This window comes from Eumetopias jubatus, unplaced genomic scaffold (assembly GCF_037043125.1).
Source record: "Eumetopias jubatus isolate StellerSeaLion01/CBP00866 unplaced genomic scaffold, mEumJub1_p1.0 scaffold_4, whole genome shotgun sequence".
Classification (NCBI taxonomy): domain Eukaryota; kingdom Metazoa; phylum Chordata; class Mammalia; order Carnivora; family Otariidae; genus Eumetopias; species Eumetopias jubatus.
This window is the reverse complement of record NW_028274810.1, coordinates 170,260,087-170,548,444: the sequence shown is the minus strand read 5'-3', so window position 1 is coordinate 170,548,444 and position 288,358 is coordinate 170,260,087. Positions and strand designations below refer to the sequence as shown.

Sequence of the window (288,358 nt, the reverse complement as noted above, 5' to 3'; positions counted from 1 at the left end):
TTTATATGTTGGACTCATGTTATTTCTATTTTTTATGAATTATTTTTCTTTGCTGTTGGCCATATTTCTCTGGGGTATTTGTTTTTCCCATTGACTTGTCAGTATTTATTAGGCATTAAAAATAATGACTTTATGTTCCTGGTAAATATCTTTAGTAAACTTTTTTGCCTTTTAATGTTGTTTATGATAGTTTTTTTTTTAGATTATACTGAAGCTATACTTTTTCTGATTTCTTTCATTCTTTTTAGACATAGCTTTCCCTTCCCAGTATTTGATAAATATTTGCCTTAAAGTTCTTTACATTTTCCCCTGAAATTCTTTTATCAATTTTGAGTTCATTTTGGTGGTTATTGTGAAGCACAGATCTAAATATATTCTCAGAGAAAATTTGCTACTGCCATTTGCTTTTGAGAAACTTTCCTTTCTTATTAGTGTATATTTTTTTCTTTTCGCTTAATTTACTAGATATAACAATATCACAATTAATATTTATTTAATTTTAATTTTTGCCAAGTACTTTATAAACATTATCCCTTATCTTTGTCAACAGGTCTTAATTATTACCCAGCTTATAGATGGGGAGACTAAACTTTAAGATGTGATAACTTGCCTTGGGTTTCTGTTTGTAACCCAGCGACCCTGGATTGTACTTACCCCAGGTTGTCGGAATCAGGGCCTGCTCACTTAACCATTTTACCATCTAGGAAGTGGAGACTCAGCCTCAGTTGACTTGTATACTATTTTTGTTTTAGTTCTTGTAGCTTTATATGTTTTAATATAGAAAAGATAAAGCCGCTTGCTTTCATTCTTTTTTTCCCCAAAATCAAAGAATTTAACCATTATACAATAACTAGCTGTTTTTTATTATAGCTCTGAAGCATGCCTTCTTAAATATATACATTTTTTAAATATAGGTTTAGGAGTTTGATCTTTTAAGAGAAGCTTGGTATATCATTTGCCAGAATATAGGAACCTACCCATCAGTTTCTGCAGAATATTTAGTTTGTTTATATAACAAGCATTTCACCTAGTGATTTTTACTGTTTCTGAAACAAAGCTTCAAAAATATTTACAAGAATCTTACAAATTGGAGACAGAACTGATATCTTAACTTCCAGTTATTTTGTCCCATGTGTTGGGACATTTTGATTCAGAAATAACACAAGCTTTTTGAGAAAAAGGGAAGATGAGTAATTTTTTAAGTAAATATCTCTGTGATGTCAAAACTATAAAAAAAAGTATTTGTATTTCTTAAGAATCATGAGTCAGATGCCTGTATTTGTTTTATTTAAATCTGAATTTCTGGAAATTTTTATTTCCTTTTTAAGTGTTTTGCTTTTTAGTATTTATTGGAAAAGTATTTGCATTTCAGTAGTAAAAAAGCAAGCATGTCATAAAAGAGATTTTCTAGAAAGATTGCTTAATCAAATTAGAAATATAAAGGTATTATGGTCTAAGAAGACAAACTCTAAATGAGGTCAAAAAAACATAAACAATAATTAACAGACATCTTTACTTGGAGACCACAAAAGTTGAGAAATAGCCATGTAGAGTCTACTCTTCAAGAAGGGACAAAAGTATCCCAGCCTGGAGGACCTGCAGCCCAAGGACAATAAAATGAGAGTGGACAGTATTCAGATCTTAGACACACAAGCCATTTATCTCTGCCAGGAATGCCATTCCCTCACATTTGTCTTCTTCCTGTGGTTCCACCATTTGAGATCAACTTGGTGGAAATCAATAATACTTTGGTGGATTTGCCTCACTAGATTGCATTTTTGGTGGAGCATAGGATGCATGAACACTTCCGGACTCCAATTTTGCTTGCAGTCTTTTCCATGCTCAACATACCTTCCACTTCCAAATCTTTTCTCCTTCCATTTTTGTCTTCTGGCCAACCACCCTCATCCTTAACAGAAACTGCTTCCTACAGAATGCCACCACTGTTTCTCCCAGTCAACTTATCTGGGAAGCTGGCAATCCTGGGTCTGCTTCGATCCTGGGTCAGGGAACTTACACTCACCATCTTAACATCTCTGCACTACTCTGTTCCAGTTTATTTGTCCACATGGAAGTCCAACCTAGGAATTCTCCTCTGGCAGGTAGTGGACTACAAACCTTCTAGGAGGTCAGATCTTTCTGCTTGAGATTCACTGCTAGAGATATTAATAGATATGTAGGAGGATTCTATTTGAGAGAGGTTTTCAACTCTCTTAGAATATATTTCCCTTGAGAGCAGGGACCCTGGCTGCAACCATATGAAGTACTTCAGCTTTGTTTACATTAGCTTATTTAAAATTGTATAACCACTCTGTGAGGTAAGTTTATCTTCATTTTTAAATGGAGACATTAAGTCTCAGGGAAGGTAAATAACTACCACTAATGGTGAAAGCATGATTAGAACCTGCTATAGACTAAATGTTAGTGTCTCCTCAAAATTTGTATGTTGAAACCTATTCCTTTAATCTGGAATGTGATGGTATTTGGAGGTGGGGCCTTTGGAAGGTGATCACGTCATAGGGTGGAGGCTTCATGAATAGGATTAGTGCCCTTATGAAGGAGACCCTAGAGAGTTCCCTTATCCCTTCTGCCCTATAAAGGCACAACAAGAAGACAGCCATCTGTGAGCCAGGAAATGGGCTCTCACCAGACAACACAACACACGGAATCTGCTCGTACCTTGATCTTGGACCTACCAGTCTCGAGAACTATGAGAAGTAAATTTCTGTTGTTTATAAGCCACCCAATCTATGATATTTTATTAAGATGGCCTGAACAGACTGAGACAGAACCCAAGTCTCTGTCATACTTGAGACAGAGTGGGTGACCGTGGCACTACTAGAATTCAAGTCATTTCTTTTCACCTGTGTTTGGAGACCAAGAAGCGTGGACTTCCGACCCCGTCTCCTCTTCAGTAGAGTAGTTCGAGTGTGGTCTGTTTTATGCATAAGGTTTGGGTGTAACATTTGTTTTGAAAATATGAACTGTTCTGCTATAAACTGACTTTGAAAATTACTGTTTAGATTTTTGAGAAACATGAGTATTTATTTTCTTTTAGAGCACTAACTTAACATAGAGCTATTCCTTTTACATCATGTGAATGTTTTGTCTTTTTGTTAAACACTTTTAAGGGCTCAAGAATTGAGAGAATTATATAAGCTATTTCTTTACAAGGAAATTTATATTAGAGATTTTGAATGCCTTTAGGGTCCTGGAAAATCGTATGAGGTTTGGTCAAGTAACAATTAAATACATTCAATTATATGAAGCAAAAGGAATTAAACTTTATCAGCAAAAGGATATTAAAAGGATAAAATTAGAAATGAGACAGTTATAATTTCTTTTTCTTTAAATTATTTTCAAGTATGTATGATGAATTCAGTCCTTATAGATTTAATTAAATATCTGACTGCATCTTTGAATTACTCTTCAACTTGAGAGAAAGAAAAGAAATAAAACCACATAAATGTAGTAAGTCATGTATAAATGAAAATTGTCAGAAATTCATGAGGAAGTGTTTTATACTTAGAGACTGACCATAGCCAATCTTATCACTTTCACTTTTAATGGATATTAAATTTTAACTGTCTTGCTCCTGATCCAAATTCTTAAAACACCAAATTTTCACTTTCCTCTCTTTTTATAATACTGCTTAGTTGTTCAAATTCTGTCCCGGGGGGCTTTTTCTACAGAACGGAGTTAGTTCATGATCTTTGATTTAACAACAGCTCTGTAGCACTTAGGAAAACCTCCTTATTCTACTGTTGGCTGGTTTCCAGCTAGACAACAGAATACTGATGTTCTCCATTTCTTAGACGAGTAACTTTTTTTCACACAGTTGTTGACATAAAAGGAAAGCAAAGAAACTTACTAAATCATCTTTTATATATTGGAGATTCAAGCGTAACATATTCATTTTATCTGTGGTTTTTCAGTCTTCACTCAGCCATGATGTGCAGATGTCAATAAATAGTGATTTTTGATGTGTTTTCACACAGTCGGTAAGAGAGACTGTAACAAGGCAAACTTTGTCTTTATGATTTGTGAAAAGAAGCTTAGAGAGAATAGTTGCCTCAAATAACATAGAACTAGAATTTCTTTAGGCTTATTCTGAATGTCTTTTAGAATTTTAGCAAATAGATGGCAGTGTAGCTTTGCAAAATCACCAATCAAATTATTTACCAGTGTTTGACATGAGTCCAGAGATTTCCATGATATGGATTCTGGGATTATCACCATTATGATATTTTTACCAATAATATAATAAAGTAGAAAGTAAAATTTCTATTATAATGAGTCATATTTATCTAAAGATATTCACTACCTAGCACAGTGCCAAGAGCAGGAGGTGCTCAATGAATGCTTGTTGCATTGCATTGAAGGAAGAAAAACCACTCTCCAAATATTTGGGTGTTCTTTTATTCATTAGCCATCTTTTCCAAAGGTCTGATGTCCTAAGTGGAACATAATGGTGTCCTTAAACATAGCATTACAACTCTTATAACTGCATGTAAAGCCACAGTTCTCCTGTCTTGGATACCTCCCAATTTGCCGGAGCATGTTGCTTAGGCTGAGGGTTATAGGATGATGTGGATCTGAATAATTTCCATTTTGTGGCCTTTAATCTCTTTTCAAATTTCTCCTTTTATCTAAGTAGGTAACAGTACCTAGTAATCAGATGTTTGAATATGATGAAATATTGTTATTGTCATTGTGGTTATGATGTCAGCATAATTCTAAGAAATGGAGTTCTGCTCAGGTTGGCATTAGAAACCAGGAGGTCCCAGTACCTCCAAGACATGTCCTTTCTTCAAAAACAGACTTGGAAAGCACTCCCTAAGCAGAATATCCTTAAAACTGTCTTATTTTTGAACTCTTATCTTATGGAAAATCAAATGTCCAGTATCTTCAACCTCTTTACCTACAAAGGTACCTATAAGTACTTATGGTGCTTCCATTTTCTGTCCTTAGTGGAAACCTAAACTGATGATCCCTAACTTACAGTGGTTTGACCTACGGGTTTTTGTTTTTGTTTTTACTTTATGATGGTGCAAAAGCAATATGCATTCAGTAGAAACTGTACTTCAAATTTTCGATTTTGATCTTTTCCTGGACTAACAGTATATGGTATGATATGGTATGTATGATACAGCAGCCGCAGCTCCCAGTGAGCCATGTTATCACGAAGGCAATCAACCAATACACTTAAAACCATTTTGTACCCATACAACCGATCTGTTTTTCACTTTTGGTGTAGTATTCAATAAATTACATGAGATATTAAGTACTTTACTATAAAATAGGCTGTTTTTCGCTTTCGGTATAGTATTCAATAAATTACATGAGATATTCAGTACTTTACTATAAATTAGTACTTTACTATAAAATAGATGAATTTGCCCAACTGTAGGCTATAAGTGTTCTGGGCATGTTTAAGGTAGACTAAGCTAAGCTATGATGTTTGGTAGGTTAGGTATATTAAATGCATTTTTGACTTAGGATATTTTCAACTTATGATGGGCTTACTCGTTCATAACAATATTGTAAGTTGAAGAAGATCTGTACTTTCCCAGACATTTCTTCATTACTTGTGCTTTTATGCAAATACTCATTATTTAGTTATACCAGTTATAAGAGGCAGTATTGTGTTTATCCTAGTTCTTTATTGCAACTTACTGACCATTTGTTTTCAACTCTAAATAACAATTCTTCTTCCTCTGAGGTTTGTATTATCTGATACAATGTCAATATACTGCTCACGTTCTTCACTGAGGACTTTGATATTTGTCATTACCGATCTATCCAATATGCTATCTTCAAGAATATTTTACATTCTCTTCTTCAATAACTTCCATCCAATATCTGGATGGATCAGTCTTCATTTTATTTAGTCTTTTCATGCAAATTGGTACAGTTGACTAACGCATTTTTCTTCTTGAAGCTCCTGCTTCTTTTGTTTCCTAAGATACCAGTCTCTTCTGATTATCTAGGCTCTAACCATCTATCTTAGTCCTCTTTGCTAGGTTTATTCCTCTGTCTGCCCCCAAAATTTTGGTGTTTACCAATACTACTTCTTGTCTCTGTTGTTTTTTCTTTTCGTCTTGCATACTCTCTCCAAGTAATGTCATTCACACCCATGACTTCTGTTGGCTTTAAGTCTAGTTCTCTCTTCTGGATCCCTCCCTAAGGTTCAGAATTATACATACGAAACCAAACCAAACCAAAACACCACCACTACCAAAAAAAGAAAACAACACAGAACCTATTCGCTAGAGGCCTTATTGGCATTTCAATCTTAAAACATCACAGCTGAAATCCTTAAACTTAACCTGTTTTTGCCTTAATCCAGAGAACTCACCATCTCTTACTCAAGTTATTTTGAAAAATTATCATAATGACTTCAGTCTTTTACTCCATCAGTCTATCTACTCAAAACTAAGGAGATTTTTCTAAAATAAAAATCTGATCACGTTATTGTTTCTGGTTGGGTAAAATTCAGACTAGTTGTTGGTTTGGCATACATGATTCTCGATAATAATAATAATAATACTCAGCATAAATACAGAAACTCTGTTTTTCCTTAAGTTTTTTTAAAAAATAGTCAATCAATAATTCAATCAACAAATAGTTGTCTAGTGCTATAGAGAACTAACAGACATATTGGATATAACTTATATTCTCAAATGTATCATCTTGTCATCTGAATTAAGGCATTCACTAGAAATTAGATTACAGTTTTATGTAGAAAATAATATAAATTGTAATAAGAACTGACATTTATTGATTTCTTTCAATGTTCCAATTGCTGTGCTAAGTGTTCTCACACATGACATACAATTTTTGTGACAAATTAGTGACAAATTATCTGTTTTATTAATGAGTAAATTAATTAAAGGTTAATTAGACTTGCTCAAGGACAGTGATGGTCAAGGGATAATTCAAACCAGGTGATCTGTTTCACGAACTTTGTATAGCTCAATAGCATCTCTGTTTAAGGGTACAAATCAAGAAGACAACTATTACTACAAAACACTAAAGTAGGCTTGAAAGCGAAAACTCTTGCATGATACAAAACTTGAGGGAAATCTTAAATCTTGGGAAGTTTTCCTATGCATTATGAGAAGGGGTAAAACACACTAGATGAGAAAGAGATGAAGAAGTCTTGGAGTTTAGAATAGGTGGTATTGTTGCGAGGGCCACGGAAGCCTGTGATGTTGTAGCGGATTATTTTTTATAGCTTTTTAAAAAAATATTTTATTTATTTATTTGACAGAGAGAGAGCAAGCACAAGCAAGGGGGAGCATCAGAGGGAGAGAGAGAAGCAGGCTTCCTTCCGAGCAGGGAGCCTGATGTGGGGCTTGATCCCAGGACCCTGGGATCATGACCTGAGCCGAAGGCAGATGCTTAATCGACTGAGCCACCCAGGCACACCAGATTATTTGTTTTTGAGTAGGAGAAATAATGGTGGATTATGGGTCCTGAATGCTAGGTTGAGGGCAGTAAGTAGAGATCTTTGGATATCTCTGAGCTTGTTCTTTTTGTTTTGGAATAGTAGAAGGAGTTACCTGAGGGTTCCTTGATATGGTTAAATTTGAATGGAGAACATTATAGAGATGACAAGGACACCAACTGGAGTCTTTGTAATCCTTGAGTATGATGACGAATTTCTGAACCAAGAATAGCAATGGATAATAAGGAGAAATAGTATGATTTTTACTGTGCGTTTTCCTCTATGGAAATGTTTTTACTTTAGGAGATACAATTTATGTACCATAAAAATTCAACCATTTCAAGGATACAATTCAGTGATTTTTGTTAAATATCATGAGTTTTACAACCGTCATCATCATTTGATTTTAGGGGGTGCCTGGGTGGCTCAGTCAGTTAAGCACCTGCCTTCGGCTCAGGGTCCTGGGATGGAGCTCCGCATTGGGCTCCCTGCTCAGCGGGGAGTCTGCTTCTCCCTCTCCCTCTGCCTGCCACTCTCCCTGCTTGTACTCTCTCTCTCTCTCTCTGTGTGTGTCAAATATGTAAATAAAATCTTTAAAAAAGTAATTTGGTTTTAGGGCATTATCATCACCCCAATATGATAACTCATCTTCCATTTACAGTTAATCTCCATTTCCACTCCTAGTCTTAGCCAACCACAAATCAGTTTACTTTCTGTCTCCATAGATTTGCCTGTTCTGAACATTTCATATAAATGGAAACATATAGCATGTGGTCTTATGTGTCTGGCGTCTTTCATTTAACATAATGTTTTCGAGGTTCATCCATATTGTAATATGATCAGTAGGTTCATTCTTTTTTATTAATGAATAGTAGTATTCCATTGCTGGATATACCATATTTGGATAAGTTCATGAGTTGATAGACATTTGAGGTGTTTCTGATACTGGACTATTATTAACATGCTATGAAGATTCACGTGCAGATACTTCTGTGAATATGTTTACATTTCCTGTGGGAGATTCACATGAGTGTAATTGCTGTGCTATATGGTAAGTTTATATATAACTTCTAAAATTTTGCCTTTGCAATTTTTAAAGGCACAAAATGAAAACTGTGAAACACGGAATTACCATATGGCCTAGCAGTTCCACTCCTAGGTATATACCCCCCAAATTGGAAACAGATGCTCCGAGAAAAACCTTTGTGACTGTTTATAGCAGCACTATTCACGATAACCAAAAAGTGGAAGCATCCCAATCTCTATCAACTAATGAACAGACAAATAAAATGTAGAATAGAATATTATCCAGCCATAAAAAAGTGAAATTCTGATACATGCTACAACATTGAAACTATTATGCTAAGTGAAAGAAAACGGACACAAAAGGTTACATATTGTATGACTCCATTTATCTGAAATATCCAGAATAGGCAAATTCATAGAAACAGAAAGCAGATTAGGGGTTGTCAGGGGCTGGAAGGAGAGGAGAAAGGGAAGTCATTGCTTAATGGGTTTGGGGTTTACTTTTGGGGAGCTGAAAAACATCTGTAATTACATAGTGGTGATGGTTGTGCAGGCCTGTGAATATACTTAGTGTCACTGATTCATATACTTTAAAATGGTTAAAATAGTAAATGTTATGCATATTTTACCACAATAAAAAAGATTAAAGCTCTGTATGATCCACAAACTAAAAATTTTTAAATCCACATGAATAGAGTAAATTGATTTGCTTTGGTACACTGCTCTTGGAGAGTCAGGATGCCAAGGGAAACTCTTCTCCCTTAGAATCAATCAATCATCATCATTATCATCATAGCTCACTTATTCAGTGTCTACTATGTCCATACGTTGGTCTCAGGGCTCTACAGACATTATCTCTTAATTTTCATAGCATTCCAAACAGGCAGGCATTATCCCTAATTTTCAAGATTAGGAAATAGAAGCTCTAAGAGATTAATATATCCACAGTCACAGAGTTAGCAAATGCTGGAAGTGTGAATCAAGAGACCTTCTCTTTTATTCTAAAGGCTTTGGATTTTATACTATATTTTGTTCTTTTAAAATTGTTTGAGCATGTACTAGCTGGAAGGCATCATGCACAAAAGAATAGTGAAACAAAGCATTATTATTGAAGAAGGCAGAAGAACCTGGAAAGGGACTCTATTATTGGAAACCTCAGTGTTTTAGGAAATTCACATTGTGTTTAATGCTAGTGGACCCCTGGGTAAACTGAAACAATGACCATAATTTATCCCACATTGTAACATGACAGTTCCTAGCTCAGTATATGTTTACTATAAGCTGATTTCAAATATTCTGGCTTACTTCCAAGAAGAACACAAGAGCTTATAATTTCAATTACATGGCATTTCAAGCAGAACCATGTCCTAATATTGGACTGAGGGATTAGAGTTGACTGCCAGGACAGCAACACAGTTCAGGAAAGAATTATTATTTTTAGATCACTTTGAGGGCCAAGTGGACCAGCTTACCCTTGTGCTGGAAAACATCACAAAGGTTAAAGGACTTAATACTTGGTGAGCCTTAATAGAAAAAGTAGGTATGTGAAGTTGTTGTATACAGGATCTCAATGGAAAGCTAAAAGTCTCGCACTCCACATTTTATTGAGGGTTTAGAGGCTTGAATTACAATCAGCCTCTAAACTGTGGGTTAGGATTTATTTGACATTAAGATTTAACCATTAGTTATTAGAAAAATATGAAATTACTTTGAGAAATATTTGGTTATACTAAAGCTTGAATAGGTAAAATATAGAGATTAGAAAAGATATATGAATTATTTTATTATGACATTGCTTCCTGAAATTAGTAGAACTTATATTGCATTGAAGTCTTAAAAATATAAAATATTAATATCTGAATTTTTTAAAAAAATAAATTATATTACAAATAATTTGTCAACATCTCTTGTGTAAATTTAGATATATACCCACAATCCATGAACTTCCTTCACATCACAAAGTGAAAAGGTTAAGGTTCCTTATGTTTTAGTTTAATTGCAGTCACAGCTTCATCGGCTCGACATGTATGGAGAATCCTAAGAGCAATTCCATTCTCAAACATTGATGTTGAGGCTTTCCAATCTTACCTCAACTTTTCCAAGTTAAAGGAAACTAAGACTTCAGGATGAAAAACATATCTCCGTTAAACTTGTTGGAGAGCTCTTTGTTATTTAGTGATCAAAATTTGATCCCTGTGACCTCCGACAGATGGTTTGTATTGATGTCCCATTAAATTCAATTTCCCTCCCTTTGAATTCTATGAAAGAACAACTCCTTGAAACCTTTCTAACTATTTCTTTGACAAGGCTTATAACTGTAAGCTTGTTCCTTATCACCTAGGACATAACTCTTCCTTTGACCAGACTGTTAGCGTTTTGAGCAGTGTGCTGGAGCTGGCTCACAGTGGTTTCCCAACTCTGTGTTCAATGACATCTCATTGGTAGCCTGACATCAGTGCTCTGGGAATATTTACATCACAGAAATAAGCAAGTGCTGCCTAATGAGCCCTAGTTTTTCATCTGTAGAACTGGTTGTTAAACTTTGATTACCACATCACTGATGTGAAGAATCCAGGTGAAAATACAGAATGAGTGAACTAAGTCAGTCAGAAAAAGACAAATACCATGTGATTTCACTCATATGTGGAATTTAAGAAACAAAACAAATGAACAAAGAAGAAAAGAGACAAATAAAAAACAGACTCTTAAATACAGAGAACAAACTGTAGGGGAGGCGGGTGGGGGATGAGTGAAATAAAGGGGATTAAGAGTATACTTATCTTGATGAGCACTGAGTAATGCATAGAATTGTTGAGTCGCTACATTGTACATCTGAAACTAATATAACACTGCATGTTAATAATACTTGAATAAATATAAACAAACAAACAGGTTAATAAATAAATAAAGCTTGAGAACACACACATGCAAAAGGAAACCAAGTGAGAAACATAGAGAAGGATTCCGTAAAAACTCACAGGTCATGGCTCTGGGGTATCACTGGCAAACTTGATTGTGGATACACAGCTGGGGCTCCAGAGCTTGCTTCCCAGGAACTTATATCCTTATAGGGACTGCCACAGTTTTGTGTTTATAATTATGATTAGGATTTCAAATTTAAAAGTGGGGAAATGTTCTCCCATTCTTAAATAAAACAGCAGTGCGATGCCATACTTTATGGATCAAAGACTGAGTGTTTGAGTTAGAAAATGTTTCTTAATTTTAACATTATGTGGTGTATTTAGACCAGCATTTCTTTTTAGTTAGGTCTTAAATTGCAGTGGGTTTTTTTTATGTTTTGTTTTTTTGAATATCAGGAAAGTCCTCATAAATTTGTAGGTAGTTCTCTTTGAGAATAGCATGGATCCAATTTCCGACCAATCCACCAGAGAATGTTGATGTTTTAAAATGATAGGATCTTGTGAAGTTCTGTAGTGCTGCACATTATTTTGTTCTTGAAGTAATACTTAAAAGAAAATGACAAATAGCATATTTTATCGTTATAGCACCGGAATATTGAAAACATATTCTCTTAGAGCAAATTATTACTATTTTGTAAAAAAAAAATGAGCACCCTTGGATCATATAGATGTGTTTGTGAACATTAAGTATAAAATTTAATACACTATTAAATTGTGTATCCTGTTTTGTTAACCAACTGAGATTTATTTATTAAGATATTAATATGACCCCTTCCACTACACATGTTGCATAAAGCCTTGTAGAAGAAAAACGGAAAGTGAAATAGTTTTAGCCCTAAAAATATTCTAGTTCTCTTAGGAAGATTATCTAAATGCACCAAGATGAAAACCATTAAGTAAATTGTATGATACAGACTGTATACATAATGTCAGTTTAGAGACAAGAGAACTTTCTTTAGGTTGGAAGAGTTAGATAAGATTTTAACAGAGATTTGAATTTGATCTTTATACCACATAAGTCATTTTTGACTACCTGTTTTACTATTTGACATAGTATCTCTTTCCATCTCTCCAAGTAAAGACATAAAGAAGATAGAAAACTAGAAGCCTCGGGACATTTTATATGACCCTCCTTTAGAAATTTGAGGATATAGTTTACATATGACTCACTAGGCCTTGTCCTATAAACTATACTTCCAAAAAATTTTTTCAGGAATATGGTTTGTAGTATGATAAAGAGGATTCTGATGTATGAATAACATGCTCCATATTATTGAAATTAACTAGTAACTGACCTGTCATACATGGCCTCTACATGACCTTTCTTTGTGTGTGTTCTGTTCCTGGCAAGGGACAGTCATGGTCAGTGGTACCAAGCCCTTTCTGTGGCTGCTGGAGGGGGTCAAGTCATGTTCTAGTCAGGAGCAGGAGGCTCTGAGAACACGCCTCCTACATTCTGTGCAAGTTCCCGTTTCTGTGGTTTTCTAGCATTTGGTTACCATGTACTTTCAAACAATTCTGTGCATGTATTAAGTTAAAAAAGAATCACTTTAAAAAATGCCAGGAATGATTTCATTAACCAAGCGGATTAAAAAATATGGTGCTACATACTAGGGGAAAAACCAAATTAATAAATCATACTATAAACTAATAATGCATACTGTTGACCTTAGAAATGGAAAAGTATATCCTGAAAGTATATCCTGGAAGTGTTACTTTTACATTTTTTTCTAAAGCTCTGTTAAATTGCTACCTTAGTTCAAAGTGGGGAAAAGAAGCCAAAACCTGCTACCAGGAGTTAAGTTGACAAGTATGTTCTTTCATGATTACTTTGTGTTAGGGCATAAAATTCCTTTTCGATGTAAACAGGGTTTTTAAGAATCTGGAAAGGAATGTTAAACAGCAGGTGAAGGGTGGAAGCTTGAGGCCAAAGAAGACATTAAGTAAACTTAACCTATCCAATTCACCCTGGAACATGAATAAATCTAGAGCCTGGAAAAGAATACCCAAGGCTCTTCTGGTCACAGTGAATTAATGTCTGAGTTAACTGAAACTATACTATTTGCACAGAGAACTTCTGGAAGTTTTAAGAAAACAGAAATGCAAAGACAACTCCAATAAACTCTATGTTTGAAACTCTTAAGGGGATATGAACGTCATAATCTACCAATCATAGTAAAAGAGCACATTTAGAAATGTTTACATAAAATGTCTACTTTTACATAAAAACCAAGGTAAAGCAGATTTCTCAGAGCAACTACACTGCATATATCGCTAGCCATAGACTAGACACATCAAAACTTTTGTTAATGGTTACTTAACCTTTAGCTAATTAATAGTACATTAATATATTTTTCTGTATTCAGAAACTTCCTGGAAATATTTAACCTCATAGGAAATTCCTGAACCTACAAAAACTAAATATTCTGTAGCACAAGTGGAATACATTTTGGCGTTGCTTATTCTGATGAAATAATGTGTGCTATGGCATTATAAATATTCTAGAAGATAACAGGATCACTCAAGGTCACTGGCTTCCAAATAGAGCCCAAGCTCAGCTCTGGAAGAACTGTCATGCTTTCACTGTCAAGGAAAGGTTTTATCCCAGATTAATGAGGTCTCCTGTTGAGAGTCTTCCTGACACTAAAACAATTGAATCTTCTCTAACTCCCTCTGGACTCTGACAGAAGGAACAGGTATAATGGCCGTGTCAGTAATAACAGTAATAGAATAATAATTCAGCATCAGGTTAAAAGCTGCCTTTATATTGAAAATATATTATTTGCTAGTGACTGTGCTGTCTTCCCAGATACTATCATATAAAATCTTCATATGTGACGGGCATTGTTATACCCGTTTCACAGCTCCTAGAAAATGCTGTCAAGAGGCTCAACAATCGCTCAAGATTACAAAGCTAGGGAATAGCAGAGTCAGCTTTGACAGAGATCCTCGTGGTTCTGCAGCCAATACTCTTACTTCTGGTAGGTAGACTGCTGCCTCTCTCTAGATGTCCAACACCTACAATTGTCCAAGCCAATGGGGTACCCGTGGGGAAATAGAGCCCCAGCTTTGTAAGAAGTAACTGCATGCACACATGCATCTGCGGCTTAAAACGAAGAGGGTCCCCACTGTAGATGGTGCATGTGAGAGTAACCGGCAGCCTTGTATTTTCCATTAGACCCTCTGATGTCCCCTGAATCAGGTACAGTACCTAACACAGAGTGTGTGCCTGCTTGAAGGCATGAGGTAGGTGGGGGGGGACTCTATTTTCCCTACATTCGTGGCCTGCAAGAGATAGAAGTACTCAGATGCTATAGACGACTTATATAGAATTAATTCAATGAGGAACTAATTTATTCTATTTTGAAAAGCATAATTCTAGCAAATTTCTGGCCTACTATTCATGCTAAGTGTAGAAAATGCAGTTTTTTTCTAAAAAATTATAATGAGGGGCGCCTGGGTGGCTCGGTTGGTTAAGTATCTGCCTTTGGCTCAGGTCATGACCCCAGGGTCCTGGGATCGAGCCCTACGTCGGACTCCCTGCTCAGCGGGGAGCCCGCTTCTCCCTCTCCTCCCCACTTGTGCTATCTCTGTCGCTCTCTTTATCTCTGTCTCTCAAATAAATTAAATCTTAAAAAAAATTATAATGAACACTAATTCCTTCATTATCATTCATATCAAAAATTGATATATTCATATCAATATTCAGATCAAAATCCCTAAATATTTGCTAAGCATCTATGCTGGCCATTATGCCAGGTAGAAGGGAGCAGTGCTGAGGTGTGGGGTGGAGGTGGGAGGGCAGTTTTGCTTCTAAAATGAGTCCTTAAAAATGAAGAAAAATCATCTCCGCTTAATGGAAAAGAACTTTTAAAAAGTAAGAAAATTTAAATAACGTTTTAGTCAACTATCCTATACTTTTTTGGTTTTTGTTCATTTTTGCTGTTCAGTGATGTGTTAATTGGAAGGATAGTAAGGAATGTTAACCTAAACAGGACAAGTGTGGAAGTGAATCTGCACACCACAGCACTCCAAAAATTCTATGTAAATAAATATCCTGATCAAAGTCTTGAATAACTTAAATGGTGTTGATTGATACGATTTTGAACAGGACTAGCTTATTTCTCTGAAAATCTAGAGTCTTCACATATGGATATTTCTTCCTATAGATGAAAGAGAATTCTTATTTAGTTAAACACAGTTGACAGAGGGCTTAATAAATGATTTACACACAGGGTGATCAGATGCATACCAAGTATACTATTCACAAACTGAAACAATTCCTCCTCCATAACATTAAAAAAAAAGGCATCTTATCCTCACATTTGCAGTTCATTATCAAAATGTGATTGTCAGAGTGGAAATAAACTTGATTCCATTTTAAAGTCTTGCTATGCAACTGATAAAAGACAAAACTTTATTATTATTATTTTTGCATTTTTCTTACAACCAAGATCCTTTAAGCCAGCGTTTAAAATGAAAGTTAAACCCTGTACTGTCTGTAGGAAAGTTTTGTAAGATCTGTGTCCCTGTACATTTTCTACTATCAGTCTATGCAGACGGTGGGGCAGGGATGCTGAATAACCAGCTGACTTTAAGAAGTTTGCAGAGTTAAAAATGTTTCCTGCCTTGAACATTATGCTGAATCTATGTAGAGTTTTTCCAAAATTTAAACCTAGGCCAAGCCAAATCTTATATGTGTTCTGAGAAGTAAAGACAACGCACAATGGATAGAACATGGATTCTGGAGTTCTAAAAAACCCGAGGTCAAATCTGGCATTAGTCGTTTTTCGCTCTAAGATACTGAGCAAGCGGTGTGGTTTCTCTGAACTTGGTATTTTCACTCATAAAACCAACTCTTTACGATTGCATGAAGGGTGAACTGAGATCATTTATAGGTAAAGTGCAAAAAAATGGTAGCTATTGAACTTGGTCACAGTTGTTCTGCATTGTCATGGGTTCTTGAATTGAAGTAGCCCAACAGAATAAGATTCAGTCAGTCAGCAGACATGGACAGCGTGCTTTCTGGGTGCCAAACATTCTGACAGCCCTGGGAACACAATGGTGACAAGGCCCTGCCTTTGTCCTCCAGGGGCTTCGTCTGTTCACAGAGATCAGGAAACACTGTGTACTTCAGCCAACCCAGGATGCGAGCTGCCATGACAAGAGGGAGAGTCACAGGGATAAGGTGGCTTGTTTTTTTGTTTTTGCTTTTAGATTCTCTCTTTTTTGTACAAACAGTAAAACAGACTTGCTTTTTACCCCCCGTGTGGACATATTTGTTTTTCTGTTGGCTCAGTGGTTTTGGGTCGGCCTACCCTTTGTATAATAACAACGGATTCTCAAGCTAAACTGGAGTCAGCTCGGGAACACAGGATGACTCCTTCATGAAGTTGAATTCAAGCCATACTTCTTGGCTGGAATTGTCAGGCTGGACTATCCTCTCCTAAAATGAGTGATGCATGAACATACTTACGTTAGTTCTGAGAAGTCAGGGAGCATAGTATCACTATTAAGAACTATCTATCTTTAACTGAGCTTTGCAGAGTCTGTTAACTTTATTCCAAATTGAGGAAGGAAGAGTTATAAGGGACTGTGGCGGCTCGCTGTCTGCGTGGGAACCTGGGGCCTTTCAGAACACTTCTTTTCACCCAAAGCAGAGATGACGTAGTGCACGCAAATGATTCTTAGACTTATTTTCTTGTACTGTTCTTAGGCTCACTTACTTAAATAGTACATCGTGTTTAATAGGTACGCTTCCTTTCCAAATGGTCATAACATTCCTCAAAGGTTGGAATTTGTTTTAAACTCAGCAATAAAGACTACTGAACTTAGAGTTACTTTTCCTGTAACTATTCTTAGCAACGTTGGCACAGCTATGACAATAATGATAAAAATAAAAACTAGTTATTTTAGCCTTAACTATTTTGCATTTCTAAGAAGAGTGCCGGAGCTTTTGAAGAAAGCAATATTTTAAAATTTCTATATAGATGCACGTACACACACACACACACACACACACACACACACAGTGTATATTTCTTTAAACCATTCTAATATTTGCATATGTATAATCAAATTGACTTTTTTTTTCTTTTACCCATCATATACACATTGATTTTACTTAGGGAGGAAAAAACATTAAATTATCAGTCTGAAGTTAACATCTACTAAATTTGCAAGAGAATACTTCACCTTCATTCAGATGAAAACAACAGTGGAGAATCTGGCCTTCCTTTGTGTGGGAGGAGTGAAAATTAGAAAAATTTAAGTTACAATTTTCTTGGACACAAGTCCCCTTGTTCCAGTCACCCCCAACTCCCACCCTATGTGGAACTTCAATAACCAGTCTGCTGGAAGTGAGAGTTCTCCCAAGATTAAATTCTTAAAAGACTCCTTGGCTGTGAAATTACAAAAGTGTGGATAAGCACCTTGTTCATATGTATTGGGTCTATTGAATTTACACATATATGTAGAAATAAATCAGTGGTGTCTTTATTTGACTATCAGTGGAAAATGTAGAGAAACTTAACCTTTGATTTTTCTGAATGCTTTTCAGGTTATCTTCTTGCTATGGTCTGAGGTTTTATGTCCCTCCAAAATTCATATGTTGAAAGCCTCATACTCAAAGTGATAATATTAGGAGGTGAGGCCTTTGGGAGGTGGTACCTTTGGGAGATGACTGGGTTTCAACCCATGAGTGGGTTTAATGCTCTTATAAAAGACACCCAAGAGAGCTCCCTTGGTCTTTCCACCATGCAAAGATACAATTAGAAGTCTGCAACCCAAAAGAAGGCCCTCACTTGGCCACACTGGCACCCTTGGACTTCCAGCCTCCAGAACTATGAGAAATAAATATTTGTTGTTTATAAGCCACTCAGTTTATGTTTTTTTGTTATAGCAGCCCAAATGAACTAAAATGCTTGTAAATGCACATTTGTTTTAAGTCGGCTGAATTCTTACATAAGATTTTGAGAAGACTGACAGATAAAACTATTCTTAGAGAATGATTTAGTATAGCACTGAAATAATATGCTATCCTGACCTTCTGGGCTTAGTGCATCTGTTCTTTCAACAAACATTCTTTGACCATCTTCTACTGTAAAATATTCTGTGAAGTACTAGGCATCTAGAAATGAAAGATATACTTCTTGGCATTAAAGAGCTGACAGTATGATGGGAAAGGCAGTTGAATGAACAGACTTTGTGAGAGCACAGAAATGCTCTGATATGTATACACAGCATGCACATGGGAGGGGGAGCCACTTAATGGAGCCCACAGGGTGAAGAGTGATCAAAGACAGCTTCCAGGAGAAGGTAGCCTCTGGGTTGATGGCTAAGTCAGTTCTTGGGGAGGTTCACTACCACAGAGGGAGAGAAAAGTCTGCCTGGGAGCCCACATGCAGTTAAGCATAGCTGGAGAATTAGATGGTGGAAGGGCAGTGGGTAGAGTGAAGGCCATGGTGTTGGAGTGCTGGCTCATAATCAAAGTGGGAATGATTTATTGAGGACCTACCACCATACATTATGGATATTACCCCTAATCTTTCAATTGAAAGCATTCTTACTCTTTTTATTCTCTCTTTAGAACTAAAAACAGAGAGACTTGGGGAGTCTAAGGGACTTGACCCAAAGGTTACATGCCTAATGAATGATATGCAAAACAAAATTTAGACCCAATCTTGTCTCCAAAGCCAATACTCTTTCTACTGATTTGGGGGCTTGGCTTCCCAGGAGTATTGAATGGCATGTTTATATCCTGAAAGCCTTGAGGAGACACTTAATGATTCTAACACTTGCCCTTACTTCCTACTCCTGGCAGAAATGAAATAATTTATTTGGGCAATTTACTTCATAAATTCTAATAAGAACCTAACACAAGCTTTGATGATTCACAGTAAGGTTTTTTTTTTTCTTTAAGTTACTTTACATGTACTTGAATGGGTTCATTGTCCAGAATAAGAATTTACATTCAGGTTTAGTGTAAATAATTTGTTGGGTTGACCCTAGACTAGCAAACCTAGGAAGTAGAAAATTACAGATAGTGGAATTGACAGAGAACTGGATTAGGAGTCCAGGTGTCCAGGTAGGGGCTTAATTCAACCTCGGTCACAGTCTAAACATTCAATTTGACTAATACAATTGATTTCATTCTCTGTCTTCTAGAAAGATCATAGGCTTCAAGACCATAAGATTCAAAACCTGGCTTTGCTTTGGAATTTTCTTAGACTGTTTCTTTGTCTGTAAAATAGAGATAATTATTTGACACGAATATTGTGAGGATTGAGCATAGAGCCACATGTGTGGTCTATAGTAGCTACTAGATAAAGGCCATTTTCCTTTCTTCAGATAACACAGTCAAAAGCAAGGCTAACCATTGAAGGTTTTTCCACCTATTGTCCTGAATTAAATGCCACAGGGTTATAATTGTGGGAAACAAAAGTCAATCTGATTCTGTCCCCTCGCTGTCAATATGCCTCAGTGTAGACACCTAACTTGGGAACTCTAGGAAGAGATCAAGTTTCCTAAGAGAAGGAAACACAATGAAAGCTCAATGTAAGACTCAGCTTCTCAAGAAGGTCAGCTTCTTCCTCAATGAAGAACTCCTGCTGTAGCTCACTGCTTCATCTTGCTCCTAAGATTTCAGGCAACAGTCATTCCTGAAACTTCTTGCTCCCGCCCATATTTTATTACTGCTCTACAACAATGCCTCCTCATTTTGAGAGAAAAATCTGCCTCCATGAAACACTCATCTATATGCCCTAATTCTGCTCTCTGAAACAAGAAAGAACTCTACTTTCCTCTCCATCTTTTAAATTTTCCGTTAGTTAAATATCTCACTCTTTCTTTATGTCTTCTGCCCTTATGATGAAAAGTGAACAACTTCTTCAAGCATTCCTTATGTGACATTCTTCCTAGACTTTTCTCCATTTTAATCATCTCTCCTTGCAACATACCAAGCCTAAGCACAATACTCTAACCAAGTCAGCTGTGTACGATTCAGCTGTTAACAACCTGAAGGAGTTGACTGTGCTTTTATGAACCACGCCTACTATTTAAATAGCTTTTCAGTAGTTTCCATTGCACTGCTATACACACTAGGGTTGTAGTTACCTAAAGGTTCCCTCTTTTTTTATATGAACTGCTACCTGGCTATGTTTTTATGATTCTATATGTGATCTTTTAAATAACATAGCTGACTATTTTACAATTAGTTTCACTGGGTTAGTTTCAGCTTCTTGAAAAACTTGAAAATGTATTGTTGTGTATTGCTTTCTCTCACCTGCCATTGAAGCTTTTCTCCTCCATAAAAGCGGCCACCATTTGTCTCCATCACCTCCTTGGTTGGAGTATGTGCTGCATGATTGTTTGTGGTGGTCAGCCCCGAGGTTGGTGCTCAGCCAAGCGAGATTAAAGCCTCCCAATATTCTAAGGCAAAACTCTTTGTGACAAGAGCTTGATTTGTGTTGTCTCTGGGCTTCAAAGGGCATTCTGGAGGAGTAAAGAGAATGGTTTCCCAGGAGATTTGTGATCTTTAAAAATACTGAGGCTGCTTTCTCATGACTTAGCTTTATTAAACTGATATGTTTAACTAACTGGCAGTGACCATAAGATGAGTTACATTTAACTTCTAACTTGCAGTATTGCCCTGGATATGAGACAGGGCTAAGTAGTTTGGCTCTGAAGTTCATTGTCAAAAAGTATCCAGGATTTCAGGTGTTTATCTCAATTAACATTGAGAGTATGTAAAATTAGGCTACACATGTTATAAGAATTATTTTTTCTCTTGAAATTTCTGGCTTTTCGATTCTCAGACCTGGCAGCAAATCTTTTTGGCTTCTCTGCTTCTGATCCTAGCTGTTTTCACAAAATGCAAACACATGCAAAAATATTGTAATAAACCTCAATGTTCAGTCATATTCAGTAAGACTTCAAAAGATGTTTGCTTTGAACTTGGTTCTAAAGATGGGCATACCTTCATGAGAATGGAAGATATCTTCTTACTCTCTATGATGTGGTTTGGCCCTTTTCAGGGCCCCAAAGTAAGCTTTGTTCTGTAAGGCACATTAAATTTACTTTTTGGACTAAGAATTAACATAGAAATTTCTTCTTATAGAACATCTTGGGGCTCTACTTCCCAAAGGGGCCAGGGTTTTAGACCACAAAGAAAAAACAGTACAGCATCAAAGAAACTTGGAGCATCATCATGAGCTCTACATTCTATGCCCTGCCTTAGATTTAATCAAGCATTCGAATTGTGGTTCTCAAGGTTGTTGGGTGTTGGGTGATCCACATAAACTCCTTTGGTATCACTTCATAGTTCACAGAAATGTGAGACAAGGCTGAAGAGGTGTGGTATAACCTGTAGTTAGCAGAATCTGATTGCAAGAGTACCTTCTGTAAACAGGTCCTTCCACATCCTTTTTCATTTTGTTTCCTTTCTGCTTTACGCACCTTCCCTGGTAATCATGCTGCAAAACACTCTGCTTGTCCTAGAGAGAATTGTGCCTTTGATCTTTCCTCAGACCATTTTAGCTGGTGAGACTGAAGGTCTCTTTTTTGATAGGGCAATTTCATTGGATCTCACTCATTTATTATTATTCTTATATTCTATCTTTAGTTTTGTTCATCTATGTTTTAGGGTCATTGTCCAATTAAAAAAAACAGAACCTATTTTTAAAATATCTTTCTCTAGTTCATATTTCAACCATACTTTCTGTGGATCCTAAATAGATTTAAATATGACCTTTCTCCCTATCTCTTGCTACTAGAATCTCCATGGATTCTGTCATTTCTAAAATATTCAAAACTTTTACACAGTCGTGTCTTCCTATGTTTGTAACCACATTTTCTAACTTTTTTTGATAATTTGGCACCTTAAATTAAGAATTTGTGCCTTTTGTAATAATCCTCATTCATTCAGTAAATACTTTGGAGTGACTCTCAGATGCGAAGCCCTGTGTTAAGTGCTGTAGACAGTAAAGAGATAGAAGTGTCTACCGTCAGAGAGCTTCCATGGTATCCTTAGTCCAGCCCCAGGCTGTGCCCTTCTGCATGGGATGAGGAGTCCCTTGGTCAAGGAAACATATCTACCTGGGGCCTGACCATGTGCCAAATATAGGATCTTGGAATCTTCTGCCCAAATGATTTGAAGCCTGCTTCCTGAACCTGCATGGTCTTTTTCTTTTGTCCATCCCTCCCTAAGAGCTCAGTTTCCAGGCCTGAGGTATGGACAAGCAGCAGCTATTTGGGAGGGTGTAAATGAGCTTGGAGATGCAGGCAGGGATATCCACACATATGCTCACAAAGCCCCTGGTGGTACAGCATGGGGTAGGGGAAAAGAGAGGCAAGAATATGGTGCTAGGGTCAGCACTGCCTTCCTGCTGTCCCTTTTCTGCCAAGTTATGGTGCAGAACTTGAAGGAACATAAGAATTCTGAATTTGAAGCTGGCCTGCCAAGTCTGTTTGAAAGTCAGAATATATTTTATGTCATAGCTTGTTGGCAATGTGGACCTCTGCTTGACCTCTTGCCTTGGGCCCACAAATGTTAAGGATGTGTCTATGGAGCTGACAATGTAGTGGACAGGCCAAGGCAGTCAGTGTGGCAAATTCTCTAATTTTAGGGAGTCACGGGAACACATGGGAAGGGCAACACAAGTGTGTGGGTCAGGGAAGTCCTCTTGGAATGAGGGGCACTGCACTTAGCCTTGCCGAGAATAGAATATTGCTAGGTGACATCAGGAAGAGGACATGGGGTGCACAAGGAATGGCTTGATGACGGAAGGACGGAAGGAAGGACAGAGAGACCAAGAGACAGAGGTGCTGACTGTAGGGGACCTGGAGTTGACTCAGTATGACTGGACTATTTGGGGATGGTCTTGAGTTGAAGGAGAGATGGTCAGGAACAAAGTCCTATTAAGGATGCTGTCTTCCTCCCTTTTCTCAACAATTTCTCTTCACTTGTGTCATTTGCTTCTTGCTAGTTCTGATGTCAATTCTTGTAAAAGTCCTCCTTCTCTCACCATCAGCCAACCTTAAGTTATTGCTGAAAATTTATTTGTAGGTGAAGTCATTCGATAATGACCTGTCGTTGAAAGTATAAGATCCTTGTGATGAAAGTGACACCAAAATAAGACTAGATACATGAAAAAGTAGCATCTGATTTTCTCACAGTTGGGTCCCCTTTCCAGCTATCTCCTTGAAGAATGAAGCGTATCTCTAATTTCCCTTCCTTGCGTAGTATCAGGTTGGTTTTCTCTGTCTTTCATTCACCGGAAACCTCCTAATACTAGTACTAATACTTATTATCCTGATTAATAATGATAACAGACAGGTTTTCAATCTTGTCTTCTATGCTTTATAGACATTATTTCATGTAATTCTCACAGTAACCTGTGAGGTGTACATAGTGTTATCACCATTTACTGAAGAAGAAATTGAGACCCAGGGAAGTTATATAATTTGCCCAATGCATATAAGTATATGTGGCAGAACTGGGGTATGAGCCCATGGTTGCTTGACTCCAAAGCCTGTTCTCTTGCCTCTTTAGGACATCATTTTTTGCCACCTTCTGATAGTACATCAAATCAAGGCCAAGTCTTAGTCTAGTGACCAACTCATATTAAACAAAAGAAATACTGTACATAAACACAGGTGGCGAGTTCAGACATAATAGTGGGAATGGTCTTTTCAAATTATCCTAGAGACTATAGGCAAAACTTCAGAGTCAGTAATTGGGATACCTTGAATAAATACTCCCTCTATCTTCCCCTCTAAGTCACTTTTCTTATTTATTTGGAGGTCACCTCTTTTTCTTGGAAAATTGATTATGCTCCAACATATTTCCTCCACGCAAGTCACAACTCTCCTTGTGACACTGTTTATGACATCAGCTGCCAAGTTTGTGACAGGCTAGATAATGTTACTTCATACATTTTATTTGTTTGGTTTGAAACTTAATTCTACAGATAGCATTCTCCTTGGATCACTTAAGGAATCAATTAAAACATAAAAAATCAACCCCCTTTAAATAAATGTTTTAAGGATTAAAAATACACTTTTAATGCAGTACTTCTGCACTGTACTGCCTACATTTATTTACATTTACAAGTCAGTGAAAAAGAATTTTTCTTACTAAGTTTAAGTTATTCCATAGCCCTTTGATGTCTATTAAATAATGCACGGGTGTCTGAAATATGAAACTGATCTTTTTGTTGTTGAATTAAAAAATCAGAGATAATGTTGAAGAAAACACAAAATTATTTGAATCCATGATCTGTTAGAGAAATATGTTTCTTTCAATGTAGAGAAATGCCTAGTATTGTTACTTATCTAAAAAGTCAATCATTTTTTTAATTAAGGAAACATGGGCTGAGAACAGTAGAGACATAAAAGTCTTGGTATTTCATGAGCATTGGGTATCAGTTTTCCTGCATGCTCCCATTTGAGTTACAGTTCAGGAAGTTGGTCACCTTAGCCATTTAGCCATTTTGCAAAGACACAAGTTAATTTAATTTCAAAAGAATACATTGTATGTTTGGTTTAAATTATGACTTTGACATTCATATTTCACTGACCTTGGAGAATTTATACAGGTACTTTACAGATTCCAAAGTGGCATCTATTGATTTTTTTAAAAGCTTAATGGAAGAGAATTTAAAGGCGTAATTATTTCAAATGGTAAAAATCAAAGTTGCCAACTGATTTTTATGAGGTCAGTGTTATAATTAGATTAGCTTAAGATTGAATCAGAACAATAAGAGTGTTCTTTAACTACTTGTCTAGATATATAACCAATAATTCCTTCGTTACATACACGAAAAGATTTGGAGCAATGAGAGATTAGATATGTGACCATGGATTTGTAGCCAACGGTAAATAGAGCATTGTAACATTTCACTCTAATTTTTTAAATTTCCCTTGTACCTAACAATTATGCCTGTAACTTTATAGTTTAATATTAGAAATGGCTACTCTTTAATTTTAAATAACTTTTTGTTACAAAATAAAATACAAATATACAGAATCACCCAAATCAAATGTATGGCTTCATGACTTATTATAATGACAACACTACCCACGTTAAGAAATAGAATTTTGCTAGACAACTGAGAAGTCCCTCTACTGTGCCCTATCCTGGTCACAACCTCTGTTTCTCCCCACAAATAACAGCTATTCTAACTTTTATAATCATCAGTTCCTTCCATTTTAAAAGTAGCTTTATCATTCAAAGATGCATCTATTGACATTATTATCAACTTTGCAAACTTTTTAAAAATCAGGTATGTCTTTAAGTCTCTTTTAACCTATAGGTTCCTCCACCATTTTTAGCATTTTCTTAGAGTTCATCTGTTAGAGAACCCTGGCCATTTGATCTGTGGTTTTCTGCAATCTGAATTTTACTAACTTCTTAATCCCGGTACAATTCAACATGTTCTTCAGTCCTCTGTATTTTCCTGCAGATTATCCAGAAACTGGATAAAGCTCCTCTTTGGCATAACTAGAGGAGACATGTAATATCTCTGGCTGTTTCTCATGTTACCTTCTTAACAGCCATTGATACTTCATGACAAAATCTGTCAATTCATTGATAGTTGCAAAGTGGTGATATTTTACTTTAATGATTTCTTTTGTGTTTATTTGTTAGAATACTTTTGTTAAGAGACCCTTTCCCTCATGTACCATTTGATTAGCCAGTAATACAGTTCCCATAAGAAACACGGGATACATGCTTGATTTCTCTCCTTTACTAGTTCTCTGAGATAATGAATATGTTCCCTATTATCTTCGGAAGATAACCAATTCTTTCTTTAAACTTATTTGACATGTTTTAACCCATGGAAATTACTGTCATTGCCAAAGCTCAAATTGTTCCATCATTGGCTCTTGAGAGCTTCTTCACGTTTATTTTCGGGTCATTTTGTTATGACCCTGGTATTCTCTGGCAGCTTCCTTGGTATTGGGTAGCACAAGATGTTCCAAGTTTATGTTTTACATATCTTGCCCCAAACATGGAATAAAACAATGTTTTTTGAAAAAGCCCTTCTTTTAGTGAGAAATGGTATTTCCGGATCATAGTCTGGACACTAAGGATGCTCATTGCTACAGGGTTGTAGCTTTGAGTACTGCTTTGAGTGTACAGTTAGTCCATATTGACACTTTGAATTCAGATTAGAGAATACCAAGACTTTAATTTAACCTTTTGTTATTATATCTTTATCTCTTTTTTTTTCCATACCCACAATTTTGGTCTTCATTGATAAAAGTGATATTAGAATTAAAATATTACATAGTAACTTATTTGTTTTAAAGCATTACACCCAGCAGTCTCAGGATAAAAATGCCAATCCATCTACCAATATGAATACTGAAAACAAACAAACAAAAAAATGCACATACTTTCTCTATTCTCTCCCAAATTTTTAATAGTTGTACAAAATCCACATTGTCAGAGTATATACTTAATACATAATATATTCTCCCCTTTCATGTGGCCTCAGGACAGGTAACTCTGTAGTTAATTCTCACCATCCATTCTTATGTGTAGGCATTTTGGTTTTTTGAAGCTCATTCTCTACCAGATTCCTGGGCTCACTTTTTCTTTCCTTCAGTATCTTAAATACAATACTTCATTTTTCTACTGGCATAAATCGCTGTTGTTAAAATCTAATGATAATCTAAATTCCCCTTATAAGTCATGTGATCTGTTTTTCTAAATGCCCAAAGGACTTTTTTCTTTTTCTTTAAAATACAATAAATTTGCTAGAATTTATCTTTAGGTAGTCAGACTGTCTGGCTAACTATTGTCAGATATGCAGTTTAGTATATAATTTTTTATTATTATTTCAAGGAATTTTTCTGGAATTACAATTTTTTGCATCTATTCTGTTCCCTTGCTTTTGTTTTCTTCTTTAGGGTCTTCTATTATCCATAGACAGTTGACCCTTGGACAACATGGGTTTGAACTGTGTAGAGCCACTTAGATAGGGATTTTTTCCCCCATAAATACAATACAGTGCTGTGTGTTTTCTCTTCCTTACCATTTTCTTCATAACATTTTCTTTTCTTGAGCTTACTGAATTGTAAGAATACAGCACATAATACATATCACATATAAAATATATGTTAATTGGCTGTTTATATTATGGCAAGGCTTCTAGTCAACAGTAGACTATTAGTAGTTAAGTTATGGGTGAAACAAAAGTTATACATGTATTTTTGACTGGCACGGAGGTGGGGGGGAGTAGAGCTTAGCACCCTTAACCCCTGCATCATTCAAGAGTCAACTTTATTTCACCTTTTATCTATCTTCAGTATTTATCACTTTCCCTAAAATCCTGTTTTAAAAATCCCTTTCTTAATTTCTTTTTGATTAAAAAAATTTCCCTTTCTTTTCTTTTTACCTTCTGGTTCTCTTAAGGCATTATCTGTTGTGTTTGTTTCATCTTGTGTCTCTTCCATTTTAGCCTTTATTTCTCAAAGTTTTTTTTTAAAAAAAACATGGACTCTGAGAAACAAACTGAGGGTTCTAGAGGGGAGGGGGTCGGGGCATGGGTTAGCCCGGTGATGGGTATTAAAGAGGGCATGTACTGCATGGAGCACTGGGTGTTATACAAAAACAATGAATCATGGAACACTGCATCAAAAACTAACGATGTAATGTATGGTGATTAACATGACATAATAAAATTAAATTTAAAAAAATAAATAAAAACATGTTTTTCCTTAATTCTGTATCTCATATTTTTTAAAAAGTCAATTTTGAACATTTCCATTTTTCAGGTTATGAAAATAATCATCCATAGCACTCAATTACCAAAAAAATAATAAAAATACACTTATTAATACATATTTTTCATATTTCAAGGTAAAAAATTCTATTCAGTAACTACTTACAAATCTTAATTGATCAGCAGCTTCTTCAGTGGGTTTGTTTTTTTTTAATTTTTTTTTAAAGATTTTATTTACTTATTTGTCAGAGAGAGAGAGGGCACAAGCAGGGGGAGCGGCAGGCAGAGGGAGAAGCAGGCTCCCCACTGAGCAAGGAGCCCAATATGGGGCTCAGTCCCAGGACCCTAGGATCATGACCGGAGCTGAAAGTCAGACGCTTAACTGACTGAGCCTCCCAGGCATCCCTTCAGTGGGTTTGCTGAACAAGCTTTCAGTAATAATTTCCTCATTGTTTTTAAAAGTGACTTACTTCTTTTATCCCAGTATTTATAAATTTTGAATTCTATAGGCTCTGTGTAGATCCAGAGCACATAAGATCTGCAGATTGTTTATTTATTCATTCATTGTTCAAACACTTTGCCTGGCCCTGTGCCAGGACATAGGAAGCAAAAATTAATAAAAACCACTTTTGCTCTCCAAGAACTTAAACAGGAAAGATTGAGCAAGTAACCAGTGATTATAATAGAACGTAATAGGTGTTTTGATAAAGCTGTCGTATCAAAGGAACACATAGAAATTTGAGTAATGGGGCCAGGGTAGGAAGTAGGAAAACCAATAGATGGAGGATCAATGGAGATACAGACAGTTGCAAAATAATAACACTGCACTTTACAGTGGAAATTTCCCATACTCTTACACATTCACTATGTCATATGAAACACAACCCTGTGGTTCTGTTGTCTACGCTGTATATATGTAGAAACTCTGCTTCAGAAGAAAAGTTGACTCTCCAAGATCTTATGCCTGATAGTTTGCTCTGTTGGCACATTAAACCATTTTATTTTTATTTTTTTAAAAGATTTTATTTGTTTATTTGAGAGCGAGAGAGTGTGCACAAGTTGGGGGAGGGGCAGAGGAAGAAAGGGAGGGACAAGCAGACTCCCCACTGAGTGCAGAGTCCTGTCAGGGACATGGGGCTCAATCAGCCGTTTAACTGACTGAGCCACCCAGGTGGCCCTAAACCGTTTTAGAAAGAATGGATGAACACTACTTTCTGCATATGATAATACTTAAAAAGTATTAATCATTGATATGATAAATTCATCAACGTATCAGAGAAGACATACATGACTAGTACAATAATGGTTCAAGGTCAAATGGATTTTTCTAAAATCAATTGACCAATAATATATATCTCTGTCTATTCTACAAGTCAATGCAATTAAATATCATTAACACTAGCTGCGCCCTCTCATCCTGTCCCTTCCCCTGTCCAACATCTGCTGATAAAAGTTACCACTCTCCCAAACAGGGAGCCTTTCATTACTGGCTTTGGATCCCCCCCCCCTTTTTTTTGTTTTACATGAGATTAAAGGAAAGAAAAGAATAAAATGTTTTTTTCCCCATTTTTGCAACTGCATGGTTACTTTTCAGAAAATAAGAAAGAACACTAAAATGCCTTAAATCATTTAAAATTTAACATTATTAGTAATAATCATTAATCCCATAATTGCTCCTGCCTTTTTCCATTTTTTTTTAAAGATAAGTCTCTAAGGCAAAGGCATTACCATAAGGGAATTATTTAGTTTAACATAAAAAAAAATTGGAAGAAAAACGTAAATTGTTTTCATTTTAGTTTAACAGTTAGGTGTGTGCTTAGGGATTGAGTATTATTTGTCCCTTCTGAGGGGACAAATTTGGCTTCTGATCATGCCTTAGATTGCTGATTTCAAGTACAGACATAACCTGCAGCATCAGTGGGACTTAAAGACAGAGTGAATCATAACATCTTATCTTAAAATGTCACTATCTTTTAGCTCTTAACAATGCTAAAGCAGTCAGGTATCTCCTCTATTGGATAAAGGTGTTATTTTCAGAGAAAGAGGTATCTGCAATAGTGCAACATTTATTCATAAGATTGTGGGCACATTTTCAGAAAAAAATTAACTTAATATGAAAGACATCAGGGCCAATTAGAAACAGCACTTGTTAATATATGAGTCTGAAGACAAGTGTAACTATTAACTTACTGACTCCATCAATGATTTGAAAGACTTTTGAGCTTTCCAAAAATTTCTGAATTACAAACTACTGCACCCAGCTTTTTACTAATTGGAAAAAATCACTGCCTATTTTCTTGGACATCAGTGGTAATTGCTGCCTGTAGAATTTGCTGGGGTTTGCAAAGCTGAACTTCAATTTCTATAACATCTGCCACAAATTCAGTAATCCTGTGTAATAATGCAATGAGAAAACACAACATATGACCATCATATTAGCAGCTGTATTACAGGAAATTATAGCATAAAATTAGGAAATGATGTATGATGTTAATACCTCTATATCTAAAAATGGAGTATATTTCTGTGCATAGTCTAACTAGTGCTCTTCATTATAATACTTGTGGTTTCATGTATTTCCTGTATTGTGTCTGGGCCCCTGCACAAAATCTTCCATCCTCATAAAAGTTCTCCTCTTTATTCAGCTCCTTCATCTGGCTAATTGACTAAACCTTTAAGACTAGGATTAAAAATAATTTCCTCTTGGAAATTCCTAAATTCCTCTACTTTGTCCTTTTGATCACATGTATGCAGTGGCTACAAAAACTTCTAGCACATGAGAGTTCTCAATACAACCTTATTAAATAAATGAAAAGCTAGGTGCCCTTTCCCCCATAGCACCTTGGGCTCACCTATGTCAAGTAATATTTGCTCTATATTCGAATAACTTGTATATCTGTCTTCTTAAGGTAAACTTTTTATGGTAGGGATGAGTTCTTGTTCACCTTTTTGTCCCCACACCTAGTACAGTATGTGGCATGCAATAGGTGCTTAATACATACTTGTGGAATAAATAATGGGTGAAGTTTATGAGTCCCTGGGGTTTAGATATGCCTTGGCCATTCCTATCAAGCTCCCTTTCTCCTACATATTCTTAAGAGGGTGCTGTCTGTGTTAGGATTATTGTTTAATTTCATTTGAAAAGGTGGGAAGAAAGAGCATTCTGGTGAAAGTAGGGTTCTCATGAAAATTTCTTTGGAAGAAATTCATACCGTAGCCCTCAGACATAAAATGTTTGCAAATAAATGTATTCTCTGTGAAAGTGCAAGTCTATATGCATTTTATCTAAGGATTTGTAAGAGGTGAAATAGAAAATACTGATTTAAGTAAGAGAAGCATGGGATTGTGAAAAACGGTATTGGATTTCAGGAGAATGTGGGCCTAGTCCTAGCTCTGTCTCTAGTATATTCTGTCTCACTAAGAATATTTTCTTAAATGGAAAATAACTAGGGGAGCAACAACAGCCTTCATCTCTATCAGCCGTAATCCCATGCCAAATGGTAAGCCGTAATCATATCAGTTTTCTTTATTTTCTCTCTCTGCGTTTTTGCATTTGGATAATTTTGATTTACTTCTGGGTGATTATCAAAATATTATGTTGTTGAATGACTTGATATTTAAAATGCCCGTTCTTTAAAATTTAGAATAGGATGACGTAAATTGACAACTGTGTGCTTTGAAAGGGATTTTATTTCATTAGCGCCCCCAGCGGGGGAAGGAGGGAACGTCAGCATCAGCGTTTCAACAGTCCCGCGTCGGAAATAGGGAACCTGAGACCAACATATTGAATGGAGCCTCTTGTTGGGAGCCATCTATTCCCACTCTAAGAATTAGAAATCCCGCATCTTGTTCTTTGTTTTGTGCACTTGGCCCTGTGCCAAATTTGTAATCCTCTCTGCAAAGTGTTTGTTTCCTCTGTATGTTCTTCCCAGATTGTTTTTACTTCATGCTCCTCATTCATCAGTGCCACCCAGGTCATTGATTTCTGAATGGCAGTTAGAGCCCAACTCCAGTCTGTGTGGCCTTTGAAACAAATGGTGTTGTGTGGGTTTCTCCTTTTCTGTGGTGCAGATATTGAAAAGTAGCTGGCACTGTGGGAAGAAGCAAGCCTGTCAAGAAGCCATATAGCGTACACAGTGCTTTGGTTATATCTGACCATCAAGAAAACCCTCAGTCATTACCAGGTCTTAGCATAAGACTGTAAGTGTCCAGACAAATTGGGAAAACCCTTGCACTCTAGCTCCAAGGAAACAAATAGCCCCCTTCAGTGAATACCCAGGGGCTGCTCTGCAGGACCTCACCGTGAGCCCTCAGATGTTCAGAAGTCAGCCAGGCAGCCCTCCGACACTGGCCCTTCCAGAAAGCAGATCTGTACCAGCCAGCCATTTGCCACCTTGTCTTCTTACCCCTAGCAACTCAGATGAAGTGGGGGACGAGGGAGGCCATTAGTACACAAAGGACTGGTTCTGTCACAGGGAAGAGCCAAACCAGAAGAGCCCACAGCATTCTTTCTAGACTAATTGTCCAAATAAAGGAAGATAGTAGAGCAAGTTCAACTAGAAAAAGCAGTTTATCTGAAGAAAATTTCCAGCCTTCTCCGTATGCTTTGAGTTAAATTCCTCCCGTTTTGGAAGTTTTATATGGATTTGATTTTTCCTAAGAGTTTATATTTTAGTTTAAGTAAATATAACTGTCCTATCTCTTTGACTGTCTTATCCATGGAAAAGCCCACAAGTTTGGAAGCATTTGGAACTATTTAAACTATAGCATACGAATTTTTCACCAGTGGAAACCATAATTTGGAAAAAAATACTTTATATCTGTGATTTCTAAGTGTTTAGGGAAACCAGCACTTTATTTCTAGCTTAATTTTTGGTTGGAAATGAGCATGCTTTTTTTCAACCCTCTCAAAGTGCTTTGGAGTATACATCACAATTTTTAAAAAATAAAGTACATTTAATTTTTTTTAATGTTTTAAACTTCTCATTTTAGTGAGATAGAGGAGTGTCAGAGTTGAATCCGATCCCAGCAGAGCTTTGCCTATACCTAGCCACTTGAAGTTAAGCACTTCCCTCAGCCGGTCTGGATTTAGGGTCTTTATATATCAGATTGGTTTGAGGATGTCTTGCCTTCAAGTTGTAGTGAAAAACCAATCAAATGAGATAATATATGGAGGGTTTTTGAAATGTAAAAAAGGAATGTCCTTGAAAAATTAGGAACAAATGTAAGCTTTATTCACACTTATTTAGTTATCTTTTAAACACACCTGTTCTCCTAGAATTTATCATTTCATGGTATCTCAGAATTTATTTCCAAATGTCTCTGACCACGTAGTATAAAAATATAACTTATTCAAACTGATGAGTTGTTTGACAATTTTGACCACCAATGTTTAGATGAATTTGGGATATATGTTTAATTTCATTTTAAATTTCTATGAATTAAATCTCAGTGATTATTAGCACACAGTGAAAGTCTAGTGAAAAACACAAATAATGGAGAATTTACTAATAACGTACAAGCAAGGTGAGAAAGCCTTCATATAAACATTGGGAAAAGGACAGGCTAATGATCTATACTCTCCCCATAAAATATTTTTAAGTCCATATGTTAGATCTTCATACAGATTTATAGAATACAGAATGAGTGACTTTTTTCTTAATCTAACTTTAAGAACATATTTATAAACCCAGTAACAAAATTTTATGCATCTCCTTTAGCATTCTGTCCTAAGATTTAGTTAACTATTCTTTTTTTTAATTTTTTTTGAAAGATTCTATTTATTTTTGAGAGAGAGAGAGTGTCCAAGCAGGGAAAGCAGCAAGCAGAGGGAGAGTGAGTAGGCTCCCTGCTCAGCAGGGAGCCTGATGTGGTGCTCGATCCTAGGATCCTGGGGTCATGACCTGAGCTGAAGGTGACGCTTAACTGTCTGAGCCACCCAGGAGCCCCTTAGTTAACTATTCTAAGTGGTTATTCGTTTATGTGACTTAAAATCCACTTAAGAGAAATATTGTTGCCTTGAAAAAATTATTTTCTTCAGAGGAGAAAGTTGCCAAACTGACCATCCCATAAATATCAACTGTGATGGTGGGAGAACAGTAAGGATTTGGTGTTGTTTCCAGGTTTCACTACTCTCCATGATTCATCTTTCATCGTTCTTTCTTTCTCCTTCCTCTGACTTTTTCAACTTCTCTTCCTCTTTGCCTCTAGGGAGAAGCCTCCAGTGGAGGACAGTCACTGAAAAACTACATGGAAGAAGTGAGTTTTAAGGTAGCCTTGTAACATAGTCTGAAATCAGTCTGTCGTATAGGATGAATATTCACTTGGGCTTTCACCATCCACTGTAGGGTTTCCAGTCTATACCCATTCACTGGTTATGCCTACAAAAACAAGATAATAAATAATATGTTATCAAAATGTTTTTTGTTCCTCGTTGATAGAGGAATACCTTATAACAACTCAGTCATCCTGAAAATGAAGGTGAAATTGCACAAACCTAGGGCTATTTATTTTCACTCACAAACATTTGTTGATATCCCAATAAACGAGAAACATGTGCACAAAATAATAAGACATGATCATTGCTCTTATGGAAAGAACAATCTGTACTAAATTGGCTTTCATTCATGTGATAAATGCTCATCAAAGACATTACTTGTAAAGGCCATTAAGCAAAGTGCTGTCTTGACAAATAAAATATATGGTAGATTTTTGTTGGAAAACCGTTTAGACGTCTGGATTTATTTTGGAGATATTCAAGGGTGCTCTGTGTCACAGGATGTGTCTTTGGACTGTCTGCAAATGGTATTTGGGAACTTGCAGATAAATCTGTGGATAGATTCCATAAGACTTGATCTGAAGCCAAACCACAGTGGTCACTAAATTAGCTATCTGAATCTGTTTAGGTGAAGGGAGCTGGGAAGTAGTTTGGTGATGATGTCATGGAAGTACCAGATATTTGGTTTGAATATTGCTCCTCAGAAAGATAGAATCTTGTTCTCTAAATATTTTATTCTTGCATGCATGCATCCATTCAAAACCCAGTTTGAGTGGCCTACTGAATGTGCCACTGAAAATTTATTCGGAACGGTGTACCCATACTTAAGCTCACACTTGTTGCCAAATACCACCTAGAAAGGAAAATCAGAGTGCCTAGTACCCAATTAAGTCTCTAACATCTTCAGTTTGCATGTTTGGAGGTGGCTGAAGTTTTGCCAAAGGCACATGGAGAAGAGAACGAAAGGAAATAACCAGGTTGATTGTCTGGGTTCCGGTTAGAAAAAACAAAATATATGGTGTAAAAAAATTGGAGGGTTAGAGCACCAACTTTAAAATTCAGTTTAATGAATTTTGATGCAGAGATTGAGTAGAATACATTAAAACAGTTAATGTTGCCAAAGGGAGGCAGACACTGTTTTCAATGTGTACGCCAGCAGAATTTCTCTTTAGGATTCTGTGGTTGCTGACGTGCTTGGCTCAGCATTCCTCTGCAGGAAGCCAGATGCAGGGCTCGAACTCAGGACCCTGGGATCATGACCTGAGCAGAAGGCAGACTCTTAACTGACTAAGCCACCCAGGCACCCCAGAACTTTTAAAATAAATCTTATTTTAAATTTGTAGTTCTTATCCAGGAAAAAGATCCTTATTTTCTCCATTATTATGAATGTGCAATCTAAACATACCTGTTTTACACAATTGTGAATGCTTAATGTGAGAACAGGGGTGAGAATTTGTGCCTTTGCATTCGAGGTTCTGAAAGGGCACTCTCCTTCAATGTGGTCCTCTGATAAGCAACAGGGACAACACCTAGGGGCTTGGAAGAAATGCAAAATCCCACCAGATCCAGAGAATCAAAATCTGTATTCTAACAAGATGCCTGTGTAATTCAAAGTACCCTGAAGTTCCAGAAACACTGCCCTAAAGTGTTCTTTCAATGTTATTTCTAGAGAGTAACTACATATATCATGAAAAACCCCCAATTTTTATAATACAGGTAAAGAGGAAAATTCTGTTAATAAATTTCTGAGTTTTATTTATTCATTTACTCTCAAGAACAAAATTTTTGGTTGATTAGGGGTATAAAATCTCTCTAGCTTGTGAGATTCATCACCGACTTTCAGTTTAAAATTATAAGTATGTGTGAACTGCCCATAAACATTTTGGGGGGATTTAGTATCACATAGGGTTTTTATCTAATATTGCTTGATATTTAGATTTTAGCTCTTTTTTTTTAAACCAACAAATGATCACTCTTTACAGTATGACCTTAATTAGTGAACTGTTAACTCATTACTAGTTGGATTCTTTTTGTAGACATTAATCCATTCGGTCTTTAGGAAATATATACTCAAATTCTTCTCCATTGAGAACATGTTGAGAGTGTGAGCCATAAAATGATAGTTGCTTTTTTCCCACTTGTGCTCTTATTTCACTTTTGCTCTCTTTCTGCATGTTAGTTAAATCAGCAAACAATAAGGAACAATATTTATAAATGTTAGAAGCATTGAAGTTAAAACTGTGCTAGCAAACATTTGCTTTTATTTAGTATACACTAAAACTCAAGTAAACCATAGTGTTTACATTTTTAATATATTTAACATTTCTTGTTAAAGTTTGGGCAACTCTTTGCAGATCAAAGTCTGGATTTTTTTTAATTCAGTCTTATAATTAGACAGAATTATAACCACATGACATTAGACAATATTGTTTAGACCTAAATCAAAACTAGAGACAATAGAGTCTCCTCTACAAAAGCTAAAATGGAATTTTCATTCTATATTTTCTGGTTTTTAATGTATTATTTTTCTAGAATAGGATTTGTATTTTTTTAAAAGATTTTATTTATTTATTTGAGAGAAAGAGTGAGAGAGAGTACGAGTGGGGTGAGGGGCAAAGGGAGAAGCATACTCCCCGCTAATCAGGGAGCCCAATGCAGGGCTTGATCCCAGGATCCTGGGATCATGACCTGAGCCGAAGGCAGATGCTTTAACCGATTGAGCCACCCAGGCACCCCAGAATAGAATTTGTATTTTTGACCAAATAAAAGATGAGATATTTTATAATAGTCTACTTTTACTAATCTTCAAAATCATTTTTACAGTTAAATTATTTTATTTTATTTTTTTAAGATTTTACTTATTTGACAGGAGAGAGCACAAGCAGGGGGAACAGCAGAGGTAGAGGGAGAAGCAGGCTCTCCGCTGAGCAGGGAGCCCAATGCAGGGCTCGATCCCAGGACCCTGGGATCATGACCTGAGCTGAAGGCAGACGCTTAACAACTGAGCCACCCAGGCGCCCCTACAGTTAAGCTTTTTAAAAGAAAGTATGTGTTCTTCACTTGAAAGACATTTGATAACTCAGGTAGGCATAATAATTTCATATTGCAGTGATTTCTGTTTTGAAATAATGCTAACATTTATTCAAAAAATACATATAATTTGAAGGAACTTCTCAAAATCAAGTACCTCCAGAGCTTGATTGTCACACCTTTTGTAGAGAAGCTAATCCATTTAACATATCACATTTTCCAGATGAATAATTGGAAACCAGCACACCACACTGGCTAAAAATCCCCTCATCATGAGAAATTTATTAATTTAAATATGTATTTATCAGAAAAGTATCGTCAACTCCAATGGTTGAGAAGCTATAAAGAACTAAAGACTCAACTTAATGATTTTTTGAAACTTTCTAAAGAGCAGTTTAAAGCAGTTCCCCGAAACTTGAGGAAGTTAGCTGCTGAAGGCCGGAGGCAACATACATGGGAGTGTGAACTAACTCAAGGTGTCAAGAGGCAGCTTCGCAGTCTCTAAGGGTGTCAGACAGGAAGAAAAGCATGCTAAGTGCGCAGGCCTTTTCCAAATCTGTTGAGGTGGGTTTTGCCAGCTGTACCATCTGAACTAGAAAAGGGATCGATTCTATGCAACAAAATATCTTCAAATCACTTCTCATGCCAGTCTTGGCCCGTCTTGTTTCTCCTGTGTTGTATTATTTGTGTGATCACGACTGTCGTGAAGTTTCTCCCAACTCTACTTCTGTGGAAAGTGCGGGACATCATCCTATAATAAATAAGACATGATTAACTTTTTTTTATCATGCACAGGGATTTGCTCTTCAAAAATTGATGTTACTATTTAATTATATGGTTTTATTCACTTGAGAAACAAGGAAACAAGGAACTTTGTCAAGAAAACCCTGTTTTGTCTTTGACATTCCTCAAGAACTAGTATATGATGTTAAAGGATAACAGTGTTTTAAAAAGTTATAATCATGGCTCTTATACAGATATAAAATGAACATATATCAAAGATTTATTGAACTCACTAATTAGTAAGAGAACCAGTAAAGTATTACAACCAGTTCAAGGGAGAATTTAAACCCTCCTTTAAATAAGAGATGCTGAAATGAAGTTATAAAGAGAGGCAAAAATTGGTAAAGCTGACCAATATCCATAGGGTAATAATCAGTTACATTCAAATGGGTACAATATATGGACTGGAATCATTGGTACTACTATCAATGTCTATGAATTACATAGTTACTAAACAGCTCAAAGTCAATGAAAGACCCAGAGCCTCCACAGAATCAGGTAAGGAGAAGGACATACTAGAAAAATGTATTGTTTTTTATTGTCTATACCCATAATCTTTCATCCATTTCAAAGTCTTACAATTTTATCCCACAATTTCCTTGGAGAGAAAAGTCACCAAATGGAATGAATTAGGACATAAAATGGAGTGTAATCCCCTTGTGCAGTATAGTATAGCAAATTTGTCAGATAAATTTATTTTAGCTCCTTGCATTTATTTTGTAATATTTTTCACAATCTACCATTTATTTCTAACTTTGTTATTGCTTTTTCTCTTTTCTTTTCCCAAATCCTGTTAGTTCAAACTTACAGCTTCCTAAACTTACTACTTCCCTCTTGTTATGATTTAATTGCCCTTTTACAATTCCCAAAAGAACTGGGCTGTAGAAGTATAATTTACTAAAAATTTATGGATTTTGGTCTGATAATACAAGGAATTTCATTAACAAATACAAAAAGGTATTTTCAAACTTTACAGCCATACCTCAGATATTGTGGCTTCGGTTCCAGACCACTACAATAAAGTGAATATTGCAATAAAGTGAGCCAATGAATTTTTTGGTTTCACAGTGCATATAAAAATTATGTTTATACTACATTGTAGTCTATTAAATGTGCCATAGCATTATGTCTAATAAATGTATATACTTTAATTTAAAAATACTTTATTGCTCTTAACACTGTGACCAAATATTGGAATTCTCCATAGGATGTAATAGTTACTCAATAGTGCTATGTTTTCCTGAGGAGATACAAAATAAAAAAAAAAAATACTTTATTGCTAAAAAATGCTAACCATCATCTGAGCTTTCAGCAAGTCGTAGTCACTGACCACGGAGCTCCATAACAAATATAATAATCATGAAAAAGTTTGAAATATTGAGAGAATTAGCAAAATGTGACACAGAGACATGAAGTGAGCAAGGGCTGTTGGGAAAATGGTGTCGATAGACTTGCTAAAGGCAGGGCTGCCACAAACCTTCAATTTGTAAAAAAAAAACAAAAAACAAAAAAAATACAGTATCTGAAGCATGATAAAATGAGGTATGCCCGTATTAATTTAAGTGTGTAAGTTATATATGGAGAAATTCATTTTAATGGAAATATAGGCTTAATTCTTTGTCAGTAGAAGCAGTCTATTAAATGTATGTGAAGAGGAGGGTAATTTTGTTTTGCTTTACATGCAACATGCTTCAGGGATTTTTATTTTGTAGGGATTCTATGGTTATAGAAGTAAAATGAAAGTGATTAATCTTTTTTGAAAGATAGAAGCTCATGTCTTGTGCATTATTTTCGTATTTAACCAAAGGGAGAGGATTATCTGTTGCCTCCAAATTGAAGTATCCAATGGTGAAAGTTTAAGCAGAGGAGGATTTTTTTTCTCTAAACATACTGAACTTCCATGACCACAGATGACATAAATCACTGATTGATTGCATTTAGAGAATCCAAAAATAGGCTATCCATGTGGAATAACAATACTGCTGAAGTTTATAAAGCACTTATTCTGTTGGCAGATAAAATGATATGTTGATTTAGGGCTAGCAACTGTTTTCCATGTGATGCATGTCACTATTTCTCACCACTCCTAGTCCCTGGATGTTTACATACTTATGGTGAAAGTGTTTTAGAAAAAGGATGAATAGCATTTCTTCTAAAAGCAACCCAAGAGCTTGCTCTTGGCATATGAAACAGTTTGTACTAGGCTCAGACTTAGTTTAATATTCCTGTAGAAAAATTTTTTGATAAGTTGGCAAAGATGAACATGTTAGCTCTTTTTTTTTTAAGATTTTATTCATTTATTTGAAAGAGAGAGACACAGTGAGAGAGGGAACACAAGCAGGGGGAGTGGGAGGGAAGAGTAGGCTTCCCGAGAGCCCGATGCGGGGCTCAATCCCAGGACCCTGGGACCATGACCGGAGCCGAGGGCAGAAGCCCAAAGACTGAGCCACCCAGGTGCCCCTGGCTCTTGTTTTTAAAAATGTTCAAGATTTCAGCCTCTTGACCCCATCAAAAAGTCTTATGGGCTCAAGTTTGAACATACGTTGTATTGCCTGTCAGCATCAATGAAGCAAACAGGTGCATTATATTACCAATTGCATTTAAGGGAAAACCAAATAAAGCATTTAAATGATCTATTAACAGTAATATTTGTACTATCTCTACAATTCCAACAACTCAGCATTTTAAAGTTCTTCCCAACCTACATGTTTTACTGAGCTAATGTTCCGTTTGTACTTTACATAATTTGCAATAAACAAAAGAATAACTGAATGCTTATTATCTGTTCAGGAGTAAAGCCATTAAAACCAGAAACCAGTCAGTAGGATTGCTTAGTATTCTGAACCACTGTGGGAAAAAGTAACACAAATGACTTATTAGCTATATCTTTTCTTATAAAAACAGGTTTTAGTGTTTGGGCCCAAAAGGTAAATAACCAAAATACTTTTTTAATTAAAAGCATTTTTTCAGGGTTACTTTAAAATTTTATGTTTTAAATGAGTAAGATTTAGCCATTTTGATTTTAACTTACAAAACCAAAAAAGCTATTTTTCATAGTTCTTTTTTAAACACTAGAGATCATGTGTTCTATTTTTAATAAATTGCAGGATGGCAATTTTCTTCTCTGTTATGCAAAAATTTTTGAAATTATATTTTTGCTGTCCTCTATACTGCTATGGAGTTTTACATCCAAGACTTTTTTTTTTTTGCATTTATGCTGTTTCTTTAGTCATGGCCGTGCAAGACCAAATCCAATAATTGATAAATCTGAGAAAAAAATAAGTTAAATTCTAAAAATAAACACTGATTTATACGTAAAGTGTGTATTCCAAGATTGACTATATTTTTTCTTGGCTAACTTTCTCTACAATAACCCATCTAGTGGTTCTCACATTCTACCGGCTGTCTAAAGAATCTAGACCTAGAAATTGCCACTTGTGAAATACCTGACCCCTCAGGCAAGGACTTTTCACTGCAAAGCCCATCTCTCATGACAGCCATATAAGTTTTTGGTTTTGTTTTTATCTTTTCTTGTTTTATTGACAAGTAATTGACATACATCTCTGTATAAGTTTAAGATGGTTTGATTTACATATGTTATGAAATGATTACCACAACAGGTTTAGTTAACATCCATCGCCTCAGACAGATACAATTAAAAAATGTTCTCCTTGTGATGAGAACTCTTAGGATCTACTCTCTGGAATTTAAGTTTTAATCTGATTAACAGATTATTTTTGAGTTGCCGGTGCTAAAAAAAAAAAAAGATGAAAAAAGATGTGCTTTTATTTTAAAATTGCAAGTCACTTAAAAATACTGTTTTGATTATTTTAACTTTTTAAATAAACCTTTTTATTTTAGGACAGTTTTAGGTTTATGGAATTGTTGACAAGTAGTGCAGAGAGTTCCTATAGACCTTTTAATTGTCATTAACATATTATATTAGTATATTTGTCCCAATTAATAAACCAATATTGATACATTATTAGTAACTAAATCCGTATTTTATTCAAGTTTCCTCAGGTTTTTTTCTAATGTCCCTTTTCTATCTCAAGACCCCATCCAAGTCATCATATTATATTTTGTAGTTATATCTTTAGGTTTTTCTTCGTTGTGACAATTTCTCAGACTTCCATTGTGTTTGATAATGGTAAGAGTTTTGAAGAGTATTGGGCATATATTTTGTTGATTGTTCCTCAGGTGAGATTTGTGTGATATTTTTCCTGTGGTTTAGACTGGGATGATGTATTTTTGAGGAGGAAAACCATAGAGGTCAGATTCCATTTTCATCATATCCTACCAAGGGCACATAGGACCAACATGAATCATTGCTATTGATGTTGACCTTAATCCCTTGGCTTTTGGTGGTGTTTGTCAGGTTTCTGCATGGGAAAGTTACTCTTTTTGTCCTCCCTTTCCATATTGCGTTCTGGTAGAAAGTCACTATACACAGTGTGCATTTAAGGAATGGGAAATTATTCTCCACCTGCTTATGAGCAGAGTATCTATATAAATTATTTGAAATCCTTTTGCATGGCATATTTATCTGTTCTTACCTATTAATTTATTTAGTCAGTCATTTATTTTTATCAGAATGGACTTACAGATATTTATTTTTTATTGCATAGTAAGCCAGTGCTACCTTATTTATTTTGTTGTATAAATTGTGCTAGCTTCGGCCATTGATAGATTTTCAGTTGGTTCCTTTAACCCTTTGATATATCCCTCATTATGTGTGTGTGTGTGTGTGAGAGAGAGAGAGAGTTTGTGTGTATGAGTGTGTGTATGTGTGTGTGTGTGTGTGTGCATATGTAAACACTTGCTTTCTGGCACTACAAGATGCTTCAGGCTTATCTTGTATCTTTCCTGCCTCAGTCCTAGAATCAGTCATTTCTTCAAGAGTTCTGATTCTTTCATTGGAGAATGGTATTAGGAATCAAGATCTGGGTGATAGTTGTGTTCATTGCTATTGCTATTGGGATGTCATTGCTTCTAAGCCCTCTCAGCTGCCAGAGCAGAGAGATATATGTGTATATAGTAATCCATGTATATACAAATATCCATAAATACTTCTTTATGTAGCCTTCTGCATATATAGTAAGCTAAACATGAGTTCATACTGATGGCTCCAATTCTAGTACATTATACGTGAATCAGTCTAGCTGTGCTTTCTATTAACTCCCACTTCAACAGTGAAATATTTGGCTCCTGGCATCTGTCATCCATTTACTTCATTGTTCAATTCCAGAATATATGTACAGTAGTTTCAGAATTATTAACATGTATGTACATAGGGAGCAACTTTATCAATTAGTACACAGTATTTGTGCACAGTTCCTTTTGGTTTTGGTTTTACAGACTCCACTCATTTTCAAAGTGACTTAGGTTAGAATCTTATTCCCCCACTGTCTTCAGTTACATTTCATACATTTGTAATGTATCTAGATGCTTTTTTAGTATTTTGCCTTCCATCTTGGGATCCCCCAATCTTCTAATCGATTTTTTTTCATTTGCATACACTAAGTTTTACCCTGTTGTGTGAAGTTCTATAGGTTTTGACAAATGCTAGTGTTTTGTATTTACCATTATAATACAAAATTGTTTCACTTCCCTAAAATATCCCCTCTGATTCACCTATTCAACCCCCTACTCCCCTCCCAAACTCCTGAAAAGTTGTAACTTTTTGAAACTCTAGATTGGGACTAAACATCTCCAGTGGTAACTGTCACAATCAAGAGGTCGCAAATAGGATATTTCTCTCATACAGGAATCATTTTAAGCAAAGTGGACATTTAATACTTGGTGATATCATCTTTCTTAGAAATCAGGAGTTGTGGGTCCTTATTTTTATCTTGTCAGCATTTGTCTGAACGAAATACCTCAGGTTGGAGAAAAAGATTATTGAAAGAGGGGGAAGATGATGGATGAATTTGAAAAGTCAAGAGTAAATTGACAGGTCATAGTGATTTTGTTTGAAAATTTTGAAATATATTTGAAAAGATTTTCTTACATTATGGCTCAGTAAATTTGAAATTTAGAGGTGACAAAAGTTATCCACACCCTTAGGGACTTTCCACATTATTTTTGAAGCAGGAGAATATGAAAGGGCAATTACTATGCAGTAATTATTATGTTGGCACAATAGGCACATAAAGGAATAGAGGAGTAGTTCTATCTTCCCTGATAAAGGCTTTCAGTGGAGATGACATCTAAGCCTTGGGAGAAATGTTAATGTTTGAGACAGATAAATAAATGAAGGCAGGAAGTATAATATGTGAAAACATCTTGGCATATCAGACAGAATAACCAACTTGAGGAGGTACCAGTTAACTGTAGCTAGAGTGGAAGTGTTAGTTGAGATGGGATGGAGATATAAGTGGTGGTGTATTGGGGTAGACAAGTACAGATCATGAGGGGCCTTGAGTTAAGATTTTAGCCTGAGAATTATGAAGCCACTGGAAGATTATGAAAAGGTAATGAGTACATTATATGGCATCTTCAAAAGCCCACTCTGTCAGGAAACTGGTGGGGAGAATTAGGAAGGAACTTGACCCTAGAAAACATCATAGATGGCTATTACTGCAGTCAGGGTGGGAGATGATGAGGGTCTGCTTTAGGGCAATGACAGAAAGCATAGAGCAAGAAGGAAGTATGAGAAATATCTTAACAAAAATAAGGAAGTGAGAAGAGGAAGAAGTCAGTGAAGTAATACTGAAAGGTAAAGTTGGGAATGTTCTCTAAACCCTACTAATCTTTATTCTCATTAAAAGGAGTTTGAAACTTTGATGGCAAACAGGCACATTTTGTGCAATTTTATATTGAATATTTCATTGTTATATTTCTAAGCATGCTTGCCAAGATTTCCATAAAAATATTAATTCAGGAAGGAACAGAGTCTAGATATTTCCTCTTATTAAAACATTAAATCTTATTAAAAAGGGAATATAAAAAATGAGTTCACAGTTTATGGCATGACTTTGACTTGACAATGAATTTAAACTTAGAACTCTTCTCTTTTGTGAGGAAATTCTTCTTCTTCTTCTTCTTCTTCTTCTTCTTCTTCTTCTTCTTCTTCTTCTTCTTCTTCTTCTTCTTCGACATATAATTCGTAGAGACGAAGTGTTCACCCATGTTGGTATTCATGATATCGATCTAGAGTTTAATCCAGAATGAACTTTTTCTTTGGCAGGATGAATCTTTAAAGCAATTGCAAGTAGTTCATCAGCCATGGATCTTGCCAAGTGACACAGAAAGTGAAGGAGTAGAAGCAGAACAAGATAAACGTGAGTAGACATTGCTATTTACTGATAAATTGCTTTTAGCCAAAGGAAATCTGCAACGAAGGTATTTCCCTTTCATAACATTAAATGCCTGCAAAAAATTTAGGCTTGTTTAGGGAGACTGTGTAAAGATACACTCTACTTCAGGTTAAATCTTGATTCAGTGATGTTTTTTCATTGTGGTGCAGAGGCTGCAAACTGACTTTGCAAAGAAGGGTAGATAACACCTCAAACAAAGGAATTATTTTTCCTAAAGACCAGCACAGAATGTCCATTTGGAATGTGAATCTTCTATAAATATTGTGGAATTAGATCAGTGATAATTTGTGATTATTAAAAAATTTTTAAGTATGTGAGAATCATCTCATAATTTATCATATGTGAGATTATCATTATTGGTTAAATGAATAAGTACATGTATATAGAAATTCTTGTAAGCTCACAAAACAAATTAATATTATAGTATTTAAGACAAATAGAATATATAGGTCTTGATTTAAATCTCTATATTATAATCATAACAAAGGATGGATTACTCTACTTTAGCATGGCACCGTATGCATGTTTTCCAGGGGTTTACTGACATTGTCAGATATATGGGCTCAGCAATCGATGACAGGTTAGAGTCTGGACTATTTAGAAATATCATCATTAAAAAAAATAACATATCAAAATTTACTTTTTTAAATCAATGGTAGCCTGCAGAGAGAAATAAAAATTGTAAATGGTAATGTAGCTCTCAAAATAATTGGTGTGAAGTGATTAATTAAAAATTCCCCTAAGCCATGGCTACCAGAAATGCCTACTATGTTACACAGCCAACATTATGATTCCTTACCCAGGGGGATCAAAGAAATTACTCTTCTGGGTTAAAAAGGCATTTCAAAATATTCTTATCCCATTTCCATAACTGTAGGCTTATGTAGTCAGAGGGAGCATAGCCAGGAGAGGGACGTTAAGGCAGAGTGCTCAGGCAAGAGGATGCAGAGAGCTGAAGTGTCACGTGGCTGGCACATTCAGAAACAGAATAAAATGGTGATATTTTACAGATTGTCTGGAGGGAAACATCACCTTCTTCAGACAACATCTGATAAAGACTCAGAAAGTGGGCTGTACTTTAAGCAAGCACAAAAATAAAGGGAATATTTTGAAGATCTTCAATGTAAGGGATCCTGAGTAAAATGGTCTAAGAAAAGAGCAGCATGGTATAGAAAGAAGAGAATCCCCCAAGTAAGAAAGAATTAATAGTGGCCCAAAACTTCTATGAAAACAAATGCAAACACACTTATACTCCATCCCTACTCTCCACACATTTTAATATACATAAACACTCATTCTACACTTTGGATTTAATCATTTTCACCAAATTCTTTGAGGCCTTCATAAATCTTGTGTTTAAAAAAAAAAAAAAAACTCTTCAAGGTAATGTGTATATGTATTGTATAAATACAATATATATAATTTTGCTCTATCAGAATCAACACATAGTTGCCCAGAGTGAGTAAGTCCAGGTAAACAACATCCTTATAGGATGCACAGTGTGTTAATTCTATGTGTTATTACTTATAATGAACTAAAACTTAAAAGCAAAAACATTATTAATCAAATAGTGTATTTAATCCTTGTGCAAATTTAGCCTTATTTTTCCCCTTAAATCCAATGCCTCCAATCAGTATGAAGTCTAAAAAATAGCTTAATAATGCAAAGGAGATATATAAGAATCCCCAAAACTTTCTTTAACCCTTGTCACCTAATCATATTACCTTTCTGCATACACTTTCACAAGATTTTGATAAGTTGCAATAATTTCCTCTTCCACTAGGATGCAAAGTTTTTGAGAGAAGGAATCTATTTATATATTGACATACACAATAAGACCTCAATAAATATCAGAATAATGAATGAATGAATATATTTCTTTGATTCTTTCTAAATCATTTATCAGACAGTTGGAAATTTAAACAAATAAAATAAATAATAATTGTGACTAATTGTCATAAAAATTATTTATAGTTTTTAACATTTTAATAATGGATTTATAGTTTAGCCACGGCTTCTGCCATATGGTCTATCAATCACTCTAAAAAAGGCCATTCTTGAACTCTCCTAACCATAGACCTAGAACCAAAAATATTTTATTGCAGCAATGTTGTACTTGGAAGTGACCCTTGACAATGGTAAATTGTTTGAAATAAAATCAGCGTTTAAAAATAATTAGGTAGTAACAAGAGCCATCTGGAAATGGAATGCTAGCTAATGTTGCAGCCAAGTTCATAGCACAGAGATGCAAATACTTTTCAAGAACGGCATCCGACATTCCGGTGCTGGGAGAAGTGTAAGATGGAGCTACTGTGGCATCAGCATCTCCACTGATATTGTGCTCAGTGCATGTGGTGTGTGGAACAGCCGGCAAGATATGTAGAGATCATCTACCTCTTGATTTTCTCAGTGAAAGAGAATTAATGACATAAATACATGTGAACCCAACATCTGATTTAGAGTCTAGAGGCTCATATATTAGAAATTTATGAGTGAGGAAAAGGACAAGATTCATCATTCCAACAGTAACACCTGTGTCTTGAGTCAGCTTTCTATAAATTATCCCTAGGTAATTTTGTAGAATGTTCTCATTTCTCCTGAGACAAAATTGTCATGGCAGAAAGTTTCCAAATAATGAGAGGATCTTTGTAGTAGTGCATATTTCTTATTGCATCATGTTAAAATAAGACAGCTCAAAGAAGTTTTTTAAAAGACACTTTTTAGGAAAAGATGTTTTGAATCATCAAATGGGAACTTTTAAAAACTTTTGTTCTAAATAAGATAAGCAGAACCCTTAATTCAATAGATTTTTTTTCTTTATTCTGCTTTTGTTTAAAAGTATAAATCACAATTTTAAAAAACTCATGTTAGGAGTGTGTTTGTTTTTAATCTCTCAGATTATAGTGTGAAGTCACTAAATAACACATATCACAGACCTTTGAATCTACTGGGATACTGTTTGATGCTCATATTCTTGGGCTTCATTCAGACCTATTGTATCAGAATCTCTGCATGGGACTCTGAATTCTGCACTTTTGATAAACCCCTCAGGTGAACCTTGATTATTCTAAAGCTTGAGAACTACTGGAATGAAAAGTCCAATGAATCAGAGGATTGTGTTTTCAGAATTGTCTCCATAGTGTTCAATTTGGGGCATTTCTCTAGGGTGCTTTTCCTATCTGTAAGTTAAGTTTGGATGTAAAATATGAGAATGGAGAAAGAAGGCTGAAATTTGAAGGAATAAATGTGGGATGAAATTGAGGTACAGGCTCTCCAATCAGTAGGTTCAACATATACATGGACACAAATAGCTATCATCAAACCAGCCAGCACCCTCTAATTATACTGTAGAGTTTTAAAACTTGAAAAACCAAGCTAAAACAACAACAACAAAAGAAAAATGTAAAGAAAAATATGACAAATTGCAGATGCAAAGTGTGATGACATAAATAAGTCCAAATACTTCATTAATCCCAAAGAGCTAGTGTATGGAGTCAAAAATAAGGCAAAGTGCTACCTAATTGTCACTGAATTCCTGGGATTTGAGTGAAGATCAAATAGAATGATAGGTGTGAGTGAATATACTTTGTTAATTGTTGTATGAGTATAATTTATTATTAATATAACAAAATTATATTCATGAGCTTTGAGAGTTTTAAGTGATCAAAGTCAGTTATTTTCAGTCTATTATTGTTTTTTCTTGTTGTTATTGCCCTCACTACTTTTTGTTTACTGACTTTCCTGAACTAATTTTTAAAGTCTATATTATTTTTTGTATACCTACTGAAGTCTCTGCTCAGTAGCTTAGTAGTCAGCTAATGCCTGGACAAAGTATTGAGGCATGCCATGGACACTCCAGAACTTTACAACTTTGCTTACACAGAGCTTCTAGGTCAACAAGAGGTGAGACATAGAGCCTTACTAGGTTTTTCCTGGGCAGATGCATAGTACCACACATATGGGTGGACTTCTAGATCCTCAGGAATATGTCAGATCTTTTGAAAGCTTCTTAAGGACATCTCATCCACGAGGTTTTCTTTTTCTTTTTCTTTCTTTCTTTCTTTCTTTCTTTCTTTCTTTCTTTCTTTCTTTCTTTCTTTCTTTCTTTCTTTCTTTCTTTCTTTCTTTCTTTTTTTCTTTCTTTCTTTCTTTCTTTCTTCTTTGGGGGGGTAAACCCCTTGTTTGCCTCAATTGGTATCACTGCCTCAGGCACCTGCTAGTAAAACTGTTGCCTCTAACTGTTTTTGACAAATGTCATAGGGATTGAGTTTTTCACTGAGTGAGCTTTAATCCAGGACTAAAGAAAAAACATTCAAGTGAGGATTTTGCAGGCAGCTTCTATATAGGTCAAATAGTGACAATTCTCTAGATATGGGACATCTGGGGAAACTCCAAACCCAATTCTGTCCCCTCTTATGGATCAAAGGCTGCTTTTTTTCATAGCTACCATCATTGTGAGGCTGCTGGTTTTCAAGGCTACTGCAGAGTTAGAGAGAAGGTTATTGATACTGGGTAAATGAAAATCCTACACAGCTCACTGTTCTCATTGAGATTCAGCCGCTTTTCTTTAATAAATGTTCTATGGATTATTGCAAGCCTTTGGTTAATTTCTAGAGTTGTGAAAAATTGATTTTGGTGATTTTTTGCTAATATTCTCACTGCTTTTTAGAGGAGCAGATTTTTGGAGATTCCTATACCCACATTCCAGAAATGCTTCTCCTCTCCTATTTTTCCTGATTTCATCAGCCTTAGTTTTCTCTTTGTTTGAATGGGAGTGGGATATCTTCATAATGGGCTGTAGAATCAGATAATATCTGTTTCTTTAAGTCCTCATTTCATGAGAAGCTATTAAAAACAATTTTGTAGTAAGATAAGTTTTGGGACTTTATACATATCATTATAGTTGAGAAACTCTCAGTTGTAAGATATACCAATGACATAACAACTTTTCAAGAGGAGCAAAAACAATTCTACACTTTTAAATGAACAGATCAAGGGTAATCAGCATCTTGGCTTAAAATGAGAGAAATTATTGTCCATTGTTGACTTGAAGACATGCTATACAGTCTTTTCTAAAACTCACCGGGTGGTTCTGCAGCAAGATCTGCTTGACTATGTATAGTGTGCAGTGTTTTTGCGTATTTACTTGAGTTCTTTGTGCAGAATGCTTATTATCTTCTGTTTTCAGAATCCTTATAATTTTCAGAATGCCTATTAACTGTGGGAAAAACAAATGTTCTAGGATTTTAGGAAGAGCTAATCTAATCTAATCCTCTCCATCTCAGTTCTCTTAATTTAATGAAGGAGAAGTTGATTCTCCAAGAGTTTGTAGACTTGTTCATGTTACCTGGTTAGTAGTAGTAGATGCCAGGAGTAGAATCAAGAGTTCTTGCTTGGGCCCAGTGATGTTTACTCTTATTGCTTCATCCTTTCCTCATGACTTCACTTTGTTCCCCTTACCAGGGGGTGACACAGTTTATTCTGTCACTCTTGAGAGCCAAAGTGTTTGGGGCAATAAATGGGGCTACAGGATTCTACTGTCCACTCAAGATGTGGTGTGACCTTTGTTCTCCTTAATCTAACCTCACTTACTTCTTTCCACATAGCCTCCCAAGATTTGTATTTGAGCAATGCTTGAGGCAGTTGTGTTATTGTACCACAGCTGATAATTTTACCAGGCCCAAGATAAGGTACTAACTTACTATCAAATGAAAGAGTAGAAAAGGATTTGTTAGGGGCAGGGGAATGTAGATAACGTAAAGACCAAAATGAGTTAATAGCCAATTATAGATAGGTGACAGGGCTTCAGGAGACTTGGAACTCAGAGTTTAAATATTAGGGTTGTGGCATCAGAAATAGGGACTAGAAATATATACCTCAGGAGATAAATGAGACAGGACTTCAGTATTTTGTTCTGATTTAAAGGTCAACTGGATTATCCTACACAATACATGTGTTTGTAGAGAAAAGACATACACACATTGGAAACAACCAAGAATAAAAAATAATAATAACAATAATACGAAAAGACAGCACAAGAATAACTAGAAAGATGAGCTCTAAAAGTAAAAAAAGACAAAAACTTCTGGCAAACTTTTTTAGGTTATTTTTGAAGACCAAAAGAAATCGTGATGATTTTTAATCTCACTTTTCACATTAAATCTTCTGTGAGTGTTCAGAATATTCTAAAGCTTCTCCTAAAAAATTCAGGGCATCTGAACTCATACCAGGCAATAAATCCTATAAATTAGGCATTTGCATGTTTGGTATTTGTTATCATCATAAATATTTAAAAATTTATCTTTAACCAATAAATATAAAAGTAAGTTAATAATTACTGTTAATTATCTGTTGCAAGCAAAACATTCTAATGTCAAAATGTAATTTTCCATTATAATAGTGATTGTAGAGGATTATTTTGGCTATAAAGAAGTTTTTGCCATTTCTAGAGGCCAAATGCCTCTGAATTATTCATGTGACATTCTTACTTTGAAATGTTTCCCATGTTTGTGGTAAAACCTTGATATTATGAATGGTTCAATTGACTAACCTCCTAGAAAAAATGTAAAGGGTAATATTTAATACAATATAAAAGTTAATCTCACCAAATAAACTATTATTAAGTGTAATGGAAAAATGTATCAAGTTGCTCTCCAATATATAAAGTTACATGCTTCAGAATAGATACAAAGCTTACCTGCTTTATTTATTGACATTTCCTTGTCATATGCAATAATAGTAGTCAGAACATTTCATAACAAGTATCAGAGAAGGCTGTATTTAAACAACAGAACAGTTCTTTTGCGATTCAGAATTCTTTGGATTAGAATATTGTATGGAGTTGAATTCTTTAAAACTGAAAATAGGAGATACATCGTCCAATTTTTGGTTATTTATAAAAATCAAAGTTATAAATGAGTAGCATATGTTTTTAATCCTTTTACCAAACACTTTTTGTTTGTCTTGGAATATTCTTACATTTGCTCTAGGTGTAGCCTGAAACTACAAAATATAATAATGAAAACAAAATGAAGTTCATAACTCTAACCTTGATGGATTTAGCTTATAGGCAGTCTTATATTAGACGGGATATAGCTTTCATAAATGAGAAGAATGTATTGATTGGCTGCAAGTAAAACCTATTTGTTCTCATGAATTTTATTCTGTATATTTTCAGTTGCTGTAAGAACTTCAGCGTGTTCACACCGGACAAACTGGTTGCATAATTTTCCCTGACTTGTTTTGTAACAGTGACCTGCTTCAACTTCACAAATTAAACAGACCTGGACATATTTGTCCCAAACTAGCATTTTTTTAGTTAAGATTCTCCAATATGTTCCATATGCTCCAGAGACCAGATTACCTCCTTAGAATCTCCTTAGAATCACATTTATGAATCTTAAAATTCAAAACACATTAATGAGAAGCTGCTATATATTGGGCGCTATGGCATAGGGTATACAAAAAACAAAACAAAACAAAAGGTTATGATCTCTTTTCTCTAGTAAGTTAAAGAGAAGTGCATAAGCATCTGTAGCATAAGATATACTATTTCCTAAGAGATAAACAGAAGGTTAAGGAAGTCAAAGGAAGGAAATATCACATGAAGTTGGCAGTAGGAACATGTAATTAGAGAGATCTTAATGAAGAAATGGTGCTTGAACTGAGATAGGTAAGATTTTGAAGTACAGGGATGGACAAGAATGTCACATGAGCAAGAATAAAACATGGGCAAGGACACAAACATAGGAAGAGCATTGGTTATGTTTGGTGGCCCAGGGAACTAGCAATTCATACTTTTAGGGAAAAACACTAGACACAGGGGATCAGAGAGAAATAAGTCTGGAAATATAAGTCATGGAAAGAACACAGAGGGTGCAAATTATAAGGATAAAAAATGTGAATTGATAAACAGTGGAGAAATCTTTACATAGGGAGGAACATTGATGAGAACATTCATAGTCAGAGCTTTGGATAACATTAACACAAATGATAGGGAGGTCCAGGTGTTTGGCCCTTTACATATTTCTTAACTTGATGAGAAGAAAACACGTTTTTAAACTACCTGTGCTCTAGTGCTATTTCAAACAGAGATCATCATCTCCTTAAGACATGCCATTTTTAAAAGACTTATAAAATAAAGTGGTGGTATGTGCATACAATGGAATATTACTCAGCCATAAAAAAATGAATTCTTACCATTTGCAATAACGTGGATGGAGCTGGAGTATATGCTAAGTGAAATAAGTTGATCAAAGAAAGGCAAATGCCATCTGATTTCACTCATATGTGGAACTTAAGAAACGAAACAGATGAACATAGGAGAAAAAAGAAAAGAGAAGGAGGCAAACTAGAAAGCCAACTCTTAACTATAGAGATCAAACTGAAGGTTGTTGGAGGGGAGGTGGGCAGGGGGATAGCTTAAATGGATGATACGTATTAAGAAGGGCACTTGTGATGAACACTGGGTTTTTTATGTAAGTGATGAATCAATAAATTCTACTCCTGAAACTAATATTACACTGTATATTAACTAACTGGAATTTAAGTAAAAACTTGAAATAAAAAAATTTAAAAATGAAAATAAAATGAGTCTCTGTAGGCAGCAATAAATAAATAAATAAATAAATAAATAATAAGTTTTTCAGAAGTTATGTTCTTTACTAGGCAAAGAAGGCAAACATGGACCATAATACAACCCAACTTACAGGAGGAGAAATAAATCATTGTTGAAGTGCTTTTTAAAACTTTGTTGTTATTGAGTGTAGTCATTAACCTATCAATTACATATCACTAAATATATGTAGCTTGAGCTTATAATTCTTTAAAACATAATTAATTTTAGAGTAAACTCTTACCCAAAGTCTCAAAGTATGCATGATTTATGTATTTTTATATTTACATATTTTTATATTAAAATACATAATTATCAGAATGATGGTTTGTAAATGTTGTCTCCCAATCTTTAGGTTACTTTTTTTATTTTGTTGTTTCCTTTGCTGTGCAGACTTTATTTTGATGCGGTCCCACTTACTTATTTTTGCTTCTGTTGCCTGAGCTTTTGTCATGTCTAAAACATTATTGCCAAGACCAATGTCAAAGTTTTCCCCCTGTTTTCTTCTAAGAGTTTTATAGTTTCCAGTCTCATGTTTAAGTCTTTAAAACATTTTAGTTGATTTTTGTGTATATTGTGAGATAAGGATCGAATTTCTTTTTTTTGCATGTGGATACACAGTTTTCCCAAAACCATTTAATGAAGGGACTGTCCTTTTCCCATTGTGTATTCTTAGCACTCTTGTTAAAAACCAGTTCACCATATATGCTTGGGTTTATCTTCGGACCCCCTATTCTATTCCACTGATCCATGTGTCCATTTTTATGCCAGTACCATATTGTTGATTCCTATCACTTTGTAATATAATTTGAAATCAGGAAATGTGATGACTACAGGTCTATTCTTTCTCAAGATTGCTTCGGCTATTAGGAGTCTTTTGTGGTTCCACAAGAATTTTAGAATTGTTTTCTATTTCTGTGAAAAATGCCATTAGAATTTTTATAGAGATTGCATTGAATCTGTATACCACTTTGTATGGACATTTTAGCAATATGAACTCTTCCAATCCATCAGCATAGGATATCTTTCCATTTATTTATGCCTTCTTCAATTTCTTTTATCACTGTTTTATACTTTTCAGTGTACAGATCTTTCATCTTCTTGGTTAAATTTATTCCTATGTATTTTATTCTTTTGAAGCTATTGTAAATGGAATTTTTTTTTCAATTTCCTTTTCAGATAGATCATTTTTAGTATAAAGAAGTGCAAATGATTTTTGTATGTTGTTTTTGTATTCTGTAACTTTATGGAATTTATTTATTAGTTCGAACAGGTTTGTGTGTGTGTCTGTGTATTTGCATGGAGTCTTTAGGGTTTTCTATATATAGGATTATGTCATCTACAAACAGTGATAATTTTACTCCTTTCTGATTTGGATGCCTTTTATTTCTTTTTCTTGTCTGATTGCTTTTGCTAGTACTTCCTGTACTCTTTTGAATAGAAGTGGCAAGAATGGACATCCTTGCCTTGTACTGTATCTTAGAGGAAGAACTTTCAATTTTTCTCCATTGATTATGATATTACCTGTGGGAGTTTCATAAATGACAATAATTGGGTGAGGAAATTTCCTTTTATATCTATTTTATTGAGAATTTTTATTAAACCATATATCCTATTAAGGGATTCATATCCAAAATGTATAAGGAACACATATAATTCAATAACAAAAACAACAAAAAACCTCAAATAATCCAATTAAAATATGGACAAAGAAACTTAATAGACATTTTCCACAGAAGAAATACAAATGGCCAATAGGTACATGAAAAGGTGCTCAACATCACTAATTATCAAGGAAGTGCAATCAAAAACACAATGAGATATAACCTCACACCTCTTAGAATGGCTTTAATCAAAAAGATAAGAGTTGGTGAAGATGTGGAAAAAAGAGAACCCTATACATTGTTGGTGGAAATGTAAATTGGTGTACCCATTATGGAAAACAGTATGGATGATTTTCCTCAAAAAAGTAAAACTAAAACTTCCTTATGCTCCAACAAGCCCTCTTCTGGATATATGTTCTAAGGAAATGAAATCATTGGGTCTCATTCCTGATCTAAGAAGGAAAGCTTTCAATTTTGCATCATGAAGTACAATATTTGCTATAGGTTTGTGTGTGTGTGTATACACTTTTATTAGATTATGAACATTTTTTACATTCTGAATCCATTGAGTTTTTTTTATATGTGAATAAATGTCAAAATTTATCAAACTCTTTAATCCATTTTTTAAATATTTTTCTCACTTATGTTATTGTGGTTAATTTCATGAGTTAGTTTTTGAGAATTAATCTGGTACTGCATTTTGCAATAAAACCTACCTTGATAAGGATGTTGGTAAAAGTTGTTTAGGATTTTTATATCTATAGTTATAATTCAATTGGCTTATTTGGGCAAAAAAGTTTCCCTTTAACACAATTCTTCTGTTATGCATTGCAACCAACATTAGCTAGCCTCATAAAATGTGTTGGGGAATATTTCCTGATGGATTCTCTGGAAGTGTTTGTGTAACCCTGAATTATTTTTTTAGTGATTAGAGGAATTCAGTGGTGGAGCTATATGGGCCTCAAAATTTCTTCATGTGAAGAATTTTTAACTATGAATTTAATTTCTTTAATAGCTATGTGACTACTCAGATTTTCTGTTTCCTCTTGTGACAGTTTTGGTAGGCTTTATTTTTCCAGAGATTTGCTCGTTTCATTTGAATTTTCAAATTCATTTTTACAAAGTATTTATAATATTCTCTTATAGCTTTTAGAAAAATGTGTTCCAGTTCTGTGATGATGTCTCTTTTTTAATTAATTGATTTATTTTGTTGATAATGCAGTCATAGATTATAGATTCAAGGTCAATGGATGGGAAAAATGTAAAAGACTTTGGGGATTATGTTTTAAAATTACCACAGCCAGCAATTAACATATATTAGGCATTCTAACTGTATGAAAAATGTGCCCCACCTTCATTTTCCATTCATTTGTTTCTGTGTATCATTGTGGATGTTTTATTCTGATCTATATTCAAGTTTATTATTTCTCTGTTTAATGCTATCAAATCTGCTGCTTAACACATATCTTGACTTTCAAATTTGTTACTGTATTTATTTTAACATTTTCATTGGTTTATTTTTAATTTCTAGTTCTTTCCAAAAACTCTAAATATTGTCTTTCATTTCTTATTACCCATACTTATTTTGAAATTTGTGTTTAAGTCCATTATTTGATTCCTTGTGGGTCTTTCTATTCTCTGTCATTTTCTCTTGGTTTTTGATCACATGATCTTGTCACCATGTTTATTTATTTTAGATTAAGTGCAAAATTGTATATGAAAAATTGCAAAGATAATTTGAGGCCTAAAATGATGTTATCTTCTTCCAGATAGGATTTTACTTTGTTTCTGTGGTACTAGTAATCCTAGATTATTTGAATTCAACACAAAGTTGAGAAGATTTTAAGTAGGCTTTATTCATTGAGAGGGCTGGTTTATTTCTATTTTGCCCTTATTCTTATAGTGTGGCCCTTCAGAGTAGCAACCCCAAACCTAGGAAATTACTCTGGGTTATCTTCCTCAGTAAACCTGGATCCCCAATTTTTGTCCTGCCTGCCTATGAACTTTTGCAAGTTGTCAGTCTCTCAGGACTTCTGCAACTGGTAGATACCTGTAGAGGAACCATGTCCCCAAATTCCATGCTCATTTCTGTTTATTTTCTTATTCTCCTAGATATTGACCATTTAATACCTTATTATTTTGATAGATCCCTGATGCTCTGTCTGAATAATTTACCCAACCAATCCTGGATATTAAATTTCTTACTTCAATATATTTCAGTAAATGTGGGCAAAATCAGGACATTTTTAGATAATTGCCTTTAGTTTCCAAAGATTAAGAAAACATTTCTTTTTCACTGCTTTAATTTGTGCCAAACAGTGCCAGACATATAGTATATGCTTGCTAAATATTAGTAAATCCTAAGTTTTTACTTTTAGGCTAGGCATATGTCATATAAAATGGTTTCTATTTGTGCAAAAAAAAGGACAATTTATCTTCTAAACCACCAGGACTTGTCTCTTGCTTCATTAGGTTTTTTGCTTACCTTTAATGATGTTATTTTTAATGACATTGTGTTTTTACTCCTGTGTGGAATTTGTTCCCAGACACTTGCTGGGTTCTTACTGTGACTGACTAATGGGCTCACCTTTTTACTGTGAGTATACACATGTGTCATTTAATTATCTCAGTGGGAGGCTTCTTTTCTCTTTTTAGACATACGATGGAGTGGGAAAAAACTAAGAGTCAGAAGACTATAAGGTCCTCCTCCATCCTTGTGGTCCCCAGGCTGGTATATTGCAAAGAATGGGCTCATACTCAGGTGCATCTACAGTTGCTCGGTTCTCAGATTTTAACATCAGAGGTACATTAACTACATGGGAGTAAAAGAGAATGCTTTCCTTTAAGATTCTGTGCCAAATAATTTTTGCCTTTTACTTACTAACCAAGAATAATCTGTCTTTACTTATGAAGCTACAGTTCATTTTTTCTGATTTTCTTAATTATTCTATGGCTTTTGCATTCAGCTTGCTGCTTCCAATATGCCTTGGCACTAGCAGAGGGAAGAATTTTATAGTCTTACTTTGGGACCAAAAGAGTGACCTCTCCCTTGGGTGGTTCATGGGTGGTATCTTTTGCAGTGTTCTTATGTATTTTCCCAGGCTGAAAGAGTTCATCTCATTTCTACTAATTGGGGTAACTGCAGCCGTACCATCATTGATCTCAACCCACCTTATTATTTCACTCTCCTTTTTCCTCTTATTTCAAACTTAAGTGCTTATTTACCTCAAACTAAAAGGAAAAAAAATCAAAGAACAAACTATTTTCTCCAGAAGATGCTATATTTCCACTGTCTGAGCTCTAAAAGTTGACTAGCATAGTCTCCTAAAAGGTGGAATAAAAGCTGAAATATATTTGTTATTAGGATATGATAAGAAATCCTAGCCTGAAGATAGGCATTGTGGCTGAAGAAACTACTTGTGTAGGCATAATGAAGAGGGTATATGAAGATAGAAGAGGAGTTCTAAGCACAGAACTTCAAAAATGTGGCATAATAAATCTTTTCACTGAGAAAGTGTCTATTCTATTAGATATATGATTTAATAATGAATTAGGAAAATTGTCACATAAGCTAACATAAAATAGAATTACAAAGTCTATTTGAGTAATTAGAGTTACATCATTCCATTTCTCCTTAAAGCCTATTATGAGTAATTGACATTTTAAGGCTTACATAGGAACACATGTATCTCCAAAAGAAGAGAAAATGGAAGAGAACTTACTAAATTTTTGCTGGTATGTGCTAGATAGTATTTCCTTTAATCCTTGGGACACCTTAATATGTAGGTGATATTATTCTGGTTTTATAAACTCAGATCTGTTAAATATCCTTTCCCAAGGATACACAATTAAAAGTGCAATCTACATTCTAGCTCAATCCAAGGCCATATGTTCTACTCCAAAAATGTCGTTCCATCTCTATAAGCTAAAAAAAGGAGGGGGGGGCAATGTGTGTATAGATAGTATCAAGAGAGGAATTATTTCACTGAGTGCAGAATTGGTATCATAAAGAAAACACTACAGAGCATGAAAATGAGAAAAAGTGACATATAAAGAAACCAGCAGTAATACATTTGGGTAGAAAATCTGCTTTTAATATAAACTTCAACTTGATTTAGTTAAATTTACACTGTGTTCCAAATTGTTATCTACATGCAAAGTCATCCAGAAAATTAAGGGAGGCATACATGATAAACATAAAAATTAAAATTTTGACAGAACAAAATAAATAACATTTAGTAATTACATTAAACATATTTTAAATCCCATAGTTAGATATTAAAAATAGAACAACTGTCCAAACAGGCTTCCAAATTTCTTAAAAATGAGTTGTTTTGAAATGTTGACTAAATATCCCAAAACTATATATCAACTTCAGTATCATTAAACATTCTTCAAACCAAAAACATGGCTTTTCTTTATATTATTAAACATATGTTATATGTTACTTTCTCCTTCATATTAGGACACAAAGGATTATCCATTTGTTAACATTTAAAATAATTTTCAGAAAGTTTCTACTAGCTAATCAAGGCTTCATAATTTATAAGTTTCTTCCACATATTTAATCCCCAAAATTAACCTATTAGGGAAAATTTATTCTTAATGTTCCTATTTTACATTGTCAGTATTCAACACATATTTATTTAATAAATATTTATATATTCACTATTGATTTACTTAAAAAATATTTACTGAATGAATTGAACAAATGAAGGAATGAATAAATTTAGTTCATATTATTTAAGTGACCTTTGAAGATCACTTGAGAAATGGCCAAGCCTGAGTCTCTATCTTCTGATTATTCAGGGAGGCCACAATGTCTAGAAACATAGACATATATATGTAATAAGTGGTTTATCAGTCTACACAACAGAACATGAAATGTTCAATGACATTTCATATGTTCAGTGTGTTGTTCCTCTGTTGTAATGATAATTTAGTCAGAGTTGCAATGAACATAGAGCATTAATGCAGCATTTACATCAATCCCTTCATATGTATTTGTGATCACTGCCTCAGGTGATTTGTGTTGCTGTTTTTTACTATAGACCTGGACCTATAACATTCAAGAAGAAAGTAAGCAGGTTCTAATTTGTAAACAATAATATTACCTTTATTTCTAGAATTCATGGCTACTCTCTTGCTTGCCCTTTCTTCCCCCGACCAAAAGTGTTTCATTTCTTAATCCCCCTCAGTATGGGTAATAATGGGCCATCCCCTGTATAAGTAGTCCTGCTTCACAGAGGGAAGCAGTGTAAGGCTGGATACGTAAGTCAGTTGCCACACAAGACCAAGTGTTATGCTAAAGTTCAATTGAGAAACTTGAGATCAGTTAATTCTGTCTTTTATTTCTCTTATCCTTGGCCACTTTGCCTTGCCCCACTGTCCCTATCAAAATAAAATCTCCTCATATGTTTGTTTTCTTAAACACTGTGAATCTATTTCCCAGATCTTTCCACTGGGCCCTATGGAACTGGAATTTTATTTGCAAACTGTCCGTCAGTGCTAGTCAAAGAACACTCTTCATGCCCCCCCCTTTCTTTTACCTTATTTGAAATGGTTTCTAGAAAAGCTGCTACCCTTACCTTTATCAGGAGAAGCTGCTCCTCTTTCAATTGCCAAGTGTCAAATACCATGAGGTAGCATTAACATTCTACCTGAAATTCTCCTTTTTGGGCTCACACCATTTGTCTGGCTGTCCTGTTTCTTTCCTTGTCACTATAATCTTACCAATCACTCCTATTTCATGTGGGGTGTTTATATTTGATTCATTGCTTTTCTCTCTGCCCCAATCTTATCATTAAGAAAATTTAACTCCAACTTGGGAGACTTATCCAATGTTTTACTATTATAATTCTTTGGCCCTCTCAAATGTAGTGATCTTCTGAAGTAATGCATTTTTTTTTTTTGGTCAAATGTGAAATAGCATCCAACTCTAACATCTTATATTTCTATAATCCATTCTCTGTCCCAAACCTTCTGCCCTTAAGGCTATCTATTTTCTACTAAACCTACACTTCAGTCTAATTTTATACCTAGAAACTTCACTACTTTTTCTTCAAGTATATCCAACCAGAGCTGGCTTCATCCTTCACCCAAAGTCCATGCTACATAGAATAGTGATACACAAAGTGTGGTCCACAAACCAGCCGCATCAGCATTAGCATCAGCATCACTTTGGAAATTGTAAGAAATGCAGTTCCTTGGACCCCACTCCACAACTGCTAAGTCAGAAACTCTAATAGTGAAGTCTGGCAACCTGTGTTTAAAAAAACCCTCCAGATGATTCTAATATGCTTAAAATTTGAGAACCACTAATACAAAGCATTAATTCAGTTGCTCTCTTGCAAGCACCTTTAATATCTTTGGGTGGTAAAGAACATTTAAATATGAATGCATCGTTATTTCATTCAAACCCTTCCCTGTTTAAGATTTCTAAAAGTTTATCAAGTTCTCCAGCTTTATTCAGCATCCACTTGCCACATACAATCATCGCTTTCAGTCCATATTTTTTTTTTTGTAGTTCCTATTTATCTAAATTTGAATACTGCAACACTGTCAAATATCCACTACTTAATGATACTTGCAAAGGTGTTTCCCTTATAGTCTTCCTCTGAGAGGGATGCTGAGCTAACTTGCTCAAAGTCACGTACATAGGAAGGGATGGAATCAGAATTTGAACTCAGGTTTGAGTACAAAACCCATGCTTTTTCAATTTTGTTGCTGAATTATTTGAAACAGCAGTTGCATTGATATAAGTCTTTGACTCTGGTTGAAACAGAACTTACCAATGGATGTCTACAGATTTTTAAAAAATGAGTTATATAAAAATCTAGTATCAAATAACTTTGATAAATATCATTACATAGTTTTATTTATTTAGTACCTAAATTTATTTACTTAATTTTGATAAATATCAAGTTACAGAAGACTTCTAAGAGCCTTTATTTAATATGCTGGTGTGTATTTTGATCCTCCAAAAAGCAGATATGGTATGTTGCTGTCCAAAATTCTTTTTTTTTTTTAAGATTTTTTTTATTTATTTCTCAGAGAGAGAGCACAAGCAGGGGGAGTGTTAGGCAGAGGGAGAAGCAGGCTCCCTGCTGAGCAAGGAACCCGATGCAGGACTTGATCCCAGGACCCTGGGATCATGACCTGAGCCGAAGGCAGTTGCTTAACCAGCTGAGCCCCCCAGGCGTCCCTGTCCAAAATTCTTTGACCAAAGAACCATATTTTGTGAATCATTCATATTAACACCATGCAGGACGAGCATTCCAAGATTTGCTTTGGAAAACTTGGGCTTACTCTATTTCCTTTCTCTTCAAGAATGTGGAATTGCTTATCTCCCTTTGGTCCTCTAGTTCATCTGCTTTTTATCCTCCATTCTATTTCCCCATTCTTTTAAAGTAGAATATTCCTGCCCCTTTGTCCCATTAAGTACTGCCCTCCTGCCAGGGATGCATTCAGAGGAATTACATTTAGCATGTAATGTTATGTGCCAGGCATTATGAATAGAGTGTATATGTATTTATATGCACTACTTTTATAAATCTGCTAATAACTTTGTGATGATGACATTAAATTGCAAATATGATAGCATCACCATTCTGTGATGCATATATATCTAATCCCGCCTAAGTTGTGTTAGGGTAGCCACCTGAACAGTGTTACTTTCTTGTCTAACCCATGCTGGACATAAGAATTACGAATATGATTTATGGGAGATCTTAAAGTTTATATATATATATTCAAAACACTAGCTGGAGGGCATTTTGCCCTAGATTTTATTTAAAAATCAACAGAAGCTTGAATTGAAAATGGAATAAGAATATACACACCATTAGGCAGTTAACTTGTATGTAATTGCAGCTCATTATATACTCTAAGTGTAGTTTTTCATATTAATTTCAATTAATCTTCACTAGAAATTGTTTAACCTGCTAGGGAATTATGTTTAATAGATTTTTTTTTCCTGGTCCAGCATATTATCTCTTTTTCTTTCACTGTGCAGGTTCTGCTGATCTTCTCCTTTGTGTTCCATGCTCTTCTTGTCCTACCCTGGTCTACTCTGGTATGTTTGCTCAGGGCACTTAATACCAATGTCAGGTAATTATGGGTACTATCTACAACTGCTCCAAGTTCAGATTTTTTTAATGCATAGTTCTCATGACCTCTAATGAAAAAGACATTTCCTTCCTACTGGGCATAATGTTTCCTTTCTCTTTTTGTGGTGTTCTATGGATCTCAGGCTTCTCATTGAGTCTGTATTCTCCCATGCTGAGGAAGTAGGATGGGAATTTAAATCCCTTCTCCTTGGCAGGAAAATCACTTTTGGATAGAATTGAGATTAAAACATTTCCCCACTCTGTGAAGACCATGGACTTTATGACACCATTAAATATATCTTAGAGATACAGAATATCAGAACAATTTTACATCCATAGACTTGAGGCTACTATATGAACTGGGTATATAACATGAATAATTCATAGTTTCTTCTCTCAAGTGTGTCACAGAGATAAGCAAAAGGTTGAGTTTGTCCTTAGCACTCACAGAATCACAGAATATCAAAATTAGAATTTTGGAACCATCTACTTCTCTTCCAATCTGATGCTGGTATCTTCTCTGCAATGCCCCTACGAAATAGACATTCAGTCTTCAATATCTTGAGTAATGGGAAGCATTCTACCTCCTGTGACTTCTCATTCCATTTTATTCTGGTCTAATTGCTCATTAACCTAATAATTCTATATTAATAAGTCACCTAAAGAAATAATTTCTGCAATGCCTTGCTGTGTAGTTATCAGAATATTATGTTCATTGCACATATTTTATAATAAAACAAAAAAATGTTTTATATTAAAACATGGAAAACATGAAAAGATGTGAACAAGCCAATTACCAATAAAAGAGAATTGATTAAAAAAGTATAGCAATCTATATAATAGAATACTGTTGTACATCTTATGAAGGATGAGATATATATTCACTGGATAAATACATGTATTTATACTGATATTAACTGGATCTATATATCTCTCTATATATTCTGATGTGGAAATATTCTTGTAATAATGTTACATTAAAAAGGGAGTTACCAAACAGTATATTAAATAAATTTTTTTTTGTCATATACAATGCAAAAGACACATACACAATCATATATGTACATCTTCGGAATACTGTCTGGATGGTTACAAACAAAAATGTCTTGAAAAGATATCTGCATCCCCATGTTCTGTGCACTATTTACAATAGCCAAGATATGGAAAAAAACCTGTGTCCATCGACAGATAAATGGATAAAGAAAATGCAATATACATATACAGCCATAAAGAATAAAATTTTGCCATTTGCAACAACATGGATGGAACTTGAGGAGATTTTGCTAATTGAAATAAGTCAGACACAGAAAAACAAATAACATCTGATCTCACTTATATGTGTAATCTAAACAACAAAAACCGAGCTCAAAAGTACAGAAAACAGATTGGTGGTTGCCAGAGGCAGGGATTGGGCAAAATAGATGAAGGTGGTCAAAAAAGCACAAACTTCCAATCATGAAATAAAGAAGCCATGGGGATGTAACATACAGTATGGTGACAAAAGCAGACAAGTAAGTAAACAGTTTGCTTAAGTTGTACAAAATGTTTAAAACCTACTTCAAATGAAATCATTCTCTTTTGCTCCAAAATCTGAATCCTTGTAGCTACCTTCTTTCTGGTTCTTTTTGTATCACAGACAAAAGTTTTCTCTCTCTTCCACATCATAATTCTACCATCGTAGGAACACACAGATCGTGTTGTTCTCTTCTTTGGTCCTTCGCATGTTTTTTGTATAACATGTAGGTATACAGCCCTTCTATCCAAGAGATCTAAATAAGTAAATCATTCATTTGATTCATATTCAATAAAGACCTAAAATAAAACAGGAACTATGCTAGAGAATAACATGTCACTATCACATGTGACATAAGCTTACTAAATGATGAAGTCACACATTGAACATGATTTACATAAAACACCGCAGATTATCCTCAGGTAAACATTAGGGTGAGATAAGTGCATGCCTCAGAGAATTCTACCTTGACTAGTAGTCAAAGGGCCTAGAGAAAGTGATATTGAAGACCAAGTCCTAAAGAAGTAGGAGTTAGTTAGATAAAGGAGTTAGCTGGGATTGTTTGGGGTAAGCAGAGTTTTCCAGATAAGGGAAAAGTTATGTGCAAAAAGAACTGGATTCCCTTCTTTCCTCTTTTTCTCCCTTTATCCTCTTCCTCTTTCCCATCAAACAAATACTTATTGAGCAAACAGCATGTGCAAAGTATTCTTTCAGGCCCTGTAAGTAAGTTGGAGATTTATATTTTTCTTTCAAAGTATTTATGGTCTAGTAGATGAATCGGAAATATTAAATATAATAAATTATATTAATATATTAATTAAATATTAAATATTTAATACAAATATTAAATATAACAAAGCAGGAAAAAAACAGATAAAATATTCTAGGAGCATGGATCTTTCCCCTTGCCATCATAATCAGATTCTCTAGGAAAAAAATAAAGGAATTCTTTTCAGTCAAGCAGTATGGGCACATAGTTCCAGTGCTGAAGTAAGGACTTGTATGGTCTGATCTAGCTTATGCCACTCTAGCTTCCTAAATTAAGCTTTCATAATTCCTTCCAAAACAGTAATTGTGTACATCCCTTGCAAGTATTCTCATTGGCTATATTTCTCCCTTGGCTCCCTCCTATAGGAAGGGAGGGAAGCCAGTCTTTTTCAACAGTCCAAGATATCTGTAGAATATCTAATTCTAATTAAATATACAAAAAGGGTTTATACAGATACCAGAAATTGACTTCCTGGCAACAAAATACAGTTGATAGAAGTGGTATCCTAAGGTCAGTGCCATTGTAAAAGTTTATACAGGGTATAGGAAAGCATTAAGGTCCCAAACTTTCTTTTAATATACTGACTATAGAGGTATTATTGAGCACATTTTCTTTTGTTTTTTTCTCCCCTACAGGTCTGTGAAGCAGGCAGAAGTTGCAGGTGGTCCTTAAAGAAATTGCAGTTATTCAAAACCTTATGTATAGTTCTAATTTTATTTACTATGTGTCATCATTTAGAGAATGGTTATTTTTATAATATCAATAATAAACAAGTACTCTTGTAACCAGGGGGTGCCTAAATGTGTAATCAGAGAACACTAACCCTGGCAAAGGATTCTGGGGTGGTCAGGATGTCTGCTGCCTTTTGACATGGTTAGTGTCCTGGGTTTAGATTACTTTATACCTAGTTATTAGGATTACTATTTGATACATTAAATATTGCCTGATTCAAATAAATTTGCTTAAAATTTTTCTGTATTTTAACTTGTGTAGGGTTTTCTACTTCTTATATTTTTATAATATTTTCTCATTTTTTAGATTAATAAACATTATACTTACCCACATGTGCCAAGATGTGCCATTTAGGTCTCTCTGGGAGTTAGCTGTTTGGTATCATCACCTGCCATGTGTGTTTTGTACAGCAGCGAGAGACATATTCTCTACCACTGCTCCTTCCTATGATCATCTTCCGTGTTCCTATCAAAACAAATAATTGATATGTTAATTCAATAAAGCAGATCAATAAGGAATGAAATGCATGCCCCAAAGCATATGCAATGAATATTGTTTGACTATTTATCCAATTACTGAACTCAACGTTATCCATTTTGCATTTAATATATGCTCGCTTTTGGAATATATTATGCACTGATGCTAAGTGAATGGATCTAAGTAAATCTATTGAGTATCTCTATTGTCTGTTTTATCTTATTTGTCTTAATCTAAGTTTGCTTTCTGGACCTTTAAGGCATATGGTTAAATTATAAAATTGCCTGTATTACTGTCAAAGAAACAATATTAAAGGCCAGAACATGGCTAAAGAATAAACAAAGAAATTCTGATTGTATGAATGACATTATATTCTTAAATTAAATAATATAATACATTTTCTTCCCATAAAACTTTCATATGTACAGAAACTTGAGACTGATTTTCATACAATTTATTGGTTTTTATAGGTAGAAACAAATTAAAGGCTTAGAAAATAGTATATTTTGAGCAGAAAAGAGAGAAGTCAAGAGAAAGCTTATGGGACCAGCACCCTCCTCTACTTAAAAGTCCTTATGATAAAGAATATCTTCAAAAATGTTTTCGCTATTAGGAATAGTCTTTCTTTAAAACATGTCATCTCTGATGCCTTCATCTGAGCTGTATTTTCGTCCAACCTTCACTTGGTCAGTGTTTGTCTGCCTCTTGCCCACTGACATTTTCATGGAGACAGTCACTCTCCTAAGTGCCACACCAACCTCAGGAATCAGATTGACCAGGATATCAGAGTGTATGTTGCTGACAAGGCCACCAAAGACATACAAAGCTGGACACTACTTATTAAAGTAGTAAGGATAGATTTTAATCAGTGATAAACTATTGCAATAGAGAAGAGGGTCCAGCATGAACTGACCTCAACTTTGATTTGTGCAGAGGTGACTGCACGTTTCAAAGGAAGAGAGAGGCAGTAAGGATGGGAATTGCCAGAGCTTGAGGAGAGGAAGGGAAATGGAAATTTATAAAAAACAGATAGGGGCATTGACTCATGTGAAACTCATTTGGGTTTGCTTATTGAAGTTTGACTTCTGTCCTTCCAAAGAGACTGGAAGACAGGGGCTCTATCTTCACATGTTGGCAGGAACAAACAGTAAATTCTTTGGCAGCCTTCCACTTTCTCAGGAAGGAACTTAAGGGAGCTGCAACCATCATCCTGGAAATTCTGCCTTGATTGTTAGAAAATATGTTTGTGTTTGTTCATATCTTCTAATGTGGGAGTGGGTTGGAGTGGATGAATCAATTTGGGCTCAGAGTCTGCAGTTTTTATAGGCTGAGGTTGAGGCCTGGTCAAGAAGAGAGCTTAGGGGAACCAGGCTAGAATTTGGTCAAGAAGAGAATCTTCATCAATGCTGGCCACACACACACACACACACACACACACACACACACACACACACACACACACACACCACGGTCTCTGCCCTGTCTTCTTTGTCAACCGCTATAATCACTTTTGGAGTCCAAGGACAGAGGGCAAGGCCAGTAAACAGCTAGAGCCCAAATCAGGAGATTTCTCCAGGTTGCTTTTCTATCTCCTCTCAAATGTCATACATGAACTCTGAATCTCCTGGCACTCACCTTGACTCCCATTACTCTTTTTGCTTTACCTTTCTTTCTTTCTTTCTTTCTTTCTTTCTTTCTTTCTTTCTTTCTTTCTTTCTTTTTCTTTCTTTCTTTCTTTCTCTTTCTTTCTTTCTTTCTTTCTTCTTTCTTTCTTTCTTTCTTCTTTCTTCCTTCCTTCCTTCCTTCCTTCCTTCCTTCCTTCCTCCCTTTCTTCCTTCCTTCTTCTTTTTCTTTCTTTCTCTTTCTTTCTTTCTTTTTCTTTCTTTCTTTCTTTCTTTCTTTCTTTCTTTCTTTCTTTCTCTCTCTCTCTCTTTCTTTCTTTCTTTCTTTCTTTCTTTTTTTCTTCTTTTCTTTCTTTCTTTTTCACTGTGGAAAATGGATCATAAAGGGATAAGACTGGAGGCCAGGAGAACAGTTAGGACACTGTTGCAGTAGTCAACAAGAAAGACAGTAAATGCATGGATAGAAGAAGAATCTAGATGGGTAATGATTAAAGAGGAGTGGGAAGTGTTACAGATAATGGTCAAGTTTCCAGCCCAAACACCTGGGAGTGAAATATGTTTGGATTGAGGGGAAGATGTTGAGTTCAGCTGGGGACATGTAGAGTTTAAAGAGACTGGGACACATCTGAGATTTTGAGCACCATCAACATAAAAATGGTTAAACAGCGCATCACAGAAATCAGGGCAGTAGATGGCATCATCCAATGAGAGTGGGTGCAGTGAAAACAGAAGAGAGCCTCAGGAACACACCAGCACTTAAAGGACTGGAAAAGTGACTTCAAGAGCAAAGATTTTATGTGCACCGGACAGAGTGGGTGGCCCACACAATGTTTCTAGGAAGTAGAAGGTCAAAATCAATGCACTTCAAGGTCCCTGGTTCCTGTAAGCACAGCTGGATTTCAGGGGAGGAGAAAAGCATGGGTTCATTTGTTGAACAACCTTTAGTAGTCTAGTTTAATGAGGCTATAGAAACTTACTGTGGGTGGATAGATGGAAAACCAGCTGTGTGTGTGTGTGTGTGTGTGTGTGTGTGTGTGTGTGTGTGTGTGTGTGTAAGGAACATAGAGTTTCCCTTATTTAGAAAGAAAAACTAAGGCATTACTAATTTGAGGTCTGTCTAGTCAGTGTGTGGAGGCATCTACTTTGTGTGAAAACTCCTTTTCCTTTGGTTAATAGTGGTGAAGAGACAACTAAAATCTTTAGAAAAAGCTTAAGAATTAGTCCAGCTGTAACATTTTTACCTTCCTTTTTTTCCCCCTCAAACTAATCACACATAAGTTTTTGGTTGATTTTAAGGAAAATAACCACTGCCGGCTGCTGAACTCAGAGTCTTAAAAGGCACTCCTTTGAGAGAGAGGAGGGAACATCTTTCCTCAGTCCTAGGGACAGAGCTGTACCCCTGCTGCAAATTGTGGCTTGCCCACACTGTAAATATTTTTGGTTTTACAACTTGCATTTGGCTCTCTTACCACTGTTCTATTTTTTTTTTTTTTTTGAATGTCTATGATGGCTTCTTGTCTCTTTCAAGTCCTCGATGTTTATAGAACCCATCTCTGGGAAGTCAACATAAGTGGCGTTGGATATGAGCAGAAGCCATGATTTGGCCACTCCCCTCAGTACTGGAATCATTTAAAATGTGCCTGAAAATCCCCGAGTGCTGCATGCACAACAGTGGTAAAATGACCCATTCTCTGAAAAATACTGTAGTCACACAGCAATTTTCTCTCAGAAGCTGCCTAGCTAAATGGCAAGGGGAGTGAATGGCTTTGTGGATGTGCAGTGTACATGGCTCAGGGAAAATGGCCCACCTATAGTTTAAAAAAGGAGTCATTGAAAGAACTTGCCACTCACTGGTTAGATTTGCATTTTCCAGTATAGTTCAGGTACAGCTGTGTCTGAAGGGCCCTTTATAAACCACAAGCATTTCACTGAGTGCGCAGCCCAAGATTTACCACCTGGATTCTGAGTCAGAGGGGGAACTGTTGTGCTGGTAGAAATTGTACTACTGTATTTTGCAAAACTTTTAGGTAAAGATAATGAGAAGAAACAGGAGATATTCCTTAGAGCATCATCAACATCATACTGTCAGTGGCTTAAATTGAGCTGTGGAAATGTGTGCTTCACTGTGGAAAACAAATATGTATACATCTTACCTAAGTTATGAACCAAGGTTTTAGCATCTTTATGCACCTGTTGCTTGAATTCCTTGTGAAATATCTTTCTTGGGGTCTGTGATAGAGGTTAATATTGTTCAACCTAATGTAATTCTCCTCCTCTTCCTGGGCATTTGGGATGATTTCCCAGCCCCCTGCAGCTAGGCAGGGTTATAGGATCAATTCTGACCAATGGGCCTTCAGTGCAAGTGATTGTAGCTTCTAGTCCAGAGCATTTAGCACAGGTGTGAGTTCTCCACAGTCTTTGCTGCAGTGATCCTGCGTGTTATTAACTGAGGTGGATTGAGGTGACAGTGTCTAACAATAATCTCCCAAGGTTAGGAGTCTGTTATTACAGCATAGTTTGGCTTATTTTGAATAATGTTAGATCAAATTCTCTACTTGCAGAAGATGATGGCTCCAAAATTTGCAGTAGACATTGTAGACATTCCTGAGCTTAGAGCAGGTACAACTGATCCTGATCCTTTTAAAGAAACTACAAGTTGTACTTTGAGAAAAGGAGATTGCAACTAGGTGCATTCATAAAATAAAATGTCCATCTAAAATAAGTCTTACCTTAACTTATTCTTTTTGTTTGTTTATGGTATCACAGATTTAACTCATATACATTAACATATATGCAAGACAGTCATGTCATTTCATTTAGGATTATATCTCATCAATCTTTCCGGGATTTTGGATTTAAGTGACTCTAGAACCTCAAGACACAACCAAGTTTCAGATGGCAAATAAGGGAGTTAGCTTCCCAAGGCTCTGAAGTTTATCAAGTACAGTTTATCAAGTACAGAGGGGATATTACATTTCCATAGGCAGATCCTAGCCTCAGACACCAGGGTTTATGGAACGGATTATATAATTTTGTGTGCATTACTGTTCCTTTTTTACACCTTACTTTTTATCTTCAGTTTATTTTGTTCTCAAACTGGAATTTATGCCTTGGAAAACTCTTGTTACTGACAGTAATAAAAGTCGTTGGAAAATTAAGTTTACAGAGGGACTCTTTGCCAATGATAGTCAGATTTAAACATAGCCTTCATATTAGAAGAAGTATTATTGTGCCAAGCAGACATCTGTTGAAGGAGGAAGGCAAGGATAGTGTATTGTAGTGATAAGATCATGTGGTTTGCTGTTAGGTATGTGTTTCAACACCTCCCGCATTCTTCAGAAGCTGTGTAAATTTAGGAATCTAACCTCTCCCAGGGTCAGTACAATAATAATGTTGCTGTTGCTGTGGTTACAATGCTTCGCAGGGTCTTCTTCCGTGCCTTGTATGCATTATCTCATTTAATCTTCCCCACAGTTCAATGAGGCTTAGAGGAGTTAAAGACCACACCTCTGCTCTTGCCATGAGTGTGGAGCAGCCCCTCCGTCCTAGTATCCCTTAGTCCAGTGCTCTTAATCACTTTGCCAAGGGGCTTATTTATCTACAGAATAGTAGTAGCCACATAGCCACACTTAGATGAGGCTGGGAATTCAAGGTTAATGTGCCAGCGTGGTCTGGTTCTGGTGAGAGCTCTTTTCCCGGTGGGCACATGACCACCTTTTCACCAAGTCCTGTGGAAGCAAGAAAGAGTTCTGGTGTCTTTTCTTCTTGTTGTAAGGCTACTAAGCCCATCATGGCGTTATTAAAACCTAATCACCTCCCAAATACCCCATCTCAAAATACTATCACTATCAAAAGATCAGGCTTCAACATATGAATTTGGGGGTTGGGGAACACAAACGTTCAGTCCATAACAGATAAAGTGCTAAATAATGGCAGTAATTACTATTTTTTGATAGTCACAGTATTACTGCTACTGATGTAGACTGTAGAAATGTAGATGTCTGCTATGGAAATCTGGGTCTTCACAGTCTCTGAGGGTCTAGCAATTAGACATGATCAATGTAACACATCTGATATCAGAAAGCTGGAATTCAGTTTTAGTGCCATGTTTTGCAAAGTAACCTACTTGATCGTGACTCGCTTAGTCATCCATAGCAGTTGAACTACAGAAACAACGTAAGATTGGAGCATGCAGGTCCAACTTAACTCAATAAGGACCAACTTGTACTTGGCATTCTTCTAACCCAAGTCATTCTCAAAACTAACTGTGCCTACTGATTGCTCAGAGAGAGATTTTTAAATACTCAGGGCTGGGATCCAATCCCAGAGCAATTAATTGGAATACCTAGGGGTGAAGTCAAGGCATGAGGGTTTATAAGTCTTCTCAGATGATTCTTATATGCAGCCAAGGCTGAGAAATACCACAACCTGGAGGACTATGAACAGCAATGTAGCTTATTAAAGAGATTTGAAGGCTCCATTTCTCTTTTAAGCAAAAGTTAAGCATACTTATAATTTCTTCATGAGAGAGATTTGTAGTTACACATTAAAAAACTTTTTTCTTTTTTAAAAGTTTTTATTTATAAAAAAGATTTTTATAAAAATACTATTTATTTGTCAGTAATATATGTTGAGGCCTTCTCACAAACCAGCTACTTCCCTAAGCATTCTGTGTATTATCTCATCTAATCTTTGCAGCAGCCCTAAGAGGTGAGCACTATGATTATCCTCATTTTATAGATGAGACAACTGAGATGAAGGGGAGATTTGAGTTAACTCATCTGAGATGATGCAGCAGGTTTCAGGGCGGGTCTGTGAACCTCAAGACTCCAAAGGCCAGGCCTTTGCACTCTGCGCCTCCAGGATGGGGGTGTACACTTTCCAGACCTTATTATGACTTTATGGTTTAGTCACGGAAAGATTGTTGACTTGATGATTCTGGAAAACAACTTCTGAGAGTGTGTCATGCTCCTATCTACACAGAGCACCCTTCTAGCACATTGTGCCTTGTCTGGAGTTATGTACAGAGATGAGCAGATGGTCTCAGCCACTTGGCTTTAAGAAACTTCTCTAATGATGGCATCTAACTCCTTTCCTAAGCTTGGCTCTTTCTTGAGGAAGCAATCAAGAGTTTCTTCTCCCTGGAAGAGCTGTTACCATATCTTATCACCTTAAATATCTAGCAGGCAATTGTGCTGATTTCTTCTGTTAGAAGGGCTGATGAGAAGAACAAATAAAAAGATATTAGTAGCAATATTAATAGTCTGGGTGTTAATTAAAAACAAATACAATTAAACCAAAGAGCCAAAGCTGCAAGGGATACTGCTGTTTGTCGACGGGGTGAGCCAGATTTTCTTGGGAGCACCAAGAAAAGAAACAGGTTGTAATGTTAAGAAAATTGCTCCAATGTCCATAAACAGTTGAGTCTAGCCTGGCATCCTGAAACACGGGCCTCCAGTGATTGTAAACATTGTAGCCTAGAGTCATTTTGTCTCCAAAATATGTTGGGAGAGGTCTCTTTGGATATGTTTAGCAAAAAAGAATAGTTACCCACCTTTAGTACTTACTGCGAGACAAACATTGTACTAAGTGTCTTACATGCACAACAAATCAGTTATTATCCTCCTCATCTGATGGATGAGGAGATTGAGATGTAATGCTCAGAGACTTGGTCCATGCCAAGAAGTGGTGGAGCCAAGATTTGAACCCCAGTTGGCTGGTGTCTGAAGCCAAGTATGTAACCATTATACTTTGTCTCCTCTTCATTAGTGTGTGTAAGTACATTGCCGTGGCTACACAGAATAAGTCATCAGATGAACAACAAACCAAGATGTGACCCCAGCTTTCCTGCCCCCTCCTGGAAGAGCCTACTTAGCACTTTTTCCTTTGACGAGGCTGAATAGCATGGAATTAAAAGTAAAGATTTATGATGGTTCTCTGGTCTTCAGAGAATCCCTGGTCCTCTCCATTTCTTTAATTCAGAGTTTTCAACAGACTTTGGATCATGTACAATTCAAGGCAGGCCAATGTTGTGCCAAGTTGTATTCAAAGGCAGGCTGTGGCTGAAAGGTATGGTAGGTACCTCCCTGGAGGCCAGGGGGCCAAATTCTTTGCCATGCAATGAAAGCAAAGGATTTCCCATGTGTAGCCACAGCCAGGTGGCTTTGAACTTTGATGGTTCTAAAGAAAGAGATTATGGTTAATCCTGGTACACCTCCCAACTCGGTACCTCATTCCCTGATGCTCCTGGCTGCCTCTATCCAGGCTTTTTTTTTTTTCCTTGAAAATTGTGGTAAAATACTTAGGAGTTTTTGTTTCCCGTTGGAAGTTAATGCTGCACTAGAAGGAACTTTTAACTGAGGAGAGAGAATGACTTTCTGAGTTACTCCTATTATTCTGTTCTGTTGTATGTAACCTGCTCTGAGATGAACCTCTTTGGCAAAAGCAGAATGAGCTTATAGAATTTCCCCTTGATTATTTTTTAAGTCATATTTCAACAGAAGAGATAATCTTTAGGGAGAAAAAAATGTCTAGTATGTTCTGATCACAGATGTATGGGAAACACACCAAACTTGCTTTCACTACAAGTTGAAGGACTTCATCTGCCAAGTTGATTGGTTCCAAAAGCAGGTTCACTATTGCCTGCCAGTGCTCCTCATCTGAGCTGACAGAAGCCAAAGCAACACATTCATGGCATCAACTCTGTATCTCTGTGTTGAAATCTTGCTGAGTGGAATGTGAGGGGATGAAAAGGAACAGAGGGAGCTTGAGTTGGTCTACGCTACATGGGAACACTTGCCATGAAAATCAAACCAGATCCTTGTTGAGGGTTAAAGTCATTCGTCAAATTCCCTTCCTGTTTTCTTTTTCACATTCTTTGTTTTGTTTGCCTGATCCTTTGACTTCACGGCTCTTATGGAATCGGAAGTAAAGCAATACCACAGAAGAAAGTGAACCGAGCTTGTGGTGTCCCTCACTGAGCCAAACCCAAGAAACACTGGAAATATCCATTGCCAGTTCGAGTTTGTGAGATTTCCAGCCTGATAGCCAGACCAAAGAGGTTTGGAGTGATGTGTGGGCCTCCTCAGTATAAACCATTGCAGGGTTTGTGTTTATTATTTCACTCATCTGTCAGCGACATTGACTTTTTGGGTTAACCTTTCTTTCTTTCAGGGCCATTAAGTAAATATCCTTCCAGTAACCCAACATATATAGCTTTATAAGTTGTGAAATAGTATACTAATTCTTTCCCTTCTAAGCAGATATCAAAGTTCAATCATAACCAGTGTGCATGTGTGATCCTGTATTTGTTAAAGACCCTAAGGCTGGTATATGTGCAGGAGATAAAGATGTGTTAAGGTTGTACTTGGGTGGTGTGTTAGTAAATATTTCACAACCTGATCTCCCCTAATAAAAGGCCCTAATTTATAGTGTATGCCTTCCATATAGTATACCCTAACTACACTTGATTCCAAGCTTCAATGTCATCACTGACCACGCAGTAGGAAAGAGATGTTTATAACGGGCCCTTGCCAAGAGCAGTGAACTAGCTCCCAGAATACGACTCACACATCACACCTGGCTTTGTCTCTACAGCAGATGCGTGGAGATATTAGGTTCCTTGGTTCTTGTGGGCAAACTGGGTAGAGAACTAGGGATAGGAGGAGGGGGCATGATGACTCCATGCAACCTACATATTCATTGCCTGTGATATTATATACACACCCTGTGTTTTCTGGGTTAACACGTGTAGTTTTATGGAAGCTTCAAGGAAAATTAAGATGTATGTTTCTATTTCTCTTTTTGCATGACTATTAAAAAGCTAAGGAATGGGTTTCTGGGGCACCTGGGTGGCTCAGTCATTAAGCGTCTGCCTTCGGCTCAGGTCATGATCCCAGGGTCCTGGGATCAAGTCCCACATCGGGTTCCTTGCTCAGCGGGAAGCCTGCTTCTCCCTCTCCCACTCCCCCTGCTTGTCTTCCCTCTCTTGCTGTCTCTCTCTCTGTCAAATAAATAAATAAAAATCTTAAAAAAAAAAAAAAGCTAAGGAATGGGTCTCTAATTTGGGGTAGTGAAAGTTGACCATTTGAAGTTAAACTGGGTCTGATTTCTGATGTGCTCCCTAGTCCTGAGGGCAGGGGGATCCTAGCTGACCTAGTATTTCAGTTCCATTCACCATGAGCCTGCAACCTTTCTCATTCCTATCTGAGGCTACTCAAAGCAGCAGAAAGAATCTCACAACCCATCTCTGAGTGACAGCACTAGGAGGCAATATTCCAGTCTCTTAACGTACATTATTTCTAATCCTCTTTCAACCATGTAAGGCAAAGATTATCTGCATTTAAAAAGTAAACTGAACCCAGAGAAATTAAGTTGCCAAAGTTTACAGTGAAGGCCAGGGCTGGGATTCAGAACCAGTTCTCTCTGAAGTCAGTCTTTCCATCTCTTTCTAAGAAGGGGTTGCCTCTTGTGTATATTTATTTGTATAAAGCACTCCCTTAAGCCAAATTCTGGGCCAGGAATAAAGATGCCAGTTTTTGCCATGGGTCTGGCAGCCTTTCTCAAAATGATCAAATCCAGAGGAGAGGAATTCAAAGGAGTTCAGAGTGAGTGGCTACTGTTCGTTGAGGGGTTCTGGCCCCATGATGTTCTGAGCACTCACGGCCTCTCCCCTGGGGGTTCTGGAAGGGGATTCTTGCTACTAACATCCTTCCTGGCCTGAGGCCCATTGTCACAGTCAATGATATGAGAAGGATATGGCACAATCAATCAGGGTCAGGTTCTGTGTCTGAAAAGTATAGTAATACAGGCCTCAGAGATGATGAATGATCATTTATACTGAGGAGAGTGGAGGCCTTGAGTCCTCAGCTTGGGGGTAGGCACACAGGCTCTTAGAGTGGCTCTGAATCTCTATGAGCCCTTCCAGTACCAACATCGCATTAAGGGATGGCTCAATGGTATTATATAAAGGCAAGTGAGTATGACTTCTGCCACATCATGTATTCAACTACCCTTTATTAAAGATCAGTCTGCCTCGGGTGGGAGGATTGCTTTGTTTCTTGTGGTTGCATTATTTGAAGAACAGCTAAAGAAGCTTGTCCTACCAAACATAACTTAGTAAATGTGGTTGGAAAAAGATCTGTACAGAGAGTCAAATTTAGAGCTTAGACTTACTACTTTTGCTAACTTGTGTTATTTTGGACAAGTTACCTGGGTCCTCTGAGTTTTCATTTCATTTTTAAAATAGGATTATTATCCATCAACTAATGAGGCTATCAAGCAAATGTATCAATCAAATTATCTATAATCTAATGAGACTCAAATTGGTTATTATACATTATTATTGTGCTTTAAAAATTATTAATAGCTTTAAAAGTGCTTTAAAAATTATTAATAGCTATGAAATAAATGAAAGTTGATATATATGTAGTAAATACATGCTAGGTGCTTGTAGAATATGAAGGTATATGTCACAGTCTCTGAAATCAAGAACCTTACAATTTAGTTACAAAGAAATCGTATAAACACTTAAAAGGTTAAAGAGATAAATAATATCAAAACACCAGAAATCGCATGCAGTAGTCATGATTAATTTCCAAATAAATGCCTCTGACAGCTGTCATAGGAGTTCAAAGGAAGACAAAAAAAATCAATGAGTGATATGTACACTGTTTTGGGGGAATACTTTGAGGAATAATTTTGCAGGCTCTAGAAAGAAAAAGACATTGATAAATCAAGGACAACCCAGAATGGATACAAAGGTGCTGTTGGACTGAACTATGTTCCCCCATAATTCATATATAGAAACCCTAGGGTAGGACCCTAATCCAATAGAACTGTCCCAGTTTTAAAAAAGATACCAAATCTCTCTCTCTCTCTCTCTCTCTCTCTCTCTCTCACACACACACACACACACACACACACACAATGTGAAGGCAGCTGTCTACAAGTCAGAGTTCTCACCAGAAACTGAACCCTGTCAGAACCTTAACTTTGGACTTTCTAGCCTCCAGAACTGTGAGAAAATAGACATCTCTTGTTTAAGGAACCCAGTCCATGGTGTTTTGTTATGGCAACTTGAGCTAAGACAACAGGAATCATGTAAATAAAAGAGAGGAAGAAATGTAGAATACTCTTAAAAAGTTATTTTTAATTGACATTTGACCAGTAAGTAGATAACGTTGGAGTTTAATATTTAGAAAACTATAGAGTGAAAAGGATGGACAATAAATCAGGGTCAGGTTAAAAATGACTTTAAATGCCACTAAGAAGTTAAAACTTGATCTTGCAGCAAATGTGAATATATCTTAAGTTTTCGAATAGGAGACTATACTTGGTAGTAAAGTAGCACTTTATTTTTTTTTTTAAAGATTTTATTTATTTGAGAGAGAGAGAGAGAGAGAAACAGCATGAGAGGGGAGAAGGTCAGAGGGAGAAGCAGGCTCCCCGCCGAGCCGGGAGCCCGATGTGGGACTCGATCCCAGGACTCCGGGATCATGACCTGAGCCGAAGGCAGTCGCTTAACCAACTGAGCCACCCAGGCGCCCTAAAGTAGCACTTTAACAAGAATGATCCTCTAGGAATGAGAAAGATTAATTTTACAGAGCAGAGAGTAAATAAATTTATTTACTTCAAGGTAATAAATAAATTTATTTATTTGCGAGAGAATGAGCGTGTGTGAGCAACTGGGTTGGGGGGAGATGGAAAGGGAGAGAGAAACCCAAGCAGACTCCACTCCGAGCCTGAAGCCCAACACAGGGCTCGACCTCATGACCCTGAGATCACAACCTCAGGGGAAACCTAGAGCCAGAGGCTTAACTGACTGCACCACCCAAGTGCCCCTCAATTATGTGTTTCTCTTGCTCCATTACATCACTTACCTGTTTTTTAATAGTTCTACTTATTAATTCAACAAGCATGTCTTAAAACCTACTAATTGTCAAGCTCTGTTCTAGGTGAACAAAACAGCAATACAAAACAAAGTTTCCCTGTTCCTATGAGCTTACATTCTAACAAAGAGAGACAGACAAGAATCATAATAAAAAAAGGAAGCTATGTCATATATCAGAGGTTACACAGTGTGGAGTATATATAGTATATAATTCTATTATATGCCTCTAGTCTATATTAAAGTGTTTTTCCATAAGTTCTCAGGGAAGAAAAAAAGAAAAATCAGAGAAAGATAAGGGAGATTAGGGAGCATCAGGAAAGTAGATGGCAGTTTGGTCATCAGGGCAGGCCTTATTGAAAAGGTGACATCTAGACTTGTACCTGTATCTCATATCGTAAATCAATATGAACATTCTTTTCAAAGAAGAAGAGTTCAAAATAATACATGAAAGAAAAACTTCAGTAGTCAAGCATGCAACAATAAAAGCCTACACAAGTGTTGGTGGTAAAAAGAGATCAATGTAAGGGAAATTGTTGAAAAAATATTGACAGCTAAATGACTAACTCACCCTTTGCTTTTGCTCTCCATATTTAGAAAGGTGGCTGAGGGGGGAGGAGCAAGATAGCGGAGGAATAGGAGACCTAAATTTCGTCTGGTCCCAGGAATTCAGCTAGATAGGGATCAAACCATTCTGAACACCTACGAACTCAACAGGAGATCAAAGAAAAGAATAGTAGCAACTCTCTGAAAAGAAAAGCAACCACTTTCTGGAAGGGACCCAACAAGCGGCAGATCCGGGGACACTCCCTTTCCTCCCCTGGGAGGAGCGGCGCGGGAGCGCACCACAGGGATCTGCTGCGTTTGGAGACTCCACATGGGGTCAGGCACCAGAGACAGAAATGCTCGGTCACAGGCTGGGTGACCACAGAGGGTGGCCAGAGACCAGGGAGACGGAGCGATTGACTGCTTTTCTCTGGGGGCTCACTGAGGAGCGGGGCCGCGAGTTCTCGGCTCCTCTGGGGCAGAGATTAGGAGGCTGCCATTTTCACTCTCATCCTCCAAAGCTGTACGGAAAGCTTGCAGGGAACAAAAGCTCCTGAGAGCAAACCCGAGCAGATTACTTAGCCCAGACCCAGCAAGGGCGGGGCAATTCTGCCTTCGGCAAAGACATTTGGGAACCACAGCAACAGGCCCCTCCCCCAGAAGATCAGCAAGAACAGCCAGCCAAGACCAAGTTTACAGCAGAACTCCAGCGCTAGGGGAATACAGCACATAGAATTCATGGCTTTTTTCCCATCATTCTTTAGTCTTTCAAAGTTAATTCTTTTTTTTTTAACTTTCTTTTTCTTTTTCTTTTTTTTTGAATTTTTCTTTTTCCTTTTTTCAACCAACATCTTATCAATCCCTTTTTTAAAAAATGTTTTTTATTTTTCATTTTTAGAGTTATATTCTATCCCTTCATAGTAGTTAACCTTATTTTTGGTATATATATATAAGTTGTTCTCTCTTTAAAATTTGGGATACAGTTTCTTCTAACAGACCAAAATATACCCTAAATCTCTAGTGTATGGCTTTGTTCTATCTCCTGCCTGATCACATTCTCTCCTTTTTTTTTTTAAATTCCTCTTTTTTCTTTTTTCAACCAACTTATCTGATCAATTCTTTTTATAAAATCTTTTATAATTTTCATCTTTACAATCATATTCCATCCCTTCATCGTATTTACCCTTACTTTTGTACATATATGTTTTTCTTTCTTTAAAATTTTGGGAGGCACTTTCATCTAACAGACCAAAATACACCCAAAATCTAGTGTGTGGCACTGATCTATGCACCACTCTAATCATATTTGATCATATTCCGGTTTTTTTGTTTGTTTTTATCTTTTTCTCTTTTTTTTTCTTTTTTCTTTCTTTCCCTTTCTTTTCCCCCAGTTTCAGGTCTCTTCTGATTTGTTTAGTGTATATTTTTCTGGGGTCATTTTTACCCTGTTAGCATTGTGTTCTCTCATTCATCTGTTCTCCTCTGGACAAAATGACAAGACAGAAAAACTCACCTCAAAAAAAAAGAAGAGGCAGTACTGACTGCCAGGGACCTAATCAATATGGACATTAGTAAGATGTCAGATGTAGAGTTCAGAATGATGATTATAAAGATACTAGCTGGGCTTGAAAAAAGCATGGAAGATACTAGAGAAACCCTTTCTGGAGAAATAAAAGAACTAAAATCTAACCAAGTTGAAATAAAAAAGGCTATTAATGAGGTGCAATAAAAAATGGACGCCCTAACTGCTCAGATAAATGAGGCAGAAGAGAGAATTAGTGATATAGAAGACCAAATTTTGGAGAATACGGAAGCTGAGAAAAAGAGAGATAAACAACTACTGGATCATGAGGACAGAATTCGAGAGATAAGTGATAGCATAAGATGAAACAATATTAGAATAATTGGGATCCCAGAAGAAGAAGAAAGAGAGAGAGGGGCAGAAGGTATGTTGGTGCAAATTATAGCAGAGAACTTCCCTAATCCGGGGAAGGAAACAGGCATCAAAATCCAGGAGGCACAGAGAACCTCCTCAAAATCAATAAAAATAGGTCAACACCCTGACATCTAATAGTAAAATTACGAGTCTCAGAGACAAATCGAAAATCTTGAAACAGGTCGGGACAAGAGGTCTGAAACCTACAATGGTAGAAACATTAGATTGGCAACAGACCTATCCACAGAGACCTGGAAGGCCACAAAGGACTGGCATGATATCTTCAGAGCACTAAACGAGAAAAATATGCAGCCAAGAATACTATATCCAGCTAAGCTGTCATTGAAAATAGAAGGACAGATAAAAAACTTCCAGGACAAACAAAAACTAAAAGAATTTGCAAACACAAAACCAGCCCTACAAGAAATATTGAAAGGGGTCCTCTAAGCAAAGAGAGAGCCTAGAAGTAACATAGACCAGAAAGGAACACAGATAATATACAGTAACAGTCACCTTACAGGCAATACAATGGCACTAAATTCATATCTTTCAATAGTTACCCTGAATGTAAATGGGTTAAATGCCCCAATCAAAGACACAGGCTATCTGATTGGATTAAAAAACAAGACCCATCGATAGGCTGTCTGCAAGAGACTCATTTTAGACCCAAAGACACCCCTAGATTGAAAGTGAGGGGGTGGAAAACTACTTACCATGCTAATGGACACCAAAAGAAAGCTGGGGTAGCAATCCTTATACAAGACAAATTAGATTTTAAACCAAAGACTATAATAAGAGATGAAGGAGGACACTATATCATACTTAAAGGGTCTGTCCAACAAGAAGATCTAACAATTATAAATATCTAGGCCCCTAACATGGGAGCAGCCAATTATATAAGCCAGTTAATAACAAAATCAAAGAAACGCATCCACAACAATACAATAATAGTAGGGGACTTTAACACCCCCCTCACTGAAATGGATAGATCATCTCAGCAAAAGATCAACAAGGAAATAAAGACTTTAAATGACACACTGGACCAAATGGACTTCACAGACATATTCAGAACATTCCATCCCAAAGCAACAGAATACACATTCTTCTCTAGTGCCCATGGAACATTCTCCAGAATAGTTCACATCCTAGGTCACAAATCAGGTCTCAACCAGTACCAAAAGTTTGGGATCATTCCCTGCATATTTTTAGACCATAGTGCTTTGAAACTAGAACTCATTCACAAGAGGAAAGTTGGAAAGAACAAAGAACTCAAATACATGGAGGCTTAAGAGCATCCTACTAAAGAATGAATGGGTCAACCAGGAAATTACAGAAGAATTAAAAAAATTCATGGAAACAAATGAAAATGAAAACACAACTGTTCAAAATCTTTGGGATGCAGCAAAGACGGTCCTAAGAGGAAAGTAAATAGCAATACAAGCCTTTCTTAAGAAACAAGAAAGGTCTCAAATACACAAACTAACCCTACATCTAAAGGAGCTGGAGAAAGAACAGCAAATAAAGCCTAAACCCAGCAGGAGAGAACTAATAAAGATGAGAGCAGAAATCAATGAAATAGAAACCAAAAGAACAGTAGAACAGATCAACGAAACTAGGAGCTGGTTCTTTGAAAGAATTAATAAGATTGATAAGCCCCTGGCCAGACTTATAAAAAAGAAAAGAGAAATGACCCAAATAAATAAAATCATGAATGAAAGCGGAGAGATCACAAACAACACCAAAGAAATACAATTATAAGAACATATTATGAGCAACTATATGCCAGTAAATTAGATAACCTGGAAGAAATGGATGCATTCCTAGAGATGTATCAACTACCAAAACTGAACCAGGAAGAAATAGAAAACCTGAACGGACCTATAACCACTAAGGAAATTGAAGCAGTAGTCAAAAATCTCCCAACAAACAAGAGCCCAGGGCCAGATGGCTTCCCAGGGGAATTCTACCAAACATTTCAAGAAGAATTAGTACCTATTCTTCTGAAATTGTTTCAAAAAATAGAAATGGAAGGAAAACTTGCAAACTTATTTTATGAGGCCAGCATTACCTTGATCCCCAAATCAGACAAAGACCCCATCAAAAAGGAGAATTACAGACCAATATCCCTGATGAACATGGATGCAAAAATTCTCACCAAAATACTAGTCAATAGGATCCAACAGTACATTAAAAGGATTATTCACCACAACCACGTGGTCTGGGCTCTGAGGTTGGTTCAACATCCACAGATCAATCAATGTGATACAATACATTAATAAAAGAAAGAACAAGAACCATATAATCCTCTCAATAGATGCAAAAAAAGCATTTGACAAAGTACAGCATTCTTTCTTGATCAAAACTCTTCAGGGTGTAGGGATAGAGGGTACCTACCTCAATATCATAAAACCCATCTATGAAAAACCCACAGCAAATATCATTCTCCATTGGGAAAAACTGAGAGCTTTCCCCCTAAGGTCAGGAACACGGCAGGGATGTCCACTATCACCACTGCTATTCAACATAGTACTAGAAGTCCTCACTACAGCAATCAGACAACAAAAAGAAATAAAGGGCATCCGAATTGGCAAAGAAGTCAAACTCTCACTCTTTGCAGATGATATGATACTTTATGTGGAAAACCCAAAAGACTGCACCCCAAAACTCCTAGAACTCATACAGGAATTCAGTAAAGTGGCAGGCTATAAAATCAATGCACAGAAATCAGTGTCATTTTCTATACACCAACAACAAGACAGAAGAAAGAGAAATTAAGGAGTCGATCCCATTTACAATTGCACCCAAAACCATAAGATACCTAGGAATAAATCTAACCAAAGAGGCAAAGAATCTGTACTCAGAAAATTATAAAATACTCATGAAAGAAATTGAGGAAGAGACAAAGAAATGGAAAAACGTTCCATGCTCGTGGATTAGAAGAACAAATATTGTGAAGATGTCAATGCTACCTAGAGCAATCTACACATTTAATGCAATTCTTATCAAAATACCATCAACTTTTTTTCAAAGAAATGGAACAAATAATCCTAAAATTTGTATGGAACCAGAAAAGACCCCAACTAGCCAGAGGAATGTTGAAAAAGCAAAGCAAAGCTGGTGGCATCCCAATTCCGGACTTCAAGCTCTATTACAAAGCTGTCATCATCAAGACAGTATGGTACTGGCACAAAAACAGACACATAGATCAATGGAACAGAATAGAGTGCCCAGAAATGGACCCTCAACTCTATGGTCAACTAATCTTTGACAAAGCAGGAAAGAATGTCCAATGGAAAAAAGACAGTCTCTTCAACAAATGGTGTTGGGAAAATTGGACAGCCACATGCAGAAGAATGAAACCTGACCATTTCCTTACACCACACACAAAAATAGACTCCAAATGGATGAAAGACCTAAATGTGAGACAGGAATCCATCAAAATCCTAAAGGAGAACACAGGTAGCAACCTCTTTGACCTCAGCCGCAGCAACTTCTTCCTAGAAATATCACCAAAGGCAAGGAGAGCAAGTGCAAAAATGAACTATTGGGACTTCATCAAGATAAAAAGCTTTTGCCCAGCAAAGAAAACAGTCAACAAAACCAAAAGACAATCGACAGAATGGGAGAAGATAATTGCAAATGACATATCAGATAAAGGACTAGTATCCAAAATCTATAAAGAACTTATCAAACTCAACACCCAAATAACAAATAATCCAATAAAGAAATGGGCAAAAGACATGAACAGACATTTTCCAAAGAAGACATCCAAATGGCCAACAGACACATGAAAAAGTGGTCAACATCACTTGGTATCAGGGAAATCCAAATCAAAACCTCAATGAGATATCACCTCACACCAGTCAGAATGGCTAAAATGAACAAGCCAGGAAACAATAGATGTTGGAGAGGATTCAGAGAAAGGGGAAGCCTCCTACACTGTTGGTGAAAACGCAAGCTGGTGCAGCTACTCTGCAAAACAGTATTGAGGTTCCTCAAAAAGTTGAAATTAGAGCTACCCTATGACCCAGCAATTGCACTACTGGGTATTTAACCCAAAGATACAAATGTAGTGATCCGAAGGGGTACGTGCACCCCAATGTTTATAGCAGCAATGTCCACAATAGCCAAACTATGGAAAGAGCCAAGATGTCCATTGACAGATGAATGGATAAAGAAGATGTGCTATATATATATAAACAATGGAATATTAGGCAGCCATCAAAAAAATATTGCCATTTGCAACAATGTGGATGGTACTAGAGGGTATTATGCTGAGCAAAATAAGTCAATCAGAGAAAGACATGTATCATATGATCTCACTGATATGAGGAATTCTTAATCTCAGGAAACAAACTGAGGGTTGCTGGAGTGGGGGTGGGGTGGGAGGGATGGGGTGGCTGGGTGATAGACATTGGGGAGGGTATGTGCTATGGTGAGTGCTGTGAACTGTGTAAGACTGTTGAATCACAGATCTGTACTTCTGAAACAAATAATACATTATATGTTAAAAAAAAAAAAAGAAGATAGTAGGAAGGGAAGAATGAAGGCCGGGAGGTCAAGGGGGGAGATGAACCAGGAGAAACTATGGACTCTGAGAAACATACTGAGGGTTCTAGAGGGGATGGGATGGGGGGATGGGTTAGCCTGGTGATGGGTATTAAAGAGGGCATGTATTGAATGGAGCACTGGGTGTCATATGCAAACAGTGAATCGTGGAACACTACAGCAAAAACTAATGATGTAAGGTATGGTGATTAACATAACAAAATAAAATGAAAAAAATAAAAAAATAGGTGGCTGAGGTTCTAGACTTGGAGGAATGAGAGATTTACAGCTTCATTAACAAAGGTAGGGCTTTCTGTGAATGTACTTGTGAAATCTATGACCCTCGTGGAAACCAACCCAAAAGAACAGAAATAGAGAGAGTGAAGGAGAAAAAGAAAAAAATTAAAAGAAAATTCTATTTGCAGTGAGGATGGAAAAATTCTACTTCCTTAAACTAAATTCTATGAAGAATATCTGCCAAACATTCTGAAATTTAGATGAATTGAGGAAGGCTGCTGAAAGCCAAAATAAATGAATATCTTCACATCTTGAATGAAGTATAAAATTCTCTAAAAATAAGTGAGAATCCTAAGGGAGTGTGGGTGGACTGAAGTAATAAACATCCCTCTGGGATGTAGGTTTCTTTGAAATCTGTGCTCCTATATGGGAGGAGTCTGGATATGAAGTAAAGTTAGGAAGAAATAGAAAATACTAGCTCCTGATCAAAGTCAATAGAGCATAAGTAAAATAAATTCAGTAATCTAGCAAACGATAAACGGGACGCTTAATTTTGAGCTGTATTAACCTGCTTGGATAATCTGTTCACTTTAGGGCTACTCTATAAATTATTCCTGAACAAATAGTAGAAATAGAACTATACTCATTCAAAAATGAGTAATGGGACTTCCACTTCTAGCCAATGTAGGATAACAGGGACCAGATTTACCCTCCCAGCTGAAAAAAAATAAAAATAAAACAGTGGACCAAGTATATGACATCAGGCAATAAAAGATAATGCTCACTTAGAGTCAGAAAACAAATAAAGAAAAATCTAAATTGTCCCAGTTTACTACCTGGAGAATGTTTCCAGTTCCTAGACAATGGCACAATAAGGAAGAACCCAGGCAGGATTTGCTCATTTCCCTGAACTGAGGAGACAGATCTGGGAGTATAAGGAGGCTGAGGAAGCTGAGTTCACAAGGAAGAAGACAGAGACAGAAAATTGGAAAGAGAAAATTCCAGAGACTTCCAGAGCATTTCCTCCAAATCATCAGCTGAGTACTGATCAGCACATGCATGTGAAGAAACTATACAAAATTAAGAGACGAACTGCTCAAGAGGATTAGAGGGAACAATATTTGGAGCTCCCACATGGTTTAGAACATTTTCTTTTACTACCAGAGTACCAAACCTTATAATTCACTGTATTAGGTAGACAAAAGGATTTTGCCCATATCGTGGGGCAGAATTAACACAAAACTGACTGCACTATTGTCCTATTTACTAAAGCTTAAAAGCAAGACATGAAAGGATCAACCTATTTCCCAGTAACTTAACTATGTCCGAGGACAAAGTTTTGGAATATTTATAGGGGTACAAATCATATCCAAGTCACATTAAATGCAAATGTCAAAAGAACTGATTTAAAAGCACTAGATTGCAGATTGGACAAAAAGCATGCTCCAACTGTATGCTCCTTATAAGGGAGCATTTAAAATGTAAATAGGTTAAAGGTAAAAGTTGGAAAAAGATATGTCATGCTGATGTTAATTTGAAAAATGCTGGTGTGGTTATATTAGTATCAAAGTCGCTTCTAGAGGGAATAAAATTACCAGTAATAAAAAGGGACACTTCCTAATGACAAAGTGGTCAATTCATCCAGGGGACATAATGCTAAGTGTCAATGGACTTAATAGCTCCAAAATGCATCAAGTAAAAAAAAAAAAAAAGTGGGGGGTTTTCAGCCAATATTTTTGGACCACTTTTTCAGCCCTGCCCACTTTCTCTTCCTCTGGGACTCAGATGATCTGTTAGATTTTTTTTTTTAATCTTTTGGTACAATACTGTCGGTCCTAGAGGCACTGTTCAATAATTTTTCTTTCTATTTTTCTCTCTTTGTTCAGATTGGCTAATTTCTAGTCCATTTTTCAGTTCACAGATTCTTTCCTTTGTTGTCTCCATCCGACTTTTGAGCCCATTCACTGAATTTTTTATTTTGGCTATGGTATTTTCCAATTCAAAGCTGTCCATTGGATTGATCCTACAATTACAGAGAGAGGTTACACGTACTTTTGCTGTGCGGTCACACCATTATTGTAAATAGTTCTGACGTAGTGACTCTCAAAGCGTGATCCCGGACTGACAGAGACAGTCTCGGGGGCCTTGTTGGGCAGTCACACTGAGGCCCCACCCCAGACCTATGCGGTCAGGAGTTCTGAGGTTGGAGCCCAGCGATCTTGTTTTAACAAGCCCTCTAGGGATTCTGATCTAAGCTAAAGCTTGAGTCCATTCTTCCCAGAACTTGATTTCTAATATTTTATTCCTACTCCTTTCGACCCATGGGCACGCGCGCATACGCGCGCACGCATGCGCACACACATACACTATGGCGTCTGCTGGACTTTCAGTGACATCCACCTTATTGCCCGCCAGACTGCCAGGCCTAGCTCGAGGTAGGACACAGGATAGCCAGAGGAAGTTTTTAATGGGACCATTAAATATTTTATGGCAATAGACAAATAAGAGAGCTTTTATTCCTCACCGACACTATTAGTAGTGTTCATCGTTCACGCTATGAACGATCTGATCTGTTCGGGCTATGAACAATACAGAGATTTTTGAAGGGGCTGAATGAAAATCACCCTTCCTTCTCTGGCTGCTTCCTGCTCCCAAGTTCTGTGTGATTTGAGAAATCTGACAAAAAAGTATGAGCAGATGGAGCATCAAAGTCAACTGGACAAGAGACCTAGCGTATTGAGAACAGAAATGCATGTGTTCACACCTACCCTCCTGTACAGACCTTGGAAATCCCCACCCAAGTAAAAGTTCCAATGCACACAGTGTGTCCGCTACTCAGCTCTTTGCCTCCCACCAGACCTGATGAGGAAGGAGAAAAGAGTCCCAATGTCCGTGCTGAGGATTGTTGCTAGGTCAGCCCCTCCCATGTGAGAAGCATAAGCTATTGCTCGATTCAGCTCTTCACACCACAGACAGGAGTAAAGAGCGGGGTTGGGGGGCGAGGGGGATCCCAAAGTCTTTAGGAAACCAAAATATCCTGCTGAGCAATAATAGTTGCTGACATTTACTAATAGCTTACTATGAATAAACTATTCTTCTTTGTGGTTTATATATATTTACCTTTGGGATACTTATTTTATTTTAAATATCCATTAGGTAAATATATTGTTAAACCCATTTTGCAGATGCGGAGACTGATACTAGGAAGTTAGAAATGGTTCCTGCATAGGGTTGGACGTAGAGCTATTAAGGAGAATCCAGTAGCCACTTCTTTTATAGCCAGCTGAATGTTATAAATCAGCCCACATCAACCATGGAAACCGAATGATCAAAATAAAAGTTTCTTATTAAGGGGAGGTGGCAGTTTGAAAAATCTGGGTGGCTCAGATGGTTAAGCGTCTGCCTTCCACTCAGGTCATGATCTCCAGGTCCTGGGATGGAGGCCCGCACTGGGCTCCGGGCTGGCTCAGCAGGGAGCCTGCTTCTCCCTCTCCCTGTTTGTGTGCTCTCTCTCACTCTCTCTCTCCCTCTGTCTCTCTCTCTCAAATGAATAAATAAAATCTTAAAAAAAAATTTGGTAGAGAAAACATTAGCAGCTAGAAATAAGAGTTGCATAAGCTTTTATTTTATTTAGAATATCTTATTTCTCTTGGATATTCTTTCATCCTTCTTCTCCCTGAAAAGTTACCTTAGTGGTTATGGGTATACATATTCTCTAGTTTTATTTCTGTTGTCAATCCATAAGAAATCCGTGGAAAGACTGGGAGCTCTATGAGAGAAAGGTCTGTGTCCTCGCTTTTGTATTTCCAGTGTCCAGAATATACTCATTAATGTTGTTTTGAGGTGTTAATATTTTATATGAAAATAAGAGCTTCTTCGTCTGTCTTTGGCTCAGGTCATGATCCCAGGGTCCTGGGATTGAGTCCCGCCTCGGGCTCCCTGCTCAGCAGGAAGCCTGCTTCTCCCTCTGCCACTCCCCCTGCTTGTGTTCCCTCTCTCCAGCCACTATATACTTAAGATTTCAGCTAGAATCAGTGCTAAGGCCCTTCTGTTATAATTAATTGAACACAATGTCTGAGGCCTCAAACTTGCCTAACCTTCAATTCCCTTTATTGCCCTCGCTTTATTGCTTCTAGAACAACTATCTCTACATGCTCCCCCACTGGGAGTGCTCTCACATAATTTAGCTCTCCCTTCCCAGAACTCCAAGTGCTGAAAACTGGAAATGATCTTGTCTGGGGCATGTGAATATATGTGCTCATGAGAAATCAACCGAGCTGGGAATATCCACTCAGGCCATAACTTTAAATCCACTGTGTGCTAAGAAAAACAGGCTCCATGGTAGGGTGAAGCCTGTGTATGCTAACAGAGCCATTGTTTTTCCAAATTTCTGATTGTTATCCAAGCAAACCCACTCTGTTCTAATATATTATGTTGTCATAAGAAATGTGCAGCATTACAGTCTGGTTCGTGTCTTTAGGGTATTCTTTGTTTCTCTGTCAATTCCTTGGCTTTTTCCTAGAAGTCAGATGGTTATAAATACCCAAAGCAGAGCTCCTTGGGAAATGCCTCCATGACCAGACTTGTGGGAAAGTTCAGGACCAGATGGTATTAAAGAAATTATGATAATTTCCCTCAGATGCCCTTTAAACCAGACCAGCCTCCTGGAATACAAGAGGGGTGGGATTTGTGTCCTAGCGCTCTTAAAGCCAGGTCTGTACCTCTCGGTCTAGAAACACTAGTGTGTGTGTGTGTGTGTGTGTGTGTGTGTGTGTGTGTGTGTTTCTGGTACTCAGAAAGCACAATTACTTCAGCACAGAATCTCTCCTCTTGGGTTCTACCTGCTGTCACCCAATGAAACATATATATATATATATATATGTTTCTTATACTTATATATATATACATATATATCTAGTTTTCTTTGTAATTATATAACTTATCTCTGAAAGGTCCTATGTTGCATTTCTAAAAGCTCAGTTATGTAGGGACTTAAAAGAAGTTTTTTACAAGATCTCTTTGCTACAATGCCAGATTGGAGACTTATTTTATAGGCAGGTAAGTTTAAGTATTGCTTGGCTTTGTACACTCCCATTAACCCCTTCAACGACAATGGTAATATTACCATGAACTTTATTTTATCCCAGTAGGAACATGGAAATGTTTCCTTATTAGAACTTAATCATAGAAGACTTATTCACAGATGCACATGGAACAGATGATGGAGCAGATGATGCCTTTTGATCATGCAAAGAAGTTCATCTCATGTCCCTTAGGGTCTCAAAAAGGCAACTAAGCTGTTACCCTGTTCAAGTGCAAAGCTTATATGAATCTCAGGTAAAAAGAAATTCTAAAGCAGCCTGGTCTTTTACAGATCTACCTAAACAGATCAAAGAAAAGATCTATGAATAGCCCAAGAAACCTAGGATTTGGTTCTCAGATGACTTGTGTCTGTAAATCCTTCACCAACTCTTGTTCAATAGCCAGCTCCGGTTCCACTAACAACATATCTATATATTTGCCCCTTCTGTCTTCTCCCCTGCAGCCAGTTGGTTAGAAAATTCTAATTAGCTCTTTAATATAGCTTTTTCCTTTGCACTTGAGCTGCCACCACCTTAGTCCCTGCCTTCCCAACCTATCTTCTGAGCTGCCTCTACAGTCTGCTTCCTATCAGTGCTGATCCAAGTTCTCTTTTCATGGAATTGCTAGGAACTTCCGTCAAGCAAAAAAATAAAACAAAACCAAAAACCCAACAAGCTAACCATGTTACTTCCATAAGAAACACTCTTAGCAGCCTGTTGTAAATATCTGTTATGCATCTCAAATGGAAAAGCCTGTGTATCCCCAGAAACAAAAGCATGTGCCCAGAAAGTCTGTGACTCAAAGCCTGAGATGCCTTCCTGGAATGTCCGTTCAGCCAAATTCAGCACCCATACGTTGTCTGCCTCTTGTGCCTCAGACACAATAAACGTTACTCAATAAATTATAATCTCAAGTTTTCAAATTAAAAACCATAACATAAAATTTTAAGATAAAACAAATGATTCTAGATAAGTTTGACTTTTTCATTGAGAAACCCCAGGGTACACACTCAGACTCCCTCAAGCATTGAAGTGCACTTCTTCTACTATCAGAAATACTTTAGAAAATCATAAAAACTCCAATTCCTTCCCTGGGACCTCAGAATTGTTCGTTCCAAACAAGACTCTAAATTACATTTTCATTGCCATCTAGCAGCTTCACACAGCTGTGCAGACGTCAGACAAACCCAATGACAATGTTCGTGCCATAGATGTTGTTAAATCTGCTTTATGGGCCCTTCACCTTCCCTTTTCCTATCTGACTCATTTTCATTCCTCAATTTTCATGTATTATTTGTGTGGAAACGTATTTTAATTCCTTCAGTCAAATCTTGCTTACTTTTTTTCTCACAGAAAAAAAAATTTTATCATGATTTTTCTGCAAATTCATGGCAGGAAAAAACAAGACAGATCTAGAATGGGGGAAGGGGATGAACGCTGGTATCCTTTACAGTGTACCATTCTAGGTTATCTGTGCTTTTCACTGTCTCTGAACTATTTAAGACTAATCATAATGAGGGGTTCCTGGGTGGTGTAGTCAGTTAAGAGTCTGACTCTTGGTTGGGGCTCAGGTCATGATCTCAGGAACGTGATGATCTCAGGGTCGTGAGATTGAGCCCTACGCCAGGCTCCATATTCAACATGGAATCTGCTGGAGATTCTCTCTTCCTCTCCCGCTGCCCCTCCTGCTCTGCTCTCTCTCTTAACTAATTTTTTTTTTTTAAAAGACAAAATATAACATAAACGATTCTTTTTGGGAAATGCAAAAATATTGGGTCCTAGTAGAATGCAGTTGACTATTGCCCCGTGGAAAAACCAGTTTGCATTGATTTATAGATTTGTTTTAGCATTCCTGATTGCCTACAGTTGTGTAGTATTTTTTGAAAATTCTGCTCTGAACTGGTTGTAACATCTTACTCATTCCCTCATTAATGAATTTAATAAAATCTTTTACATGTGTTCATGGTACATTTTTGAAAGCCATGCTTTTTTATCTTTTAAAAAGCATTATCCTTTAGCATTCATATAACCCTAATATTATAATTACCATCTGTTCCACTAAATTGCAGTTTCCTGAGGAGTGGGGTGGCATGATAAGAACTCAATAAATGTTAAATAAATACAAAGAATAAATGCACCATTTTTGTGCTTTTAGATGTGACCTGAAATAAGAAAAGTCAGTAACTCAGCTGTCACATTTTTAAAAGTACAGATTTCTCTTGAGAAGCTGTTCAAAATGTAGGACTTCTTAACCAGAAAAGTACACATGTGTATAGACAAACATAATACAATGCCTGTCATTTTAGTGGTTTAATGGTATTTCCACCACCATTCTTCTTCCCAAAACCGCTTTAAATGCTGTGCTTTGCCAGCCTAGTAAAGTGAGCCATATTTTGAATCCCTCATCCTTAGTTTTATCTCTTCATCTAAGAAAAATAGTTCCACAAAAACAAAACAGCAGCTTCTGTCTCACTTTAAAATCATTGCATTACAATAGTCATGACGACAAACACTATTCATGAGTTTATAGCAGAGAAATTTTTTAAACATTCCTATCCTCACCCAGTTCCTCCACGATTGCTTAAGACCAAATGACTAAATATGATTCAAGAAGGTGGATAAACATGGTACGTGCAGAATATGGAGGTCATAAAAATACACGAAGAGCTACAGCTTTTGGAAAGGCATCAAATGACCCAGTGAGAAGAGACATTTGCCTTCTAAAGATGTCTCATTTTTTAAGAAGCGTGTACACTGTTGTGGGAAATTATATTATCTGTTAGAGAAGAAAACGAGAGCCCCATCTCCCAGCTAACTTAGAATACAGATTCTGTTCACTGTTACTGCCTCAACATGATATTCTTGTTTATAAAGATGAACATGTAACATTCTAGGGATAGTGTCAGCCAAAACAATGGAATAGTAACCAGGAGGTTTAGTTCCTCATTCTTCAGATTTTCAAAGAGAATGTTAGGTCTTTTGGTACAGTGGAACAGACAAGATTCATTTGTTTTGTTGGAAAGGAATTCTATACTGTTAACGATGGTATAGTGTTACCTTTTATTTCCTTTGATTAAAATAAAATGAACAAATATATATATTGAACTTCATCCTGAGCGTGGCACTGTGGCATCATTTTCTGTTTCTGAATTAACCTCGACTGTTTCTGTGGGCTGAATAGAAGCAGTTCAAGGGTAGGGTAAATGCAATAGTTTTGCTTGGGGAAAACACCCAGGAAACAAACACCATTGTAAAGCATTTTAGAAGAACATAATCTACTAAAAGTTGTTTCATGTACTCACTGCTATGATCCGACTACAGTTCTCTTTAGCAAAATCTATAGCTTTAGAGCTTATTAAATCATGCATTTTTCTTAACTGAGTTTGGATCTGTCCAATCACTTACTGAGTACTGATTTAAATTGCTGTGCTCCTGTCAATGACTATATTCAATGACAGAGTATGTAACTAGAGACTATTCACTTCTCAGTGTCTTTTAATACCTAGAGATCCAATGAAAGGATCTCTCCTTTCTAGATTATTTGCTACAGTTTTATAACTGAAATATAAAAGAGTTAGTAGTACTTCTATTTATACACATAAATGCTCAGCCTATTTGAAATTTTATTTCTATTTCCCCTTTTTCTTCTCAAGTGCTCTTGAGTTCAAGCAAAATCAATGAGAATTTTTTTTTTTTTTTACCTTAGGAGGAAGGTGAGGAGGCTGTTGTATGTATATATGTAGGTAGGTAGCTATTTTTAGATGCCTAGGACACCAGAGATATTCAGATAGGCAGTTAGCTGACCCTCCAAGTTTGGATCAGAGGCCAGTTTTTAATAAAAGACTTCATGAAACAGATATTCTTATAGTCATTCATTTTGTATTCTTTTGTACCCACTATTCTTTGTTTCCATCCCTATCCACTTTTGGGGAGGCTGCCTTCCAAGTTAGCCTCTTTCCTCAACACTTAGGTAATTGTTGCAGTGGCCACAGTAATATGTTCTCACTAGCTGAGTAACCAACCAACCAATTGCATCCATGACTGGTATTTAATAGTGAAGCATTTTGTCGTCATTCCTGCCCTTTTGATCTTAAAGTATTCTTAGATTTCCAATTTCTGGCTTCATGTAATTTGTTACATGGGATTCCCAAGTATTTTATTAGCCTTTACCTATGTTCCCTTTTATATTTGTTCTCTAAGCAACTTCTTCCAATCTTCTGTTTTCAACAGAATACCTTATATTTAGGTATTTCAACGATACCTTATATTATGGACGATTCTCAAGACTACAGTGCTATAGACTGAATTGTGTCTCACACCCCCAGCCCCAACTTGAAGTCCCAACTCTCAGAACCTGAGAATATAATCATATTTAGAGATAAGGTCTTTAGGGAGGTGATTAAATTAAAATGACCCTGTTAGGGTGGGTCTCTAATCCAATGGGACTCGTTCTTATAAATACAAGAAGAAACACCAGAATGCATGGGACAGAAAAGGCAAGCCATGTGAAGACACGGCAAGAAGGTGGTCATCTGCAAGCCAAGGCAAAGAGGAAGATCCCAATGCTATGCTGTGGTCCTAAAGTGCCCCCTATCCCAAATGCATATGTTGAGATCCTAACCCCCAAAGTGATGATATTAGGAGGTGGAGCTTCAGGGAGGAAATTTGGTCATGAAAGCCCTCATGAATTTCATTAGTGCCCTTAAAAAAGACACTCCAGAGAATTTGCTTCCTCCTTTCACCATGTGAGGACAGGGCAAGAAGTCAACAGTCTGCAGCCCAGAAGATGGTGTTTATCAGAACCCAAGTATGCTGACACCCTGATCTTCGACTTCCAGCATCCAGAGCTGTAACAAACAAATTTCTATTGTCTATAAGTCACTGAGTCTGTGACATTTAGTTATAGCAGCCTGAACAGACTAAGACACTGCTGACTAAGACATGGTTGACCTTAACACTTCTCTGACACCCTGACCTTAACACTTCTCGTCTCCAGGACTGTGAGAAAATAAATTCGTGTTGTTTAAGCCGCCCAGTCTGGTATTTTGTTGAAGCAACTCCTAGAAAACCAATGCTAATAATAAGCTGTAGCTTTCCATTTCTAGAAATCTTCTAATTATCTTCAATACCTTGGAGTACAATTCCAGATGATCTCTCTATTTGTGCTATTATCTTTATTATTGTCTTCTTCTCAGTTAAGCTTAAGATTTCTGAGCAACCACTGTGTCACGACCACCTGGTATACTGCAGTACAATTCTGACACTAACCACTTGGTTTAACCTGTGTCAGACTCCACGGGTGAAACCGCATGGTCTCCAACAAGAGTACCCTCACTTCAAACACCAGCTACGTTTTAGGGATCCCCAGGTTTCATACACTTCTTTCCAACTGCATACAAATTCAGGGGTTCTTAGGACCCCCCTCAGGTTCTATAATTTGCTAGAAAGATTCAGGGAACTCAGGAAAGTGCTATACTTATGATTATACTTTTATTGTAAATTATATAAATCAGGACCAGTAAGAAATGAAGAGACTCAAAGGACAAGGTCCAGGAGAGTTCTGAAAGCAGAACCTCTGTGCTGTCTTATGGAATAGGTTCATGTCACTTTCCTGCAATGTGTTCACCAGCTAGGAAGCCCCACTGAGCTTCAGCATCCAGACTTTTTATTGGAATTTCATTATGGAAGCATGATTGAATTACTGGCTGTGACAGAACTCAATCTCCAGTCCCAAGTCTCTGTTTACCTGGTTGATCTTTCTGGTGAGTAGTCCAAATGCTGAATCATCTCATCTCTTGCATAAATTCAAGTGTGATCCCAGAGGCTCACGAATCACAGAGATACTCCTATTACTTCGGAAATTCCAAGGATTTAGAGTTTCCCTTCCAGGAAATAGAGATAAATGCCAATCAAATTCTTTATTATACAACAGCAACCTTTGATTTATCCTTTTTTTCTTTTTAAACAATACTCAATTAGTTTCTATATCCAATAGTTTTTTAGATAATCCAGTAATTCTTAGATAATATTTCTTATTTCCAGGCTAGTTCCTCTAATTACAGCACTAGCTTCCGAAATAATTATTTATCTTTAATTTTTTCACTGTCCCTATTCTAAACAACACAGTCATATTAAAATTCAAGGCAAATTTTCACTTGTTTCATACTTCCAAGAGTTCTCCTCATTTTAAGAATAAATCTTATTTTTTCAACCAAAGCTTTCTTCTATCTGACCCTACCACATGGTTCCAGCCTTAACTTGGAAATGAACTACCACCTAATTTCTTCAGTATGTAGGTTGCCTGGAGATAAGCATGGTACATACCATACTTATGTACCATACTTATCTCCAGGCTACCTAGTATGGTGTTCCTAGAGCGACTTTAGAATCAGACAGATTGTAATTCAACAAGATTAAATTCATTTACTAGTTGTTTCACCTTAAGTAACTTACCCTCTCTATGCATTGGTTCTCTATTTTATTAAAAGGATATAATTACTTCACAGGAAGATTTTAGCAACTAAATGTTTAAAAATATTTATTAAAAATTCTGGCAGGTAGGAGAATGTCAACAACTGGCAGCTACATTTATTTTTATTTTATTCTCCCAGAATGCCTTTTCTTTATCCCCACATGGAGGTTATCTTGCTAGATCCAATTCAAAGATCTCCTCCTTTCTGAAGTTCTTCCTAATTTTTCCCCCAACCAGATGTGGATTCTTTCATTAAAATTGCAAAGCACTCTTAATTCCTCTCAGGTAGTTTTCATGATGTTGTGTTTATAATGCCTTCATTCCTTGTACGGTCTCACAACATTGGAACATATGGCCATTGAGGGCAAGGCCCTTCCACTGCATCTTGAATTTCTCATGGCACCCAGCACAGTCCTCAGGCTTGAAGGTGACTGTTGCTTTGAGTTATCTATCATTCAAAATTTGTGAAAGACGTTTCTTATGAAATATATTAACTTAAATATTAGAACAAAAAATTCCAGGAGTATCTTATTCTCTTATGGTAATAACTATTTTTCCTTTCCTTTTTTTCCTTAATAGTATAGACAAGTGACAGTTTTGTGTGTGCGAGTCTTTTGCTTTAAATGTGTATGTACTCATAAAAAAAAAGAACTAGTTATATTTTAAAATCTACTAGATAGACGGCTTTATTTCTAATTTTTGAAATAGTCATTTAATTTGGAGGGTAGTGTGTACACTTACAGATGCAAAAACAAGATTTTGAGAAGTGAAGTAAACTTTCCTCGGTTGCTCAGTGAGTGGTAGAGTCAGATCTCAAATGCAGCCAGTCCCTCTGACCCTAAAACCCGTCCCATTTTCAACATTCATTATATTGCCTCTCGGCAAAATTCCTACATGCTTTTGTAGAACACGTGTAAAGGAAACAGCCTTTAGGCTAAAGGCTCAGTTAAACCTCTAAAAACAAACCAGTCAGGGGAGTAAGTGACAAAACAAAAACAGAAATGTGGTAATGCTTCCCAGGGCTCGCAGTAGTATTGTGTGGACATGAGTGATTAAATACCTGCATCCTATAAGAAAGGCTGAATTCACTGAGGGAACACAGAATTAACGTCTTGGGCATAGCCTTGGCTGAGGGCCAAGTTGCAGGAACTCTAACACAGTGGGTATATTGATTGAAAACCATCTCCCCGTTGGAAGCACTGAGTTCAGTGAGCATGTAGGAAGGAGACTGGCTCACTTAGGATGGTGATTTGGTAAATATTATTAGTATTGATAACATTTCAAACAAGGTAGTTGAAGCTTGTGACTTGCTGGGCAGTTTATCACAACTGTGTCTACCTCTCTGGTTATGAGCATGTTGCCTCTGTAATGAAACATCTAGAATTCTTTTTGGGCAGTGTTAGAGAGCCAGTGGGATATTGCATGTCTACTTCATAATATAGTCAGTTGGAAATTTTATTTATGGTCACACATGCATGAATGAATAATAGACAGTGAAGTAAAGATAACCTTGTGATACACATTCTCAGAGAGGTGGATGATAACCCTGCCTATGAACCTTAGGTACTCCAGGGGGGCACCAAGAAGTAGACTGATCTGATTAAATGCATATAAAAGTCCATCCTGGGACTGCCCATATGTGACTTCTTAAGCAACTGACACTGGATTCCTTCTGTGATAGCCACAGTCACCCCATAGACATTGAATTTTCCCTGACACAGCAAATAAAACTCACATCCAATTCTGGTGGTCCTAATTCCAATTCTAGTAACCCCAATGGTATTTTCTCCTGGGGTTATATGAGATATAAAGAGGTTCTCATGCAAAAGACAAGCCCATTAGAAACTGCCTCTTCTACTTAACTCAAGTTGAAAAGTTTGTATAGTTAGACAAGTAGTACAGACTGTACCCCTTGACTGTATGTCAAACTGTCCAGAGAATGTGTATTCAACTAATTCTTTTTAGTGAGCAAACAGAAATGTGTTTATATTAGGCACTATGCAGGTGAAGCTAAAACAAACCATTTTTATTCCACTTCACAAATATTATCTTTGCCTTGCAATATTTTCATGCGACATTATTTTATACATAATAACTACTTTAATGATGCAATTTAAATTTATGTACTGAAAATATTCTGTAAGAATTGAGTTATCTTATACCATTCAACTTATTCTTTTCTGTCCTGTACAGGACTGACTCTGTCTAAATTCCTTCTTAAAATTCTTGGTTAACTCTTTGGTGACTATAGGAAAATGTCTAAAATGAATTTGCTTTTAAAGAGATATCAAATTATTTTTGGATTTCCACTTTTGAAGATGTGATATATAAACAGTTCTGCCATTTGAATGTCTCTTAAAGATTACTCCTAAAACCAAGAGAATGGAAATACACATACACGCAACAAGGACAAAATTAAAGAAGTGGGTGGAGGGTTAGGGAAGAGTATAATTCACTTTATAACCAAGAATCAATCCATCAATTTAAGAACTGACAAACCAGGTAACCAAAGTGTGTCTTTTTCATGTCATAAACCTAAATACTATAAAAGAACCAAGAAAATAACATCAACTATTGTATTGGTAGCAGTGAGAAAAAAGGAAAGAAGACCTGAAAGGAAGTAGGTAAGATATGTTAATTTCTTGTGGCCTCACAGTGGAGTCAGTTGATACTACCCAAATAAATAAAATATTAAATATGTTATATTCAGTTATAATTACAGAAGTAACTGCTAAATGTTCTAAAAACAGAAAACAAACCTCCCAAATTATAAGGTCATCATCAAGCTCACAAAGCATAAATCAAGGACACACCCAGAACAAAGTGACTAAGAAGAACAGACAGTAAAAAAGATGAAAAAAGCATTTTAGGAAGCAAAGAGAAAAAAAAAAAAACAACAATAGTGGCCACCATTTCCGTATCAAGCAAGTAGAATTCGGAGTGAAAATACTGGACAAGACAAATAAAAACACTTTTTATGATAGCAATGGGCACAATCTATAAAGATTGTCTGACTTTCATCAATATCTATGCATCAATCATCTAAAATATAAATTCGTGGGTCACCTGGGTGGCTCAGTCAGTTAAGCGTCTGCCTTCAGCTCAGGTCATCATCCCAGGGTCCTGGGATCGAGCCCTCCATTGGGCTCCCTGCTCAGTGGAGGGCCCACTTTTTCTCTCCCTATGCTGGCTGCTCCCCCTATTTGTGCTCTCTCTCTGTCAAATAAATAAATACAATCTTAAAAAACAATAAAATAAAATATAAACTTGTAAACACACACATAGCACAGAAATAGACTGAACACATTAAGATATTAAGAGAAGTCTTGCTTCTTGTTTTATAAGCCAAATGAAAATGATAGAGATCTAAGTGACATAATAAAATTTATGTGTATACCTGTAATTCTATAATCTAAACAGAGAATGTACCTTCTTTTCACATTTTCAAGGAACATTAATACACATTGACCAAATATTAGGTCACAGAGGAGATCTCAGTAAATTGGAATGGTTTGGGATATAGACAACATTCTCTGCTTATACTTCAAACTGACTGAGATCTCATATTAATTAAAATGTAGGGAAAAAAACCCTACCAATTAAACAGCTCATATCAAAGATATAAACAAAACTGAAATTGAAAATACATAGAAAAAAACACAATGAAAACAAAGCAGAACTATGTGTGCTATATAAAGAAAAGCCTTAAATAATCACATTAATAAATAAGAAAGATGAAAAGTTAAAGGGTCAAGCATTTAATTAAAGTGGTTTGAAACATGATGAAAAATAAAAACCAAGGAGTATAAAGAAGACATTAAAGAAGTAAAGAACACCTTAATGAATAAGAAAACAGAAAAAAATGGTAGGACTAACTCAACTAAGAGTCAATTCTTTAAAAAATAATTAGCCATATAAAGGGAACATTATTAGTTAATCTAATCAAGGAAAAAGGAGACAAGTATAAAAATAAATGTAAGAAGAGAAAATAACCATAGATGCAGAAGAATTAAAGAAATTATGAATGAAAACTTGCTTAACTTGAAGAAAATAAATTTTGAAAAACCTTGATAAAATAGATCATTTTCTAAGAAAATGTAACAGATTAAAACTGACAAAATGACCAGTTTTCCAAAGAGGAAATTGATGTGGGAAACAAAGGCAAAAGTGAAAAAATAAATTTCCTTTCTGCTTACAGCCCATTGACAAAGCCATGAGACAGGCACAGTGACATTCCTCTAGGAGCTCAGCTGCCTCGATGCTAATACTTTGCTAAGGGCAAAAGGCAATCAGCTTAACATTATCTCGACTCCCCAGGATCCTGTAAGTCTACTTTAACATATAAAAATTCCTTTGGAAACTTCCTTTATCTCTATCCCTGAAGATATATGTCAGCAATCATTCTCTAAGCATATGGCGCACCGATATACATCTGAAGGGTCTCATGACTAGGGTTTTACTAGACAGTAATAAATGACCTTTTCCTAACAATAGCTAGCCCCCTCGAAGTTCTGGAAGCCTTGCTTCCAAAATTCCTTAGATTTGCGCTATCCCTAACCGCCTCCCACCTTGAACATATATAACCAGTCACCTGTCTCAACCCCAGTGCAACTCTTTCTGCCCATGGGTCCTGTCCCTGTGCTATAATAAAACCACCTTTTTGCACCAAAGACGTCTCCAGAATTCTTCCTTGGCCATTGGCTCTGAACCCCAACATTTTTACATCAGAAATAATGTTTGCAAAAAAGTCTTACTCATCTCCCTTCAAGCATCAGAATCATAATTTGCTAAGAGAACTATATAAAACCTATAAATGACAGAGGAGAAACAGCTATGTAAACTGTTGCAGAAGATGGACAAGCACAACTTTCAATCCTTTTTATGAAACCAGTGTAGTGTTGACCATAAAATTAAAAAATGTAGCACATGGAAAAGATTTGTGGATATTAACTTAATAATCTGAAATATCAGCCAAGAGTATAGCACCTGTCCAAGAGAGGTTCATATACACATTTTTACCACGGCTCAATATTAGGAAATCTATTAATATGACTGTCTCTGTAGATGCTGAAAAGGCATTTTTTTCCATTTTTGGAAAGTCTCTAAGTAAAACAGGAATAGAGACAAACTAATATCATGGAATGTGTACTTTATCTCAACCCAAAGACGTCTTTCCATGATAATTAAGACTAGGACAAGAATTTCACTATCACCACTGTGATGTAACATTATTTTGGAAGTAGTATCTGATATAACTCACAAGAAAGAAAAGAGAGGAAAAACTGTAAAGGAGATAAGAACTTTCATTATTTGCAAATAATGCAGCATGATACCTTCGCAAACACGTATCTGAAACATTTTTCAAATTAAAGAATTCAATAAAGTTTCTGAGTACAAAATTAACATATAAATCAATAGTTTTCTTATGTATGAATAACAGACAGTAGAAAAGATAATGCAAGAAAAATCTTATTATTTTTTTAATCTTATTTTTAACAGCAACTCAATGTGTAAAATGCCTGGAAATAAGCTTAATAACAAATAAAGAATATCTGAATAAATTTAAACCTCCCCAAACTCTTTAAATGCATCCAATTTATACAAAGAAGATTAAATATATAAAGAGCTATACCATTTTCCAATAGGAAGAACCAAAATGACAAAGAAGCAAATTTTCTTTTCTAAATTGATCTATAAAAGAAATGCAATATCAATGAAAACAAAAGGCATTGTGTGTGTATGTGTTTTAAATCCTACAAAGTGATGTTACAGTTCTGTGTATATGTTTATGTGAGTTTGTATAAATATATATGTATATATATATGTGTGTGTGTGTGTGTGTATATATTTTATACAGAGTGGGAAGACCTCTTCGCTTATGACTTAAAGAACAGAAAGCATAGTGGCGCTGGGTGGCTCAGTCAGTTAAGTGGCTGACTTTGTCTCAGGTCATGATCTCTCATCATCTTGGGGTCCTGGGATTGAGCCCCACATCTGGCTCCCTGCTCAGTGTCTGCTTGTTCTTCTGCTCCTTCCCATCTTGTTCTCTCTCTCTCTCAAATAAATAAACAAAACCTAAAACAAAAAAACAACAGAAGGCATAAGATCAATAAATTTTGCCCTGAAGTGAAAAATCAAAATACAAATGGCCAAGTCAGAAGAAATATCTGCTACACATAAAGCAATAAAATGACCACTTTTCATTTATAAAAATATTCTATGAATCAGTGCTTTAAAAATAACAATTGAATGGAGGAAAATGATAAAGAGCAAGAAAAGGTAATAGGGAGACGAGTATGCAAACTTTACTACAATAGTAAGTAGCAAATTATATAGCATATACTAAATGACAGGATATTGTGAATAGTATATCATTTATAGTACAACCAATAAAAGGAAAAAAAGCCAGGTAGGGGGTGGTGATTGCGAGGCATAAGTGCCGGAGAGAAAACTGCAGTTTTACAGGTTATTTAGGGAGACTTTCACTGAAGAGGTAAAATCAGAGCAAAGATTTGCAGAGGGTGAGAATTAGCCAAGCAGATAGCTGGGAGAAGCCGACCAGCCAGAACAAACTTTCTAACGCATGAGCTCTCCTGGCCAGCATTGAAGATAGAAAAGGCCAGGGTGGTGCAAGGGAGAGAGCAAGGGAGGGAGTAGTAGCCAGACCTGAGGCTGAGGCCGGAAGTGGAGGGGCACCGCGGCATAACGGAGGAGGGGTCAGGGAGTCACCTCAGAGAGGGAGCTTTTCGCTGAGCGAACCAGATACTCAAGGGTAGGTTTGCTGAAGCAGAACGACATAATGGACTTAGGTTTTCATTGGTTTGCTTGGGCAGTGAGGTTTGAAATTGACTGTAGGGAGGGAAATGTCGAAGCAGAAAATACAAATGACTCTAAAACTCAAATTAAAATATAAATATAAATTAAACAATAGTCCTAAACCGTTGTCATTCATTAGATTGGCAAACATATATATATTTTTAAATGGTAAATGGCTATGGCCAAGGTGTAGAGAAACACATTCTTTTTTCTGGTGCAAGTTAGATTGGTTTGACAGCAAGTGTCAAGAAAAAAAAAACAACACTGCAATTCCACATCTATGAATTTATCCTATAGGTTTAGCAGAAAATGTCTGAAATTATATACAATGATGTTTTTATATGTTATATATTTATATATATTTATACACACACACCCCTACACAAAGATATTACCTGTGTTTAAAAACATTCAAAATGTCCATGATTGTAAGACTGGTTAAATAAATTACAAACATCTATCAAATGGGATATTTTACAGTTTTAAGAAATTATGATTACTGATATATTTGCACTTATTTCTACACGTTTTGTTTGTGTGCGTGTGCATCTTCTTTGCACACTTTTCCTTTGCTTCTTTTTTTTCTCTCTCTTCCTTTTCCTCTTCTGAGTTTGGAAGTTATCCATTCTCCTTCTGTCCTTTCAATGGTTTCCCTTAAAATCTCAATCAGTCTAATGATCTGTACCCCACCCCTACATACAAATATTTGAGAACACACGAGAGCAATCATTATGGCTTCCCATTCTTTTTGGTCATTACAATTTCAAAGATACAATAAATCATATTGTTCTTATGGCCATTTCTTGGGGCACTAATTTTCCTTTGTTGTGTATGTGAATTTGACCTCACGTTTTCTTGTGTGGTTGTGAATCTAGGTTGTGAGCTAATCTATCAGCATTGCTTTGTGCCCTGCGTGATGACTATGTTCTCATAGGCAGTGTTTTTTTTTTTTTTTTGGATTCTGCCAGTGCCTCTGTGTTTCACTTGTCTCAGATAGATTTTATGTTCATATTTGGTCTTAAGGTTCTAGCACCACACAGGTTGAATGCATTTAAACCACTCTATTACGTACGGAACTGGCTCGGATTCAATTTCATGCTGGTGTCTTTCTCTTTCCTCACTCACGGTCCCAGCTGGATGGCAAGATTCCTTTGCTGCTGTACTAGGTTGGTGTATGAATTTTTTCTAGTTCCTTTTGAAATAAAACTAAGGAATCTTTTGAGTCTCCACCTATATGGAGAGTTCCCCACATCAATTCCCTGTCCAAGATTGGTCGGTCAGAGGAGACAAAACTGTAATGACAGGCCCATACGATGTATCTCCTTCCAATACAGCTGTAGACTATATCAGAATCTCACGTGCACACACACACATACACTCTGGATAGTAGTCCTTTGTCTTTGATTATGTTTAAAAACTTCAGTGTGCTGATACTTTGTCAAAAGTTCTTTTTTTAAACAGCTATAATATACCAATTGTTCCATTATTTTTCCCAACTTTGGGGTTCACATTTTCCTGTTTATTGCATATGTTGTCTCTTCCTGATGATGATACAATTCCTTCTATGGTGTGTATATATATATATATATATACACACACATATATATATATTTTTTTTTTAAGTAGGCTCCATGCCCAAAACAGGAGTTGAACTCATGACCCTGAGATTAAGACCTAAGATCAAGAGTCGGGTGCTCCACTTGCTGAGCCACTCCTGCACCCCTAATAATTTTTTTTTTAACATGAACTCATCTTTGGTGTAGTTAACTTAATGTGGGACTGCCACGTACTGAGTCGCTTTCTGCATTTTTTCTGGGCCCTAAGATCAAACTTGCTATTATGCTATTTCCCTCATTTTAGTCTCCAAGCCATAGCATAGTATAAATCCATACCTCACTCTTGCATATATTATTGACTAACGTCTTTAATTTCCTTCTGTTCTCCTCAGCAGTTCCTAAAAATATCAAATTTCTTGGGCAGGAGGCAGAATTTTCTAGTCTCGGTTTTGTGGAAGGTATGTTCCCTTAAGCCTGCCAATTTTCCTCAGGGCACCCTGTGATCTATCCTATCCCCTTTTGTACAGTCTTGAGACCTTCTCTCCTCTTCCAGCTTAGGTCCTAAAACTCTACTCCTCAAAGGACTTTACCCAGGTCCACTTCCTCTGTGGCTGTAGCCTTTGATTTGCATTCACTCTTCATTTCTGTCACAAAGAGATTTTTCTTTCCTTCTTTTGACCTTGACTATACATTTAAAATTATTTTCTTATTCTATTTTATCCAACATTTTTGTGTGTTTCGAAGGGGTCCCGTCTAGATGATGTCTATCTTCCACAGTATCTGGAAATCAATCACTGAGATAAAGATCTTTCAAGATCTGGAAGTGATAACATTTAGTCTTTCTTAAAACAGAAATGTGAGTATGTTTTCCTGAAATCTGATTTTTAACCACAAAACGAAAAGCAGGAAGAACATTTAAGAGTAAGGAACAAAGGAATAAATATCTTACAAACTGTAACAGCCAGTGACTTCTTGCCTAGATTATAATGCAAAATAGAATATGAAATCATTTGTGAATAGTAAAAATGCACTTAGCAAGATGGAAAAATTTATTTAGCACCTACTATGTGCCAGTCCCTGTATTAATCCCACTAAGCTCAGAATATTTAAATAACTTGATAAATGTCATGGAACCAAAAAATATTTGTGCTGAGATTCAACACCAGGCATATCTAGTTCTTTATTCTCAAGCTTGGGAGTCCACAGACATATTCTGAGAATTTAACAACATGTAAGTTATAAATACTGACTGAAACAATAATTCACAACTGAAAGCCATTTTCATGGACTCCACCTTTTTTTAAGCCAGTGTTTCTGTAATTGGGGTCTGAGGAGCCTTGATAGTAGAAGAAAATGTCTTCAGACATGCTCAGGGATAGGACAGAAATATCTTTTCCCTTCAAATGACTCTCTACTTCATTCAAGTTTTCCAAGATAAAGTCAGTTTGACAAGCTTTTATGGGCTTTTGTTTTATGTTCCCTGAGGTTTTTTTTTTTTTTATCCTAATCTTGTTGCTGCTGCAGTAGGGTTGAAATGGATTTTCTCACATCTCTTTTTGGATAGGAAGGGAGATCAGTGCTCCCAGCGACTGACTGGCTTATTTACAGAAACTCTCAGGAAGATCCAGTGCTTGGTCCAACTCTGGGCCTGTGGGAACCGGGGAGGGCAGCCCGGAGCCTATCCCGCCTCAGTTGCCTCTTCATGGCAGACCTTCTTGCTCTGCAAAATGTGCCATCCTTGTGCTGTCTTCCCTCTCCCACTAAGATCCAGCACATAGATTTCTTGAGGCTCAGAGACAAGGCCAAATTTGTCGAGACTTAAGTATTTAATCTAATCTTTTATCTAAACTGAATTTTTCCTTTTCAGTCTTTCTTTCTGTCTGGTTTCCTTTTCGTGTGGTTGCCATTAGTAAGATAACTTGCCTCTCCACCCACTTTTTTTTTTTTTTTTTTAACCATGAAGATATGGATAAGATTGGGGGGAGGTGTTTAGAAGGAAATAACTAAGATAACTGAGGGTGTGGACTTATGTGTGTGGGAAAACTGATCCAGGAAGGAGTCCTGTCACTTAATACTCTCACAACCCCTCTGCTCTGGGGTGGGGGTGGGAGGCTTTAGTAATCTGAAAAAGCAATTTTATTTTTGTAGCTGTTGTTTTCGAGGATTTGTAGATGTTTAGACAGAGATCAAATATCTGTGATTTTCAAAATGCTGCAACTTATATTTGCAATCCTTTTGTTCTGTGAGTTCTTTTTCAAAAACATGAGCTTTTCTGAAACATGGAAGAAATGGGCCTTTTTGTGAGCCCTGGGACATTTAGCCTGCCAGTAAGTTTATGATAATGAACATCTGTATAGACTGTGGCCAGGAATGACAGACACACACAGGTTTGAAGACCTCCTAGCCCACAGTGTTAGTCTTTGGGCCAACTGGACTGCAGCCTCTCTAACTCTTTTGGAGTGAATAGGGAAAACATGGCACTAGACCCAGATCCCATTGGCTTATCCAAAAGATAATCCAAATGACTCTGCCACATAAGACTCGGAGCTTACAAAATGTCCAAATACAGTTTCACTTAATTACCACAACGATTATGTCATGCAGATTCTCCTATGTCACGTCGACTCTCATCTAAAAATAGAAAACCAAAACTACAGGAGATGGGTGCCTTAGGTCACTATCGAAGTATGTAGCAAAACTGAAACCCAACACAGGTCTTCTAAATCCAAATTCAACTTTTAACTGCAAAGGAAAAGGAAAATGCTGAGTTTCCTCTCATTAGAAATTCAAGCTGCGGAAGCTGGTTGTGGAGTATATGGCACTGCACAAAGATTCCCGGTTGAGGAGACAAGTCTTGCTGAAAGTGTACTCCATCCTGTCCTGGCTGCACCGGGTGCCTGATACTGTGCCTGATACTGGAATAGAGGACTGCATCTATCCGAGAAAAGGGTGACTGTTTCTTCTCAGCATGTGCCCTCTGCTCTCCCAGCCGTGAGGCCAGAGACATCTTTTTCCCAAAGGGATTGTATTTTGTTTTCTCACCAGAGGTGCTGCATAAACTAGAATATACCCTGGTTAGAATGCTTTGAAAAAGTCCCACCTGAGTAGAAACTTGGAGCGTAGGTAGAGCAGTTGATACAGAGCATATGCCAACTTGTCAGTGATGTGATCATTCTACAGATTGAACTTAATGACACAAATTCAGTGCATTTGTTTTTTGTTTTAAGTGAAGGAATATTTCTTGAGGCTGAAGCTGTATCTAGACAAGGGCTCCCAGAAAATGGCTCTCCGATCACTCCATTTTGCCCTTCTCTTTTCTTTAGTCCATGAGGCTGCTTGGCTCTTTGAATTTTTCCACTGGTTAGGAATACGTAATTGGGAATTTTTACTCCCCTCTTGGTAATCCAAGATCCATATTGCCCTATGTACCAGAATCTACTTCCCTAATTACTAATTATATACCAAATCCATATAAAGGATCTGACATAATAACCAAGTAAGATGTTATCATTTCCATAGTTGAATCATTTTGGATAGTGCCAATTTTGAAGTGCCAATTCTTAAAAGTTAGGACTTAAGCTAAGAAAATGAATCTCTGATGTGGGAAATATAGGTATTGTTATATGTAGGTGGAGTAGGCAGCTTTCTAAAATAGCTCCCAGTGATCCATGTCTCTGGTGTTCTCACTATCGTGTAATCTCCCCTTGAGTGTGGATTGGACCTACAGAGTTACCTTATAGAAGACTATGGCTTTTTCTCTCTGGCTCAACTTAGGTGTTTGTCCTAATGGAAAGGGCCACTTGCCAAGGAACAGAGGGCTGCCTCTGGCCAATAGTCAGTGAAGAACTGAAATCCTCAGTCCAACATCCTACATAGAACTGAATCCAACCCACACCTCATGAGTGAACTTGGAAGCAGATCCTTTCCCCATCAAGCCTTGAGATCAACAACAGACCTGTCCAAGGCCTTGACTGCAGCTTTTTGAGGAACCCTAAAGCAGAGGACTCAGCTAAGCCATGCCTGGACTTTTGACCTAACAAATTGTGAGGTAGTAAATACATGTTGCTGCTAAGTTTCAGAGTAATTTGTTATGTAACAATAGATAACTAATCCAGTGGGTGCATAGGGAATATTTTGATAAATGGAGTTTTTCTGACATCTTATAATTTAGAAAGAAACTACCTGGGAGACAAACAACCAAATTCTTCATTCAAATTAGAAAATTTCAGATAGCTCTCCTGAGGTATATTTGAAATTAGAATTTAAACTATGGCAAATTCTCAGTGATTTTATCAATATTAGCTGGAATAAGACTGTTACTTTAGAATTCCATGTCAGAATTCAGATTATGCCTCAGAGAAGGAATATAAAATGTATAGAGAGAACAAAGAACTAACCACGTGTTAATGGAAAAATTACTTAACCTTTTAAAAGCTTCAGTTCTCTTATGTTACAAAAGGGAGCAATTGGACTAGAAGATCTCTAAGACCCCTTCTGGGTTTAAATTCTATGGGCAAATTTTGACTGTTTCTAGAGTCACTACTCCCACCCTCCCCAAAAAAAAGAAAGAAAGAAAGAAAGAGAGAGAGAGAGAGAGAGAAGGAAGAAAGAAAGAAAAAGAAAGAAAGAAAGAAAGAAAGAAAGAAAGAAAGAAAGAAAGAGAAAGAAAGAAAAAGAAAGAAAGAAAGAAAAAAAAGAAAGAAAGAAAGAAAGAAAGAAAGAAAGAAAGAAAGAAAGAAAGAAAGAAAGGAAGGAAGGAAGGAAGGAAGGAAGGAAGGAAGGAAGGAAGAAAGGAAGAAAGAAAGGAAGAAAGCAAAAAAGAAAACAAGCTTTACACCAAAGACCTAATTTTCTGTTCAATATTTCCCTATGGACCTTTTATTACCCTTGGGAATTCTGTGTCTTCCCTGGAATAACTGAAAACAAATATAAAAATCCATAAACTGGATAAATAAGATATTAGATGGCCAAAACCAGATCATTCTAGAGAAGGGGTTACTTCTAACAAGACCTGGAAAAAATTACATACACACAGGAGAAAATCCTTGTGCCCTTAGAGCCAAAAATGCTTTGATAGCATGAATGCATAAGAAGGAGTACATAAGAAACATGAATCATAAAACATACATAAAATTGATAAATTAAACTTTAAAAAAAAACTGGTCTTTGAAAGATACTACTCGTAAGAGAAAAAGTAAGCTACAGAATGGGAAGGAGATAATATTCACAATATATATTTCTGATAAAGGACTGATAGCCAGTATATAGAAAGAATTCTTACAACTCAGTCATTAGGAGACTAACAACCCAATAAAAAGATTAGTAAAAGATTAGAACGCTTCTCAAAAGAAGATATATTAATGGCATATAAGCACATGAAAAGATGCTTAACAATGTGTAGTCATTGGGGAAATACATATGATAGCCAAATGAAATGTCATTTCACACTCATTAGAATGTCTAAAATTAAAAAGACTAAGGGGCGCCTGGGTGGCTCAGTCGGTTAAGCGGCCAACTCTTGGATTCAGCTCAGGTCATGATCTCTGGGTTGTGAGATTGAGCCTGGCCTCAGCGTCTCCGCTAGGCATGAAGGCTGCTTAAGATTCTCTCTCTCCCTCTCCCCCCTTGCCCCCTGCTTATGTTCTCTCTCTTTCTCTAAAATAAATAACTCTTTAAAAATAATAATAAAATTAAATTAAAAAGACTAAGAATACACCAAATGATGATGAAGATTTGGAGCAGATGAAACTCCCACATTGATAGTGGGGATATAACATTATATGGGCACTTTGGGAATCTTTGGCAGATTTTCAAAAAGAAAAACATCTATTCACCCCATGAACCAGCAATCTCACTTTCGGGTAGTTAACCAAGAAATATAAAAATGCAATCTCACTTTTAGGTAGCTAACCAAGAAAAATAAAATATAGCAACACAAACCTTTGCTTCCAAGAGTCAAAAGTTAGACATGACTCAAAAATGATCATCAACAAGTGAATGGATAAACAAAAGTAATATATCCACAGGATACAATACCACTCAGCCATAAAAAAAAAAAAGAGCAAAGTATGGACAGACACAAAATTAGGTGAATCTAAAAATCTTTAAGTTGAAAGAAGTCAGGAACAAAAATGCACATATTGCATAGTTCCATTAATATAAAATACTGAAAATGCAAGCTAAAGTGGCAAAAAGCAAATGAGTGGTTGCCCAGGTTCAGGGGCAGTAAAACGGATGGATGGCAAAGGAATGTGAGAAAACTTTTTGGGTAATGGATACAAATATTTTGTATTTTGATTGCGGTATATGTATCTGTCAAAGCTCTTTGAATTATACATTTTATTTATTTTTAATTTATTTTTTATTTTATTTATTTATTTATTTGCGAGTGAGAGAGAGAGCCCAAGAGGGGGTAGGGTCAGAAGAAGAAGCAGACTCCCTGCTGAGCAGGGAGCCCGATGTGGGACTCGATCCCAGGACTATGGGATCGTGACCTGAGCCAAAGGCAGTCGTTTAACCAACAGAGCCACCCAGGCGCCCTGAATTATACATTTTAAATGGATGTCATTTACTGCATGTAAATTATACTTCAACGAAGTTTATTAAAAAATGGCCTAGAGGTGGGACAAGAGGACAAAACAATCATAAGCTGAAAGGTCAGTGATTGAGTGGGATTTCAAATGAAAGTCCTTGTTCAACAGGTAGTAAGTTTGAAATGGATTTGGTTTTGAGCTTTGGAAAATGCTACTCAACTTCCAAATTTAAGACAGAGGTTTTTCTTTACCTCTCAAATGTCTTTGCGTATAACTATATTCCACAGGTCTGGGTTACTTATTCTACTATTTTTTTTACTGAGAAACTTTCTACATAAGAGCCTACTCTTGAGGGGCTTCAGACTGTTCCAAATCTGTAAAGGGCTGTGGTCTTGGGTTTACTCTTTCTCACATTAAAAAGTGACAGACATAATAAAGCTGTCAGGAAAGATGGGTAATTTTCCAAGTACTTATGATCTTTATCTTTGAGACAGGAAGACAAATAGCCAACCTATCACAAAGGGGAGAGTAAGAGAAGCATGGTATTAATACCATCTCAGAGAAGAAGGCTTTTGAAACTTATCCAGAGGATTGAATCAGTAAGTGACTAAGTGTAAAAGCACTCACCATTGGCCAGGCAGAGAGTGTTGGGCTCTGAATCTCGAGATGATCCGGATGTAGATCATGAGCTAACAGAAGTCTTGTTTGCATCTTTATTACATGAGGAAACATCAGTTTGCCTTTCAATAATTCTATTTATTTGAACCACAACAATTGAATATTTTGAACAGAATCAACCCTCAAACCTTAGTGGGGTTGCTGGGGGGTTTGGGGCTGGGAGAAACAGCCTTATGTATATTTTAGTACCAGTTTCTGCTTCATCATTTCACTGCCCTTCTCTCATCTATCATGTGTGGCTTCTTGGAAAATCTACCTGATTTAAAACCTGGTTCAATGTGAATGGTATTTAGACAGGAACAGCCCATTTCAAAATAAGAGCTTTTGTACAAATAGAGCAATAGGGACAGGTAATATTTTATCACTGCTTCTAGTTCACACTCAGTTCATAAAACTACTTGCTGAGAGAGCCAGCTTCTTAAGTCATTGGGATTCAATAGTGCTACTCAGGGTGATCTTGAAAGAGTAGGGTTGAATTAATTAGGCAATGGAAAACCTTGCTGGGAATAATGGGGTTCCTATGTGCGTTTGGATAGCTTTGATAGGCAGTCCTTACCAGAGAACAGGAGCTCCAATGTAAGCCAGGAGGTGCTGGGAGTCCTGGCCATACAAAACAAGCATGATCATTGCTTTTCTAACTTGGAACTTTGTAAGTTTTAATCAGCCAGTGGTTTAATGAGTTCTGGGTATGTTTTTAGCCCTGAGTTAGATGCTGATCAGATGACAAAAGAATTATAAGATATGGTTCTTGCTAGTAATGGTCTTACGTGATTGTAATAATGTGCAGGAAATATAAACATTTTAAACCATAAATATAAATATAAGGGCCTTCTTAGTTGCCCAGTGAGTGTTAAGGCTGTCAAAGTGTTCTGAAAGCTGAGTGACAGTTGAGATCATTTAGCTCTTCTTCCTAGGCTAGGAATACAATGATCAAACTCTACTGGAGGTTTGCAGGCCACTAGGAGGTATTTTTTTCACGCTCTTTCCTTTAAACAAAACAGGTCTCCCGCCGACCTATAACATATTTATCTCCAAGTCCCAAGTGTTCCCTGGCTAGTTATAAAAAGTGCTGTCAAAACTGATCGTTCCTCCAACTAAAAAGAATAAAAGGTGGAACACTTTGCATAAATAGACATGGTGTGAAGCTGATCTCTTGTCAAAGAAAATACTTAATGGGTAATTGGTGGATTTGTTAGAAGTGTTCATGACATTTGTAAATAATTTTGACTCATGACCCACATGACATTTGAAAGTATCAGGACTTTTATGATGATATTCTCTTCGGTATTCTTGCCACTATGTTATTCCTTGTTGTATCTCAGAAAAATCTAGATTTTGAAAATGTGAGAAGTGTTTTTTCTTCGGGAACCCCAGTATCACTTGCAGCCTTTGATGTGAGGCTTCTCTAGGAGTTTGAGCTCATACTGTTTCTCTCTTTTCCTCCCTTCCTGAGCCCAAGTGGCCATTCTTATTAAAGAAAAGATCCTCTGAACTGGCCTTTCCGGGGCCTTTAAAAAGCACCCACTATGCTTCTCCTGCCTCTTTGATCCTTTTCTAAGTGCAGTGAAATTTTGTCTCAGAATATTTCCTTGAAAATACAATTTATATACCCTACTGCCTTTTAAAAGCCATCCCTATGAAGCCCATGCCATTGGACTCTGTTTCCCCTGTCCAAGGGCATTTGTCCTTGTCTTTGTCTCCACACACTTTGGTCACCCTGCATGACTCAGTCTCCACATGGATGACCCACGCAGGACCCTCAGTCTTTGTCCCTTCCCTTCACCACTTTCACCAAACGTTCCCAGTCACACCTGGGCATGTAACTGCTCCACAGCAAAACCTTATGTAGCGCTCCTTTGTTTACCTGTCCCGTGACTAACTTTCTATGAGGATATTTAGGTCTTCCACTGAAAAGCCCTCCTTTCTTCCAAATCCTTTAGCCTTCCCATTTCTCCACTTCTCTCTTTCTCCAGGAAAGAACCCATTGTCCATCATTTCAGCAAACTTTTTTCAATACAGTAGTCCCCCCCTTACCTGTGGTTTTGGTTACCTGGGGTCAACCGCTGTCTGGAAGCAGATGAGCCTCTTTCTGACGCTTTGTCGGGTCAGTGATAGCTTCACACCCGGTCTCAATGCCTTCGCTTCATCCCATCGGGCAGGCATTTCATTATCTTGCATCATCACAGGAAGGGGGAGTAGAGTACAATAAGACACTTTGATAGAGAGAGACCACATTCATACAACTTTTATTACGGTATATTTTTATAATTGTTCTATTTTATTATTTGTTGTTGTGGTATTGTTGTTACTCTCCTACTATGCATCATATCTAAGTTAAAGTTGGTCATAGGTATGTATGTATAGAAAAAAAAGCATAGTATATCTAGGGTTTAGTATTGTCTGTTTCTGATATCCACTAGGGGTCTTGGAATGTAACCCCACAGATAAAGTGGGGCTACTGACTCCAATTTCCTTGGTCTTCAGGCTTTTGGTCACTCATGTTCAGTTGAAGGTTGGATTGTTGTGAGTATAACTTTGTGATTTCAGTCTGCTGTGCATGAAGGAAATGTCTGGTTGGTAGACTTCAATATACATTTGTTGACACTCTTCTTGACAGCAGAGAAATCCTCATGAGTCAGACTCCCCTATTTTTCTGTTAAATGACCCTCTAACTCAGGGGGCTTTACACTTTTATGCCGTGGACCTCTGACAGACTGGTGAAAACTATAAGTGTTTTCTCAGAATAAGTTGCTAAATTCCCCAAATAAAATATCTAGGACTACAAAATGAAACAAGTTACATTGAAATGCAATTATCAAAACATTCACAAGCACCTTTGCGATATGATAATCTATGGGCTTTTTATTAGCATATTAAATCACAAGAGGTTGTGTGAGGTCAAATAATTCCTACGTGTATTTCAAAAGATCTGCAACACTATATTAATAACAACAATGGTGGCAATAATAATAATAACAGCAGCAACAACAACAACAAACCATTGCTAACAGTATGTACATTCAAGTTCATGAAACCTCCTAATCTTCTCCATGGACTTCCAGTCTCCTCCCCACCTCCCCCACACCCACCCCCAGCTACAAATGCTGAGGACCGAGTGACTAGGGCTAAGTTTGACCCTTCAAATAGGTATCAGATCAAAATGACCAAAGTGTAGAAATTAAGAGAGAAGAGGCAGAGGACTGCAAACTCAGCCAACTAACAGTCATATGGTGGCTGTGTCTAATGGATCAATGTTGAGCTCTTAATCAACGTTTCTTTTTTCCCCCCCAACTAGAAAGCACAGGGTACATGAATGGTGAAAGGAGATAGCTGCTGCTGACATGTTCTGTAAGGAATTCAGAAGTCAGAACTGCAAGTCTTAATAATGTTCATAGCCCAGATACATCTTAGGCTCAGAAAATACTCCTTTGGAACTAATATGCCCTGTGTTTTGGATGATGACCACAATACCTAGAGCTTAGTTACAGCTTGACAAATGTTTATTCAATGCCAGAAATCTAATAATGAAACTTCTCAATAAGGCAAATGAAGAAGAAAAGTAGTGAATAAATAGTCTTAAGAGAAGAAGAAGAAAATCTGACTTCATCTGATTCCCTCCGGCCTTGAAAAGAAGCTTGAAAGAGCTAGGAAAGAATTGGAGTAGAAAGCAGTGTAGTTGTCCACTCGGCTACAAAACTTCCTACCATTAAAATCACAGGAATTTTTAAAGATATCTAATGACAGTTATATTTTCAATACCCAAAGAACAAGCTGGAAAAGTATGTGCTCGTATGTAGAATTTGTCATAAAGGGACTATTTCAAAGTTGTGTTAAAAACTGGTTATGATATTTCAAATGACTGGAGACTATCCAGAGAACCTTTTAGCTAATCTTTTAGCTCACAAAAAGATTTTTGAAGTAAACCCACGTTAAGAAACTTCCAGCTGATTGGCAACAGGTAAAGTACTTTTATGTTTACTTCTATCTCAAGGAAAAAAGAATATTTCAAAGTCAGATATTTACTTCCATTGAAATCTGAAGGTGACATACAGTTGCCTGATTTCAAAATGATCTGCTACATAAAAGTGCTTCTGATATTTTATCCTCTGAAAGGAGACACCTGTGTAATGTGGCTGTCATTTGTAAGTGCCATAAAGATAGGGAACGTAAACACATTTCATTTCTTACATTAAAGATACTGCTTTAACGGGAATAAAATGAGATGACTTATCAGCAGCCACTTCGCATTTGGTAACAAGATACTAAAAGACCATTCCCCAGACTTCAAATCCAAACTCTTTCCCATGCAATACTCATATTTGGTCAAAATTTTTTAAAAAATTAAAAATCAATCAATCAAAAGAAAATTGTCCATTTCTTAGAATATCATACCTGTATCTATTAACTTATTAAAGAACTTTTTTTACCACTCTAATAGAAAAATACCCATAGTTACAGCCGTTTCTCTTGCCTATTTCCTTTACAAATCAAGACAGAGTCACTTTACTTTTACTAGCATAGACCTTATCAAGAAAACTACAGTGTAAATAAGAGAGAAAGCAGCAGAGTAATATTTTGTTTATAAAACTGGTTCTATATTAGTCACCAGTAAAATGACAGGTTCAACAACAGTAAAAAAAAAAAAAAAAATTGACGTATTTGTAGATGTAAGGTAAGTTGTCATTCTTTTCTCAAAGTAATGGTTTTATAATGTAATAAGAACTCTATGCTTTCACAATACCTTCTGTGATAATTAAATAAGAGCTCTAAGCTTTAATAACAGCCTCTGTGAAGGAAAGCATCGTGTAGGCGTGCTAGGCTGATGGGAATTCACAACTTAGAAGATCAAACTGCTTACTTTACTGATTAACTGTCACTAAGGTTAATGTGTTTCCATTTGAAAGCCTCCCAGTTAGAGAGCAATGCAAACCCTACACAACACAGAAATATCTTCGTTGCTTTCTGCTGTAGTGTCAGAGGCAATTTGTTGTGGGTTATTCTGGAGGATTTGGGAGCCGCATCACACATGTCCCCTCAGTTCTAGTCTCTAGATTAGACTAGACTAGACTGTTCTACAATACGATTTTGAGCACTAGAATAGATTTGGGAATATTGAATGGTTTGCCTTGTGTGTGAAGCATTACAAAGAAAAAGACATATATGGACTACAAGTACAAAAAGAAATCTACGTGTCATGTAACACTACATCAAAAACTAATGATGTGATGTATGGTGATTAACATAACATAATTAAATAATTTAAAAAAGAGAAAGAAATCTACGTGTAGTGTTTCCAATGATTGTAAAGCATGTTAAAAACATTTTCTAGAATACAAAGAGGGGAAACATCGAAAAGATTTCAGTTTGTAATCTGTCTACAAATGCTATAAATCTTGACTGTTAGTGGCAGAAATTTCTGTCTATTTGACTTAAACTATTTGTTTTTCTTTGAAAACATGGTGTGTGCAAAAGTATCTGGCTTGGGTTTTGCAGAGTGGAAAAACATATATGAAACTAGAAAAAGAGCTTGTGGTGATGAATGTTGCAGTGTGTAAATTAAACTCCTAATGACATAACTTGGTGAGTTTTTCCTTTTTCGACAAGTAAGCCTGCATGAGGTAAGCTTGATTCCTGTGGAGACTTAGCACATTCAGCCGTTTGCTCATTTGATTTTACCTCCCAATATCTGAGTGGAGATGAGCGTTTGGACGTGGGTTTCTCTCATGTGAATGTCTAGATTAAGTTAGCTCATGTCGGCTGCTAAGGAAACCTGGCTTCAGATGAGCAGATGTTGTTCTTTTAACAGAAACTTACCTTCATCTGGAGCTCTTTTTTTTTTTTAAGATTATTTATTTATTTATTTGACAGAGAGAGAGAGAGAGAGCACAAGCAGAGGAAACAGCAGAGGGAGAGGGAGAAGCAGGCTCCCCGCTGAGCAGGGAGCCCAATGTGGGACTCGATCCCAGGACCCTGGGATCATGACCTGAGCCAAAGGCAGGTGCTTGACCAACTGAGCCACTGAGGCGCCCCCTCATCTGGAGTTCTTGAGAGCAATTTCTCCTAATTTTATTGCGCACATAACTATGCCTCTTAGTTGTTTTTTGTTGTTGTTGTTGTTGTTGTTTTTCACAAAGACATTCAACTCTTCTACTTTTCTCTTTTTGGATCATGTTCTGAGTAGTAATTCTCTGGGCATCAAGGATAAATGGAATAACTTATGCTGCAGTTTTCCTGGGAGGACAATGGCAGTCTCCATAACGTATTTAATAGACAATTGTGTTTTCAGGTCTAAAATAAATACAAATCATCAAAGGATAAGATGACCTACCAAGTGATTTTACTCGTAAATCTTTGAAATTATTCTTAAGGATTTCGAAGTATCAAGTTTCAACTGCTCTGTAACTTAAAAAGAAAAAAAATGTCAAAACCCTTCTAGTTCTTCAAAATCCAGGTTGAGACATTTTATAAAAACTTTGTAAATGCCTATGGGCTGTGTTATCCAGGCCATTTTTGTTTTATTTGGGGAAAATGAAATATCCAAACCCCTGTATTCTCTAGCACAAAATACAGATACTCTCCTTATTGTCATCAAACACTCACAGAGCCCCATTCCATTGATTTGTTGAGATCAGTCAATAATAGATTCTAGTTAAAAATTTGGTCACTCATAGACCTTATGATTCCTACTTTCTGTTGTGTGGTCTCAAACTGTCCCATAACTTCGGCAAGTTAACTTGGCAAATGTGTCAGGAAAGAGGGCTAACTATTTAGATCACCACTACCAGAAGAAATAAATGTAGTGCATATCCAGTGATAGGTCAGTGAATAACTTTTGTTTCACTTACATAGCCTGATATAGCACACACATATTTATTGATACACACTTTGCTATTCAAGAAATTACTTGAAGCAGTTTAGAGTAAACTTAGAGATATAATAAGCTCTAATATGTATAAAAAGAACAAAGCTTAATTAATTTTGCCTTCTTTGCACTAATAGAAAAAAATGTTAAGAAAACTATGGCAACTATCTATAAAATTTAATTGTAAGCTTTTTGCAATCTAAGACCCGACATAAAACTCACAATGTTGCATGCATTCCATTGTATAACAAAAGTACAAATGATTTTAATTAATGTTTCTTTAAACAGCATTATGAGCTCATTAACTGTTTAAATAAATTGGAGGCAGAAAAGCTTAAAATATATATGAATATATGTCCATAAGTGAAATAGCCTTCCTAGCCTTTTTTTTTTTAATAGCTTAAAAAACTCATTCCGTATAGCCATTCCTAAGGATATCATTCTGAAAAGCACACGCCTTGCTTGGATGGAGTATCTACTTTTAGATACTATTTATATCACATTTATCCTGCATGTATCTATCTTAGAATGATCTTGCAATCTACCGCTGAAAACTTTACAAAAGTTGTAGTGATTTCAGAGGTCAGAGATAATTTAGTTGACTGGTTGTATTACATACAGCATGCTTTTAATTTTTTTTCCTCAAAAAATAAAGTAAAATAAAATAAAAATAAAAGTTTTTTCCTTTTTTTATGATGCCACTTGAATATTTCACTTGTTTCTGAGGTCATTTCAAAAGTTGCATAGATTTCTATAATAGATTATTATTCGTGCCAGCATTTATAAAATGTATCCAAATGTATGTATATGGCAACTTCATAAATAGATTCTCTCTGGACACTCCACAATCCTGACTAGGCTAAAAGCACACACCCCTTCAAAGCTGAGCCAGATGCTCTCGGGATGTCATAGACAAGATGTGTAGAGAACCTTTTCTCAGAAAACCTTTGGGCTAGATGGAATGCCAACATCCAATGATGTCTTGCCTAATTCTTATTCTTTGATATCTACTCTCTGATCAAGTAATATATTCTACAGTATTTCTTTTTTAATACCTAGATATCTTAATCTTATGTGAGCTTCCTAAATCAGCACACAATCAACTATGGGGAACTTACGTGGGCAGGACAGCATTAGTACTTAAGTTATTCTGCATCTGTTGTTTTCTTTGGAGTCCCAATGGGTGACATAGACCCCTTAGTTGTTCATGTACTCCAGACTCCACACTCACGAGTGATCAAAACAGTACCCGAAGTCAACTCAGCAATGAAATAAAACCCCATGGTCTCTATTGGGTTGTAATAAAATGCCACATATTAATTTGTATTCTATTTTATTATAATGATTTACTCTAACTACAAGCAATACTTGAATGAATGTATTATAAATAAAAGGTTTGATACCTCACACAGAACTTTGTTAATAGTTATTAATACTTCCTTCTATCAGGCTATTCCACATTATAATAAAAAAATAGATTATGCGGCCATCCTTTTTAGTCTTGGCATTTCTAAATATTTTCCATTATCACTAGAAATTGTGTCCAAGTCTACTTTTATCAGCCATGGATTCTAGGCAAGATCCCAATTATCTCTTAATGGTCTTTCCTATAAAAAGAAATATATGTATAAAAAGCTAATTTGACAGCTAACTTCAAGAGGATTATCTGCAGTCCTGAATAGATTTGGAATATAAAAATCCTGTTAAATGTTTCTGTTTCTAGTTAGTCTATATTATATATCAATGTAGTTTAATAGAACAGTCACTTTTTTTGTGTGTGGAATACAGACTTTGTTCTTTGTGAGTATTAGAGCTGAAGTGTTGGAAACATAAACCAGCATCCTCACTGGGCTGTTTTTGCTCAATTGTGACATTATTCTAAGATTTGCCAAAGAAAAAAGTGTAGTAATCATAGGAGAATTGAGAATTTTTGTCTGGTTTGCAGCTATCTAGGGTAAATCTCAGGATGTCTGTGAGACTACCTCTGTATCAAAACAATTTTTTTGCCTGGACAGTCCTTAACTTCCGGCCAGACTGTGCTCCTAATAAGAAAGAGAGACCCAATTATCCTGCGTGCCCATACAGCTATATTTAGGATTTGTCCCTGCCTCAAAGGCATCTGTCTAACTGTAAGATTGTTTTTGAGGAATTCTAAGTTCATTTTGAAAATCGGGATATCATTTGAATGGTCAGATAACTCGTACCTCCACCCACACTGGTAACCCTATAATGGCAGGACCACCATCCCCATCTCCTTACATCACCAACACATCATAACGTTTTCCATTTGTATGCACTCAGTAAACAATGTTGCACAAATGAGGAAAGTTATTTTGAGTGGAGAAAGAATCTAGTCAGTCTGCTCAATCTTTCATTCAAAAACATCTCTCTCTTTTTTTTAAAGATTTTATTTATTTATTTGACAGAGAGAGAGAAGGAACACAAGCCGGGGGGGGGGGGCGGCAGGCAGAGAGAGAGAGAGAGAAGCAGCCTCCCTGCTGAGCAGGGACCCTGACGCAGGGCTCGATCCCAGGACCCGGGGATCACGACCTGAGCCAAAGGCAGGAACTTAACTGACTGAGCCACCCAGGCGCCCCTCAAAAACATTTCTTACGTACTTTCTATAGGACAGGCTCTATGCTAGGCACAGGGCAGAGAGTGCTGGATAAAACAAATGTGATAATGTCCTTCATGTTGCTTTTCCAAAGAAACCTGAAAAGCCCTACTTAAAATCCAGAGTCTCCCTTTGATCTCCAAGGCCAGCCAGAAACAGTTATTCTTACTTTCAGTTTAGTTATGGGTACTACGCTGCCCATTGCTCAGACTGAAATATAATCCAGATGTTGTTTGGTGTTGTAAATTTTGAAGGGGAAAGGGGAAATAAAGCTTAGCAGAGAATCCAGGAACATTTGTGCTATACTATAGAATGTTCTGGAAATTATTGTGGCAAAATAAGACCTCTGTAAGATGCGTTTAAAGTTGCATCATCCTAGCCTCAGTACCAAGGGCAGGGCATGGCCAGTTTAGCATGCTTTCAAGTTAAGGGTTCATAGAGCCAACTTTGCAGACACTCCAGCTCTGGCCAGTGTTTCCTTTGTGCTTGTTATTCGGTTCTGACCTAGTGACTTCAGAATATCCTGAAATCAAGCTTCATGTATCTTCATTCTCTGGAAAATTATTTATGACCCCCAATTCAATGGTCCCACCTGGTTTGTGGACAAAAATGAAAAAAAGGCCATGAGGAATTTGTTAAGATCTTTTTTTGCAACTGGAAATACTGTAAATGCTGTGGGCATTTTATCTGTTAGAAAAGTGTCAAGATTTGGTTGAGTTCATTCGTATTCTCCAGCCTTCATTTGCTTTCTGTAACTGCTGCTTTACTACAAGCGTGCACAATTTGACCAGACACTGCCAATTTCCCGACACCACTTTAATGGAAGTGAATACTGTGCTGGTTCAGTGTTCAGCCTAGACTATCTAAACAATACAAAATCACAGAAGTCAATAAGTTCCAATGGCACATTTTCAAACCTTTCAAAATGGCATTGTAAATATAAAAACACAAATGATAACAATATAGACTAAAGTAAGTATTTTTATGTAGAAATTTTAAATTATCAGAAGGAAAAGGTTAAACTAGATCTTAAAATTAAGGGTTAAGTAAAAAAGATCGATAGGTACTAAATTCTTAAGGAAAAAATGTTTTTAAAGTGTGAATAAGAAAAATATAGGTGTAAAAGGGAGCAGCATTTATGAAATCCAACTAACATCCATAGTGAAACTCACTATTTAAGTAACTCACTAAGTAAGTCACATATGATCACAATCCATCATTGTGAGGAGCCTGGGAAAAAAGGAAAAGAACCAGAATGAAGACATTTGTTTTCTTTCTGAAGTGATCACCTGCTGATTACACCATCCTGGAAAAAATGAGTAAAAAAAAAAAAAAACATCAACTTTAAGAGAATGTGTTGAGGGTAGGGGAGGAGAAGTCACTAAGGCTAATTGAGAGCAAGAGCAGTGCTTCGGGAAGAAAATCTCCTCAAATTATCTCAAATTTTATTATTATCCAAGCCCAAATCAAGGGCTTTTTTTTTTTATGCAAGAGGAAGTACATTTCAAATAGATTAGTTATCCCTCTGCCTCAGTTTAATTTACAATTTGCAATTATAAGGATTTCATTAATCAGGTAACAAGGCATATTTATAAAGCACATTAATTCATAGGTTACAACAGTGAAATGACTTATTTTAAAGGCAACTTTGACATTTTAACAAGGAAAAACTAATGCTATTTATTCCAGGGTTCAGTTTAAAGAAAAAATCTTCCTGGGATACTATGAGATATTATGTTTTGTGATTACTACAGGTGAAACACAATGAAGATAGCACTTCTTTGAAACAATACTATAAGAAACAATGAAGAACAGGGGGGAAAAAGCAATACATTGAGAACTAAAATCTTGTTCGTATTCCTGTTGAGAGAAAAGCCATAGGTTCCGTGTTGACATTATTTGTCATTTAAGAATATGCAAACAGATCACATAAAAATGATCCATGCAATGAGAAGTTGCTAATACAGGCAAGGACTTTGAGGCAATGGTCCCAACACAGGACGCCAGACTACCTGGGGTTCTTGATGTCTAAAGGTCCTTGACTTTTCTGCCTCACACGTTTACCTTCTTCCAAAACTGATGTTCCAGTTTGCTCCTTCTTAACATATTGTCGTGTTTTCCAGTGATGGAGAATTGGGATTAAACAAGGTAGGTAGACAAGAAAGAAAAAAAAAAAGGCATCCTAAGAGGAAAAAAAAATTGGTATGAACAGTGGTAAAAGATAATTTGAGAACTATCTGTAAGTAGGCACCAGTGGACAATTCACTATGTTTCTGTGACTCTTCTATCTATTCCAAACACTTTGGAAAAATTCTAACTTAAAGAATGTGGAAATAGAGAAGTCAGAAATAAGCCTTTAGATTTATTGATTTTTTTGACGTGTGCAGAGACAAATCAATAGCAAAAGAATAGTTTTTTCAAGAAATGGTGCTAAGACAACTGAATACCAATATGCAAAAAAAAAAAGGAAGAAAAGAAAAAGTTCATTTAGATTCTTACCTCATACCATATACAAATATTAATTCCAAATGTATTATAAACCTAAATGTAAGAGCTAAAACTATAAAACTAAAAAAAATGAGAAAATATGGTAACCTTAGATTTGGCAAAGATATCTCACTTATGACACCCAAAGCAAATTTCATAAAAGAAAAAAATGGATAATTTAGATTCCATCTAAATGAAAGATCTCATCTTTCAAAAGACATAATTAGGAAAATGAAAAGAGAAGATATACACTTGGATAAGATATTTATAAATCATATATCTGATAAGGGACTTATAGCCAGAATGCAGAAGAACTCTTACAACTCAGTAAGAAGAAGAAAATTTAAAGATGGTCAAAATATGTTCATAGATATTCACCAAAGAAAATATAGGAAAGACTAATAATAACCACCTGAGAAAATGCTTAATATCATTAGTCACTAGGGAAATGTAAGTTAAAACTACAATAAGATGCCACTTTACACTCCCTAGAGTGGCTATAATCCATAACTCAAAATAACTGTTGGTGAGAATGTACAGAATCTAGGAACCTCATACATCATTTCTGGTGGGAATGCAAAATGGTAAAACCTGTTTGGAAAACACTTTGGCAATTTCTTAAAAGTTATACATGTACATGCCATATGCCCAGTGATTTCTGTTCTAGTTACCTACCTGAGAGAAATGACAACATAGGGCCATACAAAGGCATATATGTGGATGTTCCTAACAATATTACTTTTAATAGCCCCAATCTGAAACCAGTCTTGATGTTTATCAACCGGTGAATGAGTATACAAAGTGTGATATAGTCATACAATGGAATTTTATTTACTAATAAAGAAGAATGGATTACTTTTACACACAATAACACGGATTAACCTCAAAAACATTATGCTAAGTGAAGGAAGCCAGACACAAAGGAGAACAGTGTATATTTTGTTTGTATGAAATTTCTAAAAAAAGTAAATTTATAGAGACAGAAAAGAGATCAACAGTTGCCTTGTACTGGTACTAGGAGTAGGATTGACAGCAAATGGGCATGAAAGAACCCTTTTGGGTGGTGGAAATGTTCTAAAATTGTATTATGGTGGTGGTTGCATATTTATATAAATTTAATAAAAATCTCCAACGTTTATACTTACAATTGGTGAATTTTATGTTGCATAAATTATACCTTAATAAAGATATTAAATTTTTTAAAGGTATGTGAATGGTAAGTCTCCACGAACATAACTATTTTTTTCATACCCTTAAGAATAAGCAAACAGTAAGCCTACTAGGAGTATAATGTTTATAGAAAAGAGTGAGTGATTTACTTGTGCCTGTAAAAATTATTTCAAAGTTTAAGCTTGTCACTGTGTCCTCAATGGACTGTTTTCACATAAACTAAGTCCAAGAAACTTTGTCTTTACCCTTTTTTCTGTAAATACACACAGTAAATCCAGCAACTTATAAGACGAAGGAGGTTTTTTCCCTTCTTGCTGGGTACCAAGGGCTCCTTGCATCTGTCAATATTATTGAAGTGTTATGTGTAAATTACCTGCACATCAATTGCTAAAGAATCTTGAACAAAGACTAGAAAAAATCATTTTATTTGGTTTTAACTAGCCAAGATCCATTGAAATTCAGTTCAACTCTGTGTCAGTGGAGATTATAAGACAGTGTTTAGAGGGAGAAGGCAGGGCATGTTATTCTATGTTTAATGTAGATCCTGCTCCGATTAAGAAAAAAGTGTACTAGCACCAGGAAAGCTTTTGCGAGCATGGAATCCAGTTAAAAACAAAAACAAAAACAAAAACAAAAAACAAACAAGGAATACTTTTCTTATGAAAATGTTTCAGCTTTGAGATACAACCTGATGGAAGTTATAGGGATAAGAGAAATAAAGTAAGGGATTATCACTTCTGGAGTCTATGTCTAAAGGTTCAGAGTAGGGAATGTTTGCATTTGAAAGGTATGTCTTAAATTAGCAACAGTATTTGAAAGCTATGGAAAATACGGACTTTGCCACAGATTCAGTCCCCCAGTTGGAGGAAACTAGGTATTGCTTCCTTGGGAATGTACATAAGCTGAGGGTGAAAGCTAAGAAGTACAATCCTGTGGGGTTTTTAAAGATTTTATTTACTTATTTTTGAGACAGAGAGAATGCACGAGTAGGGTGAGGGGCAAAGGGAGAGGGAGAGAAGCAGACTCTGCGCTGAGTATGGAGCTGGACTCGATCCCACGACCCTGAGATCATGACTTGAGACAAAACCAAAAGTCAACACCTAACCAACTGAGATACCAGGCACCCGCCCCCGCCGCCAACCTGCGGGGTTTTTAATATTATCAGCTTTAGTTTTTCCATGATCATGTTTAAAATAGACACAAGATTCTGTTTGTAAAGTTTCTCTAGAGGCTATTGGGGAAGTGATGATCACCTTGATCTCAGTCAGTTTCCTTTTGATTATCATTTTCAGTGAAAATTTATGTTGGAATATGAACTTATTGTTGAAGTTGCCATCACAATTACATTATTATCACATGGTTAGAAGTGTATGTCTGTGATAAATTTATTGAGTAATTAAATCTCTTAACTGTTAATAATGACTTCGTCACTTAAATTCCATATTTATTTTTAGATTACTAAAATGAGTTTCCTACATCCTAATTTCTCATGTAGCTAAAGAGTATATCATGTGAACCTAAGAGTTTCCGAGTTTTCAAAGACATCTCTATGCCTCTCCTCTTCATTTTTTTACTAAACCAAATTAATTGACTTTTACTTTCAACATAGGAAGAATTATATTAAGCATAAAACTTGAGAGAAGCTTTGCCTGGTATTCATAATGTGAATTGATTTATTTGTTTTAGATTTTTGTCTATTGCATTCTTCTACTTAGTTCTTATAAATCAGCCTGCAAAAGAACGTATTATTTATTTACTTGCACATTAACAAAGTCAAAGTTACAAATTACAGGTGGGTTGGTCCATGTTGTGCAAAAGCAATTTTAAATATAGTTAAGAAAATATTGTCATTCCAGCCAAAACTGCTCCCAAACATTGTCAGATTGAAACGTTGATCAGGGTTCATGACTTCTGAAGAGAAGGGAAGACTCAAAAGGAGCATGAACACACTCTGGGGGAAAATTTATTTCTGAGAAAATATCGTTCCTTTTATTTTCTAAGGCATCTATTGTGCATTGTAGAGGATATTGTGACTCATTAGGTGAAGAAGCAATAATTAGGATCAAAGTATGTATTTTGTGTTGAAATTAGTTACATTTTAAAAACTGGCTTATGAACAATAATCATTTTCTCACATGAAACACAGAAAAGGGTCTGAAAGGTCCAAAACTGAATTTCACTCCACAGCAGTTGGGAAGTCATTTGGTAGAAGGGAAATGGCACGGTGATACAAGATATCATAGAGGTTTTCTGGCTCCATGTAAACTTTCTCTTGGGTCTTTAAAACATTAACCAACACAAAGTTGACTGTGGCTGAGCTGGGTGTTCCTCCTCAATGCTTTATTACCTTCTTTAAGCTGACAGCAAAACACTTTGGCAGTTTATTCAACATTAGATTCTAATGGTCTTAAGTCTAAGGGAAGCTGGTAACTGTTTTGCGAATACTAAAGATAGAAATGGCATTTTCAAAAATCTAGATTTTATTCTTTCTGGTTTGTTATGGATTTTGCCCAGAGGTAGGCTTTTTAAGAATTATGGAAGCTGGGGGCGCCTGGGTGGCTCAGTCGTTAACCATCTGCCTTCGGCTCAGGTCATGATTCAGGGTCCTGGGATCGAGCCCCACGAAGGGCTCCCTGCTTGGCAGGTAGCCTGCACTCCCCCTGCTTGTGTTCCCCTCTCTCTCCGTGTGTCTCTCTTTGTCAAATAAATAAATAAAATCTTTTTAAAAAATTAAAAAGAAGAATTATGGAAGCTGTATTTTGTAATTTTGCCAGGTATGTATTTGTGAACATAAATTGAAAGAGATGGGATGATAAGACTGTGTTTGCATTTTAAGAGAGAATAAATGAAAGTATGTGGAGTCTGTTTTCTTCAGGATGCAATACGTTGTCTGCTGAACAATTTTTAAATATGTTTTGCAACCTATCATCCTCATTCTCCTAGAAAATAAAATTATAGTTAGCTATATCTCGGTAATGCTTTAAACTCACAAATTCACGAGGGAGTCTGTCTTCTCGGACGTGACCTAGGCAGATGTTGTTCATGAAAAGGAATTAGAAATAGAAGAAAAGGATGGGAGAGATGGGTGTTAGAAGTGAAAGGAAGGTGTTTTCTTTGTATCAGGATGGACTAGATTACGTTTCAGTAACAAAAACACCACCCCCAAATTTTTAGCCCAACAGAAGTTTCTTTCTCATGCACATTACCCACCTAATGTGGGCCTAAGAGAGTTCTACTCATTTTGGTTACTCGGGGACCTAGAATGACAAAAGCTTCATCCTTACATAACTCCTCTTGACAGTGGAAAAAAGGATGTTGGCAAACCCCAACCTGACTCTTAAAATGTCTGCTTGGATTTCACTGGCCAAAGCAAGTTACTTGGCCAAGTCTAACTTCAAAGAAGATAGAGAGGCCCAGTTTTGCTCCATGCCCCAAAAAAGAGAGCCAGAAACATGTGATGAACAGCAATAAGGACTCAAACCACATTATAGGTGATATTCAAGGAATGATTTGTTGGAGACCTAATTGATCATATCTTAGACAATCAGTTTTACTCCTAACAACTTACTTCGGTTTCTTCAACTAGTCTATTTATTGGAAAAAGAAACACTGTTTTGAATTGAAGAGTCCCCTGTGGTATATACCATTTCCATTTAGTCTTGTCATCAGGAATTATTTTGATTTCTAATTGAAGAGAAGAAAGAGATTCTCAGAGATTGGTCTTGCTCTAAGTAATATTCTCATAGAATTCTCTGAAATAAGTCCAAAGCACCTATTTCAGTAAGCATGAGAAAGCTCTTGAACATTCTGCCTTGCACAGATAACTCTTACAGAATATAAATTATTCTCACTATTTTAGGAGTGGTGACTTGTGGCCAGACCTTGATCCTTGAAACTAGAGTACAATCAACATAACAATTATACTCTTATCAGTTGTATCTGTTTATTAAATATCACATCATATCCTTATTATGGATCACTGAACACAGCCTATAGGAAATTATTGCTTCATAGCCACACACCTACACCGAGCTCCAAAACATGATCATAAGATGTCAAGGTGTTGACATATGAATATTTTGACACTAACTAAAATTACCATATTTTTCACCCCGATTGTTAGAATACTTTTTTTTTGGTACCACTTCCCTGCATAGGAGGTAGTCTATAAAATACAATTTGGATGCTAAGAACACAGTAGGTCCTCAATAGAGATTGGAAAATCAATGCAAGAAGGTTTCATTTTCTGAAACATTTTCTTTACCGGAGCAAGCTGTACTTGAAAGTATGTGGTTATCTCTAAAAGTCCATGACCAATACATATTGCAACATCCATTTTTCAGCATTGCTAACAAAGTAAAATGTAAAGAATGCATTTTTTTTTATTAATAGGTTAGTACTGGAAACAAATCTGAGGTCAATTCTTCCATACCTTTTCACAGTAGTACTCTAGCATCAAGGTAGGATGCCCTAAGTTACCTCTGTTGCTTTACTGTAGGAAGTACTTAAAAAAAAAAACCTATGGAAATTGAAAAGGCCATTTGCTCAAATAAGTTTTTTTTTTTTTTTTTTAAATCCGAGATCTAGTCAGGAATAAATAAAACATCATTTAATGATATAGGATGGCAGGGTAATTCACTGTTTTTAGAGTAGATTTTTTAAAATCACAGAGCCCCCTATATTGGACTACAAGCTGAACAGAAAACATAAATTTCTTTTGATTTGGATTGTCAAAGGAGTCCCAAGCCTGAGATTTTAAACTCCCCAGTAGATTTTTGGTTTTACAGTGGTTAGCAAAGTTATTTGCATATACTCCCTGAATTAGTAGTAGATGTTTCACTTGAAAAATAGAGAAAAATAAACATAATAGAAAGTATAAATCACTCACAGAATATTAAAATTTATGTAGGCTCTGAAGTAAAATTCCCTTTGTCCTCTTCAATCCACGTATTTTTTTCTCTGGACTTATGCATACATACCACACATAGATATGTAACCTTTAAATAGGGAAAAGGGCATATTACACACATTGACTTCTAAGGTTTTTTTTAATATAATATATCAGGTATACCTTTAGTCTGTACATCTAAGGTTACCTTATCAAGATAACTATTTAGTGTATCACTGTACTGTTGTTCCCTGATTTACCCAGTCATTCTCCTATTGATGGACACTTTTATGGTTTCTAATTTTATAGTATTCCAAATAAAGCTGGAATGAGTATTTTAAATATTGGGAATACTTTTAAAATGTCTTAATTAAGAATCAAAATATCTTAACTAAAAGAAAAGGTATTAATTACAAGAATCATGAGAGCAATAGGAAGAAAACAAAAAGATAAGAGATGGATAACAAAGAATCTCTGTTGATTAGCAATCAGCTGGAGAACTCAGTACATATTGCTTTTCTAGGGAGTCATTTTCAGAATATTCTATATGTGGTATTATTGATGCTTTGTGATATTACTGAGGTAATATCTGGTTACTAATATCTAATACTGAGGTAGCATCATGCCACTGATCCTCTGGGTTCCTAAATATGTGGCTTAATTCAAGTTTAATTGAGCACTTTCAAGTACCACATGACTTGGGAATGACTCTAACAGTGGGAGATGTGGATTAGTTGAGTTTCCCTAATAACAGATAGTCAAGGCTACTTGCTAGTCCTACTATAAGATTTCTGTTTGGTTTTAAACTCAAAGAAGAAAAATGACTCATGTCCAGATGCTACTTGAGAAAACAGAAACTTTATATTTTAGCGTCCAACACATAAACCCAGATGATATGCACTTCACTGTTAATCAGCCAAGTTGGAGAGACTCAGTTAATTTACATGGTATAATTATTTTCTACATTTTCCATGAAGTTTTCTTTTCCAATAATTTGCAAAAGACCAAAACTCAGACTGAAACTGCTGCAGAATGGAGAAAACTCTTTATACATTTAGATGGATTTCATGATCAAATCTGGAAAAGATTGGAAGTTATTTTGAAAAATTATCCATAGAGTTAGATTTTGCCAAAATCCACATTTTATTTTAAGTGGATTCTGGAACATTTTAAATTATCTCAATTTCACCTAATCTTACTTGTGGTGACTGTGATGTGTAGGATACCTCTAATTTTACCATTGATGGCTTACTTTTACACGTTTCTTCTACTACTAATTTTATTGTTTAGATCAGATTTCAGGTGGCTGTGATTTTTCCCAAAATACTTAGCCACTTTACATTTGGAAATTGAGTAATTAGTTTATTTTTAGTGAGCTTTCAAGATCATAGTTGAATTCTTTGCATATGATTATCAGGTAGAAACCATAGGGTATAGAAAGGAGTTATTAACTTCTTAGGCATCAGCTTCATAACAAGGAATTCTACAAAAGCCTCCCTTGAGAATATTTGACTTTAGATCATAGAAATATATGCATTATATTAATCTTTTAATTTTCATTATTTTGACTTTAATTTCATGGCTCAGAGAATACCATTAGGCACACCCATAGCTCATTTATAGGCTTTCAAAAGTTCAATATTCTAGTTATATTTTTGTCTTCCAGAGGGAATCCAAATCCATAGGGGCCCAGCTGATCTAGGTCCTCCTAAATTAGGTGCATAAATGAACCAATGCAAAAAGTCAAAATAAATAACGTTGGCCCACATTCACAACCTTTCAACTTATTAGCGTACTAATTCAGACATGTTAACAAAAATTCAAAGTCTTAAGTGACCACGAGTCATGTGACTTAATTATTATGTATTATAGACTTACATATGAAATTCAATCTATGTTTCAAAGAGTCAGCTTACTTGGAGAAAATTACATAGTAATCTTGTGCAAAATAATTGCAATTGACGGTCTTTAGATTAATCTTATGCTCTCCTGTTTGCCACTGTCACTAGCAATCCCAATTTTTATTTTTAACCTAGTCTATCTCTTTCATTTATCTGTCTGACCCTTGTAAGTCTTTTGAATCTGTTATTCATACCGTAAATAATTCTATTATGTTTCATGTTGTATCATACAAGGAAAAATGTCTATTAATTGACTCAATGCTACAGTATTTCCAGGCAGTTTCAAGTGGGCATTATAGTTAAAGTTATGATTTTAGGCTACCCAATGTCTGAAGCCCCCTCTCATTTTTGGAGAATGCCCCATCTTCTGATCTTCATGGCAGAGAGATATTGAAAATGCCAGATACTAATTGTCCTAGGATCCTTTGCAGCTGAGGTACAAGCACATGAACTAAGTTTCCTCTAGTCAGACCCACTTGCCTCAGAGACTCTCTGGCAACAGCAATAATCACAGGTGGCCTGAGTACTGGGACATAAACAGCGATGTTAGGCTTGGGCTCCATTGGCCAGTGTTAATGACATTAGCAATGCAGACTGTAATATTTAATGCTAGTGGTGGTAATAGCAGTGGTATCCTAACTGGGTCAGTTCCAACAAGATTCTAGACATTATTCTTGAGGTGGGCAGCCAAGATCAGCTCTCCAACCCTCCTGATGAGTCTGTAAGCACTCAATAGCCATTAACAAGTTTCTTTTCTGTTTAAATCAGCAAGAAACTTGAGTAACTGGCCTTGACCTTTAGGAAACATTTGGAGTTGCTTTTCTCTACGTAACGGAGGTTGGCAAACTTTTTCTGTAAAGGGTCATAGAGTAAATATTCTTGGTTTTGTAGACTGTATGATCTCCATTACAACTATCCAACTCTTCCATTACAATGAGAACAATAATAAATGAACAAAGATAATGATATAATAAATGATAATAATAAATAATAATAAATGAACAATAATAAATGGATGATTGCGATAATGTTCCAATAAAACTTTATTTACAAAAATAAACAATGGACTAGATTTGGCCTGCAGATTGTAGTTTGTCCATATCTGCTTTACTACTTTAATGACAGATCTTATAATGGATTGGACTCATTGAATCTGTTGATTGAAACTATGCCATCCGATGCATCCATCTCTGTCTTCTTCTTCAACAAAATTGAATAACTCTAACAATTTTGTAACTTCTAATATCTTTCTGAGACTTAGTCCCAATTTGACATTACTAACTATGCATATTCTACTTCTGTTTCCCAAAATAAATGTTTAGTTCATGAGTTTATAAAAAGCAATTTCTGTCCTATGACAGACACAATTTCTAATATGCCTCTTAAAATGTGATTCATCTTTGTATAGTGAAGCATAAATGCCAATATATTCTTATTCAAAAAGGTTGTTTTGAATTTACTCAATAACGCAGTAAAAAATAGGTGACAATTTTAATTTAATGGGGATAATATCTCTATATGTATATTGGAAGAATGATGTGTAAATGAGCACCGAAAACCATGAGGATATGGTATATGAATTTGAGACACAGACTGTTATGAATTTTAACAGATAGAATCAATTCTGAAACATGGATTAGAATTTCTATTAAAAGTCTATCATGCTTAAACAAATTATATGATTGTTGTAGCCTAAGACTTAAAATATTTATTAACATGTTTGCCCTACATACTGTTGAAAGGTCCTGATTATTGGCCAATGCATTTATAGTGATTTATCATCTAAGACACCTTGTTAGTGTTCTCTTATGTTTGGTAACTTAAATTACTTAGCAAGAGTGTGAAGAAGTACTTCAGAAAACACTCCTTAAAAGATTTTGTATTACTTTGGATGATATTCTTTTTTTTTTTTAAAGGGTGGACTTTGTTCTAACTTAAAAAGAAGACAAATGAGGATGACATTGCCGGAAATTCTCTTCTGATGTTCTTTTATGTACATCAGTATCCTTGTCAGCCTACCTTAAATAGCAACATTTAAGTGAATAACAACCATATCAACAAGAGAAGTTATTTGCTATTGTTGGGAGATAGTTGTCCATGAGTCTTTCACATTTCTACACTTCTTACAACCACACTGGTGAACAGTACATGACTGCCTTTGTTCTCAGCGATATTTTCAAGGATGTTTATATAGCAAACAGCCTTGGAAGATTGAGGAAAGGACAGGTTTGTTTACTGTTCAATATAATAAAGAAAAGTCTTCCCTAAGGGCAAAGGTCAGACAAACTTACTGTCCATTATAAAAGATTCAGTTTCCCTAAGCTCAGGGTTCTCCTCCTATAATATGACCCTCTATAGACACAAGCATTACCTGGCCCTCTTAGCATCATCCTGGAAATTGGGACTCAAGGAAACAGCAAATTGTTGATACCTTGGATATTGAAATTGCTGTGAGTCATAAACTGTCTTTTGTATTTATCTCAGGAGTCTCATGTCTTTTTCCAGCATCCAAGAAACTGGCAGTCTATCTTTTCAGCTTGTAAGTAGAGTAAAAAATCTTTGAAACAACAAAACTAAGATACTTGATTTTTTTAACATATGATTCATGCTTTATTAAAAAATCCTTTAGTTCTTCAATGAAAGCATATTATGTTCAATGTTATGGGCTAGATGCTATAAATAGAAAGAAAATTGTTTCTACCCTCAGATAAGTGGATGTTGAGTGGAGAGATAGACATTGTAATACAAATTTTTTTTTAAGATTTTATTTATTTATTTGACAGAGAGATAGAGAGAGAGCACAAGTAGACAGAGTGGCAGACAGAGGGAGAGGGAGAGGGAGAAGCAGGCGCCCCGCTGAGCAGGGAGCCCGATGTGGGACTTGATCTCAGGACCCTGGGATCATGACCTGAGCCAAAGGCAGATGCTTAACCAACTGAGCCACCCAGGTGCCTGTGTAGTACAAATTTTTAAGTATAAAAAAGAGCTTTGAACCATTGAATGCCAAATTCTGCTTGGGTGAGAAAGTTTCACACAGAAGGCTTCTTAATGAAGGGAAGGCAAAGATAAGACATGGAATATGAAAATACATTTTTTAGAAAATGACAAGCAGGAAAAGTTTCCAGGCATTGAAAACAGAATAATGACAGAATTTATTTTAATGGCTGAAGCTAGCCACACAGAGAAGAAGCCAATGAGTTCTGCTTGCATTGTATGCCAAGGAAAAGAGTTTTGATTTTATCAGGAAGGCAATGGAGTCATTGAAGGATTTGATAAGCAGAATGACATGCTTAAATATCCATCTTTATTTTTTCATATACCACTTATCACAACTTGACAATTATATACTTATATTATTGTCTACTATCTTAAAATATACATTCCATTAGAGCAGGATCTTTTTGTTGTCACTGCTCACTAAGATCCTCAATGCCTAAAATAATGCTAATAGTTTGTACTCTTTCAGTATTTCTTGAATGAATAAATAGGATCCACATGGAATATGGATTACAGACAAAGAAGCATGAGATAAGAGGCATGGTAGAGGTGGAGAAGTATGAGAAAATAATCAGGATTAATAAATAATTGTTTCTTTTTCAGGAATGTATACTTTATATAAGGTGGGGAATACCTAAATAGGTAACCTTTCAGTTCTGAAGGAAAACCTTCTGGAAAAATTTTTGTGACATGTTTTACCCTTTGAAAGTGAAAAAGAAGAAATCATTCTGTTTTGGATCTTGGGAGAACATGTGATCTGGTCATGTTAGATTAGCTATAAAGGAAACATATTTAGAAGACTCAGCTAGAATCCAGACAACCAAATTGTCACTTGAGAAAACTCGTGTTCCTATGAGTCAAACTGACAGTGAAGCAATCACCTCATGAGTCTATTTAAAATTTGAAATATTCTCTTTCAATGTGTTAGTAAAATTCTATCCTAGCATTTACTAAGAAGTTCTTAAATACCAAAGTGTAACAACCATTATCTTAGCTTGATATTCAGAACAAATTACTCTTGAGAGGGTCAGCTCACTCAAGTTAGAAGGGCTAAGCAAATGAAAATAGAGGAAAGAAGGAGCAGAAATGTTTTGGGTCAGTTGGTCAAGCTCAGTTACTAGATCAAAGGATCTAACGAGTTTCATGGAGATGCCTTATCAAGGTGTGACTATATCAGGAGTTCTAGGCAAGACTCTTCTTGAAGACCCAGAGAAAAGTCACTCCTGTTGAGACTGATAACTGGATCCAGTCCTTTTAGAAATCCCTTGAAAACTTTCTGGTGAATGCATGAAATGTCTTACTCGCAAAATCCTTTCTTATCAAAGTTGACCCATTAATATTCCTGCTGGCTTTACTTTCAAATCCTTTCTTATCAAAGTTGACCCATCAATATTCCTGCTGGCTTTACTTTCATATTTGATTAATATACCATTTACTGATTTGGGGCCTAAAAAGGTGGTGGGAGGTGGGAAGGAAGGGGTGGCTGGGTGATAGACATTGGGGAGGGTATGTGCTATGGTGAGCGCTGTGAATTGTGTAAGACTGTTGAATCACAGATCTGTACTTCTGAAACAAATAATACATTATATGTTAAAAAAAAAAAGAAGAAAAAGAAGCTAGCAGGAGGGGAAAAATGAAGGGGGGGAAATCGGAGGGGGAGACGAACCATGAGAGACTATGGACTCTGAGAAACAAACTGAGGGTTCTAGAGGGGAGGGCGGTGGGGGGATGGGTTAGCTGGTGATGGGTATTAAAGAGGGCACGTACTGCATGGAGCACTGGGTGTTATATGCAAACAATGAATCATGGAACACTACATCAAAAACTAATGATGTAATGTATGGTGATTAACATAATAATAATAAAAAAGATTTATTTATTTAAAAAAATTTTGTTAAAATCCAATTACTTTTGTTCTGTTTTTCTTAGTCTCTCCACCTCCCTTACATTTTGTCTATAGTATCTGTTCACTGGCAGTTATCTAAGATTAGACCTCCGTCGAGGTAATTTTGGCAAGTGTTTTTCAAAGACAGCTCTTCATAAAAAGTGGTAGACATGTGAAATTATTGTTGGCTCTTCGCCATGAGAAAAATATACAGAGTTGTCCACAAATACCAACTCAGACCTCATAATATTTCTGTCAAATGAGGTGTGAAGCAGTCACAGATATACATCAACTAACAGAGAGTGACTTTGAGTATTTTGTTTTCCCAGAAACATAAGAATACTTATGGTTTAAATCATGAAACCCTGAATGTTTGAGTCCTTGTGTTAATGATGTCCTTTTTACAAATTGCAAAAGAAGTTTCAAGGTTAATAGTGGATCTGTGTTACTAATAAAGTATTAACAGCACAGTAACATTTTTACAACTGGAGTATAATGCTTATAATTTTAGTGTTTTAGAAGACAGGAATTGAAAATTGTCCCATTCGTCCTATTCAAGCAAAATAGGCCATTTTTGAATATACAGTCTAAGTCATCTTTTTTAAAACTACACATGGCAATGTTTTTCTTTTCTTTTCTTTTCTTTTTTCTTCCCAGCTTTATTGAAGTATAATTGACCAATGAAATTGCATATATTTAAAGTATACAACATGATGGTTTGATACATGCATACATTGTGAGATGGTTACCACAATCAGGTTCATTAACACATCTATCCCCTCACATAGTTACCTTTTTTCTTTCTTTCTTTCTTTTTTTTTTCTGAGGTGAGAATGCTCAAGATCTTCTCTCAGCAAACTCCAATTATATAATACAGTATTATGAACAAAAGTCACCATGCTTTACATTAGATCTTAGGACTTATTCATATTATATGTAAAGGTTTGTTCCTTTTGACCAGCATCTCCTCATTTCCTCCACCTCCCAGCCCCTGGTAACCACCACTCTATTCCGTTTCTTATGAGTTTGACTTTTAAAAACATTTTTTTTTAAGATTCCATATACAAGTGAGATCCTCTGTCTCACTTATTTTGCCTAGCTTAATGCCCTCCAGGTTCATCCATGGTGCCTCAATGGCAGGATTTCCTTCTTTCTCGTGACTGAATAATATTCTACCTGTTCACTCATATCTTCTTTGTCCACTCATCTGTCAATGGAGACTTAGGTTGTTTCCATATATTAGGCTATTTTGAATTGGAAAATATTTAGTAATTTCAGAAGTATGTCACTGGATTTTTTTTATTGCTGTAGTACTCTGATTTTTCTCCCTAATATTTGTGCACTTGTCTATAAAAGATGATTGTTAATATTATTATTATTAATGGGTCTTTGTGTTTAAATGTTGTTTGTCTTTTTTTAGGTTGGAGATTCTTCAACATAAAATTTTAGTTTATACTGGCCTTGTGCCATAGATATAATTCATTTGTAATTACTATATCAATATCTGGCATTTACAAAATATGGGCTTGACATGTAATACTTTAAAATTGCTTATTTTTATGATCTGATGATGCTAATTTTTAATTATACTCTAAGATGTCCACTCTGGATGCCCTGGATTTTTCTCTTGTGTTAATTTAAGAGGGAAGGGAGCATGAAGATTCTTAGAAGATTCTCAGAGACTGGGCCAGCTCTGGAAATGAATCATTCTGGGTTGTTGAAGATTTTTTTAATGGCTTCTACATAAAGTTCAGGTAGGTAGGATAAAGCTCACAGTCTCTCAGCAGCCAGTATGATCCCTAGTTCCTTCAGAGGCTAACCAAGCCAATGGAGTGGAGACTTTCAGGGCCCTGTAGAGCGCCCTGAGGGGCCATGGCAACCGCTGGATCACCAAAAACTGACTCAGTAGTTGTCTCTGGACTTCACATAGGACCATGGTTCCTTATTTTGAATCTCTCAACTGCCTCCCTCTTCCTTACAGATTTCTACTTTTAGACCATTTTTAAAGTCCATTTCAAATGTTATTTTCCTAAGAAACATGGAGAAAATGATTTATCAACACTGCGAAGATTTTGACTTACACTTCACGTTCACCAAAGTTTCAGAATATCATTTGTGTAGTTTTCCAATGACACCATATAAATTAGAGAGATCTATTTGAAATATTTAGATAGGTGCAATGAATATAAATAGCTTCTGATTCTACTTGATATATTTCTGGACATCTGTCGTGTATTGGTTCTGGTTATATTTGTTGAAAGAATGTACTGTTGACAATTTAGTTGAATAATGCAATGAAACCGTTATTAAAATGTGATAGGAGGCAAAAGTTTGAACTTTAATTTTAATTTTAATTTTTTTTGAACATTAATTTTTAAATGTAACAAATTTTGTACTATATGTAGGCAGGTGAAGTTGTAAGGAATATATTTAAGACTTCATCATTTCATACAAATCACTGAATCAGTTGTAAGAATGACCATGTCTGCTTCAAAACTAATGAAAATCACAGAAATTTTAAGAAATATTCTATTTTTATCTGTGTTGTTTTTTTTCCCAAAGGCTATAAAGCCTGAGAAATTGAGGAAAGACCACATGTAATATACCATGCTGTCTTTTTTCTATTCAAAGTTCTCAATAACAATAATTTGCATTATTTTTTACTATTTATGATTTAATAAATAATATCAAAGTTTATCTGGTCAAAACGAATCTGAATGCCAAGGAATGATACCAGGCTAATGTGAACAGTATGATCAACTCCATAAATGTTGACTGAATGGTGAATAGCTTCAGATTCTTATAAGTGCCAGCTACTTTAGGGCCTACATCCAACAAAAGTGTTATTCTTGTACTTCTGCTATGTTCTGAAAAGAGGAATACAGATACCCAAGTTCTACAGAGCCTTTGATACTGAGCCCAGGGACAGCTACAGTTAAGAGTTCAGGCTACTGGCATTTGGGTAAAGATATATCAAAATTTAACAAAAAGACTTGGAGTCTTCGTGGATCTGAAACAAATGACCCTAAAAATTCACACATGGACTAATTTAAGCAAAGGTTTGTTTGTTTTGTGTTGAGAGATAGGAATCTGAGAAGAAAGGAAGTTTCGGGTCAAATGGGAGAAGCACTTGGGAGTTTCAAAGCTCCAGGATATTGATAAATATATAGTACTTTTCTGAGGGGTCTTGTCGGGGCTCAGGAAGTAAATGTGCGTGTTGACGTGGTGGTGATAACAAACGCACAAATATACAAGGCAATCTGCTTGCTTTTCTGAAGTAGAGACTGTTGGTTAGGAAGAAATGCAATCGAAAGTTGAATCTAAATTGCCTATTAGATATGATTGTAGAATTGCATCTAAAAGTGTTTTAAGAATTATATTTTCTAGAATGAATTAATTTTTTGCAATGAACTTCAGTTATGAGAGCGTGCGATACCATTACCCAGTATACATTTAGGGCACGAAATGCATTAAGCTAATTGCTAATGAAGATAAACACAACCTGCAGCTTTGTGTACGTGTGTACTGATGCAATGAGAATACACTTCAATAGATGGATGGTGAAAAAAGGGGCACTTGGTCTGCAATTCTAATTTGAGAATTCCTGAAAGTGATAGCTGAGATTTTCATCTCCCTATCGTGATGAGATTAACCCTTTAGAACTGTGAGACAAGGTGGACTGGGTGTCCTAACTGCCTACACGTGACCCATTGCAGTATCTTCTCAAGAACTCCAATGCAGACTCTCCTGCTGGGACTTGGAATAGAGGAAAAGATCCACTTTCATACGTGCAAACGGTATCTTTGGCTTTCTTCTTGTTCTCCAACCAACTTATTTAAAGAAAAGTGTTCTTAAATACATATTATGTGATGGAGGATAAGGGATGGTACCCCTCCAAACTCAGATGGAAAAGAAATAAATGCTGTGTAGAAAAGAAATCATTGATGACCACTGAACTTGCAGTAAAGAGTCTTCATTCAGCTAGTCATTCTAGCTTCAAAATTTGACAGGGTACTTTAGAGCCTAAAAAATACGAAATAGAAGATGTTTTAAAATAATTAGAAAGTGATGAATTTTGTGTGTCTATTACTTTTGCTGCTGGTACATAATATATATTTACTTATAAGGGTTTTTTTTTAAGACTTATTTTTAGAGAGAGGGAGAGGGAGCACAAGTAGGAGGGGCAGAGGGAGAGAGAGACTCTCAAGCAGACTCTGCGCCTAGCATGGGGCCCAAAGTGGGGCTCATTCTCACAACCCTGAGGTCACGACCTGAGCCAGAACCAAGAGTCAGAGTCATATGCTTAAATGACTGCACCACCCAGGCACCCCTCTAAGGGGTTTTTGATATACAAAAAGATGCACATAATTAAGGGACAACAATTTGATGCATGTGGAGATAAACATGTGTCCGTGAAACCATCACCACAATCTATGCCATAAACCTATCTACTACCTCCAAAAATTTCCTCCCTCCTTCTTATTTTATTACTATTTGTTACTGTTATTTTATTCTGTGGTAAGAACAATTAACATATGCTCTATCCTCTTAGCAAATTTTCAATACCCGTAAACTCTTATAATTTAAACTTTGTAATGGCTGTGCTTAAGAACTAGCTTGCAAAATTCCTGAGGGTTGAGCAACCAGCTCTCTGAAGCCGGTAAGCGGCGGCTCCAGTACGTCCCTGCTCTTCCCTGCCCTCCTGTATAGGTAAGACAGACTCAAACTCTGACACTATGCGGAAAGAACCAACATTCTGTAAAACCTCCAAAGTGGGAACGTGTACGTTCAGTCCTGTGAGCCTCAATTTTAAGGGAGACGGAAATACTTTCATTGCTTCTGATTGCTATGACTTCTCCTAGGACCATGAGCAAATGGCGGATCATATGAACCACAGTGAAGGAAAAATGCTCTACAAAGTTATGTGAATTGTGGGAACGATACATACGGTTCTCTAAGTTGGTTTGAATTCACTCGAACAAATTATGGAAATGAATAAAAAGTACTTTTATTTGTGGTAGAAATTATGTTTGAAAATGACAAATCCCAGATCCTGCTCTTGAGTCTGAAAATGAACTCCTATAAATAGCTGAAATCCCAGAACAGAATCAATTTCAGAGTGTTTGTGTATCTGTTGTATTTATCTCTGTGTTTCCCTGTAATCGTTCAATGTCTAGAAATATTTACTTCAGTAAATTAGAATATAAGTTGACTTCTATTTGTGAAACATGAAATGATATGAATTAGATGAAAAACATGTTATCAATTAAAATTTCATTCCTGAAATCCTATACATGTTCATGACATAAATAACTGCTTGTTTTAATTTCCTCGAGCTAACTTAAATGAAAATGAATCCCAGGAAAACTGAAGCTGTAAAATATTTTATCATGTATTTTATGCCGATACTGGATGCGTTAAAACGAGCAGAATTCTAACTCTAAATATTTCTCAGGCAGCATCTGTTACACAGACATTTATAAAGATTCTGCATCGATACTGGGCACAGTATAACTTCAGAGGAAGTTCTTTGATGCTGTCACTGTTGATTTGTGTAATGCCATCTATCCTTCTCTGCCTTTGTTTATTTCTAGTTCACAGAGTTCTCTTTCCTCTTTTTCCTTCAGTTTATTTGCTGAATTCTCCATAACATCCGAGATACAGTCAGAGAATTTTTAAATATTACCAAATAAAAGTCAGTTTGTTCCAATATCATATCTGATTTTTTGCACTTGATTTCCATAAAAGTATACTTCCTTCTGGAAAAATTTTTGATTAATAGTGGCTGAGTCTTTGTCACAAATTGATAGAGATAAAGTGAGGCAGGTTATGTTTGCGTTTGAGTAATATCCCACCAAAAACTGTGGCCTCTCCAGGGGCATTCACAGCAGAAGGTGAACACTACTTCTGAAGGTGAACAGATCCTGAAGAGGCCAAAAGAATCAGCTATGGTGGTGAAGCGATAGGCAGTATTGAGGTGATAGGCTTCTCTTTTGCTATTGGAGCCATAGCGATAACCACTCTAATGAAACAACATTATAGTCACCCAGTCCTCCTACAGATGAGATTACCCTTGACTGAAACCCAATTCCATGACCACTGAGCTGAACTGGCTAGAATACAGTGAGGAGTGATGTAGGGGAGGGATGCAAAAGCCTATCAGCAGAGGTTGGTCTGTGTCTCCTTTTGCATTATGAAATTGCTCTTTCCTAGTCATGACATAAGTATTTCCAGATTATTGTTTATTAGTCATCAATATACTTTGAAATGGTCTATGCTGCAATGACTGTGATTAGAGTTGATTGTGATGTTCTCATGCCTGGGGTTAAAGTATATCTCTGGGAGGCTGGCTGGATACGGAGCACTGCTGAGGTCTGATTGAGTTCATATGTGGTCTCCTTCCTTCAGACAATAATCACTGATGTACATGAACAAGTATGCATGTCGTGGTCACTGCTCTGGTAATAAAGTTGTTTTTTTTTTTGTATGAGTTGCTATATTTTATATAGGATGTGTTTATTTGTTCTAGGAAATCTCTGAGATGTCAAGTTCAAAGGACCCTGCAGATATCCTCCAAAATAACATTCCCCATGTAGACCAAATGGTGTGGAAGACAGAACATATTAATGTGTGACAGTTAACTATTTCATTTGCTGCCATGTCACTGTGGAAGATTTTTCCACCCAGTAATGAGCCCCTTGCAATAATGAGAAGCAGTTCATGGCCCCCAGAGTGAAGCCTGGATCATTGCTCTTCTGAAACAGGTGACATTGGGATGTTTGATTCAATTCCAAAGCGGTGAGGCAGCAGTTCTCAAAGTGCCTTCCCCTAACCAGTGGCATCATTATCACCTAACAGCATGTTGGGGATATAAATTTCCTGGGCCCCACCCGAAACCTACTGAATCAAAACCTCTGGGGCTGAGATCTTGCAATCTGCAATTTAATAAAGCCTCTAGGTGATTCTCATATAGATCAGTTTGAGAACATCTACCCTTAGAGCACCCCTTTCCATCAGGAAAATGCTAGAAGGCAGTTAATTGGCAGCTGAAGTTTGTGCAAGGTATGGAGGCTCATTGAGACAACAGTGATGCTGGTTTAGACTGTAACTTGAAAGCCACATTAGATTTGATGGCTCAGACCTGGTGTTTCTTCATTCTCTCCATGGTTGTCTCACACATTGAGAATTTACTATAGCTGAGGCCTCACCCTGGCCTTGAAGACTCCACACCTTGATTTGACCTCTGGTTCCCGCCATTTTGTCTAGTTTTGATCCTGGCTTGCAGACATTCTCCCCTTGTACCAGCTCTGCTGAAATCCCAGTAAATAAAACTTTAGACTCAATCCCTCTGTAGCTTCCCCCTGCTCTGCTACCATGAGTGCACCATTATTGCTGGATACACGGTGTGCAAGGGGTAGCTAGTCAACACACGGCTGGAGGATATAGGAAGGCAGGAGCCTTATAAGCCTTTTACTTACCCCTTCATCCAGTGATATGCTAGCAAATGTTTAACAACTGACTGTGAAAAAACAAGCCCATGGTGTTGCTGATTGTGGGGGTGTCAATACTCCCACTCTAGCTAAGTTCAAGTTACCTGTATGACAATACTAAACACTAGGGTGGGAAGAGATGAGTGCAGTTGGATCTCACACATCTGTAGGAGCTTGCTCCCAGACACCTCAGCCTAGTTCCTACCCAGGTCCCTGGTGCACAGTAGGTGGTCAATAAATAAATATTTAATAAATGAATGAAAATGGATAGATCGGTGTGACCCTTTCTTCACCACCACTGGAAAAGCAAGTCAACGTGCATGGACCATGGGTGAGGAAACACGAAATATATATACGGGGGTAGCATGTTTTTGGTTTTACATTCTTATCCAGCCTAGCAGAATAAACAGTTGACATCAAACTGCATGAACATTTGTCACAATAATCAAAACAGTTATGTTGTTGTAAATAGGTATAACTCGGCTATTCTAACTCATCCTCAAATAATCCAGACACACAAATTAATCGGAGTATATAACTTCAAAGCAGAAATGGTCTCCATTTTAACATGCTTCAGTGTTTGAACTCGTCATTAAAGTGGGATCATTAAATTGGTGAAACTGACATTTGTAGACATGACTTTTTTTTTTCCTTTTTAGCTCTTATTAAGGATAGGTAATGTGATATGAAATTCACTGCGTAATAAAGCCCTAGTTTACTTTGTTCAACATTACCAAGTGCTTTGTGCAAAAAGTCGTATTTCAAATTTCAGTAATATCATTTGATAAGGATTTCCCCCCAGAGCTGTTTATTAAGACAGAGAGTATTTGTCAAACGTTTTCAGAATAAATGTCTCTTATTTAACACAAATGTATAACCCTATTTGAAGGAAAAGTTAGTGCCTTCCTTTCTGTAGGAGCAGAGCTGATTTTTGTGACTTCAAAACGTGCATTTTGACTACAAAGCTTTTGTTAACGTCTCTGCAATTAGATAATAGAAATCACTGCTGTTCTTCAGTTCCCCGTTCTGTTCTTCACTTTTTAAATGCTCCCTGTGGGTGTTCATGTTCACTGGTATTTTCTTTCAACAATTCCTGTAAGTTATCCTTTCTTTGTGGATAAGTAAGAGTTTGCAAAACTTTACACCCTTATTCTTCAATTAAATACTGACATGGAGTAGCAGTGTGGAGCATGCTAATCAGCAGGACCTCCCTGTGGGAATCTGTGCTAGAAGACTGGGTCACATTGAAGGCAGACAGCGCTGTTGACACTGGCTGTCAAAAAGGCCTCACGTCTTTGAAAGGAAATCTTAATCTTCTTTATTCATGTGTGAACAGGTCCAGGCCCCCAACCCGGGATTCAGATGCATTGGCTGTTTAAACTCCAGGTTGCTAGGTTTTGGGGTAGAGTCTGTTTGCTGTGTCTAGTTCCCCCGAATGGATGAGGACTGAAAATTAAAATCTGTCTGACACAGACCATGGTTTCCCGTCTCTGTTTGAAGAGACATGGCAACCTAGGGCAAAATGAAAAGGAATTTTATTGAGCGCAAAACCACTCAATGTTTAAATGTTGGACGGGGAGCCAAATGGTGATTTGGGGCAACCGGCAGATTGTTTATAGACAGTGGGATGGCTGTCAATCAAGGCACAATGGCAAAATTTGTGTCAGGAAAAGAAAGTTCTTTTCTAGCGGCTGAACTCCCATTTCCTGTTGAAATGCTCAGCTCCACGAATAAAAAGCTTTTTTCTTAAGTTTCCAAGCACAAAAATCCGAATAACAGAGATGCTATTACTGTTAAACGTCGTTTGATCTGGGTGGCACAGCACTTATTAACGGTTTGAAGCTAAATTATATCCCAAAGATCTCCCATACAGATTCTCTGCTTCATCTGAAGTTTCTTCCTCTCTGTTTTATCTCTTCTTGCCACATTTTTCACAAATAGGAACCAGAAGAAACAAAGATGTAACCACCAATTGGAAATCATCAAAGATATTTGGGGACAATATGTACTGTAACATTTTGAAAACCTAATACAAAAAAGATCTTAAGCATACGTTTGATTTTATTTTGAGAACCATTTCTTTCTAGCAATCTGAAATTTTCTTCAGTGTTTTTTCGATCATTTATGATACATCTTTATTGCAGATAGCATTTGGAAAAGCATATATAATAAAAAAAATCTACCAATTGGCAATGCAAACTCGATTTTCAAAATAAGTTTTGACTCTATGTTCCCAGAGAAATCTTAGGGCTTGCAAGTAATGTATGTTACATTTACCTAGCATGTTAGGCAAATGAGTTTTTTCATTTAATTTATTAGAAGGCAAGATTTGAGATCTTATTAGACAATAATAGATTCCAGTAGAGCCTCTAATCCTCTGAGTATTTCTTAGATTTCTATTTGTCTATAGCAGGCTTCTCCTACATATAATGGGGACAGTAGTGCTGAATCATTGGTAAGGAGACACATATCCCTTGGCGCTGTTCTGGGAGGGAAGATAGTAAATCTGCTGTGTTGGGTCGATGACCAGTTCCCCTTTGGATTCATGTCACGTATGTGTAAAATGACTACTCAGGGATATGGGTCCAGCTTTGACGAGGGAAAGGAGTAGACTTACAGGAAAGAAGACCAGCATAAACATCCTATTGTCATTTTTGGTTTGGGGGAGTGCTAATTCATCATACTTCTTACTCCCTGAGAGCTCTGACAGCTTTAGAAATAGTCACAGGACTATTTATTCCTGCAATTAAAAATTTGGCGAAGTCAAAATAGAGAACATCGTTTATTCCCAAGTCTGAATCAAGCTCGTCACTACTTCCCTTGAGAGCGCTTCCCTGAGTAGATTAAAATGTTGGTAAAAGTTTGTGCTTTATAGCTCTGAGTGGGCATCCCAGGCAAGTAAATTAGAGTTCCCTAATCACAAGAAATTTTATGAGGTGAAGCTGGGGGGTGAGGGCAACAGCACATCCTAGGAATATTTTGGTTGTCCTGACAGCCATCAGAATCACTGGAAAATTGAATGGCTTTATTTATCCAATATGGCCATTTTTGCTCATCATAAAAATAACAGCAGGAGAGTGGGAGCCATGGGGTGGTGGTGTCACAGTCCCCACTTGGAAAGGACTTAAAAGCCAGATTCCCTGAGGGCTGTCTGTCACCCTTCCCACCCCCTCAAACATCTCTGTCAGCTATCTGGTAAGGAGAGGTTAGAACACTACCCTTTCTCACCACAAAGCAGAGAATTATTGGCTTCACAACTCAGGCAGTTCACTGAGACTCTGAAAGTGAAAGTAGATTCCGATACATAATCTCAGTGTTGACAAGCGCGGCAAGATGTGGCCTATAAATATTGCTAGCACCAGAACGATAAAGGATTGAAAGATCCTTGCAATTTTCCGTAGTACCCCCATACTTCAAGAGTTAAGAAAATGTAAATGGCCTGTGGATACATATTCCCTCAGGCACTAGGAACAGCAGAGGTATCATGTCTTTATGTTAGCCTTCGGAATTATTAGCTTTGGCCAATTTAAATTTACTAAATCACCTGGAGCTTCAAGGAGAACAAAAAGAAAAAAAAATCATGAATGTAAATAATGTTAATACAGTAATAATAATGTGGACGCCCTGGGGATTAGGAGGAAATATTTGAAATTCCACAACACAAAAAGGTTTTTGAAACATACATTTCTCTTCAGGTGGGGAGGGGAGGGGGGTGTTTAACCAAACTGTCTTCTGCCATTTAATTTCCTTGTTCCAAGGTCATCACTATATCCTTCAGGTGTTTTAGCTGCTAGCACTCATTGGCCCCCTGAAATTAAAATTCACAATGTCATTACAAAGGACTTGGAGAGGCATACAGTCTTGGACAAGAAAAACACTCTTATCTATTTTCTGGAACTATTTTATCTGCCATTTCTGGGCATGTGTCACCTTCCCCTGCCCTAGTGGCATGGAAAATTTTTGAGCGATGCAATGACTATAATTTCCTGGGCTTTTCCAGATTTCAGCCTTTGATTATAAGTCAACTTTAAAAAAATTAACCAAGCATTTGACATTGTCTATGACATTCCTATTGATTCCATCCCGTTTTACAAAGGTTACATTTTCCCCATAGTAGATATTCCAAAGAACTTCTGAGTAGCCACATCAGGGACTGAAATGAAAATAAAAATAAAGTACCCTAAATTGCAAATGTTAGAAGGGAAAAATTATATTAAGTTTTCCATGTTACAAATCAAATACAATACATTTATCTTAAGAAACAAAAACTGGAAAGGAGCTTCTCTATATTTCAAAACTGTAGGATATAGTAGTAAAATAATGTAAACAAAATGATGGTTCAGAAGTAAATACATGCACGTAGGAGGAAATAATCTTGACCTCCCTTCCCACCTCTGTCCCCAACACACACACACCCAGCCAGACTCCCCTGAACAAGAAAGGGGGGGACAGAGCATTTTTTTTTTAATAATCTCTACACCCAACATGGGGCTCAAACTCACAACTCTGAGATCAAGAGTCCCATACTCTTCTGACTGAGCCAGCCAGGCATCCCAGCATTTTGTCTTTGACCAACCACCACATTTATTTATTTAGCTAGTTACCTATTTTTTCTTGACCCTTGGTATCTTTTTTATCATGGCTTCCATCAATACTTTCCCCAGTACCTTGAGGCTTCTCTTGGCTTCTGTCTCTATTTTCTCACTAGGGAATTTCCTTAAAGTTTTAACCAATAATACACTGATTTTTATGCAGCCAAACAGCAGGTCCTGATATGGTCAAGTTTGGCTGTCTTTGGTGAGACAATGGCACCATTTCTTAGATTCTGCAGATGTCTAGTTAGTTCTTAAAGAAGTCTTTTGAATACTGAACTGAGGACAGACATCCTTCCTCTGTGTTCAGAGGAAAAAGAAATGAGTAAGTAACTCTGGCGTAAAGTCTAACTTCCTAGTGATCACACTCTCCCATAGATAAAATTTCAGACAGGTCCTTGGCTTTTCTCGCTCCTTTCGGTCTCAAGAACAGTGCTCACGTCAGTATTAAGGTCTCATCTTAATGTCGCATTTCAAGTTTTACCTTCCCCAATTTGTGGTCACTTTAAGCTTGAAGGCTTGAGATAAGTGAGGGGGTGGTCAGTAGTCGGCATCCCCTTTCTTCCTGGTTCTGCACTCTCTACTCCTTGCAGCTGCTATTGGTTTGGAGTTGGTGGGCATGTGTGAGTGAGGGGTTAGTTGAAATTTAGGGTGCTGGCTCAAACTTCATGGACCATTCTCATGGGTGCATTGGCAATTCAGGTGGGGACACTCTGACTCCAGTTCCCTTGTCCCAGCTGTGCTTCCTCAGGCTCTCATTTCCCTGGTCCTTTAGCATCTAGACTTCTAGATGCTCATGCTCACTCACACCCAAGGATTCACAGCCTCCTAGGGGGGGCCCGGGATTGGAGGGGTTTTAGAAACTCCCAGGTGATTTTAATCTGCTGTCATACTTGCTCTCTATGGATTTATACCCAGCAGACTTTTCTTATCTCTCCCCTCTACTGCCGCACCCCACAAAACAAAATCTCACCTCAATGAAATGGTTCCCTCTCAACTCCATACAATAATTTTCATTACCAAAGAGAACACTAAACATCATTCTAAAACATCGGTGTTCAGGTTAATGGTGATCCTCTGCCCTCCATAATAAAAGTGCTTTAAAAAATTTTTGTTATCTGAATATTTAACGTGCTGGGCTGGGTAACTTTCTCAAAACAAATGAACAGTCATTTTTAGGGAAAGCAAATTGCTCGCCAATATTAACCCCTCTTCCAACTTGCATTCCTCCAGTCTCTGTTGATAAAGTTTTAGAAAATTACAGGACCTGACCTCAGTGAGGGCACTTCAAAACAACTTATGGCTGGTGCTACACACACCAAAGTTCTTCTGTCAAGGACCAGAGATGACCCTGCCTCCATTTTGGCCTCTGTGAAGCTACAAAACAAAAGAAAAATCATCAGTTTGATTACTGGAATTCCCAGAAACTACATATTTGATCAAGAAGCAATACCTACATCATTTGCCTACTAAAAATGAGCATTGGATGAGCTGTGGCCCATTTAAACTAGATATTCTTAGAGATGATCTCCTTAACTGATAAAGGTAATTGAGATTAATTGATTAAGAATGCCAAGGGAAACTCACAAGCTCTAATAACCTTTCTGGAAATGCCAAATCAGTGAAAACCTTGATTCGTTTAATAGTGTCCTTTAAAAGATACTTTATTTTCTTTTTAAAGACCTATTTATCTAGGGGTGCCTGGGTGGCTCAGTCATTAAGCGTCTGCCTTCGGCTCAGGTCATGGTCCCAGGGTTCTGGCATTGAGCCCCGCATCAGACTCTCTGCTCAGCGGGGAGTCTGCTTCTCCCTCTCCCGCTCCCCCTGCTTGTGTTCCCTCTCTCACTGTGTCTCTCTCTGTCAAATAAATAAATAAAATCTTTAAAAAATAAAGACTTATTTATCTATTTGAGAGAGAGAGAGAGAGCATGAACGGGGTGAGGGGCAGAGGGAGAAGCAGACTCCCTGCTCAATGCGGGCCTTGATCCCAGGACCCAGGATCATGACCTGAGCCGAAGGTAGACGCTTAACCAACTGAGCCACCCAAGTGCCCCTAAAAGACAGCATCAATACTGTTTATTTTCCCATATGTGAGTTTGCAGTAAGCATTGAAAGTACCTTAAACAAAGGCAAAAGATAGAATATCCCCATATACACACATAGCTCTTTCCATATGGTCCTAGGCTAAACATGATTTTAAGAGCATATAAATTGCTGGCAGGCTTTAAAATGGATTGATCATAACTTTGTAGACAGCTGAACTGAACTGTTCAAATGCTCTCCCTTTGGTCAAAACTTCAAATGAGAATTCATGATTTGTCAAATTGGGATAATCCTGGAAAAGAAAATACAAGAAGAGATCCACCGAATTCAAACACGAAATGGAAACTGTGGTTGCTGGCAGGGACAGCTTGAGCCGGATACATTTTATAGAGCAAATCAAGATCTGGCTTCTGGGTAAGATGACATCAACATAAAAAGAATGAATGTAGGTCATGGGATGTCTGGGCAGGAGATGTCAAAGCAATGCAGGCCACGGAATCCTGCTCATTTGTTGTGTTCAAAGCAGCCAAGTCATATGCCATCTCTTTCCCAAACATTCCTTCCTCTTCTGTCTTCTCCTAACACCCCCTTCTTCGCCTGTGGACATCTGCTGTTGTGCAAAATGAAACTTGGGGTTTTTTCAGAATGGTTGGGTTTAAGTGAAAAGTCACGTGGAGCCTGATCCAGGATGCACTTCCTCCGCGCGAAGAGATACTTGCCCTGGGCAGCCCAGACTACTCCTTAATTCACAAAGGAGCCAACCCTCAAAGATTTCAAAACGTTTTTAAAAATGCTATACATTCTCAGGTGTTTTTCCAGGAACAAGGACCTAAATAACGAACTAATCTCTCTGAAACCATGAACCTTCACAGCCAACTTAATCCATGGTGGCAAACCTGTGCCTCTCAGACCAAGGCTAATTGCTCTTCTTTTGTGATCATTATGCATCTTGCTATTTGATATGGTGATGCTATCTGATGCTATCTGTTTTATTTCTCTAACTGTAAACACCAAAACTGCCCAATTCTGAAAATGAGAGTTGAATGGTCTCAGATCCCCAGTCCGAATTTCAAGAATGAGGAAAAATTTGGTGAAATTGTTTTCAATTAAAAGAGATGTAGATACTAAATAGAGAATACTCCCATGCATTGACACTTTTTGCGAGTGTCAGGCACAATCTTATAAGTGTTTAAATGCCTTATTTCTTTTAATGACTGAAGTACTGGTGAGATTGGTACTTACTTTCCACATGTTAGAGGTGAAAGAGATGAGGTATATAAGAGAGTTAACTTGTCCAAGGTCAGACGTTAGGGAGGGACAGAGTCATGATTTGATTCCAGAGTTGACTTCCATATAAATGATGCCCAAATCTGGTTGTTAATTATGGAATAACTCATGCAGAGAGTTTTACAAGTGTAAGTTTTAGCTAAGTCTTAAAACAAAGGGAAAAAGTACATCTGTCACATAGGTTGGTTGTGAGAATAAAAGAAGATAAAGCATAATTCCTGGTTTAATAAAGAGTAGCTACCAGCATTTTAGAAGAATTAGGACAATTATCCTCACAAAGGGTAAGAAGGACATTCTCTTCTAGATTATTGATATCAGAATGCTTTCGATTCTTCATTTATTTAAAGATGCATAGCACTGTAGGGAGTTTTAGCTCTGCAAGGATGAATGAAACAGACATACTTTAAGGAAGAGTATAGAGAAGGGAAAACTAACAAAAGTGTGCATTTCATTAGAAACTACAAAGTGCTTGGAAAGACAAGAATTGGCAGAGGTGAGCATTCTAGTGTTTCTGAGAGTGACACAATGCCTTCCTGGAGCACAGGACATCCTCCTGTGTAAGCTGGCACCCATTATCTCTGTGGGTCCCCCTGCATCTGTTGGCCACATAAGAGAGTGGTTACAACAAAAGACAAATCATGTTATTATATTTTCCTCCTTACTTAACGAGGTTAGGGACCTTGTCACTTGATCTTTCTGGTACAAACTAGAACAAACTTGTGAACCCTGCTTAAACTTCTGATAGTCATACAGTTTAGGTTCTTTTTCCCCTCCAATTGTCATTGACATCCCAGAGATCTTTATCTCTATCAGAAGAAGCTGGAAATTTGCATTTTGAAGCCAAGGGCATATTCGGCTGCCCATTAAAATGTAAAGTTTTTTGAATCTATTACTTTTCCAATATTTCATAGACGATTTCTTTTAGGTCTTCTGATAATCTTTCCCGAACTGGATAACTAACCCTCTGTAGTGACATATACGCTGATCCTCTAGGTGCTTATATTCTTTTTCTCATTAAATTTAGAAATAAGCTGTAATAACGGATGGTTCATAGAATCTTATAGATGTAGGAAATATACATTAAACTCCTGCAATGGACTTTCTACTAAAAGAAAATAAATAGTAGCCTCTGAAAAATTACTTTCCTGGTTTGTTTTTGTTTTTCAAACACCTCTCATTAAGTTAGAACAAGTTGATTTTACACCATAGTAATACGTTTTAAACTAGCCAGCATCAGTGTCCAATAGAAGGTCCAATTGGTTCATGTGATACAGTTCACGTATCAGAATGTTTGACTCCCTAAGATACAGGCTCAATGCCAAATCAAGGATCAGTGATTGTTCCAGAAATGCTATGCTAGTTGAAAGCAGTTCCTTAGGGATTACAGCTGGATGGCAGAGTATCTTGGGACTTTTCCTGAAGCTGTGTTAATAATCACACCGTTTTTAAGTAAATATTTGTCAGGGTATGTCCATAATGGAGATTATGGACAATGGCTAATGGAGATTAATAGTAATAGAGTAATAAATATAGAAAATGGATATTGGAGATTATGATGACCAAGTTCACTGTCCAGCCCAAATCATTCCACAAAACTGCAACTCTCCAAGGTCCAATGTGTGGCAGAAACCATAGATGAGAGTTTGCAAAGGATGTGATCACACCCCTCCGATGCCGATATTCTCAGGCGATGTCTGCGTTAGCATGAAGTATGTCGGGGTTATGTGACAAAAAGTGCTGCCAGCTCTAGCAAGCTTGTCAAGACAAAATCAAGAAATCAGGACAGAGCTGAAATCTTGCCAGAAGCTCTGAAACTGATTTTCTCTGACTGCCAGACCTGCCACGTGTAGTAGGTTGCTTTTGTTCAGCAACAGATCTTTCTTTTTTAGATGAGTTATTCTGAGTTTTCTGTATTTGTTACATGGAAAAGCAAAGTGTACTTTACTAAGTGTACCCATGATCGGACGACTGTGTTTGTGGTGAACATAGTGTTGTTGAGAATGAGACCATGTGAGGCCCCAGCACCTGTTCTGAGTGTCCCAGACTGAGACTGAGTCTGTGATTTGGCAGGGCCTCTCTGTGCTGTCAGCAGGGTCTAGCAGCTCAGGGGCTGTCACCATGGACACCCTGATGCTCTTGGGCAAGTTGTTGGATCATGCCAAACTTAGTGCGCTGGTCAGTTAAGTAGGATTAATAATATCCAGGGTTGTGATGGAGCCAATTCACACTGACTCTTGAGACTCTTGTGAGTGTTAAATTTTCAGGAATTTTGTGAGCTGGTTGATGTCACTATGGCAGTGGTGGGCTGTGGTGGGAACAGTTACATCATAGAAGTCGGCAATGCTCAAATCAGGGCATACATCCCCCCCGCTTCCACCCCGCACCCTGAGGGTCAGTGGTTAAGGTTTACTTGCACACCACTGATAAAATCAATCTCATGGGACCGCCATGAGAATTGAATGATATGATGTATGTAAAGCAGGGTCTGATCGTAGGAAGTTCTCTGACAATGACAGTCATTTAACTGGTATTAACATTATTATTCAACATAAGCTGCATGACAGACTATTTTTGTTTTCCCAGTTTCTTTTGTTTTCCCGGTTAACCATTCCTACTGTATTAGTTTCTTAGAGCTGCCATAACAAAGCATCACAAACCGGATGGCTTAAAACAACAGAAATTTATTGTCTGATAGTTATGGAGGCTAGAAGTCTGAAATCATGGTGTTAGCAGGGGCATTCTCTCTCTCTGAAACATGTAGAAGAATCTTACCTTTTCCTAGCTTTCTGTGATCTTTTTTTTAAAGATTTTATTTATTTATTGGAAAGAGAGAGAGTGAGCAGGAGAGAGAGAATCCAGAGCAGACTCCACACTGAGCACAGAGCCCCACACGGAGCTGGATCTCACCACCCTGAGATCATGACCTTAGCTGAAACAAGAGTCAGACACTTAACTGACTGAGTCACCCAGGTGCGCCCTAGATTTCTGTGATTTTGTTGGCAATTTTTGACATCCTTTTGCTTTCAGCTGTGTAGCTCCCAATTCTGCCACCATTGGCTCATGTCATTCTCCACGTGTGTCTCCATCTTCACATGGCTGTCTTCTGATAAGGGCACCAGTCATCTTGGATTAGAGGTTCACTCTACTCCATTACAACCCCATTTTAACTAATTACATCTGTAATGACCTGATTTCCAAATAAGGTCACATTCCGAAGACCTACGGGTAGGACTTCAACATATCGTTTTTGAGAGGACACAATTAACACATAACTTCTTTCTCGAACCATTTGAAGTTGTTTTGCAGTCTGCTTTACAGCATTGCTCAGCTCAGCTCTGCTTGTAGTCAGTCTGTTTCAATTTGCCGAGTGTTTATCCGTAGCCTGATAAAGTTGTAAGACGTATGTTAATGCTGAACAAAACATTGCTTTAGGTCACTACTGCAGTGGTTTACATTGAAGAAACAAAATATATTTATAAAGCATTAAATATTAGGCATTGTTCTGTATGTACAAATTATAGAGATGCATGAAAGATGGATTAGCCTTCAAGGAGTTGAGTAGGGGAAATGGATGTACAAAAAAACCACACAATATACTATGGTAGCCCCATGCATGCACATGGGGCCTGAGCCACATAAGACACAGGGCTATGGATCCCTGGGCAAGTGGGGAGGGAAGGCTGGAAAAGCTTCTCTGGGATGATTTAAACTGGGCAGGAAGAGGGAGGAGCAAAATTTAAGTATTTGTGTTCCTTAGCTTCCAACAAATAAACAGGTATTTTAAAAGCTATTTTTTACTGCTTGTTTACATCCACTTTTGGAAGTCATGATGCCCAAGTAGTAGACACAGGTGGTCATTACCTTTTAAACCAGTGAAAATCATAAATGATCAAGCTTCTTAATGCAGCCTGGCAGTCGGAGTCATGGACTCATTGAATTGTCCTCTAAAGAAGATTTTTAGGGCTTTCCATATATTTATCTCATGCATAACCTGCAATGAGTGGCTTCTCTATGCCACCTCAAGATCGTTAGTAATTTTCTGAGTGTATTGAGTTAAATAGACAAGAATGTCAGAAAGGTTAACAACCAGCTTGTTGGAAGCCTGTATCCATGTCTATGAATGGGAAAAATAAATTGGATAGCACACATTTAATAGATAATCATGAAAAAGTCAGCAATAATATAATAAAGGAGAAGAGGCCTTAAAGTCAGAGAGATCAGAAGTTGAATTCTGGCCCTGTGTTTTATGAACTGTGTGACCTTTTAATAATGTTATGTCATATGGTTGTTGTAAAAATCAAATTAAATGACATAGAGAGAGAGATTGGGCACTAGAATCCAAGTAAAGCTCAGTTTTCATTTGCTAAGTTCAGTTTCTATATCAACAAAATGAAGATAAAGTAATACACATTATAGAGAATAAGGTGTGTGCTGATATAATCCATTCTCACATGACAACCTAGACTTGACCATGAGGTCTCTGTCACAACTCCTCAACTCTGCTGTTGTAGCAAAAAAACAATGTAGACAATATGTTAAAACATGTCGATGTGCACATGTCGATGTTCCACAAAAAACTTATGAGCATTAAAATTTAAATTTCATATAATTTCCATGTGTAATGAAATATTCTTGTTCTTTTTCTTCAACCATTTAAAAAATGTAAAAATCTTTCTTACCCATGATTTGCCAAGCTGTGTTCTATACCATTATGGAACAACCCTTGGATCTATGGATATGATTTTTGGTTGGTGTTGGTAATGGCTGTATGTTGCTGGATTTTTTGTTTACTTTTTAAGTAATGTTCCTGGAGTATTTGCCATGTTTCAGATTCTGTGATAATACCTACATTATCTTATTTAACATTCCTAAGAACACCAGGAAGTAGGCTGTATTTCTTCTTAGTTGATGAATAAATTAAGGTTGTAATGATTAAGTAAATATTCATTCACTACTTTACTGAAGGAAATTCTTAGTAGGGTGGAAAAGTTAGCCATATAGACAAGGTTACTGGCCTCAAAGAACTTACATTCTGGGGAGAGGAGAAATATAATGAACAAATGAAAAATCAAATTTTAAGATCCTTGCAGATTATAATAAATTTTATGTTGGAAATAGGAACTATTTCCAGACTAAAACATCCAGATAAATACTTTCAATAGAATATTCAAGAAAGGTCTCTGCAGTGGTGACATTGTTGCTGAGATCCAGAGACTAAGAATTAACCAGCCATGGGAAGAAGTCAGGGCAAGCCCCCCGAGGATGGTATAGTTTGAAAATAACAGGCCAGGGGCGCCTGGGAGTCTCAGGTGTTAAGCGTCTGCCTTCGGCTCAGATCATGATCTCAGGGTCCTGGGATCAAGCCCCACATGGAGCTCCCTGCTCAGCGGGAAGCCTGCTTCTCCCTCTCCCACTCCCCCTGCTTGTGTTCCCTCTTTCGCTGTGTCTCTCTCTGTCAAATAAATAAATAAAATCTTTAAAAAAAGAAAATAACAGGTCAATGTGTCAAGAATAAGATGCAGAAAAAGGGTAGGGAGAGGTGAGGTTAGAGAGGTAGACAAGGCAATTTATGTAGGGCCAATGAACCCTACAAATCACTTTGCTTTTTCTTACAAACACAATGGGAAGTTATCAATGTGGTTTACAAGGCAAGTGGCTGCTCTGCAGTGAATGGTTTACACAGGGTCAGATTTAGGAATTAGGACAGTGAGAAGGCTCTTGTAGTATTCCCAAAGGGGATAATGGTGGTTTCAACAAGGAGGTGAGAGCAGAAGCAGAGAAGTAAGTGGATATAAGATAGAGTTTGACATAGAACTGATAGGATTTGCTGACAGAGTGACTTTTAGGAAATGAGAAAAGGAAAAAATCAAGGATGAGCTATAGGCTTCTGGTTTACACACCTGGGTGGATTGTGCTATGATTTATTGATGTATCAATGGATCAGTTTAGGGTGGAAAGTCAAGACTTTTATTTCAACGGTGGCATTAAAGATGCTAATTATATATTCGTGTGGCTATTCCAAAACAACAGGAGACTATATGATTCTGGAATTAAAAAGAGAAGTTAGAACTGGAGATATAAATCTGGGAGTCATCAGCTGACACGTAATGGTCGAAGCCCTTGGATCACATGGTATCATCCAGGGAAAACATAAATGGCAGCCCAGGGAAAAGGCTCAGGACATTTCAAATTAAGCTTTTGAGAATGAGGATTGGCCAATGTGGTAGAAGCACAGAGTGTCCCAGAATCCACATGCAGGAAGTGTTTCAAAGGGGAAGAATTAGTTATTTAGTTAGTTCTGGTGAGAAACATACTCAGTGTGGGTATTTGCAAGAGGCCAAGCTAGGGTTTGCAATCACACTCCCTCTCACTCTACATCCTTTGGCTTTCTACAGTGTCTTGTTTCTGGATTAACTAACAGATTTCCCAATTCACTGGTGTATGCAAGTTCTAGAATTCAAGTTCTAGTGTTCCTCTTAATGCCCATGGTTGCCTCTCAATAAAGTTAGTAATGTTTTATTTTTTAAAAATTAAAAAAAATTTACTTATTTATTTGAGAGAGAGAGAGAGCATGAGCAGGAGGAGGGGCAGAAGAGCCAAGATGTCCATCAACAGAGGAATGGATAAAGAAGAATATATACATACATACACACACACACACACACACACACACACACACACACACACACACACTGGAATATTATGCAGCCGTCAAAAAATGAAATCTTGCCATTTGCAATGACATGGATGGAACTAGAGGGTATTATGCTAAGCGAAATAAGTCAATCAGAGAAAGACAAGTATCATATTATCTCACTGATATGAGGAATTCTTAATCTCAGGAAACAAACTGAGGGTTGCTGGAGTGGTGGGGGGGTGGGAGGGATGGGGTGGCTGGGTGATAGACATTGGGGAGGGTATGTGCTATGGTAAGCACTGTGAATTGTGTTAAGACCGATGAATCACAGACCTGTACCTCTGAAACAAATAATACATTATATGTTAAAAAAAAAAATAGTAGGAAGGGAAAAATGAAGGGGGCGGAAATCAGAGGGGGAGATGAACCATGAGAGACTATGGACTCTGAGAAATAAACTGAGGGTTTTAGAGGGGAAGTGTTGGGAGAATGGGTTAGCCTGGTGATGGGTATTAAGGAGGGCATGTATTGCATGGAGCACTGGGTGTTATACACAAACAATGAGTCATGGAACACTACATCAGAAACTAATGATGTGGGATGCCTGGGTGACTCAGTTGGTTAAGCAGCTGCCTTCGGCTTGGGTCATGATCCCAGGGTCCTGGGATCGAGTCCCACATCAGGCTCCTTGCTCAGCAGGGAGCTTGCGTCTCCCTCTCTCTCACTCTGCTTGTGCTCTCCCTGTCAAATAAATAAAATCTTAAAAAAAAAACTAATGATGTAATGTATAGTGACTAACATAACATAATAAAATTAAATTAAAAAAAAAGGAGGAGGGGCAGAGAGTGAGGGTAAAGCAGACTCCTCCTGAGTGTGGAGCCTGATGTGGAGCTCAATCCAAGGATCCTGATATCATGACCTGAGTGCCCCAATAATGTTTTATTTTAATTAAACATTCTAAGTTATGCAAGATACTGTTGATTTTAGGTCACCTTTCTGCTTTTGCATTTGGGGCTGATTTATTTATACCCAAATATTAATGCATTATCTGAAATCATTCACTCAACTATTTCTCTAGTTTTTTAATTTCATGATAGAACAAAATATTTTTATATGCCTTTTCCAACTGCATAGTTTTATTGCATTTAGACATTTAAAACAAAAATATGGAATTGCTTCTTATTCCTTTGTTAAAAGGGATTAAAATAAAAAACAATTATAATTATTCTAGAAATACAAGAAAAAAAGAACTTTGATGTTGTCCTTTAAGACTAAGGTATATATTTTACAGTACTCATCTATAATTAAGAATTGTGTAACTTGGTTTTGTAATTAAACTGACACCGTGATTTTGTGATTTATGATTTGTGATTATATGAGTTATGCTGCAATTCAATATAAAGGTTATATACTTATAAAATAGATTCATAATTGGAAAGTAAGGTTAATTGTATATAAGACAAGAGAGAAAGAAGAAAATTATGAGATGCTGTAAGAATGATTTCATGGGCTATTGTAAATCTAGTAAGATAATGATGTAACACAACACTTCAGACTTAAAATACCATTAAGAGATTCTGGTGATCCAACTCGTGAGCAAAATAGATTTCAACTACCAGTAAATTACTATTTAGTTTAAAATGATCTAAAACATGTATTAAAATATTAACAGTTAAGAATTTAGAAAATTCACAAAAGCACATGAAATAACGGGGTTAAAAGTTTAATATATTTTTAAAAAGGATATGCAAAAAAAATCACACACACACACACACACACACACACACAGTACCCCCAAAACCCCCTAATACAAGTTTATTTGTTTAAATCACTAACACTGATCAACTAGGAAAAACACTTAAGATCTCACAGTCATCCCCCACCACTTAACGCGTGTGTGTATGTGTGTGTGTATATGTCTGCGTTGTGTATCTTTGCATGTAGCTTAAGAAATATTTTATTCCACTAAAAATTTAGATTGTCCTCTGCAAAGAAATAGTTTTCTAGTTCATCATTTATACGCCTATTCTTTATACCTCTATTTTCTATTTTTCCATTTGAGCTTCCATATGAGTTTTACTTTTTAAATACTGAGCCAGCTTTTCTTTTTTAAAGACCTATGTTTAAAAATTTTTTTCCAACATATGATTTTTCTTTCAGCCTTTCAAAATAATCTCAGGCACCAGTAGGGCTTTAAGGGCTAAATTCCAGTAGCAAATAGGATTTGCAGCATTTAATTCCTGCACTTTAAATATATTTGTAAGAGAGGTAAACTTAAGCCAGCCAAAATTTTTTAAGGTCAGTCAACATTTATTGACTCTCAACTGTGTATGTAGATATCTATCTCATCTTTTGGCATCAAGTTTACACAATCCCTGCATACCACGGAGACCCATGAAATGGGAACATTTTCCGAGCAATAAATTAAAAATATTACCTAATAACGTAGCTGAGAATTTGAGCCCATATATGCTGAGAAGCATCAAGCAGGAGAATAAGAGACCGCTGATGAAGGTGTCCAGGCCCCTTTGAAACTTTTTCCCCCATATTTCTATATCCATTAAATTACTAATAAATAACACTGGGGATTTTCTTTTCTTTGCATCTTTAACATTAGAATAATATGTCTTTGCTGTTAAAGGCACATTTACTATGAACTTTGCCATATCTTAATTTAGGTAGACTATTAATTAAATAGTGCATTTAGATTTTTTCCCCAAAGATTCCTTATAAATTTAACCTTTTGTCCAAAATTTTCTAAAAAGTGTATTTTTTTATTTTAGAAAAATTAAGAGAAATCAAGATCAGTAAGTAGTATTTTTTATTTTATTATGTTATGTTAATCACCATAATCATTACATCATTAGTTTTTCATGTAGTGTTCCATGATTCATTGTTTGTGTATAACACCCAGTGCTCCACTCAGTACGTGCCCTCTTTAATACCCATCACCATAAATAAATAGTATTTATGGATAAAGTATCAATATACATAAAGTAATATATCTAAGGAATATAATGCACTTAGTGGTTATGTCCTAGAGAAAGGAGCTAAGCAAGTATTGGTGTGTCGTGATACTACAGAATTACAGAGCTCAAGGAGAAACTTAGAGATTATAAAATGTGATCCTTATTTTATGGGTGAAAAAACTGAGGCACTCAGAAGTAAGTTGTGTGTCAGAATTGGGATTAAAACTGAGATCTCTGACCTCCAGTGAGTTTTCACCATGTCATGTGATCAGTAATAAAGCTCTGGTGAAAAACTGTTAATCAAAACAATGAATGTTTATATAGTTTTTTTGTTCTGTACAGGTTGTCAAGGAGAGATTTTTTTTCATTCTGTATTATTTTATTAAGTTCACAAAGTATGTTTCTATTCCAAAATTTATTAATTTTTCTTTAAACTCTATAAGTGTATGACAGAATTTTGTGAATTTCAGTATTTAATGTTATGAATTAAAAAACTGTAAATGGGCACAGATCTGTATGTACAATAAAGATGGGGCAATGGGGCACCTGGGTGGCTCAGTCTGTTAAGTGTCTGCCTTCAGCTCAGGTCATGATCTTGGGGTCCAGGGATCAAGCCCCAAGTCAGGCTCCCTGCTCAGTGGGGAGTCTGCTTCTCCCTCTTCCTCTACCCTTCCCCCACCCCCTCCCTGCTGATGCTCTTTCTCTCTTTTTCAAATAAATAAAATCTTAAAAATAAATAAATAAATAAATAAAAAGATGGGGCATGGTCCCTCAGTTCAAGCAACAGTTCTTGGTAAATGTCATTACTTTATATAAAATAAACAGCTCTTCCTGTAAATCCTGTCAGTATTGGGCAGTTTAATTATTCTTTATGACCACAATATAGGATTAGTTAACGAAGAGCTCTCCCACATGTGGATTTCTATGAAGGCTCTAGGAAAACCCATATACAGGAAGAGCCCCAAGTTCTGCTTTATGAAAAACCTCACCAGGTAGGATAAAGAGGAGCACTGTCACAAAGTTTAGGGTCATTTTCTCAAACTATTTCGCCATCTTTGTAAGAAAAACATTTTTTTTATCAGAGTTCTGCTACAGTTTGATGTCATATTTTTATATCTTTGGTCTTCCTATGCTTGCCAGAGAGATTTAGGGAGGCATACGTCCAAATGTAATTTTCCAACACTGACACATTAACATATTTTACTGAACATCTCCTCAACCTTTACTTTTGAATGTCTATGGAGATGACATTTCTGTAGCTGAAGTTTCATTCTCCTTTAAAAATAATAAAATATCCAGGAGTAAATTCATTCATTTATGCCCATAATGAAATTGATAATGACTTATCATCTTATTTAAGAGTCACAGAGGAATTTTATGATGGTACACTTTTTACATGCTTAGAAGAAAAGAACAAAAACACATTAGAGGGACTCTAAATAGAAATATGATTTATATCTGATATGTTTGGATGGTCTCCAAACCACAATAGAATCTCTCTTCCTCTGATCAACTTCTGGTGCTGATCTTGCCAGCATTTAGTTATTCAATGACTCAAATTCTCTTGTCAAAGGCACATTGATCTATCTCAGAGCTGCTCTGTGTAACTCATGGCCATAATTTTAAGTATTTCTTAGACAGCATGTTGCAAAATCCTTTGTATGGGGAGTATATGATGAGTATTTCTAATTCTCGGTTGAAAAAAATAGGCATTTTAAAAGACCGAGAAATAACCGTGGGAATAAGACTGTGTTATTAAGTATTGCATAACTTAAAGAAGAATTTAAACGTTGTGTATAATATACAAGTGGTGTACCACTAGGGTCAGTAGGATATAGTTTGGCATTCACTTAATTAGACAATACGGAAATAGTAAGTTCTAGTGTTTAGAGCTTAGACTCTGGGCCAGATGGTCAATAGCTCTATTATCTCAAGTATTTATCTTAAACTCTTTAAGCCTCAATTTATTTAGCTGTAAAATGGGGAAAATATTACCCAATTCTTAGGGTTATTGTGAAGCTAAATGAGAATTTATCTGTCAATTGATTAGCACAATGCCTGAGACAGAGTAAGTGCTCAATAAAAAGTCAGTTGTTTTATTATTATTATTAATTTGTAGATATCAGCTAAATATTCCCAGATGTTAGAGGGCATGTTGCAAATTAAACAGGAGAAAATCCATTTAAGGGAAATTTTTTTTTAATCTGAAAAATGTGGTTGGAAATGGTTCTATCATGTAGCTCTGGTAACCCAGTTTATTGATATAAGTTCTAGAATTGCACACTGTTCAGAAAGCTCAGGACAAGATGCTAATTTTTGGAATACTGCAGTATAGGCAAGAGCACTCTGGAAAGATTTTGAATATAAGAGGGTTTTGATTATAGGACGGAATTGACTCTGTCATATCAATAATCAGAAAATATTCCTCTGATAATAATTTCTCCACAGTTGTGGAGGCCATAATTAGCATTCCAGATTATGAGGGAAATAGTTGGTGCCACTTCATCCCAGTGTTAACTGGACAGACACTCATATATATCTTAATGAACTGCCTGAGTGTTCCTCCTGAAAGGAAACACCTCTGCTAAAATCATATCTCCTGGATGGGGTCCAGCCTCACAAAAGAGGGAAAGAGCCTTTTCTCTGCAGAACACATTAAATGCCTGATATTTCTGTACAGTTTGTGTGGGAGTTTGGAGATGTCTCTCCCACCATCACCCAACCCTTCTGGGTCTCCAACCCTCTGAGGAGGGAACTGGAGGGTCAGCCTTTCTTCATCCCATCCTCCTAGGAACTAAAGCCACAAACCCCCTCTCTCTACCCTCCCACCCCTAACTTCTACTCCACTACCGGTTCCCTGAGGCAAAAGCTGCTTGCAGTTGGTTAACTGACAGCCTAAGGATGAGTCTGAAAAAAGGAGAAAGGAGCAGGACTTGTGGGGAAGGTAAAGTGGTAGAAAGACTTCTCTTCTTTAGAAGAGAAGAAAAAAAGATGATGATACACTGGCGAGGAAGCACTTTCTGCTACCAACTGAGACAGGGCACAGCTTGAAAGGTGGGTTGAGGGTAAACATAAGAAAATTTACACCATTGGGAGCATGTCTTTCCAATTATTAAGAACATAACTAAGAACATTCCCTTGTATTACTATGTTCTTCAGCTCGGCTGCTATAACATTTATTTCTCAAGGTTCTAGGGGCTGAGAATTACAAGATCAAGGTGGCAGGATATTGGTCCTTCATGCGGGCCGTCTTCCTGGCTTGTAGACGGCCAGTGTTCACATTATGTCCACACACACACAGTACCGAGGAAGAGAGAGGGGCTCTGGTCCCTCCCTCCCTTTATAACGGCACCAGCCCCAACCAGGGAGCTCCACTCCCATGACCATACAAACACAAAGGCTCCACTTCCAAACATCATCATATTGGGGATCAGTGCTTGGACATGGGAATTTGGGTGGTGGTGGGTGGGGGACATATTCAGCCCATAGCAATAACGCTGTGACTGGCTCAGGAAAAATGGTGCTAAAGGGTAGAGGCAGGACTGGCCACAGGGTGCTGTGTGTTGATATCAGAGGATTGACTTTCCACTTCACATCCTTGGCTTCCAGTTTTCCTATTGTCTTTCTATAGTGATGTCACGTACTGTACACAAATAATACATTTAATTGTAAAACATTAAACATTATTTCTTCAATAGAGAAATAACAGAGAGGAATATTTTATTAGTGTCTTGGCTTTCTTTTCTGGTTTCTTTCTAGAATGCAATACTTGTTTTTTTTTTTCACATTTTCAAAGATCATTAGTGTACTTTTTCTTCTCTCTCCATTTCAGAAATACAGTGTCCCCAGAAGCATTGTGTAGACTGGGTGATAGAGTGTTCAAAAGCATTGGACAGACCCAGCTTTGCATCCTAGCTCTCTCTCTTACTAGTTGGCTTGACCTCATTCAAGTTGGGAAAATTGAGTAAGAGAATTTAACACCAAATATGTATGCATTAAATGGTATACAATAAACACTTACTGGCAGTTTTGGTAGCATTTTCTGCTTTCCCATATCTGGAAAGATCTGTATTAAAAATTATAACAAAATTATAGATTTGTTCTACTGAGATTAAAATAGTTTAAGTTGAGTAAATTTATAGTCTCCCTGAAAAAGCATCCAAATTCATATAAACTCACAAGAGCATAGCAACCGTGATCCAAGTGTAAATATTACCTCTGCACAATCAAGATGATTTATTCCTACTCTTAGAATCTACTTTTGAATTATTTCCCGTCTTATTGGATGTTACCATGTTTTCTAGAAATTGTTATCTCTTTCTCTCGTTCCCTCACCCTCTAGCAATCAGTCATCAGATCCTTTTAATTCTATCCTCTGATTATTTTGGAAACCCATCGTCTCTTTTCTATACCCACCGCCATTGTGCATTTCTTAACTGGGTCACAGTGACCTCTCAATCGGTTGGTTGGTTTGTTTTTGTCACTTGCCTCTCTAATCCAGCTTCCCTCGTGGTTCACTGTGACCACCTGCCTCAGTTCTGGTCAATGGAATGGAAGAAAGAGTGTCGTGTACCATTTCTGCTAAGCATCGTGAAAGTGAGGCAACATGCATGTCCTACTTCATCTCTTTCTCTTTCCTGATAAATAGATTGTAGTATCACAGTTGGAGCCAGATCAGCTCTTTGAACTTGTGAGGTGGGATGCTAAAGATAGTGGGCTAGCAAGAGAGAACTGAAATTTATAAGGATCAGACCTTCCAAACTTGCTTTAGACTGGCTTCCTCAGGTAATAACTTATGTATGAGAGAAATCAACTTCTGTCCTGTGTGTGTCAATATTATTTTGAATTACTGACACATTTAGGCAAGCTAAATCCTAAAATATGTAACATCCACTATCTTTCAGAGTCTTTTCTACTTTTCATATTTCATATTCCATCTCTTTACTACTGGACATGTCTCTACAAAATACTGATCTTAGAATGGTTTCAGTCCTACTGTTTTTTTTTTTTTTCATATTGTTCCCTGGAACTTGCAGTTCTAGTCTTCCTTATTTGGATTTTAGAATTCTTGCTTGATTTTAAATACCCTGTCCAAAAATCATCTCCCATAAGCAATCACTGACAATCTCCCTTATGCCCTCAAAAATAATTTTGCTTTTTCTCTATGCCTTACACTTTCCTCAGCTGTACAAGATTACATTATTTCACCATTCACACACATTGACAATTCTTATTTCTATGTGTCCTTCCCCCCCTACTCCTTGAGGGCAGTGATTCTATTGTACACATTTGCTGGGTCTAGCAGTAACTGGCAATTAGTAAGTACTCAATAAAAATTTGTTCAAGTATGGTTTTGATTGTATAGGGCATAATTACATTTCTGGAGTTTTTAGATAAAAATAATGTTGCATAGTCACTGTTTCTCAAATCAAAGGGAAAAAAGCACATTTACTTGTTCCATTAAGGGCTGTTAAAATTTTTCAAGTTTTCTGTTGCATGTTATTAAAAAGACTGCATGACCTTATTTCAGATACCACATTCTGTTTTGAAATGCTTCATAATAAAGAATGTGGCCTCAGATCAATGTTAGAACATTAAAGTAACATTAAAGTCAGTGTAATAAAATTGACTAGAATTGTTGAAGCAGAATTTTAGACACATCTATTATCTTTTTAAAACATAACTTTCTAACAGTGTTTCTTTCTTGTATAAAGTTTTGTACCCAACTTTTCTTCCCCTAAATGTTTCAGAGCAGTTTCCCATGTTTTTAAGTTGTCCTCAAAACCATTAAAAAAATACCTGCATAATATTCACTCTATGGCTTCTATACTTTATTTAACTACTCTGCTTTCTGTCCTCATGGATTTGCCTGTGCTGGACATTTCATAAAACTGGCATCAGGCAATATGTGGTCTTTTGTGACTGGCTTTTTTCACTTTGCATAATGCTTTCAAGGTTCATTGGTATTGTATTAGCATATTATCAGTACTTCATTCCTTTTATTGCTTAATAATATGCCATCAGATGTGTATACCACATTGTGTTTATCCATTCATCACCTGATGGATATTTGGAGTGTTTCCATTTTTTGGTTATTATGAATAATAATGTTGGGAACATTCATGGGCAAGTTTTTGTGTAGACATATGTTTTCTTTCTCTTGGATATATAGCTACAAATGGGATTGCAGAACCGTATAGTGACACCATCTCTAGCATTTTGATGATCTATTAAACTGTTTTCCAAAATGGCTGCACCATCTGACATTGCCACTAGCCATGTATTAGGGTTCCAATTCCCCCACATTCTCACCAGTGCTTGTTGTTTTTATCAGTATTTTGATTACAGCCATTCAAGTGGGTGTGAAGTGATATCTCATTGTAGTTTAATTTCTTTTCCCCTGTGACTATGGATGTTGGGCACCTCATCATGTGCTGATTGGCCATTTTTATATTTTCTAAAACTCTTATTTATTCCTATAACAAATCTCACCACTCTGTTTTTGTTCATAGAATGTAGTGGGCAATGCTCCAGTGTTAGCACATTCTGGAGACATTCAATGTCACATAGCAAAATGGAGTAGGAAGGGACCTTAAGAGTTTTCAAGTGAAATACTCTTAATTTACAGTTAAAAGAATTAATAGCTAGAGAGGTTAAGGGATTGCCAATTGAGGTGAAGCAACCTAGAAATTGAAAGCAATGATTACTTTCAAACCACTGTGGTCTCCTTGCAAATCACAGAGAAGAAGAGTACTTTGTCAATGATATAAACTCTCATTTTATACTTGAATGTTTTGGTAGCAAGAGAATTGAATATAATAGTAGAAAAGTATTCTGCTTTACTTTTAGCTACTGAAAGAAACTGATAATAGTTTGGATCTGTACAATTTATCTCAGCTGATGACCTAGACTTAACAATTCTGTCCATACTAAAGCACAATATTAATAGGTTTCAAACATATCACTCAAGGAAAGATATCTAGCTTATCCGTTGCTGGATTAGGACCAGGATATTAAATTCTTAGATTTCTGACTCACTGGGTTGGTAATCTTTTAGCTAAACACTACACTGCACCCTCTTTATTGGATCTTTCCAGGAAGCAGAGTTGTCTGCAGTTCCTGATGCAATTACTCTTGAAGTTGTTCATTCTAATAAAATTACACTCAGGATATATTAAAATACTTTTTTAAAAAGGCAGGCTCTGTATAATTTGCTGTTTGCACAGATGAAGTTATATAGACTACACAGAATATTGAGATGCAACCCATTAGAATGTATTGCTGACTTGTTCTTTCCCAAATGTCAGTGTTCAGAATTTCTAAACCTAAGACATGTCTGAGATGCACAGGAGCAATGTCATTGATACGCAGGGTTGTGTTTACCAAAGCCATTTCACATTACAGAGGCAGTCATATGATGAAAAAATGCAAAGTATAAATAATTTTTCAAATTACAATAATTAGTCATAAGTCACATTTATCTAAGGGGGCTAATTTAATTTTTTTAAAGTTTTAACTTAAATTCCAGTTAATTAACATACAGTATAATATTAGTTTCAGGTGTACAGTATAGTGATTCAACACTTCCATACATCACCTGGTGCTCATCTCAGCCAAATGCACTCCTTAATCCCCATCACCTGTTTAACCTCCCCTCCACCTCCCCTCTGGAAACCATGAATTTGTTCTCTGTACTTAAAAGTCTGTTTCTTGGTTTGCCTCTCTCTCTTTTTTTCCTCTGCTCATTTGTTCTGTTTCTTAAATGGGGTAACTTTATTTTTAACTTTTTTTTTATTTTTAACTTTTTCAAGAAATTCCGTACCATTTTCCACAGTGGCTGCACCAGTTTGCATTCCCACCAACAATGCAAGAAGATTTCTCTTTCTCCACATCCTTACTAGCACCCATTGTTTCTTGTATTGTTAATTTTAGCCATTCTGACAGGTGTGAGGTGATATCTCTGCAGTTTTGATTTGTATTTCTCTGATAATCAGTGATGCTGAGAGATCTTTTCATGTGTCTGTTAGGCATCTGTATGTCTTCTTTGGAAAAATGTTTATTCATGTCTTCTGCTCATTTTTAATTGGATTATTAATTTTGGGGGTGTTAAGTTTTATAAGTTTTTTATATGTTTTGGATATTAACCCTTTATCAGATATGTCATTTGCAAATATCTTCTCCCATTCCATAGGTTGCTTTTAGTTTTGTTGATTGCTTTCTTTGCTGTGCAAAAGCTTTTATTTTGATGAAATCCCAATAGTTTATTTTTGCTGTTGTTTCCCTTGCCTCAGGAAGCATACCTAGAAAGAAGTTGCTATGGCCGATGTCAAAGAGGTTACTTCCTATGTTCTCCTCTGGGATTTTGATGGTTTCCTGTCTTACATGTAGGTCTTTTATCCATTTTGATTTTGGTTTTTTTGTATGGTGTAAAAAAGTGGTCCAGTTTCATTCTTTTGCATGTTGCTGTCCAGTTTTCCCAACACCATTTGTTGAAGAGACTGTCTTTTTCCCATAGTACATTCTTTCCTGCTTTGTTTAAGATTAATTGACCCTGGGGCGCCTGGGTGGCTCAGTTGGTTAAGCGACTGCCTTCGGCTCAGGTCATGATCCTGGAGTCCCGGGATCGAGTCCCACATCGGGCTCCCTGCTCAGCAGGAAACCTGCTTCTCCCTCTGACCCTCTTCCCTCTCGTGCTCTCTATCTCTCATTCTCTCTCTCTCTCAAATAAATAAATAAAATCTTAAAAAAAAAAGATTAATTGACCCTGTAGTTGTGGGTTCCTTTCTGGGTTTTCTATTCTGTTCCATTTATCTATGTATCTATTTTTGTTTCAGTACCATACTGTTTTGATCACTACAGCTTTGTAAAATAACTTGAAGCCTGGAAGCGTGATGCCTCCAGCTTTGTTTTTCTTTTTCAAGGTTGTTTTGGCGATTTGGGGTCTTTTGTGGTTCCATACAAATTTTAGGATTATTTGTTTTAGCTCTGTAAAAATGCCATTGGTATTTTGATGGGGATTGCTTTAAATGTATAGATTGCTTTGGGTAGTATAGACATTTTAACAAAATTTGTTCTTCCAATCCATGAGCTAGCTTTAATGTTAATGGTAGATAACATCTCATAGTTCAGTGAGTGAAACTGGACCTGGAGTCTTGTTATTACCCATGGCAAAGCCACCTAAGAACTACATATTTTAAAAGGGCAGGTAACTAGGAATTTTTGCCTTTGAATAGAAATAGCTACTGATGTATAATATGTCTCAATGATTATACTTGATATTGGAAAAACTAGTATATTTCCAATATTCTATGTCACTTTATATATATATATATATATATATATATAAAATATAATCTAGAGATCAACCATAAAATACCAGTCTGCAATGAATATAAATTTTGTTATGGAAGAGATGTTCAGGATTTAGTTATATTAGTATCCCATTTCTTCTTTTCTGTATTTTTGCATTACTTTATCATTTTGCTTTTCTCAACATAGAATAATTTGAGTATAAAGCAAAGAACTACACTTGTCAAAGACATTTGAAACAATTTCATTATTTTTTGTGTGTTTCTCTGAAATCTCTTAAATATTACTTATTCTAGATGTTTAATGTTATTGAAATCAAATTAGTCACACAAGAAAGTCTTCTAAATAAATATGTTGAAAAATTTCTGAGCTTGATTCTTTTTGTAGGCCTGCTTTCTCTTTTGTGACCAGTGAGAATTTACACAGGAGATTTTATTTCATCTTCTATGCTATCTTTTATGAACACTTTTTATATTAAAGTCCATGAAATACAGAAATTATTGCTTTTATAAAAAATTTTTGTATATTCTGAATCTAATACTGAAAGATGAAAAAAATTCCAAGCTTGCATGTGCTATTCATAATTACAAGAGAAATACTGATACTGATTACATATAAAATCCATCATGATCTAAAAATACTCTTCAAAAGTTAGATTAATTGGTACCTCTCAGCCACTTTGAGATCATGCCAAAACCATTTCCCTTCTCAAGGAAAATTTCATTTCCAAAATTCCATCATAAATTGAAATCTAAGTAATAATTATTTTAAAATATTTAAGGATTTCTATCTCAGAATTATTATTTCTTATTCTTTTCTATGCTTAATTTTACTTAAGTATATTGGAAGGTAAGTACCAGTTTGAATTTTTTTGTTTCTTTGTTCAGTTTTTGTTCTTTTATTCATTAACATTTATTGACCATTTACAATAACAAACAAGAAACTGTACTGGGGCACCTGGATGGTTCAGTTGGTTAAGCGTCTGCCTTCAGTTCAGGTCATGATCCTGGGACCCTGGGATTGAGCTCGGCAGGGAGCCTGCTTCTCCCTCTCCCTCTGCTTGTGCTCTCTCTCTCTCTCTCAAATAAATAAATAAAATCTTTAAAAAAAAGAAAGAAAGAAACTGTACTGAAATCTATGCAAGACAAAATTAAATGCCAAATTGACCCTGCTCACAATCTACTTGGATAACTAATTCATGCATAAGTTGAATACAAGGAAAATAAGTATTTTTCTCTTCTTTCTACTCATCTTCTGTGGCCGTGACATAGGCAAATCATAAATGAGAAAGATATTAATGTTATTAGCTAAAATGAGAATTTAATTCTAATTTATTTTGATGCTAAATATTGTGCTATTGATTTAGGGGTGTAACAATTTGTAGAATGTATTCCTTCTTTTAAGTATTTACAGGTCTGTTGTGGAATCAGATATATGAACAGGTGCTTACTACACAATTTGACAAGTATCATAATAGTGGAAAGTCCAGAGTAATTAGAGAACACATAGGAAGAGACTACAGTGGCCCAGACATGTTCACCAGTGGACAGAACTTTAAGTGTGGCTCTGAAGTTCTGAAGGTAAACATGATTATATATCCAGGTGAACTGAGAATGATTGAGGGTGGAAAGAACAAGTCAGAAGCATAGACACGGTATTTTTATGTAACTATATGGATGGAAATGACCCCCCAAAAACTTGATAAAATGTAAAAGCGATGAGGGGTTTTTTTGTTGTCTAGAAATTAACATAATAGACACTCCAGAATAAGCCCATGCAGTAGTTTTCATCTTCAATTTTATTTCTTTGTGGATTGCATGAACTTGTAAGTATATATTTCTTTCATGTTAAGGAAATAATTTCTTTTTCCCTCTAATGTAGTAGAAGTGTTAACCTTTAAGGGAGTACCATCTCCTAAGAGAGATCCTGACTCAATCATTGCATATCTGGGAAGGCTGGGAGAACTGTAGAAAACTGAGGGGTTTGGACAGAGAAAGAAGGAATAAATGATGATAACAATATCATTGATATATGCCTAATCAAAGAGAGTTGTAAATTAGGAATCCTACAAAAGTAGAAGTGCTATCAGTTCAACATGCTCAACATCTGCAGTCATCAGGGAAATTCAGATTCAAACTACAATTTCTCACTATATGCCACCAGAATATCTAAAATAAAAAAATCTGACAATATCAAGAGGTGGCGAGTGTATGCAGGAACTGGAATAACCTCATATTACTGGTAGAATTTAAAATGGTACAACCACTTCGGAAAACAATTTGGTAGATATTCTACAATTAAACATACCATATGATCCAGCAATCCCCCTCCTAGGTAATTACCCAAGCTAAATTAAAACATATGCCCACACAAAGATTTGTACATGAACGTTCACACTAGTGTTATTTATAATGGCCCCAAATTATAAACAATCAATATGTCCATAAATAGGTGAATGAATAAGCAAACGGTAGTTTATCCGTATGATGAATACTGTTCAGCTAAAAGGAATAAGCTACTGTTACATACAACATAGATACCTCTTAAAATCATTATTCCAAGCAGAAAAAGAAAAGGAAGAAGAAGAAGAAGGAAAAAAAAAGACAAAAATGTGTCTGATTTCCTTTATATGAAATTTTAAATCTGTATAAATTTATAGTGACAACAGATTAGTGGTTGCCTGGGACAGGGGCTGGGAAGATTGCAGAGGCACAAGGAAACATTTTGTGTTGATGGAGATATTTTATATCATGACTGAGGTGGTGGTTATCTAAATGTATATATAAGTTAAAATTCACTAAACTGTATACTTTTATTTATTTATTTATTTATTTATTTATATATACATTTATTGTATATAAAATCAACCTCAGTAAAGTTGGTTAACAATGGGATAAAAAATCCATAGGAGAGAAAACTAAATACTGAGATTGAGATCTTTCATGATATAAAGTGAATTTTCATTAAATGAGCAGATAATTTGTTTTGAATAATTGATGACACAATAGCCATGAGCAAGTGTGGTGTTTTTGGTTATACCCTTTATCTGCTAGATTATTCTAGACTCTGCATCAGCTCTTAAGCCAAACCTGATTCTAGCTTTCTCATCTTAGACTGTTCAATACATGGGGGGCCGGCAGTAACAAGATCAGACAGAAAGATGATTTGAGAATTAGGAGTGATGTTACTATGCATTATTTACATTGTTCTTATAAAGGCACAACTCTGCATACTGATTTAGGCATATTTCATTCTCAGGGATCTCATTCACAATCAATACCCAGGCTTAAGGCTTTATTTCAAATAATTTATTATTGATACCTCACTCAAATATAAAATTAGCACAATTCCAGCAGAGTTCCAGGAAATTTCATGAAAAGGGCAATAGAACATATTTTATGTGATCCAAGTGGAGATACATAAATGAAAGCTTTTAAAGGTTAATACTTTCTCTATATGTTTGGTAATTCCAAACATCCAACCTACCCCAATTCTCACCCGGCACACTTAAATCTGACATTTGAAATTACTCACCATACTGCCTTTGATAGATGTATGAAAGACGAAATGCTGATGATAAGTAAGGGATGCACACCTTCACTCCTCATTTTGGCTTTGTGGTCCCCCTTCTTGTCACTTACCAGGACTATCCAATTACATCACAAATGTTTAGTAACGATGATGGTAGTGAAGCATTGCACAAATTATTAGGAGATTAAATATGAACAAAGCAGTTTTAAAAATATTGATATAAGAGAAAACTGAATGTGAATTAATAGAGAAGTAAATTTATATGTATTTCCAGGATAAAAAAAAAACAGGAGAACCAATATTATACAGAGAAATATTCAGAATTAATTTAGTCTGTAAACCTAGCTTTTGCCTAGTTTGATCTTGAAGCATAGTTATAAAACATAAAGTAATTATGGTAGACAAGGATAAAAGCCATTATCTCCATTTTTATGGTGTCCAGTGATTTCTCCAAGGAGATGCTGAACAAAGTACATTTAAATTTTATCCATATAAGTATTGATTTTGACATTTCACTAAATTTCTGGGCTTTAATAACTAATTTATGAATCAGATATGAGAATTCAGATGTTTTAATTCAATGAGTTTCATATTAGGAATGAATTCCAATGGAAATCCTTTTAAGTTTCTTTAGGCTATAGAATAGAACATGTGCCCTTGGTTACCCCTGAGATCTTTTTCTTTTAAAGAGGAACATGAACACCTTCTGATAAACATCAATTTATGGCATTAAATGTCTTTTACAATATTGGAGCTGATAGACAACTTTAGGATACATGAAGCCCATTCATGAATGTCTATATTAAGGAACCATGGTTTATAAAGAAGAGTCTGTAATACAGAAAAATAGTCTTCAGAAGTAAAAGGTCTTCCTCTAAAGCCAAAAGATAAATGTGTTTGGTGGTGAGAAGGAGGAAGTCTTGAGATTTTTGAGTCACCCAAACATTCTTTGTTTCATAAATTGGGAACAATCGATTTTTAAGTGACTTTAACAATATCTACTAAACAATAAACTTCTGCTAACAATCATCATTGGCCCTCCCGTCAGGAAGGAATCCATTTTCGCCTCATTTTAGTCTAAATTATGCTGTCAGGGCAAATGCTATGCTTCATTGCTTAGCTTTAATAGTCAAATGAGTATATTTGGAAACAGTTAATATGCTAGATTTGAAATAAAAATAGAAATGTTATGTTTTGGCAACAGATACACCTGGACTAAACCTATGTGTAATATTTGTGTAATTAGTGAATACTTTCTCAAAAATCAGTTTTGTGTACGATATTCCAAATGGTTTGTATTAAAATGTTAATTAAAAAAAAATCTGTCAAATGACTCTAGTATACTGCTATGATGAGGTATTTCCAAAAGCTCTTGTAACTAAAATATAGCGCTTATAACTGATCCCTTTAAAATGAATTGTACATGTGTGTGTATTTGCATTAAACATAATTAACTAACCACAGCCCACAGCTTATGTCTGTACGGTGTGTGTAATCTGTTTATAGAACAGAGCAGATGACATAATGTAGATTTTGGCAAGTAATCACATTCTCCTTCCACAAACAACATCTGAAATGATAAAAACAAAACAAAACAAAACAAAACACATACAGATGAATGGCTCCTAATAGGTAAAATCATTATAACCCATATTTGCCAACACAATTTTAATCCTGTTTTGTTGGTCAAATATTTTGAGAGGAAAGTATATGATTCTAGCACATGGCTCAATATTTCACTTTAACAGGAGAGTAACTCTCGGGCATCAGGGATGTGGGGCCAGGAAACACTGCAGTTGGAAAGCTGATCTGGGGGCTGAGTCACGTGCCTCAGGTTAGCCTTGCTGAATATGCCAGTGCTGTGATCCTACACATAGTCTTAAATCTCATTGTGCCCACTTCCTTATCCTTTGAAACGGAGTTCCAATTGCATATACTCCCTCTCTGTCCCCTGCAAAAAAGGAAAAGAAAAAAGAATGTCATCTAAAGACGTAGAGTTCTCCCTTCTGCTCTCCTTCCTACCACGTAAGTATGGAAATCCCTCATCACATGCCAGGCATGGAAGGACAGGTCTCTCCCCTAACTTTATTCAAAGTGATGAAGATGTCGCCATTAATCACTAATTTTTCAGTATGTTCTTCCAGCATCCCGACTATTCTTAACTGGATTCCTAGTTACTTTCTCATAAAGTTTTTAGTTTCCTGAAGAGTTTCTTTAAAGATACACACGTTTTCCTGATTATAAAAGAGTTGCTATTCACTGTATGTTATTTAGAACATTTAGAAAGATAATGAGAAACAAATTTTAAGTTATCTAAAATTAAGAGATAAGAATTGCATTTTTATATTTATCTCCGTTTTAACATACATTTAAATATATATGTATATTTAAAAATTCAGGTCCTATCCTCTATAATCAACTCAGAATTGAGAAAATATTATAATTTTAATTCTAATAATATTATAGTATTATTTTCTAATGCCATTAAATATTGTTGGGACTACCCGTGGTGATTTTAGGGTCCATGTCATGCCATAATTACTAATGCTATTTCCATCTTTGGTATTATAATCAACATGGCAATCTTTGTATAAAAATCATATCTGTATAATCTGTTTCTGATTATTCCCTTAAGCTTGATATATCAGTTGAGATATTTTCAGTGCACAGTAAAAGAAGACCAAACTCTGAGTAGATTTTTTTTTAAAAGAATTTTACTATCTCACTTAACAAAAGGTCTTATTACTACTGGCTAGCATGTAAAATATAAAATTGTTTAAATCCTGACTTCAAGCAAGTTTCCTTTACAGAAAGAATGTGCAGGGAGATGTGCTCTTAAATCTGGCAAGTAGACAGGATTCCATTTCTTTTTAACTGTTTGTTAAGAGGACCCCAGAAAACAGCTGTAAGGCCAGAAGGTCACTTCCCACAGATGCTTGTCGGTTTTTCCAAGCTCCAGCAGCCCCCATCAAAGAAACATTGAGATCCTACCTTGAACCATCAATTCATTGTGCATTGTATTTCCTATCCTAATCATTTCAAATTTCCTGGCATCCCTTGGTCTTGGTAATGATTTTATATGTCTCTCAGACATTCTAAGATCTTTGTAGTTAAAACATTTAACCTGATTTGAGCTCTCACTATATACCAGGTGATGACCTAGCTAATAACGATGTAAGGTATTTAGACTTAATCCCCCTTTTTAAATAAAAGGCAAACTAATACATGCAAACTGCTTACACAATCAACTTCCCCCCCCCCCCGACCCAAACTTTATGGCTCCTGGTTCCCATGGGGTCACATTTTGTGCTTTTATTTTCATGAGGCTTCAGTGAATTTAGGGTGAGACCCAGATATAGGCAGTTTTAACCTCTCAGATGATTCCTACCTCTGGACCATTCATTGAGAAATACTACTTTTGAGTGATCTGGCTACTTTACTTCTGGCTAGTTTTATTTCCCCTGTGATGGTAAAATAAATGTAGATGGAACAAAAGTATCTTTTAGAAAGCATGTTAATATCTTCAGTTTCCAAAATGGTCTATTCCACGTAGCTGATTAATTCCAGAGGCTACAGAAAGAATGTTTGTTTGTTTGAATTTTGTTTTGGGTTTGGGTCAGGTCTGTCCTTTATCATACAAAACAGAGTTTATGAGAAGTAAGATTTATCAATTTGGAAGAAAGGTGATAAACATAAATTAGTGTTTATGCCTAATTGGAAATAAATTTAAAGGCTTTCCTTTGTATCTGGTGAGAGTAACCAATCTAATAATTATCACCAAATTATTGCTCGAGTATATCCAGACTGTAACACTGGTTTTTAAGACAGGCTATTCATATGGGACATTTAAATAAATGTTTCTTTTTTTGTAAGTAATACCTTGGAACAGAGCAGCGTGATTTCCTTAACACACCATATGCTATTTAATTGGCCCTTGCTTGGTTTCTAGAGGTGGTTTTAAAAATATTACAACTTTGGAAACAGTGGTCATTTAGTGAGCAAATAATAATTGCATTCCAATTAATATATAAAGATTATAAAAATATCCCCTTTTGTACTCAGACAAGTAAAAATTTTGAATCAAGTCTTCAATTCATTTTATGTTAATGTGTTAATAAAATTTCAAAAGGACCTCGCTTTTTAAAAAGGACTTTCCAAAGCTTAAACTAAGAACTAATAAGTTATATAGCTTGCACTACTAGCCAACTTGTATCTGTTATCCTTAGATCCTGAAAATCTTATTGTAAGATTCATCATTACAAAATAAACTGCTACACTAGGAAGCATCTTTCACCTAGCATTCTTCTTTTGTTATTATTCCAGCCTAATTCTTGAACAGTAGCACATATCTCTAAAGAAACATCTATTATATTCTGGCTCCCAACATGGTCCTTTGGATTATGACAAGAAAATGACAATACACAACTATCCTCAAATAGTGAAACATTTTCATTATTTTAAAAAGTGTGATTATTTCTAACACATGCTTTTATAATATTTTTAAATGATACCAGTTATAAACACTCTCAATACCACTTCACTCATGTTATCTTGTAAAAACTGTAAGGCAAAAATGCTTTTCCACTTTGAAATGAGACCTGCGGTCCAATGCAGGGCAAGGAAGAAGACCCTTAAGTCTTAAGCCCACATTTACTATAAGATAACCAACTGCTATTATTTCATATTACTTTGTTTTTAAGATGAGGAAAAGGAAATACAATTAGGTAAGAACTTTGCCTAACATTACAATGTAGGTAATTAGAGCATATCAGGAAGCAAACAAGAGCAACTGAGCTATGCCCCACTCAGTAATCTCCCTTGTCATGATTTTAGAGAAACACAATATGTGTAGATCTCAAAATCATGCCAAATAATATCTCTTAGCACTGGAATGCATATTAGCAAGTGTGAGGGCTGTGCTGGGGGGTTACATGTTTGCCGCATTAACTCTGCTGGTGCTACTTGTATAGCTCAGTGGGTAGGGGCTTAGAGTAAAGTAGATTTGGTTCAAACCCCAGCTCTACCACTTTCTTGCTGTATGATCTTGGACAAGTTAGTTAACTTTTCTAAACCTCAGTTTGCTCCTATGTAAAATGGAGCAAGTATTAGAATTGACTCATCAAGTATTTGTAAAAATAAAATAACAATTGTATAATGTTCTAGACCCAGAGATCTGGCATAGAGTGAGAGTCTATTCTTCATTGTCACTTTAAATATGAATATTATTATTTTTAGTTCACAGGAGAAGAAACTGAGCAACATCAATTAAGGCACCAACTAACTATCTGAAACCATGTAACTAAAAAGTGGTAAATCTGAGATTGAAACCCAGGCCAAATGACTCCAGATAAACAGGATGCTTAATATTTAACCACTGTGCTGAACTGTCACCAGGCAACTGCATTCAGATTCCTCTATCTGAAACACATTTCCCACCCTATCCCTCCTTCAGGAAAGTCAGCTTTTTCTGGGCATTTAGGATGGCATGAAACATATTACCAAAGAACCTTCTACAACTAAATGGAAGGTTAATGGGAATGGCTCCTGCCAATTCACATATGGCACAGGCCTTGGGTTATTGTTGAACTGATACAGATCTTCTCCATTGCTTTCTGTTTGGTTCTTTGAGGTTCCAAAAAACAGATATATATTAGAAATGATAATAGCCATCTTACCTTGTTTCCAGGACTCTTCCTGCATCTGTTCTTGCTGATAACACAATACTGGGGAAGATGATACTCCCCAGAATACCCCAGTCTGCCATCAGCCTCTTCCATTCTTTCTGCCTTGAACATTTTCTGGGATTGCAGGCTCTGAATTAGTACAGAGAGAAAAGCTTAAGAAACTAAACAATAGCACTCTGACAACTCCAAAAGTAGCCCCTGGGTACAAATGAAATAACTGTCTGATTTTCTACAGCCCTCTGACTTGGGGAAAAGATGAAGTTTTCTGACACTCTTTCAGTTGGATGAGATAACTCTTGCTTCATGAGGCAAAAACACGGGTGGCCACATTTTATTGCCTTCAGACGTGGTCTGTGGATGTGCGTGGGCCTTTGAACAATGCTGGGAAGTATTGAGGGGGCTTCCGGGGCACAAAGAACCCACAGTTAGGTGTTTGTCTTTTTCTCTAAGGGGGAACAGCAACTCCATGAATAATGAGAGTCCAACGTGATGAGCGTTATGATAGAGATGATACATTGCACTAAGGGGACACAGAAGATAAGTAAATAACTCCACTGCTTAGATAGTCTTTGCTTGGGCAGGGGCATGAAGGGGGAAGTAAAAACAGGTCACCAGAAGGTGGCTGCTCTGCCCATATTGTGGGCATTGATGCAAGATCCAAGCTGGGCTTATAGGCATGAATATAATCCCAAGAAGGAAAACAAAATGATACTCAACCATGAAATTTTTTGTGGAGAGTAAAAAAAAGAATAACCTTGGGCAATTAATATAGAAAGGAGATGGAAAAGTAAAATTTAACCTACAGCACATAGAAATGTGAGGACCCAGGTAAGAGTCTTATGATTTGGGTTCTCATCCTGGTTCTCTCCCTACTCAGGATATAAAGCAAGTTAAATCCAACTTGTGGACCTCATTCCTCAGCCATAAAGCGAGATGGGTAGCCAGGAGGGACTCTGAAGACCATTCCAGCTCTTGTGTTCTCTGACTCCATGTCTTAGTCCTGGAAAGCAATAACAATATGCAACTCTAGTGAAACTGTCACAGTCAGAGAAGGCAGAGTAGTGCTCACCTCTACAATTCAGAAGTAAGGTAGCAGCCCCGAACAAGGTCAGGCCCCCAAAGGAAGCATAGCCAGTGGGCACATTATAGATGTTGAAGATTTAGAAATAATATCTGTGGAGTATATTTAAGTATGAAGTCTCAGACTCATATCATACCAAAATAAATTATTCCTAAATTTAAAAGAAAAGGAAAATCCCAGAAATGAAAAGAATGAATTTGCAAATAGAATGAGAGTAAAAAGAAGAAAATGAGCAGGGATGATAGTTTTCAGTAGTCACAAGTTTTCAAGTCAGCTGTTTATAATAAGCTTCAACTTTAACTTGATGAATTATTTTATTGTTCTGTTTTTTTGAAAATAGTTACATCAAATAGTTTGAAAATGGGTCCAGATGTAGAACTTCTTTGGCATTATTGGGCATATATGTGCAAATGGGAGATTGATGATTTGATTAAAAATAACTAAAATCTCATCTTATGTTAGAAATATCTGAAAATAGTTTTAGTGTTAAAAGTATAATATGTAGGGGTGCCTGGGTGGCTCAGTTGGTTAAGCATGTGACTCCTGATTTCGGCTCAGGTCATAATCTCAGGGTCATGAGATCCAGCCCTGCATTGGACTCCACGATGGGTGTGGAGCCTGCTTAAGATTCTCTCTCTCCCTCTCCCTCTGTCCCTCCCCATGAGCCCCACTTGTGCTCTCTCTCTCTCTCAAAAAAGGTGTAATAAGTAAACTTAAAAAACGATTAGCTTATTTGTAATAGTGGAGGAATACATTGGCATTATTACTAATTATTGAAGATTAGTGTATCTCTGTAGAAACTCAACTGCACAGAGTTAATTGGTTATTTCCTCTTTCTATAAAAGAATGGGGGAAAGGAAAAAAATTTAAAGTAAAAGAGAGTGGAAATGTGTAAAATTGTCATGAATGGCTAACTCTCATAAGGATGTTACAATAGGTCTTTGTTTATAGAGGCCAAAAGATTATGAGACTTTTCAGTAATTGGAGAGAGCATTTATTTAATTATAGATATTTTCACTATAATTTTAGAGGAAATACCACACAATTACATAAACACTGAATATAATATCTTTTTAATTTGCATAGTGTGTGGTTAAATCTATACTCTAAGATAAAGAGAGCCATAATTATATGTACTTTTGAAGTTAATGTCTAATCTTTTTACCAAATACAACTCTCTATTATTTTATTTGTAAATATGTTAGCATATCAACACTTTTAGCCACTAATATTTGGTGATTTCTTGACAATAATTGTTTATATTCCCTTTCTCTTGAAAATATCTGTATCATTTCACCTGGTTAATATTTTAGAAGAATACGGCTGGCAACATTTTTAAAATTCCATGTTTTGAAATTGTATTTAAAGTTCTTTGTAGAATATATTGCTTACTGTTTGCAATCGATAAGGCTTTGTTTCAAAAATTTTTTCTTTCCACTTTGAACATAATTACTATGTTTATGCTATTTAACAATTTTATGCACACTGAAGTGGTTTTTTGGTTCAGTGTACCTTGCCTGGATAGTTTTACAATGTTTTCGACAGTGCACATTTTTATAACTGCTAGATGAAAGAATTGATCTATTTATCTGAATCTTCCACAATATACAGTGGATCTTTGGAAAAAAGAAATAGTTTTTAGCCTAAATAAAAGAGTTTCTGGTGATTACAGTGCATTTCATTAAAAAAATCTTAATTCTCTTAATAAATCTTCATTGCTCATCTGCTATGATCAAGGCATAAGAATTCACACAGGAACTGGCATGAACATTGCCCTTAGAGACTTTACCAACTCTGAGGGAAGATCAGACACACGCACCATCAAATCGGATAGAAAACAGGTTAGAAACAAGATAGAAAATCAAAGTTTTAGGGGCACCTGGGTGGCTCAGTTAGCAGCATCCAACTCTTGATTTTGGCCAGGTCATGATCTCAGGGTCATGAGATGGAGCCCCAAGGCAGGTTCCACACTGGGCATGAAGCCTGCTTAAGATTCTCTCTCTCCCTCTGACTCTCCCCCCTTTCCCCACCCCCTACTCACTCTCTCTCTCTGTTAAAAAAAAAAAATCAAGGTTTTATAACAGACAAAAGAACAAATTTAGAAAAGATGAAACTGCAAAAATATTGAGAGATAGATAAGAGACAAAGAGGTATAGGCCTCTTACTCCTTCCCATCAATCCTCGTTCTCAGCAAAATGCTACCTGGCTTCCTCTTCACTGAGAAAAACGAAGCAACCAGAAGAGAACAGCCATTAAGTACCACCACCACTTCTGTCCACATCCCTGCACCCCCTTGGCCCCAGTCACTGTGGATGACCTGTACCTCTCTCTAGGCCAGTCCCTCCATTTTCTCTCTAGACCTCATTCATTCTTTCCTTACATGGACGTTTCTCCAGCCGTTCTCCCCTCTGCCTCCTGCATCATTTTTTCTTTCTCTTTGTATCATATTGATTAGCGCACAAACATTCTGATATTTCTTTTATAAAAAAAAAAAGTAAACCTCTTGACTTCATTTTCCTCTCCAGGGAATGACGTATTCCTTTTCTTCACTTTATAAAACGCCTTGAAAGAATTGTCCCTATTCGCAGTCTCCAAAAGAAATCTGAACACAGGCTTAATCAGCACTTCCCATCTTCAATCCAGCAAGAACTTTTTTTGTCACTAAGGATGTCTTCCTTGATTCAGCCCTTCTTGGTTCTCACCTTCATCGACTTTCACCTATCAACACCTACAGATTCAGGTGATCCTTCCTACTTGAAACCTTTGCTTTGTTTTGGTTTCCTGTCTACCCTCATCTGGTTTCCCTTCTAACTTTCTGTCCTCTCCTTGGCATTCTTTACTATTTCTCCTCATCACCTGACCTCTACCCTGAGTGTCAGGACTCCAACCTTGGATCAGTTTCACTGCTGTGGGAGTTTACTCCTTTGATGATTTCATTCAATCACATTACTTCAAAGATGGTCTTTAGGTTGGTCACTCCAGCCTGTGACCTCTTCCTCACTATTCAACTGCCCACTTGATAGGATTGCCAGACTCATCAAGTAAAAATGGAGGACATCCGGTAAAATTAGAATTTTCGACTAGCGAAGCATAATTTTTTAGTAGAAGTATGTACCATGAAATTACTTGTTTTGTATTTATCTAAAACTAGTTTTGGGGTTTATTGAAAACTGTAATTTAACTGGGTGTCCTCTGCTTTATCTGACAATGCTACCACCCAATATCTCCATGTCTCTACTTTGATGCCCAAGAGTCATCTCAAATATAAAGTATCCAAAACTGAGCTCCTGACACTCTCTCCCACACCAGTTCCAGAGTAGTCCTCATCTCAGAGCAAGGCAACTCCATTCTTCTAATTATTCAAACCCAAAACATGTAGTCATCTTGACGCATGTCCTTTCTCACATCCCAGCTGATTTATCATCATATATACTAGGTCTAAGCTCAAATTCAGTTATCCAGAATTTGACCTTTCACCTGGTCCCTGTGCCACCACCTTCTTTTGTCTCCCAATAGGTCTCTCTGCATCTACCTTTATCCCCCTTCAGCCTGCTCTCTGAACAGCAACCAGAATACAAATATGAATGCATAGCGTTGGTGTCTACATAAAGTAGGCAACTGTTTTAAAAGAAAGCACCAACCTTGGATAAGAAAAAAAAAACAACAATAACCTTTAGAATTAAAAAAAGTATAGAATCGAATCTTGTCCAGATTATTTTAAATAATTTTTATAAGTAAAACTTTGCTGCTCACTAACGATTTTTTTTCCAAGGTTTATAGGAAAATAAGCTGCCATTATGTAGCCTGCATTTGCATCCCTGAGGTTATGTCATACTGCAGGGAAAATGCCAGAAAGTCCTGGCAGCATAGTTAAGGCTGAACTCTTAAAAAGTTTTGAGAAATTTTAAAGATCAACAATTCAAATAGCTATGAAGTGTTGGTTTTCTCGTTCTGTTTTCTACAAAAAAAATAATAGATGAGATTTATTGACGAATTACTGTATGTCAAAACCTGTTTTAAGTACTTTATATGAGCCTCTACTACTCTATCCTCAGGTACATATGAAGAGCAGAGAAGTTAAGTGATTTGTCTGGGGCCAGCACTGTGGCTATGGAGTTCAGCACACTGCACGTAGCTAAGTACATCAGGGGCTCCTTCACCTGAGCTATTCAGAGTTTTTTTTTTTTTTTTTCCCCTTCTGGAAGCTAGAGTTACAGTGAACATATCCACATTTTATTTATTTGGAGTTCTTATTTCCTTTAAAAATTCCCTTTGCAATACTTTACTTCCGACCTTATATCATCAGAGAAAAAGATGTCAATAACCCTGAAAATATAAACGGGTTGTTGAAATTCACACAGTCATACACACACACATTCCCAGAGTTTGAAAAAGCTATTATGTTTACATCTACAGTCCCAACATGCAGAGATATGTTTGAAAGATTAGAACTTAGTAATTATGCTTTTCCGTGACTCCTTGAAATTATGTTGGTTAAACAATGCAACTGTATTCTGAAGCCCAACGATTATTACTGATGAGTTAAATACTATGGCTTAGTATTATTAGAGGGTCTCTCATGTGATGCTTAAGAGGATTGTGCAGCTGTCCTGTGTCTCTTTTGGAATCCCACGGACCCAAGAAGAAGGCTGGCAGAAACCCATAATGGGACCCATCTACCAAAGAGCACTACATTCCTCACAGCCTTTACTAACCACACAGGAGAAACTTTTCCAACACGAACAAAGACATTAAGTAAAAGTTCCAATCAGCAATGATGAATCAACAGTTTTGGAGTTTAATCTTGAATGTGCTCATCATCTGGCAATAGGAAGTTAATCTTCATATACAGCCCCCGGATTTCTCAAAGAGAGTAACTCACGGAATTATTTATGGAACACATCACATGCTGACAATAGAGTACGGTGGCAGGTGTCAGTGTGGGCATTTGGCCCCACTGTTAGATGGGCTTTGTTTACTTTTAATGAAAGAAACTAGATTAAATAGAACCATTTCGCTTGAATGTAATTTCACCCAAGAGAAATAAGAGAGAAAGTGTTGTATGTTTGCTGTCAAAACATCACACTGATTGACTTAAAACACACAAAATGTCAGATTGAAATTTTGTGTTTTATAATAGCAAAACAACTGATTGGTAAACTGATTTTTGCACACTTTTTAATTGATTGAGCAACATATATATTATTTTGGGAAAGAAACAGAAGGTAACTATCATATTGATTAGACTTAATTAACTATGATTTCTTAACTAAAATGAACACATATTCTTTTTTTCCATGTTAAAGTAAAACCAGTAATTGAGAAATGAAATCATAAAAAATTAAAGAGTTATTCTCAACATTTTTGTTTCTAGTAAAAGAGGTTTTGGCAGTATTCATGAGGATGTTAAAAAAATCAAAATTAAACTAAACAAGTCAGCATATTTAGAAAGATATCACTGCCACACCATACCACAGCCTATAGTTACTTGCACTAGTCACTTGCTTACCATTCAGCACTGTTGGTGTTTAGAAAGAAATAACTGTTGCCTTGACCACACTCACAAAAGAACCCATAAGGCAAAGTTCTTGCTGAGGTTATTTGCAATATTTATTGAATATTTCCTGTAGCAAAATGAATCCTTCTCTAGACTGCAGCAAAGTTTTACTAAGTTCAGTGTTTATGATGATAGACATCGCTGTAAAAATTTATACTCAGTTAAAGCAAAATGTTTTATGTGTAATGTGATGAAAGATGCATTCTAGCATGAGAATTTCTTTTAAGAAGTATAATGGTATTAAAATATCTCTACAAATTCTTTTTTTCTTTCAAGACTTTATTCAGATTCAAGTTTGTTCACATATAGTGTATTATTAGTTTGAGGTAGAATTCAGTGATTTGCCAGTTGCATATAACATCCAGTGTTCATTACATCAAGTGCCCTCCTTAATGCCCATCATCCAATTACCCCATCCTCCCACCCACTTCCCCTCCAGCAACCCTCAGTTTGTTCCCAAATTTAAAAGTCTCTTATGGTTTGCCTCCCTCTCTGTCTTTATCTTATTTTATTTTTCCTTCCCTTCCCCTATGTTCATTTGTTTTGTTTCTTAAATTCTACATGAGTGAAATCATAGTTTTTGCCTTTCTCTGACAAATACTTAACATAATACACTCTAGTTCCAACCATCCCTACAAATTCTTTGATACTTCTCCCTTCAAATCCCCATTCCCTGTGACTAGGCTGTACATAGTGACTTGCTTCTGACAAATAGAATATTGCAACATTGGGGCACCTGGGTGGCTCAGTCGGTTAAGTGTCTGCCTTCTGTTCAGGTCATGATTCCAGGGTCCTGTCTTGAGACATACCAGCTGAAACAAGGGTAATAGGGTTTGTCATAATATTTTAAAGGTTCTTTCTTTCTTTCTTTTTTCTTTTTCTTTCTTTCTTTCTTTCTTTCTTTCTTTCTTTCTTTCTTTCTTTCTTTCTTTCTTTCTTCTTTCGTCTTTCTTCTTTCTTTCTTTCTTTCTTTCTTTCTTTCTTTCTTTCTTTCTTTCTTTCTTTTCTTTCTTTCTTCTTTCTTTTTTAAATTCGGCTCCACACTCAGCATGGAGTTCAACACAGGGCTTGAACTCACGACCCTGAGAGCAAGACATGAGCTGAGATCAAGAGTTAGACACAACCACCCAGTTACCCCAGTTTTTCTTAATGTCATTCCATGATGCCAGAGGAATAAAACCTAAACTGACAGGTCATTTGATTGGACTCAGTCTGTTATCTTCCTATTTACCTATCTCTTCTTTCATTCACTCTCTTTCTAACCCTTGTTATCTCTAAATAACTTTCTCCTCAAATGTCTATCCTGCATCTCATTGAGGTAGAGCACTGTGGTATTATTCTAAAAATACCATGGACTTTGGAGTCAGACTGTTCTGGGTTCAGATTCCAATTCACATTTTCACCTGAAAGCTGCAGTTATGGCATCCTACAGAATCTTCTTAACCCCTTTCAACCTCACTTTTCTTTCATGTGATATGGGATTTACAATACCTCCTAAAGTTCTTGTAAAGATTAAGTGAAATAATATACAGAAAAATTTTGCTCTGGGCTTAGTCAAAATTGGCAACTCGCATATTGGAAAGAATGGTTGTTCTTGTTATTATGATTATAACTTAAAACTTGTTCTTGGCTGTTTGCCCCTATTAAAATGCAAGCCCTTAAAGGGGTAAGTTCTACCTTTTTATATTACACTTGAAGAGAAACAAGCACACTTGTCTGGTGAATTATTCTGGAATCTCAGGTTACCTGTCAATGAGCGCCTTGAGATCTGGGGTTTGCCTCCCTTAGGTGTAGGGAGAGAGCTTTTCACTCTCAGTAAAAGTGGCTGCCTCTGAACGCAACCACTGAGCTTAACTTCCCATGAGAATGGCAGAAAGAGGCTTCCTTTCCCCTTCAGCCTGAAACTTCTTTTCATGAGACCATCAGGTACTAACACTTGGTGCTATCTGAAACTGCCCTTCCTTGGGCTTTTTGGTGCCAGAGCCCTGCTGACTAATAGGCATACACAAGGCTGTTCTCACTATAAAGGACATGACAAGGGACCAGACTTCATCTTATGGAGCACAGCCCTATGGTATGTCCAGAAGTATCTCAGATGCCTCTCTAGGACGCACTGAGAGAATGAGGTATGCCTCCCCTTAATGATCTTGGGCTTTCACATGTCCCCAATAAAGTCTGACTTTTACATCCATAGTGCATGACACTGTAATATTTGCTATCACACACCTTGCCTGTATTGAGCCAAACAGATAAAAATCCTTGCCCTGAGAGTGCATATTCCATTCAGAAAAAGAAAAACAGGAAAAGGAAATAAAGAAAATGGATCCGTAAAACATGTCACATGTATAGGTAAAAGATATATATGTATGTGAAAAATATGTAGTAGATGAAGATAAGTGCTTTGAAGAAAAAGTAAGCAGACAAGAGGGAATGTTGGGGAAATACACATATCTTATGACCTGGTCATTTACCAACAGTTGGATGTACCTATGCTCAATATATGTTCTAGGAGACATACACAAGGATGCTTATTATAGTAATGTTTAAAGTATTTTTAGAAGGAGGAAAGAGCTAAATGTCCCTCAAAGAGAGGTCACGTGTTAGTGAGCTTCTGAGAGAAAGTTCCCTGTAGGCAACTATAGCTGATGGAAGGGGGACAGGTAAGACTGGTGTCTGGAAAGCTTGGTGGAAGATCACTGAGGTAGGTTGGAGGAAAATAATAATAACAAATAATATTTTTGGTTGCTTTCCATGTGCTGGGTGATGTTCCAAGAAGTTAATGTAACCCATTTAATCCTCACAACAACTCTATGTCGTAGATATTATTATTATTAATGTCTCTTCGAGAAAGAGAGAGCTTAAGGGATCTTTGCAAGATCACACCTTAGCGGTGAAGACAGGCCTCAAACCAGACAGTCTGAGTTCAGAATTATCATTTCAACTGTGATTAACTATGCTACATGCCATATGTTCTCAGTAACCACAAGAGCAGAGAAAGCATGAAGAATTTCCACAAGAGAATTTTTCTAGGAAAAATTATATTTCCTTCTACAAAGTTACCATCATTTATGGTCTGTGATTCCTGGGGAAAGTGTTATATGGAGAATAATTTATATGAAAGGGATTCCAATAATAATGTTTGAGACTATTGTGTTTTACAGCCCCACATCCAGTTGACGGAACAAAGTTCCATCTTCATCAAAATCTGCTTAAAGCAATTTGTCTGCTCTCCTAATTAGGTTTAGAAATATTTGGAGGAAAAGTATAAGAGTTTTGTGTATATCATAAAATTATAATTGTCTCCCATCTGCTCTCTAAGAGAGAAATTTCATTAAGTGCTAACTTATGCAGCCTAAAATTATATCAGAGGTATTTTTTCCTTTGTATTGTCTCATGTATGTGTTTTTGTGTTATTATTAGCCTTTGATTTAATGCCAGATTATAATACTTTTTTAGTTATTCCATTATTATTTGGAGTGTGAATCATAAATCTAACAATTTAATGGGATGGCAATAGCTTAAAATCAGGCACCAAATGTTCCAAATTACAATGCGCCTGGATTTTTTTTATTGCAACCATCCTTTTCCCCTGAACTGTGAGATCAAGTGTGTGCTATACAGTAGGCTAAGACTTATAAAACTTCCTTTCTTATACCAAAAATATCAGAAATAATTTTGTACAACATCTACAGCAAGGACATTGATAATTTTGAACATGGAGAGCCTTTGCTTAGCTTCTTCTTTAAAAGGCTATTATCTTCTTTTAATGCATTTATCTTTAGGTAGGGTTTATTTTATTGTTTAGCCATAAAAAGAAAATAAAGGAACATTTTAGATAGATTATTGGATTTATTGGCCTAAGCAAATCCACTTTGGAATAATAACCTTATTGAGTCATTAAAGACTGAAACATGCTATATTTGTTTTTATAACTTGAGCTCATGTACTTCATGGTACATTGAAATTTTTAGAATTTTGTAAACTTTTTTACCTTGAAATAACAATGCTGTTCTGCTATCAAATAGTCTTCCTTCTTTCCAGAAAGTCTCAAGGATGTCAATAATTTTAAAATCCTGTGACATTTTTCTTTTTTGAAAGCAGGAAATAACCATAACTCAGACATGTTCTCAATCCAACCTAGTCATTGGAAAAATTGAGAAACTTCCTCTCCTATGAAGAATAAATGTCAAAATCTCCATGGGCTATAGAAAATCACTAAGACTAATTTCTATTGTTTCTGTGCAGTCAGATTAAAGGAAGAACAGATCTTGGTAACAGAAAGACTTGGGTTCGAGCCTCACCTCTGCCCTATATTCTGTGACCTTGGAAAAGTCTTGTTTTTCTTTTTTAACTTTAGTTAGGCTCAATTTCCTTGCCCACATTTGTAAATATGAGATAAAAGTAGTACCTACCTTGGAGAGCTGTGATGCAGACTAAATAAAAAAAGGTTCAGTGTGGTGCTTAGAATATACTCAGAGTCCCATAAATGGCAGATCTTGTCATTATTTCTGCTTCATTATTTCATTACATCCTTCATGATATCCTGGAGTTCAGTTTGTCAGGCATACATGATAAAATGGAGAGACTATGGTCTCTCCAAATGATAACACTTTACTTGAATGTCCCAGGAAGCCAGGTGCTGAGCAAAGAAGGTGTAAGTTTTTTATTTCTAGGCACTGTCACTTTAAGATAGCATGACCAACATACCAATATAACCCATGATTCAATAACACAAACATTGCATAGAGTGGATTTAAGTGTGTGTCAAATCATAAATTAACCCTGCTTACAGAAATAAAAAGGATCATAAGAGAATACTATGAGAAAAATGTGTATGCCAACCAATTGGAGAATCTAAATAAAATAGGCAAATTTCTGGAAACATGAATTACCAAAACTGGCATAAGAAGAAATAGGAAATCAATCTAAATAGTTATATAACAAGTAATGAGATTGACTCAGTAATCAAAAACCACTAAACACAGGAAAGTCCAGTACCAATTGGTTTCACTGTTGAATTCTACCAAACATGTGAAGAATTGACACCAACTTTTCTCAAGCAACTCCAAAATTAAAAGAAAAAGGAACAATTCTTAACTCAGTTTTCAAAGTCTGCATTACACTGATACCACAGCCAGAAAAAGACACCACAAGAAAAGAAAACTGCAGGCCAACAACCCTTATGAATATAGATGTAAAAATCCTTTGGAAAATACTGGTAAATTGAATCCAATGGCATAGTAAAAGGATTATACACCATGTCCAAGTGAGTTTTTTTTTTAAGTTTTATCCCAAGAATACAAGGGTGTTTAAAATACTAAAATCAACCAGTGTAATACATCACAGAATAATACATCAATAGAATAAGGGGAGAAACCACATGATCACCTCAACTGATGCAGAAAAGCATTTGGCAAATGTCATGATTAAAAGCACTCAGCAAACTAGGAATAGAAGGGCACTTCGTTAACCTGACAAAGAACATTTGTGAAAAACCTAACAGCTAACATCATACTTGCTATGGACTGAATTGTGTTCCCTCAAAATTCATATGTTGAAGCCCTAACCCCCAATGTGACTATATTTGGAGCCAGGGTCTATATTGAAATAATTAGGATTAAATTATGTCATCTGGAAAAAGGAGAACAAAGTTGGAGGGCTCACACCTCTTAAAACTTACTACCAAGCTATAGTAATCGAATCATTATGGTACCAGTATAAGAATAAAAATATAGACCAATAGAATAGCATTGAAAGTCCATAAATAAACCCATACTTCCATGGTCAACTGATTTTAGACGAGGATGCCAAGACCTATCAATGGGGAAAGAATGGTCTTTTCAACACATGGTGCTGAAACAACCAGATAGCCACATACAAAAGAATGAAGTTGGACCACTACTTCACACCATATACAAAAATTACTCAAAGGGAACCACCACCTAAATGTAAGAGTTAAAACTATGAAACTCTTAGAGAAAAAAATAAGGAAAAATATTCATGACCTTGGATTTGGCAAAAGATTCCTAGATATGACACTACCTGTACAATTACCAAAAGAAAAACAGAGAGATAAATTGGACTTCATCAAGATTTAAAACTTTTATGCAGCAGAGGACATTATCAACAAGTGAAAAGAGAACCCACAGTGTATGAGAAAATATTTGCAAATCATATATCTGATAAGGGTCCAGCATACGGAATATATAATGAACTCTTACAATGCAACAACAAAAGACACACAACCCAGTTAAAAATAGGCAAAGGACTTGAGTGGGCAGTTCTTCAAAGAAGATTTACTAATAGCCAACAAGCACAAAACATTAGAGAAATGCAAATCAAACCTGCAATGAGACTTCACAGCCATTAGGATAGATATCATTGCTAAAAAAGGAAAGGAAAAGAAAAGTAAGTCTTGGCAAGGAGGTAGAAAAATTAGAACCCTCAGACATTGCCAATAGGAACATAGGATGATGCACCACTGTGGAAAGGTTTGTTGATTCCTCAAAAAGTTGAACATAGAATTACCATATGACCCAGCAAGTCCACTCCTGGGCATAAACCTGACATAAGGAGAACAAGTGTTCAGACGAAAACTTATGCACAGATGTTCATAGCAGCACCATTCACAATAGCCAAAATATGGAAATCACCCAAATGCCCATCAATGGATGAAAGGATAAACAAGTTGGTATATACATACAATGAAATATTATTCAGCAATAAAAAGGAATGAACTGCTGATAGCATGCTACAAATACCTGACTCTTGAAAACATTATGCTAAATGAAAGAGGCTAGACATAAAAGGTTACATATTGTATTCTTCCATTTATATCAAATATCCAAAATAGGCAAATTCACAGAGACAGAAAGCAGATTTGTGGCTGCCAGGGGCAGAGGGAGAGGAGTCCAGAGTGACTTCTTCATGGGCATAGGAGTTTCCTTGGGGGTGATAAAAATGTTTTAGAATTAGATAGAGGCAGTGACTGTAGCACACTGTGAATGTACTAAACCCCGCTGAATTGTGCACTTTAAAGTGATTAATTTTATGTTATGTGAATCTCCCCTCAGTTTTTAGGAAGGAAGGAAGGAAGGAAGGAAGGAAGGAAGGAAGGAAGGAAGGAAGGAAGGAAGGAAGGAAGGAAGGAAGAAGAAAGAAGAAAGAAGAAAGAAGAAAGAGAAAGAAAGAAAGAAAGAAAGAAAGAAAGAAAGAAAGAAAGAAAGAAAGAAAGAAAGAAAGAAAGAAAGAAAGAAAGAAAGAAAGAAAAAGGAAAAAGTTAAACCTGTCCCTAGAATACCACAACATCTAATGGCATTTTCTATAATCAAAAAACTCTAAGAATCAGCTCCATATAAACAAAGGCAAACTCCCATCACTACAACTAAGTGCAGGATTACTTCTTGAATATTCCTCAGGTTTCTGGGCTCCGGGCTCTACTCAGACAGGGTAGCCCTAAACTCCCTTCAGTTAGGTAACTTTCCCTGACTCCCCATTTCTTCTGTTGCATGTGTCTTCCTAATCCCCACCACCATCAATCCCCACCACAAAAGAGTTTAGTGATCTATCTATTTCATTCTGGCTCTCAGTGTAAGCCTCTAGTATTAAAACAGAATATACCAAAAAAAAAAAAAAAAAAGAATATACCATTCTGGATCACCCTTACCCATATCTACCTATCACATATCCCCCCCACTGCCCAGGATTCCCTCCACAGTCTAGCCAGATAAGCTTAAATATCCTTTTATTCCTAAAGCCAAACTTGCTCAACTAGATTACGTGGCTTTACAGCTCTACTCACAAGTATTAATTCTTTCCGAGACGAAATACATTTATTAGTATTACTTAAAGCCTGCTCGGCTTAAGTTAATTTCTGATCCTCTTTTATGAATTTCTGACCTTGGGCTTTAATTAATCTATGCTAAGAATGGTAAACCCCATCCTTGCCATCCATCCTCCCTTATTTTAAGAAGCTTAAAAATGTTAACACACATTTAGCCTCTCCAATCCATAGCATTATGTCTGTATGCAAATATTTGGTTTGTAGGATAGGACAAAGGGCTGAATAAAGTCAGGGCATGGGTTTTGAACTTCACGAAGGAAAGGAAGAAAATGTGGCTTTTGAAAGATGGAAAAATTTTGGTTCAGAAATGTTGGCCAATAGTTTGCAAAGTGAGTTGGCAGAAAGGTTTAAGAATCCCTCAGTCACCAAGGCCTTTAATTTACAGAGTCCTGCAGAACTAGAAAAGTGGATGAAGTCAAATCATCTAAGATCTCTTTCACCTTTCCAACTCCACTTTTCAAGGACTTTGTACTCGATCTTAGCCCATTTAAACATGCAACTCCTGGGACTCATAAACTTTCAAAAGATCGTTGCTTCTATAGTAATAACTAGCATTTATGTGAATACAAAGCAATTTTAAACACGCTGTCTCATGTGACAGAATAGAAAATATAACTGTTATCACCCTCATTTTAGAGATAAGCAGCCTTAAAATCGAAGCATTTAAATAACTGATAAGCCACAGAGCTAGAAGCCAAACCCAGATCTTTTGATATTTACACTCTCCAAACTCATTATGCTATTTCTCGAATCGCACGTCATGCCTGACTGTCCTGAATATCTTTTTGTCTCTATTAATTTGTGTCTAGTTTTTCTGGTAGGATTTTAGGTACATATGAAATGGATACCCCACATGTGATAATTTTGAATTCAAGCAGACAATTTTTTTTATTATTAACTAATCTGTAGAAACATTGCATAAGAAAGGTCGGAAGATTACAACCAAAATAAATGAATAAGACATTGAAATGAATCTTTTGAGGGATAAGATTTAGACAAATGGCTAAAATGCACAACAACAGTGTTTGCCCAGTTTCCCCGACAATATAACCCCTCTAGGTGCACTTAGTAAACCTACAAAGTCCCACAGGCCTCTCCTGAAGATGCTGCTTTAGTGTCAGTATGTTACCAAGTATTCTGGTGATTGTTATGATAGGAAACACTGGATTATAGAAAGTTGGTGGTAGTAAAAGGAATAACTAAAGTCCTATGGCACCTCAAAGAACATACAGCTTACCTCCAGTTGTGGAAATCTACAAAGGCCACATGGAGGAAGTGATATTTAGGTCATTATAGCTGGGTAGGATTTCAATAGCAGAGGAAACTCACAAAGTATCATGAGTACATAGAATACATTTTGGAATGGAAATTTTTCAGCATAACTAATGCTTATAACAGGTATAAAGAAAGATAAGGCCCTATTGAAAGGAGTCTTTGAATATTTATGCTAGAGAATTTTAAATTAATTCGGTGTGTTATAAGGAACAATGATAAGCTTGGGGTTTTTAGAAACCAAACCAATTGATTGTCTAAAGTTCTCTGTTATTTTTCACTGATTCCGAAGTGAGCTAAAAGTGACCTCTTATTTTCATTACTTAAAGCAAAAATAAGATTTTTTTAGAAAAAGAAAAAAGTGGTTTATGCACTTTGCTATGCAAGTGAATAAATCATTTATATAAGTGCAAGATTAGGTGTTTCAGTATAATAGATGATTATTATATTTTGTATATATCCATAGATTATTTATAAATCTTCCCTGGTAGACTTAAACTAAACGTATCACACTGATCTCTGTACAACCATTTTATTTATTATGTATCTATTTTATTTCCCTTTTGCATCCTAGTGTAATTATTTCTCTAGCATTCAGCTAAAAAGCTTTATTAAAGTACTTTGATTCGGGGAAGTATTTTGGATCCCAGGTTTATTTGTCCCATATGATTGCGAGAATCAGTCATGGGGCAAAAAAAAATCCTACCAAGCAATCATTGAATTATCCAGATATTTATCATTTGCCCATTCTAGACTAAGCACCAAGGTTAGCAAGGCACAATCCTACCAATAAGGAGCATGCATTCCAATAGAGGGAGACACAGGTACTAATAAATTAAAGTAATGATTCGCTACAGTGCTGTGATAAAGGGAAGAGATGGTAAAGGGGTAGAGAAGTGTGTTTAATTCTGGGGATGAAAATAAATGAGTGAAAAGAGCAGATTAGAGGTAAGAAAATCTTCTACTTACCCAGGGGCATTCAAACCAGATTCACCTAATTACACAAATCATGACCTGCAGCTACTCAGGAGAAATTTGGCTTGTCTTTTTGAAGTACTTACACTGACCCCCCCCAAAGTGAGTTTTTCATTTATAGTCATTTACATACAACACTCTCTAAACACAGTGAGATTTATTAAGCCATTTTTGCTCAGTGAGGTTATAGACAAAAGAGATGCTTTGTTACATATAATGGCAAAAATAGGAATAAATTATTAAAAATTTAATGTGTTGGATGCCAATTAAATAGTAAAGAAGGACTGGAAAGTTAACATTTTTGATTTACGTGTACCAACAACAATAGGTTATAAAATTTCACAATGCGCTCCCTGTTTGAAGCAAAAAAAAAAAAAGTAGTTTGGCCAATGCTGTGTGTGGAAGCTTCATCTGGAACGGCATGGATGGAATGAAGAGAGAGGACCCGGGTGACTACCCAGGGGACTGTTGCCAGATTCTAGGCGAGTGCTAGAGAACTGGCGATGGTTAAGGAACAGGCTGCCAACCGATATGATGTGAGACAGGAAAGGAGAATTCAGTATGACTCTGAGGTCTGAGGTCTGAGCAAGTGAAAAATTAGGGGTGTCATTTACATAAGCCAAGAAAAAAGCTGGCTTCAAGGGAGGGGTGGATCAGTTCTATTTTGACTTCACAGTATGAACAGCAAGTGATTGTGGGTAATGTTTTGGTTCATTCAGCCATACGGACTGCTATCATTATAACACTAGCCTAACTGGCAAGATCAGTAACACATTCTGTTGGAAACAGGGAAATGTTATTATGGTATTTGATCAGCATATCTAAGTGAGGAATGAATTCTATTCCCAGATAGTCACCCTTCCCACAGATCCCTGTGAGAGGTATGTGGATAGAAATTGATATTAGGGAAAGAAACATCTACTGGGATTTTGGCTCCAAAGTGAAACTTTAAACCTATGCAGAGTGAGGCTAGATTGTGGAAAGCCCTCAAGATTCCTTTTGCCTAAGTGGCCTCTTTTCTCCTAGACTTCTCTCTGGTGGTTTCTCGGCTTAGAGCTAAGTGCTGGGGGAGGAGGTGTGAATGTGTACACGTTGGAGTATTGGTGTGGGTTTGTGTATCTGTCTAGGACATTTATCTCCAAACTGGAGGAATTTCTGAATCTTAATTGCCTCCAGTTTGGTGATAGATAGTAATAGCAGCATTTAGTATTACTTCAGTGATCTAAGTATAATGCAGGAATGAATTATTTAATTCTTGTAGAAACCATGTATTACGGCCTCGATTTTACAAAGGGGGAAAACTAAGGCAAAGAGAGGTTAAGTAAGTTAACTGAAGTTGTACAGTTAGTAAGTGGTGGAGAATCAGGATTCCAATTCAAGCAGACTGTCATACTGCTTCTTTTTTCTTATTTTATTATGTTATGTTAATCACCATATATTACATCATTAGTTTTTGCTGTAGTGTTCCATGACTCACTGTTTGCGTATAACACCCAGTGCTCCATTCAGCACGTGCCCTCTTTAATACCCATCACTAGGCTACCTCCTCCCCCCACCCCCCTCCCCTCTAGAACCCTCAGTTTGTTTCTCAGAGTCCATAGTCTCTCATGGCTCATCTCCCCCTCCGATTTCCACCCCTTCATTTCTCCCTTCTACTATCTTCTCTTTTTTTTAACATATGATGTATTATTTGATTCAGAGGTACAGGTCTGTGATTCAACAGTCTTACACAATTTATAGCACTCACCATAGCACATACCCTCCCCAATGTCTATCACCTGGCCACCCCATCCCTCCCACCCCCCCACCACTCCAGCAACCCTCAATTTATTTCCTGAAATTAAGAATTCCTCGTATCAGTGAGATCATATGATACATGTCTTTCTCTGATTGACTTATTTTGCTCAGCAATTTAATACCCTCCAGTTCTATCCATGTCGTTGCAAATAGCAAGAGTTCACATTCCTTTTGATGGCTGCATAATAATCCATTATATATATATATATATATATATATATATATATATATATATATATACCACATCTTCTTTATCCATTCATCTGTCAATGGACATCTTGGCTCTTTCCACAGTTTGGCTATTGTGGACATTGCTGCTATAAACATCGGGGTGCACATACCCCTTCGGGTCACTACATTTGTATCTTTGGGGTAAATACCCAGTAGTGCAATTGCTGGGTTGTAAGGCAGCTTTATTTTCAACTTTTTGAGGAACCTCCACACTGTTTTCCAAAGTGGTTGCACCAGCTTGCATTCCCACCAACAGTGTCAGAGGGTTCCCCTTTCTCCACATCCCCGCCAACATCTCTCGTTTCCTGACTTGTTAATTCTAGCCATTCTGACTGGTGTGAGGTGGTATCTCATTGAGGTGTTGATTTGGATTTCCCTGCTGCCAAGCGATGTTGAGCACTTTTTCATGTGTCTATTGGCCATTTGGATGTCTTCCTTGGAAAAATGTCTGTTCATGTCTTCTGCCCATTTCTTGATTGGATTACTTGTTCTTTGGGTGTTGAGTTTGACAAGTTCTTTATAGATTTTGGATACCAGCCCTTTATCTGATATGTCATTCGCAAATATCTTCTCCCATTCTGTCAGTTGTCTTTTGGTTTTGTGGACTGTTTCTTTTGCTGTGCAAAAGCTTTTTATCTTGATGAAGTCCCAATAGTTCATTTTTGCACTTGCTCTCCTTGCCTTTGGTGATGTTTCTAGGAAGAAGCTGCTGCAGCTGAGGTCGAAAAGGTGTTCTCCTTTAGGATTTTGATGAACTCCTGTCTCACATTTCAGTCTTTCAACCATTTGGAGTCTATTTTTGTGTGTGGTGTAAGGAAATGGTCAGGTTTCATTCTTCTGCATGTGGCTGTCCAATTTTCCCAACATCATTTGTTAAAGAGACTGTCTTTTTTCCATTGGACATTCTTTCCTGCTTTGTCAAAGATTAGTTGACCATAGAGTTGAGGGTCCATTTCTGGGCTCTCTATTCTGTTCCATTGATCTATGTGTCTGTTTTTGTGCCAGTACCATACTGTCTTGATGATGACAGCTTTGTAATAGAGCTTGAAGTCCGGAATTGGGATGCCACCAGCTTTGCTTTTCTTTTTCAACATTCCTCTGGCTATTCGGGGTCTCTTCTGGTTCCATACAAATTTTAGGATTATTTGTTCCATTTCTGTGAAAAAAGTTGATCGTATTTTGATAGGGATTGCACTGAATGTATAGATTGCTCTAGGTAGCATTGACATCTTCACAATATTTGTTCTTCCAATTCATGAGCATGGAACGTTTTTCCATTTCTTTGTGTCTTCCTCAATTTCTTTCATGAGTATTTTATAGTTTTCTAAGTACAGATTCTTTGCCTCTTTGGTTAGATTTATTCCTAGGTATCTTATGGTTTTGGGTGCAGTTGTCAATGGGATCGACTCCTTAATTTCTCTTTCTTCTGTCTTGTTGTTAGGGTATAGGAATGCCACTGATTTCTGTGCATTGATTTTATAGCCTGCCACTTGACTGAATTCCTGTATGAGTTCTAGCAGTTTTGGGGTGCAGTCTTTGGGGTTTTCCACATAAAGTATCATATCATCTGCATAGACTGAGAGTTTGACTTCTTCTTTGCCGATTCAGATGCCTTTGATTTCTTTTTGTTGTCTGATTGCTGTGGCTAGGACTTCTAATACTATGTTGAATAGCAGTGGTGATAGTGGACATCCCTGCCATGTTCCCAACCTTAGGGGGAAAGCTCTCAGTTTTTCCCCATTGAGAATGATATTTGCCGTGGGTTTTTCATAGATGGCTTTTATGATACTGACGTATGTACCCTCTATCCCTATACTCTGAAGAGTTTTGATCAAGAAAGGATGCTGGACTTTGTCAAATGCTTTTTCTGCATCTATTGAGAGGATCATTTGGTTCTTGTTCTTTCTTTTATTAATGTATTGTATCACATTGATTGATTTGTGGATGTTGAACTAACCTTGCAGCCCAGGGATAAATCCCACTTGGTCGTGGTGAAGAATCCTTTTGATGTACTGTTGGATCCTATTGCCTAGTATTTTGGTGAGAATTTTTGCATCCATGTTCATCAAGGATATTGGTCTGTGTTCTTCTTTTTGATGGGATCTTTGTCTGGTTTTGGGATCAAGGTAGTGGTGGCCTCATAAAACGAGTTTAGAAGTTTTCCTTCCATTTCTATTTTTATGAACAGTTTCAGGAGAATAGGTATTAATTCTTCTTTAAATGTTTGGTAGAATTCCCCTGGGAAGCCATCTGGCCCTGGGCTCTTGTTTGTTGGGAGATTTTTGATGCCTGCTTCAATTTCCTTAGTGGTTATAGGTCTGTTCAGGTTTTCTATTTCTTCCTGGTTCAGTTTTGGTAGTTGATACAACTCTAGGAATGCATCCGTTTCTTCCCAATTACCTAATTTGCTGACATATAGTTGCTCATAATATGTTCTTATAATTGTTTGTATTTCTTTGGTGTTGGTTGTGATCTCTCCTCTTTCACTCATGATTTTATTTATTTGGGTCATTTCTCTTTTCTTTTTGATAAGTCTGGCCAGGGGTTTATCAATCTTGTTAATTCTTTCAAAGAACAACCTCCTAGTTTCGTTGATCTGTTCTACTGTTCTTTTGGTTTCTATTTCATTGATTTCTGCTCTCATCTTTATTAGTTCTCTTCTCCTGCTGGGTTTAGGCTTTATTTGCTGTTCTTTCTCCAGCTTCTTTAGGTGTAGCGTTAGGTTGTGTATTTGAGACCTTTCTTGTTTCTTGAGAAAGGCTTGTATTGCTATATACTTTCCTCTTAGGACTGCCTTTGCTGCATCACAAAGATTCTGAACAGTTGTCTTTTCATTTTCATTTGTTTCCATGAATTTTTTTAATTCTTCTTTAATTTCCTGGTTGATCCATTCATTCTTTAGTAGGATGCTCTTTAGCCTCCATGTATTTGAGTTCTTTCCGACTTTCCTCTTGTGAATGAATTCTAGTTTCAAAGCACTGTGGTACGAATATATGCAGGGAATAATCCCAATCTTTTGGTACCGGTTGAGACCTGATTTGTGACCTAAGATGTGATCTATTCTGGAGAATGTTCCATGGGCACTAGAGAAGAATGTGTATTCTGTTGCTTTGGGATGGAATGTTCTGAATATGTCTGTGAAGTCCATTTGGTCCAGTGTGTCATTTAAAGTCTTTATTTCCTTGTTGATCTTTTGCTTAGATGATCTGTCCATTTCAGTGAGGGGGGTGTTAAAGACTGGCATGATATCTTCAGAGCACTAAATGAGAAAAATATGCAGCCAAGAATACTATATCCAACTAGGCTGTCATTGAAAATTGAAGGAGAGATAAAAAACTTCCAGGACAAAAATTAAGGAATTTGCAAACATGAAACCAGCCCTACAAGAGATATTGAAAGGGGTCCTCTAAGCAAAGAGAGAGCCTAAAAATAACATAGATCAGAAAGGAACACAGACAATATACACTAACAGCCACTTTACAGGCAATATAATGGCACTAAATTCATATCTTTCAGTAGTTACCCTGAATGTAAATGGGCTAAATGCCCCAATCAAAAGACCAGGGTATCAAATTGGATAATAAAATAAGACCCATCAATATGCCATCTGCAAGAGACTCATTTTAGACCCAAAGATACCTCCAGATTGAAACTGAGGGGGTGGAAAATCATTTACCATTCTAATGGACATCAAAAGAAAGCTGGGGTTGCAATCCTTATATCAGACAAATTAGATTTTAAACCAAAGACTGTAATAAGAGATGAAGAAGGACACTATATCATACTTAAAGGGTCTATCCAACAAGAAGATCTAACAATTGTAAATATCTATGCCCCTGACATGGGAGCAGCCAATTATATAAGCCAATTAATAACAAAAGCAAAGAATCACATTGACAACAATACAATAATAGCGGGGGACTTTGTCACACTGCTTCTTAGTAGAAGCTTTTTTAGTCGATTTCAAATTAAGTAACTAACCAGCTAGACCAGTGTTCTCCATCAACTCCATAAGGTCTAATGATGGACCACTGCTGTCCATTCCTTCCATAAGCCAAGTGATGGATCAGTGCTCTCCATCCCCTCTGGAAGACATACTGACTGAAGATAGGAAACCATAATCTTCTGCTCGCAACATAAATTTTGTGTTCACCAAGAATCACTTCTATTTGTCTCCAATCTAATTTTGGCCAGTTGAACGTATTGTTGACATTATATAATATAATTAAATATTACATTAACTAGTGAAATATGGGTGCAGAAAGAAAGATAAATTAACAACAAGAAAGAACTACTGATTATATAAAATGTTAATTTTTTAGTTAATAAAGAAAAGTCATTTAAAAAGTATTGCTGTTGAATTAAGTATGGGCAAGTCAATTATAAGAAAACTGTAAAAGTTTAGAATCATTTTGCATTCAAACTGCTTTGAAAATATCTTTAAGTCATAGTTCTACTTCAAAAAGTTGGTACCAGAATTTTTAGATGATGTAATAAAAGTTTAGTTTCTATAAGAAAGACTACAAATTCTAGTCAGGAGACAGTCATCAAAATAAATAAATAAATAAATAACAACCTTTATTTTTACATCAAAATGTCCATACTACCCAGAGCCATCTACAGATTTAATGCAATCCCTATCAAAATTCCGATGGCATTCTCCACAGGAGAAAAAAGAATCTCCAAATTTGTATGGAAACGTAAAAGACTGAATAGCCAAAGCAATCTTGAGAAAGAAGAACAAACCTGGATGCATCACAATTTCTGATTTCAAACTAATCCTAAGTTATAGTAACCAAAATGTATGATATTGGCATAAAAACAGACACACGGAACAATGGAATAGAATAGAGAGCCCAGAAATAAAACCACACATATACGGTCAATTAATTTATGACAAAGAAGCCAAGAATATACAATGGGAAAGGATAGTTTAATAAATTGTGTTGGAAAAACTGAAGTCACATGAAAAAGAATGAAACTGGACCGCTATTTTACCTCATACACATACACACACAAAACCCCAAATCAAAATGGATTAAAGACTTGACTATAAGACATGAAACTGCAAAACTCCTGGAAGAAAACATAGGGGGTAAGTTCCTTGACATTAGTGTTGGCAATGATCTTTTTGAATTTAACAGAAGCAAAGGCAACAAAAGCAAGAATAAACAAGTGAGACTATATCAAACTAATAAGCCTCTGCCACAACAAAGGAAATAATCAACAACATGAAAAGGCACATCTAGAATGGGAGAAAATATTTGTGAACCATATACCTAACAAGGATTTCATATCCAAAATACATAAGGAACTCATGCAACTTAATAGCAAAAAACCCAAATAACCCAATTAAAAAATGTAGCCTAGAATTTGAATAGACACTTTCCAAAGAAGACATCCAAATGGCCAACAGGACATGAAAAAGTGCTCAACATCATTAATCATCAGGGAAATGCAAATCCAAACCCCAATGAGATATCACCTCACATCTGTTAGGATGCCTGTTATAAAAAAAAAAAAAGACAGGAGATAACAAATGCTAGCAAGGATGTGGCGAAAACGAAACACTTGTACACCATCTGGGGGAATATAAACTGGTGCAACCACTATGAAAAACAGTATGGAGCTTACTCAAGAAATGAAAAAAGACTATATATGACCCGGCAATCCTACTTCCGGGTAATGAAATGATTATCTCAAAGAGATAACTGTACTCTCATGTTCATCACAGCATTATGCACAATAGCCAACGCCTGGAAAAAATGTAAGTGCCTGTCAATGGCATGGATAAAGAAAATGTGGTGTATATATGCAATGGAATATTACTCAGCCTGAAACAAGAAGGAAATCTTTTTGGGGCACCTGAGTGGCCCAGGTGGTTAGGCATCCAACTCTTGATCTTAGCTCAGGTCTTGGTCTCAGGGTCGTGAGTTCAGGCCTCACACCCTGTGTTGGACTCCACGATGGGCATGGAGCTTACTTAAAAAATAAAATAAAAGAGAAGCCACTGGAGGAGTGCCTGGAACCAAGAGCCCCCAGCTTCAGCATCCTCATGATGCCCCTCTGCAGTCACATCAAGGCTACATGCTCCTGGAACCCACGTCCAGCAGCTGGCTATGGCAGAGTGCTGGAGCCAGACCCTTCCTTTCCTGCCAGGGGTGCCTCCCACAGGCAACCTGCTCTGCAGCCCACCACGGGCCTGGCTGAGACTCTCAGAGCTCGGCCATCTGCTTCTCAGAGGACCACACTGACATGTATGTATCCAATGAATTGATTCTTCAGTGCAAGAGAGATCTGGGCTGGCCATACACATTCGAGAATCATTAGCACACAGGGGATAGCTGAGATCTGAGAGTGGTTGACCTCGCTTCACAAGATTGTGTGAAATGAGAAAGGACAAGCACCTGGGACAGAAGCCTGAGGTGCACTTGAGGTAAGTGTCAGGGAGAAGAATTCCAAATGGAAATTGAGTAGTGGACAGGGAGGTGGGGGCAGGGAGGGGAAACTAGGAGGTTCAGTGTTCTGGAAGCTAATAGGAAAGCATATTTTAGGAAATGTCAAGAAATTGAATTCAGCAATAGAAAGATTGTGTATATGGCTGGCAGGAGCAGTTTTGTTGGCATAGCCCTGTGGGAAGCTCAATTTCAGAGGGTTAAGAAGGTAAGTTGGAGGGGGTGAAGGGACATGGTGAGGAGAATGATCACAAATTTCACTTTGAATGGAAAAAAGGGAAATAGGGACACCTGGGTGGCTTAGTTGGTTAAGCATCTGACTCTTGGTTTCAGCTCAGGTCATGATCTCAGGGTTTTGAGATCGAGCCCCACATCCGGCTCCATTCTAAGGGGGGGAGACTGCTTCTCTCCCTCCCTCTGTGCTCCCCCCACCCATTCATGCTCTCTCTCTCTCTCAAATAAATAATTAAATAAATCTTTTTAAAAAAGAAAATAGGGAAATATTTGAAGGGTGACTCAGGTTGAAGAAGACTGAGTATGTGTGTATTCATTTAAGATGGGAAATTTGAACATTTCATGTTACAAAGTCCATTTGCCTAAATTATTAAAATATCCTATTTAATGGTATTTGTGCCTTGGTATTTTTCTCCTCCCCCCCTTATTTGATTTCACTCATCCTGTGCTCTACTGTAGGACTAGTCTTCCTGAAACACAGGCAGCCTATTTCTTTGAAGTCTCTCAGTTACTTCCCTTTCCTATAGAACTAACTCTAAGCATCTTACCATGATCTTTGGGAACTTCCACATTTCTAAATGAGCTTGTTTTCTTTCATGAATTATGAAACCTTTTTTCCCATCAAATCATCTTACCCCCAATTCTTTCTTAGGCCTTATATGAGTCCTGTCTCTACAAATTTGTCCCTGCTGTGCCGTCCATCTGAAATATCATCTCCCATTCGCTAATCTCAAATATCAATCTAAAAATGCCACCTCCTCAATGACTCCATCTGGAAGTTGCCCTTTCTCCACCCTGTCCCTATAATACACTGAGCCTCTGTTACCAGTTACCATTCTTTACCCTACATTTGTTCTATAAATGTCTTCCCTCCCTTATTGGAGTCTAAACCCTGGGGAAAAAGGACAAACTCCCAATCTCTGTATGCTCATAGAACTCTGCATAATGCCTCAGCTAAAGCAGATGTTCAATAAAAGTTCATTGAATTGGACTGAGTTAAAATTTAAAAATCAAATATTTAGAGTCTGCTTACTAAGCAAAAGGCACTAGGTTAGGCTTGGATGAATAAACATATGAAATGCCTTTAAGATGTACTGGGTGAGAAAACCCAATAGGTATTATTAGGCAAGTGAATTCTTTTCATTATCAGTTTATTTCCAATGGGCCCAAGCCATAGATTTTTAAAGATCTAAAGAATAATATTGCAGTAAGAAATAAAACAATCACTGGGAAAATTATATAAGAGCATTATGATATTTACATGGGAAAATAACTACTGATTTTTTTTAAATCCCAGCATTATTAATGTACAGTGTTTATTAGTTTCAGTTGTACAATTCTATACATTATTCAATGCTCATCATGATAAGTGTACTCTTAATCTGTTCATCTATTTCGCCTATCCCCCCACCTCCCTTCTGTTAACCATCTGTTCATTCTCTATATTTAAGAGTCTGGGGTTTTTTTTTTGTCTCTTTTTTTTCTTTGTTCATTTGTTTTGTTTCTTAAATTCCACATGAGTAAAATCATATGGTGTTTGTCTTTCTCTGACTGACTTATTTAGTATTATACCCTCTGCATCCATCTATGTTGTTGCAAATGGCAAGATTTCATTCTTTTTATGGCTGAATAATGTTCCATTGTGTGTGTGTGTGTGTGTGTATACATATACATATACATATACATCATATACATATACCATACCACTTCTTCGTCCATTCATCTATCAATGGACACCTGGGTTGTTTCCATAATTTGGCTATTGTAAATAATGATGAAATGAAAATAAGGGTGTATATATTATTTTTAATTAGTATTTTCATATTCTTTGGGCAAATACTCAGTAGTGGGATTACTGGATCATATTGTAATTCTATTTTTAATTTTTCAAGGAAACTCCATACTGTTTTCCACAGTAGCTGTACAGTTTGCATTTGCACCAACAATGCATGAGTGTTCCTTTTTCTCCACATCCTTGCCGATACTTTTTTCTTGTGTTTTTGATTTTAGCCATTCTGAACAAGTGTGAGTGATATTTCATGTGGTCTTGATTTGCATTTTTCTGATGATAAGTGATATCAAGAATCTTTTCATGTGTCTATTGACCATCTGTATGTCTTTGGAGAAATGTCTGTTCATGTCTTCTGTCCACTTATTAATTGGATTTGGGGGGGTGGATGATGTTGAGTTGTATAAGTTTTTTATGTATTTTGGATACTAATCTCTTATTGGATATGCCATTTGCAAATATCATCTCCCATTCAGTACATTGACTTTTTGTTTTGTTGATTGTTTCCTTTGCTGTGCAGAAGCTTTTTATTTTGATGTAGTCCCAATAGTTTATTTATGCTTTTATTCCCGTCGCCTCAGGGGGCCTATCTAGAAAAAAGTTGCTGTGGCCGATGTCAGAGAAGTTACTGCTTGTGCTCTCTTCTAGGATTCTTATGGTTCCAGGTTTCACATTTAGGTCTTTAATCCATTTTGAATTTATTTTTGTGTATGATGTAAGAAAGTGATCCAGTTTAATCCATTTTCATGTAGCTGTCCAGTTTTCCCAACACCATTTGTTGAAGAGACTGTCTTTTTCCCATTACATATTCTGGCCTCCTTTGTCAAAGAGTAATTGACCATATAATCGTGGATTTATTTCTGGGTTCTCTATTCTGTTCTATTGATTACGTGTCTATTATTGTGCCAGTAGCATACTGTATTTATTACTACAGTTTTATATTGTATCTTCAAATCTGGGATTGTGATACTTCAGGGTTGTTTTTTTTGTTCAAGATTGTTTTGGCTATTTGGGGTCTTTTGTGGTGTCATACAAATTTTAGGATTATTTGTTCTAGTTCTGTGAAAATTGTTGTTGGTATTTTAATAGAGATTGCATTAAACCTGTAGATTGTTTGGGGTAGTTTGGACGTTTTAACATTTGTTCTCCCAATCCATGGGCCTGGTATATCTTTCCATTTGTTTGTGTCATCTTCAGTTTCTTTCATCAATGTTTTATAGTTTTCAGAGTACAGATCCTTTACCTTCTTGGTTAAGTTTACTCCTAGGTATTTTATTACTTTTGTTGCAATTGTAAATGGGATTGTTTTGTTAATTTTTCTTTCTGCAGCTTCATTGTTAATGGATAGAAATGCAGTGGATTTCTATATATTGATTTTGTGTCCTGTGACTTTACTGAACTCATTTATCAGTTCTAGCAGTTTTTGGTGGAGTTTTTAGAAATTCCTACATTTAGTGTCATGTCATCTGCTAAGAGTAAAATTTTTACTTTTTTCTTACCAATTTTGATAGCTTTTCTTTTTCTTGTTTGATTGCTGCGGGTAGGACTTCTGATACTCCATTAAATAAAAGTGGTAAGAGAGAATATACTTATCTTGTTCCTGATCTTAGGGGAAAAACTCTGTTTTTTACCATTGAGTATGATGTTAGCTCTAGGTTTTTCATATCTGATCTTTATTACAGTGGGGTATGTTCCCTCTAAACCTACTTTATGGAGGGTTTTGTCATGAATGAATGTTGTACTTTGTCAAATGCTTTTTCTGCATCTATTCAAATGATCTTATGGTTTTTATCCTTTCTCTCATTGCTGCGATGTATCACATTGATTGATTTGCAAATATTGAATCACCTTTGCATCCCAGGAATAAATACCATTTCATTGTGGTGAATGTTTTTTAATGTATTATTGGATTTGGTTTGCTAATTTTTTGCTGAGAATTTTTGCATCTATGTTCATCAGGGTATTGGCCTGTAGTTCTTTTTATTTGTACTATCTTTATCTGGTTTTGGTATCAGGGAAATGCTGGACTCATAGAATGAATTTGGAAGTATTCCTTCATTTCTATTTTTCTGGAATAGTTGAGAACAATAGATATTAACTCTTATTTAAATATTTGGTAGAATTCCCCTCTGAAGCCATTTGGTCCTGGACTTTTTTTGGGGGAGTTCTTTGATTACTGATTCAATTTCATTGCTGGTAATTGTCTGTTCAGATTTTCTATTTCTACCTGATTAATTTCAGGAGGTTATATATTTCTAGAAATTTATTTATTTTTTTCTAGGTTGTCCAATTTGTTGCATATAATTTTTCATAATATTCCTTTATAATCCTTTGTATATCTGTTGTGTCAGTTGTTATTTCTCCTCATTCATTTCTGATTTTGTTTGAGTTCTCTCTTTTTTTTTTATCATTGTGGCTAAAGGTTTATCAATTTTGTTGATCTTTTCAAAGAACAAGTTCCTGGTTTTATCAATCTGTTCTATTGTTTTTTAGCTTCTATTTTGTTTATTTCTGCTCTAATCTTTATTATTTCCTTCCTTTTACTGGATTTGGGTTTTGTTTGTTCTTTTTCTAACTCCTTAGATATAAGATTAGATTGCTAATTTGAGATTTTCCTTGCTTCTTGAGATAGGCCTGTATTGCTATGAACTTCCCTCTTAGAATAACTTTGCTGCATCCCAATGATTTTGGACCATTGTGTTTTCATTTTCATTTGTCTCCATGAATTTTTTAATTTTCTCTTCAATTTCTTGATTGATCCATTCATTGTTTAATAGCATGTTGTTTAACATCTATGTATTTGTTTTCTTTCCAGATTTTTTCTTGTGGTTGATTTCTAGGGTTGTGGTCAAAAAAGATGTGTGGTATGATTTCAATCTCTTTAAATTTGTTGCTACTTGTTTTGTGGCCTAAAACATGTGATCTATTCTGGAGAATGTTCCATGTGCACTTGAAACAATGTGTATTCTGCTCTTTTAAGATGGGATGTTCTGAATGTATCTGTTAGAGGCATCTGGTCCAATGTATCTTTCAAAGCCACTATTTTCTTATTGATTTTCTCTTTGGATGATGTCTCCATTGATGGAAGTAGGGTGTTAAAGTCCCCTATTATTATTGTACTATTATCAATTTCTTCCTTTATTTTTGCTAATAGCGACTTTATATGTTTGGGTGTTCCCATGTTGGGTGTGTAAATATTTACAATTGTTATTTCTTCTTGTTGGATTGCTCCCTCTATGATTATGCATTGTCCTTCTTTGTCTCTTGTTACAGTCTTTGTTTTAAACTCTGTTTTATTCAATATTAAGTATTGCTAGCTCAGCTTTCTTTTGACATCCATTTGCATGATAAATGCTTTTCCAACCCTTCACTTTCAATCTGCATGTGTCTTTAGGTCTGAAATGTGTCTCTTGTAGGCAGCATATAGATTGGTTTTGCTTTTTTATCCATTCCATCACCCAATGTCTTTTGACTGGAGTATTTAGTTCATTTACATGATATGTATGTAGTTATTGCCATTCCATTACTTGTTTTATGGTTGCTTTCACAGTTCTCTGTTCCTTTTTCTCCTGCTCTCTTCCCTCCAGGTTTGCTGGCTTTCTTTAGTGATGTACTTGGATTCCTTGCTCTTTATTTTTTGCATATCTATTACTGAGTTTTGATTTGTGGTTACTATTAGGTTTATATGTAACATCTTATGCATATAGCAGTCTACATAAAGTTGATGGTCACTTAAGTTGGAACTGTTCTAAAAGCACTAAACTTTTACTCCCCACCCCCACATTTTAGGTATAAGGTATACTTCACATCCTTTTATTTTGTGAATCCCTTGACTGATTTTTTTCTAGATATATTTAATTTTAATGCTTTTGTGCTTCCTACTTTTCTTACTTCTGCTTATGATCTTCCCTTTCTACTAGAGAGTCCCCTTTAACATTTCTTGTAATGAAGGTTAAGTAGTGATGAGTTCCTTAACTTTCATCTGTCTGGGACATGTTTATCTCTCCTTTTATTCTGAATGATAGCCTTGCTGGATAGCATACTCTTGATTGCATGTTTTTTCCTTTCAGATACTTTGAATATATCATTGCACTTTCTTCTGGCCTGCAAAGTTTCTGCTGAAAAATCAGCCGATAGCCTTATGGGGTTTCTCTTGTATGTACCTGTTTTTTGTTGTTGTTGTTTTAAAATTCCTTCTCTATCACTACTTCTTGCCATTTTAATTACTATGTTTTTGTGTGGACCACCTTGGGTTGATTTTGTTAGGGACTCTCTGTGCCTCCTGGATCTGGATGTCTGTTTCTTTCCCAAGATTTGGGAAGTTATCAGCTATTATTTCTTCAAATAACTTTTTCTACCCCTTTTTCTCTCTCTTCTTCTGAAATCTCTATAATGTGAATGTTATTTTGCTTGATGGTTTTGCTGAGTTCCCTTAATCTAGTCTCATTTTTTATTATTCTATTTTCTTCTTTTGCTCAGTTTGATTGCTTTGCATTTCTCCCATCTCCAGGTTACTGTTTCATTCTTCTGCTACCTCTGGTCCACTGTTTATTTCCTCTAGTGTACTCTTAATTTCAGTAATTATTGAGTTTTTCATATCTGACTAGATCTTTTTTTTTCTATCCCTTTGTTGGTCTCTCTGAGGTCCTCCACTCTTTCCTTGAGTCCAGTGAGTATCTCCATGACCATTACTTTAAATTCTCTATCAGAGATATTACTTATCTCCATTTCATTTAGTTCTCTTTGTGTGATTTTCCCTGTTCTTTCATTTGTGACATATTCCTCTGTCCTCTCATTTTGTCTAATTCTCTGTGTCTCTTTCTGTGTTAAGAAAGTCAGCTACGTCTTCTGGTTTTGAAACTAGTAACCTTATGAAGAAGAGTTCCTATAGTGCCCTGCAGTGCAAAGTCCCATGTTTACTAGAAGCTGGGGCTTCGGGGTGACTCCTATGTGTATTGCATGCACCCTGCTATTTTGACTAAGCTGCATTTGCCTTCAGTCCAGTTGTCTGCAACGGTTTTCTCTGCCCGTTATGGGCAGAGTTTGGTCCCTGTGTTGTTAATGGGCTGGTCTAGGGCTGCTTTGGGCTTGAGTTGGTTCAGAACAGGCATTTGCCAGAGCTTCAGTTGCACCACACTATTAGGTTTCCCTGTGTTGTCCCCTGAGACCTTCATTGGTGGGTGGGGCCTGCAGTCAGACCAGATGTCCACCTCCAACCCACTGCTGAGGCTGCAGTTGAATTGTGTGTGTGTGGTTTTCCTCCCCTTTCCTCAGGAAAACAGTCACTTTGAGTGACGCTGGCCCCTGTTGGGGCTGTTTGCATACTGCCACACTTGTTGCCCTGCTTTGGATGGAGTTCTGATGAGGGTGTGTTGGATGGGTAGGTCCACAGTAGAAGGCAGTGGTGGGACATGAGCTGTTAGCAAGCTATGTGGAGAGTGTTCCTGCTACACTCGTTCCTGTAGGTGTCCATGTGTCTAGGCTGGGGGACGAGGGAGGGAAATGGTGCCTGCCTGCTATTTTATCTTGGGGAAGTCTCCTAAAGATTCCTGCACCTCCAGCATACTCTCTGAGATTAGTAAATAAGTCTCCTTCCTTATTTTCCAGGCATTTTTTAAACTGCTGCTCCTACGATGTATCTCAGTGGGGCTTTTTGTTATACTGTGTCTTTAAGAGCAGAGACTCAGTTTCCTATCACCCTCCAGCTCTCCCAGAACCCAGCCTGCTGATTTTTAAAGTTCCAGGTGTTAATCCCCACTGATTGTAAAAAATCACAAGGCTAAGTCCCCCCAGTTTTTAAAGTCAAATATTATGGAAATTCATCTTCCTAGTGTGGGTCCCCCATGCCTGGGGTGTCTGGTGTGGGGTCTGCTCCTCTCCTCTCTCCATACCTGCAGTGTTGCTCCTGCCCTGTGATAGTTTTGTGGTTCAGTTTCACTCCCCACTGGGTTTCTACCCTTCCTACCATTTATGATGTGGCCTCTTCTCTATGATTAGCTGTGGAGAGTCTGTTCTGCCAGTCTTCAGGTTGTTTTCTGGGTTATTTACACATATGGATATTATCTAGATGGATACATGGAACAAAGCGAACCTATAATCCTCCCATTCTGCCATCTTCCCCATAAATCCAGTAACTACTGATTTTATCATTTTTCTCCAATCTAAGAGACTTTTAAGTCTATTTAACATATGCTTAAAGATTTATTTTTTTATTTTTTTATTTAAGTGCAGTTGACACACAATGTTACATTAGTTTCAGGTGTACAACATAGTGATTCAACATCTCTATACATTATTCTATGCTCACCACAAGAGTAACTGCCATCTGTCACCATACAACTCTATTACAATATCATTGACTATATTCCCTGTGCTGTGACTTTTATTTGTATGCCTTATTCATCCCATAACTGGTAACCTTTACTTCCCACTCTCCTTCACCCATTTTGCCCATTCCCTTACTTCCTTCCCTTCTGGCATTCATCAGTCTGTTCTCTGAATTTATAGGTCTGATTCTGCTTTTTCATGTTTATTCATTTGTTTTGTTTTTTGGATACCACATATAAGTAAAATCATATGGTATTTGTCTTTCTCTGTCTGACTTATTTCACTTAGCATAATACCTGTTAGGTCCATCCATGTTTTGCAAATGGCATGATCAAAGGCTTAATCTGGGAAAAGATGTACTAGAAGAGTCCCCAAACTCTACTATCTTTTGGAGCCAGTCTAAATAAGTATTAAAAGAAGACATTTGTTGCAGAACTCGGAGTTTTACTTTTGTCATGCTACTATGCTGTTGGGGTATCCATTTTCCCTTATTTGTTCATAAATATGAATTATTTTTTATTCACAGAAATGATGGAATCATAGAAGGCTTAAAATGAAAGACGTTGAAGGTAAAAGGTTGAAGTGCTTTGTCATTGCCTGTGCTGTCTCTATCAACAATGTAAAGAATGTTTAGAATGTTTCTCTGTGTGGCCTAGACACTCTGGCTCTGTTGTGATGTTTCTGTAAAAAACAAAGAATCACCAAACTACAATAACCCACAACAAAAAGTAAAGACTGAAAGTCAAGGTTCAGGTTTTACCCTTCCAAAGAATTTATTCTCAAATGGATATCACATTTGAATTTAGCACACACAAGTAGGTGCAAAAACTTTGGAAGAGATCCTATAGAATTTTTCTGGTTGCTTTGTAGCTGCCATTCATGGGCAAAGAGGTTTATTCTCTTCTAAGTAGTGATCTTGCATTTTAGATATCAAAATTATAAACCTTTTCATAGTCACACTGAGCTGATGCTGCCTCGGTTGGAAATAGGCTCAGGAAACATCAGATCTTTTCATGAGAATCAGAATATAATAAAAATATTAAAGTAGTTACAATTTAAGATTCTAAAAAAGAAATCCTCACACGTAGGGTAAATAAGATTAAAATGCACTTACTCTTCACATCAATGTACATTCATTCTGTAGAAATACTCTAGAGACTCACAATTGAATGTTTATTTAAAATGGAGTAATAGAATTTTCAACAAAGGTTAGTCTGAACTGTGGAAAGAAATGAGAAAATATCTTTTTGTAGGGAATAAGAGAAACTCATAGATATTCTAATCCCATGATTTGTCTCAGAATAGCAGCTTCTTGGTCAGCCACACTACATTTATAAAAATGTGTTGTCTTCTTATTCCAAGTTTCCAAATGGTGGACTGAATCACACTTTGAAATGTTGCTCTCCTTACCAAACATACTGAAGAAATCTTAATAGGTTCCCAATGAAGGAGTCAAAAGAATGCTTCTGTGGTAAGGGAATAAAGGTAGTTATTTTAAAGAGTTACAAAATAGGACACATAAAGTTCTCAGTGATTTTTGGATGGGAAATACTTTTCCACCCATTCTGTCACATAAAAATATCTATACCACAGTATTATAATACACCAAGGAGGAGAAAATCATGCATATTCTTTTAAAATATATTCATGTGCTCTCAGGATATAATTTTCCACTTTTTTGAAGTCAAATAAGGGAAAAATAGATTATTACTGGATACTTCTTTTCTAAATGATGGTCAAATAATGAATGAGCTTGACAAGCACTGGGATTATCACCATAGTCTTTCCCCATCTTTCCAAACCAGATCTGACACATCAGAATGGAATTTCCCCTAATGATTTCATGATTTCTTTTTCTTTCTTTCTTTCTTTCTTTCTTTCTTTTTCTTTCTTTCTTTCTTTCTTTCTTTCTTTCTTTCTTTCTTTCTTTCTTTCTTTCTTTCTTTCTTTCTTTCTTCTTCCTTCCTTCCTTCCTTCCTTCCTTCCTTCCTTCCTTCCTTCCTTTCTTTTTTCTTTCTTTCTTTCAGGTCCAGGTGATTTGTTTCTTATTTTTCATTTTTTATTAACATATAAAAAAATGCCTCTAAGAATTCGGTTTTAAGGGGTCCATATTCTAAAATGGTATTCACAGGACTCTGTTATCTTGCTAAAATTCTTTGCTTTATGCACCTTCTTTGCATTTGTCCAGAAGTGGAATATTTAAAGACAAAATTAAAAGAAAGACCATCATTGAGGTATAATAGAATAAGAACTTGGTATTTGGTAAATTGAAGACAAAGGAAGAAGTAAGCATAGAGGACAGGATTTTCTTTAAATGAATGCATAAGGGGAACTGAAGGTGGATTTTTAAAAACTGGTTGCTGTATTTTGTTTTAGTAATGGGATATTTTGGGATGTCATCGCCACAAGTACAAAGGAATTTTTTCTATTTCATTGGAAAGAGAGAGAGCTAGAGAGCACATGCTATTTCTCTAAGTTGCAAAGCTCTCTTTTAAAGGATAGAGTTCTGATGGATAATCCTTATCTTTGTACAACAAAAAGATGGAGGCAAAGTGAGGTGTCAAACATGCACTATCAATATGAAAGTCAACAAATTTTTAAAAGACATTAAGTCGGTAGGCACTTTAGAATAATCTGGTAAAAGAAATGTTTTAGAAATTCAGCTTCATGTGGAATATAATATATATGCCTAAAAGAAATTTTTTGAGACCCTGGATAGCTCAGTTAGTTAAGTGTCTGACTCTTGGTTTTGGCTCAGGTCATTATCTGAGGGTCCTGGGGCTGAACTCTATGCTCAGCACAGAATCTGCTTATCCCTCTCCACCTGCTCCTCCCCCTGCTCTCTCTGTTTCTCTCTCGAATAAATAAATAAATAAAATCTTTTAAAAAAAAGAAATTTTTCTGGAAGGTCAGGGGCTTTTAAAAATCAAATAAGGGAGGACTGACTGCAAAATTGTATTTTATGTACTATGGACTGTCTACTACATTGAATACAACTGTGGCATTTCTATCTCTGGAGTCCTACTATCTAGTGTCACTTCACAACATCAGCAATACAATGGAGCCTCCTCTTTTTGTAGTTGATTATAAGAATTGCAGATCTGATTCCAGAAGTACATGTGATTCTTATAGAATGAAGTTGTGTAAACCAAAAAGAGTCCACAAAATCTACAGCATTTAAAAACTTACCTCACTTTAGCTAATCAACCACCACTTAACAGCAAATGAAGTTTTTATCTTTTTTGTTGGAGAGAGGCAAGAAATGAATATCCCTGACTAATAAGCTGTTATGGTTTATCAACCCATTATCCTTCTATGGCCCTAGCTATACACCAGGAGCTGTGGAGCAATGGTCTTCCTCCCTCCCTCCTTTTCTCCTTCCCTCCTTCTTTCTCTCTCCATCCCTTCTTTCCTTCTTTTCTCCCTTCCTTCCTCCTTTCCCTTAAATGTTTTTTACTGGTGTGCCTGGGTGGCACAGCCTGTTGAGCATCTGACTCTTGGTTTCAGCTCAGGTCATGATCTCAGGGTCCTGGGATTGAGCCCCACATTGGGATCTGCTTTTGGCCTGGAGTTGGCTTGGGATTCTCTCTCCCCTTTCCCTCTGCCCCTCCCCTCCAAGCTCTCTCTCTTGCTCTCTGAAATGGAGAGATAAATCTTAAAAAAAAAAAAAAAGAAAGAAACTCATTATTAAAAAAAATGTGTTTTTTACCAATAGACTATATTTTTAAAAATCATATTCTGACAAGGGAAACATACAACAGTGGAGCAGGTTAGGCTGAAGTTTAGGTAAATACCCAGAGCCCAGACCTTCATTTCCCCTACAAACAACCTTATGAGATATACCGGAAAAAAAAAAAAAGTAAAAGTCCTAGCACTAAGAAAACATACAGTGTAGTCAAAGAAGTACAATGAACACACGTGCCACAATTACATGATGTACAACACATAAAATGTGCTAAATTAGGCCATCCAGACTGGGCCGTTTGCACAGGAGTGTGTTGGAACCTCTCACCTGTGTTGATATTTTGCCTCATCCTCCATGGTGAAGTTGTTTGTGTTACCTATAAACTTAAGGGTGTAAATTTCCAGTAGAACCTTTTGAAATATTAGAGAACTCAGAGGAGGCAGCAACAGGGCCTTCCTGGTGATTGAAGAGAAAAACCACCAATTTCACTGGGCAAAAAAATAAACGACAGAACAGTCTAGCCAAGCAGACACCTCTGAGGTTGGATTTCCCAGGGATAAAGTGGGAAGAAAGATATTTGATGCTTTGAAAGAGTTATTTCATGTGTACTAAGGTCTCTTTTACCTTATTTCTGGGAATGCTCCATTCCATAAGACTTATTCAACAAAGAAAATATGATTTGACATTTATTTGATAGTTGAGTTGCTCTTAGATTTCTGGCAGAAAATGTTTGTCAATTCATTATAACTTTTTATCTAAATTTATCTGCAAAAGATCTGAATATCTACATGATTTTGAGAGCCAAATAATAAAAATGATTATTTCCAAGTGGTTTGTGCCCTTTCACTTAACGAGAATTTATTGTATTGCTAACATATGCATATTTTCTATCACCGTCTTTGACCACATGACCAGGAAAGCAGATAGAGATGTAGAAATTTCATGAAGTTAATAGAAACATTTCTTTATATATCTCAATATTGAGTCTGATCATATTACAGTAATATGACAAATAATCTATTTCTCCAACAGTTTGTTCTTAGGCTGAACATGTAAGATTATTTAAAAGGGTCTGTTCATTATACTCATGGATACTATAGGTACAGATAATTTCCACCTCCCTCTATTATTAACTGAAATAAAAATAATAAAGGTGTTTCTTCCTCTTCTTCTTCTATGGTAACAGATGTAAATTTACAATTTTTAATGCAAAGTTGAAACTAACTGGTACCGTTGTAAAGTTTGGTATTCTAGGATAGTTTTAAACATATCTCAGATTCCTGGGTTGACTAGTCTTAAGAGAATACTTGCTGAGTGATGTCAACTGGTTCTTTCAATGCAGCATTGTAAATATTCTGTCTCCAAAGGAAGAAACTCAGATTTTAAAAAGTTTCTTTTGTTCTAAATGAACTATCAGTGCACATGAACAACTGAAATATTTTTTGAATAATATAAAACTGTTTTTCAGATGTCCAAGCCTCATTTTTTAAATGATGTATCTGAGACTGAGAGGTTAGTTTGCCCAAACAGCTGATAAATCGTGGGGCTGGGATTCAAATTCAGACCTGCCTCCACTATTAATACATGATTTAAACCCTATCTGCCCAAGGGGCTGGGTCTATTTTCTAAACTGGTTTTGTATCATGAAACTTCTTGAGTCAGATTTGGAAATCGTGTTTTGGGGAATATATTTTACTTAAACTTCCAAAATTATTAGCATAAAATTATTCAAAATATTGACTTATTATCCTTTGAAGGTCTTTAGGATTTTAGGTTATATCTACTTTGCCCCTAATATTCGTTGTTGTGCTTTCTCTTTTTTTTCTTGGACTGTTTCACCATGAGATTGGCAGTTTTGTTTGTTTTTGTAAGGAAACCACTTTTGGCTTTGTTCATTCTCTCTCTTATGTCTTTTCTCTCTATTTCATTAATGTCTTTTCTACCTATTATTATTTTCTTCCTTCTCTATTCTCTGGGTATGTTTTGCTATTCTTTTTGTTTGTTTACCTGCTTGAATTTTCTTATTTTCTCCCATATGCATTTAAGACTGAGCATTTCTTTCATATTACTTTAGCTGTACCTTACAGTTATAAACTATTATTTTGTTCAAAATATTTTATCATGTTATTATGATTTCTTATTTGAGCATGAGTTCTTAAGAAGTGTCCTGATTTTTAAATCTGTTTTTCTGATTTTGTGGTTAATGATTTTTGGCTTAACTGCATTATAATCAGAGGACATGCTTAACTTGTTTTCATTTTTTCTTTTAATTGTTGTAACTTATTTTATGACCAAGTATATAGTCAATTTTCTAGTAATGTTGTGATTTGCTTGAAAAGAAAGTCAATCGGCATAATGGCATATGCTCATTAGATCTGGTTTGCTCACCACTGTTCAAATCTTTCTTGCTAATTTTTAGCCTTTTTTTTCAATTACTGGAAGATGCATGTTAGATTTCTCCACTTTGAGGGTTTGTCTATTCCTCTAAATAGTTCTGTTAATTTTTCCTACATAGGTTTGGAAACCATGTTATTAGAGCATTAAAATAGAAATAACTCTTACTGGTATATTTAACTTTTTCTTATGAAGTGATCACTTTTTCTTTAGTAATGACTTTCACCTTAATGTTTTCTTGGTCTAATATGCATATTATTCCACTCGTGCCCTTCCAAATCATATTTTTGTGGTACATTTTGCAACAATCTTTAGACCTCTGCATATGGCTGTGAGATATATCTCTTATGAACAGCATATAGTCAGATTTTTAAAATATTAGGTCTCTGTTCTTTTACCTTGATTATTTAGCTCATTCACAGGTATTATATAACAATCTTCCATTAATATAATTCTTGTACTTAATTTTACATATTAATTTTTTTCCACTAAAGAACCCATTTATTAGAGTTTCCCAATGGTCAAAATGAACACAATTTTCAGAAGTAGAATTTCATGTGTTTCTATTAATATGATAATAAGTAAATATGGTCTCTTCCCTGCTCCTAGTGTGATGCGATGAGGATGAGCATAACATAAATGGTAACAACATGATGTCATAATACCACAGAGCAATGTAACCACTTCTAAGTTGCATGTTGTTGAGGAATAGTTAAAAGCAGAGGAAATGGAGCCTGCAGTCCAGGACTACATTTTCAAGAATGGCAGTGGGAAAATGGGAAATGACAGGTAGTGGGAAAATGACAGGACAATAGGGCAAATGTTTGGGAAGGAGGCCTGGCTATGAGAGAGACTTTTATAGGTTGAGAAGGAGTAGAGAGGCTGAGATCAGGGCATTATTAATGATGCAGTTAGGTGCTGGTGGGTTCGAAGGCTGGTGAATCAAGTACATAGGTGGAGGGACTTACCAGGGAAAGAAGAGTCATTAACATAGTGACCACATTATGGACAGAGAAAGGGGTAATAGACAAAATTTGCAATATTATTGGATTTGTTATTAGGGGCGCCTAAGTGGTACAGTTGATTAAGTCTCCAACACTTGCTTTTGGCTCAGGCTGTGATCCCAGGGTCATGAATCGAGGCCCTTGTTGGCTCCGTGCTCAGTGCAGAGTCTGCTTGTGATCCTCTCCCTCCGTCTGCCCTTCCTGCTGTACTCTCTCTCAAATAAATGAATAAAACTTTTTTTAAAAAAGTAAAATATATTATCGGATGTGATGGGATATTTGTCAGTAGCTATATATTCTAGTTTTCTTGAATGACAGATAGTAATTTTTCTCTTGCTTCAGTCCTTTATTTGACTGATTTTTCCAGGCCACCAAAAGTACCTCTTTCACACCATTACTGCAAACTGGAGTAGAAGTCCAGGTTCTCCATATAACCTCCTCTGACATCTGAAGTGGGTATGTGGGTACAGTCCTCATTCCTGCTTGGGTGGCGAGTATACCAGCTCCCCAAGTAGTTTCCATTCACACCACAGTGGGGATGACCATCTTACCATTGGGCAATATAAAAAGCCTGACTTCTCCACTAGACTTCCTCGGATGCCACTCCAGCAATGAGAGGGAAGAGCACCTTGTTACTGTCTTTGGGAATCCAGGCTCCTCTTGTGGTCTTCAGTGACACTGCAGGGTAAGGGGACCTGTGTTACAAGCCAGCAGAGATCAAAATCCCAGCTCTTTGTAAGTGGTAGGGTGCCTCATTACAGCCTTTCAAGGATGGAGTCTAGATGATCCACTTTTTGCTAATGGGGGTGGAGGTGGACCACTTTTCTTTCACATTTCATTGGGGTAACAAGATTATTGTCTATAATGTTTTTGTCTTGTTAGGCTTCTAATTTCCCTCTTTTTCTTCATCCTTTGAGTGGAGAGAGCAGATTTTTTTTTTCTTTTTCTTTTTTGGTCTGCACCTGCTGGTATTTAAGGGAGGCCAGTTTCATCATCATCAAGTCTGGGATATATAAGGCAAACCAACCAACCAACCACAAAAAAAACACTCAGAAATCATCTGTCATTTCTTGAGTCCTGAGGTTCCTAGCTGATCTGCCTTCTCTCCACCTTTTAGAGTCTTATAATGCTTGTTTTATGTATAATGTGCATGATTTTTAGTCATATTAGCAAAATAAAGGAAAGTGATTTAATCCATTTTCCCAGAAGCATAAGTTTCTAATGTTAGGTATTAATATTTTAATTTTAAAAATTTTCTTTCATTCTCGTTCATAATCTACTCTCTCCCTCTTTCCTTCTTCTTTCCCTGCCTCCTTCCCTCTTTTCTTTCTTTCTTTCTTTCTTTCTTTCTTTCTTTCTTTCTTTCTTTCTTTCTTTCTTTCTTTCTTTCTCTCTCTCTTTCTCTTTCTTTCTTTCTCTTTCTTCTCTTTCAATATAATGCCTTGATCCATAATTTCCAGTTTTTCTTTTCTCTCTTAAACATAGCAAGCATCTTTGTTTTATATTCTGTATTTGATAATTCCAATATTTGAAATTTTTGTGGATTTAGTTTTTCAATTTCTCAATAATGTATCATTCCCTTTAGTTGTTAGCTATCATTCACTGTCAGCCAATCATTCTTGGGGGAAATTATTTGTGGAACACATTTAGGCCTGATATAAAAAATGTTTTCCTTTAGGGGCGCCTGGGTGGCTCAGTCGGTTAAGCGTCTGCCTTCGGCTCAGGTCATGATCCCAGGGTCCTGGGATCGAGCCCCGCATCGGGCTCCCCGCTCCGCGGGAAGCCAGCTTCTCCCTCTCCCACTCCTCCTGCTTGTGTTCCCTCTCTCGCTGTGTCTCTCTCTGTCAAATAAATAAAATCTTAAAAAAAAAATGTTTTCCTTTAAAGAGAATTCACATTTGTTTCTGCCAGGTGCTTTGGGAACACTACCAGTCTAGGTCCACTTTATAAACTATTCACAGCTTGAGGCTTATTGGACCCCTCAGTGATGTGACTTTAAGACACCGACCCACTCGAGAACTGAGACTAGTGGTGCCCCTGCCCCAAAGATGCCCTCTTCCCCTCATTCCCTTTCTGCTTTGTACAGACAGTTTGCCTCGCAGTCCTCCAGGAGAGGGAGTCCGAGTGGACTACCTCTGGGTCACTTCACCCTACTACTGTTGTGCTTTGGGGGTTGGAATTTTGTGGATAGGATGATTGCCTGAGATTTGTCCTCAGTCCCCCACGTCCTGTGAGTGAATGAAACAACAGCTTCATTTTTCATAGGCAGCAATGCCCTGAGAGCAAAAGGGAACTTAGATACTCATATTACCCCTCTGGGTCCAAACCTTCATTTAGATTTTGGACTGATAATCCTTACAATTTTTTGTCAGGGCTTCCATGATTTTAAGAAGAGGTGAAAAAACTGTTTTAATAGTTTTTAGCAGCATTCAGTAGGTCTGAAAAACCTGCATTTTTCTCAGACATGGAAATAGAAGATTAGCAAATTTATTCCAACACTAAAATAGTAATATAACCTATCTAATAAGCTATATTTCAGGATGCAAGATTTGTTTAATAATTAGAACTCTAATGATACATTTAAGCCATTAATAGACTAATATAAAAAGATTGAATTATCTGCATAGATAACAAAATGAAATTTAATAAAACTCAGTAACAATTTCTGTTAAAATAAAATATACTAAAACCCTCTAAGTAAACCAGGAATGGAAGAGTGATTTCCTAATAAGATAAAAAATATATTTCTAAAATCCATAGTTAAAATCATAACTTAATAGTATAACACTAAAGTCATCTCTCAATTTCAAAAATAAAACAAAAATTCCTCTGGGCCATTATTATGCAATATTTTTTTCTAGCAATTTTAAGCAAATCAATCACATAAGAAGCATTTACTATTAAAAAAGAAGGAAAACTTTCATATTTATAAGTTTAAGACATTAGATATAATAAAATAAGAAATACCTACTTATAATGAATATGTAAGCGTCAGTTTTAATACATGCAGCAGAATCCAGTTAGAAAATACATTAGAAAGAAAAAAATGCCATTCAGAAAAATAATAAATATATAAAGTATGTAAGAATAAATGTAAGAAAAATTGTAAGGGACCTATGTGATGAAAAAAATCAAAGTTTTATTAAGGAATATAAATAAAGCATGAATAAATTGGAAGATATACCAAGTTTCCAAATAGGAAGACTTAAAATGGTAAAAATAACATTACCCTCCAAATGACATATATATTTTAGTCAGTCCCAAACAAAATTCTATTCTGGTTAACTTAAAACTGTGGCAATATTATTAAATTTTCATCTAAAAAAACCTCATAAAAATAACAAAAACAAGTTGTGTGCAGGTATCACTGGCAAGTGGAAGAGACTTTTTTCCTCCCCTTGGAGTCATGATGTCTGTGATATTTCAAGGGCCACAGAAAGTGACTGTGATGCTAACATCAACACAGGTCAATGGACACAGTCTATAAAGTGTGTAAAATAATTTAGTATGTACAAGAAATGAGCACTTCAGGTTAGTAACAAGAAGATGAGTTATTTCATTAATAGTGTTGGAATAATTGATTCATTTTAAGGAAAGAAATAAAGCTATCTTCTTGTATCATGCAGCAAAATAAATTATAAATGCATGAAGATTTAAATCTAACCTCCACTTCAATGGTCAAGATCAAATCACAAAAGTGTTAGAAAAAAACTAAATGAATATCAGTATTATCTTAAACTTAAGAAATCTAAGTATAAATCCAAAAGTAAAAACCTTGAAGAAATATGGATAGATTTGAGTACTTAAAAAAAAAAAAAAAACCTTTAAGGAATTATCATAAAAAAATTGTAACACCCTGAAGAAAGCAGAAAAACAAAGGTTTGTAATACAGTACTAGATAATTTATTAGTTACTGTATTAGTTACTCTTCAGGCTACTGTAACAAAATAGCACAAAGTGTACTGCTTAAACAACAGATCTTATTTTCTCACAGTTCTTGAGACTGGAAGTCCAAGGTCAAGATGGAGGCAGTTTTGGTTTCTCCCTCTTTTGCTTATGGACGCCACCTTCTCACTGTCCTCCTATGGCCTGTTCTCCGGGCAATTCATTCCTAGTGTCTTTCCTTCCCGGAAGGATACCAGTCCTACCAGATTAGGGCCCCAGCGTTCTGACCTCATTTAACCTTAGTTACTTCTTTAAGGCCCTCTCTCCAAAAACAGTCACATTCGGGGCTAGGCCTTCAATATATAATTTGGGGAGACAAAATTCATTCCATAACAGTTGCCATCAGTATAAATGATAAGTTCCTCAAATCAATATATGAACACCACAATACAAGTGGACAAAGAGGAAAAAAACGCAGAATCTACTGGAAGAAGTACGGGTGTTCAATTAACTGAGGAAAATGATTCAACTCACCTGTAACCAAAGCATGGCTTACTAAACTGCCAACACAGAACATGTTATTTGCCTGTAAAAATCGGTGAAGATTATATTAAAATATAAATAGTTATCAATTAGTAAAGCCAGAGGGAAAATGACTTCTTAGGTTTCATGACTGAACATAATAATCTGTTAACTCAGAGCTAAAACTGTCTCTATATTTTGGAATAAGTGTCCAAATAATTGACAGAAATTTTCATTTTATAGCTAAATATTAAGTATTGAATAGATGGTACATTATATAGGTTACAACCAAATTTGGAATTCAAAATGTCAAACTTGGGACACCTGGGTGGCTCAGTCAGTTAAGCGTCTGCCTTCGGCTCAGGTCATGATCCCAGGGTCCTGGGTCGAGTCCCGCATCGGCCTCCCTGCTCGGCGGGGAGCCTGCTTCTCCCTCTGCCTCTGCCTCTCTCTCTCTCTCTCTCTGTCTCTCATGAATAAATAAATAAAATCTTAAAAAACAAAACAAAACAAACTGTCAAACTTGGCTCTTATAAACTTAAAAAAATCCTTATATGAATTAAATAAGACTAAAAAAATCCAAGATAATTTCTTTTTATTATTTTTTAAGATTTTATTTGTTTATTTGAGAGAGAGAGAGAGCACAAGCAAGGGGGGGGCGCAGAGGAAGAGGGAGAAACAGGCTCCCCACTGAGCAGGGGAGCCTGGGATCATGACCTGAGCCAAAGGCAGATGCTAACCCACTGAGCCTCCCAGGCGCCCTGATAATTTATTTTTAAAAAAGTCTGCTTGGAAAGCTGTAATCTCCTCAGTACTGACAAGGCCATTATGCTTAGTTAAAGTGCAAGACACTGAAATGTAGGAGTGCCTTCATCCTATTGTATGAAGGAATTTCATTAGGCTTACTTGTAAGTAAGTGGAGAAAATACATGAGTTGTTATCTAAAACATGTTCATAATTCTGATTGTGGTAAAAAGGATGAGACATTTAAAATATTAGTAGGATATTTTAAGATTTATAAGCACTCAAAGTATATTATAAACTGACTGACACTCAGAAAAATACTCAAGGATGTGTAATAGTCAGTGGAAAACTGAATCAGCATAGGGGAATAGCGAAGGTAGAGAAATGACAGGTAACAAATGGTTATGGTGATTTAAATCTAAAAAAAATAGGAATTTTTAAGACCCATAACAAAAAAGCCTGCCATATTTCTAATTTAAGGAATATAATGAACCCATGAATATTGTGCTGAATTAAGAGTTACTGAGTTGAGAGTCAGTAGAACTGCAAAAGATTGTGGCCTGCATTCTCCTGGCAAGCTGCTGATCTAATCTGACAACCCTGGACTCCATTAGGATGGTTAATTGCTAGGGAATGGAACAATAGTTTCCAATTGTAAATATCTGTATAGAAAATGTTATGGAGTATCATTCCAGTTCTTATCATGCTTTGAGATTAGTTTATTGGCACCATACACTGTGAGTGATACATTCATATTTATGTCATGAAAACCAAAGAATCTGCAAATTTAAGATAAACTGTTGCTTTCAAAAATAAACTTTTGAGATTACATATTTGATTAATGATATAGTTATTTTTTAAATGGCCTAAAAAATTATAAAGTGGGTGACTCAGGTTAATCTTTTAGAAATACCCAAACAGAAACAAAATACAGTAATTGATAGATATTATTTTATGTTTTTAATCAATTGAAAATATTAAGAATAAATTAGACTATCATCAGACTGGACATATAGAGGGTCCATGGAATTCCCAAATAATAACATCTAAGTTGTAAGAGCTTTACTTGGAATAATGGCTCTTTTTTATGTCAAGTTTTTTAGATGATAAATTATCCAGAAATGCACCTATGATATTTATTGTAAGCCTATCATATATATTCAAATACTTAAACTCTAAAAATGGATTAATGTCCATGAGAGTAATTGCTCCTAACCAAGTCCTTAATTGGGATAATACTTGCCATTTGTCAGCTATAAATCATCTTTTAACTCTAAGCAGCAGGCTCCTTAGTTGATGATAGTCATTACGTAAAAAATAATGTTTTGGAATTTCACAATTGTATGCAAAATTCAGACATTTTCCTTTTTCCACAGGATTACCTTAGTTAATATCTTTAGGGAAACAGAGTTCTGAGACAGACAGAATGCTTAATTTAAGGAAGTAAGTGATCAATTTTCACAATAGAACAACAAATAGAATCCTAATTAATGAATTTGACAATGCATGGCAATTTGCTATTGAGGACATGACTAGCCACGTTTATAAAATAACTGTGTAACAGAGAGTTAGCAGTCAAGGACAGAAGACAACCACTAACACTCATTCACCCAGAAGTCATTTATACTCTTTTTATAGAGGAAAGGTAGTGGTGGCCTTCAGATCCTCTGTCTTAATTCAAACCGCATTATGTAAATCAGTGTGTGAAGCTGGGTCCCTGCCAAGAAATATACCATGTGAAATGTGCACATCCTTGCAGAAACTCAAGCGCATATGCCTAATTTATGAATGTGTATAATTGAATGAACTAAAGTCTACTAGTTCAAAGGAAAAAAAATGTTTACAATTGACACTAGACATTATCACATGGATTAATTATTTTTCTAAAATTACATTGCTTTAAGTATATATATTTGTATTATATCCACTCTTGGTTTGTCTTACAGACCTTACTAGCACCTGCATAAATGACCCGGGTAGAGATTTTATCAAGTCTTCAACCTAAAAAATATTCCATTCCCCCTCACCATTAGGCATTCATTACTTTGAATTGAGTTTGTGATCCTCATTGAAATGCACACATCTCTGAAGGGAGTGACATATATATGATGCTAAAATCTCAGTTAGTAATATTTCATTATTTATATTTTATCAGAATATTTCAAGTTCACTGAAAAAAGGTTTTAGTGTGTCTGAGGGAAGAAGGAAAAATCTGGAGTTTGGAACTAAAATCAGTTCTGGTTGGAGAGGCATAGTTAGCTGGAAGACATTCAAAACATTGAGTAGGGGAAGAGAGGAAGAGCATCAACACAGAGAATAATAGAATGACATTGAATTTCAGTAACAATCATGTCTAATTCATACTCTTAACTTTTCTCCTGGTGAGCTCTGTGCACCAAAATCAAGTATTCTACCAAGTCCTGGACAAATTTTGATATGTGTGGTTCCAATCTTACAAATACATTATCTGAAACTGATTGATGTGTCAGTTATTTAGAATCTAGAAAACACTTTCCCAGAGAAACAGTACTTTAAATTATAGATAGGATCCTGGTCCAGCCCTGAAATTCTGTTTAAACAATGTAGACACATAGTAACTATTAGCTGTCTATTGCTACAGAAGTGACCACCCCAAAATTTAGTAAGAAAAAAACCTTTTTTATTATTTGTCACAATTCTATGAGTTGACTGGTTTTTCTGTTTCATGTGATATTGGGCTGCAGGTATCTGGGGGCTGGACTGGTGGAAATGTCCAAAATGGACACTCACATAATTGGCAATTGATGCTGGCTCTTGGCTGGGAGCTCAGCTGGCTAACAACCAAAGCACTTACACATGGCTTCTCATTAGACTTGGCCTTCTTATTACATGGCTCTTAGTTCAAAGACGAGCATCCCAAGAGCAAGAGTGCCAAGAGACAAAAAGGAAAAGCTGCCAGGCCATTATGGGTTACACCCAGAACTGACAAAGCATCCCTTCAGCCATATTCTATCAGGCAAAACAGCCACAGAGCCCACTAAGATTCAAGGAGATAGAGAAATAAACTCTATCTTTTGGGAGAAGGGTAAAGTCCCATTTCAAAAGAGGATATAGGATTGAAGTCATTTGTGTGGCCATCTTTGGAAAGTACAATCTATTCCCTTTCTACTAATACAACAAAAGTGAATTTATCACTGTGTAAGGAGACAGCCATGATGTGTTGTGCTAAGATTGAAGATTTTAAGCCTTCACACCCGGCTCTACTTCATCTCTGTGAGTTTTAGTAGCCCCCTTCTAAAACGTGGGATCTTATAATAATACAAAAACTGCTTATTGAAGTGATTTATACTTCTTTATTTAATACAAATGATTGCTCTATGAGGTAAGGCCTTTTATTATTCCTATTTTAGGGTTAGGAAACTGAAATTAAAAGGGATTAAAGAACTTTTCCAAGGTTACAAGATGAATCAGTGACAAAACTGTGATTCTTCAGTATTCTCACAAGGATTAAATAAGGTAATATATGTAATTGTAGAAAGTTCATATCTTCAACATTACAAATAACTAATTCATAATGTTGTTTTAAAATGAAACACATTTTCATTGTGAAGTACTTCAAACATGCAGAAGACTTTAGGAAGCAATATAACAGATGCAAAAAGAACTGCCATGTATGTATTGTTTAGTAATTGTCTGACACATTACAGGCTCAGTAAGCTATAGCCGTCATTGTTATTATTATAAACAGTCTCCCATTTACATGAAAATTATGCTCCTTAATACACCATGAAGTTTGAATTAGTCATTTTTGAATTACAAAAGAAAATTTCCTCGCAATTTTAGCACCTTTCTCCACCACATTCTCTGATACTTCACAGTGTGGCAAGAACTACTTGATTTTACTCTTTGACTGAGAGTTGTGCTTTCTCCATAATTATAAAATGTCCCACCTTGTAAGTGATCAATACTAGAACTAATTTGGAGGGGCGCCTGGGTGGCTTAGCTGGTTGAGCATCTGATTCTTGATTTCAGCTCAGGTCATGATGTCAAATTGATGAGATCAAGCCCTGTGTCGGGCTCTGTGCTGGACGTCGAGTCTACTTAAGATTCCCTCTCTCTCTCTTTCCCTCTGCCACTCCCCTCCATGCTTGCGCGCTCTCTCTCAAAACACACAAACAAAAAACCTAATTTGGAGAATAAAGTGAAGACAATAGTTCTTTGGGAAGGCCCAAAAAACAAGAAATTAAAGAGAAACCCTGTTCTAAGTGGGATACATGGGGGACAGAGGAATTAGTGAAGAAATACATTATAGGTTTCCTCACTCTCTGAAAGGAGAGCATTTCTATTAAAACTTTTATAAACTGAAATGGTGTAGAAAGAAGCAATTACCATTAACTTATATGGAAAAAGCTTTGAGCATTCCCAGACCCCCAAATCACTATTCTTAGGCTTTTCTGATACCTTAGAACACATCTTGCTAATGGGTCCCAGAGTAAACCCAGATAGAGCCCAGATGCTCACAGACACAGTTCAAAGTTATGGTGGCTGGATTCTGAGGCACTGAGTGTAGTTCCCGGGGAAGGAGCTTGGTGGCGCCACTCTCACTGCACAGAGTGCACACTGCCTCCATAACCGTTTTGCTTGCTGAACACTATTTTTGCTTTTTGCCTTTTTCCATAAAAGTGAAAATCTTCCTCAGATTTCTTTCTGTTAGCAAAAAGGGATACTAATGTAGGCAGACCTTTTGTAAAAAGGAAGTGATGGAGGCATACTTTTGAAAGGTGGGGGATACATGTATCCTCAACATCAACACAAGTGTTTTTAAAACTAGTGCCTTGCTAAGTTAAAGGAGATAAACTTTTGTACCATAATAGAGCTTTTTGTAGTCTCTCTATATTCAGGAGAAGCTAGAATGTACATCCCAGTTCACCAAGAACAGTCTAATTTATCCTTGAGTGTTATTGCACATCTTTTCACTCAAAAATGCCCCAATTTGGACACAAAATTACATGGTCATCCCATCAAGATTTAGTCAATGGAATTACCATTCTTCCATCATCCAATCAGAAACATGAGTTTTATCTTATGTTTTCTTAACTTTCATTCATTCATTCATTCACCAAGAAAGCAAACAAGCAAGCAAGCATCTACTCACTGCTTAGGATGTGGTATTCATTGTGCTTGGGACTAAGGATACAGAGATAAATAGAACATAGTTTCTCTTCCCAGGGAGTTTACACACTTGCAGGAGAAACAAGCATATTTATAGTAAATAAATATATTAGTAAAAGTAGTATATTATTAAAAATAATGTATCATCAAGGAAACAATAGAGATGTACATATCCTACTGTAAAAGAATAGATGAGAATATATCAAGGAAATCTTAGAAGAGGTAACTCTTGAATTAAGTCTTAAAAGATCACTGAGCCCGGTGAGCAGAGAAAGGCCTAGGGAGATCAGTGGAAAGAGCATCCTTAACAGTGGAAAGAACATCCTGGACACTGTATTAATTTTCTATAGCTTCATAACAAATTACCACAAACTTAGTGGCCTTCAACAATGTACATTAATTCTGTCACAGTTTTCTGTAGATCTCAAGTCTGGGCACAGCATAGCTGCATTCTTTGCTCGGGGGCTGAAATCAAGGTGTTAATCAACAATACAGTTCTGTCTGAGGCTTGGGCTCTTCTTTCAAGTTCACTGGTTGTTGGCAGAATTCATCTCCTTTCAGCTGTAAGGCTGAGAGTCCCCATTTTCCTCCCAGCTATTGGCCAGAGACCACTCTCAGCAAGTAGCGGCCATCCTCAGTTTCTTGCCATGTGGCTGTTCATAGCCACAGTGTGGCTTGCTTCCAGGAAAGAAAGTCTATGTCTCTGATTTCCTGGTCTGTGATCCACCGCATAAAATCTTCTGCTTGTAAAGGACTCATGTGATTGGATCAACCTACCACATCGTCTCCCTATTTTAAGGTCAACTGATTTGAGATCCCTTAATTACAGCCACAAAATCCCTCACAGCAGGAGCTACATTAGTTAGTGTTTGATTGGTCACATAGAAGATGTGTGTACACCAGGAGTCAGAAATCCAAGTGGATTGGGGGAATTAGAACTCTGGCTACCACAGACGAGACAAGGGACAGGACCTAGAGAAATCACCAAGAATGGGTTGTGGGACCTTAGCATTTCAGACTTTCTCAGTGTTTGTCAAAGTGTGGCCTACAGCACTCTTGCATGAGAATCACCTGCTGTTATTTACACCTAAGACACAGAGGTAGTGAATAGAAGGGCCACAAGTACCCCAGTGTTCATAGCAGCAATGTCCGCAATAGCCAAACTGTGGAAAGAGCCGAGATGCCCTTCAACAGATGAATGGATAAAGAAGATGTGGTCCATATATACAATGGAATATTATCAGCCATCAGAAAGGATGAATACTCAACTTTTACATCAACATGGGCAGGACTGGAGGAGATGATGCTAAGTGAAATAAGTCAAGCGGAGAAAGTCAATTATCGTATGGTTTCACTTATTTGTGGAACATAAGGAATAGCATGGAGGATATTAGGAGAAGGAAGGGAAAAATGAAGGGGGGGGGAATCGGAGGGGGAGACGAACCACGAGAGACTATGGACTCCGAGAAACAAACTGAGGGTTCTAGAGGGGAGGGGGGTGGGGGGATGGGTTAGCCCGGTGACGGGTATTAAAGAGGGCACGTACTGCATGGAGCACTGGGTGTTATACGAAAAGAATCATGGAACATTACATCAAAAGCTAATGATGTACTGTATGGTGACTAACATAATAAGATAAAATAAAATTTAAAAAAATGAATCACCTGCTATGCTTGTTAAAAATACAGACTACAGTTTTAAATGAATCTGAAGAAGATGGCAGGAGGATCCTGAACTCACCTGGTCCTGGGTATATACCTAGATAGCATATAGAGTGACACCCATATAGAGTGACTATAGTTTATTTAGTATTGTTACTAATCCACCTTCTGTATGTCAATATATAAATGCGCATCCTTGATAAATACACAGTGTTGTTTTGTGGGTGTGTGCTTTATTAGATCGGTCATATAGGACACTGTGCTGTAAATCTCATTCAAGTTCTCTTACTTTTTTCATCACTTTTACTCGCTGACTGTTGTAACAGGTTCTGTCGTATTCAGAATCACAATTTGCTCATCCACTCCTCTGGGAATGGAAACTGGATTGCCTCCAACTTTTTGTAGTCACATCCTTTGTTCTCTTATGGAGCTGTGTGAGAGTTTCTCAAGGCTACATATCCAGGAATGGAATTGCTGTGTTATAAGGCATACACATACTTGATTGCATTAAGTGCTATCAGATTTGTCTGTAGAAATCTTGCGCTAGTTCGACCTTCCATTGGAAGTGCTTGGAGGCTTTTGTTTCTCTGTATATCTCCCTACAGTAGGTATTTTTTTAAATCCTATTTTCGGCATTCTAGTGGGATTAAAAGGGTCTCTTGTTAATTGAAGTGCGTGTATCTGATTACCAGTGAGGCTGAATATTTCTTCATGTTCTTTGTTCAGTATTCTTTTGGATATTTTGTCTTCTTCTTGCTGTTTTACAGGAAGTTGTTTTATTTATATTCTCGCTTTTAGATAATGGTAAGTTTTAGAAATTGCAAATACCTTACACTGTTACCTATCTGTTAATTTTGGCTTTGATACCTGTAGTTGAATAGAATCTAAAATTGTGATATTTTCAAATTCCTTCTTGTATATACGATGTTTACTAAAATTCAAAGAGTTATTATACACTTTATCTTTCTTTGGAGTTATATATGGTATGAAATAGGGATCTAACTTAATCATCTCTTCTCCACATTGTGAGCTAATTATTCCATATCCTTTATTGAATCATTTATTTCTAAAACTTACATAATATCATCTCTATCAGATTATTATCTATAAAACGGCCTGATACTGAGCTTTCTGTGTTCAATGGGCTTATTGGACAGTTCCTGTGCCAGGACTATAGTGTTTTAAGTGTGGTAGTTTTATAGTATGTCAATAGATAATAGGGAAAGCCACTTTCTTTGTTTTTTGTTTTTGTTTTTGTTTTGTTTTTCTAAAATTGCCTTTGACGTTCATTCAAATACATTTTAGAATCAGTGTGCAAATTTTAGAAACAAACATAGACATTGTTATATCCTTTATTAGACTCTAGACATTTTTTGTTGTTCTTGCTGGTTTTAGTTTCTTGCTCTTGTGACTTGTATCTTGTTTTCTGTTATAACTTCTTGTTTCTTATGTAGACAAAGGCTAATGGCTTTTCTTTGGTGATCTAGTAACATTGCTGAACATTCTTATATTCTCACTGTAACAATTCACGTGTTCATAAGCACAATTAAGGACAATTCCAAAAAAAATTAATACCTAAAGAGAGAAAATTTATTAAACTTGTTATACTATGACTAGATAAAAGATACCCTTGATAGGAAAAAGAGAAAATGTATCACAGATTACAAAACCTCTTGCCAAAACTTACTATACAAATATCATGTCTTTAATATCATTAAAGTGTAATTATAAAATTAAAATAATATACTTCTGTAACACAAGATTCTATAACATACTGCATGTTTACTTTTTATATTGTTACTTTTTCAAAAGCTGTGCAATACTGTATATACTGCTTTTTTACTTATTCAATGAAGATTTTTACTTTATTGATTTTTTTAAAATATGGCTTTAAGTCTTTAACCATTTTCTTTTTACTGTTACATTTTATTGCATATAATACATTATATATGTGTGTGTATATATATATATATATATATACACACACACATACACAGAACAGTGAACAAATCATTATTCTACAGCTTGATAAATGTTCATGAAGTGAAAACACTGGTATAACCAGCAGCCAGACTAAGAAACACACACAAAAAGCATAATTTTGAATGTTTAGGTTGTTTCCAATTTCCCAACACATAAAACTTTATTTACAATTCTGATTTTATTTCCTTTGGAAAGATTCCTAGAAATTGAGTTACTAGTTATTTAACAGGAGAATTTTTAAAGTTCTCTCTGTATATTGGCAAATGCCTTTTGGGAAAGATTGAGTCATTTCATAGATCCAATAAAGGAGCTCGTGGAGGAGTGTTTGTGCCGGTAGAGTACTATTGCTTTGTTAATATTTTCCAATTTGTTTGGTAAAAAAAAAAAAAATCTCATTATTTTTCCAATTTTTACTATTAAAAAAATGGTACTCTGCCGCATCTCTTTTCTTGCAATTATCTCTCCTTCACTTATTTTCATTTTCATTTATTTTTTCCACTGGAGTGTTACTGATTTTTTAAATTAATTGAAAAACAGTTTGTATTTTAAGGATATTAATGTGGGGTAATACTTTCTACAAATGGTCTTCTACTTCTGACTATTGTTTTTCAATTTCGAGATGGTTTAAATTTAGTTTTAATTTTTCAAATATATACATGTAATTCAGTTAGGGATAAGTAATTCTAGAAAGCTTAATCATTCTATCATCTATCTATCTATCTATCATCTTCCCAGTCTAGTTTTCAGTCTCCCATGACAAAATTTTCCTTCTAAAGGGACTAACATTTTCTTTAGTTCTTTCTTTCGGTATTCATATTTGCATTTCTAAATAGTATACTTCTATTTCCACTTCTTTTTTTTTAAGATTTTACTTATTTATTCATGAGAGAAAGAGACAGAGGGAGAAGCAGGCTTCCCGTGGAGCAGGGAGCCCGATGCGGGACTCGATCCCAGGAACCTGGGATCATGACCTGAGCCGAAGGCAGACGCTTAACCATCTGAGCCACCCAGGCGCCCTCCACTTCTTTTTTTTTTTTTTTTTAATGTCAGTCATTACCTTTTGACTTCCTCTTGTGAAAAATGAAGATTTATCCCTCTTTCACTGTCTCACTACCACCCACTATCCACAAACACCTTACCCATCCACCCAATACCAATACAATAATACTGTTTCTTGGGTCAGGATTGGGTGTCTACATCATCTGACTGTGCAATCATGTTCACAGCTATACCATGTACAAATGATAAGATTACTTTTAGTCTTCATTACAACTTTTTGTTTCCCCTGGAGTTAATATTTCTTGTTTTCTAAATTGTTGTGTCTTGTTCTTCCCCCAAACACTCTACATTGCATAAATTTCTTCCTAATATGTTAAAAATGATGATAGGTATTCTATCCATTTAATCTACCAGGAGCTATTTCTTTCTCCCAAAGCCTCTGAGCAGCTGCAGTTCGTACATGCTATTCCCTGGACCTGCTCTGCAGATGACATCCTAACAGGTCTTTCTGCCACCTCCCTCGTATACTCAAACTTTGGTTTTCTGGATTTTATGATTCATTCCTTCTTTGTTTAGTCACTTGCTTTGATTTAAAACTGCCTTAAAATACTGCCTATCTGAGATTATTTTCATCCTTCTCTCACACTTCATTGATAGTCTTGCTATAGGAAGGTTTTTCGTACTCAATGATGAGATATCACCACACACCTTCATTTTCTGGACTCAGCCTACAGAATTCTGGCTACCAGGTTGTACCCTCCAGGCAGGAGATTAGACAATTCTTTTCCATGAAATCTTGACGAGTCTAAAAGGAAAGCTAAAGATAATGACATCCTGGACTCCCTAATGAAATAAAAGAAAATTCCCAGATAATAATCCCACAACCAGCAAATTGTAGTTAGAATTTTCCCCAGGATTTTGAAAGCATTGTTCCTTTCTCTTCTCGCTACGAGGGTTACTGTTGAGAGTCTCTTTTCATTCCAAGTCTTTTATCCTTTGAATATAATCTGAATTTTCGGGTTTTTTTCTGGAAGCTTTTAGGATTTTCTCTCATGCTTCAGTGCTTCTGAAATTCCATGATGTTGTACCTTGATATGTTTCCATGTTCACCATTTATAATGAACATTCAGTGTACCCTGTCAATATGGATACTTTTGTCCTTTGGTTAGAGAAATTTTCTTGAAATGTTTTTATTTACCCTTCTCTGTTTGTTCTTTTTACTTTTTTCTTTAATACCTACTATTTAGATATCAAGCTTTCTGGACTAATCCATTGATTTTCTTACATTTTCCTTCTTATGTTCCATCTTTTTATCTTTCTTCTCTACCTTCTGTAAGATTTTCTCATGTATAAACTTCTTCCTTTTAAAAAAATGCTATTATATTTATAATTTCTTTTTTTGTTTGTTTCTGGACTGGTCCTCTTTTAAAAGTTGAATTTTAAAATATAATCCCATTGATGTGTCTTGACTGCCACATGTCTTTTATCCCTCTGAGAATTATGTATTTTTTTAAGTTTCTATGTTCTTGCATTTTCTCTGTTGGTTTTGAGTAGGTTTTTTTCTGGTTATACTTCATGTTAGAGTTTTCTCGACATGTCTAGTTTTTATTGGTTGTCCATTAATGTAAGAGGAAGACCAAAGCACTGACAACAATCCTTCTGTGCCTCGTGGGCTATCACCTGTAGGCTTCACTACAGGGTACTGTGCTGGGCAGTTTTTGTAGCTGTTGATGTTGTTTCAGTGGGGAAGCCATGATCTAAGTATCTGAGGTTTCTTTGCGGCCGTGCAATATACCACAGAAAAGAATCTTCTACTCTTCTGCCCGGAAGGTTAGGCTGTCAAAACTCTACGGGCTGACTCCAAACAAGGGGCAAGGGAATGGTTTCTTAGCTTTCAATCTGTATACTTTCCTTAATCTGCCTGTTTGTAGCATAATAATCTTGCCTACTATTGTACTTGGTGTCCTCCAACGTAGAAAACATGTTTTGCTCTCTTCAGAGAGTATGCCTCTGGTTTTCTGCCAGGTAGAAAAGGAAAAATTCCCCAAGCTGCTTTTTATAGTGGCGTTGATTAGGGTTGGGGATAACCGCTTTTTAAACAGAACCTCACCCCATCCTTTTTTTTTTTTTTTTTTTCAGCTCCAATCTCACTCTCACTTCCCGAGGTAACTGGTACCAATACCTGAGCTTTGGGGAGTCTGCAACGCAAATCAAGTTGCTTCTCAGCTTTCTTTGCTGTTGACAGAATTCTCTCTCCTTTTGCTAAATCAGTTATCAACAATCCTTTTGCTCCATACTTTCGAGTTACGTTTCTGTGATCTTCACTCCTCCTTGTTCTTGTGAGTTCACTGTTTTTTTTTTTTTCTTTAGCATTTACGTCATTTTGGTGGATATTGGAAAGAAATGGAGGCAATTTTTCAGTTCACTCTCAACAACTTAATGTTGGCTTTGAATATAGAAATGTTTCATTTTTATAAAGTGGCATTAATTAACCTTTTCCTTGACAATTGTTTTATCTGTTTTTATGTTCAGAAGTCTTTCTATATTCCAAAATTAAACATGTTCGCTTATGTTTTCTTCTACATTTTATGGTTTCATTTATATTCAATTTTTAAATTCACTAGGACTCATTTGTATGTATATGTTCTTTAAATACTCGATTCTCCCTTGCCATTTGTGGAATAATTTATTATTTTGCCATTGTTTGATTAGGGTGTGTTTATTATCATTCAATTCTTATAATATCTAGGAATGCTTTTTGTATTTTACGGATCTGTTGGCTTATTATCATGGCTAGTCCATAAAACCACATCATAGAGAGATCTGAGGACTATCTTTTCTCAAAGAAACAAAAAGAAAACTTGGTGAATATTCTTCCTGGGAAATAAGTAAGATAATTAGGTGCCAAGTGTGTATAAATCTGTTTTTAGAATACAAAAGTAACCTTTTACTTTATAATCTAGCTAATCTAGAACTAAGTTAATTTTTTAAATGTAATTTTTAAATTTAAATTCAGTAAACACATTTTATCCAATAGAAAAATTCAGAGAGTTCGAAAACAATCAAAAGAAAACTTGCTGTTTAATTATCTTAAAATTTATTTAACCTGCATTGTTACATTTTATCTAGTTAATTCAGGTTCACTGCTTTTAATTCTACTGACACTTTTTGTCTAATTTCTTTCTGTGTTAACCTTGAGTCAAATATTTTTCTGTTTCATGGCAGGAGATACCTGTGGTACTGACATTCACATTAAAAAAACGGTGGTGGGAGTTTAGACAAAGAACAAGTAGGATTATGTTATGGACTAAATTGCCCATATATATTGAATTTATATAAATTGAAGTTCTAAATTTATATATTTAAGTTTATGTTCAATTTATATATTGAAGTTCTAAACCCCTATGTGACTGCTTTTGGAGATAAGATCGTTTAAGAGGTAATTGAGGTTAAATGAAGTCATAAGGCAAAGACCCTAATCCAATAGGACCAGTGATCCTATAAAAAGAAGATGAGACCCAAAGATGAATGCACACAGACAAAAAGAAGGCCATGTGGAGACAGAGTGAGAAGGCATCTGCCTGCAAGCTCCAGAAAGAGGCCTCAGGAGAAACCAACCCTGCCGGGACCTTTATCTTAGCCTCCAGGACTATGAGAAAATAGATTTCTGTTATTTAAATGACCCAATGTGTGATATTTTGTTATGGCAGCCTCGGCTGATTAATACAGTAAGATAATTGTAAAAGATCTTTATGTGTGTCCCTTCAAGTTCACTGGACATATTTAGGAAAACTGATGCCATTGTTTTTGTCTTCTTTAAAAAAATAGTTCTTATTTCAGTCTACAAAACTGATTTCATTATCCATTAATGGATAATTTGAATTTTAAAATGCAGATTTGTCCTACTGCATCAACATCAGGTCATAGGACAGACAAGAGGGATAGCATACTCACTTGTGTGATCATGAGGTATGCTTCCAGAGAGGGCAGAGTGCTTAGCTGGGTCACTCACATAGACGGGAGAGGCACTTAGACAGATTTCCTATTGCTTACGACAAGAATGCTACTTCATCACCATGCCAAAATTTTTGTGTTTGGTTATTATTTATTTATTTATTCATTCATTCATTTCTTTTAAGACTTTATTTATTTATTCGAGAGTGAGAGAGATCGAGAGGGAACATGAACTGGGGAGAGGGGCAGGTGGAGAGGGACAAGCAGACTCCCTGCTGAGAGCAGAGCCAGACAAGGGGCTCCAGGAGGGGGCTCAACCCGAGGACCCTGAGATCATGACCTGAGCTGAAGTCAAACACTTAACCAACTGAGCTATCCAGGCGCCCCTGGTCATACCTTTAAATAAAGCAAGTCACTCAGTTGTTCTCTATCCCAGTGTATCAAAAAGTAAAATGGAAATAGCTCCCAGCTTAATATCAGACATTGTTTGGGTTAAGTTACATGTGAAAAATATCTGAAGAGTAAAAATTATGATATTTAATGGTTTATAATTTATTTCCTCTTTGTATTTTCCCTTGTCAAAATATGTACAAGGAAGAAATCACAGCAATAAAAACAAATGATCATAAAATAAAACAAATGTGTGAGTTGGTAAATTTGAAAAATTCTTAAAAATAAAGCATTACATTCTTTGATCTTAACTTTTTTATCAAAGGAAGATCAGTTGGATGTATCATGTTATTTTTTTAAAAACTGAACATCATTTGGTTATAGTCTGTTAGGTTGACTACATCAAATTAATTGCATTTCTTTTTCAGTATGATGGCTTACTGTTTTGATTTTTTTTCTATTTATGAAATAATACAAACAGCATATGAATTCAGAGACTATAGTAAATTTTTTTAGGTTTCTAAAATTACTAAAATTCCACCTCTCAGAGATAAAGACTGCTATCATCAGTTTTGTCCCAAGATAAAATGGGAAAATACGAAGGAAAGACAAGTGGGAATGGAGCCAGAAAGATGGCAGGCACCATCAATTCTGAGCCTTGGCTTCTAATGCACAACCATTTAGATCTTTAGTAGAGCTCCCACCTGATGTCCTACCAGCTGTGTGTGGATTTGGGGGAACACTAGTGAATGGGTTGTGTTTCTCACAGGAGCTGGGACAGGAGGTAGAGGATTTGTGGATGAAGACTGCTAGTCATGGGCTGCAAGGCTATGTCCCCCCCACATATTGCAAATATTGTGCGTGGCTAGTCATTTCTATGTATATTTTAAGATAAATCCATTGATTTTGCATTTGCCCTCGACGTGACATCACTTGCCCCTTGGGTCTCTTCCTCTGGAGGCCCCATGGTCAGTTCTAAGCCAGTTGCTTCTTCCCTTGGGGCCTGTGCATCCTCAACCCTGAAAGGAAGAGTTTGGAAAAGAGTCTTTAAAATCTCTGTCTCTAGAAATCTCTGCTTTCTCTGTGTAAGATCTCTAAATATATGTTTCGTTCCTTGAGAGTAGACTTTTTATTTAATCTCTTTATAGTTTCCATAATGCCTAATATTACAGTTCAGTTCCATATACATCTGTTACATTATTAAGTGCCTACCATGATGTTGGCACAGTATATCAGCTGAATAATATCCACTAAATAAATAACAAGTCAAATTCTTCTGATAAAATAATAACTTTAACAAGAGTCTACATGTTGTAACTGGTTCTACCAAGTTTCTGTTTGTGTATTTGTTCATTTTTGTTTGCATGACAGAAATGTTACAAATTAAAATGCTCCCAGGGACAGAATAGATAATACCATAAATAGCTCTTAGGAATTATTTTTTTTTATTAGAACGTAGCTGACTTGGTTATTATAACACATGAATAATCTCAGTCAGAAAAAAGCCTTTGCAAAACCATCTCTATACATATCTAACCTGTTTTTCAGCAAAATCAATATCGTTGCTTAAAATAACATAATGTCATAACATAATGACCAATGAAAGCTGAATACACCTGTGCTTAGGGCCTATAAAAAGAGCAAACTTAACTAAAAGTTAAGCATGTGTTAAACCTTGACTATATTTTTTCAGAATTAATGGAAATGCAAACTTCATATGGAGCCAAATCTCCGGGTGTGACTCTGCCAAGAAAAATAGATCTTTGAAGGGTAAAAGCAGGTGGGAAACAAATGTCTTTCTAAAAATCATTCAATCATAACCTACTTAATGAAAGTACTAGTGACATTCAATTGCTCAAAACCAGCATATCCTTTTATACCAAGGATATGGCCTACTCTAACGCAGGAGGTTTTATTTCTGACATTCCCCATAATAATCCAACTCAGCTTATTCACACGTGTTTTAGTCATCTAACCAGTGTTTATGTGATAAATGCTTTGTCGTAAGTGCTAAGCCAGGGTGGCTTCGAAGAAGAGTTGATTTTTCACTAGAATCTTGAAATATATACTAGCACTTCACCAGTGAAGACATTAAGAGGCGCTCATTCTAGCCAGAGAATAGGGTCAGGACTGATGGATCTGCACATGACAAGGCCACTCATAATGTGGCCTTACTTCTTTGCCTATCTTGAGCCATCTCTTGCTCTCCTCTATTTATATCATAATATCATGCTCAACTCTAAGCTCTTCCCTTCCATGATTTGAACATACCACTTACTCTGATTTTTGCTTGAAAACCACGCTCAGCTTTTAAAAATAAATTCAAGCATTATTTCTTCATTGAATCTTATCTTATTCCTGCCCCCATCCTGAATATAAAACCTCTCCTTCTGGGACACCTGGGTGGCTCAGTTGTTGAGCATCTGCCTTCGGCTCAGGTCATGATTTCAGGGTCCTGGAATTGAGTCCCGCATGGGGCTCCTTGCTCGGTGGGGAGTTTGCTTCTCCCTCCCCTTCTGCTGCCTGCCCCCGCTTGTGCTCTCTCTCTGCCAAATAAATAAATTTAAAAAAAAAAAACCTCTCCTTCCTTTGTGTCCCCAAATATTTCACGGCATCTATTTGTTTATGTGTGAGTCTCCCCTCCTAGCCCCTTTAACGTAGAGCCTTACTTTTTAGTAGTCATGGAACCCTGAAGCATAAAACAGTGCCTGGCACAGTGGAAAATCAATAAATACGTATTTAAAAAGTAGAATTATTTATTTGTGGAAAAACTATATCAGATGTTTGAAGGAGCCCATTCTTTCCTACAATTTGGAAGATTTTTAAAGGATTAAAATTAAAACATGCTGTTAAAACATTTATGTAAAGTTAGACTAGGAGAAAAGGATTTTAGTCAGTAATTGGGTTCTGTGTCCTCCTTGATATATAACTTACATTTTTCTTAAGTAAAATTTAAAAAGGAATTTTTAAAAAGGAATGGTGTGCTGAAATTGAGAGTGGAGAGCCCACTGTCTATTCTTTATTTTATATTTAATCTAATATTAAAGACAGTCAGTATCTATTAAAGTAAGTAAAAATTAAGTAATTTTTACTGCCCTGGAATTTTGGAATGACTCAAAAGACTTTGAGCATAAGTTATGTGATGCCAGATACCTATATTATATCATATCATATTTTGTGGCCAGGGTAATTTGACTTTAAATCCAGGTCATTATTGATGTTATATTGTTCCACTCTGACAGATCTTTAAAGAATAATTGCTTTTTCTAAGCAAGTTTTAAAATTAAAAATGACATATTTATTGTAAAATAAGATTTAAGTAATATTCAGTAAAGTATAAAGAAAAAAGTCAATTTTTTTTCTGAAATATCCCTTCAGATATACCAGAAATAATCAGTTAATGTGTTGATGAACATTCTTCCTAATCTATTTATCTGTGTATTCTCTCATGCATTCATACATGAACACACACACACACACACACACACACACACGGGTACACACATGTACACACACTCCCAATCAGTTAAAGATATAATGAAAAAGAAGATGATATTTAAAATAGTAACTCAAAAGATGTACCTTTAGGGTTACTATTTTAAATACCATTTTCTTTCTGATTGCATTGTTTCATATTTCCAATGTAATATAAGTTTCCTTGTTTTATCCCTGTCTTTAGCAGGAATGGGTCCTGTGTTTCCAAATTATGTAAAATGCTAGCTTGGGGACTGAGGTATATATATTATAATGTCAAGGAAGGAATATCCTTGAATACTTTCCCAGTATCTATAGATTTGATAAGTGGTTTTCCTCAATAGAACTATTTTTTTTTTAAGATTTTATTTATTTGACAGAGAGAGACACAGCGAGAGAGGGAACACAAGCAGGGGGATTGGGAAAGGGAGAAGCAGGCTTCCCATGGAGCAGGGAGCCTGATGCAGGGCTTGATCCCAGGACCCTGGGAGCATGACCTGAGTCAAAGGCAGATGCTTAACGACTGAGCCACCCAGGCGCCCTCGATAGAACTATTAATATGGTGAATCAAACCAATGGATTTCCTAATATTGAACCATACTTGCAATCTTGAAGTAAACCCAACCCTTTTTTTTTAATGTGCTATTGGATTCTGCTTGCTACTTTTATCCTAAAATTTTTGCATTGCTATTCATAAGATCAATCTGTAGTCATTCATTTTGTGTACTTTTAATGCAATTTTAGTACCAATAAATAAAAAATTATTGGTTTAAATGGAAAACTGCTTGATATGTGAAAATAAATGAATGACCAACATTAATGATATTTAATACTGGCAAAGATAAGATTGAAATTGAGAATATTTTTCTGAGATTCCTTCAAAATAAGATGTTCATCTATCAAAAATAATATGTAAACTTTTTTTCCAAAAGATTGGACCCTCAAAAAAATTAAAAATAAATAAAATAAATTTCAGAAAGATTGGACCCTTACTGGGAATTCTTTCCATGGATTTTTTTATCAGCCTTTTGCATATGACATGTTTTACATTCATTATCTGCTAAATTAAGTTGTATCATTGGCTATTTAATGTAAAAAAAAAAAAGCTAAGCCTAGTGAGGATATAAGTACATTCACAGACCACAGAATTAGTAAAGCAATCAAAACCCTTAAGCACTTTATGATTCTCCTTGTTACTCCTGAAACTCAACATAAAAGTTGAGTTCTCATTTTACTTGGCTCTAATATTAACATTATCATTGTATTGAATTCCATCGTGTTTTGCAAAGCTGAACCTCAAGATGTAGGATTATATGGCCATAAATTAGAATTATTTGACATGTGTCAATAAAATAACATTGCCAAGCACTAAAACATGTTGGCTTTGTGTCAAGTCTGAGGTCAGGATTTGTAAGAATGACATAGTCCTTTTTCTTGCCTGCTTATTGCTATCGCCCTCAGGCTGTAGTAACCAGATGTCTGGCACTTTGCATTTAAAGGTCTCACAGTTTTAGCAGATAAAGTCTCAATTTTTCTTTCTTTAACTCAAGTTATACTGTTTCCATTAAATACACTTCTTTTTATTAATCTTGTTTTTTTCTATAATCTGTCATCAACAATGAAAAATAAGAAAATTGTAACTTATTGTGCACTTGAATTACCCTCTCGACTAAGAATCAAAGAATAAATACATTTAAATTTTCCCTTATGCTGCTTAAATTGTGTTGTGTAAATCTTAGATACTGTTTGAAATTTAATCTCCCCATGCAGTATAAGCAATTTGATGGCAGTTTCTTATCTTCTTCTTCATCTCTGAATCTCCAGTCCCTTATATACTTAAGCAGTGTGCAATAAATATGTTGAGAGGATAAATAAATGAATGAGTCTGGAACTAACGTCATTTGAAACCATGACCTTCTAAGACTACCTCCATATTGTGATTCAAGAACAAAACAATAACAAAAAGAAAAAAAAAGAAACCACCAACAACAAAATTGGGCTGAACTAGTTTTTTGAAAGGTTGTTGGCTAAATCCCTGTAAGGGAATTTATAGTTGGACCTACTGTCATAGCTAAAGATAATTGAATCTCATAGGTATTCAGCTTTATTTTTAGTGGTCTATATGGGGAGATGAGGATCCAAAATGTATTCTTAGGGATGATAGCAACTTTATCAGTACGTTCCCTTTATTAAATTTTAAAATTAAATTTTATTATGGTAATTATGACCAACCATCTGGGTTTTATCTGAGTAACTCAAAGACCATAAGTGCTCTGTTCCATCCACAATAAGCTTTATTTCAGGGAAGAAAAAAAAAAGCCTTTTGTAAAATATAGGAAAAGATTGTAAACACTATCTAATGAACATTTGAATCCCAGAATAGTCCTACAAAAATAGTCAAGAGGTGCCTGGGTGGCGCAGTTGGTTGAGCGTCCGACTTTTGGTTTTGGCTCAGGTCATGATCTCAGGGTTGTGAGTTTGAGCCCTGTGTCGGGCTCCGCAATGAGCATGGAGCCTGCTTAAGATTCTCTCTCTCCCTCCCCGTCCACCTTTCCCCCCCAATCTCTTTTGCTCTCTCTCCAAAATAACTAAATAAATCTTAAAAAGAAAAAGAGAGAGAGAGTCAAAAAACAGAGGCCATGAAAGCACCAAGACTGATTTCACATCAGTCACAACAAATACACCAATGAACCTGGGACACTGAGTCCCATGAGAAATCAAGGAATGTATTATTTAAGGGGATGTCAAAATCAAGTCAAAGAGGCTCCCACTGGCCAAAGATGGAATAGTTCGAGCATCCATAGCAATAAGTGCAGTGCATTGAAAACACATGTTTAAAATCCATAATTTACCATACATGTGCACACATACACATCCATTATTGCCTTCATAGATCACTTTTAGAGGATATTGAGTAAAGCACCTCAGTATTTTTAGAACTGGTAATAAAGGGAAATAAGCAAAGATTTATCCTGCCTTTCCTATATGAACTGTATCTCAAAGTAACCCTGTAACTGGATAAAAAGAAGTTTCTCAATATAGAACCATCCCAATTAATATATGAAGAAGGAAAGATAGAATAAGACTATTATTTTGCCATTACTTGTGAACTAATAAATCTAAGAAATAATTATTAAATGCAGTTAACACCACAAATACTGAGATAACCAGACATTCATGTCTGCTGGTGGAAATATACACCACCACCTAGGAAGCTCTCCTGCCAAAAAATTAATTCTCCATCTGACGGAGGCATTAGATGGCCTACCAGTCTACATGAAATAGGGAACACAAGGGAATATGCTACATGACATTCTGAAGATTCAAAAAACAGCACAAAGACAGTGATATACTCTAAAACAATGCTTCTCAAAATGCAGTCTCCAGAGTGAAAGGTTTGGGAATTGTTGCCAGTCCATAATGAGATAAGGAGCTTGTGTCAGATTGTAAATCAATTACATCACTAAGCACGCTCTTCAGTTCAGCTGAAGGAAGCTGTGTGTCATTGCCATTCTGAGTCAATCTCCTTATCTCATACAGACCAGCACTATTGCAAAAATGACCTGGTGTCTTTTAAAATTTATATAAAACAGAGGAAATAAAACTCACAGATTAAAAGAGATTTAATAGAAATAGCAACTAATTACAATGTTAAGTGTATTTTTACACCAATGTAAGCAAATTATAATTAAAATGTATAAGAAAATCAAGAAAATTTGAGCATAGGCCAATAATATTAATGAATAGGGACAATGTGGCTATAGTTAATGTTTGGAGACACATTTTGGAATATTATGGATAAAATGATACCGTGTCTAGCATTTCTTCAAAATAATACGGATGGATGTGTGAAGTGGGTGAGAGGGGTCAAAGTAACAGGATCAGACATGTGTTGAAGTTAAGTTGGATGGTAGATATATGTACTTTCTTCACATTATTTTCTCTACTTTTGTGTCTGTTCAAATTTTCCAAAATAAAAGGTTAAGATCTAAAAAAAAGAAGAAAGCCTGAATTTCATCTCTGCAAAAATAAATAAATAATAAAGATTGAATTTGTAGAAAGTGAGAGCTAGAATTAGGACCAAATATCACTGAATAATTTTTAAATAGGCAGCGATAGCTTATAAACACATAACATGCATGCTGAATGCATACTTACAGTTTTCTTTGTCAAAAAATTCCTTTTTCTAATATTGAAATTTAGCCATTGTATAAGGACATATATGGGATGCTCCTAGAACCCACTGTTACGAACTGAATTGGGCCCTTCAAAAGCATATGTAAAAGCCCTACCCTGGTACTTCTGAATATGACCTTATTTGGAAAGAGTTTTGAAGATGTCATCAAGTGAAAATGAAGTCATTAGGGTGGGCCATAATCCAATATGGCTGGTGTCCTCATAAGAAGAGGGAAATTTCGATACAGAGAATAACAGGTAGAACACCAAATGAAGAGGGAGGCAGAGATTGGAGTGACGCATCTATTAGCCAGGAAGGAACCAAGGACCACTGGCAATCACCGTGAGCTGGGAGACAGAGATGGAACAGACTCTCCCACAGAGCCCTCGGAAGGAACCAATCCTGTTATCACCTTGCTTTCAGACTTCTGCCCTCCAGAACTGTGAGACAATAATCTTTTATTGTTTTAAGCCACTCAGTTTCAAGTACTTTGTTACAGCAGCCCTAAGAAGCTAATACGGCCAGTGAGCCTGATAAAAATGGTGCCTACGTACCTGTGTTTGTATTTTTGAGGGGAGGGAGGCAGGGAGAGGGTGGTTCCCTGTGCTTTTACAAAGGCCTTTTTATCAAAAATAATGTCATCGTTTAACAGTTGACTGAGTTGTTGACTTTTTATTTCCAGATTTGCGACTCTGTGTTCTCTTTTTAATCACAAAGCTTAAGAAGAGACAGCTACAGCAGGAAGGAAAAAACATCTGAAACTTTTACAAAGCAAATAGGCATTTTTCCTGCAAAATAAACCATGACTATCCAAAACACAACAATACAACTGGTCATTATAAATGAAAATCTGATTTCTTGGTGAACTTTTGAGAATGTGGTCTGCTAATTCTATGGGTATCATCTGGGCCAATGGTTTCTAGTCTTGTGCTCTACTAGGCACTTCTAGATGGCCAACTTTTGAAAAACATTGTAATGAAATTTGGTTTGTTTGTGCATACAGTTCCATGGAACAGGAGACGGTTTTAAAACTGCATTCCTTACTACATTCGGGAGGACAAAAGAAGAAAAGGAAGAGAAAGTGGGGCAGGGGTGCAGAAAAGAGAAAAAAAAGACCAAAGAGAAAAGCTTATAATGGGTGACGAACACATGACCCCTTTTTTCTGCTTGTCTTCATGTACAGTTAATACTGGTTTGCTTTGGGATGAATAGATTTGATGTCCTACTTCTGCAGTACACTCTCTGGAGTGACTAGCGAGTGACTGCTGTGATCGAGCAAGGACCTAAGTAAAACAGATCCCGTTCCTTTACAAAATGGTAGGACGAGCAAAACAAAATCAGTCCTAAGAAAATGAGGACTCAAGTTTTCCTAGAAGAGGATCCCAGGGAATGAAACTCAGCCCAAAAGAAGTTTATCTGCTGTTCACAGCCATAAGTTTTGTTGGCAGTTCTTCACTCCTGGCACCATTCGAAGTTTCGTCAGTGGTGAGACAACTCATTGTTATCCTTTCAACACCTTCTCTGAGTGCAACGTATGGTACTTTTCTGCTGCCTTCTAGCAGCTGCTGTCATGCTCCACAGGAAGTCTTCCAAGTTCTTCAGAGCTGCCCCAGGGAAATAAACCTACAAATGGAAAAACACTGTCACCCCCCTAGGTGCTCCTTAAGCTCTTTAATATCAGAGACCTGATGTTCAATCCAACAGTATTCTGAAGTATCCTAAGGATAGAGAGTATCCACCATCACTCATTGCAGGGCAGGTTGGGAATGAGAGGTGAGTATTTTTAAGAAAACATGTGAAAAAGCATCTTGCTTTAGATGATGTTATTTCTTAAGGAAGCATAAAATATTTCAGCCCAAACAATTTCCAAAATTTCCAGCTCAGGGACAAAATTTGACCCAACAATATGATACATGTTTATGACTCCAGTTTCATGTTTTTTCAAGTCAACATTAGAGAAGAGATCAGATGGTATGAGAAAGAAGGGAATTGAATGACCAAGAAAGATAAAGCGGACTGGCAAGAAAGAAATCAAGGGAGGATACAGAAAGAGAGGGAAGTGGAGAACGAAGGGAAAATGATCAGTTCAGTGAGCTTTGAGGTTAAACGTCACTTATTTATTTGGGTTACCTAGAGTTATCTGATCTTTGGAAATGCTAATTAGCTTATTAGTCATTGCTCACAACTTTTACTTCTTAAACTTAAACCTACGGTTCTCAGTTCTGAGTACAGAGTGTAACCACATGGAAGCTCAAAAAATACGATGTCTGGATCCTTCTTCTTCTTCTTCTTCTTCTTTTTATTATTATTTTATCTGGGTACAGCCTGCAATTGTGCTTTTTAAAAGTTCCTTAGATATATGTAATGTGTGGCCAAGGTTGAAGTCACTTCCATGAAGCTCCCCATAACTGACCAAACCAGAGCACCCTCCTCCTAAACAAGGAGTGAACAGCAGTCCCAGAACTGTGGAATCTACCCATATTTTAGACCAGCGGCTCTCAAAACAAGGGATGCATCAATAGCTCTATGGAACTTTTTATGAGTATCAATTTCTGAGCCCAAAATTAGTGATTCTGATTCAGTAGGTTTTGAGGTTTTCCCTGAGCATCTGTGTTTTGAAAAATCTTCATGGATAGCTCTGAAGTAAAACAAGTATATAAAATCACTGACTTAGATGTTTAAACTTCAATTCACTCAGACATTGAGAGTCAGGAAAGTATCCAAAAAACAGATGACCTTTAGCAAGCATAGAAGTTGCTCATGCTGCCCTAAAAAAGTAACACAACTTAAACAAGAGAGACTGTATTGTCTCACAGTTCTGGAGGCTAGAAGTCCAAGATCAAGATGTCAGCCTGATTGGTTTCTCTCGAGGGTGGTGAGGGACAATCAATTCAATGCTTCTCCCCTGGTTCTGGTGGTTTGCTGCCAGTTTTTGGCATTCCTTGGCCTATAGATCTCTGCCTTCATGTTCTCTTGGCATTCTCCCTGTGTTCATGTCTGTGTCCAAATTTTCTCTTTCTGTAAGGATACCAATTATATTGGATTAGGGTCCATCTCAGTGGTCTTATTTTATTTAATCACCTCCATAAAGACCCTGTCCCCACATAAGGTCACATTCTGTGATACTGGTGGTTAGGACTTCAACATGGATTTTGGGAGGGCACAATTCAACCGGTAACATCAGACGTCTCCATTTTTTTCTCCAAAAGTACTTTGGAGTTGGTAATATCTGCATTGTCAATTCTCAAGGAATTAGAATTCAGTAAAATATAAGTAATGTTAATTGCCCTGAACCTAACCTAGCTCTTATTTGTAATCTTAAAAACTTTAGAAATTGGATTCTGTAGTTCATCTGTCGATTATTCTAATCAGACAAAACTGTAGTGAAGACATTTTACAACTGCCTCTCTGTTTGCAAAACATCAACGAGGACTTTATAACATGCTAGATTTTAAGAATGCATTGGCTTAGAGACATTTTTAAACTAAAATGGCGGTAAGAAGGGGCCCCTGGGTGGCTCAGTCATTAAGCGTCTGCCTTGGGCTCAGGTCATGATCCCAGGGTCTTGGGATCGAGCCCCGCATCGGGCTCCCTGCTCGGCGGGAAGCCTGCTTCTCTCTCTCCCGCTCCCCCTGCTTGTGTTCCTTCTCTTGCTGTGTCGCTCTCTGTCAAATAAATAAATAAAATCTTTTAAAAAAATAAAAAATAATAAATAGATAAATAAATAAAATGGTCATGAGAAAACAGTGGTGTCTTATGCTAAAACTATGATGGTTTTCCCTAATAAAAATGTTTCTACTGCCCATGAGTTATTTTCCCGGCTTGAGATAAATTTTGTAGGGAAAGCTGTAACCCTGCGGGTAAGTCTTTGTGATTCTTCATTTATCAAGCTCATTTTGGCTCATATTCTTTTTTTCCCTCCCCCCCCCCACTTTTTTTCTGACCGCTGAGGATATATACGGTCATCTGACCATATATATGGATATATATGGTCATCTGAGATAGCGAGATTTGACCTAGGGTCAGCAAACCACCTAGCTAATTAAATTGATCCTTTAAAATAAAATATAGAACATTCTCTTTTCCACCCTACAATTTCTAACTAGAATTTTTATTTTTTGTGAAGAAACAAAACAAAACAAAACCTGAGAACTTTTTCAAATGGTCTATTTAGCATAAAATCTGAGTAAGGTTTTTTTTAAAAACTGTTTCAACATACTAATGTTTCATGATTTTTCAAAGGAAAAATTGGAAAATAACATCACCTCAGCACAGAGGAGGATCTAGTTCTTGCATGTTCAAATGTGGACAAATCAGTTAAATTTCAGAATTCAACTCATGAAGAAACACTGAAAGCATTTCTATTTTATTTTGGATCTGGGAGAGAAGAGCTAGGGAGAAATAATGGACAAAATTAAGATAAGAATTAGTTTCATCAAGAACTGTCATCATCTGCTCACGTGAAAAAGGATGTCAAAGTGAGAGACCTTAAAAATGAAGAAATAAACAGACTGGAGCCAAAACACTAAGCTGAGGATTTGGGTTTGTTCTGGGTTTTCACAATTTCTTTTTGGGGACTTTGCTTGAAGATGGAGATCTGTCTTAAGCTTTCTGCCTCTCTGAAGTGATTCCATATTTTATGATGGGGAACAAGGAGTGTGTGTGCGTGTGTGTGCATGCCTGTGTGTGTGTGTGCATGTGTATGTGTGTGTGATTTTTGGATTGTGTGAATGTTGCCTTTTCTCTGATATACAAAAGCAGCATAGTTTATATGCACATACTTTCTACCTAGAGAGAAATGAACCCAGAATGGAGGGGACGTTTTGGCTGAGAGCCTCAGTTGGGATGTGGAAAGCAAACAGAATAAGGTGAGTTGAAGGTTAAGCTGTGTTGTATTGATGTAGTAATGTTGTCTTTAGAACAAATTAGCTCACTGGGACTTGGTGACACAGTGGAGTATTAAACCCTTCTTTACGAAAAGAACATGTGCAGATTGTTTCTAGCTTGAAAAAGGCCAGTGAAAAATGACACAACGATCAAGCTTGAAAAATGTTTACTTTGCAGAAAATCATTTAAAAATGGAATCTCAATTTTGTTGGCAGCTCGGTTTTTTAAAAGGGCTATTTATTCTAGACTCCTGCAGCATATGGTTTATTGCAATTTATATGGTGTATTGGAACTCATGAGCTCGAGCACCTTAGGGAATGTTTGTTTTTATTTTTTTAAAGGTGGTTGGACTGAAATTCAGTATGAATCATATAAGAGAGATTTAGAAGCACGTGAAGATAAATGTTTCCCATGTGACACCGAACAGCACATCTGGAGGGTGATCCTATATAAACACTTGAAAAGACCATAGTTTTAACAGATACCAATAAGGAATAGGATTGTGTCTTTCCTTAATTTGAGAAGGAAATACAGTTTTTTATACTAACAAGAATACTATCATCTCATGCAAATTTCTGGAAGCTCCATTAGTGTGGAACTAGTCCTATTGCTCATTCTTTCATATTGATTCACTGCTTCATTTGCTCGTTATGCAGTATCTGCCTATTATAGCTGCTATTCTGCTCGGCTCAACACATTTAAAACTTAGTAAAACACATTTCTCTCTCTAAAATAATTCTTAGGTTAGTCATCAATATGTTTTTTAAAACATGTGACTTCCATGCATGCCAACTGATGCCCCCCACCATAATTATATGTATTAAGAACCTACTATAATTATTCCTAACCTCTATCCAGTCTTGTGAAGAATTTCTCTTTTTTCTTTCACAGTATTTTTCAAATTTTATATTTACTACACCTCCCTCAACGCCATTGCTAGGAACATACTTGTATTACTTGGTAATCCTTAAAATGTGCTTTTTACTTTGTTAAAAATAGAAAATATTTGTCAAGTAAAATACAGGTTTCATTTCAGGTATGAATCAAAGAATCTTCCAGTTGTGTTCCTTCTTAATCTTTTTTTCTTTTCAAGATTACTTAAAAAAAAAAAAAAAACAGTCTTAGTTCACAAAAAAATTGAAAGGAATATACAGAGACTTCACACATGCATATTGTTACATCCATAGTCTCCCCCATTATCAGTACCATTTGCCAGGATGGTGCAGTTGTTACCATAGATGAACCAATATTGACACAGCATAATTAACAAAAGTCCATAGTTTACTGTACATTTCACTCTTGGTATCATACACTTTAGTGTTTGGACAAATGTATCATGACCTTCTTTCACAGACAGTATTTTCACTGCCCCCCAAATCCTCTGTGCTCTGCCTACTTATCACTCCCCTCAGTCTCACCCCTGGCAACCACCAATCTTTTTATTGTATCCATAGTTTTAGCTTTTCCAGAATGTCATATAGTTGGAATCATACAGTATGTACCCTTTTCAGATTGGCTTTTTCAGATAATAATGTACACTTATTTTGTTAGTCATTGAACACTAGTAAATAATGTTTCTTTTTTTTAAGATTTCATTTATTTATTTGAGAGAGAGAGAGCAGAAGCGGGAGGGGAGGAGCAGAGGAAGAAGGGGAAGCAGACTCTCCAGTGAGCAGGGAGCCCAACGCAAGACTTGATCCTAAGATCCTGGATTATGACCTGGGCTGAAGGCAGATGCTTAACAGACTGAACCACCCAGGTGCCCAAATAATCTGTTTCTAGACACCTCCCTGACTCATTATATCAGTGACCAGACAATATCTAGCACCTAGTAGTGGGTATTAAATAACATTTTTTTTGAATGAATAGATGGGTGAGTGAATAAATTACTATAAAACACGTATGTTTTGCAATTGGAAGTTATTCAATATTTATTACTGATACACTGAAAATTTATAAAAATAAAAACTCTTTTTAAAATGCTTGACAGAATAAATTTATTGATCTAGAACTTACAGACAAATATTTAGAAAAAAACTGAATCGCCTGACTTTCTATGGCCTCTTTTCAATATCCTTACTTTTTTAAAAAAATAACAAGAGGGGAAGAAAAGAAAAAAACAGCCTTTTAACAGCTCCCAAGAATAGCATTAACATAATTAGCATAGTATATGTCTTTAAACAAATAAAATTCAAATGAAAGCCTGTTATAGGTTCTTTTCTAATTGTGTTTATGCTTGAGAATACTGCAGAGTGAAGCCTTTTACTGTAACTTATTGTTTTTCATATTTTTTAAAAAATTAAAATTAATAGGGGCACCTGGGTGGCGCAGTTAAGTGTCCCACTCTGGTTTCGGCTCAGGTCGCGATCTCAGGGTCACGAGATCAAGCTTCGTGTGGGACTCCATCCTCGGGGGGGGGGAGTCTGCTTAAAACTCTCTCTCCCTCTCCTTCTACCCCTCCCTCTGATCTCTCTCTCCCTCAAATAAATAAATCTTTAAAAAAATTAAAATTAATAAAGTTGGACCTATTATTCTTGTCATTTGATAAATAAGCTTGTTAAAGGGGAGTTTCTTTTCTAACAAGCAGTATCATTCCTGATAGTACCTCATTTTCGTAAGAGACTTCACAAGAAAGAATTCAAATTTTACAACTCCGTTAGTGAGGAGAAACTAGGTTGATTCCTAAAGTATATTTTGCTGATTTCATTACCTACTTCCCAATAAAAGCGCTTTCAAAATAGTATCTCACTTGATACATTTCTAATTTTTTTTTATATTTATTGACATGGTATTTAATGTTTTCCCCAAGTTTGGCCATTAAGGAAATGAACTACTTTTTCATTATAATTACACATTAGAAACTAATTTACTGTGACTTTTAGGTCTAAAGACTGATTTGAGTTGATTCATTTCAGAGAAGCATTTCTCCAACTAGTTGGGTAATATATATTGTTCTAATAAATTATAATCATATTTTTGTTTGTCTTCAGTGGTGTTTATTTTAATAACTATTGCATGTACTGTTTCTTATAGTATATGTCCCATTTCTTCATTAATAAAAAGGAGAGGATGACAGTTATCTTTTCATGATGTTAGAGAAGTAACCGTCCATTCGTGCTTGGTACATTGTCTGGCACAGAGTAAATAATGCTATTTATTATAATAAATAAAAATTGTCCAATGTACTTCAGATTTACAGATGCTGTCACTAAGATACAGCAGAAAGAAAAGAACTTTCTTTTCTTTTACAGAAAAGAAAGTAAAGGGAATTTTTGGATATAGTATTTTCACTACGTGAGCCCCTGTGCTGGTGCATTAAATATTATCTTTTTTTTACTCTTAACCTCAACCCTTTGAGGTAACTGTATGACCCAAGATAGAATGGATGTAGCATCCAGCCCAACCAATATCCCAGTGGTTTATTATGATGAATGTTTCTTTCTCATTCATCTCACAGGTCACCGCGGATCCCCCAGGAAACACTACTCTGCTCAGACATCCTAAGAACCGGGCAATTTTTGTAGAGCGGTTCTATCCTCTTCTAAGGCTGCAGAGTCCTCAAATTGGGTTTCTGTTTCCAGGGAGAGAATAGGGAAGAGAAGGCCAGATTAAAGAAAAGATCAACCTTAGGGTCAAGGTTAAAACAGTAATTGTATGATGTTATAACCTTGCTCTTTCTTAAATTATACTATTTATTTCTCTCTGTGTCCCTACCATTTCACATTAGGCATTTGTTTACTGAATTATTCATTCAACAAATTACCCCCATTGGTTCACACAATATGTTAGCTGAATGAATTAAATATTTCATTTACTAACATAAGTAGTCACTGCTTACCTATAGATATTATCCAGAAAAATAAGAATCTAAGACAGAATCTCTGTCTATTGACAACTTCCTCCATATTAGTTTTGCTCTACGGTTCTATAAATTTAGTGTCATAATATAATTTAATTGTGCTAGGATTTATTTGTTATTTGAAATTAGGATTACTTTATTTCCAACGAAAGTGAAAATACAAAAAATATTGGGTTATTCTCTATTTTGTGCTTTTCTAACCAAAAAAGAGAACTAGAAGACTAACTAGTCTTCATTTAGACTTAAACCTTAAAAACAAATTATTTCTGATCAAATGTCTCTTCTGCCACCTAGGAAAGATTTAAATGGCAAGATTTCTGATTCTTAGTGGTAATTATGAAATCCAAAAAACTTCTTCCTTATAAAGAGTGGAACTGATAGAGTAGGGTATTAGATACAAAGCACAGAAGAGAACTGAACTGAAAGTGAAAAATTGAGATTATAAATTTATGAATTATTTATAAAACCAAGAAATCAGGCTCTATTAGCCTATAAGTATGTTTAGAACAAGAATAACCAAAGGGGAGCCTGGGTGGCTCAGTCAGTTAAGCGTCTGCCTTCGGCTCAGGTCATGATCCCAGGGTCCTGGGACCGAGCCCCACATCGGGCTCTCTGCTCAGCAAGGAGTCTGCTTCTACCTCTCACTCTCCCTCTGTGCTCTCTCTCTCAAATAAATAAATAAAATCTTCTAAAAAAAAAAAAGAATAACCAGAACCCTAGAGAACATCAATGTTTATTGTGCCGATAAATGTCTTCTGAATTAACCCTATTTTAAATGAATGCCAACATTTTAAGAATATTTGGAGCCCCTGGTTCTCCTATCTATTGGGCTTAATGCCCTAAAATTTCTATTAAAAAAAAAAACTTGCCTGGACTCTTATTCTGCTGTATTTTTCAATTATCAAAGCAAAGTTGTGAGATGTCCAAAATTTCTTTCTTGTTGACTCATTGAGAATGAGCTTGTTTTTCACTGCAGGTAGTTTGATTTTTCATTACTAATAGCCTGCTTTTAAAACTGTTGGTATTTTGTTGGTTTTGAATTGTTCTAAGTGATCTGTGAAACAAAAGCAAAACTTGGACAGATGCATACCCTCATAGGACAAAACTGGATATAAGAAAGAATGGCTTTCCAATAGATACTTCAGGCCAGTTCTGCTTTTGAGAATGCATTCTCATACAGAATGTGTGTCACTGAAACCAGTTAACAAAGGAGGGACTTATACAAAGTAGTAGGCAAGAAAGTTTAATTATTAACCTTAACCTGAGAATTATAAAATCACTGAAGGAAAGCCGAGAACAATAAACAAAATAGCAAGTTTTGTACTTCATTTCTTTAGTTTTTAGTTACAGTTGGTCATGCTGGCTCTGGCAGAACATAAACTAAAATTGGAACAGTACAGAGAAGGTTCACATGGCCCCTGCGTGAGGATGACACGTAAATTCATGAAACATTCCATATTTAGTTAGTCATATACTTTTCAAATTATGTATGTAATATATGTAGACATTACACATTTAATTATTTCTTTTATTTATATATTGTTTTGCAAAATGCATAGCACATTCAGAAAGGACTTGGCAGAGTATTTGTCACAGAGGAAGAACAGATCAATCTTAGTTGTTTTTCGTTAAGCTCTTGGCATTCATTGTCTCATTTTGTACTCACCACCCTATGAGTACATGCTACTAGGTGCTGTTATTTTAAGGGAGGAAATGAAAGATTAAAAACTTAAATAATTTTTTTATTGAAGTATAATTGAAATAAAATTCTCTATTAGTTACAGGTGTACATCATATTTATTCGGCATTTTTACACATTACAAAATTATCCCCATGATAAGTCTAGTTACCATCTGTCACCATATAAAATTATTATAATATTGTTGACTATATTCCCTATGCTGTACGTTACAACCCCATGACTCATTTATTTTATAACCTGAAGTTTGTTCTTTGGTCACGCACTCCTACAGACCTGAGAATTCCTTTAATGTCTTATGATGCCAGGTGTCTCTTCATTAGCTTCTCTCAATCACTATTGTCTTTATTTGACTCTTTTTCCTTCTGTGTGGGCACGGTCCAGTTTGAAGCAAACTTTATTCCTGGGTAAAAATATACATAACCTAAAGAATAGGTAGGCGTGACTGTTTATGGACCATATATGTGTCTGTTTCAGACATGATTATGTCTCAGTAGGAAATTAGAAATGTGCGAGTAATAGGTGAAATAATTAAAGTATAGGGTTTTTATTAACATCCAATAAGTAGAAGGCTCAAAATGTAAATAGAGGTTGGTTGGATTCTAATCAACTCTTCTTGAGAAATAGTATGTACCAAGTTTTAATGATCATTCAGATTAAAGTTAGACATTCCCATAATCTTATTTCAGCTAATGATATATGAAATCACTTCCTGTTATAGCAGCCATTTCCATAAATGCCAATATTTATGTTTCCAGTATTTAAAAAAAAATCACAACCTTCTTAGTCTCAGTGTGCTCAAATTTAGTCCCAGATTGCCAACTGAAACCCTGAAATAATACCTGGCCACCTACCTTTATTCGTAGACCAATAAAATCTAGAGCCTTAAAAATGCCATCACCTTGTTTGACTGCACTGAACTGTGAAACCTGGAAGGATGTAGAAACCAGAACAGGCTGCTAAAATGAAGTCATCTTGCTAAAGGGACAATTTGTAATGGGGCATTGTGCTGACAGGTCTGCAAGCCTATAGTCTAAAGTCAGTGTGTACATTTGAGTTTAAAATAGACCTTGTATGTGACAAAAACAGCATTATTCTCAACAGTTGAAGGCACTTGATGGATATTGCTTCTCCAAACTCTGGAAAATTAAAATTGAGGCCCTATGGGAAGGTCTATTCATGTATAATGCTCTGGTTTCTTAAAGAAATGATGATGTATATAGAAAGAATGGTCTACACATGCTCACTGAACATGAAGAATTATCTCTGTCTTTATTTTCCAAATTAAAAAAAGACTATATATCTATATATATAGTCTGACATCATTTTTTGTGTCCTACTCATTAAAAGGTTTATCTCAGTTTAAACTCTAAACTATAGTTCATAATGCATTGCTTAGAGTGAAAAAAATTAAAATGATATTAAATAGCATTGTTCCAAAAGTCTGGGTGGCATTGTTTATCTAGAAGCTGATACTTCGTTGACAGAAGTAGCATAGTATATGGAGTAGTTTCAGGAGACATAAAAGTTTCTTCTTTTTGCAATGCATACTTTGTGCTCTCATGTGTAATCTATATGATCAACATAAGCAGATTTTCACTTTGATTTTTTTTAATTGTCAAACAGAAATATGTATGTGTAAAAAAAAATCTTTCATTTTCAAATATTTGTCTATTGTAGATTTCCAGATGCCTCCAAATTAGACATGCTCTATGTTACTTTATAGATCAGACAATTCTCTCCTAGTAAAAGCAGACTTTATTTTCTTCAGTGGAAAGGATTTGTCCTAACACTCTTTAGCAACCTTCTTGGGTGGATGAAAATCAGAGAATGAGAACTGTAGTCCTAGCTTTGCCAAATTTGTTCATCCCTCTAGATCAGTTTCCTCATCTGAAAGATGAGGGCTTGAAGTCCACAGCAATAGTGAATATTCACTGAGAACTTGCTTTGGGTCAGGCACAGGAGCTCTACAAGGTCACTCCTAATATTAACTTCAATATGTGAATAAGGAAAATTGAAACACAGAAAGAGGACATAACTCTCATAAATAATAAGAGAGGAAGCCTGAACTTGCACCAAGCCACTGGCTCCACAGCCCATGCAAAACTACAACTCATTCTGCCTTCCCCAGGTGTTTTCTAGCTGTGAACAAAATGGATGATTCTATATCTTGCCTTGTCATAGTTTGCTGTTTAAGTCTTCGTGCTTGAGTAAGGATTACGTTTTCCCACTTTTTTTTATAGCAAACAGTCTATTAAAGAGTGAGCATGCAAGTAGGACCATATTAAGCACTGTGATGTCAAATTAAAGACAGCTTCTTTTTCTTTTCTTTAGTCCTTTTGAAAATGAAGCACTGACCTACTTCCTATACTCACAACTAAGCAAAGAGAAAGAACCTAATAGTCATAAAAAAGAAAATAATGTCTGGAAAAATTGAAAAAATAAGATGGCCTATTTCCACATCCAAGTAATAGGCCTATTAGAAAATAAATGACTTTCTTTCAGCTTGCCTAGTCCAGCACTGGAAGATACAGAAGCCAAACAAACTTTCTGATCATTTTCAACGTTGTATCTAATAGAGGCAAATTCTAGCTGAGTATGTATGTATGTGGATAGATATAATTAGTTTTATAGAATCAAGTCATGTGGAATAGATGAATAGTTAGGAATTTAGATGGCTCCAAGAGCTCTGAAGTACCCCAAATCACACACTAAATTAAAAACACTTGTTCGGTTGAAATGGAAACACTGGCTGGACCAAACTACACCCTAATAAAACCAAACAATTATTCTGAACTCTAGTTCTGAAAAGCAAAATTATCAGCTGTTATTTGGTTTAAAGAAAAGTTTTAAATTTTACCAAATTAGCATACATTGTTTTCCTGTCTTTTGCCATCTCCTAATGGAGAACCCCAGCCCATTTCATAAGATGTCCAATGTGTTCCCAAATACATCCCATCAGAAAAGAAAATTACAGGACAGTATCCCAAAGGAACACAGATGCAAAAATCTTCAACAAAATGTTAGCAAACTGAATTCAACAATACATTAAAAGAATCTTACAGCAGGATCAAGTGGAATTTATCCCTAGGATTCAAGGATGGTTCAACATCTGCTATTCAATCGATGTCATAGATCACATTAACAAAATGAAGGATAAAAGTCATGATCGTTTCAATAGACGCAGAAAAAGCATTTGACAAAATTCAACATCCATTCATAATAACTCTCTGCAAACTAGGAATAGAGGGAATGTACCTCAACACAATAAAGGCCATACATGACAAACGCACAGCTAACATTATACTCAACAGTGAAAAGCTAAGAGCTTTCCTTTTAAGATCAGGAAAGATACAAGAATGCTCATTCTTATCACTTTTATACACTACTAGAAGTTCTAGCCAGAGCAATTAGACAGAAAAAGTAAATAAAAGGCATACAAATTAGAAAGGAAGAAGAAAACTGTCACTATTTGCAGATGACATGGTATTACATGTAGAAAACCCTAAAGACTCTACAAAAAAACCTATTAGAACTAGTTAATGAATTCAGAAAGGTCACAGGATTTAAAATCAATATACAAAAATCAGTTGTATTTCTATGAGTCAACAATGAGAAATTAAGAGAGCAATATCATCTACATGCATCAAAAAGAATTAAATACTTAGGAATAAGTTTAACCAAGGAGGTAAAATATCTGTATCTTAAAAACTGCAAGATAGTGATAAAAGAAATTGAAGAAAACATAAATAGAAAACAAAAGACATTTCACACTCATGGATTAGAATTAATATTGTTAAAATGTCCATACTACCCAAAGCAATCTACAGATTCATTGCAATCTCTACTAAAATTCCAATGGCATTTTTCATAGAAATAGACTAAACAATCCTAAATTTGGTATGGAGCCACAAAGGACCCTGAAATATCCAAAGCAATCTTGAGAAAGAACAAAGCTATAGGCATCACACCTCCTGATTTCAAACTATACTATAAAGCTATATCAAAACAGTATGGTACTGCCATACAAACAGACACAGAGATCAAAGGAACAGAATAGAGATCCCAGAAATAAACCCATGCAAACATGGTCAATTAATTTATAACAAGGGAGTCAAGAATATATAATGGGGAAAGAATTGTGTCTTCAACAAATGGTGTTGGGGAAACTGGACAGGAACACGTCAAAGAATGAAACTGCACAAAAATCAACTCAAAATGGATTAAAGATTTGAATATAAAATCTGAAGCCATAAAACTTCTAGAAGAAAACATGGGGGTTAAGCTCCTTGACTTTGGTCTTAGCAATGGGCTTTTGGATTTGTCACCAAAGGCAAAGACATCAAAACCAAAAATTAACAAGTAAGACTACTTCAAATTAAAATGCTTCTACACAGCAAAGGAAACCATCAACAAAATCAAAAGGCAACCTATGGAATGGGAGATGATATTTGCAAATCATATATCTGATAAGGAGTTAATATCCAAAATATGTATAGAACTCATATAACTCAATAGTGCAAAAAAATATTTTTAAATGGGCAGAGGAGCTGATAGACATTTTTGCAAAGAAGATATACAAATACACACACACACACACACACACATATATACACATATATAAATCAGAGAAAAACAAATACTGTATAATCTCACCTATATATGGAATCTAAAAAAACTGAACTCAAAAACAGAGAAGAGTTTGGTGGTTGCTAGAGGCAGGCGATGGGAGCTGGGGGTCAAAACGTACAAACTGCCACTTATAAGATAAATAAGTTCTGGGCATGTAATGTGCAGCATAGTGACTATAGTTAACAATATTGCATTTTATATCTGAAAGTTGCTTAAAGAGTAGATCTTAAAAGTTCTCGTTGCAAGAAGAAATAATTGTAAATATATGATGTGGTGGATGCTAACAAAACTGAGATAATCTTTTCACAATATACACATATATCAAGTGATTACATTGTAGTTTAATTTTATACCTTGTTACATTCACTTGTCTCAATAAAACTAGAAAAAATAAAATTCCAAAACTATTAATCTAGAAAAAGAGAGTATGAGTACATTGACAAAATAGATTAGAATAAATCATCCAAGACTCCAGTTTATAGAGGAAAAGAAAAGATTAAAGAGCAAAGCAGGTAAGAGACAAGCAGGATATATGATAGAGTCTAACAGTATGTGCAGTTGCAGTCCTAACAGAAGAGCAAGAATGAAATACAAAAAATATTCAGTGAGAAGAACAAGAATTTCTACACCAATGGGGAAATCAAGTCTGAAATTCTAAAGCATATTCTAATAAGAATTTTTTTTGTTTAATGAGGAAGGAGCACACCAAATCATAATGGAGTAAACAAAAAGGAAAACAGAAGACAGAGGGACGCGTGGGTGGCTCAGTTGTTAAGCATCTGCCTTTGGCTCAGGTCATGATCCCAGGGTCCTGGGATGTAGCCCAGCGTTGGGCTCCTTGCTCAGCAGGGAGTCTGCTTGTCCCCCAGCCCCTCCCCCTGTTCGGGCTCCCTCACTCTTTCTTTCATAAATAAATAAAATCTTAAAAAGAAAAAGAAAAAAAAAGAAAGAAAAATTCTGAAAGCAGCCTGCGACAAATAGCACAGTACTCACAAAAGAGGAAGGATTAATTATAAACTGCTGAAAATCGGTGGTACAGTCATCATTAGAGTTATAAGCCACTACACTGTGGTTTTGTGAATTTCTTCTTACATCTAACAGTTTTGCTTTACAAATTTTATTTATTTTTATTTATTTATTTATTTCGAGAGAGAGAGAGCACAAATGTGCATGGGGTGGGGGGGGAGGGGCAGAGGGGGAAAGAGAATCTTAAGCAGGCTCGGCGCTGGATCTCACGACCCGGAGATCATGACCTGAGCTGAAAGCGAGAGTCCCGCGCTTAACTAATTGAGCCACACAGGCACTCTTACAAATTTTAATTTCATATCATTTAGAGCATAAACACACATCGCTGTTATAACTTCTTGATAAATTTCATCTTTTAACACTGAGTTATCATGCTCAGTCCAACTGAATGCTTTTCATTCAGAAACCTATTTAATGAGTTATTACTATCACCACTGCAGGTACTAATAGGTTTATTTTGTCCATTCATTTTGGGTAATTCGTCTGTTATGTGTATCTAGTAATGAAAGAAATGAACTGATTTTTTAAATTGGATTTTTAAAATGCATGCCTTTTTATATGAGGATTTAATTCATTCAATTTATTGTGTTTATTGATATGTTTGACTCTTCCTGGACATTTCTCTGCTTGTTTTATATTTACTATATATAAATTTCATTTTCCTATTGGTAGTTTTTGATTATTTAATTTATTTTATTCCTTTTGTCATCTCATGGGTTTAAAACTATGTGTATATGTACATTTTTCTCCAGAAGGTACCCATAATTTTTTATAAATGATTTTTAATTTGTCTTTCGATATCAAGGATTGAACTATATTTGTGCTGCCTCTATTGAAACAAGTGGGTCATCTTATTACCTATCCTCTTCAACATATTTAATTGAAATCAAATTGAAATTTAGTCCCAGATCGGTTTGGTTTGTTTGTATTTGCATAATGTCTCGACCAGTTTGGAAATCTTTTCTTACATTGCATTAAATTTCAGATTTATATTGGCAGAGATTGGGTAGATATCCCTAACAGGTTCTCTTTCTCTTTGCTCATCACTTCTTCTTATATTGCATGTCCCACGCTTTCTTCTTTCACTTTTCCTTTCACCAGATTCTATTGTGGAATAATTTTGTGCAGAGACAGTAGGTATATACTTTCTAAGTACCAGTACATCTGAAATAGTATTTTATGCATAGGTACTGTTTTCCCTTAGCACTTTGAAGACTTTCTTTGTCTTTCTCTTCCTGCATTGTGAGTTTCATAGAAATCTGATGAGAGCTTCAGTCTCACTCCACAGTAGGGGGCTTGCTTTTTGGTTATTCCTTTTATTCTCATTGCTCAGAAATTACAGGAGGTCTGCCTAGCACTCCATGGGAAGATAGCAGTTTCTTAATCTCAATGTAATTTTTACATCTTGCCTTTGATCGCCTTTCCCCTAATCTCTTTCCATCTTGTTCTGAAACTCTTGAGTGATACTAGCTATGAGATATTACCTTTTCTCTAGTACTTCGATGTTTTGCCTCCTTCCACCTTTGAAAGATAGGCTTTTCTATTGATGTCCAATTCAGTCTTTGTCCAGCTCAAGCTGCCATAACAAAATATCATAAATGGGTGTCAAAACAACAGAAATTTATTTCTCACAACTCTTGAGGCTGGGTGTTTGCAATCGGGGTGCCAGCACAGTGAGGAGAGGGCCCTCTTCCAGGGTGCAGACCGCTGACTTCTCCCTGATTCTTAAATGGCAGAGAGAGCTCTTGTGACCCTTGTTAAAAAAAAAAAAAAAAAAAAAAGGCACTCCTCTCATCAGAAGAGCTTCACCCTCATGATCTGATTTAAACTAAATTACTTGATTACTTTCCCAAAGGCCCTACCTTCTAATACCTTCTAATAGCATTTCATTGAGGGATAGTGTTTCAACGTATAAATTTGGGAGGGACACAAACATTCAGTTTATAATAGTCTTCAACAACAGACTGTTATTATTTAGCCCTTCTATTAAACTTTTAATTTTGGCCATCATATTTCAATATCTAAGAAATAGTTGCCAATCATTCTTTGTCATAGCAGTCTGCTTGTATTTGATGTATGTACACTCCTCTGGTTTTCCCTAAAAGTACAAATTAGAATTTTCTTTTTTTTTTTACTTCTTGAAATTTTTGTTTTTTGTTTCACCATTATATCTATTTCTTGTGGGGTCATTGTTCTAATTTCACCTCTCTTTTCTTCTTCATATTATTGGCTTTGCAGAGACCCTTCTGGCTCTTTTATTTTTGTGCTCCCTACTCCTCTTTTCCTTGACCCTCGGCCAATAGCCTCATATGTAATTACTCTGATAGAGGCATCTTTGAAATTGTTATCTCCAAGTTCAGCATTTTTCCTGGAGTTTTGATAGAAAACACTAATCGTACCTCTATAGTGATCCTCTCTCTTCCTCTTACCCTCTCTCTCATAGTTTTTAGGTTCATCTGCCTTAATCTCCCAGAGGTATCTCAATATTTCAGATACAGTCATGATAGTCTTATTTTTTCCCATCATGTCATGATTGTGGATAAATTCCTTTAATTAATACATATTTTCTCTTAACTTTTTCATAGAATTTTGGCAGTGAGAAATGAGAGATACAAACAACATGAATTTACTTGGCCAAATTGAACCAGAAGACTTGAATTGCTTTTTCTTAGAAAAGCCTTACCTACATCTCGTTGTTAGAATAATATATGCAAAACTAAAATACAGTTGCTTCACTTCCTGGGAAAGAAAGTGTTCCTTCTACGGGCAGTCTTGATATCGTAAGAAACAAAGCTAGAGATGTAGGATATACATCCTCATGTTTATTTCAGGGTGGTGACAACTTTTACAAGAAAACATTAGAGGATTAAAAACTTGCTACCTCTGAGCTTTTAGGAGCAGAAATCATTTTTGTTTGTTTGTTTTCCTTTATGTGAGCAGATCTTAGTAGAGTACAACTTGATGTGTCCTTTTAGAAAAACTATATCTTTATACTCAATTTTATTTTGAAAAAATAGTCTGGAACTTGAATAGAAAACGTTCCTACCAGAAATAAACAAAAATATGGGGGGGGGGTTGTTTTGTTTTTATAAGTAGGCTCCATGCACAGCCTGGAGCTTAGTGGGGGGCTTGAACTCACGACCCTGAGATAAAGAACTGAGCTAAGATCAAGAGTCTCATGCTTAACTAACTGAGCCACACAGGCGCCCCATAATATGGGTTTTTTTTTTTCTCTTTGTATTACTCTATTTTTGGTGCAATAAACTCCATTAAAATTTGTTTTTTCAAAGGTTGAATCTTTCTGGAGATACCAAATAAAATTAATGGTTCTCCACACTGCTGGTGGAGACCCTGAGTATCAGGGCTGTGGATTTCACTGCCATTCACATCACAGCTTTAAGCAGGAAGACCCCCTCAAGATTCATCGATACAGACGATTTGGAAGCCTGGTCGAATTATTTATCATTAGGTTTTGTGCAAGTTGATCAATGAGTGGCAGGAAGTCTAGATTTAATAGAAAGTATTGGCAAGGAATCACTGTCATTGACATCCATCTCGTGACCACCTCATGCACCCCCCTCGTTAAGTCCCCTAATAGCCCTTCCTTCCGTGAGAAAGATTACATTATGTGAATGATGCTGCTGCAAGCGCTCGCTGGTCGGGCAGGCAGCACTGTTTTGTAATTTGTAGCCTTCCTGGAAGGAAGCTATGGGACCAGGTTTCAGGTACGAGGCCCTGAAAGAAACTACCAGTGGCACTCGGATTGTTCCCCATTCAAGCCTGCAGCCTTTCAGTTTCTCATTGTTTGTGCCTTGTTAGCATTGTCACCTAGAGGAGACAAAAGCATGGTTTTTCTTAAAGAAATGTAAGGCTACATCCCTGGTTTAACATGCTATAAGACTAATAATCATGAACTAATATTTTTCAAATGAAATGTAGTAGTCTCTATGTCCTCAGTGTGATATCTAACTATTTCCAATGGAGCATTGGTCATTTGTCCTGGGATTTTCCACAGTATTTTCCATGAACTTCCACATGCTCTTCTAATTATTTAGCTTCTTGTTTTTTCCCCTAGTATTCTGTGTAAGGAAAATTTCTCACAATAGACAATATGCACTCTAGTTTTGCAAGGTACCTGTCGTGAGCACGTGTGTAACTGAATACCTAAATGCATATTTGCAGGGCTTTGTTTTAGTTTTGGTTTGGGTCCTAATGAAGAGATAACATGATTTAAGGATTTATATTTGGAAAGTGTACCTGGAAATTTACAATAACCCAGCAACTAGAAAAATTTCACATCATAGAAAACTTGTCTTCATTGTTTCAGTTTTTCACTGTATTTCACTACTTGTCTGTTTAAAGAGAACAGACCAAAAAAGAATCACCACATTATTATTTGCTTTTAACATTTTTTTGAGCTTTATTAAGAAGCAAAATGTTTGCCCATACTGACCACTGGCCTTTTTATGCTGGCAAAAATACAAACTATATTACAAAAACAAATTTAGATTGAATGACACGTAGAGACATAAAAGGCCCTAATGATTTTATCATTCAGCATCAGTGTTGCAAGTGATTAAAAACAGAGAGAGACTGATTGGTTCATGGCCCTCATTTTTCTTTTAGCTGAGAAGTCTACAAAACCTCATCCTTTCAATTAAATATTTGGCTAGAACTTTTGAAACTGATTTGAAACGTAGGATTTCTGTCCTGTGTTTAATGCTTTTCTTCTTTGCATTTCCTGGAAAGCTTCGTAGGTCATAGTTTCTTATTTCATAGTTTCATAAAGAAACTCCTCTCTTTATGTGTTGCTTGTGCTTTTCATTTCCATCTGCTAAAAAGAACTCTCCAGGAGAGTAACAGCAAAAAATAAGCACCACTAATGAAATAGCACTTGTGTAACAAAATGCATCTAATTTCATATTTATCCAAGCCCAGAGAGCACATTTTGGTTTGCTGTGTCTCCAAGTTAAATGACTGGAAATCTGGATTTATCAGAGGTGCAGATGTATTGTCTGCTTTCAGCATTTCTGCCCTGAAAATATGACTTTAAAAATTACTGGCAATGATGCTTCATTCAGTACAACAACAGGAGAGCTTTGCTCTGAACAGGGAAAACTTTATAACAATTAGTGCTGCAAAATAACGAGATGGACTACCTCCATGATTCATAAATTCTATGTCTCCAGGGGTGTTCAACAACCCCTTATTGGGAAAATTGTAGAGTTAAACAAGGTAATCATTAAGTGTCTTCTAACTGATTTCTATTACACACTCACTCACCATGCCTATGGTGGAAGATAGAGAAGATAAACATATGATATATATGCTGAACCATCTCACTTCATGAACTCAAGGAATTTACTCTCCCACCTGCTAGACAAGACAAATGAACAAGAGGTGCTAATATCACCAGTAGTGACCAGTGTTCTAGGATTTCAGAGGTAGCCAGAACTAATGAGAAGTGAAGTAATCTGGTTAGTATTTAAGTAGAAGCTAGAACATTGCCTGGTGCAATAAAAATGGTACAGATTAGTTGGGCAATAATGAAGAAACCATCTTCCAGGTACAATAACACAAAGAGGAAAGAAGAGGGAATGAACACTATATTCAAGAAAACCTGTTGGGATAAGTTGGGAAGACAGATCCCATGAATTATTTTGCTCTTCATCTCATTCTAATGTTAGCAGCAATAGAATTGCCTGAAACAATTTCTGAAACATTCAGATTTGGGGACTTTCCCAAAGTATTACATTAGGGCTAACCACCCTCTATATTCTACACTTTAACCTCACCGCCCCCCCCCCCCCAAGCCCATGTCATAAAGGACAGAACTACCACCATTCATACCAGTTCATTGATCTCTACATAGAATTTAATAAGAAGATTCCAATACCAATGTGCCTTGTTATTTTTATTGTGTAGTCATGTACAAAATTGTTGACAGCGTGATGGAACACAAACCAAGCGAAAACAATAAATAATTGCTGAATGGGTGAGTACAAGGTGTGATTTTACTGTGTTTAGAAAAAGAAGTCTTTGTCCCCAAACCTTCAAACTACCTTAATTCAATATGATCAAAACACAATAGCAATCATCCCCTATGATTCTTTGTTATTTGAAGGATTAATTGGCTATAAAATGGTACACTGTTATTTTAAATACAGGAAAAATGCTCCACATCCGATTATGGTTTGTGGTGCTCTTTTTCAGCTTGAAAAAATAGCTTGTTTTTCTTAAAGTAACTGGCCTTTGAAATCATATTTTGCTGGCCACAAATTGGTGTTAGTTTACATATAAGCCAGACTTCCAATGCTGACTTCAGAGGTTAACTATTGAAGGGTGAGTCAACAGAAGCCTGCGTATAAGAACGTTATAATAAAAAGCAAGTCACAGAGATCAGATTCTCATTAGGAAAACCTCCGTCTCTTTATAATTTCTGTGAAACATTGTTTTGAGTAACCTTTGAAATCCTGATGGGGAAAAAACAAACCAGGCTTTGGCTGACATTTACAGTAAAATCGGATCCTTCATCACAACTGGAGGGTGTATAATGAGTGGGTGTTTTAGCATAGACAATGGAGGGAGTTCTTCAAGTCTGTTTTACATCAGCTAATGTTGGCAGGTAATGCCCTTATTGCTGCCACTGTTTTGTTAAGAAGGAAGAATGTGGTGTAAATCCCCTTAAAATTAAAAATAAGGCACCACCTCTCCCACCCCACAACATGAGTTCATTCCACTAAAATGACTTCTTTTAGAATGGTTAAGGAAGGTCTCAGACCCACACCTTGCTCCACCCAATTACTGGAAGTCTTTTATTTTTTTTTTCCTCTGTGGGCTTCATGGTGACAGCCTTAGAGTGGAATGTGAATGACTTTTCTATAACCTGAATAATGAATCATACCAGATTTGTGAATAATGCCTAGGTTCAATTTGAGACAGAGGCAAACAAGCCAGAAAAACCAGTGTCAAGAGAACTTGAACTGAATCAGACAAGGTTATTTACTGTCAACATTTGAATCAAAGGCAGTCAAAAATCCAAGGGGTGAAAGCATGCCATCCCTAAAGATTACAGTTAGAGGCTGAATCAAAACCAATTCCTTGTATTTCTAAATCAATGTAGTTGTTATGCTATTTGATTTTTACAAATGTTTGGCCAGCTCCTATCAGGAGAGCATAAGTTTGCACTGAAAATACAAAAGATAATAATCAATAGCGTTTGGACTGAGGAAAGAAATACTCCATACAGCAAGCCACCGCCATTCTAAAACCACCTCTGAAGAATTCCAAGGACACAACAAGAAAAGAAATTGCCTTTCAAAACAAATGCAATAAATGCCACCCCACCGAAAGAGCTAAGAAAGTTTAATAATGATCTCTAAGTAATTCAAATTTTACCAACTTCACGCAAGAATATTTTGATGCTAAAGTAAGTGGTTTCTTGTTTTTAGAAATGTATACAACAAAACCAGGGATAGGTGCATCCTTGTCTTCATTTGCAACATAGCCTTCAAAAGACAATTCCAGCTTTAGACATTTAGCACATAAAAATTTTTATAATGATCATAAAATTAAAAAGCAAATGTGTGGAGGTAACCACTAATTTATTTCTGGTTTCTAGTTTTTTTTTTTCAGACTTTGATGAATTAATAAATTATTGAGTTCTCATTATTGCAGGTACCATACAGAACATGCAAAGTGCTCAAGAAGCCAAAGGAAGGAACATTAACCATGCCTTCTGTTTTGCTCTCTGCCTCACCGACTGTCCTTCTGGTCATTTTTATTATCCTAAAGGGGGTTTTTGTGAGTTAATTTGTCTCAGAGATCCTTAGCTCATGCCACTTAATAGGATGGAAAAGTCCTTTAGAACAACCATCTCTAACCTAATAGTGACTACCGTTTACCAGGCCCTTCATATGTTTAAAAGAAAATATGAGCAATTTGCATACGTGGTTGCATCTATCTCTCAGAAGATAAATTTTTTTTTATCTGAAGAAGTAGATCTTATTATTACCCTCAGTTGATGAGGAGGAAACAAAATTAAGTAAATTACACAAAAACAGAAAACAAGATGATGAAATAAGAGACAAAGTTAGGATCCAAACCCAGGCCTGTCTACTTGAGGGCCCACAGTTTTAACGATTACACTATTGACTGTATATTGCTATAGTATTTCATTGTTTGGGGTGAGCACAAAAATGGTATATATGAAAGGTATATACTCTAGACACAAGTACATTTGAGACCGTAAGGATAAATCCAATTTGATGAGACAGAAGTAATATGTAGGATATATAGAAGAAAGAGGAAAAAAAGAAAAATAAAGGGTTTTGATATGTAAGGTAAAGAAAGATTAAAGTAATGCATAAGACTATGAAGAGTTGACCATAAATCATCGATCCAATTTTTTTTCCAACCACAATAACTGAGCATTTATTAACTACTGTGTGCTGTATGTCACCACAGAAGATATAAGGATGAGTCTAACAGGGTCACCGCCTAACCTGCAAGCACCAGGGTACAGGAGATAATTCACTAATGCCTTCCGAGGGTAGTAAGCATGTTGAGAGCAAGAAACCACTTCTGAATGTGAAATGTGATATATGTGGCCTCCACTAAACAGACATTAGGTAAGAAAGAAGAGACTACAAGCAAAGAGAATCAGTACAAATAAGACTGAGTGAATCCAAGCATGGATGGAATGGAGGACCGAGAACCAGTTGCTGGAAAGAGGGTTATTTAACATGGAAACATGTGCCCAGTATTCAAGTGGTGGGTCTCGGACATGCTAGAAAAAGATGAGGAAGCAATTGTCATTTAGTCATTCCTATACAGGCTGAAGGGCAGCAATCAGAACAGAATAATTTCTATGCTGTTTTATCTAATTTCCTATTCATGAGAACCAAAGTAAGTAAGGCAGTGGATTGGGATTAATTGTTCCAACAAACACTTCTTGACTGAGCACATTTCAAGGCACTGTGGGCCACACTAAAATGAATGCATCACACGACATAAAATCAAAAAAACAACCTGATTAAAAAATGAGCAGAGGACTTGAATAGATCCAGTCTATATCTTCAGGAAGTTCCCATTCCTATAAGAAAGATATGACCAAATACACAAATCCTTCTTCAGGGCATGATGTAGAAAGTGCCACAGGCAGGTAGGAAGTGTAATGGATGCTCAGAATTATTTGCCAAGACAACCAGAAGATAACATAAAAGGGCTGATATTTGAGCTGTGCTTGAAAGAAAGGGCAAGATTAAAGAGATGTAGATGATAGGAGAGTTTCCAGGTAGAAGAAATCAGTAAAGTCAGAAACACCAAAAAGAACAGATATTTTGAGGGAAACACAACTCTGAGAACATAAAATACATGTTGGGAAAAAGCAGTCCAAGTTGGAAGAGTATGGTAGAAATTGATCTGGAAGTGCCCTAAATGCTGCTGAATTTCCTTTGGTAAATAATTGCCTAAAGTCCTTCCTTAACCTGATGTAGAAGAGGCAAGTTTAGCAGAGAGTAGCAAAATGTAATTTATGCTTGCAAATAATGAACAGAGACATGCCTTTCAACTAAAGGTGCAGTTTTGAGTATTTTGATCTGTGTAAATATAGGAATTTTATGTGGATCCCAGTTTGTGACAAATAGGTAGTGCTAGGCAACAACTAGATTAGGCTTTTAAGAAATTTAAGTGTGAAAAATGCAGTTCTGAAACCTGAAGTGTGTTAATTAATACATACAATGTAGTGTCATGTGTAGATTCAGAGAATGATGAAAAAATATTTAGTAATAGATGGAGCCCCCCCACTCCCCAAAAAAGGTGAAGAAATTCATTTTCAGTCCAGTTCCAGGAAACTAGAAAAGCAGGAATCTCAAAGTAAACATAAGTAAAATTGTAGTCCAAATAGGATTTTCATTATATAGTGAAGAAAAAGCAGGCAGCTCTGTTTTAGAAGTATATGTGAGTCTATAGAGGTGTTTCTAAATGTATGTGAATATACCCTCACAGAGCAGTATTTCTCCATATGCTGATATTGTTTTATTTTGTAATAACCATTTGACTGTGGATAAATAGCAAGTGGAGAATGGAAGCCAGATGTTTACACAAAGTCCAGCCAAGGAAAGATGTCCATAACCAATTCTTTTGACCGCTTATATACAAGAAAATATGAATTGTCTTCTGTAGATAAGACTTGAAGTTAATTGATTTTCAAAAATTATGTAGCCATAGAGGGGATGGGAGCAAGATGGCGGAGAAGTAGGAGACCTAAATTTCGTTTGGTCCCAGGAATTCAGCTGGATAGGGATCAAACTATTCTGAACACCTACAAACTCAACAGGAGATCAAAGAAAAGAATAGCAACTCTGAACAGAAAAGCGACCACTTTCTGAAAGATAGGACATGCTGAGAAGTGAATCCACGGCAATATTCGGGAGGATAGATGCGGGGGAGGGGGCCTCCATCGGCCGCTTCTGGAAAATGATAGAGCAGCGGAGAACAAAATCGGAACTTTTAGAAGTCTGCTCCGCTGAGGGACGTCGCTCCAGTGGCTAGGCGGGTGGTGGAAACCTCGCTGGGACAGTGTGGTCTCAGGACCCTCGGGGTCACAGAGAGACCGGGGGTGCCTGAGTGCAACAGAGCTCCCAGGTATCAGAGCAGGGAAACCAGCTGCAGAGACGGAGCCAAGGAGTGGGCTCTCAGCTCAGGGTTGCCATAAACTGTGAACCGCAGCATAATTGGGCCAGTGCTCCTCCAGCAGGGACCCAACAAGTGGCAGATCTGGGGAGACTCCCCTTCCTCCCCCGGGAGGAGTGGCATGGGAGCTCACCGCAGGGACCACTGGGTTTAGAGACTACAAACGGGGTCATGTGCCAGAGATAGAAATGCTCAGTCACAGGCTGGGTGAACAGGGAGTGCGGCCGGAGACCAGGGAGACGGGGGTGACTGACTGCTTTCCTCTGGGGGCTCACTGAAGAGCAGGGACCTGAGTTTTCGGCTCCTCCAGGGCAGAGATTGGGAGGCTGCCATTTTCACTCTCGGCCTCCAAAGCTGTATGGAAAGCTTGCAGGGAACAAAAGCTCCCGCGAGCAAACCCGAGCAGATTACTTAGCCCTGCCCCGGCAAGGGTGGGGCAATTCCGCCTCAGGCAAAGACGTTTGGGAACCATGGCAACAGGCCCTTCCCCCAGATCAGCAAGAACAGCCAGCCAAGACCAAGTTTACCCATCAATGAGAACGGCAGAACTCTAGCACAAGGGGAATACTGCACACAGAATTCATGGTTTTTTTCCCCATGATTCTTTAGTCTTTCAAAGTTAATTTTTTTAACTTTCTTTTTCTTTTTCTTTTTGAATTTTTCTTTTTCCCTTTTTCAACCAACATCTTATCAATCTCTTTTTTAAAAAATCTTTTTTCTTTTTCATTTTTAGAGTCATATTCTATCCCTTCATAGTAGTTAACCTTATTTTTGGTATATACATATATAAATTGTTCTCGCTTTAAAATTTTGGGATACAGTTTCTTCTAACAGACCAAAATATATGGAAAATCTCTAGTGTATGGTTTTGTTCTAGTCTCCTGCCTGATCACATTCTCTCCCCCACCTTTTTTTTTAAATCTTCTTCTTTCTTTTTTCAACCAACTTCTTAATTATCAATTCCTTTAATAAAATCTTTTATAATTTCACCTTTACAGTCATATTCCATCCCTTCATCATATTTACCCTTACTTTTGTATATATATGTTTTTCTTTCTTTAAAAATATTGGGAGTCACATTCTTCTAACAAACCAAAATACACCCAAAATCTAGTGTGTGGCACTGATCTATGCACCAGCCTGATCATATTCTGTTTCTTTTTGTTTGTTCATTTGGTTTTATTTTTTTCTTTTTCTTTTTTTTCTTTTTTCTTTCTTTCCCTTTCTCTTCCCCTGGTTTCAGGTCTCTTCTGATTTGTTTAGTGTATATTTTTCTGGGGTCGTTGTTATCCTGTTAGCATTTTGTTCTCTCATTCATCTATTCTCCTCTGGACAAAATGACAAGATGAAAAAAATCACCTCAAAAAAAAAGAACAAGAGGCAGGACCAACTGCCAAGGACCTAATCAATACGGACATTAGTAAGATATCAGAACTAGAGTTCAGAATGATGATTTTAAAGATACTAGCTGGGCTTGAAAAAGCATGGAAGATATTAGAGAAACCCTTTCTGGAGAAATAAAAGAACTAAAATCTAACCAAGGTGAAATCAAAAAGGCTATTATGAGGCACAATAAAAAATGGAGGCTCTAACTGTTAGGATAAATGAGGCAGAAGAGGGAATTAATGATATAGAAGACCAAATGATGGAAAATAAAGAAGCTGGGAAAAAGAGAGATAAACAACTACTGGATCACGAGGGCAGAATTTGAGAGATAAGTGATACCATAAGACAAAACAATATTAGAATAATTGGGATCCCAGAAGAAGAAGAAAGAGAGAGAGAATAACAGAAGGTATATCAGAGCAAGTTATAGCAGAGAACTTCCCTAATTTGAGGAAGGAAACAGGCATCAAAATCCAGGAGGCACAGAGAACCCCCCTCAAAATCAATAAAAATAGGTCAACACCCTGACATCTAATAGTAAAACTTATGAGTCTCAGAAATGAAGAGAAAATCCTGAAAGCAGCTCGGGAGAAGAGTTCTGTATAATGGTAGAAACATTAGATTGGCAACAGACCTATCCACAGAGACCTAGCAGGCCAGAAAGGACTGGCATGATATCTTCAGAGCACTAAATGAGAAAAATATGCAGCCAAGAATACTATATCCAGTTAGGCTCTCATTGAAAATTGAAGGAGAGATAAAAAGCTTCCAAGACAAACAAAAACTAAAGGAATTTGCAAAGATGAAACCAGCCCTACAAGAAATATTGAAAGGGGTCCTCTAAGCAAAGAGAGAGCCTAAAAGTAACATAGACCAGAAAGGAACACAGACAATATACAGTAACAGTCACCTTACAGGCAATACAATGGCACTAAATTCATATCTTTCAGTAGTTACCCTGAATATAAATGGGCTAAATGCCCCAATCAAAAGAAACAGGGTATCAGATTGGATAAAAGAACAAGACCCATTGATATGCTGTCTGCAAGAGACTCATTTTAGACCCAAAGACACCACCAGATTGAAAGTGAGGGGGTGGAAAAACATTTACCATGCTAATGGACACCAAAAAAAGCTGGGGTGGCAATCCTTATATCAGATAAATTAGATTTTAAATCAAAGACTATAATAAGAGATGAGGAAGGACACTCTATCATACTTAAAGGGTCTATCCAACAAGAAGAGCTAACAATTGTAAATATCTATGCCTTTAACACGGGAGCAGCCAATTATATAAGCCAATTAATAGCAAAAGCAAAAAAAAAATCAACAACAATACAATAATAGTGGGGGACTTTAACATCCCCCTCACTGAAATGGACAGATCATCTAAGCAAAAGATCAACAAGGAAATAAAGACTTTAAATGACACACTGGACCAAATGGACTTCACAGATATATTCAGAACATTCCATCCCAAAGTAACAGAATACACATTCTTCTCTAGTGCCCATGGAACATTCTCCAGAATAGACCACATCCTAGGTCACAAATCAGGTCCCAACCGGTACCAAAAGATTGGGATCATTCACTGCATATTTTTGGACCACAATGCTTTGAAACTAGAACTCAATCACAAGAGGAAAGTCAGAAAGAACTCAAATACATGGAGGCTAAAGAGCATCCTACTAAAGAACGAATGGGTCAACCAGGAAATTAAAGAAGAATTAAAAAAATTCATTGAAACAAATGAAAATGAAAAGACAATCATTCAAAATCTTTGGGATGCAGCAAAGGCAGTCCTAAGAGGACAATATATAGCAATACAAGCCTTTCTCAAGAAATAAGAAAGGTCTCAAATACACAACCTAACCGTACACCTAAAGAAGCTGAAGAAAGAACAGCAAATAAAGCCTAAACCCAGCAGGAGAAGAGAACTAATAAAGATGAGAGCAGAAATCAATGAAATAGAAACCAAAAGAACAGTAGAACAGATCAACGAAACTAGGAGGTGGTTCTTTGAAAGAATTAACAAGATTGATAAACCCCTGGCCAGACTTATCAAAAAGAAAAGAGAAATGACTCAAATCAATAAAATCATGAATGAAAGAGGAGAGATCACAACCAAAACCAAAGAAATACAAACAATTATAAGAACATATTGTGAGCAACTCTATGCCAGTAAATTAGATAACCGGGAACAAATGGATGCATTCCTAGAGATGTATCAACTACCAAAACTGAACCAGGAAGAAATAGAAAACCTGAACAGACTATAACCACTAAGAAAATTGAGGAGTCATCAAAAATCTCCCAACAAACAAGAGCCCAGGGCCAGATGGCTTCCCAGGGGAATTCTACCAAAGATTTAAAGAAGAATTAATACCTATTCTCCTGAAACTGTTTCAAAAAATAGAAATGGAAGGAAAACTTCCAAACTCGTTTTATGAGGCCACCATTACCTTGATCCCAAAACCATACAAGGACCCCATCAAAAAGAAGAACTACAGACCAATATCCTTGATGAACATGGATGCAAAAATTCTCACCAAAATACTAGCCAATAGATTCCAACAGTACATTAAAAGGATTCTTCACCACGACCAAGTGGGATTTATCCCTGGGCTGCAAGGTTGGTTCAACATCCACAAATCAATGTGATACAATACATTAATAAAAGAAAGAACAAGAACCATATGATCCTCTCAATAGATGCAGAAAAAGCATTTGACAAAGTCCAGCATCCTTTCTTGATCAAAACTCTTCAGAGTATAGGGATAGAGGGTACATACGTCAATATCATAAAAGCCATCTATGAAAAACCCACGGCAAATATCATTCTCAATGGGGAAAAACTGAGAACTTTTCCCCTAAGGTCAGGAACGCGGCAGGGATGTCCACTATCACCACTGCTATTCAACATAGTATTAGAAGTCCTAGCCGCACCAATCAGACAACAAAAAGAAACCAAAGGCATCCGAATTGGCAAAGAAGAAGTCAAACTCAGTCTTTGCAGATGATATGATACTTTATATGGAAAACCCCAAAGACTGCACCCCAAAACTGCTAGAACTCATACAGGAATTCAGTAAAGTGGCAGGATATAAAATCATTGCACAGAAATCAGTGGCATTTTCTATACACCAACAACAAGACAAAGAAAGAGAATTTAGGAGTTGATCCCATTTACAACTGCACCCAAAACCGTAAGATACCTAGGAATAAATCTAACCAAAGAGGCAAAGAATCTGTACTCAGAAAACTATAAAATACTCATGAAAGAAATTGAGGAAGACACAAAGAAATGGAAAAACGTTCCATGCTCATGGATTGAAAGAACAAATATTGTGAAGATGTCAATGCTACCTAGAGCAATCTATACATTCAGTGCAATCCCTATCAAAATACGATCAACTTTTTTCACAGAAATGGAACAAATAATCCTAAAATTTGTATGGAACCAGAAAAGACCCCGAATAGGCCGAGGAATGTTGAAAAAGAAAAGCAAAGCTGGTGACATCACAATTCCGGATTTCAAGCTCTATTACAAAGCTGTCATCATCAAGACAGTATAGTACTGGCACAAAAACAGACACATAGATCAATGGAACAGAATAGAGAGCCCAGAAATGGACCCCAACTCTATGGTCAACTAATCTTTGACAAAGCAGGAAAGAATGTCCAATGGAAAAAAGACAGTCTCTTTAACAAATGATGTTGGGAAAATTGGACAGCCACATGCAGAAGAATGAAACTGGACCGTTTCCTTACACCACACACAAAAATAGACTCAAAATGGTTGAAAGACCTAAACGTGAGACAGGAGTCCATCAAAATCCTAAAGGAGAACACAGGTTGCAACCTCTTCGACCTCAGCCGCAGCAGCTTCTTCCTAGAAACATCGCCAAAGGCAAGGGAAGCCAGGGCAAAAATGAACTATTGGGACTTCATCAAGATAAAAAGCTTTTGCACAGCAAAGGAAACAGTCGACAAAAGCAAAAGACAACCGACAGAATGGGAGAAGATATTTGCAAATGACATACCAGATAAAGGGCTAGTATCCAAAATCTATAAAGAACTTCTTAAACTCAACACCCAAAGAACAAATGATCTAATTAAGAAATGGGCAGAAAACATGAACAGACATTTTTCCAAAGAAGACATCCAAATGGCCAACAGACACATGAAAAAGTGGTCAACATCGCTCGGCATCAGGGAAATCCAAATCAAAACCTCAATGAGATACCACTCACACCAGTCAGAATGGCTAAAATTAACAAGTCAGGTAACGACAGATGTTGGTGGGGATGCTGAGAAAGGGGAACCCTCCTACACTGTCGGTGGGAATGCAAGCTCTGCAACCACTCTGGAAAACATATGGACATTCCTCAAAAAGTTGAAAATAGATCTACCATACGACCCAGCAATTGCACTACTGGGTATTTACCCCAAAGATACAAATGTAGGGATCCGAAGGGGTACGTGCACCCCAATGTTTATAGCAGCCATGTCCACAATAGCCAAACTGTGGAAAGAACCAAGATGTCCATTGACAGATGAATGGATAAAGAAGATTTGGTACATATACACAATAGAATATTATGCAGCCATCAAAAGGAATGAAATCTTGCCATTTACAACAACATAGATAGAACTGGAGGGTAATATGCTGAGTGAAATAAGTGAATCAGAGAAAGACATGTATCATATGATCTCACTGATATGAGGAATTCTTAATCTCAGGAAACAAACTGAGGGTTGCTGGAGTGGTGGGGGGTGGGAGGGATGGGGTGGCTGGGTGATAGACATTGGGGAGGGTATGTGCTATGGTGAGAGCTGTGAATTGTGTAAGACTGTTGAATCACAGACCTGTACCTCTGAAACAAATAATACATTATATGTTAAAAAAAAAAAAAAAAACAAAGAAGAAGATAGAAGGAAGGGAAAAATGAAGGGGGAAAATCGGAGGGGAAGTTGAACCATGAGAGACTATTGACTCTGAGAAACAAACTGAGGGTTCTCTAGAGGGAAGGGGGGTCGGGGGATGGGCTAGCCTGGGGATGGGTATTAACGAGGGCACATATTGCATGGAGCACTGGGTGTTATACGCAAACAATAAATCATGGAACACTACATCAAAAACTAAGGATGGAATGTATAGTGATTAACATAACATAATAAAAATAAATTAAATTAAAAAAATTATATCGCCATATAATCCAAAAATCTAAACTGACAGTTCCCTTTGTAATTGCCTTAATTAAATCATCAATATTATAATTTTAAATTTTATGCAAAAGCAATTGTTACTAAACATTTTAAATTTATATTCTAGTTGGAATATGGTCTTTTGGTAACCATTCTGTAACTTAAGCCTGGTGGTCCTATAATTGAAATTAAACCTGAATTTACCAAACTTCAAATTAAAGTCTAAATCTTACAAACGGTTAATTGAAAATTAGCTCAATTTTATTTTTCAGGTTTATTTTGGAAAGCAAAAGATGACAGTGTGGGTAAATTGGCATCACTAATACTTTTTCTCTGTAGAGATGTATATATTACCTTCACCATTTTTCTGTCTCCTTAAAAGATGTCATATTCAGCCAAAGAGAATAACCATTGCATTAGTGTGGGCACACCACAGCAACAAACACAGGTTATTGTATCGTTGCTTTCATTGCTCTATGATGCTGAATAACATCTGCTGATTCAGAAATTGCAATTAAAATATCTTATGGGCAAAAAAAGGGAATATTTTGATAACAATGTGGTGGCCCCTTAGTATTGCACATACCCTGTCAGATCTTATTTTTGAAAATCATGTTTTGTACAGTATACCAAGTGATGTGTTAGATCACAACAACAGCAACAACAAAATTTTTTTAGTTCTTTGGTACTCTGAACAATGAACTTAACAATATGGGTGAAAATGGAGGACATTGTACTAAGTGAAATAAGACATTCACAGAGTCAAACACTGAATGATTCTACTTATACAAAGTATCTAACATAGTCAAACTTAGAAGAGAAGAGAATAGAATGGTGGTTGCCAGGACCTGGCAGGGAGGGAAATATAGGGAATTAAGTTTCAATGGGTATAAAGTTTCAGTTACACAAGATGAATACATTCTAAAGATCTGCTGTACAACCGAGTAGTTATAGTTAATAATATGGTATTGTGTACTTTAAAACATGTTAAGAGGATTGATTTCATGTTAAGTGTTCTTACCACACACAAATAAAAGGACCCAAGAAAATTTTGGAAGGTGATTGATATGCTTAGTACCTGGATTATAGTGATGACATCATGGGTGTTTGCAATGTCCAAACTCATCGAAATATTAAATATGTGCAATTTTTGTATATCAGTTATATTTCAATAAAACTTTTAAAAAACAAATTATCTTCTGGACTTCTGAGAAGATTTTAGTGAAATTACAGAAAACATAAAACAAAAAAATTTTTCTTGTCCAAATACAAACTAAACTTTGCTAATTTATCTGCATATTTGATGGACGATGTAAATGTAAATTTTGGCCATTTCCATTTAGTCTATAAACTTCTTACAAAAGAGAAGAAAAAGATCTTACTTGCAAATTCCTGCATACCTAGCACACAACATTGCTAGAAAGAGATGTGATTTGCTTACTGGTCATATTTAGGTTTACATAATGAAAGTTTTGGGTCACTTTTCAGTTTCTTCAAAATGTGCAGAAGAAATCTTTTTAAAGATTTTATTTATTTATTTGATAGAGAGAGAGAGAGAGAGAGAGAGAAAGAGCATGAGAGGGGGAGGGGCAGGGAGACAAACAGACTTCCCACAGAGCTCAGATCCCAATGCAGGGCTTGATCCCAGGACCCTGAGATCATGACCTAAGCCAAAGGCAGATGCTTAACTGACCAAGCCACCCAGGCACCCCTTTGCAAAAGCAATTAATAAAATTTTGACTTTACAGAAGTGAAAGAAGATACCTTCCTTAGACATATGCCTACAAGATGGTTCTCAATGCTAGACATAAAAAAGATGTTTAAATGTGTGCCTGCTGTAATATATTTTCAAAATATGGGACAAAAAGATGTCCTCCAATTTGGAAACATTGAGAACGAGAATATGGAAAAAGATAATAGTAAAAAATTTATATGCTGAATCTCCAAAAATTGTTTGTTGATCTTTGAAGAGGGCATAAGGAACCTAGAAAAGTATGAACTGATTGCACTTGAGTTGTTCAATATTATCTGTAGGTTGTTAAATTCACACAGCAAAAAGTTACTTGTTTTGAGGAAAAAAGACTGCTTCACAATTCAAAAAAAATGTAAGCGGTGAAGGGCAGTCAAAATAAGCAGGAGTTTTTCAACTTCTTCGTTAAAACTCTAACTTCATTTCACAAGTTTAAATTATGAATGTAATAAAAATAATAATTTGCCCTGAGAAAGTTATAACTTGGGATGATATTCTTTGTGCCTCCCAGGATTTAAAAATGATGGACATTTTAGACTATGGGGGCCTACATGATGTATTTGCAGACCCAAAGGCCCCAATTGACAAATTACTGGTCTACCAAAACAGGATATAGATACAAAGTGGATAGACATTTTTTGAGATCTGAAAACTAATTTTATACAAGTCTCAACTTACCTGTTGTTGCTATGAAGTCAAATGCTAGTATTCCATGCTCAAATGCTCTTTGTTGAGAGGTGATTTAGCTTGACATTATCACATTGCAAGGACACCAGGAATCAGTGTAATCTGGGCTTGATTAAAATAGAAGTGCAAGTCAACATGCATTTTTTTTTTACTGTGTTCAATTTACCACTACATAAAAGAGAAGAAGAGAAGAAGAATGTCCTAAAGGTTTCAGGCAATTCAGAGAGTATTTTTGGCAGAAGAAATAGAAATAATAGAAATATCCTAAGGTACCATAGGTATGAAAAAAATTATTAAAAATATTGTTATATTTTTCACACACATATCACTTTTAATAAGTCCAATACTTGTTGATTTTAGCCATTCTGACTGGTGTGAGGTGGTATCTCATTGAGGTTTTGATTTGGATTTCCCTGATGCCGAGCGATGTTGAGCACTTTTTCATGTGTCTTTTGGCCATTTGGATGTCTTCTTTGGGAAAATGTCTGTTCATGTTTTCTGCCCATTTCTTGATTGGATCATTTGTTCTTTGGGTGTTGAGTTTAAGAAGTTCTTTATAGATTTTGGATACTAGCCCTTTATCTGGTATGTCATTTGCAAATATCTTCTCCCATTCTGTTGGTTGTCTTTGATTTTTTGACTGTTTCTTTTGCTGTGCAAAAGCTTTTTATCTTGATGAAATCCCAATAGTTCATTTTTGCCCTGGCTTCCCTTGCCTTTGGTGATGTTTCTAGGAAGAAGTTGTTGCGGCTGAGGTCGAAGAGGTTGCTGCCTATGTTCTCCTTTAGGATTTTGATGGATTCCTGTCTCACATTTCGGTCTTTCAACCATTTTGAGTCTAGCGAAATAAGTCAATCAGAGAAAGACATGTATCATGTGATCTCACTGATTTGAGGAATTCTTAATCTCAGGAAACAAACTGAGTGTTGCTGGAATGGTAGGGGTTGGGAGGGATGGGGTGGCTGGGTGATAGACATTGGGGAAGATATGTGCTATAGTGAGCACTGTGAATTGTGTAAGACTGATGAATCACAGACCTGTACCTCTGAAACAAATAATACATTATATGTTTAAAAAAAAAAGATAGGAAGGGAGAAATGAAGGGGGGGAAGTCGATGGGGGAGATGAACCATGAGAGACTATGGACTCTGAGAAACAAACTAAGGGTTCTAGAGGGGAGGGGGGTGGGGGGAGGGGTTAGCCTGGTGATGGGTATTAAAGAGGGCATGTACTGAATGGAGCACTGGGTGTTATACGCAAACAATGAATCATGGAACACTACATCAAAAACTAATGATATGGTGAGCACTGTGAATTATGCAAGACTGTTGAATAACAGATCTGTACCTCTTAAACAAATAATACAATATATGTTAAAAAAATAAAAAATAAAAAAATTATTAAGAGAGAATCGAAAAAAAACCTAATGATATAATGTATGGTGATTAACATAACATAAAAAAAAGAAAAGTCTTAATACTAATTACTCCTAAGTGCCACTATTTACTAGTTCTTACTATAGCTTTGTTTAAATAATAGCACTTACATAATAGAAGAATAAATAAGAAATAATACTTAATTTCAAATAAATGCCAATTTTAATCACACATATGTGCTTGATTATTTATTACATATCATATTGTTATGTTCTTTTTTGTTTGATATGACTGTGTCCCAGATAGGCTAACAAGTTGGTTTCCCTAATGCAAATCTGAATTCTGTTTCAGCCGTTTACTAGCAACGTAGCCATGGGCAAACCATGTAACTTTCCTCAGCCAAATACTCCTCATCTTACAAAATAATTATAAACAGTAATAGCCCTTTAGAGGTTGTCAAGGTGGTTAGAGATGGTAGACTGTCCTATAGTAAAGTGATCAATAAATATTAGCTCTTTTTTCAGTATAATTGTCCCATCTGAAACTACAAATCCATGGGGAGATCTGCAATGTGGGTTTTGTTTTCCATTATAAAGTTCATCTCTCTTGGCTCTGTGGCCTCATGGACCTCAGTTGGCTTGTTGTTCAAGTCCTTCTCCTCTGAGGTCTTATAGTGTTCTGTGTGCAGATCTAAATTTGAACTAAGTCATTTCTCACTTTTTCTCTGATCCATTTTTGAGTCCATTTGCACAATTTAATTGTCCAAATTGATGTACTTCTTTTTTTATATTTCTGAGTACCTTCCATTCACATCAGTTCCTTTCAGGGGGGAAAAAAATATCATCTACTTCTAATTCTATGACTTTGGCTACTCAGTTTGCTCTATATTGTCAACCAAAGTTGGATACAAAGGATATCCGTACATCATGGGCAGAAAAGTACTGAAGGCTGGGAATT

General features: G+C 36.3%; 1 pseudogene; it reads left to right on the top strand.

The window, feature by feature from the left end:
• Positions 1 to 260,304: 260,304 nt before the first annotated feature.
• On the top strand, positions 260,305 to 260,405 carry LOC114216900 (U6 spliceosomal RNA; annotated as a pseudogene).
• The last annotated feature ends 27,953 nt before the right edge of the window (positions 260,406 to 288,358 follow it).